We start from the raw sequence: 229,008 nt of genomic DNA, 5'->3' as shown, positions 1-229,008 counted from the left end.
CTCGAAATGACATCCAAGTTGCGCCCCCAGTGACTTCCGATTTGCGCCGCGACCATCATTCGATTTGAGCCTTGAGTTGCACCTTGATTATTCCCTAAATGAAACTGCAACTCACGGCTCAAATCGAATTTCGCTTGATTTTCGCTTGATGGTGGTGTGTGCTCGGATGGACGCGGACGGACATTAGGAGGTCCTAAGGTACTCCGCACCGTTACAGGTGAGGGAGTAAGCCGTTTGACTCTAGGGTACTAACTCACGGTCGTAGCCCAATGGGTAAGACGACTGATTGTTTACCTCTGTCTGGTCTACCAGACACAGGCTCGGATCCTGCCGGTGCCTGTGTGATTTTTCGCGATTGTAAATGCTATGCGCACGGACGCGGACGGACACTGTGCGGTCCTGAGGTACTCCGCACCTAAATTCACAATGAAAAAATGTACTAGGGCCTTCATATTGTGAATAGGACGACCTATAATTCCCCTGGACCAATATCTTTCTAGCAATGCACTTGTGTCTTGAGGTGAAGTCGACTTTGTAAAGATCGTTTTAAGCTTGGTCTTCGCGAGATGGCTTTTGCACATTAAGGGTTGCACAGCGAAGCACATCCATCTTTGGAGGGAGTATCATGACATAAAGCGGCTGTAACTTGCTTCATTGAAACTATCCAGGAACAAATCATATGACAATTAGAAGCCCAGATGACTAACATTACGCCGAATTTTATTTACTTTTCAAAATTACATAGTGCACAGTGAAGTTGTAAATATTGTGGAGTTCTCATCAGCATGGGCTTCTACGGGAGGAAAACTGTCAACCCTTATCTACTGAAATACAACTCCACTTCGTCAGCTTCATTCAGGTTTCAAAGTTCCATTTCAAAATTTCATCAACCAGGAGCATGATCAATAGGAAATAACAAACAAACGTGTTTTGCTTCATGCACCCCTCGGACTATACGACCCTTCAAAAGCATATTGTCGCTGACGTTGTCGCTCAGGGCAGCATATTGTCCCTCACGGCAGCATATTGTCGATATTGTCGCTCACGGCTGAGCTGGCCGCCGTAGCCCACGCGCTGCCTCTCTCGGACACGATAGCCCAAGCGGCTGCGGATGATCATCCAGCGACACTTGCTGACTAGGCATCCAGACTCGCGGCTGAGTGCTGGAGAGGACCCGACCCCCGTGCGGCCCTCACGCCTGTCGCGTCAACTGCGCTCGGCAGCCCTGCGCCCCCGCGTGTGGGAGGGACGGAGGTTCCCGTTTGAACCCATTCCCACTTCACCCTTCCCGCTTGTTCCCTCCCGTTTCAACCCGACGCAAAACGCCCTTTCCCGTTTCGCCCTTTCCCAGGAATAACGTACCAAGTTTATGAAACGCTATAAAAAACATTTTCGTATTGTTTTTCTTTATTTTCATTTGTTCACACCCGCTGCGATAGCATGCTCAGTACAGCCAGAGTCCTTGACTGCTTTTCAAACCTGGGCTTCACTTTGTTGAATCTACAGACGACGAAATTTGGTTACAATTCAAGTCATACCAATTAACAAATCTGCACAATTTACTCGAAAACAGCGAAATACCTAAACTAAACACATTTAGGTCGTGAGGGTCCCCCGGCGTCTGCCTCCTTTGCTCTTGTTCGGTCGACTGACCCTCGCCTCTAGCTTCTTTAGATCCACCCCAAAAATCCGTGACACTTAAGTTTTATTACATTAAAACGACGCCCTCATGGCCATGTCCGAAAGAGTGTGAGGAGGGACTACTAACACACACAACCACGGCAACCATAGGTTTAGACATAAACAATTATTTTATCCACACTCTAGAGCTAACTTTAACTCAAGCTTCAAGGTAATCAGCAAAGGACGATAAAAACCAACCGACCCATACCAACTCCGAGCGCTGGCCATCGACCCTCGGGCGGTCTTTATAAGTATTGTTCCTGCGACGTGCGCCGAAAATATGATCAGCGCCGAAGACATTCCCGGCTTTGCCAACCAGGCGTGTCCATTACAAAAGGAGCTGTCAGTCCCTCGCCACATATATCCGTTGTAGCAGTGACACTGTAGACCTGTTACGAATCGAACCTCACTGCGTACCTTGCCCGGTGCAACATTTAGAAGCGCCGCGGCGGGCCTTTCTCTATTCATCTCTAGCCCCACGAATGACGGCGCATCGAGGATGACCCCACCGACCAGGACGCACCCGTTCTTTGCATGCTGTAATGCGGTAATTACCCCGGCAACTAGAGAGACCTTCCGCCAGCGTCACAAGCTACCCTCGGCGCCGTATAGACGTGAAACAATTGGCTCCCTCCAAAATGACATTAACCACACTTCCCTGGCTGGGATTATTTTATCGGCTAGACGTGCTGCCCGACTTCCCCCCAAAAAACGATGAAAAGCGGAAGCGCTTCCGCGGTTGCTCCTTGCACCCCTCCAACACTTCAGCGGTGCATGCACAAAGAAGCCGCGCAGGCTTTTATGCAACAAAAACGCGGGACAGAAAGCCCCCTGCGTTCTCGCAAAATGTGTAATTGGCTGAATAAACACATTCAATCGTTATTTTTGCTTTTTTATCCTATGGCCATATTTGATCTATAGATCTCTCGAACCCGAAGACAAAGCTACGCTCCAAAAATGAGCATAAGAACAGCTGTTAAATAAATTTCAGCCACGCGTACGGACACCAACTGCATAAAAATCCAATGCGTGCATTGCCCAAGATATTGGGTATCTTTCTAGCACACTTTCGCAGGTACAAATATTGTCAAGAGGGCAGTATCGGCCTGAGGCATTCGGAAACTTTTATCGGCCGGAAATATCGGTCGATTCCGGATAAATTGCTGCATACAAATTTTTAGTGCATGACCCGTTGCTTGTAAGCACGTTTTGGAGAACAATTTCGAAGACGGTAACGCAGATTTTCAGATATTCAAGTGGGTTGGAACGATGCGGGCTCAAATGAGAAGGGCGCTTTAGGAGTGGGTTGAAACGGGAAGGGCGTTTTGGGAACGGGCTGAAACAGGAAGCGCCCAAACGGCAAGGTCGGTACGGGAGCGGGCGCACACGGGACGGGTCAAGCGGGAAGGGTGTTTCGGGAATGGGTTCAAACGGGACGGGGTCAAACGGGAACGGGTTCTTTCGGGCTACACCCTGTGGAACGCGTGGACGGCCGAGCGGAAACACCGACTAAGGCGTGTGGCCAGCCCCGCCTGCACTCGCTGCCGTGCTCCCGTCCAGTCCCTGCCGCACGTACTGTACGAGTGCCCCAAGTAAAGTTCGGGCAGGGCGGGAAGAGCTGCTGGCCGTGCTTCGAGGAGAGCGGCCACCTGAGGAACTGCTTTGGCCCCCGGGCAGTGCTAGGGAGCGGGACCAAGTGCTCGAGGCCCCGGGTACATACTTGGGGGCCTCGGGGCTGCACAGTGCACTCCACTACAACACCAGCTAACCGCCCAGAATGTAGTGGGATGCTGCTGTTGGTGCGGCTTATATGTTGGTGTGTGTGCCATTTGCACGTCTGTTACACCATTGTGTTCTGCACCTCCACGTTTAGTGTATGTTTAGTGTTTATATGCGTTCCTACTTTGCACAATTGTTTACCTCCTCTTTTTTCCCCTCCCTATGCCTTTTATATACGTTCCATGCCAACCTTGTCTCCTAGCCCCCCCACCCCTTCACCATGTACTATTTCCTCCTATATCCCACCTCCCGCACACCAGCAGGCGTGCCGGCGAGACAATTTCCCTAGAGTGCCTCGATGCGCGCGCCCCCGCTTAGAGTGGTGTCACCTTTTGAAAGGGCAGGTGCCTCGGCGGCCTTGGCGGCAGCGTGGCCGCCATTTTGACTCCTCCGGCCGGGCCCCGGCGCTTGGTGCGCATGTTGTTGCTCGCTCGATGCTCGTTCCCCGCCAATTTTATGCGATCTATTCCATCACCATGCCCCTGTGCTGCAGGCCGGAGGGCAAAAATTATTCTATGAATGGCTGAAAACTCTAGCACTTGCCCAGAGGATCGAAAAGAAGGCTTCTTTGGACAGCGATAATCAAGCGCGACAAGCGGCATTTCACCAAAGCCTCATCCATTTGTATCGTAAGTTAACATTTATTTTTTTGAGCGCAAAGCTATTTCATCTGCCAGAAATATTTAGCGCACCATTATTTTTTATTTTATTGAATACAAAAAGCACCCGTGTGGGCAATATTTGGCGCAGCTTAAAGGGCCCCGAGTATTCTGATACATTCAAAAGTACTACCGAGGCTTTCAGAGTAGTGTCGTTGCGTGGGAAAGTTTCACCCTGGGTTCAGAACTTATAGTTATTTGTGCACGCTTTCCACAACTTCGTCGAAACTTGAATGCCTCTTCCGAAATGAGAACGTTTTGACACAAAAGTTATGCTGTTACTGCGAAAAATGTTCTGCGTTACGATGCCGGGCCGGTTACCGCCGTCTTTGTTCTTGTGAAGCAGTGCTTTTTAAATGACAAGTAAAAACAAGCCCAGGCCTATTCCGCAGTGTTGTGTCATTCTTACACGATACTTAAATTCTGCCCTAGTAGGAAATCACGACTTCGCTGCGAACTTTTAATAGAAATAAATTTGTAATGCCTGCTAAAGTATCACCCCAACGACTTTATCTTTCGTCAGCTGATTGTTTTTTTTTATTCGCAAACATTTTCAGTGCAAAGGTTTAACGTATAACCCTAACAGCAGGCAAGGAACGCCTTTTATATAACCTCGCCCCACAAACCTGATTCTTCGTAAGCTGATTGTTTTTATTCGCATAAATGTTCAGTTCAAAGGTTTAAAGCACTACCCTAACATCAGGCAAGGTCCATTGTCGCGCTCATTGAAACGGCTCACGGGAAAACGCACGTGAAATCAGATTATTAAAATTTTCCCGTGGAGCTAAGCTCTCCAATGAATAAATACTTCTCTCTGTCACACACACACAGCTCGTTTTTGCTGGGGATCATACAGCGCGCATAAATGAGGTTTGGTTGCATGACAAGGACGTACATTCATCGTTACTTTGCCAGTCTGCTGAAATGCAATTGTAATTTCCTTTGCAGGCTTACTTTGAACCAAACTAGTATGAATGAAACTGCGGAATGGTTGGGAAAGGCTGAAACCGAATGCAGTCATGAAGATAACAGCGAGTCAGCGACAGTCCTCAGCAAGTTCTCCATGTAGGGTTTTATTAGTGAAATTGCTTCTGTAGGCGCAGCATTTGTGTACACGAATAAATCACATGTTCACTGAAATTTTCGGGTTTTTTTCGTAAAAGTAGAGCGACAGTACGGATGTGATATGTTCAGGTATGCCCGTAAAGTATCTCCTGTAAATGGTGAGGCGGGGGATGGGTATCAATGTCAGATAACAACAAGGGAAAGACAGGTGCTCATATACCACAAGAAATTTAGATATTTGAACCATTTCCGCAAGAATACTAATAAAGTAGTTCACATTTCATCTTACCAGCATATTTACACAGTACTGCCGCTCGATCGGCACCTTATTCCTTGGGGTGCGGCGGGAGGGGGCGCTTTTTCTGCGTGCAATGCAATTAGGCCAGTTCTATAAAATTATAAATTGTTTGTAAACACTAGCTAGCTCCACAATCCTGAAATTTTTACGCTGAGGTACATGTACGGCTGCTGGCAGCATGTATATAAGTGCTTTAAACGATGGGTAGCGTGTTTGGAACTACGTTTTTACAAAGAAAATAGGTTAAATGTTTAGACTTATCGAACGTCTTTTGTTTCCCGCCTAAGGAAGAAGATTCGTTTTTAATACATTGAAGTCTACGTCAACCACTGACGCCTAACACAGGCACAGGCCATTAGCTTACAAGACATACTTCGTTCATTTGATAAGCATGTAGGCAACAAAAGCACTAAGTGCGGGCTAAGCTTCGCAAAATAGAAAAGCTTGCGAACGGGCGCTTGTTCCTGAACGTATCGTGCACCGCAAATGGTCGCGCGCTTCGCATGCTACCCAGCTGCGGCGGGAGGCGTAATGGCGGATCCCGTAGCAGACGACGCGGCTGTCCTCACTCTCAGCGGAGCATCAAGGCACCCTAATTTACGCCTGCCGGTGGACCTTCCTGTCTTCCTAATGGTCAATAAATACATATACATACTCATGTTGAAGCTCGGCATCACAGCTGTGCTGGTCATGCTTCACCGGGTGGGAGGGCACCGAATTTCTTTTGTTCAATAATCGGTTTGTCTACTTAATTCCCCAGACGGAAAGTGATGAAACAGAATCGTTGTGTGGATCGCGAATACCGAGGTAATATTTTGTGGGAACGCAAATCTTCAATAAATAAAGACTGGTTGTAGCTTATCTAAACGCCGCCCCCACCCCCCCCCCCCTCCCCCTGCAGTCATCAGCGGAAAACGTGCAGCGGAAATGTACCCTAAACCCCTTCGGGTTAAATTGGAGACACATAATGAAGCACGACGCTGTCGATGAAGTATCGCGAATACGGTGCGTCGCAGGAAGTGTAGAAAGAGAACGTTAAAGGTGCAAGGTGTAGCACTTACGAGCACCATAATGAAGTCAGAAAGTAACCGCGCAATGAGGCTGTCCAAGGTCAAGAAGCTTCAGTGTGTTACTACACCTGTCGCACCAAATAAACCCGCGGCGTAAACTGAAAAAGATGCTTACGATAGCCAGACCACGGAGATAAATAAAAGTTTATTGCCGACAGAGCAGCAAATACGTACGCGTGTACAAAATCGCGGCAAGCGACATGCTTATAACAATGCAGGAGCAACGGAAATGGGCAAGACGATGTCACAGAAACAAAGTCACCGATGCCACGATAAAAATTGCCGGCAAACAGCCTGTAAAGGGGGACAGTGAAGGCCGACTATTCGCCACGTCATTGCATGCTTGAAGCTTGATCAGAACAGTATGGAGAATGGCCACTGGAAGCAGTCCTGTATCGGTGCGCAGACGGGGCAGCCAGGGGCGGGGTCGTAGCAGTCCGTCGGGCACGGGACGCACGGGGGGCAGAGGCACACCTCGCAACCGGCGGTGTCGTAGCCGGGCACGCAGCTGGGATCGCAGTAGTCGACGGGGATGCAGATGCCTGCATGCAGAAGCCACACGCGAGGCGAAATAGCACCGCTGAAAGCACAGGCGGGCTACCGAAGGTCGTAACTGAAATCGCAATACCGCCACAGGCTATTGAAGAGCAAGAGTCAAGGTAGCTGCTTGTGGGAGCGGGATCCTGCAGGTTCGCCGTAAACTGGGCAGGTTATGCATGGATTTGCCCCCCGGCGGTTGGTTCCCTTTCCTCAGCATTGTCGGTAGTTACAACTCAAACTCGGCTGCACGGAAAAGTATACCTCCTGTGCGTTCACACAGTAACGGTGTCAACACAGACCACTATCAAGGGCGGTTGGGTAGCAGAGGTGCCAGAAGTAAGATTGCTCTAATGGTCCTATGACGCACTTATATTGCGTTGCAGTGGTTAGAGCGCGCTTTCAACGTCCCAGAAGGGGCACGACTGTACCTTTTACGCATCCTTTCCATCCCGAGACAGAAGACTCACGACTTCAGTAGACAGCCCAATGACTATTCACAGCTTGAGATCCTTTGGGAAACCACCAATGCGGAAGCGAATTCTCCAAGGGATCGCTCGCGGCTTGGGAAATCACGGGAGAAGCTGGTGGTCAGGATACCGCGAGACTAGCCCAGCTTATTCGAGTCACCATTACTTCGGCAGACTGGCCCACGCTCAAAGTAAGCGAAAAGCCTGCACGCAAGACGAACAGGTGTCGCGAACGGCGCGGCCGTGTCACTTGGATGGAACATGGGGCTTTCTGAGCAAGTGAACATGGTGCTTCCGGTGAACTGATAGATCTTCCTCACAGAACACGAGCAAGGGTGACAAGCATATTTTCCCCTTTAGCGGGCTTACACAAAAGGCCGACAGCTCACAGCGAGACACATTGCGCCCGATAGGGTCAAAGCAAGCACATCCCGCTTTCCCAGTGGCCAGGGCAGCACAGAGTCTTAATACAAGGCGCGTTGTGCTAAGCACGGAGGTCAGCATGCAAAAATTTAGAATTGATAAGCGGTGTTGGGATATATATTCGCTATGTTAAGCGTGGCATAAATTTCCAGCGGTGCGGAAAGAACCCGCCCATTGAACACAGTTGAGCGAACTGCCACAGAATCACTGGCGACTAACCTGGGAATGGTCCTGCTTTCACAGCAGCAAGCAACATGACAACGGCAGGGAACACCAGGTGGATGGACTTCATGGCTGCTGTGCTGGCTTCACTTCTTGAACGACGCATGCGAATGGGCACCGTGGGGTCGTCAGCGTACTATATATATGTGCAGAGAGGCATGCGCAATGCGAAACATGTTCCCTCCCTCTCTCTGTCCGCATTAGTTCGCTATAAGATAACACAGTGGTCCCAGCTTACGTAGCTTCATCGAGCCTTGCGCTACGCGGGCTGCAGAAATAAAGAGCGTAAAACTGCATTCCCTGCCTTTGATAAGCCTCCGATTTTGATTGAAAACACTGCTATGACAGTGCTTACAAGCTTTTGGTTTGCAGGGCAGGCAGCTGAACGGTTTTTCAAATGAAATTTTACATGATGAAACTTTGAGTTTATTTCTTTTATCTGAAAATCTTATGACAAGAGCGTGACAAGAATTAGTAGGCCGAAGGAAACAGTAGGCGCCCTGCAACCCGTATAAACTCTGTTGCTGCCATACAGCAGTATCCGACTGCCATTCATTTATCTTGACAAGCGCGATGAAAGCAACCTCAACCCGCTTGCCTATAGGACAACGGTTTGTGCAAAAGATATGCGGTGAAGAATCGCGTTGAAAGACTGTGGCTTTAGTGGCCACATCTTGACAGAGTGTACAGAACTCAAGACCCCCCCTCCTTCCCTTCCCCACAACACCCCCAATCCCCAAACCCTTGAGCGATGGGAGACCTTGTTGACCAGCCCCGCCCTGCCGACTCAGCTCGCACTGACAGACAGGGGCCAGGAGCTGCTGGGAACATATGGGTCCCGTAACTAGGGAACCACCCCGTCTGGTGCCAGCGCGCACCACCGATTTCTTGGGCTCAGTAAAAGTTGATTCCTCCTTAGTGGCCACGGAGGGATAGATGAAGTTTTAGCTTATCAGTTTTACGTCGACGACGCACAAAGTACGATATACTTCTTGAAAAGAGTAACCCGCAGCGTCCAACGGCAGACTTCGACGGCCTAGGGCCCGACGTATTGAAGAATGTCGCGCAGCCGTTTCTGATGTGGGTGCTATAAAATCGTTCTCCTCTTTTTTAGTTTTTACTGCGAAGCAGTATATGTTTAACCCCACCAGTTTTAATTCCGGTGAAGCTGTGTTACTCGGCGCCGCTCCGAGGCTCCTCCGCGCCACCACCGACCCTTCTATCCCAAATGTTATTCCCCTCGCCTCCACGAATAGCTGTTTCACAAGTTGCGCCATCGGCTGACAATGGCGGTAGTGGCTTTATCAGATGATTGCGCAGAATACACAGAAGCGAGACTGGGTGTAAAAACGACGGAAAGCCGCCGCCGACTTTGCCTCTTCAAATTCCACCTTGCTGAGTAGGTACCAATTCCTCCCGCTTGAAGAGCCACTTGCCCGGTTGGAACGCCGGCGTGAGCCCACTATTATTCAGCTTGAAAGGCTTTCCGGGCGACATTTTTGCCGGTGTATTTCACGCCTAAGTATGCGCCCATCACCGGTTGCCAGTTTATGCGTGCACTGGTTCGGCGAGGAAGGAAGGGGGCATACACGCATAGCTGGGATTCATCTCGCTACCGATGACACACCCGTTGTGCTAGGTTGGAGATTTATACGTGGAAGTCTCATGGCTCAATGCGCCTTGTCAACTGTTTGTAATCGAGCGGTTTGGGTCTGGGTTGGTGTGTTACATAGACAATTATAAGATGTCTACAACGGGGTAGAGAAACGGACAGTCACATGCTTGTCCGCTAGAATAAAGCTCGAGGCCTTCCAGGTTTAATTCGCTTTGAGGAAGAGCGGGAATTACAAAAGCGTCGGCCCAAACAGGCGCGAATAGGTGCGAAAACAACGGAAAGCCGCTGCCGTTGCTGTAGAGTAGCTGCGAATCCCTCCGGGACGAACGGCTAGTTGTCCGCTTTGAACGCCGGCTTAGGTCAATATTACTTGTTCAGCTTCAAGGACGTCCACAGCGACATTTCCGACGGTTTCTTTTACTTCTAAACACGCGCACATAACCGGTTGCCAGCGTACACGGGCTGGGAGGAGGATGGGCAGGCACGCGAAGCTATAGGTTTTGCGCCCTTATACTAATGACGTCTGTTGTGTAGGCGAGAGGTTTAAACGTGGACATCAAACGGCCCAATGCGACCTGTCCGGTGTCCTCTCAGTGATCGAGTGGATTGGGTTGATGTGTCATACAAACAGTAAGATGCCTACGACACGAGAGGGAAACAGAGAGCTCCGTATTTGTCCGTGAGACTAACGGTCGGGTCCTTCCAAATTTCATTTTGCTATAAGTATGCCCAATAGCAAATTACAAATGTGTTTTGTTTCGTGCACTCCGTGGACTGCGTCCAGCTTCGCAGTTCATTATTATTCACAAAGTGGAAGGGCACTAAATTTTTGTACTGGGATTACCTTCTATAGTTTCGTTTTGTGCGCGAAGGGTATTTTGCGGACCTACTACCCTTCTATACCCGCTATCCACCATACGAGTTTACATGATGCAAGCTTGAGTGCACTGTGATAAAACGACGGCCGAAACTTGTTCGCGATTCTTTATACTTTAGAAACAATCACGCCGTTGCGAGAACCACTCAAGAGATGGCGCTAAGTCAGAGCAGCTAATAAATCTGCTCGTAGCATCCTCCTTCGATCCCTTTTTCTTGCGTTATTCCAGTGTAACCGTTTGTAATACCGATACCGGTGGGCAACTCTCGAGCGGCAGTCAGCGAATAACGCTGTTAAAACGAGCGGACGTGACCACTGCGACGGTTAGAACGCAAAACCCGGTTGGCACGGTGCGCGACAGACGTGCGAGAAGTGCTGTATATTGCGGACTTCTGAAGACGAAGCCAGCATGCGGATTGGGCTGAGGGAGAGAAACGAGATTCTCCCTCATTCTTGAAGATCCACCAATAGATCTTACTTCCATACACAGTGTGCTTGCGAGCTGTTGTATTCATAGTGGTTTACCATTTTTCAAAGCTGTCTTGCCACACTTTTTGACGCAAGACATAGGCACAGCTTGCCAACATTTGAACGTATCCTGCCCGAGTGCGATGATCGTCTTATATGTGCCCTTCTGTGGACGCCATTCAACGCATAAATTTGGGCTAGTTGGTTATAGAGCTTCGACATCATAAGAAGTTTTGTGGACACCTCCCGTCGATGCTGAGAAGGCAACCCTATCGTCCTACTGAACCGTGCAAACCGATACATTTCGTTATCACAGATTCTCTGCCATTTTCCATTTGTAGTTCTCGATGCGTACAAAAAAAAAAAAGGAGCCATACTGCCGTGCAAAAGTGGGTGGCCAGGAAAACTGTTGTGAATAACCCCAGAGTCAGGAATCTGATAACGCCATTCAGTCACTCTTCACTATACGTGCAGATTAAGGGCGTTAAACAGCTCGCAAGAATCTTTGCAACTACCTTTGAAGGTATATTGTATGACGGGCGTCACGACCAGACTACATGTGAGGTGCCTAATTGTTCATTCTGCCCTCACGCCCTCCGTCTCCGTTCCTTTTTCGTGCTACGCTTGCTGCTGCGTTGCCGGCCCGCGGTGCCCACGTGATCGGTGGCTGGCTGCGCTCATGTCCGTTGCGTGGTCTCGAAGCCTTCGCGTTTGAAAGTTCACGTTGTCTTCTCCCAGCAGGACAATGGGGAGGCGTCTTCTCTGACCTTGAGCGGCGCGTGAGCGTTACGTAGCGTTAAGGTACCTTGAATCGACAAACTGCGAACGAAAGCTTTTTTTCTTTTTCTGTCTACTATTTGTCAAGCGATTCCGGCCGCCATTTCCGTGGTCCTCTGGCACGATAGAAGAAGTATTCTTCCATCGTGTCCTCTGGTGATTTCGAGAAAGAAGAAAAACACCCGCCTTACTCTTCCCTCCCAACTATCATGCGATTCGCTCGCCTGAACTAGCCTGCATTTTTTTCACGGCTCGTATGGACCGTGCCCTCCCTAATCCATTGTTACCATCATCACCATCACCGATCGTTCAAGTCAATTTCTAGCACCTGCATTAGCCGCAGCCAATCACCCGTCATGCTATCATCATCATCAATCATAATCGTCATCATAAAGAGCCAAAAAAAACAACAGAAGCGAACGCCACGTTAATCGAACCCGGTGTTCCAGCGGCCCGCACAGACCGAAATGGCGAAGTCGTTGGACTTGTGGCTCCTCGTGGCCGGCGCACTGTGCGTCTGCTTGCTCGAAGTGCGGGGAAGCCACCTGCGCTACGTGACCTGCGGCTCGCTGACCAAGCTGCTGAACCGGCGCTGGGACGTGCGGCTGCACTCGCACGAGGTCCGCTACTCGGGCGGCAGCGGCCAGCAGTCGGTGACGGGCACCGAGAAAGCGGACGATATCAACAGCCACTGGATGGTCAAGGGCCGCTCGGAGACCAGCTGCTCGCGGGGCCAGCCCATCAAGTGCGGCGACATCGTGCGCCTCGAGCACCTGGCCACGAAGAAGAACCTGCACAGCCACCACTTCTCGTCGCCGCTGACCAGCAAGCAGGAGGTCAGCGCGTACGGCGAGAACGGCCAGGGCAACTCGGGCGACTTCTGGAGGGTCGTCTGCAAGACGGGCTACTGGGAGCGCGACGGAGACGTGCGGCTCAAGCACACCGACACCGAGGCCTGGCTGTCGGTCTCCGGCAAGTCCTACGGCCAGCAGCTGGGCGGCCAGCTCGAGGTGTGCGGCGAGCTGGCGCCGTACGATGAGTCGTGCGTCTGGAGGGCGGCCGAGGGGGTCTTCGTGAAACCGAGCGAAGGACGCTTGCATATCGTCAAGAACACCGAGCTGTGACACTCTGACGGTTTGTGGCTGTGGCCTGGTGTGTTTGTTGAGTCAGAGCGTGTCAATATAGCTATTGAGTTTACGTGTTGAATTGCTTATTGCGAGAATTTGCGCACATACTGTTACAGCAAAACACCCACGCGTAGCTCAAACTGCTGCCGCTACAGATTTTTTTACATTAGCTTTCCATGCTTTGCAGGAAAACGAATAACAGTGCGAATATGCAGTGCTGTTAAACTCCCCAGATTTGGCATGAGCGCCGTTTTAAGTGTTGAAGGCAGATTGCAGTGATGGGACATATCGCAGCGGCAGATAAGAGTGATTTTTATGCCTCTAATAGCAGTTATTCGTGAAATTTACATAAATCGCAGCAAGTGCCACGCAACGGAAATTTAGGTGCACTTGACAGTGCCATGTCACCTCCTCCCTTCAGCAAGCTCGTGCACCAGGTTTTGGAATGCAGAAACAGTTTCCGATGGGATACATTTCGCAGCAACAGCTGCACATGCTAATTGGATTCCCTCCCCAAGCCTCTGACAACTCATGTTCAGCGGATCGAAGATTTTCTTAGTGTTGCATAGCATCGCTATCCTCTGGTTCGGAAACCAGAGGATTGGCCTAATGCAACGTTGCTTTGCACCAGCTTCAGAAGCTGGATTTGCCGGAGCTCAGAAGACTCAACTTGGTGTTTGTAGCAAGCCATTTATGACCCGCATTTGTGCCAGCCATGCTTTAAGTTCTTCCTCTGTCCCACTTATGGAAAAAATTAAAATCTCAGTGGCAACGGGCAGTGATCGCATGGTAGCAACAGGCAGCATTGGTTGCCTGTTGCTATTTTCGTTGTTCAGCAGTCTCTGCATTTTGTCGCCATTGTTGCTGCCAGCTTGGTCCTGCACTTGCTTCACACTTCATTTTACACTATGCAGCAATGCGTACAGGCGGCCTAGCATAGCAAGTGGGGATACAATGTTGGCATCGCACATGGCCACTGGGCAGTCGCTTGTACTGCGTCATTCACCTCTTCGTCAATCGTGCCCTGCCTCTCCCTCTTGTATCCACAGAATCATGCCAGTCACTTGTAAAAAAAGTAGTATTTCTCATGCTGCCTAAACATGAGAATTTTTGTTCTGTCACCCAAATCAACCAGTAATGTTAATGGCGAGCCTGGACACTAGTGGGCCTCAGACTCACTGGGATTTGTGCATCCGTGATTGGTAATTACATACCAGTCTGTGGCCCATCCATGCATCGTGGTGGTTCACCAACCAATAATCCGTAACCAACCAACCAACCAGTAACCAACGAGTGATCGAAATGGATCATCGGCGGGCGACATTACCCAATTTAAATTGATTGATTGATTGTAGGGTTTAACGCGCCGACGCAACGCAGGCGATGAGGCGCGCCGTAGTGGAGGGCTCCGGATTAATTTTGACCACCCGGGGATCTTTAACATGCGCCGAAATCTTGTACACACGGGCATTTTTGCTTTTCGCCTCCATCAGAAAAGCGACCGCCGCGGCCGGGAATCGAACTCGCGACCTTACCCAATTTAAAGTTAACAGCATTTAAAGGCATTTAATCGCAGACGACATATTGGGTAGGCACCTGGGTTCTCACAATGCACATTGGCTCAATGAGCCATGCTGAGGAAGACACTAGTGGGAAGCTTACAGTAAAAAAATCCCGGGCCATCTCCCCTAACGTGAAACCTGCGGAGGAGCGAAGCATGCAGTGTATAAGAGTGTTCTTGGCGCCTTGATGTTTTTCCCCACAGAGATGAAACCTTTCTGGGGTAGAGGTATACAGCTTTGCTGTAAAAGTCTGCTGTCTTCGAAGCACAAAGCGTTCTAGCGCGAGGCATTGGAAAACGAGTCTCTCGGTGGTGTGTTCTTTTAGTACGCATTACGTTCTAACACGTGGCGTTAGAAAACTTGTGTCCAGGTGACTACATGAAACGACAACAATGACAGGAGACGCCGACAGCCCCAGCCCCTAAGGGGCTTCGCCCTTAAAATAGAGCAGTGTGAATAGGGGAACGAACTGGCATGGAATACATTCTAGTTCTAATTAAGTGAAAGAAGAGGGGATGGGCAAGTCGTAACGGGGATGAAGCAACAGGTGGACCATCCTTTAAACGAAGGGTTGAAAAGGCATGCTAAGCAAAATAGGGGAAGATTAAGGATTCATTGGAGGGATAAACTAAGAAAATTCAGAGGCAAATATCAGAATTGACAAAATCGTTATAGAAGTGGCTTGAAATCTTTGGCAGAGGCCTTCACTCTGCAGTGGACACAAACAGGGTGATGATGTTGACGAATCACAGAACTGCAATTCAATTGGGAGACCAGTCATCTCACTCCCCACTAATGTCCTTCCTCCAGTCCTCTCGGAATGAGGAACTGCAACCCCCCCTCCCTTCTATGCAGTGTCACCCACTCCTCACGATGCGACAGGGAGTGACTGAGGACACGTGCACTTGAAAGTCAAATCGTAAAACGCCAGTGTCATTCTTTCAAACATCTTGACGATAGGAACTACAGCTGCCCTTCTGCCTCAGGCTGCACAATGTCATCATGAGCCTTTTTGCACTCACTGATGTGTCCATTGACAAATGGAAAAGGAGGGCAACCAAGACTTTTTTTGTGTTGGCAATGACGGTCATGAACACTAACGCCGCAGGTGACATTAGCAGCTTCACAATGGAGGACTGCTGAAATGTAGTGGGGCGGGCAAGTTCAGGATGCTCTGCGTAAAGGTAACTATTTTCTGATACCACTACTTGATGTGGCGACAGAAGGTGACCGGTAAAAAACGCAAAGGCTCATAGGTATGTCTCCCGTTGCTTCCGGTTCGAGATCTTGCCTTGCCTCCCGTACGCCGCTGGCCTTCATGCGAGCGTGCGCATTGCTTGTTTGACAAAGATTGCTTACCTTTCTGAGGAGCCCCTAGTAGGATTCATCGTGGTTATTCATTGAATGCGCGATGCACTTTTTTTTTTTGTGCAAACAGATACACAACAAGCACGCGCGTGTGAAAGCCGCCGGCCTTAGGGAAACCAGGAGAGCTCTCGAACTGGAAGTGGCGAGACTCCGCGGGAGTAGACAATGTACCCATGAGCCTTTGCGCTTTTTATCGGTCACCTATACTGCCAGTGCAACACGCTGCGAGATGCTTGGAATTCCAGGTGCGGAAACTCAGAGGTGGGCAATATCACACATGCCACATTCTGTGCATGATCCATGGTTGGGGGATATTGTAAGGCATGACGAAGCAATACCAATTTGCCCGCTGGCGCAGCAACACTAGTGTAGTGCGACCACCTGCATGGCATGCTATGCCTGCGCACTGAATACATAAGATAGCAGATGAACCTTTAGATGTTGCGGCTTGTGCTTCTGTAGGGCTGAATGCATGGTTTACTGCACTTAGGCTGCTGTAGGGAAAATACAATCCCTCACTGTGTGCACTTGCCATCCAAAATGCTGATGTATGGCAGCTACATGAAGCATTGATTTCCCACAGACAAACATCATATTAGGGCGAGATACGATGCCAGACCAGTGGTACTACTAGCAGGTCCCAAATTTACCATGTGCCTCCTACACTATTGCATAGGGATACCATGAATTTTGCAATATTGTGCCTTACCACATTGCTTTTTGAAACCATGCTATGTTGCCATTCAAAAAGTACCTCCCAGTCTTTAGTAACCATTACAACCGCACCCCAGGCATTTCTTGCAGAATGTGTGAGTGTAGTCCGCAGCTCCAGCTGTTGACTGCATCTCAAACCAAGTGTGAAAGTATGTTTTTTGTTGTGCACATGCGATAGATTTCCACTGCAGCCTGAAAAACGTAGCACTGTCGTAAATGAGCACTGCCAATAACCGAATAGACCCTTTGTTCATGAACGACTACTGCCATAAACTAACTGAGCATGCACAGTAATGCCCAACTCCTACAGAATGTTTTCATCATGCCATTAGTTCACTCTAAGCAAAAAGGCTAATAAGCAGTTTCTGAAAATTCTTTGTCACTGTTGCAACTTCTTCTACACCCTAACCAAGACTGTTGCAGTGATTTATGAAGCGCAAGGCTGACCCGCAAGCAAGCGAGGGGTCAAATGTCCGCATAACGGCAAGGCAATCGCAGCAATAAAATATCTACTGCTGCAGTGAAATTAGCTGTCTCTTTATTCTACCACACGTGCTCCAACAAGACGCACCCAGTCGCTACACGGCAGCTATACCACAGCCGCTAGCCTTCTCATGCACAGCACTGTGTGTCGGCGTGTAGTCACAGGCTTTTTGCCGACCCCAACTGGTCGGCTGTTCTGCCAAGAGACACTAAAAAGCCAAATCTTGTCCCCCCCACCGCTCACCATGAGAAAACATTTCCCCCGTTCACAAAAATAAAAGCACATTTCGACATGTATAAGTGAAAAAAAAAAAAAAGACAAAAAGAAAGTCCAATGTTGTGATAATCCTTAAACAGCTGCCCACTCTTAATGCATGTCCCCCCAGTGTCCCTGCAGTCACAAAAAATAAACGAGCCAAATCTGGCACCTTTCTATTGTACAACGTTAAAAATAACGCACCTTCAACATGTAAGCACGGCTGCTAAGAACGACGTGCAGCCCTAAAAATAACCACAACAGCTCTTTTAAATCACACTTTTTTTTTCTTTAGAAACATATTACAAAATTCACTACTAAATAAACACTCTTTCTTTCTGTACATATACCTGGGACTAGCATTTGGTCCCGAACAATAGAGCTTATCATTCTCTGTGTCTAATTTATCATTCATGCCTATGTACATCAGTCGCTCAGTCGCTGCACCTTCAATTCCAATACATACACATCATCACACCAGTTCGTTTGGATTGCCAGCTACCACATAACCGCGCCACTCCGGTAGTTTGCCATTCCAAGCATCACAAATGGCATCACTTTGCTGAGAGGCCCTCAGATAGAATCTTTGTATAACTTAACCACGCGATCACTGGTACTTGAGATGAGGATTTCCTCTACAACGCGGCACAATCTGAGACACTATTGACCCCGAGGCATGCCTGTACTGCACAATCCCAATGTGTTGCACATTTCGCTGAACGGCCTGTTCAAAAACCTACTTTTCATGACGACACCCAACACGCCGCCAAACTCAAACCTAGAGCACTGCCCACCTACTCTTTTCATGCAAATAAAACATCAGAGTCAAACCTAGCAGGTCAGTAAATGGAGTGGCCACGTTTTTCTGTGCAAGTGGCCACACGCTGTAAAGTTATCCCTGGCCGTCAATGATTGGTGAACAGTGTGAATGACAATGTGTTCCTTTGTACAGCACATAACAAAGAATAAACGATATCTACACATCACTTGTTCCACAAGAGTCAGCGCATGGCAACAAGCAAACGCCCAACTCTGGCCAAAAATGGCCCGACAGGTGACAAATCACAGCAAATGCGAGCCCGGCAGGAAAGAAAAAAAACAAAAACACAAAAAGGGCCCTAGACAGACAAACAACAACCTAAAATAACAAAATCATTCAGCTGTACAACTTCAACACATACACACACATCAAGGGGGGGGGGGGAATAAAAAAAGAGGGGGGGAGAGAGAGACTTCAAGAGACTCATACCTCCTCACACTGCTCACTATGACTTCACTCTCAAATTTCACCAAGTACTCTGCCAGCCCTGATAGTAGCTTCAGGGCAGGTGCTGCTTTGTAGCAACTTTGCTTGTGAAGTGCTAGGCAGCCAATCATCACAGGAAGCTGGCGCTTCATTTCGAGCAGCTGGAATGCATCAGAGAAGGCTTAAGGCCACCACACCTGTCTCTGTGGACAGGCCACCAGCAAAGGGGGGGCAACTTGCAAGGCAATGCACACCGTACGTCTCCTCACCTCTGTGAAAAAAACTTTTCCACGACAGACACACGATGCTTTTTCACGACACACATCTCACACTCACATTGCACACACGGTCCATGCACGGTGCCCTGGGCCTCGCCTTCATTCACACACTTAGAATTTGAAAAGGTGAGAGGGGGACTGGGCTTTGGCACGCACAGTTCTTGAAAGCCACGCTTACAGCACTAAGTGCCATCCGGCCGTTCCTTGCACGGTCCTCGGACATAAGGTGCACTTGCCCAGCCACTTGTCCACACATTGGAAACCGTCCCCGAGACGTTCCGGCACGGAGCGGTGAAGGAGAGTTTTGCTTTCTCGAGCAGGCTTTCGCAGCATCGTGGGAGCCTTTGTTACAGGCCCAAGGAGGAGGGGGGCAAAGAAAAAGAAAGAAGCTAGGCATGCTTGGGTGGTGCATCCGATGGTCGGTCGAAGTGGCTGCCCGTGCCAGGGGCCCGCGAATAGCCGCTGCTACCCCCACTGTTTGAGCGTTCTTTCCTGCGCCACGAGTCACTGTGGCCTTGGTAGGGGCTGTAGGGCCCCAGGGGGCTGGTGTGGTGCTCGCCTATGGCGCCCCCCGGAGGAGGCGGCTGCAAGGTGCTGGTCGGCAAGGGCACCACGCCATAGCCCCCGGTGTACGGCACAGACCCGGCCACAGCTGGGGGCATGCCGTACGGCACAAAACTGCTCCCACCACTGCTGCCCGCACCGCCACTGTGGTACCTGCAGGGGAAGAAGGGGGCACCAATTGGAACAACTCGCAGGTGCAAACACCTTGCAAGTGCTCCCCCCTGCACACGTCACCTAAAGGCCCAACAAGCCATAAGATCACTGCTGAGACACAGTCTAGGCAACGCACGAACATTTCTTTGCTTTGGCTTTTTCCTTTTGAAGCGACGCTTTCTGTGCTTCACTGATGGCATGGGTCGTCTGCATAAAAATGCATTGCAGAAAAGCCAACTTTACACAATGGGTTTCACAATACAATGATGCTGATACGCAAAGGCACATCAAGCTTTCAGTGGTTGCAAGTGAACCTGGCTCCCTCATATTACGAAGCCGATGTCTATCCGACTGCGCCATTCCGACACAGTCTAGATTTTCAGACTTCGAATTTGACTGAGGTTGCATGGGAGAAGGATTCAAGTTTTAACCATCTTTCTCTAAAAAAAAGGGGGTTTGATTTTTTGCACTGTGTCCCTTATTGTGAAAGAAGAGAATTAGTTCCTAGGTGAGGACAAATTTAGGACAAAGTTAATATTGTTACGTAAGAGTAAAATTAAGAGTGAAATGCTAAAAACGACTGCCCCTCTGGCACAATAACAGCAAATGACATGAATGAATCAAACAAGAAATCAAATGAACAAATACAATGTGCATAATAACCACACCATGTGGCTTTCGAATGAACAAATACAATGTACATAATGACCTCAACAAGCGGCTTTAAATAAAAACTTTTTCCTTTTCTTGAAGACAGCGGATAGAATACACTGCTGCCACCTTGCTGTGAAAGATTTGCATTGAACATAGACAGCAAGATCATTTAATTTTGCCCTCAAAAATATTTTTCGACATTACTCTTTAAAATAGTTCTTTTAACAGTGGCACCCTATCTATCCTTTATTTTGAAAATGCGCATTCCGGTAATTGTGCGCTCCCCTGCACTTTTCTTACACATTCATATTTGTAGTGACTAAAGTACGGTCGAGGATTTCTTGATGATGGTGTGATCGCAGGCGTGCTATATTGGTCTCAGAGGTACACTGAAGGTGAAATACAAGTTGTTTTTAGATCAATAGATTTGGCCACCGAGAACACGTATATACCACTGTTACGTGTAACTTTTCTAAAATAAGGTAGAAAATAGCGAAGACATAAAGACAGGTGTTACCACCACTGGCTATACCACGCAACTTACACCAGAAGTGGATGAAATCGCGTGACAAATATTTTACCAACACGACTTCACGGGCTTATAAAAGCTTAACTGGAAGATTCTGTAACGATATGTTTGAGCGTTGAAGAACAAAAACAAAGCAGCTAGAAACAATATAATAGGAGCCCAGCCGATAGATCACGCAGAGATCCCAAACGCCAAAAAGGCGGCCACTCTACACCAGCAGGCGTCCGTCCGGTGTACCCGCCCCTAGGCGAGACCATTTACGCCTGCTGGTGGACCTTCCTTTCTTCCTAAAGATCAGTAAATACATACATACATGCAATACCTCATGCAAAACTCGTCAAGAATATTGTGCGACCCTCGTATGGTACTGTATGCATAACCACTCTCACTATTATCCTCTGCGTGCTTTCTCTGCGTTAAAAAAGAGAGACAGAACGCTTTTTTAGGCATAAGTCAGTACACTCAAGTGTGCACAATGTCTGGCGTATGCAACCTCTTTCCTGGCTACCGCTGGATGTCCATGCTGTGGATGCCGGCATGTGGGGGCCATGCACAAGTGGTTGCTTCGACCCCAACATTAATGCGGCCTAAAAAGGACAACACGCTTTTCTTCAACAAAGCATCAGTACTGATTATAAGTGCCATGAAGAAACATTTTGTTCAGTGGTACGGAGCAGAGAAGGATGCGGGAGTCCCGGAAAGCACAACTGATTTAAACGGAACTGACCAAACCGCTTGGTACGTTGTAGCTTTGTATTCCATTGCTTTTTATACCACTGTACATCACCGTTGCTTCGCTTGCTTCTGGTTTATCGTGACGCAAACAGCGGCTGTAGTCACTGTTTGCATCACGCTTAATCAGCATCTGATTTGCGATTTCTCAGCATCTAAGGCATTTTTTTTGGACCGAATCAACGCTAAAATGGCAATGAGAAGGTCAGGCTTTCATTTGAAACCAACTTTGCCTCCAGTGTCCCTTTAGCCCTCTGCAGTCCAAAACCTTTACCCACTTTCCGGCCATTCCAGTCCGAAACCATTTTGGCAGTTTCTGGCGCCGCGAAAAAAAAACACACACACTGTGAAACTCAAAGGATATGTATTTTTTTTCTTGCATTCTGCTTGCAACTCCTTCACCAATATTTGAGCTGCGTGTGAAATCCCTCCTGAATGCGGGTCAGGGTTATTACTGCAGGTATTGCAGAAAATTAGCTTCCCTCCCGTTTTCTTTTTTTTCTATCGCTACAAACAGCACAGTCCTTGCTGCTTTGGTGTTGGAGCTTGTAGATAAAAAGGCTCGTCCCAAATAGCCTTTCCTCGCACCCCATACGTGCAGACGGGCCCTGCTTTTTGGCTTGAGTCCCCAGACCATCCACCAGCTGTTGGATGAGGTTGCGACGGTACTGCAGGTTTCAGTGCTCTTTGTTCGCATAAATCTGCAGCTGTGTGCGCCTCCAAATAAAATCATTGACGATAGAACCCTATAGATGCCAGGAAAAAATCTTTCACCGCCTATTCATTGTCTTTCGACAAAATGCAGAGCTCACAGAGTAATAATCCACCCAGTGCTGTCTCCACCACGGCCGTGGTCTTCGTCACTTGCTGCAGTAAAATCACGGTCTGCTGTAGGCACGTAATTCTTTTCCTCACTGAAGTCATCCTCGCTTCCGCTAAGTGCGCCCCCGTAGAACACCCGCGATGAGAAACAGGGCACGCTTCTCAGCGAACAACACACACGTGAAAACACTCTGGAATACAGAAGGCCCGGGCTGAACATTGTGCAGTACCCTACCACAAAATTAAGAAAACTACACCATACAAAGTTCACTCATCCCTCAAGAGATGGAGCATCATGTTGACAAAGAATGCACGCACGGAACAGTGAAAAAAAAAAAAACCGCGAAATTTAACCTTGAACACCCATGTCGGGCATAACCGAACAACGGACCACTACGGCCGTTTTACGCTGTAGGACAACAGACAACTGACTGGACAACAGACCGCAAAGGGTGAAGTGCAAAGAGCCTGCCTTACTACTGACAACGACAAAGGTTGGGGAAGGCTCCCCGAGCGCTGTATAACCAAGCAGTGCCGCCAAGTCACAGTAGGCATTGGGGCTGCCAGACAGCCTGATCCCTGATCAAATAAAGTCACAAGCAGTGCAAAGATATTTTGCTGTTGTTGCAGAGGGTGTGCCTCACCTTCTGTCAGGGTGCTGTGTCCTGGGATCTTTGTCACGTTTGTAGGCTTGGTCGTCCACACGATTACCTTGATAGTGTCGGTAAGGGTCGTGCTGCTTGTAGTCGCTGTTATACCTGCGGGGTTGCAAGTCGAGATAGAAAGAGCTGCGTTAGAGCCACCTGGTCTCCACCCGAAGGACTCTCCTCTTACAGCGTGAAGTGGCAGAGAAGAAAGGGGAGAGAGGGAGTCTCTTCCTCCCCGCTTCCTTACTGCTGCTCATAAGTTTGTTTAGAAATGTGCAAAAATTTTCCACTGCTCTTTGCCATTTGCAGAGAGACAGGTAACGGAGGTCACTAAAGATGCCCAAGGGCTGACTGACTATACACCAGTTAATTACCATGGGACTAGGGTTCACAAAACACTGCAGAAAAAGCATCAAAGTGGCCTACTACCATAAAACTACTGCTCATCAGGCCACATACACCAAGGATTAGCATGCCCACATGTTAGCGATTCTATTACACCCAATGTGGCCGCTAAGTTTTTGATCTGAGCACCTGAACCAGGAACATATCAACAAAGCAGTACATAAGTATATCACAGGTAAGTTGTCCAATATATATAGTCGAACCCAACTATATCGAACCCGTTTGCATCATATTATGCTGTAATTGAACTCCTTCTGGTCCCAGCATATTTGCAGTGAGAATCTATGGTGAAAACTGTGTCTATATTGAACAAGAATACCAGCAACTCCCCATATATTGGACGCCGAACGCACACAGAAGTGACCCCAAAAGTTGGCTTTCCCTTGTGGCGGAGGAGAAATTCCGCCGGCACACCCCTAAACTTGGTGTAGCCTGGCCGCTCATGGGCAGTGGGTGCCTCTTTCCCTTCCTTCTCCCCGCTTTCCTTCCTTATTATGACGACTTGTACTGTGTAGGTAGATCGAACTGATAGGTGTTTTTTTGCAAGTTCGCTATAACCAAGTTTGACGGCACCACAAGTTAGGCGCAAGCTTTATAAATACTACGCATTAATGCCACGAACTGAAGGTGAGAAACTAACGTGGTTAGTTTACAAATATACTAACCCCCTATTGCAGGAACAGTGAACTAGAGAAATGACAAAAAGTATCACGGCTTCAAAGCAATTTTCATATGACCTCTCCATTTGTGACCCAGAAATTGCACCAACTGCGACCGCAATTAAAGCTGCAAAGATCTACCAGAGTGACAGGTGCTCACAAATATGCTCCTAGTGCAACCTTTTATAGACAGTTCCAGAGCTTTTCAGCTAGAATGCAATGGCTAGCTTGAAGTTCAATCTAGTCGGTGAAAAATCGTATAAAAGTAAGGAAACAAAAACTCCAGTTTATTTTTAAAATTGTGAAGAAAAGCACCTCTTGTCCCATGACAAAGAAGGAGAACAGTATACAGGGTATAATCTTTCCGCTAAAGCGATGATTTATTTGCTTCAAACGGTCATTAAAGATTGAGCCCACTCTGAACTGTCTCCCTCTGCTTGTCCGACCACCACTCACAGCCCCAGTCTTTTCGCCATTCGCTGTTGCATCTAGCCTTTACCACCCTAGGACTTGAGCCACCACTGAACGAGTGCCGCGCAGAGGACCAGTGTTGTAGCAGCAGCGCATCAAGAGAAACGCATGTGCTCCTCACCAAGCGCCGGTGTCAGCACCGTGAGGGAGCACAGACCTGTCCTTGTAGTCCCAGCCGGAGCTGTCGTGGTTCCACCGGTCGCTGCCCCCTGCCTGGAAGGACGATGTGGGCCGGTGGGGTGGGTGGCCGTAACTGTTGGAGCCCTTCTGGTAGCCACTGCTGCTTCCCCGGTCCCGGTACGACGAGCCGCTCCCACCTTTGCTGCCGTGGCTGTTGCTGCAATGGGGCCGAGCACATGCCGACTTTACCAAGTGCACATCGATGCGGGCGCAACAGTCATCGCATTCTAAGTGAGAATAACAAGGCTGCGTCCTCACCGGCACCTTCAAACTGTGCCAGCTGGCACCTCAAGGCACAATCCACGATACAATTTCTGGCAAAACATTTCCTGCAGCCTCTTTTGTGTGCCGTCACCACCATTATCACCGCCATAATCAGCCTGCCTATGTCTACTGAAGGAGCAAGGGCTCTCCCATGCTCCTTAAACTGTTCCTGCCTCGCGACGCCACAGTCCAGTCTTCCTCTACTTCTAGTCCCGTCTCCATGACGTCACGACGTTTTAAGGGGGGACGAGGGTCTTAAAACTAACTTTTTTATTTATAAGTAGAAACTTATGAAAATTTGCACACGGATGTGCTTTTCTCTGTAGATTTCAAATATGCAATTATATTTGAGCTGGTGCTGTTAGTTCAAAAGTTATCATACAAAGTCTAAACTGCAATTAGGTAATTTCTTACGCAGCTTTAATGAACTTTCGCATTGCATTTTGTCGCTTTTAATTACATGAATGGATAGCCAGAAAGTTCCCATACCCGATGACATTCTTCGTTTTTCTCTAAAGTCACGGCATCCTAAAAAAATATGTCAAGTACAGAAAATGGCAGTATTGGATATTTTGGCTCATCAAAATAACTGCAAGTCATTATTTATGCGTAGCCTAAACAGAAAAACTAAGAATGTCATCGGCTGCCTCAGGCTGTACTGAAAAAAATGGCACCAAGATTGACCTTATGAAGCAAAAAGAAGTTTCCAAAAAGCTGCGTAAGGCTGAGGGAAGTGACCAAAAATATGAAACTGAGAAAACTGCATTTGAAGTTTGGCCATGTGTTACGAGATGAACCGTCAGTAGTGTAGCTTCAAAATTTCCCAGTAACAAAGACATGTTCTTCCCATTTTCAAATCTGTCTTTGGATTCCAAAAATGTCAACTAGAACTGAAGATACAAAAGGCCAAGTAACGGACCCCATCAGGAATTTAGCAAAATTTATCGACTTCGAATCAGTTGGCATTTTGTTAGCGTTGTGAAATCTGGTGGTGTCTTGCTGGCGTCGTGAAAACTGCAACAGTCCTTCGTGAAGTGCCACCATCTATTACAGTGCACTGTGGTACCCAGAATATTGTGTACGGCAAAAGTGTGAGGGTGAAACTTGCTTTAGGTGCCCCCCTTTTTTTGTTCTTTGGTGAGGCTATTTCATTCGCGGTTTTTATGCTGGAAGTTTGAGAGGATACAGGGGTGGGACACTGCGCAGTGCGTTTTCCGCAAATGCATCATGTTGTTGGCCCTCAAAAGAGTCTTTTGGGGAAAATAAATGTAGCCGAAAGGCAAACTTTCTTGGCCTATGGGGATAAACCCATAGGATAAACCCATAGACGCCTTTTTCCTTCAAGCCGTGCATGGTGCAGCTATCTCCATCGGACATCACGACTGTGTACCACAGCCCATTCTTGGAGAGCGAGCGCTTGAACATTATCAGGGCTGCCTCTACCTCCATGCGTCCTGCACCACAGTCAATGTTTCGCTGACTCTCATGGTCTGCCAGCCAATCTTCGTAGCCCTCATCTGAAGCTTTGGGTCCGATGGCGCAACCTAAGCAAAAGTTAGAGAGGACTACATGATCAATCACCAAGCCGGTGTACACTTCAATGATGCAGCCCACTCCAATGTGTGACAACCGTCCCCTTGTCATCCACGTGCCATCAAACATCACATCTATGTTGTTTGGCGGCTGACCAAGGTCCGAGTACAAGTCCTTGATGGCACGCACACTATCAGCTTCAGAGGCTGCTGCAGTGTCCTCGCAAACCTGAACCACTTTCCTCAAGTGCACTTGGAATGTCTTGTGCTGCAGGCCTCTGTGGGACAAGTTCATACCAGCACAAAAATCTGACAGAGCAGTCACCCCCTTCCCGATGCTTTGAATACTTTTCAAAGCCCTCATATTCACTTCAAAAAGAGTGATATTGCCAGATCCTTTGGTCCTTGGCGAGAAAAAACGTTCCACACGGTGTTCACAAACTGAGCACGTCACCTCGAGCTTCACGGCGAGGCCGTACTGCCGGTCAGGCTTCCTCAAATCCGGCGCCGCCAGACCGCACTTGCCGCACCTGACGTGCGCAAAAAGGTCCTTCAGCATTGCAAAATCCACTAAGACAAAATCTGTGCCGGATTCTTCCTCTGAGTGAGCCAAATCCACTTCAAGGAGGTCGAATTTCCGCTGCGTTGCTGACTTGGTCTCCATTCAGCGCTTGACCTCGTCCGCGTGTTCTGTACGCGCGGCGATCTCCTCCGCCGTGTAATACCTCGTGTCAAGCCGGCAGGACGTGCTTGGACCAGGTATGGATTCCGGAGGTGATTGGTCAGGCGATGGGGCAGGCGAGGCAATACGAGGCGGCGAACGATTCTCATCCGGTGGAGTCGAGCGGCCCGAAGTCGCACCACGCGACCTTGGGATAGGCGGACGACGCTTTCGCTTCCCATGTGCATGACGGGTCGTCTACTTCAAACGTACGTCTCCTGGCATCATTCACGAAAGTGCGCGATGGAAGAATTAGAAGAAACTGTAAAAAAAAAACTGCTCTAAGCGAGCGCTGCGCCAGAAGAGCGGACTCCGTCAGACGCGCGTAGCAGACGCCATGATGGCGACCGCCATGACAGCAGTCGCGCCGACCAATGGGAGGGGTCGTATGGCGAACTCAAACCGCGCGCGCCCGCTCTAGCCAATCGGCGGCCGAGAAGGTGCCTTCGGAAAACTGGCAAAGGCGGTCGGTCTACTCAAGCGACGCCATTTTGAGATATCGCAAAATGCGCATAAAGAAACAAGCTTCAAAACAAGACCAAGATGGCGGCGATCGGTCGGCTGCTTTGCCCGCGGGGCGCGCGGGAATTTGAAGCAACTTTTGCCACATTAGGGGCATTTCGTGGCCCTCGAGGCGTTTCAAAACATGATTTTAGAGTATTTCCCGATGGAATTTCGCATTGATATTTTGAAGGCAGGTGCTTCAAGGTACAATAATTCCAAAAATTGGATTTTCTCAAAATCGATATTTTGGCCATTTTTGACCATTCTAAGACCCGCGTCCCCCCTTAAATCAGTTAGCTACCTGCTGCACCTAACTAGCCCAAAAAGACTGGTGCTCCACAGCTGCAATGCTGGAGCAAGCTCGAAACAACAGTTCGTTGCCCGGTAGTGATCCTCGCCTTGTGCAAAGTCCATTACAAACTTGGACCCTACCTGTTGCCATCACTGCGCTTGTCCCTTGACTTGTCGTCGTGTGGCCTCTTGTTCGGCCTCTTGTGATCATCGTCAGCATGCCTCTTGACCCCGTGCTGGTTGCTGCTGCTGCTGCTACCGCCAGCATGCTGGTTGCTGTTGCTGTGCTGCCCGCTGTGTTGGTGGTGGCCACTGCTGTGCCCATGTTGGCTGCTATGCGTCACACCAGGTTGGGTTCCCTGCACATCCACAAAGCAGTTTAAAATGGTGCTGCCATGCACACGACTGTGTGTGTGCGTGTGTGAGTGGGAGAGAGAGATAAATCCCACCGGGGTGACGCAGTGGCTAAGGCAGTGAGCAGCTGAGCCCAAGGACAAGGGTTTGAACCCGGCCACGGTGGCCGTTTTTCAGATGGAGGCAGCAAGCAACAACGCCAGGGTCTCGAGATTCTAATGCGCTGAAGGCCTCCAAGTGGTCAAAATTAATCCGGAGCCCTCGGCTATGGTGTGCCTCACAGCCCAGGTGTAGCTTCAACGTGCTAATCGGCCAAATTTTGGAACTTTTGTGCGCGTGTGAGAGATGTTGCCTTATGTTAAGCAAGGGAAAAGCAGTGAGGAAAACGTACATCATCGTGGAGCCTGGACTTCTTGTCGTGATCCTTCCTGTCCGCCTCCTTGGTGCGCTCAGACTTGTCGCCGGCTCCCTCGGTCTTCTTCTGCGCGTGCCGATACAGCCGGAAGAGAGCCTTGGCATCCAGCTCCGTGAACTTGGCCACAAACGCCCACAGGTGCCTGCCACAGAAGGGAGAGGAGGAGACGGGAGGGGGCCAGCTGTAGTGTTGAAGCACACCACGGCCTTGTGGAAGCTACTGCACCAGCACACTGCCTGGCACTACAGCACAGTATTCAGTTGAGTGGCACAAGTGAAACAAAGTCTGTGCCACATGCCAAGGTGAGGAGACCGCCCTGCCCCCAACACAACTGGTTGGCAGATGGGCAACGTGTATGCAAGCATCTACTGGACGCTTTATGCACTTGAAAAAACCTCAATTGTGGCACACAGCTACTTTTACACTTTACCACCCGGTCTTATATTTGTTAGGGGACCAAGTCATTCGTAGCAAAACTAATAAAAAGGCTTGGTCACATCGCTTCATAATTGGCATCAATTCTCACTAATGTATCCCCTTTCATCCCACCTGTGCTGCACATATTCTTCAGGACAGCCCAGTTACAGTGAATTGCATCGACCAACAGACAAAGAAAGAGGGGAGCCCACTTACGAGCGCCACTGCTTGGCCTTCTCTGGATCGGAGTACTCGGCGCAGCATTCGTTAATGTGCTCGCCTATCTTGAGCAGACAGTGCCTGGTATGGTTCACTTGTTCGTCGTCATTCATGGACGAGTCGGGCGTGTCCAGCTGCTTGAGGGCACGCTTCACTGGTCGCATCTTCTCCTTGCACTGAAACGTTCCCATTGCAATATATTACCACAGAGGAGGAGGAGATGGACGACAGAGTCTGGCCAATCCGTCTCGTGTCACAGAAATTCTGCTTTGCCCAAGAATTTTGTTACGACCACGTACACCAGATCATAATCCCCACCGCACCACTCACAGCTAAGCAAGATGTCACGAAAAGCAGACCCATATGACAGCAATCAGGGCCTTTGCAATTTAATGTAGACCATGGGAAGCACAGAAAGTGAGTCCCTCCACAACAACCCCTTGCATGCTCCAGCAGAAACCCCATGTGCCCCAGGTAGAAGAACCCTTGCCACTTTTTTTTCCCCGCTTTAATTTTAAGAAACCCCGAGAGTGCGGCACAACAGGGACGCACCTCGTTGAACAGCTCCAGGTCCAGGTCGCCCGTGGCCTCGATCACTTGGGGCGCTGCATTGGCCGTGTAGTGCATGGCGGGCATCTCCTTCTTCACCTTTGCCTTGCCGCCACCACCACCACCTTCTCCGGCCCCTTCGTGCTGCAAATGTTGCACACAGGCAGGGCCGTGCTCACTACGGGCAGTGCTCAAGTTGCATCCTTTTTGCACACAGAGACAGACCTGCTCTTCACAAACAAACAGCCAACGGGCAAGCCCTCACCTTTTTCTTCTTCTTCTTCTTGTCTTCCTTGTCCTTCCCGTCTTTGGGCTTGTCCTTATCCTTGTCCTTCTCCTTTTTTTTCCGCTTAGCCTTGGGAGCGCCATCCTCAGTGCTACCTGGCTTGATGTCGGGCGTGTGTGTACCGGAGCCACTTAGGCTGAGCCCCTTGGCGACGCCGTCGATTATGGCCGCTGCGTTGTTCTGGTGAGACTCGTCCTCTACCTTCACTTTGGGCTTACGAGCTTTCGTAGACTGCAAGAAAGAGTGAGGGGCGGGCAAAATGAAAAGCAACCGACAGCATTTGTCAGGACTACCTAAATTTCACAGCTATGCTGCTTTGTAACTACCGTAGAGACCCAGTCATATTTCTAGAGCTGTTGCTTCCCCAGTGGTGGCTTCATGCAAGGTCGGTCTGGTACAGCTTCCATAGATAAATAACGTATTCAGAATATTTTTTCTCAGCAACTACTACCTTTTCACATCTGTTCATTCTCAGACACTTTTAAAAGCAATACAGTGTAGACCGCTTATAACGTATGTCGCGGGAGCCGCAAAAATCCGCACTATATGCGGTACCGCACTATAACCAAAACACGCGCGAATTCAACCACATCGCCACCTATCTCTCAAGTCAACCTATATTTATCATCACTCAAACGCACAGCACTTAAAAAACGAAGGCACGGTCTATATTTCATATTATTTTTCACATCAGCCGCTGCTGCAGGGCAAAAGCGCAGTCTCACAAACAGCGAGCGCGGCTTTAACTTCCGTTGTGTTTGTTTTGAAAGACCATGGCTGCGTTTTTAGCGTCTATGAACAGATGCCGCAAAACGTGATAAGAACGCCAGCATTTTTTTTTAACCCCACCTTGTGTTCACGATGCCGAAGGCGGCTGCTTATCAGCGCAACGTACTGGTGGTGGAAATCTTCGGCTTCGCGCGGCTCGAATGTTCGGAAAGGGAAAGAGCGGTGGCTTATCTGCACAACGTTCTAAAGCGTGAACCGCGTGGTAGATTTGGTATCGCGAAAACGTGCAGTGCACGCCAGCGCGGATACAACTGGCGTGGTGTGGGCGGCGCGGTAAGAGGCGGCAACATGGCGTTGGCACTGGCCGTGAAGCGGTGCAGGCAGTTCCAGTAAGTTCCGGCGACCGCTTCTAACCGCTCGCTGAAATGCCGCACGGGGCGCAAGCGAAGATGCTCATGCAAGAAAAGAGCTAATAATGTGGGCGAAAAGTGGAATATAAACTGCCATCCACGCTGCTTGTGAAAGCGCCCATCAAAAAATACCGCGGTGGTAAGCCTAAACATCTCTGCCGCGGCTAGCCGGCTCGGAGCGCTTCAAATCTCCCGCCATTAGGTACGCGTCTCCCAATTGGTGCAAGTCATCAGGCTCCTCCCACTGCCACGCGAAGAAGCCACAGCGAGCGTGGAATCGTCGATACGAGCAGGAAAAAAAAAAACATCGCGCAACGCCGATGTGCACGATTCGTGCGCGAAAACAGGCCATGCGGTTCACGATTAATAAAATCAACTTGCCGCGTGCGGATGGGGAGTCTGTCGCTATCTTCCGAGGTGCATCAAGCAAGGTCAGTTGGGGTTACCAGGTACACACGAACTAAAGGGTGCCTATTTTTTTTTCTTTGGGTGTCTACGTTAGAGGAGGGCAAGGGGTGCACGCTGCGTCAGATGGCCGATTTCATCCTTTCTTTTTTCTTTTGCTACCCTAAAACGATGCCTCAGCTGCGCCGGTCGATCAGCAGACCCGCCGAAAAACCGCACTATAAACGGTATTGTGCTTCAGCCAACCGCATCTTAAGCGGTATGCTTATGCATTGAGTTCTATGGGAGGCAAACCGGTGGTCGCAAAAACCCGCGTTATATCCGGTCCCGCACTATAAGCGGTTACGTTATAAATAGTCTACACTGTATTGCGAAGCAACTGCAGTACCAGCAATGAAGAGGTTGACCCAAGTGAAGTGTCACTGCATGAAAACACACCCTACTGTTAGTGAACACAGTGGCAATGAGGACTACCAAGTTCTCCACTTTCATGTCCCCCAAGAGCAAGCCTATCATAAGGGTCTGGTCACCCCCCCGATCCCATTACGCTGGCCAGTTTCACACCACACAGTGTCAGACATAAAAAAGCCTGACAGAGATGGCGTTCTGGCCTCAACACACATGAAAACTTGTGACTAGCATGCAGAAGAGAGAGTACTGTCACGCAAGCCTACTACAGCCATGCTGCCAAGCTGAAGCAAAATGATACGAGACACAGAGTGGGAAAGTTTCACGAGTACTGGTGTTGCCCTGCAGGCCTCCAGAGAAGCAATGCAAAGCACTACAAGCAAAACACCCTTCTAAAAAACAGTTCCTTGCTAATAAGACGTGGTACTTGACCAAACCAAAACAAATAAGACTGCGCCCATGCCTACAATATACTGTGAGGACAAGTACTTTTCAAAAAAAAAAAAAAAAGCACATTAGCTATGTTACGTTGTCCACAGCTCGAGGAAATGACTACTGACATCCCAACCACTAAGTCGACCTTAACAAGATTCATACTTCAGAGAAGCTGCTAGGCCCAATTTATATGAAAATGAATACCACACTGATTCTTTGTAATCTAGGCTGATGTCACATTAGAAAATTCAAGGAATCCTCAAAATACCTGCACGACTGGAGAGTTCTTGTGTAAGAGGACTATAGGAACCAGGAACAAAGCATACAAGGAACATAGCAGAAATGGCTGCAGGTTAGCCGAGCTGCCTTCTGCTCGTTATGCAAAGACACCGCACGGCATGCTGCATCGTAGCTTGCTTCGAATGAATTGGCCAGCCTCATCAGAGTGCTTTCGAGCAACTCGGCGAGTGTGAAACTTGCGAGCAGCATGCAAATGAACGCAGCGCCCTGCCATGCACGGGAGCCAGTGCACGAGAGCAAGCAGCCTGCAGCAGGAAAGGGAAGGGACAACAAGGGGAGGAAGGTGTTGCAGCGACATCTGCTCCCTGTCAGCCACCCGTGGACTCACTCACCATAGCAGTGTCACTGTCATTGCTGTCATCATTGTCAACAATGGCTCTGCTGAGGTGGACTTTTTCGGGGCGAGCCTTTCGGTTCCGCTTGGGCTTCTCCTTTTAGTTTTGTTTCAGGAAAAGAAGAAGGCAACATTCAACATTCACTCCACAGCCACACAAGGTAGTATTGTGCGTATGCCAAGTGAGCAACCCAACGTCCTTATTGATTGTTCTGGGAAGACTGAAAAGCTGATAGCAGTTCATCGTGGAAAGAGCCTGGCAAGGATTCGGACAGCGAAGGAAAAAGACAAGTCGGGCTAAACAATGCAGTGCGATGCTGTTTCCACTGGCCAACCAACCAAGTGCCTTTCAGAGCCATGGTGGCCAGAAGGCCAAGCTAAAGGGAGGAGAGAGAGAGAGGGAGAGAGCACACACACCTTCCCCTCCTTGAGGGCCATCTGGCGAGCGTGCACCCTTCGCAGCAGCTTGAGCAGGTAGTCGGCCCGGCTCTGCAGGTGCTTACTCTGGGGCTTCAGCTCCTCCCCGTCGGGCAGGATCTTGGCAGTCAGGCCCAGGTTGGGGTCCATCTTCATCGCTTCCCAGCTGCCCATGCCGTGCTCGTATATGCCCCTGCACAAGGAAAGCATGGCATGTCGACTAGAACCAGCAGGCCGTAATTTTGAACAGTGGTTGGACACAGGCCTACAAACAGTCACCTACTTCTATTTTCCTATTTGAAATTCCTGCTTTCCTATTTGAAATTCACAAATTTTAGCTGTCACTGAGCAACAAGCCAGTAGTTCCTGCACCAGTACAAGTCTGATATGGCTGCTGGGGTACAGGAATACCGTATTTATTCGAATATAGGTCAACTTGTTTTTTCAGAAATGTAACACAAAACTAGTTATCGACCAGGGTTCTCCACATGGTGGGTGGAGGTGGAAAGCCCACTTCCATGCTTCCCCGCCCACTGCCTTTGGTAAGCCGCCCATCACTCCCCCTGACCCACCCGTCTGAAATGTGGGCCTGAGGATCTAGGAACGGCCACTGTGCGAAAGCAATGCCAGTGGCAGCGGGCCACACCTACTCCACCTGGTTACGTGAAAAGGAGCATGAGCAAGTGACTTTGAACTCTCCCACTGCCAGCTGCATGCAAATCTTCATGAGCTGATGCTTGCTCTTGCCGGTTTCTTACTCATTCACCGCACTGCGGCACCACAATATTATTTTAATGACGCTGCGGCACTACAATAGTCGGTATTTGATTTTTTGTGATAAAAATTTAAATTCCTAAATTTAACTCAGAAACGCACACTACACAGTTCAGGCGGCCGCCATCTTGAGTTGCTGCAGCAACGCCCAATCAGGAGGGCAGTTTCATTGCGCGTCGACCGGAAGGCCACCACACTTCAGCGTCTATTTCTGGCTTTGTTTGTGCGACTTTCTTTTTTCTATAGTTCGTGCAATTGTAAATGAACACAGATAAAAGAGGCGGCCAGGCTTGGAAAGAGGACCGCTCAGCCGATCCAATGATACAAAAATGGCCGCGCCTGGTGGCCCCGCTGTGGAGATACAGTGCTCTGAAAATTGCCGGTTTTTTTTTTTTCGCCCTTTCGCGCTGATATTTTGTCACTGCACCTGGAAAAAGCATCCTTGTATGCCCCTTTGCGACGGTGTTCGGCGGAAAAATTTTGCAAGGCACAGAATAGAAAACATGGAAGCCAAATACGTGGCTTTCAAAAAAATGTTTTCGTCATTTTTTCGAAGTTGAAAGCCGCGTTCCCCTTTTTAAGTACCTTCAAATGCCTGAAATTGTTTTTATATAGTGGGACTTTCTTCCTCAAGGTATCAGAATACACAGAGCAATGCTCGCTAGCGCACCCACCCCCTAGAGGTATGCCTGCCCAAAAAGGCTTAACAAGCCATCACCAGACTTGCTCCTCCAAGCTGTGCAACCCCCCAAGCACGCGTGATAAGGCCCACCAACCGCATCCCCCCAGCGAGCGTTGGGAGGCCCACCTGAGCAGAGCAGAGTCCTCGGCGGCTGCCCAGGGTGTGTCGAAGTGGGCGTCCTTGGTGGGCAGGTCGAGCGTCCAGTGGCGCCGCTCCTCTGCGCTCACGGGCAGCACAGAGTCCAGCACGCTCAGCTCCTGGTAGCTGGCCAGCACCGACTTGGCGTTCACCGACACGCCCGACAGCTTGAACGTGGTGCGCTGGTGCCGCCGCCGGCCCGGCGCCCCGCCCCCACCGTCGTTGTCGGGGGGCTCCGCGTTGTTGGCCGCCGACGCCTGGTTCTCCTTCATGGCCTGCTCGCAGCCAGAGTGCAGCATGCTCGCCAGCCGCTTCAGGTCTGCCAGCGGCTTCTCCTGAAGCTCCGCATCCAGAGCAACCGCGTCCAGCCTGCACCGGGAAGAGAAAGATGAAGACCCGTGATCCAGGACCACTCCCCCACTTCTACACTACACACCTTTGCGGGCTTTCACTCCACTACCGACAAACACAAGTTTCTCTTTTTGTGTTTTATGTCTTTTGCACCATATACAACCCCCTTTCATGATAAGAAACAGCTGCTAGTTTGTGTTTTACCTTGTCTGTTGTGATTGTTCTGTCCACTGTACATCTTTCTTTTTGTCCCACAGCTTGCCTCTACATTTTAAGATGTCCAATGACAATGACAATATTGCTGATTATTCAGTTCAATTTAAAACTATCCCAACAAAATCTTTATTCACTTCAACCCACACAGGCACGAGTTCCTGAGAGCTAGGCATTTATATCGCAGCCCATGCTAAAATACAACGAAAATTTCCATTGCCTCCTGGTCGCCCCAAATGACAGCTGAACAAAATGTGAAGCAGAGCACTCACCTCTTGGAGGGAGCTGGAAACTTGCGATAGCTCTTGATGAAGCGACGGATCTCGGCATCTGTGAAGCCCTTGACCGTGTCGCGTGGAATGAGCCGCGGGCGTCCACGCTTTCGTGGCCGAGAATCGTCGTCTGAACCATTCGAGCCCGCACCAGAGCCCCTGTCCCCTCTCCTCCGTGACCGGCCATCCTCGCTGTCAGAGTTGGCAGTCTGAAAAATGGCCGAACCAAATTTGGCTACTGATGCCAAACAGCTCTGCAGCACACAGTTGGAACACCACATGGTGTGAGCACTGCCATAGCTGACTGAGTAACTGACTTGCCTGAAGCCAAAACTTGGCCACAGCAAGAGAACAAGAAATACGACCGCTTGTGGCGCTTTAGTCACTCACAGCAGTTCAAGTGGTTTTTATTTTATTTCCAATACTGTTGGGCCTTGCGGGCTGTTACTGGGGAAAGTGGGCCTGCCTTTAGGCTCGCATTATAAGCAGTTACACAAGACAGTTCCCCCGGCTACACTGGTTACACAGTTTGCGTAACCCAGTGACACCACCGTGCACTGCTGCAGTTTCAATCGAGGTGTATAGCTTGTGTTCCCTGGCGAGGCACGCATGCAGGCAACCATGTGAGTGCGCCGTCACTGGTTACGTCGAGCTCCGTGAGATGGCGGTACTTGTCCGTGCTAAGCCCATGATTTGTGTTGGGCGTTCCAAACTCTACCCCACCGAATTCAAAGAATGCCTCGAGTCCAATGCGAGTGTGATTAATATCATCTCTGTTGACACCCCCATTGATATCTGGGTTGGAACGGAGCAGACTATGCACACTGGTGTTCTTTTTTTCTTTGGCATGCGGGCATAGTGGCACAAGCCGCACCATGTCCGTGGCGCAGCAGCCGTGTCTGTGGCCGTTTGTAGCGCTGCCATGTGAAGAAATCAATAGCTAAACTTTTCAATACATGCCCTTCAAAATTAGCACAGCTAAAGAACTAAGCTAGCCAGTGTTGATTAGCAAAACAACGCATCAGATTCCAGTGGTGAGTGTGTACACTCCACCCAGGAAATGCTTGGCGGAAAAAAGCTAGCAAGGGCAGCTCACCTGATGGAGTGACTTGCGGCTTCGCGGGGGCAGATACAACTCCAGCTCCTCCCGCTGTCGTTCTTCGTCCTCGACGCGCTTTCGCTCGGCCTCGGGAATGATCTCGTCCCAGTCCTTGCTCTGTGAGGACTCATCCTCGACCTTGGCAGCCACTGCGCCCACTTCTTCCTCCTCTGTGAAGTTGAAGCTGGCAACCTGGATGCAAAGGCACACATGGTGTCATTAAACGTGTGCATCAAAATTTGCCACTTTCAAGACCTCGTAACAACCGCAACAAAATCTAGAGTTCATTCCAAGATGAGAACAACAATTGTGCCAATTTCAACTTGAAGTCATGGTGAAGTAACTCCAGTTCTCCTACAATGTTACATTGTGCAATATCAGTGGCGCTTTTGGTTCCATTTAACTGCACTGTTTTAAAATGCTGGGGTACACCTTTTTTGGTACCCCACCAATAACGTCGCTACTGAAGTCTCGCAGCAAGAAGTTTGAAAGCTTGTAAATATATGTGGTTTTGGGTGAAAAGCGACATTTGGTGATATAATGAAATTTCACTTGAGGTATCATGGTCAGCAAAAGCACAGCAGCTATGCAGTTTTCAGCAAGGAGATTGATGTAGGTCCCAAGGACTTTTCAAGAATAGAGAGGAAAGCTGGAACATCAGCTGGCAAAATAACCTGCAATGGAACTTGGCAAAGCCTCCCCACCACATCTATGAATGGAAAAAGCAATTCAATGCATCACTTTTTTCTGCAACAAACAACAACCAAGAGCTTCCCACTGAGTATGTCCAATCACCTCTTTCTGGAAAGTCATACACTTACTTTGCACCAGAACGACAACATTAACTGCAACACCGACCACATGAACCTGACGATAGTGTGAATGGACACACCCATAGCAGAAGGGCGACCACATGAACCTGACGATAGTGTGAATGGACACACCCATAGCAGAAGGGCGATCACATCAAACATCAAAATCCCAAACACCAGACAAGCGCAAATAAACAACTGCTCAGCTGCGTTCCCCAAACACCTGTGAAATGAACCAGAACCTTTTCCCGACTTGGGCACCAATACGGATCATCGACTCAGCATTTTTTTTTCATAAACTACAGACAGCAGAAGGGTTGGCCATGGCTCTAGTTACGGCACAAAAGCCTCAGTGTGTGTGCCCATCATTCAACTGTTCTGGTTACAAACTAAGCTTACAGTTTACGTCATCAGTGGTGCCCCCAGTCTTTGCCTCCAGTCAATGCGCTCACCTTGAAGGAGCCCAGGAGCTCATCTCCCACGGTGGACGGCTGCTCTTCTCGTGTCTCTGCCCTCTGGAGGATTTCATCAATGTCCACCTGTCGACAAAACAACAACCTCTGTTGCAGTACAGACCCTAACTCAAAAAGAAAACTAAGAGGACACCTTAGCACTTTTTATGGGTTGTGAATGCCAAAGCCCGGATATCCAGCTGCACGCCTGTGAGGCCTTGTTTCATCGTTGGAGGGTCAACAATCTTGCTGCTTTAGATGCTTTGCATTGCAATCCACCTTAACCCCGTTGCACAGCTGCTCATTCATGCCACCGTGTAAAGGTAGAGTTGACGATGACGGTGAATTTCACTGCTTGCTTTTCTTTCCCTCCGTCTGCGGTATGCAGGCGGGTGCACCTGTACACCTTCAGGGTACAGGACCTGTATACCTTCAGGGACCTAGGAGGCAGCGAGTTCTTGTAAGAGCAGCTGCTCAGATGAGTAACAAAAGAGATGAATAAAGAAGACACAGCGTGCTTACCTCGAACCACTTCTTAGCATTCAACATTCCAACAGTCCTTTTATCAAATCACAGGGTGTCCCCTCAAACCCCTTTTTACCATTCGACATCGCAATAATTCTCTTAACAAATCACTTTAGCCTACTGAAGTTATTTGAAAATTAAAATTCCTGCCATTAAGTTACCGTTACAAAACGCCTTTCCTTCTTTTATGCCCAATGACTTCTGCTTGCTTATGATCCCTTTTGTTTCCCCCTCACCACCCCGCAGCATCAGAAGCGGGTCAGTTACAAATAATGACCAGACCTGAGGCTCTTCGTCCCCTTCTTCAGTTTCTTTGAAGAGCTCCTCCGCACCAAACTTCAAGATGGCCGCCAGCTCTTCCTTGTTGAAGGGGGTGGTGTTACTGGAAGGGGTGGAAAAAAAAGGAAGACCCACAAGGTTTGATTCGGCCAGGGACGGAGCATGCAGTGTGTCACAGCAGAGCTGGACCCCATGATCCAGCTGCTGCCGGCCAATGCCCTCACCTGGACGGTGCATTGCTCTTGGAGAGCACGGTGCGGCCAGTGGTGTCCATCCGCTGGATGACCAAGTGGTCCAACACCATCTTCCGCTTGGCACGCTCAATGATGTCCTCCTCGACGCTGTTCTTGGTCACCAGTCGGTAGATGTTCACCTGATGGGCCCCCACAAAGAGAAGAGGTCACACACAGCGGGGATGAACCTTTAGCACTAGTCTGGATGCTTAAATTTATGTCGCACTGGTGGTTTCCAAACAGCTGAAGGACATTGCTCAGGGGATATTCCCAAGGCCAAGCTGTCCTTCTAATCTTACCCACCCACATCATTACCGCAAACAAGCAGAACCATTCTGTAAAATCTGACACTTAGGTCGCCATGGAGCAAAAGGATGCAGAGTGATTGCATGTGCATAGCAGCTGCAGGCACCACAGCAAAAAAGGATCAAGGAGGGGACGAAACAGAGAAGCAGAGAAAGATGAAGACTGAGAAGAGTGCAGTGTACTTTTCGATGGTGCAGTAAACTTGTGCTTACTGTAAACAACTTACACTGGCCCATTTCACTTCAACAAAATGTTTGTGAAAAAAAAAAAGGTAATAAAATTCTAAAATGTGGTAATAATGCTCTCAAAACCTTACATTTGCAACACCGCAGATGCACACACAAGTCATTGTTATATTATTGTCCCTTTTATCCCCATAAGGCAGCTCCTGTTGCCTCACTTCTTTTCTTGTAAACCAACTTTATGAAGATGACAAGGCTTCTTCAAATGCTGCAGTTCTAGGAAAATGCCCCGTAATAGCACAATGTGGTGTGTCACCCATTCCTCCACTTTTCTAAGCAGCAGACGTTCAAAGCAAACACAAAGATCCATATATAGTGACAGACAGCTAAATTTACAAATAGAAAACCAATGGTGCACCTGATTTTTCTGGCCAATCCTGTGGGCCCTGGCCTGAGCTTGAAGATCGTTTTGAGGGTTCCAGTCGCTATCAAAGATGACAACCGTATCGGCAGTGGCCAAGTTGATGCCCAGTCCACCCGCCCTTGTCGACAGCAGGAAACAGAAGTCCTAGAAGAGAGAGAAAAAGCAGTTGGCCCAGGACTCTTTTTTTGATTACAAAGGAAAAATAGCAAAGTAGCAATAGCAATTCTAAAAGACCTGCCACTCGCCGACGAGCCCTCAGTGTGGGATCATTGTGAGCATGTGTCTGTCTAGACAATCAGTGAGAAGCCAGAAGGCCTTAAAAAGCCCACATTTTTCTCATGTTTACCTCTTTTCAAAAACCCTTCCTTTTATTACACGGTGCTCCTGTTACAACTTTTAATATGCAGTTGGCATCACCCAATACTTTCTGCAGTTTACAGCTTACTGTAGACGCCATTGCAGCTCTGCAACCTGCTAGAGAACACACAATGCTCACTCTGTGGTGCAATGCACTCGTGCTCCAAGTCGCTGGACACCAGCCCACTGCCAGACGAACAGGCACTGGGGCCACACTGCCAACTTTAAACTCAAAAATGGTGACTACGATAAAAACTCCGGATCAAACTCCCATCGTGCATCACCACAGTAGGCAAGCAGCTGCTGAGCAGCACAGGCAGCCCACCCATGGCAAATTATGCATGCCCAAAATTCTAATAAGCAGAGTTACGCTGCACTGACACACGCACACTATGAGGGCCAAAGCTGCTGCTCGCACTTTTGAGCATGAGTTTGTGGGTACAATTTTCAGTTGCATTGGCTGCCCTTCAAACAGAGGCTGACACACAAAAGTGCCTTCATGTACAGGATTGCAGCTCGGGCTCCTGGGTTGTCTAAGTCAGCTTCTAGCTTACTACTACCACAGCCGGCCTTTCAACCCATGTGTAACTAGTGGTGATGACTGGACCGCATTAGTTTGCAAGTGCAGCCATCGTAACTAGGCCCCAACTGCATTACAATGGCAGCTCTTGAGACATCTGCAGGTGCGGGCATTCACTCTTTTTTTGGACTTCTCACTGATGCGAAGATTCCCCCCACTAGTCAGCCATGCACTCAAAAAATGAAAAGAAAAGAAAAAGCTCAAATAACTCCCGCAAATTAAGCGTGCTCACACTGTGGTGCGCTAAAGCAGAGGGGAAACAGCGGCAGCTCAAGCAATACTGGGCAGTTTCCACACTTGTTCTGCACACGAGCATGTAAAAGGCTGGCTTCACAGGCCTCCTCGATTTACCAGCCCTGGATAGTTCGCGGGCAGTCGCTCGAGGACTGTCCCTTTAGACCGAACGTCCCACAGGAACACGGATGGTGTTCAGGCAACCCCGGAGGCCCACCTGCGAGGCGTCGGCGTTGAAGTGGTCCAGGGCCTGCCTGCGCAGCTCGCCCTTGATGGAGCCGTCGAGGCGCTGGAAGGGGAAGCGGCGCAGCTGCAGGTAGTCGGCGATGATGTCCAGCATGCGCACCATCTGGGAGAAGATGAGCACCCGGTGGCCTGTCTCGCGCAGCCGGCACAGCAGCTTGTCCAGCAGCAGCAGCTTGCCGCTGCCCCGGATCAGCTGCTGCAGCGCATCCAGGCTGGCCGCGTTCTCGGGCGGCCGGATCAGCAGCGCATGGTTGCAGCACTTCTTCAGCTCCATCATGATGTTGATGAAGCCCGACTGGGAGCCCTTCAGCCCCTTCGTCAGCGCCTTGTAGTTCTTCGTCAGGATCCACCTGCGAGCGCACCGCACACGGCAGCAACGTAGGTGGGATTTCTTCAACGCGGGGATATAACAATCTTCCTTTTCTTTTTCCTCACTTAGCTCAATCATGCTAATTTAACATCTCTCTAGATCTACAGTTGTATCTGTTCAAGCCCACAAAAAAGACACGCACACACACAAATTAGAATTACTGTACATATTATAATCACTGCGTACGCTCCTGTGAGGCAACAAGTGCCAACTCGATTCAGGAGAACGCGTCGTGCCTGCTTTTAAGCAGCGGCACGTTTGTATGAAAACCGATCATGCCATCGGAAACAATTCTAATTCCTCCCAAAACAGCAAATGAATGATGCCCCCGTTACTCCATTACCCTCGTAAGGAGACACTGGAAAGGTACTTACTTGTAGTACTGCTTCTGCAGAGTGGTCATTTCGACCCGCAGGATGCGTTCCACTTTGGCCGGTAGCGACTTTTCGACGTCCTTCTTGACACGCCGCAGCAGGAAGGGCTCCAGCTGCTTGTGCAGCTTGGTGTAGCCCTTGTCGGCAGACTCCTTGTGCTCCGCCTCAAAGTCGTCCCACGAGTCAAACCTGCACCCCCACAAGAGGCAATCACGACTGGAACCCACACCAAGAGCCGTGAAAGTAGATGTGCAAGCAATGCTGCACGAGGCCCGTTACACCCGACATAAGAAATGCGTATTGAAAGGCTGAGCAATTGATTCAGTTGACTATCAGCACGTTTTAACTAATAAACTTTGGTACCGTTGGAAAGCAAAAATGAAAAATGAAAAACATGTCGGGCACTAAATACCAACTGAGGCAGTCATCCTGCAACGCTTCATAATGTAACAAGCGAAAGAAATCTTTCAGACGTTACAAGCGTCCCTTCCCTGGCTTCAAAATGTACATCCCAGCATAGATAGCTGTGCCTTCCTTATTAAGCTGTCAATGCCAGTGTCCAATGCGTAAAAACATGGAGAGAAAGCTCACTTGTGAGGCATGATGAAATGAAGGAGCGCCCAAAGCTCCTTTAATGAGTTCTGCAGTGGTGTGCCCGTGATCAGCAGCCGGTGGTTTGTGTCAAACTCGAACAGCGACTTGTAGAGGAGCGAGTCGTCGTTCTTGAGCCTGTGTGCCTCGTCCACTCCCAGGACAGCCCAGCTGACATTGCCCAGGACGCTCTGGGGGAAGGGAGGAAGAGGAGAGAGCGCATCAGCAAGAGCCCTCGACAACAGCCAGCTCATACGGCATTCACCCACCAACAGTTTTCATAGACTCGGACAACTATCAGTACACTGTTCCGTCATTTGAAGCCATGAAGCTCTGTTGTATTGCTGGTTGCCTTAGATTCTCTTCAAGTAACCTATGCTGAGCAGGATCACTGAAGAGAAGGAAAAAAAATTCCTAAAGGAGAGGTCCGGTGAGGAAAAGAACCACCTGTGACAAACATCCACCAACATGAAGAACTGGGATGAGTGCGGAGGTGGCACACAAGAAAAAAAAAATCCTCCTCCTTTTGCACACTTAGAACCACAACTGCATAATGCTGCATGAAAATCAGACTGGACAGCAGTAGTGTAATTCACATTGGAGAAAGAGATCACCTCAGAGTGCTCTGCACAGTCACAAGCTAGGAAGCTCAGCCAGGGCAGAGTAAAACATACTGAATATGCAACCCTTGTTCTGCACCCTTGTAGAAGAGTCCCAGTGGCTGGCCCTCACCTTGTCCTTGAGCAGGATCTCGTACGTGGTGAGGATGGCATTGAACTTGAGCCGCTTGTTGCCCGGGTGACACCACTCGTGCTCCCGGATCTGAAAAGGAGAGATTTTTCAGCCTCCTCCTCCTCCCTCCTCCTCTTCCTCGTCCCATCCCCGTGCAAGAGAGCACTTGCCATGCCGCGCGACTGCAGGTCCCCGAGGTAGACGACCACATTGAGGTCGGGCGACCACTGGGCAAACTCCTTCTGCCAGGAGGCCAGCGTGGACAGGGGCACCACCAGCAGGAAGGGCCCGTACAGGGCGTGCTGGTGGAACAGGTACGTCAGGAAGCTGATTGTCTGGATCGTCTTGCCCAGACCCATCTCGTCCGCCAGGATCACCCCGTTCTCCCTGCAGTGAGGAAGGAGTCAGTCCAGCGGCTGTAGGCAACAACCCTGGGAGCTGAGACCGGTAGAGTTTGGGAAACCCTGGCCTAGATATTGCGCTCATTTAGCAAACACCTCTGACATCCCAAAGCGCTAAAAGGCTAACCAGTCAAGTACACTCAAGCTTCGTTATAATGAAATCGAATATAACAAAATAATGGATATAAAGAAGTAAATGAAATTCCCCTTGAAATCTCCTTAGAGAACCATGCATTTGAAACCTCATTGTAACGAAATAAAATTGACCTAACCATGCATTTGAAACCTCATTGTAACAAAATAAAATTTACCTGTCAATGGACATAACGAACTAATATTAGTCCCCCCCCACCCCCCCCCAAAAAAACCCCGACCATGCTGCGTAAAGTATTCCGTAGAGTTCGATAGAAAGTGTGCGCATTGAGGAAAATAGGAAGTGTGCACAATGAGGAAGCAAGATGTTTGTCTTGTATTCGATTTCCGTCACATGCGTGGTCGCGTAGCGGTACAGTGGACCGCGAGGCGGTTTCCTTCTTTGCATGCTTATCGTTGTGCACCCGACTGAGCATACATTGCGGTAAACTGTTATAATTGATATCACGAAATAATTATGCATTCCCTTCAACTTCGTTGAAACGAGGTTTGAGTGTAATAGGGAATGGGACCACTCACTTGCACCAAGAGTTTGCCAGCCAGTTGAGACCCTCGAGCTGGTAGTCCCTGAGCTCCAGCTGCTGAGGGCCCCCAATGTACGACGGCTGCGTCTTGAGGGGCGCAAATTTCGGCCGCACCTTCAGCACCTGCCAGGGTTCAGAGCAGAGAAATGCGCGCTCCTCTCAACACCCACAGACACACCCTCCTGACATTTTCGGCCAATCAAGGTTCACTTTGCTTATGGGCTGGAAAGAGTGCTTATCAAAAGCAACATGCTGCGTTTGGCAGCTGGCCAAGCGCCGACCACGCCACCCTCACCTTGCACACTTTGCTGGGGATCTTCTGGGACTTCTGGCGGGCGTGGTACTCGTCGATGACATGCTGAAACTTGCGCTTGATCAGGTTGCCGTCCTCCCAGGTGCAGTCCGAGTAGGGCAGGCCGTCCCACTTGCAGAGGTAGTCCATCTGCTCCGCTTCCCCACTCTTGGCTGGTGCGTGCGCTGTGACACCACAGGGGGGGGGCAGAGAAAGAGAGGGAGAGAGAGCGGGAAGCCCACCCATTCCAGACGGCCATCTGGCAAGCATTTCAGGTACCTACCTGATGTCCTCATCATGGCTTAGATGCACGATAGAATCATGAGAAAAGGCAACAAGCACACAAACAAACAAACAAACAAAAAAAGTTTGTCTCCAAGGCAGTATAGGGAACTTCAGGCAACGTTTCAGCTCATATTACACCAAATATTGTTTGCTGAGGTCTCGTTAAGCTCCTTATGCAGTTGCTGTTCAGAAAGAACAGATTAACGTTCGCATAAACTCCCACACACACAAAAAAACAATGAAGCTGAGCCTGGAAAATCTCACAGTATCAGTACCGTCATCAAACCTGAGAAAGCCCTGTCAAAATGCACTTCCGAAAAATGCCACAGCACAACTCGGCCAACATCACACGTCAAGGTTGCACGGACAAGTGAACACGTCAGAGATTTCTCCTATCCTACAAGCACAAATTAACCACAGCACAATAAAAGAGAGAATAAAAAGGGGAGGGAGGGTGACTGCAGAGGGGGTTGACTGGAGGAGGATGATGGGGGGACGAGGGAAGGGTCAGGATGATGGTTGCATGTTTACACGGCTATCAAGAGCAAGCCCAGACACACCAAGCCCAGCTTACACCACTCAGAGTCAGATGCATACCTCATACCCGTTCCAATTAGTGACACCACTGCACACCCTACAATGCCATGCCCCCTGTCACTCCCACAACTCTGCCAACACAAATGGCAATAGGAAACGAGAGCGGTAGTTTTCCTTTTCTGTATCACGAAAGATGAAAAATGCTTCTGACATTTATCTCCACACGAATGAAGGAGCATGTCAGCATTACGTAATTAAGTAGTCAAAAGATGGTGCTACCGCAAAACCACCTTCGTCAGCCAAGTCCCTGCCACCTGCCAACTGCGCTTCAGTAGTCCTCCCAGATAGTGGAAAGTGCTGCACGATACTGATCTGCAAGCACCACATCGCAACTGGCTTTGTCCCCCACCTTGAATGAAGGCAGCCTTCCTCAATGCAATGTGGCGGGCCCACCACTGCGCCCTTTGCCAAAGGGTAGCAATGAACACGGAAGCAGAAACCTAGATGCGATCTTTCCAAATTCAAGCCAGCAACATGGAGCCGAATCATTGGAAAATAACCAACCACTCCATCAAGTTTTAGACACAGCTACAAGCTGTTGCTCAAATCAGGCTGCCAGATGAGAACCACACAATGGTTCTCACTGAGACATAAAAATTACAAATTGAATAGATGACAGCTTGCATAAATGGAGAATTCAGAGGGAGCCACCCAAACGAACAGCGAGGGGGAAGAACACAAATCGAAGAAAGGAGCAAGTCTGCCCTACCAAGTGCACTATAATCCGAGAATGAATATGAGCTACTATTTCTACGCTGCTTCTGACAAATCAATGAACTCAACTGTGAGACAACAACCACTACACAGCCTGCTGCGATGACACCATTCACTGCGGGCAATAAAGTTCTCCATTTACAAATATACCAGTTTCAAAGTTTCCTCGACGCCTGTTTGTGTCGATCAATTAGACATTGAAATTAAAGTACACAAAGTGCTATGTATGCTTGCCAGCCAGGGTGCATTGGCATGGAAGAGCAACCCCGCGACACACCATGCACTGCAAGAAACTCGGCATCGTGCCCCACAGCTCAGCTTGCTAATTTTAAACTGTTAAGCAGTTAATGAATTTCTTCAAAGCTTCAGTGGCTCATAACTATGAGAGGCGTGAATTAAGGTCTTCCCTATAGCCATGATGCATGCAATTAAGGGCTTGGCAAAATGAAACTGTCTTGTAGCCTTGGCCACTACTATACTCCGTGACAACTTAAGAACGGCACCAGAAGTTGCCGCTGTGCCTCGTCACCGTAGCCGGATGTTTCTCCGCGCGGCGCAAGTAGGGCGTTGCTGGGAATATTTTGAGCATGGCGTGAGCCGTTCCCGTGACTTTTTGGACTTAATATGCTTATAAAGAACTCCAGTGACGGCAAACAAACTGCGTGAGACAAGGCAGACGATATCACGCATTCATAGCAAACCCCTTTCAAAACGCGCGCGCACTGACATCACGGGTCCGGCGCTTTGGCGGAGTGATACACTACATGAGGTGGTACCGTTCTTGAGTTGTAATCGAGTATAGAATCCTTCAGATGAAGCAAGCTCTTTTAACAAAAACTGCACAAGCCCAGTTCACCATGCCTCAAGGTGCTACAGTATCCCCAAGAGCCGGACCCATAAATTTCGTGCACCCTTGTCACTGCCCCAGCGCTTCCTTCCACACTGGTTCAAATGTGCGCCTAGCAAACTGCCATCCTCCCCTGAATCCATCGGAGCCGGCCTCCCGAGCGTGCTCCCCATGCTGGCCCCGCCCCCTGCCTCTGCGAGAGTGCAGGGGGCGGGGGGCATGCCCGTGCCATGCGAGTGTAAACGTGCAAGCATATCCCGGTAGTGGGTTTAATGAGAGGGGGGAAATGGGGGCACCTTCGTGGGGGGGTGGTCGGCACTCACAAATAATCCTCTCCACCTCCATGTGCTTGCCCTGCAGCTCCTCCGAGAGCTCCTGCTGGCACTCAAAGTACTCAATGTCCTCAGGGCAGGCATTCTCGCGCCTGCAAGCCACATGGAGAAAAAGCACACGTCCCCACCGCACATCAATACGACAGCAGGGGAAGAAAGCAATTCCAGCTCAAAATCAAAGACCACCAAAGCAGCCCTGCTAGTTTGTACTACAGTTGAACCTCGTTATAAGAGACATGGATGCAAGAGACAAATGGGTATAAGAGACACTATTCACCCACATGGTTGGCTGCCCTATCTTTCCCATTAAATTGACCTCTTTTATAACAGACATCGGATGTAAAAGACGGTTATAAGGGACAAGTCATCCTTGAACTTTAATCAATAATCTCGCTTGTAACAGACATTTGAACTTCAGATGCAGTGCCACCAGTCACTAATTGCAGTTGCTTCCATTGTGGAAACACAGGTGGACGACAGATGCCTGCAGTCGCTATTTATTATAACTTCAGCAAACACACAGTGGTTCAGTCAGCTATGAAATGACGATGAGAAGCCCTGCCAATGAAAATGCAACTTACAGAAGTGGTCGAAGCTTAATGCCATCCATTGGATGCAGCGCGATCGCACATGCAGGCTCTCCCACTCGCGTAGCTCCCAATGAAGAAGCATCGCAGATGTTGAATCCTGCAAGCGTAATGAATAGCCTGAGCACACAGCGGAAGAAGCTGTGCGCTCTGGCTATTTATCAGGCTTGTGAACTCAACATCTACGATTCCTCTTCCGCAAACAGTGGAAGGAAAAAAAGCTTGTAGAATCTGTTGTAAAAAACAGTTTAAATACATTCATGAAGCAAACAAAGATTCAGAACCGTTCCATAAATTCTGGGGGCCCAACATAAATTACAATGAATCTTTTGAAACATGCTGTAGCGTTCTTTCGAGCTTATTTTAGTCATATGGTGCCTACATTGAACTAGGGTCTGATTAGTAAGTGAAAACATGGTTCCCTGCTTATAAGAGACATCTCATATACGAGACAGAAACTGCTCCCCGGTACGTGTCTCTTATAAAGGGGTTCAACTGTAGTGACAACGCACTGGTACCACCGCCTTCCCTCTATCTTCAATTGCCGATAAGCTCCGAGTAAAAGTTTACCCACACACACGAAAGTCACACTCCACCATCATCATGACAATCTCCGTCAGTTCTGACGACAATTATTGGCCGGGATGAGCAAAAGTTTACAGCGCATAAAATTGCCAGTTTCAGAAAATTGTTGGTTATGCCTGCAGCCAAGAAACTTGAAAGCCTGTGAGTGGTTGTTTGATTTGATTTTATTTGATTTTGTTTTATTATTGCGCGAAAAAACAACAAACAAATCACTTTTGCGCAAAGGGAGCTGGGAAAAAGCCGTAAAAACAGCTCGACTAGCCCCAGCTCTTCGGTGCTGACAGGCGGCAAGCGGCATTGGCCAATATTAACAAAATGTTAATTCCAGTTACTAAACTGCCAGAAAATCACGCACATCAGATGCCTGGCTGCCCTGATGGAGAAAAGTCCCCGACAACTGTTTCTCCCGCAGTCGGCACAATTTTGGTCACAACTGTACGTACATCATAATGCGCTGCGATCGTCATCACCATCCTTTGCTCCAAATGCAATCACAATACCCGCGAGGGACAGGGGTAAGCTACTAGCGAGAGACACTTTCACGCATGCAGACACGCAGGCACTGAATCCCTCCAGCATCAAAACATCCCCACTTCAGACGTGTTTCACCCCATCCTTAAAGAGAGGGAATGCAATCGTATTTTTTAATGGAATGAGTAGGAAGCTTCCATAGGCCAGCATTTAATAAACATCGTATAATTTTCCACAATAAACTAAGCTTTGTCATCAGTCATCTCCACTCCACCAGCCATTTGTCACACCACAACAAGCCTGTTGGCTTCTCTGAAATCAACATCTTACTCGCATTGAATTTTTTTTTTTTACTATCATCTCATTCAAAATGCCAATGAAATATGCCTCTGGCAAAATATTACACTGGAAAAAATTCCAATGAAATATGCCCCTGGCAAAATATTACACTGGAAAGAAAAATATCAAGTGCATTGCACTGAAAACGGTGCAGACACTCTCTCTCTCTCTCTCTCTCTCTCTCTCTCTCTCTCTCTCTCTCTCTCTCTCTCTCTCTCTCTCTCTCTCTCTCTCTCTCTCTCTCTCTCTCTCTCTCTCTCTCTCTCTCTCTCTCTCTCTCTCTCTCTCTCTCTCTCTCTCTCTCTCTCTCTCTCTCTCTCTCCCCTCCTCCTCCTCCTTCCCTGGAGCCTGTGGCAATGCCTCTGGCTCCCCCACCGGGTGGGAGAAGCACTACTCACCAGTAACGAAGCTCGTCCTCCCGCTTGATGAAGTTCTCGACCTTCTTGATCCCTTTCACCTTCTGCTCCTGCAGGGTGGCCAGGCTCTCCCAGGTGTTGTGCAGGTACGACCAGCCCTTCCACTTGATCAGGTATTGCGTCTCCTTCTCCTCCTCCGGCAGGTCGGCCGCCCCGGCATTCGGGTCGCCAAACTCCTCCACCGCATACACCGTCGTCGAGGCTCCCGTAGCTTCACAGCCAGAGAACACTGCCGTCACCTGCCGTCCCCCCTGCCTTTTTCCTCAGCCAATCACCCTCTCATCTCTTCTTTTTTTTTTTCCACACCTCGCACAAAGGATTGCGGCTGGCAATTTTTTTTACGCAATAGCCACTACAAGTTTACACCAACACTTGAAGAGCCTCTAAGAAAACTCCACGGAGTGATTCAGTCTGCTTACGTGCTTTGAAGGCGAAAGCATGGTGATACTTTACTAGCAACTCCTCTACTGCTGCATCGCATCCGCATCTCTCTGCTCGTATTTGTCTTTTTGCGCAAATTACTTCAATCGGACTGTTTTGTAGCAACACCGTGTTTGTGCCTCTGTTTTTGCTTTCATTTCTTCATCTCACAGCGCAAATTACTTCAGCAAGCACACTGGTACACACCGGTCTCTGCAGCTGGCGTGCACCTGCCCGTTCAGGTGTCACACGTCACACCCTATTCTACAACTTTTATTTATAGTTACGTGAATTATGTAAAGCAGGCACATCAGCCTCTCAAAGCTCCTAGTTCCTGGCAAACCCCAAAGTGGGTGTGCGCCCCGAAGAAAGGAACAGCGGCAACAACAAGCTTTGTACTGCGATTCACCCAACAAAGGCCAACTAGTTTTAATAAAATAGCTGTAGCAAGGTAACATTACAGCAGCACAACTCGCAATTAGTGTTGTACACACTGTTGTGTCAACTTCTCATGGCCTGCCCCCCCCCCCAAAAAGCCAGAAGTTCTTGCAGCATGCAGCATCTAAGCTCATGCAGCACAATCACGCACAGCTCTTGCACGAGCAGCCTCACCTCCTTTCTTGCCCACCCGGCTGTCGATCACTTTTTCAACGGTCTCTGAATTGGACGCCTCTGCCGCCGCTGCCTGCTCATCGTACTCCACTTCCACCAGGTCGTCTGAGCCCGTCTCCTCCGCACTCTGTTCTTTGTAGCTGCAACAGACAGGCCCATCAGTCACACTGGACCACTGTACAACAAATCGGGAGCGCCCGACTTGCATGCCTTTCCTTCCCTGGTCACCAAGGAAAAGCTCTTATAAAGTTTTGGAGGAGCCACAGTGAAACCTCCCCAAAGTGCCTCGGTACTTCTGGTCGGGAACATGCAACCCCTTCCAGCTTTTTCAATGCAATCCTTTCTATGCCTCAGTGACGGTGTCGAAAAGTAGATGGCCACACACTGCAGGAAAGCCAGCTTTACACAATGGGTTTCACAAAACGGTGATAATGATAAGCGAAGGCACATCAAGTGCCTCAAGTTAAGAGCGCTTCCCGTGGTCAGAATCGAACCTCAGTCCCTCGGGTTATGCAGACACATCTATCCGATTGCGCCATTCTGACATGGTCAGAGCAGTTTGGATTTTGAACTTTTCTTTCAATAAGGATACTGCATTCTTGTCACACGATCTGAGCAGCCCAGGCTTTCAAAGGGGCACACACCTGACTGCCTTGGCGGCTCGGCGGGTCCCCTGGCGCTTGGCGTCATCGTCGTCACTGTCATCGTCGGAGGACGGCTCGTCTTCCTCCTCCTCCGAGCTGTCCGAGCTGTGGTAGTTGACCCGGTTGGTCGACCGCCTTGGCTGCGTCGCAGCCTGCTGCCTCTTGGGAGGCGGCCGCTTGGGCGGGGGAGCCCTGCGCTGAGGACGCACCACCTCCACTTCACTGTCGTCACTGTCGCTGTTGCCGCTCGAGCGCCAGTCAGCTGGGCTGTTGGGGATGGTGAGGAACAACGAGTGGTAAGAGCGACGCGCCATCACTACTATGTAGCAATATGACTAGGCAGCATGCACAAGAAAAGTTCTTCGCTAGTTGCAACATCTACTGAGAAAAAAGCTTGATTATAATGAACACTACAGGCGCAATCGCAAAGTAAACAAACTTGTGCAAGTTGTTGATTGATTGTAGAATTTGAAGTGCCACCGCAACGCAGGCGATGAGGCGCGCCGTAGTGGAGGGCTCCAGATTAATTTTCACCACCTGGGGATCTTTAACGTGCGCCGAAATCTCGTACACACCGGCATTTTTGCTTTTTCGTCTCCTTCAAAAAAGCGGCCGCCACGGCAAGGAATCGAACCTGCACCCTCGTGCTCAGCAGCACAACGCCTTAGCCACTGAGCCACCGTGGCGGGTAAATTCGTGCAAGTTGCCACTATATATACCTGGTATGAAGTGAGAAAAGCCATAAGTTAACTGGCAGAAATAAATGTCCAACCTTATTACAAGTGCTACATTTATCCCAAAGAACATATGCTAAACAAATGATAAAACAGTAACACTGAATGAACATCCCACTTCACTACAAAGCAAAAATATCCCAGCATCTGCAGCACGCACAGGCTGTGGACAGCCCAGGCCGCAAACAACCCAGTAGTGTCTCCAACCCCAACCTTGATATGCAATCACAAATGGTTAAAAAAAAAAAAAAGTAAGAGAGAACGAAATACTAACGCTTTCCGAGACTTCGTCCCACTCGAACGGGGTGCCTTTTTTGAGTCGCTGCCTTCAGACTCCTGGGAAAGATAACAAAAAGGACACATAATGCAGTAAACATGGAAAAAATGTGCTCCAAGCAACTGACGAGAAGGCAGACTAAGATGAAACCTGCTAGATGCTTATTGCCCAAAACTACCCATCACCTAAATTGTACTCGTGGGGAAAAAGTAAGTAAGAAACCCCAGCCCATGGTATAATTGCACATCCCACGATGCATTGGCACTCACGTCAATTGTGTACCGCTCTGGTTCCTTGCGGCAGCGGCCCGACCTTCGGACGCCGTACATGTCTGGGTTCTCGTCCCACACCTGCTTGACAGGTCGAACACCGGCAGGCCGTTTCCGTCGCTCATCCCGAGAGCTCTCATCGTGAGCCGAACTCTCAGACACCCGGCGCTGCTGCATGGGGGCCCTGGGGCCATCACTGTCAGAGTTTGCACTCTCGCTGTCCGAACTGGACGCCCGGTTGCTGCCAGACTCGCTCCCGTTCCTCTCCTCTTCCTCGTCCTCTCCTATGACAAAAGATGAGAAGATGCCCCAAAGGTGAATGACCTATGGACGCCCCACTCTGTTTAATGGCAAGGCATACATCGAATTCAAACATTTTGGTGCTTGATGGCATGAGGGAAGCCACGATTTTAAAATCAAGAATGAAGAAAGGAAGCCAACAGTCACAACTTATGAAACTGTCTTGGGTGGCACGGCTAAAGGCAAAATAAAATACGCCTAACAGGGCCTTGCCTTAAAGATGGTAGAGAGGGAAGCCAATGAGACTTAGGAAGACACACCTACATTAAATTTGCACGCGTGTAAGCAAATAGGTGAGACCGGGGAAGAACTTCATAATACAACAGAAGAAAAAAATTAAGTCACTGTTAGCATGACAAGCTTGGCCACACCATGGGGTGAAGCCTCACACGAGGCAACTCATACTCTATTGTGTGCGCCACATTTGATGACAGATAAATTCTTTAGGCCCAATTTACAATTGCCCACTGACCCGCACTTGCAGGAAACACCCATGCGCTTCCCCAGAAAAGCAATTTAGCAACCCAGTCAAGGTTTTTCAAATTCGAACTGCTTAGTTATGTAGACATCTGGGGAGCAGGCACAATGGCCCTTTCTACCGCAGCCGCTTTTCCCCCTCCCTGATATCCTGAGGGTAAAAAAAAAAAAAATGCCCTGCAAGGCACCTGCACTTACTCCCGTTAAAAAGCTCCGTTTCTGCTGCAAGCTAGCTCCCTCAAGCTTAAAAGGCCAGCCTTGCCCGTATGTCTCAGGTCAGCGTGTGCAATAAAACCTACCTGTCCTCGCAGTCTGGTTGCTAGAGTCCAGCTTAGGCGAGGTGGAGATGGACTTGCGACTCTGCATGGCAGAGCTGGACCCGGAGCACGAGGCCGCTGAGTCCGATTCACTCTCGGAGGCATTGGAGCTGCTCGGAGCATCAGACCCGTCCATGACGACCAACCGCTCCCCGGCAGCTCACTGCGATGAAGGAGAGAGACTCTCAAGTCAGGTGTTGCTCATCACTTTTTTTTTTTTCAGGTTTTTCCTTTTACTTCAGACAACAAACATTCAATGATTACATGGCAAAACAAGCCCCTTGAACAAACAGCGGGCCGCCAGATTGTGCTGTTTGATAACAAATTCTACGAAATCCGATCCCTGTTGGCATATATATATATATATATATATATATATATATATATATATATATATATATATATATATATATACGCTGAGAGATGTTTCTTTCCACATTTTCTGCTTACAGAGAAGTGGATAGTAGTACTTCAGCCAGGACCTGTCATGTCCAACCCCCTCTTTATTTAATGACCCGCCCTCAATCCACAGGGAAAATACTCCCCTTCGTCAATCCCGTCCTCAGATTAGTAGGAAACAGGTGAAACAGCATTGCCACTCTTGTTGCAGCACCCTTAAAGGAGAAAATATGGTGTCGTGAATTCGCTGACAATGAAACTACAAGGATTGGGGGGGAGGGGCCGCTGGCCTTCAGTGAGGCTCTTCCAAGTGCACTACTGTTTAATCATAGAGCAGATACATGTCTGGCTCGTCATGAATGCATCATCACAAAAGCTCTCCAGTAATCAAGGCATACTAGCAGCAGCATGACCACTGCCTCCTATATGGCAATCATGACTCTGCTCCATATGCCAATCAAAAAGGGGTTGACCTTACGATTAGTCCACACGTAGCGTGACCAGATTCCGTCTGACGACAGGCGGTGGCATGAAATGAAGTGCCTCCAGGACATCGTGGCCTCTCTCGTCAAGAGGAACAATGGTAGGTTGCGTGCTTCTCACATGTATATCAATCACCTGCCACAACATTCTGCACTCTTGCTGGTTTCTCGAAAAACGGACTGATCCTGAATTTTTCTTTTTTTTTTTTTAAGAAATAATTTGCAGTACTGTTTTCTAAATATGCGTTGAGTTCTACTACCACTTCGCACAGTGTGCACTCTTTTTAGTATGCTTCCCATTGCACACACAATGGTGATGTCATCAAGTTAGAAAAGCCATTAAGTAGAAATCATTTCTCGAGCCTCATCTCAAACAATGTGCAAGGGCACCCAAGCACTTTTTATGGGTAGTGAATGTGAATGCATGAATGTCCAGTTTGAAAGGCTGAGACGCCCTGCTTTCACCTCGTGTTGTCGAAGGGCTTTGTCCCCTCTGGACAGCTGGGATGCTTTCCTTTGCAATTCACTTCAGCCTAAATGCTTTCAAATGGCCCCGGTGTGTCCCCTACACACTGCACCGCTGCTTCTTCCTGCCACCATGCAATGGGAGACATGAAGAAGACGGTGAATTTTGCTGCTTGTCAGTTCACTCATTTGGCTGTGTTCTCCCTTCCCCTTCATCTGCAGTGTAATGGCATGAATGGCCACCTCTCACTACTGCCACGTTTGAGCTCACAATATAGAATGGCTTGTGATCTGGAAGGCCTCCGGCTACAGACTGCTCCCCAAGGAGCCCCCTGTCGCGACTGCAGAGTTGAAATTCGCGCTGTGAAGCCCCTTGTGGTATTAAACACCTCACGGCTTCAAACGCTTCCAAAGGAGCCATTTTTTGTTACAGGTGCCGACACCAGACACAAGCTTTTTCAAATTCAAAGGGTCGTTTGAGGCGTTCCATATAGGAGCAGCAGCTGCTGGCAGTCAGCTGCCAACTTTTTCTTCTCCGAGTTTTCAATTCCTGATTGGCGGATACACAATGAGCTCCGTTCTTAATTTAGTGCACATTAGATGGCAGTAGTACAGTGTGTGCATGCCACACCGCGCACTTTTTTACTAGCCACCAAGGGCACGCAAAATAACCATCCATTTACTTACTAAGTACAAGCTATCCAACTGCACCAAGCACACCTGTTTTAGGAACAGTTTTTTAATTGCAATATCATTTTGTCAGCTCAATATTTCAGTTTCCTTTTCCCCATCTGCAGACGTGGAAATAAATACCCCATCAGTCTAATGTACATGCTAAGGCAAGTTAAGTAAGGTAACAAATATAACTTCGCATGACCTAACTATGTAACCACCCGCAACCTGTGTATTATGAAACCTGTGTCAGCATGTTGTGAGCAGCCTCTAGAATTTGCGCAATTTAGGAAACTTTTTTTTTTTGACCCGTCGGAGCCAAAAGATATTCAAAATGCTTTTTAATGGCTGCTGCACAAGAGAATGTAGATGCCTTCACCTCCTTTAACACCTTCTGCTACCCTGACTAGACCTTGAGTCACCTCTTCTAAATAAATAAATAATAATAATAATAATAATAATGGGTGTTCAATCTGCTGGAGCAACACAAACTACACTAGTTAAGATTTTCAGTGAAAAGATTGAAAGTTCTGAGGATTGAACTACATGTGGCATGTTGTTTGGTTAATTTATTTTGGGTAAATCTGGACCAACATCTTATTTCATGTATTATTGCTTACATCGTGGCGGATCTCCACAATGACCACAGGGTATTAGCAGAGGCCAAGGCACGCAACAGGTATGCTTCTGCACTTGACACTATACCTCTCTAGAAACTCTGGCAGCTAAAATAGTTGCTACCCAGTAGGCCAAACGGTGTGGCAGTTGATCAGCTCTTGCTGTGTAGCTGTCTAGCCTGCGGCATCCCACTAAGCTTGAAAAGTGTTTGTACGTTCTTCACCAACAAAGAACCCTGGTGTAGCATTCTTCCATTACAAGAATACAGATTGCTTGTCTGACATTTCTGATTGCCAATCGCTGTATTCGGCATGAATTTCAGTTTTAGAGAGTACTCCTCTCTATGTCACCTTCAGAAGCATCTAGGTACTTTCATCTTTGTAGGTTGGAATGCAGCAACTAGGTAACTAATTCACACACTTTTGTGCAATGTCAGACAATGTATCTGTTGGTCTCTGAACCGGAGGGCAATCTTTCGGCCACTATTTGTTCAGGGAGGGGGGCTTTGTTTATTCCATCAAACACAAGGCACTAAATTTTTATTTTAAAACGCACATCTACACTCGCATGGCAATGTAACAGGGGGAAAAAAATGCGATTGTGAAACTTTCTCTCGTCACTTGCTGTTTATTTGATGAGAGGGACATTTTTCTTTTAAAAGACCAACAAGAAAAAAATGCAAGTTTGGCTTACTCAGACTGCTTTGGCCTGATAACAATGTTGCGAATTTTAACGTAAACATAACAGAGGTCATAAGAAAAACAGAACAAGCAGTGGCCACTTGCTATTCTCGTTCTCCCCAACCTGTGGTGGCACTGGGTTTTGTTACGATGGTTAACACGAGAAATACTAATTCCCCTTATTATGTCGCTCCTGATGTACAGCGCAAAATTTAGTTGTCTAAATACCTGACCTTTCTTTGCCAAAGTCCTGTTTTGGTGCTGGGCTAGAGTTAGGCTATTTCTTGTCTTGTTCGTTCCTTAAAGAGACTACAAATGCAATGTACAACTCTGCTCTATTAGCGAGAGTACCTCCAAGAGTAACATTGTGACCACTTGGCCTAAACATATGCTACATAACAGAAATAAAAAAACAGTCTCGAGTATAGCCGCTTTCCTGCCCTTGTGACGCCATAAATCTAATTCGTAAATTTGCCCGATGCCAACAAAAGCAATAGCACCGAGTGCTGCGGGCTTGCATCTCAAACTTCCGTGATTAAAATTCGAAATCTTCTCATTCTCGCCAGCAGTGGTGCCCATACACTACCTTGGCCAAGTGCTAATGGGGTTTGGGATGAAGGGGAAGGAGGATTGACTTTGGGCAAACAGTTTAGCTAGGAAACGTGGCTACCCGCAGCTAAATAGGGAGTATTGGGTCAAAGGCTTCTCGGCCAGAACAGAAAAATTGAAAGCGCCCAAAGAGCAGGGCAGAAAGAGAAGACACGAGCAAGCGCTCACCTTTCCTTTCCTTTCTGTCCCCTTCTTAGTGCACTCTCCGCCGACTAGCACACCTTGTGGTATTGCTTGTTCTTTTCTGCCAAACCTTCTGCTACTCCCGTTAATACCTTGCAAAATATTTTTGTAGGGCATTTTTTGCCCATTTCATAAACTCAATTGAAAATGTCTGGTAGAAATGGATCTCGTGGCACATGATTTACGAAAATCTCGTAAATAGATACTCTGAAAAGCGTCTACTACAATTAAATGCTTCAGTAAAATGCATTGTTGGGCTAGTCAGTGCACACTTACTCTAAAAATTAGAGTGCATACAGTATGAACCTGGTGGGACGACAATCAATAGTACGGACAACCCTTTTAAAATGTGCAAGAGCTGTATGGGAACCAAACTTTGATTAACAGGGTGGGGTTTTCTGCGGCAAGAATCGACACTCTGAGAGGGCAATAAAAGGAAGTGGTGTTTTCAGTCACCCTGAAACTGTCTCAAATGTGCCAAAAAGTAAACTCTGGTTCAACGACTCTTAACAAGTGTACAAATGAAGTACCACGAGTTTGCTGCCTGCGCCGAAAAAGTTTATTCTGGGCCACTATCGTGCGGCAATCATTACGTTGACCAAACTGGCCCATATCTGAATGAAAGACTGAGGGAGCACCACTACGTTTCAAAAACGTTCAGTGGGCATCTCGGCCAGCATTGTCGCAATTGCGATGGCAAATACCAGCTGCTCCTGGACCAGAGTGTTGTGACAGGGAAGCACAACCAAATAGTGGGAGAAATCTTAGAGGCCACGGAAATAAAAAATTTAGGTAATCAATGTGTAAGCACCCCTTCTATTGCCCTCTCAGACAACGAGCATCGATTCTTGGCGCAGACAACCCCACCCTGTCAAAGTTTGGTTTCCATACAGCTTCTGCGTACTTTAAAAGGGATTGTCCGTACTATTGATTGTACTTCTTGGCCCAAAAGTATAGTTCATTCCACAAGTCAAGTGCAGCACAGTGGAAGCTACATTGTTGTCAAGTCCGCCCAACTCACCGTGAAGGGGGCTTTGAAAGGACGTTTCTGTCTCCTCTCTCGGCAGGTGCAACCGCAAGGCCCCGGCCTATTCACTCTTCCCTTCACGGCGAGTTAGATGCCCACAACAATGTAGCCTCCACAGTGCTGCACGAGACTTGTTGAATGAACTAGAAATTAACGCGTAAAGAAAACTCCAAGTCATTATCACACGGCGCCCACACCCCCTCAAGAGTCCACATGCCAATGCTTCCTTATTTTTCCTTGTTTTAGCACGTGTGCATAAAAACCCATGGCTTAAGCAACTTTTTTTTCTCCTTTTGTTTGCACTGTTACTAGGCAAAATTAAATGCTTGGAAACCCAAAAATAAAAATACTGGGTGTTGAAACAGGTCCCATTGAGTGAAAGACACTGCTCTACTGTAATAGTTTCTGGAATATTCGGACATGCATTGTACACCACTTTGCTGGTAGGTCCATTCTCATGCAAGTTATGAAATGAGGATCTTCAGCTCCATTTATTTTTCCTACAGCCAATAATAGTGTGGCCCTTATTTAGGAGGGGTTGGTTAACATTTACGAGGGGATTCATCCACTTTGACCCCAAAATGCGTAGCATGTACACGCTTGCAAGCATTTCCAAGGGCATTTCAAACTCCATCCAACATACTGGCAAGTAAAATGGCCATATCCTGCAATAAAGCATCTGTGCAATGCAGTGGAAGGCAGAAGATATGAAAGAAGTGGAATGAGGGTGACAAATACTTCCTTGTAGTTGAACAGGTTCTTGGTGGTGAAAATTTTATTGGAACAAAAAAAAGGGGGTAGGCAGGCCTCCTTAGTCCAGGAGGCCTACAAGTTCTTCCTGCAAATTTATACACTATCTGCAGAGGGCAGCCTCTGGCCGAGAAGGCTGCAGTAGTACGGTTCTCGATGCATGCTCACCAGGCAGGAATACTTTCCCTGCACCCCAGTAGTCTGCCGAATCGAAGGAGTGGACAAGCATTGTGGACCCTGCCTATTAGTTTCTACGGATGCCGAAGGCCTCTTCCAATTAACTCCCCTACCCTGCGTTGGGCTCTACCTCCTTGGCCCCTACAAGTGTTTTGTTCACACGTTCCTCTACCTCGTACAGTCTGCCTGCTGCTTGCCTCTTACACAAGATTTGCTGCATTTCCCCAAGTAACCCAGTTGTGCCATTTGCACTCATGTGCAACACATCTTTAAAAGTCAGCATTTTCATTTCATGCTCGCATGCCATTTTGTCTTGATAGCCTCCCCAAGGCACTGCCTGAAAACCTGGCATCACGCGTCTGCCATTACTAGAATACCTGACGTGGTGGCGCAAGCAAGTCACTCGAGTATGAACTCTGAAGTACTGAACAGCAGCAAGTGCAGTTTAACAACTAAGAACTGAAGTAAACTTCCTTCCATGAAACATGAGGCTGTAGATTAACTTTGCCGTTATATTTCAGCGTACGAGTGTGTACATAAAACTTGGGAAGTCTCGCCATAAGCATGTCAGCCCTTGCTGAGCACACACACTAGTAAATGCCAGTTCAGAGCCCTCACGGCCTGGAATAAAAGGCAGCCGCTGCTCGGATATGCAATATGCACCAATTAAAAATGGCGGCTCTTTACATGCCCATACGTAATGCCTTCAGGCCGTTTATTATCCGCCTGCACGTTTCAGGCAGCCCCTCAGGGATGTGCTTGTCTAGCATGGCCTCACTCAGCCCTAATGTTCCTATTGGACCAATCACTACTCCGAACTTTGAAATATAATGGTGGGCAGGTCAGTATTGTATTTTCGGTATGCAGGGGCAGAGTGAAGGGCACCAGCTATTGATGCACAAAGCATGTGTCATCTAGAGCAGTGCCCTTTATAAAATGCCCTGAAATTCATGCCACAGAGAGCAATTTGTATTCCCAAATGTCAAAGAAGCGATCAGTACTCTTGAAAAGACTGCTACACCAGGACCACAAGAGCCTGTTCTGGTGAAGAACCACTAAACTTGTTTCAGCCAGCTAGAGTGCATTTGAAGGTTTGGATACAACTGAACAGTACTTTTATTCATGTAGTGCGAGAACTGAACAACCCCCCTTGAACACCCACATTGCTCTTGTAGCCATGTCAGCTGTATGCTTTTAGCACGTCTGGAATTGCAGTCACAGCAAACATGGCGGTTCCACTTGCAGCAGGAGTGATCCTTTCTCATCTCCCAGAACACTAACTAAAAGTGGGCACTAACGTGACTATGCAATTCCCAAAGTCGCAGAAATCAGGCGCTGAAATGTGCCATTGTAAAGATACACGAGAATTGCAAATCACGAGATGTGTATGTTGGTATGAAAATTTATGAAGTACGCTTGAAATCTCATTTGGAGTGAGCTTTTGCAACGTCATGGCTGAGTAGTTGTTCACCTACCTTTGGCATTTCAATCCTCCTCCTCAGCGACCTACCTTGAGTGAGGAAGTGCTGAATGAAGTTTGAAGTCCTTGCAGCTGGAGCAGCATTGTTGGGTACTTACCTGCTTCACTATTCTAACCCCCACAAGTTCAATCGAAAATTGCTCAGCTACTTGGGCAAAATGCCAAACTTTTCTTTGAATACCAAGAAAGGTACAGCTAGACTAAATTTCTGCTCCATGATCCCAGTTGAATAACTTTAGCATGAGCTGCAAACCCCTCAAATTTCGCTGTGGCTGAAGCGGAGTATGAAGTGGCAATGTTCCACGGTAATCCATGTAATGTAATTTGCCAGCCGAAAATGTTTGATTAAATTAACGCAGCCCCCAGGACTAGATGACCAGGTAATGTTCAGCTTTACCCTGTGGACTAGACTGTTTGTGGAGCATGACGTCCTCTTAATAAGCCCACCATGTAAAACTATTGGCCTAGTTAGGTTGACATAGGATGCCATGGTAACACTTCAGCAAGAAGTCAAGAGGCATATATATGTAGTTCAAAAAATCGTCCTCACTCAAAAAAGAAAAATTGTAGTGTAAATGAGCTATAGTGGTTCATGTTACTATGGGCCTCCTGGATTTGTCAGTCCTGGACGATTCGCAGGCAGACCGTGGACTGCATTTGAACTGACAGTCCCATAGGAATACATTGGAAAATCGAGCGCCGGATCAAGTCTTAGGTGGTCCGTGGACGACTGGGGACAGATAATTGAGGAGGCCCTGTATTGCCAAGCCAGGGCTAATTGTACACAAAAACTTGTCACGACGAAAAAACAAAGGTGGAAATAAAGTTGAAGGGAAACTTAACTGCGACGTCAACGAGCAGATACCCACTACATTACAGACCAGTGAAAGGGTAATTGAATCAGTAACATCGATGGGTCAGGCCAAAATTTTTTTGCAAATACTTCCATTGTGACCCGGTATGGTCAAGGTAAAACCAGCTGAGATTGTCCAAGCTAACCCAATTCAATCTTCAATTCCAGCTTGGTCTAAGTAAACACTGGTATGGGTCAACAGAACGGGCACCGTACTTCCCAGCCCCATCTAAAAATTGTACCTGCCATGGCACTTGTGTTGCAAACAGGCTGGCCACAAATGCTGCTCTAATTGCAGAAGTGACAGCACTCCACGTACGCCCAAAACTCTCCTTAACGGCAACGCTTCCATGCATTAATATGACGCAGCAGTACCAAAAATTAAAGTGGAAACGCCTGGCTGTACGAGCGGCACTACTACTCATAAGCTCGAAATGTTCGAGAACGGCAGCGTTTCCATTCATCATAGCTATCAACACGACGCAGTAATGAAGAAAGCGTAAACGCCGAGAGCATCCAAAACGTAACGCGAAAAACCGTAGCCAAAGCACTAGGCCTGGTACTCGACCAAGGGTTGGTCCCGCAGTTGCTGCACAGCGAAGCCGAAAAGTACTGGAAGAGCACTGCTGCCGGAAAAGCTTGGACGCGAGACAAATGCGCAACAACCTGACGTAACACGAGTTAGAACACGAGTGAGACGGACACATCAAACGAAAAGGTAGGTAAAGACTTCACGAAGCTTGCATGCCTACGGTGCTGGGCCAGGATCATGGCCAGCGGGCAAGCGGCCGCAAAACAAGCGTAATTTGCTAAAATGGGTCCAAGCCGGATCAAGAATTCACCAAGGTCAATTGAAAGTCATACAATCAACGAAAAGAACTAGGGCACCAATGGTGTGAAACACATTCAATTACGCTTATTTAAAGCCACTCAGAAACGCCGTTCGCGCCCTTCGGCGAAGCACACGGGTGGGTTCGCTCGGCGAAAGTTGGGAGAAAAAAAAATCCTACCACGCTACACCGCTAAGCCACGTCGAACGCGCACATAATAGGGGATGGTCCAACCAATAATGACGACGCAGACAAAGGAACTACGCTAACAAAGCGAAAAACAGCAGTGCCAGGGCGTTAACTAATCCTAAACCCGGCGAGAAAATTGGTCGTGCACGCATGCGGGGGCCAACGCAATATCGGGGAAACGGCCGCTCGACAAAGGTGAAGGCACAGAATGGGAGGACAACAAACACCGGAACACAGCTATCCACGACCGACGAAATCGCACAAGGAAGTAGCGCAGCGCCAAATTCGAATGCAGAAGCAAACATTCCTACCTCCCAAGGGCTGCGGGTGCTCCGACGACGACGTGGATGGTTAGGCCTAACACGCCGATGGGGCCCGATGCAGCGTCACCAGCACGAATTCACAAGTTGAGCACAGTTCCGGGATGAAAAAAGTCCACCCAGAAGTCGAAACAGTAGTCCGGGGAAGCACCACGCGCAAAACTTGGGGTCTGTGACACCGAGGGGGGTGAACTCTTCCGGTTTAGAAGACCTTCGGGGCCGCAGTCGCCAAGATGGCTCCGTAGGCCACGGATGCCATCATGGTCGGGTCGGCAAACTTCCTCGAAGGAGACTAGCCAAGGTCTTGCAAAGTCGGCACGAGCAGTCAATATTTATACTAAAAAGTCTAAATTTTTCACTAAACGGGACGACTAATCGACGGAACCGCTAGAATCGCGGTAGAGGCACCGATTTCACGAGAGCAAACACGCTGCGCAACGTAGCGCGAACAATCGTCGCCGCCATGTTTAAAACCGCTTCTCCCCCGTCAATGCGCCGTGACGTTGTGCGTACCGCGTGATCACCGGGATACCGCGACTTTTTGAACATAAGCCGCGCGTAGGGCGCTAGAGGCTCGCAGCCTAGCCGACGCTGCACTCGCGCACGGTTTCAAGAATGCTAGGAGGGCGATGCAACAAGCTCAGCAGACCATAACCACCAGCTTGAAAAAAGCCTGGGTGGCGCCTGGTCTCTGCTGTGCTTTACTGATACAGCAGAAATGAAACTACTTTACACTTTATTTACAGAAGTGGTACAACACAGGTGGCATGTGTTACAGCCTCTTTGCTTTACGAGGTCTCGGACACTTTTCTGGAGCTGGCGTTCGGTCGGTGATTGAAACTACGTTGAGCCCACCCATTTGGAGGCCTTTGATGGACGCCTGAAAAAGAAAAGGAGTGCCCCACCCTGCTTTGCAAAACTGATTCAGCAAATTCACACATGCCACAATGCTAAATGCCCTTGTATCTGATCGCGACCCACACATGCAACATTTCTTCGAGAACGATCACGATGCAATCCCACAGAATCTTTCTTTGCTCAAATAATTTACGAAACGTTTTGACTGCGTGATTGGATTAGAATACCCGAGAGCAGAACTGATGAGACAAACAGGAGCGCGACACCTGAGCCATGCACTCAGTATACAGTAGTGACATCAACATGTGATGTCACAGATGTGGGCACAAGCTGTGACTGCCACGATGCAGGCAAAAGACTGACTGCACTGTAGCAGGCGCACCGAAAGGTTTTTAAATGCTTGGCATTGCTTTTGCAGTTATTGACAAATAATAAGCAGACAAGTACACAGATCAAACTGCAACAAGTGAAAAAAAAAAAAAAAAACTAGGCTGTTGCTGTATGCACCTGTGGCCGAAGGGCCACTTACACGGAGAGCACTGCCAAGCTGTGATGATTGGGTGGCGCAGTCACTATATGTGAGCAGAGCTCGTGCACTAGCGTTGCGCTCAACTTTGCCTGTCCTTGCTTTCAGATGACCCCGCACCTTCAATAATTGCGGCTGGCCATGTGCATTGAGCATAATACCCACTTTTTTTTTTCCCCCACCCACATGAGATTTTCAGGTCCAGCACACCACGACTTTTGCATTTTTTGCCTACACCAGGCTACAGCTGCTAGGGGGCTTGTAAATGTTTGGTAGCCAGTACAATGCACTATTCTAGTGCAGACATGATGAATACAGCAAAGAGAGAGAGTGATCTTAATATTATGAACTCAATTTAACTCGCATTGGGATGCTGGTCCCTCGTGTACAGGAAGAATGACTTCTTGTAATGCTTCCATATTCTGGACATATCGACCATGGAGCAAGAATATGTAGGAGGCGAAACAGCCCATCATAAAACGCGCGGGCGAACGACCAGATAATGTTACAATGAAAACCAAGGCGGACTGCAAAGCTTCGTCGCTGCGACGGCGAAGGAGAGGGTAGCGGCAACTGATGAACAAAATGATAGCCAGTGAAATGCCGAAAGCGGTGGCCGTGCAGCTTCTTCACCCGCGGCAGATGCCACTAGCTTAACCTATGACGAGCGCTTGTGACATCTGGCCACGCAAGGAAGCCATGTTTCCCTTCCTGTATTGTTCATGCTCTGTGCTACCGACTAATACATTGTGCTGTAACCTACAATGAAAGGATGTAATTTTACTGCCCTAATACATTGTACTGTAACCTAAAATGAAAGGACATAATTCTACTGCCCTCACTAAATTGCAGCTTGGCAGGACAAGCAAGAAGCCCTTCGATAACACTGGTCTCGGCATAAATAGCACGCCTTTCAAAACTGGCGAGAGGAAACTCAATTAAGCAAGAGCCGAAGCTACATCAGCTGCATCTATTAATGGCAAGCAACCCCCTAAAAATTAATTTGTAAACACTGACTAGTGTTCACGCTAGCTACACACCAACCACCTGATCATGGCAAGCCATGCTGATACCTCCCGTCCATTATGTCCTTTTCACACTGGAAGGTTCTTCCACTATGCACCAATGTACTACAAGGCAGCTTTCCATGTGCCCCATCACCATACCATGGCTGCCCTAAGGCCCCACTGGATTACCCAAAGCTCTAGCTTACGGTGATTTAGTCCATACACCACCAACACAAATTTTTTCTCAGCTGGCTCAGAGGTCGCGACACAGAAACACACACTGCTCAATGCCGCTCAACGAGAGATGCTCAATGGCTGCCAACCTGCATCCACTCACCAGTCTGCCAGGTCCCAGGCCTTTGACGATGACCCTGATGGTCTTGATTTCTCTCAGCTGGGCCGCCTATTCAAGGGGGCATCATGCGTTCACACAACCTCACCTCTCTACCTATTCTTGCCCTCAAGAAAACGAGCAAAAGAATACCATAAATAGCACATCCCGCAGCAATTACCACCTAGTTAGTTGTAATTAGTACTTAATTAGTTTGGTAAAAATGGGATAAATTGTACATGAGATAATTGGATTGTTGCTAATACATCAGTAGAATGCATGCAACACAGCAACAAATTTATGCTTTGACGATACTTCGAATTACTACCTATTCAGATACAATTAGGATACATTTAGGATTTTCATTTATAATTACACGGGATAAGCTGACGATTAGCTGTACACTAGTAGACTCCGTAACAAAAAGCAATAGACCGGTTTCTGCTTTGACTGTCTTTTCACACATAACGATGTTAAAAATACAGCTTTTCACACATAACAATGTTAAAAATACAGCTTCCCTCAAAATAATATTTAACAACAAAAAGAAAAGGCTCTTTTTGTTTACCGCGGCAGGGCAAGTGCAGCACAGCAAAACAAGCTGAATATTTCAATACTATCGTTCAAATTTTAACCAATTAGTAAGTAGTGCCCACACATGGCAGCTTTCAAATTTTAGCTGATTGATAAGCTGGCACGTGGCATCTCAAATTTCAACCGATTATTAATGCCGATACAGGGGCAGGGCTAGTCAGAAAAGATGTGAAAATTGTTATCAAAATTGGCAGCGCATAAATCTGCCCACCACAGTTAGATATTAAAAAAAAAACTTCCAAAATATAACGCACGAGATCGAATAAAAGGTGTTGGATACCAGTAACATGCAGAAGAGCACCCACAACTTCTCTCGAGAATCCACTAATGAGTACCATCTGGCCCTTGAGGCAAATGTTGCTTTATGGGAGCCACTCCCATCGCACCAATGTTGGCAGCACTGGAATTGTGTTCGCAAGCTGCAGTGCCCGTGAGAAAGCCACATGCCTGCTGCAATATCCTAAACGCTTGTGGAAACAGTGCCCCTGCAATGTTTGCCTTGCTAGCCTTGGCCTCCACAGATGCCCAGTTTGCAGCAGTTGTAAGGGTTGGAAAATAAAGCCTCCCCCATGTTGGCACCGTCGTATTTACTAAATAATTACTATGGCGCGTAGAGTCCTTGGTACGTTATGTACAAATGTGAAGTGCTTTCGTTTAGAAACAAGAAATTTACTGTACACTAACATAACGCCAATACTGGAATATGCTTGGGCCAATGGCCTGGGACCCCTGAACTGTGACAGACATAATGAAGCTAGAAAGAGTACTACAAAGCTTAGCAGCCAGTTTCAGCATTAAAAATTAATACTCTGCATTTTAGCAAATCCCAAACAAAGGAAAGCTTGGGCTAGAATACACTTCAATATCATAGAAGGGCATTCAGATTAGAAGGGCATTCAGATTAAAGTTTTTGCACAATATCATTCCAGAACCGGCCCCAATCGTGATAGCTACATAAAAAGGCACCAGAGATTAAAGAGTATACATGCATAACTGAACTTTTTAAGATGTCTTTTTTTCCCTACGACGATCAATAAATGGAATAGGTTGCCTCGTGACGTATTGCTACCGTCAAGTGAGGCCTTTGTTTCAGCAGTGTGATATTTGCATTTCCTTTCTTTACATTGCTACTTGCAACAGCAGAGCCACTTTGTTTCACTGCACGCATGCACGATTTTTTTGTTGTTGTCGTGAATACAATAATGGGTCTAGGTTTGCGTCAGCAACTTGCCCTGAACTGTAATTGTTCTCTTCATGTGTTCCGTATTAACTGCTTTCATTTGTCAATGGTATGAGTAATTCTCCACTAACGCCGAATTGGTGCTGTGGGTACTGTGGTAAATAAATAAACAAACAAACAAGTGGTAAATGAACCTAGGGCTAGGTTACCAAAATATTCCTGCATCACGCTCAAAACAACCACTGACTTATAAAAAATGTACACTCACTATCACTTCACTACAATGAGTGGGTATTAGAACAGGAAGAAATCCGTCTTGAACTTTGGCACATGGCACATTAGGGCCCACGTGTTTCCTGTTTATTTTTTCACCACTTTACATTAAATAGCTTGGCGTTAGTGGGGTTAGTCTTATTTTTTTGTAACCTTAACTCCCAAACCCCATTGCTAGCTGCACAGAAAATACACTTTCCATCCTGTGCTTTCCACCCCCATGTGCCTGGCATTCGTGTCAGCCCCAGACACTGAGCATCGATTGGACAGCTAACTGTGGGCTGACATAGCGGGCAAGGCGGCTTACTGTCCACAGCTGAGTTTGTCTAGCAGCGGCACAACTGAAGTCCGCAGAGACAGCAATAGCTGTGGGTGCATCAAACATGTCCCCCCCGTAACCAATGACCCTGGTCCAAAACTCTCACCCAACCGCTGGAGTAATGACAAAGCAACTCTTAGAGGGAGACGCATTAACCTTATTTATATGATACTGCAGCACGGTCAACCACCGTATTTATACACACATGTGCATTCCTTGAACCTATCATTAAATAGGACATTGGCACACCATCCATCCATGGCCCTTCTCGATGGGGACAGCACGCGGAGTGTGGCAATAGCCAGGCTGCTACAAAGTGAACGTGCAGGACACTCACATGGCAGAAGCTGAGAGCTGCGGCTTGTGCGGCCACCGTGGTGCCCTTCCTGGCATTTCTGTACCCTTCAGTTCCCTGGAAAAGGAATAGGGAAAACACTTCCTTAAGCACACACACCAATGACGGCACACACAAGGAGTAAGAAAATAACAAGACAGCATACTTACACCTGATTTCCGTCCAAGGCATTTTCCTGCAATGCAGACGATGAAATATTCGCGCAAGGGGAAAATAAAGAAGTCAGTCAGTCTCCACAAAAATAAACCAAGAGAAGTTGGAAATTCTCTTCCAATTCTTTTGATCACACCGCTTCCACTTTTTATTAAGACTGAAGTCCAGCTCGGTATAAAGTAATGCATTTCAAATTAATTAAGCTGATAAATTTAGTGCATTTCTGCTGCCTCAGCACTGCTGAATTATTGAGATGGCCATAATTTTTTTTGCACAGCCACTTAGAAGTACCGTGAAATTACGTAAACAAGTTTTTTTGTACATTTGCATTTTAGTCAACCAAATTATACTGTTCCTGCAATGACCAAATTAATGAGTGAAATAAATTTTTCAGAGCCATTTGTGAGTATTCCGAGCTCATTTAAACTCGCATAATGCGGTGAAATTTATAAAAAGCAAATTTTAAATAGAAGGACCTATTTGCATAATATAACAAAACAAATAATGTTAAAATTACTTGAACCACAAAACAACTTTATGCAGATTTTATATTAAAAAAAGACTATTTAATGGTATATTAACCCAAACCAAAGATAGTCAACAGGAAATGCTAAAATATTTGCTGTAATTACTGAGGGCTACATAAATAATCTTAAGCCGATTTTAAATGAAATGACCTGATGCATTCCAACAACCATTACTAACAAAATACCATGCATGTTCCAACGACTTGAAATTTCAAATCGCAATGACGTTGCAAAAACCCATGTTAAAGGGGCCACACAACTAAAGCTCCCATTTACAAAGTCAGCACACCCTACCCCATGTGCCTGGCATTCGTGTCAGCCCCAGACACAGGGCATCAATTGCGCTGCAAACTGTGGGCTGACATAGCGGGCAAGGCTGCTTGCTGTCCACAGCTGAGTTTGTCTAGCAGCGGCACAACTGAAGTCCGCAGAGACAGCAATAGCTGTGGGTGCATCCAACATGCCCCCCAAAAACCAGTGGCCCTGGTCCAAAACCAGCAACCACTCAACGAAGCAGCAAGGTAACTCAAAAAATGAGACCCATTAACATTCTGCGTAAAACTCAAACAAGGTAGTAAACCTCTGAGGAGGAAAAAAACTTCAAATGCAAAAATAATTGACTTCCACCATAAATCGTTACAATGTTTAAAATAATGCACACTTTTATATGAAAACTGAGAAACCTTGTTAAAAACGTATGCATTAAAGAAGCCAACAAATTTGACAGACTGATTCTAGCTATCTGTTTGATACAGTGAGACAAGTCATGGAGTGTTACCTTGATTTCACGGACCTGATGAATCCGTTAGGGTCATCAACGTATTGTTCAGGCTGCACTTGATGTGACAGATGGGAAGGTCTTGAAAACGAACACCATCAAAAAGCAGGTTGGGCGTGTCTTCATCTGGAAACATGGACCACCTAGCAAAGCGAAAAACGAACGAGAACACTTATAAAACCAGAGTTCTCAATGCCCTAACAGCACATGAAACAATTGATAACCATTCGTGAGGAAAGCTAAAGGAAACACCAGCATGTGCCTGCAGACAAATTCAGAAAATTGCAAAGAACTTGCACGACTGCCTTTTCGTAGTTCAAACCTCAACGCCAGCATCTTAGAGAAAAATTGAGGTTATTTCTAAAATTACGCATGCCTGCGCAACAAAAACTACTGCATAAGGCTTAGTAGGGCAATCGTACACGCGAAGATTACTACTATACAGAAACAGCCTGCCGCAAACAATGCTTTAAAACAGACCTGGGACCAGAAAAAAAACTAAACTACGAGACTGCAAGCTGTTAATTAGAAGCACGCGTTGAGCTCTTGTTAATTAGAAGACACCGACGTGTCACGACGGCTTGCACTTCCAAGATAAAGAAGGCCCGCGAATGGACGCCACGGGGTAGACAGATTGCCTGCCTGCGTTGTTCGAGCAGAATTACGAATAATAAAGTACCTGCACCCTCCCAGATCCCCAGGATACTGTGCTATAAGTACTCTCGAAAATAGCTGAACGTGGCATTGGTACCTAAACTCGCGCAAACCCTCCGAGCAGAAAAACGAAACCTGCACTCGGAAACTTCCACAGCACACGTAGCACGGCCGACACCCAAGCCTACGATCTCCAGGGAGCAACTTCGCCCAAGCAAGAAACGGAATATGGACGTCACAGCACGAAGCGGGCAAAAAAATGGCCCCGAGGTTCCTTCGCCCGAATAAACGCCGCATCGCTGCTTTATGAAGTCCTTTTGTAAGTGGCAGCAGATGTCCGCTTCGTCAGCAAGCAGCTCAGGCCACAGGCTCCGATTGCGCCCGTTAACGAAGACGGAGAACCGTTCCGGCAACACGGGTTTGAAAATTTGAAATCTGCTCTCCAAAAGGCAAGGAGCCAGCGAAACGAGCGCTTGGAGAAACCTAAAACAGGGCAGTACACAGCGTCCGTTGCCAGAGGCGCTTGATCGCGGGTTCGCCCAGGCTCGTATGGACGGAACAAAGGCCCCAAACGCCATTTTCTGCAGCTCGGGCGGGGAGGCCGCCCTGGCTGCCCTGCCACGTAGTCGGATATTATTACATCAGGGCGCTTGGCTCAATCAAAGCGAAGGGCGACAGAGAGCCCGCAGATCGCGCAGGTAGCAGGGGTTGTACTCACGTCGTGTGGGACGGATCGACGTCCACCAATCTCTCGCCCAACGTGCCTTCGTCTTTCTTGGGAAGAGACGCCATCATTGCCTTCCTGTCCTCTGCTTTGCGTAGCAGACATGTTGTGCACAAACTGCGCGCCGGACTGGGGGCTCCTAACGCGACCGCTGCACGTGCACGAAGTGCCAAATAGGATACAGACGAATTTGGACTAAAAACGATGTCTCGGGTAGACCTTAAAAGGTACTTTAAACTCGACATTTCGGGAAAATACGATCAGGAATCGACGACGACACGCTGGACACGTCCAATCGCTCCCACTCCTAGGGCAAAACAGAGGTCACGAATATCCGCTAGGAGGCGGTGGTCCGCTCCCCTTGCAACTTAGCCCTGGCTTTACACGCCATACCTTCATACCAAAAAAGAGCGCTAAAGTAGAGTTACAAATAAAGTCTAAAATTTTTTGTTTGTAGGTTTGTAAAACACTGTGTGGTTTTAAAACTGTCAGAATAAAATATCTATAAGTAATTCATAATTTATAACACGCTTGAATGTATTGATTTATTTTGGATGCAACAGCGGCAACAGCCACGAATTTTCGCGTACATTCACTTTGCGCTGGCTGTTTTCGTTGGTAATTTCAATGGATGGTAATTTCACCTGTGTTGCGAAGGGTCTTTCGAAAACGGCATTGTGCATTTGGTATTCATGGGGAATGAGTATCCTTTCTTGAAAAAGTCGCGTTTCCTTCCGAGCATTGGTGTCTTTGTTTCTACGTGTCGGGTTCTATGCAGAAACAGCGAAACCATGCACGAGTCAGTAGTAGTTACTGCATGAATGCTTGCCCTACGTAGCTTAAAAGCCTGATTTGACTTGCTTTCAGCATCGACACCTTTTTGGTGCTGTCTTGGTATGGCGGCGGCCAGGCAAAGTGGTAATGGTGGTGGTGGTCACTGGTACCCCAGAAAATTGCCGCATACTTACTCAGGGGGATTGGCCACGAAGAGTTTTTTGCTTTCATGAAAATTAATCAGATAAGGCAAAAGAGGAGACCAGAAGAAAGGGAATTAGTGTGTAGATTCAAGAGATAGAGAAAAGAGAGAGAAAGAGGAGCGAGAAACAAAACCAAAAGTCAGCCTGATCGGAATAGTTTTAGCACAGCAGACGAGTTGTCTCCGAAATGAATGAATGGATGGCGTGACAAACATCCCCATGGCTGTGGACCAGCTTCGTGACCATGAAAGATAAAAGAGTGTCAATGGCAGACCAAGGCGTCGCAGGGGTGCCTCCAGCAAACTTCTTTGATGATTAGAAAATTGGCAGCAAAAAAGAAAGAAATGTTCATCCGATTCAATTTCTTGGTAAGAGTGGCACAAGCAAGAGGTTTCCAGATCCGCCCGATATAGGTATCGTTCAAATGGGGGGACACCACAGCAAAAAAAGTTGTCAGCGAAAATTTGCACGAGTGCGTTTGACAGAGGCTTTTTTTTCCAGCAGAAGCTGAGGTGTTTGAGTTCAGAAGTGTGCATCCTGTGATCAGAGATGTCTTGGGCCAACAGGTATTGGCGATAACAGAACAACACACAAATGAACAGGGGAAGTACCTCTACAATGGATAAAGCCAATGCCATTTTTGCTAACATACTAGTCCACAGTGGCCAGGCAGCCAAACAGGCCTAATTGTCTGCACGAGTGGGGATTTGAAATAAAACAGTTTCCGAGGAAACAGCCATGCACACGGAAAGGGAATTAGTAACATCACTGAAGATTGCGCCGAATCAAGTTTCAGGAAGGCATGAAGAATAGCAAGAAATTCTGCATGAAAGAATTTCAATGCAGGAGAAAAGATACCCACCCCAACTTTCTCATTTTTCCGAGAGGCGTCAGTTGCAATAACCATGTGCGATGGGTACTCAGATTGGTAAGCCAGGGGAATGAGTTATGTTAGTTGGAAGAAATTTGGCATTTTTTGGAAGAATGTAATCTAAAGAAACCTCTTTTACTATGGATTCAAACTGCAAGACAGGAACTGAAAGCAGCGTGGAGTTTTATGGGTTAAGCCAAGAATTGGCAAAAATGACCTGTGTATGCCGGAAACGAGACCAATAAAAAGCCTGTTGTGCGAGCAACATGGACTTGTAGTCTTGTGGATCCCTCCCCGACCTGCCCCTACTGCCCTGCCCCTGTTGCTGAGGTGACATTGGAACACTTGCTAGGGACCTGTCCAGGGCTTCAACCAGCCCGAGCTCGACACATGGGGCCCACACGATATTCATTGGTTGACGCACGGCCCACTTTACAAGAAACTGTCGGAATTCATTTCCAAAACTGGACTCCATAGTTTTCTGTAGTGCGCCCGCGTCACATTGTGTGTTTTTTTTTTTTTTTTTTTTTGCTGTTTTTCTGTGTCGTACCCCTGTCCTGTTTTGTCCATCGTTTTCCTGTTAGCTATGCCCTGTGGCAAAATGGCGCAATAAAAAAAAGAACCGAAAAACAACATTGCGGGTTGGATTAAAACAGCCTGTGGTCCGGCCAGCGGGGACTCGAGGAACTTTGCAAATGCATTGATTGTTAGATATTTAAACCTGTAATTCAGCGCTGGGACTGCGGCCTCTCAGTACAATACTCGAATCGGGATGTAATCGGACAGGCCTAAGCAGCAACGCAATGCTTGTCATTCTAGCTTTGCCAAGGGCAAGAGGGAGCTTATAGGTTGCAGAGCCAGAGAACAAAACACCAATTCGAACATACATGCTGTAAATCATCAAGAGTGTATCTGTCCTCGGACCTGTTTGCTTGTGGCTAAGACCCCTCAGCAGAGCTACAGCACTGCATGGAGCACAAGAACTTCAGTTTTTTTGGGGTGCAGTGCACAGGCGCTTATTTTTGCTTTGCAGGTCTGTACCATAGACTTTGATAATGCACTATTTTATTTTTTTGCGTTTTATTGGGGCCGAATTTTGGGTTCGGTTGTGACTCCGCCGAACCCAAAATTCGGAGCAACCCTGCCCAATTCCTCCACCTCAATATCGTCTATACAATTCTTGAATCAAGAAATGGTACCATCAGATTACTTGGCCTCCAGATTAGCAGCTGCAATAGCCCCACTACACGGATCCGTCATCTTCAGACAACTTGGCGCTCCACCCTGCACCTCATTACCCGTCTATCCAATAAATACAGCGGCTCACACCAAGATGCTTGTCTCGAGCTTGTGCGCACCGTTGCGCACGGCCGACTGTCTTATGGATTTCCCGTTCTTGAACTAACCATATAAAACAGACACCTCATTCGTACCGTAACAGGCCTACCACGCCACACTAGGATGGACGTGCTGGAACAGGCAGTGTCACTTCCTTCGATCACCATTCTAGACGAAGAAATCGCGCTGCGTTTCCAGAAGCACCTCAAATACATGCCGCAGGGATGAGCTATTTTTAAATGGGGCACCTTGAACAGCAATTTCGACCCTGCAATCTCTCGTAAATCTATTCCACCTTGGGAGGGACCTGCAATCGGCCCTATCCGACGACTACCCATTCCCCGACATCAACAAGCAGCAAGGGAACAGTACGTACGCACCCTGGCCAATGTTAAAGCAGACGATGACGTTCATGTATTCACCGATGTGGCTATCCACGACATAACAGCCACTGTTGCTTGGACTTGCCCCAAGGTTCCACAACTTGGTGGTTCTCGCAACATTATGAACACCTACGGCCTCTCAGACAAAGTGGAACTCTTTGGAATTCTGGGTGCAGTTCAAAGCATCCAGACCCATTGTTCAACCATCCACACAAAAAAGTTCCGCATCATCACTGACTCCCACGTTGCCTTCCGAGAACTGAATGGGACCTCCACGCCCAACTCCACGGCCACCAACATTCTCTATGTAGTTTGGGACCTGTCTCATGAAGGAATCACGATACGCACGGTCTGGACACCTGCGCACACATCTGGAGCGGACGGCAACCGAACGGTGCACAACGCTGCCCCGGAGTGCCTACTAAATCCTCCCACAGTTCTCGACACTGCACACCTGAACCACATTGGCAACAAAAAATTTGTCAAGGTAGAGCCCTCAGCCGACACCGGCTAGCCGAGGCCTTACCCCCTGGTTTCCTTGCCCCACTAAAGACCCTTCCCAGAACAGGAGAGGTCTTCGCTGACAAAGGTTACGCCAACTTGGCCTGTGCCCCCAATGTGATTTCGAAATGGATGAATCCAAGGCATTCCTCCTTACTCAAGTGTCTCCACTGTGGCAGCAATGACACACCCGACCTTTCCCACCTTATTTGGTCGTGTGCAGCCTTCTCAGACGGCCGTGTGCAGTTGCTCGCAAGCGCCACAGTTCCAACGTCAGCATTAGAGCATGTCGAGTATGTTAGGGACAACCCCGAAATGTTAGAAAAAATCACAGACTTTGCCCTAAAAAATGGTCTCTATAAGATGGTTTAATGGCTGACAAACTACCAGCCACAAATTAACACCAGTGTGCTCCTATCTTTCCACACCAGCCGTAATGTGCCTTCAAGAACTATGCCGGACACCCCCTCCCCTCAGGAAAGGTCAGTGTGTGTGTGTTGCTCCGACGGGACCTCAAGAGACAGCTATATTGATAATGGAACTTGAACATTACGTAGTCCGATGTACTACAACTAATTAGTGACGTCTTTCCCATCCTCTACCCACAGGACTTTTTAGCCTCCTCTCTGCATTAAAGTCATTCATTCATTCGTTCTTTTTATTGTGAGGGCGGTCGGCCCTTGAAGCCCTCTCAGGCAGTTCTGGAGAACTGTAAATATCATAATACCTGTTTCCATAGCAGACTGTAGCCAACTGCTTTTGTGCTGGCTAGCCCTGGCCACTGTCATTCATACATGCATGGTTTCATAGGTTTCATATCGCCAAACACACTGTTTCGTCGACAGTGACTTTATTATAGCAACAGATAAGGGCGGCATGCCAGTGAAAATTTGCACCATTGATTCGCAGACACTGAGCGACAGAACAATGGAGCACGTGCTCAGTGGGTGATGTCAGCTGAGCCGGCTGTGTTTGCATCACTGCCGCCCTTGTTCCACGGGGGAGTCAAGTCGAAGCGGTGGCGGAAGCACCTGTCGCACATAGCCTCGATGCGCCTTGTCATCACTTGTGCATGTAATGTAAAATGGAGGGCTCAGTAGAGAAGGACCGAGCATATGCGCCAAAACAGAATGAAATGGGATCAGCGGCAAAATTCTCGACAATAAAAAGAGCGACAGGCAGCCAATGCCGCTGCTAAAGTGAGCTAACGTGACCGCTGAGACACTAAAAACACAGTTAAAACACGTCCGGCTTCTATGCCCTAGCAAGGCGTTTGCATCGGGCTGAGCCTTGTGTTCACAAGGGAGGAGTACAAGATGCTCAAGCAATCTTAAAGGTCCATCTATGCATATCTTCAATCATTTTTTTTCTTTCACAGACCAGCTCATGCACCTGCGTATTTTATACATTTTATTCTACTAATAATTAGCTCAAATTACAAACTTGCTAACAATTTCGCTTACCACCACTCTCTAGATCAAGCCTTGGCGAAACCTCCAGTCTGGGTGCCAGCGTTGCTTTTTTATTTATTGTTCTTTGTATTTTTAGCCTCCTCAATTTTTTTTAAATAATTGGAAATTTTTTGTGTGTTTTTGAAGCCTTCTGAGCACTAGTCCTCCTGGATAATCCATGCGGATAGTTATGGTTCACGGATGAATTCCCCTAAGACCGTTAGTTTTATAGGACTATATGTCCTAGGACTGTAAGTCGAGGAGAAGAAGGAGGATGAGGCCGCCTAATATTTTGGGCTACTTGTAATTAGGCACAGGCCATTCGATGTGGAGCATCACCATGATCACTACCTTTTAAAAGGAAATATTACCCTGTTGTTGCCCCACCTGAGCCTTGCATTCAGCGACACTGGGAGCGCCATTCTGAGTGCAGTTACCTAGCTTCAATTCCTCTTCAAATGTGGCTGCAGCCACTGCCCTCGTTGTGTCCACTCACACACCCACCACTCACCGAACTATTATCTCCCATTCCTAACAAGCCTACCGACACTGTCCCTTGATAAGGGTACCCCCGGTGGCACTAAAAGTCCTCCAAGCCATTCTTGACCTGCCCACAATGAAGCAGCACATGCTGCGGCATAGAGCCCACAAGCTTCACTTCTGGGCAGCTCGGCCTGTATGACGGCCACTCTCCGTCCTCTCCCCTCTACTTCACCGACATCCTATCCTGCTACCGTCACACTCGCCTAACGTACCCCCACTACATGTAACCCCCCTTGTCAAAGACTTGAATCTTGCCGACTACAAACTGGCACATACTAGAACACCACCATCCTATTTCACATCTCCCTCTCACGCTCCACGTATCACTGTCCAGACTGTAAAGCCTACCCCAGAATTTGCACCCCTTCTTCCTCTGCTATTGACCTACATTCCTCTCCCTTCTCCCATCATCGAGCAATGCAGTCTGATACAGCAGCCATCAGAGCAGCGGTGGTGTGCAGCCTTTTGAACTGAAAAGGCTGTCCACCTTTTATTAGTTTATTTTTCGTTCTGTTTTTAATTTTTGGCTCAATGAACGTTTTTGTACCCATTTACCTACCTACCTACTGAGGGGAAATGGTGCTGGTTTGTATTATGCAAGGGCTGCAGCCTGTGTTTATCACACTTGTGCTCAGTACACTCAGGTTCTGCGGTATTGCACCTAGTAATGCTGGTGAAGCCTAATTTATTTTTGGTGGTCAGTTCGCGAATGCGGTCTAAAGGTAATGCCATCAGGTTTCTATGTTTACGGCCACATGTTGAAAGTGCAATGCATCTCTATTTTTTGTTTGTTTTTCTCTGTGCTGAAACCTAATTGGTAAAATTACTGGGAGTAACTGAGTGAATTTACATTATGTCTTTATATTGGAAGGTTCAGTACCTTGTAAAATATATAATATAACAATAATTGTCCTCAGGACGCATTAAGAGAGAATGCCATGTGTTGTGTCATTCAAGAGTTTTGAAACATGCTGTAGCCACCGCATTTTGCAGCTGTATGGGGAGGCCTTAAAAATACAGTCACTGCAGTGATCCAGCATTGCAGGTACATTATTGGCACAGTGGCATATGAACTTTAAAATTCTTTTTTCTGGGGACAGGCTGGAATACAAACAGAAGGACCGAGTCCATTAAATGAGTTGGCAAGGTCAGCTGGGCTAGCTGCGGTTGCTCGACTTGCTACACAAAATGGGGATGAGGATGTACGTGCACAAATATGCAAACCCTGGTGGAGCAGTCATATGACAGAGTACCTATAGTGTCTTGCTGAGTCTCGTGTCCTGAGGAAACCTTATCAGTGCTTTAGTTGCATGACATACCATTCCTGCCAAGTTCACGTAAAGAGGTGTCCATGAAAACATAGATGCATTATGGTAGTTTATGGTGAAGCCGGCATTGGGATTGAAAAGTGAAGTGCTTCAGAACGGGCAGACATAACTGTGCTCTTGATGCACGAAACTGAAAAATGCCAAGGTGGTGTTGTAAGCATTGGTGGGCTCTGGTACTCTGGTGGCAAAATGCCGTTGCCTCGACAATTCAGATAGAAGCTTTTGGGTGTTCAAATGTGTTAGTAGTTTCAAACTGCCAGGACTTGCGAAGTAGTTCAAGGAAAGGTATGTTTATAATGAGGTGATCCGTTGCAGAATGCACTGTAGAGCCACACAAGAGGCAAGATTGAACATCTTCCAATGCTGCTAGAAATAATGTAAAAGGTTGACACAAGTGTACCTAGCTTTTTCCTCAAATGCCACACATGTTGCGACTGTAAGATGTTTTTGTAAAGTTCACTTCCAGAAGTTCGTGGCTTTCATCATTCAGTATGAGAACCCGTGCTACTGCAAGGAAATTCTGGGAGAATGCACTCCTGGTGATGGCAACTGCAGTTAAGGCCACATGCTACCAAGATTGTTGCGATGAATTAGTGGCCCTTTGAAGTACTTGCAGCAGTTAATGGGAATGTTTGACCGGTACCAGCTATTCTGGATTTGTGACAAGTAATTGTTCATACAACAGGTCAAGAAATTTTTTCGCTGAGCTTTTTGGAGGGTGATTCATGTATTCTGGACATCATGTTTTCCCATGGCAGCCTGTAACAGTGTTCTCAACAGCATAATGTTTTTTCGCACAGTACGAAAAATCCCCACTACACGGTGCAGTGCTGGTTTCAGTCATCAAGATTACAACGCAGGCTTCCTGACTCATGTAAGCACTGCTTTAAAGACTTGTTTAGGGCTAATTCGGTTGTCTCCTAAACTGCTTAAGCTTCAATGTAACTGGACCAGTGAGGCACCGACTTGATTGATTATGAGGTTTAACGCACTGACGCTACACAGACGATGAGGCATGCCGTAGTGCAGGGCTCCGGATTAATTTTGACCACCTGGGGATCTTTAATTTGCGCTGAAATCTCGAAAACACGGGCGTTTTCGCTTTTCGCCTCCATCAGAAAAGCGGCTGCGGCGGCTGGGAATCAAACCCGCGTCCTTGGGCCCAGCAGCGCATCGCCGTATCCACCGAGCCACCGTGGCGGGTGAGACACCAACTTACACTAGTGTGTTTAATAGTTTATTATAAACCCCGAATACTTTCCTTTTTTGTGATGTTCACGCAATGCGAGTTATGACCAATTCACTGAGAGATACTCTATCCCAATCGTTTTCAAACTGCTATTTAGCGTGGTTTTAAATTGATACCCCAGCATTGATGGCATGTCACAGAGCACGTGCCCTGGTTTTTTGGCGTGCCCTTTTGTGCAGTGCGGCTAATACAAGCGTGTCACCACTATTGCCTGTACCCTGTAGCCAACGAGTAGCTACGCAACAGAGCTTTGAGAAACAGCCATTTCGACGGTTTCTCCATAACCCCTTCTCCACGCTCCCGGGAGCTGTGCTGTGCTATGCTGAGGGCAAACCGAATGCAGTACACACTTGCTGCCTGCACTGTCTTCCTCCTCTCCTTGTTCGTTCATCGTAATCTGCAACGCTTATCTTGCATGCAAACGGTGCTGCTGCTAGCCCATGGGTGCTTCTTCCTAATAAAGAGCTTGGAAGCAAGTGGAAACATCCCAGTCATGTAAAACGTGGGTGTTGTGATTTACAGGCCTTTGCTTCTAAGCCAGCCATCTAGTGGTGGCATATTAGAAATGATTATTGAATGAGCGGCTGATCTCGGTTAGGCACAGCTAGCAACTGGCAAGGCTGTTTTCCCTGCAAGACCCTCGTACAGTGCATACTGTGGTTGGGTATGGATCAGTTTGTACCGCTTAGGGTACTATGAAACCCCTCACGACCAATGAATTGAAAAGTTCTGTAAAATGGAGTAATGTAATCTAGCAGAATAGCTTGCTGGAAGAAGTGGGTTGCTTCTATGGCTGGAATCGAATGGTCACAATCACACTACAATCATGCACTGGCTTAGCTGATCTTGTTATTTCCAGTTAAGAAGCTTACTGTCGGTATAACACACCAGCAACCTATTTCTGCCTTTGATTTAAATTTGTCTAGTATGCAGCATAATTGCTTCAAAGAGCACGTTGCTACGAGTGCTGTTCACATTTATAACTTATTTTCGCAAAGATAGGGATGTTAGAATTATCTATAGGGGCAATTAATTGCGCAGGCCGCTACTGGTATATTTATGCTGCTATTTCACTATACAGAAGTTTCCTCTATATAATCATTTTGGCTTCTCGGGAGAATTTGTTGTTGCCTCTCAAAGCAGTCCTCTTTTGTTTTGTTCTCTTTGGGAATTGTTTATTTGTATAATTGGAAACGTCTTTATTAGCCATAAAATTAAGCTCTTGCTTCTCCGTAGCGGCTAAAGCATCTCCATAAGGATTGTGCAGCAGTGCATTGGGCAAGCCTGTAAGAAGGCCAGTGCTGTGTGGGCTTGTTTCTCCAGGCAGGCCTTGTGCTGTGGAGGGGATGGGCTTGCATTCGCTGTAGCTGGGTTGACCAAGGTCACAAGTGGAGTGAGAAGGATAAATAATGCTGACAACTCTGGTTTCTGCTGGGGCCCTGCTCAGTAGACGATGCCACACACACCGTTGGTTTGGTTGATTAGCCAACTATGTACAGCTTGACCACGTCCGAGTCACTTCATGAATAGAGCATCATGCTAAGCGACTTTGTGCCTCTCCATAACCTGCACCTTCTCGTGCATTTTTCTGCCAGTTTATGTCGTATTTATGCTACGCTACTCTTGGGACTGGCTTCTTGTTTCACTAAACTGTCTCTGTGAATGCGGTATGTTCTCCATGAGGCATGAAACCCAGCTCTGTGAGCAGCGGACGGCCCAAAAATTCCACGGGCACTTGCCAGAACAAAGCTTTCGAAAGACAGAGAGCCAGGAGGTTAAATAAACCACAAAGAACACGATACGAGCACATATGCCTCCTCATTCCATAGCGTGGTGCCTGTCATTTGTCGGAGCAGTCAGATGAGTTGCGCCATGTTCAGGATGAAAGGTGTTCTGATGTTGGGTGCACCGCCAGTTGATGCGTCGGCCAAGCGCGGTCCAAGAAGCAATAATGCCAACAAGGCTGGTCCACCACGCGATCTTGCCACACATTTTTAGCACTGTCTTCATCCCTAAATGAGTGTAATCCTCCTCCTACTTTTGTAACTACATTGTATCCAGTAGTAAATCATTGATAGTGGCCTATTGCCATTAGCCACAGTCATCTAGTACATTGTCGCTAATACACATCGATGGTAGGTAACAGCAAAACGATGAATATAGTGGCAGTACTGTTAATGGCCAAGTGTCATAGAACTTTAGATAAAGCACTACCAACATTCAGCGACAGTGCAGCCATGGGTATCAATTCTTACAAGCGATGAAAGAGGCTTTCTTATGAAGCGTGCACAACTTTATAATTACTGCTGCAAACAGTCTGTGATAGTAGAGAGACGGCAATATTCGCACCACGTGCGAAGTGTCATTATAAATGTATAATGTTACTTCAGTTCACCTTGTCATCTTTCCCCGCATGCAGTCCCACACAACTGCGCACTTGGCACACCCAAAATTCCTTTTTCAATTTGCAACAAAGTTAATGGGGTCATCTGACAGGCCACTCGTTGGCCAGTCTGTCTACTGGCTGTCAATCAGGCGGTCATTTGGGTAGTCGGCTCTGTGAATTGATGCAGATGGGTTAGATGGCAAGTGTTTTTGAAATCGGGCCAGGTCACCCCTGTGCATTCCTCTTACCTGGACGGCATTTGTTGTTCCTACTTACAATGCTCTTTCCTGAACGCTGTCTTGGGCGGTGCTGAGGTGGGTGCGTGCCACACTTGCGCAGCTGAAAGCCCTTTTCAGAGCCTCCTTCAGCCATCCACGTTGTTATAGTATCACTGCCAACACTGCCATGTGCAAAGGAGTTGTTGGATGGATGAAGCCACTGACTCAGTCTCTTATCAGATAACAACTAATGCAGCAGCACAGCCAGAAATATATTTTTGGGGGGGGGTGTTATACGCCAACGGGAAAATAACAACAAAAAGAAAGAGAGACTGTGCCGGATGCATAAATAATATCTGAGTCATTTTTCTGCATATATAGATTTCGGGGGCTGTTCCGACACCAAAACACCCTCCCGGTGGCTACGCCCCTGAACTGACGCACTAACTTTGCATGGCTTCGGTACATGGTCTCACCTTGACGGTGGGCCGTTTTGCAATTACCCTGAACAAAAACGGAAAGATATAACCATGTTTTGGGTTTGTTTATTTATGTCTTGTTTTTGCCAAGCGGCTGCGCCAAGCTGTGTTATCCGTGGTACAAGTGAAGCGCATGTCCCATTCTTTATGCCTCACGTGTTATCTCCTTTCATAGGGAGAGTGCTTCGAACTAGCATCACCAGCCTAGAATATTCTTCGTTGATCTACAGTGTTCTGGACACAGTTCGGGAAACCCTTGCACCGAGTGATAAATTCCCGCAGAGCAGATGCCGCGGCATTCGACTCGCCGAAGCTCGCATCCGCACGTCACTCTGTTGACTGCTGCTTCACCGCCTGTGTATTCTTTGAGTTATTAGGGGAGCAAAAGTTCGCTCCAATAAACTTGTTTTCTTTGAAGACAACTGCGTCATCTGTGGCTTCGTGACAATATGAGCCAATCAAGTTATGTAAAGTACATCCACTGCAGATGCAAGTCTTTTTTTTTTGTCTAGTTTCAAATTTCATTGTTGTACTTTCCATGCTTTATTATGTTCTCCTCTGCAATTTTCTTTTGGAGGATCCGGCCTGTCCTTGAAATAAATGGCTTCGTATGCTACTGCCTTTCAGTGTCAGTCTACCTGATGACACCTTCCTTCTTATGACAGTGTGCAGCTGTGTCTTCTTAGAGATGCAGGCTAATGCGAAGTACCTACTGTTGGAATTGTGGTCACTGCTAAACTGTGTTTCGTGAACACTGAGCTAAAATAGAACCTGTTGGGCCATGTGCTGCTCTACAGAGTTGGGCAGGTTGAGTTGAGCATTTTTCTGTTCTTACCGGGTGCCCCACTGCCAATACCGCCTTGTGGTGCAAACAGTGTTTCGAATTTCACGCGATTTCGGTAGCATTCTGCTGCATCTAGAGTTGGCTCTAATGAGGGTATCAGACTGCACTAATGTGAGCATTAACTTCGTAATATGTTTGATAACAAAATATAATCCGTCAATAGCGGCTGCCATTGTACTATAAAGAATTGAAATCTGACTGCAGGCAACAGTATTGTCGTCCTTTCTGACCTAATCGGAGCACACCAACAGCAGGTCGTACAAATATTTCCCAGCATAGGTGACAGGTGTAACAGCTTATAAACGTTTAACGAAAGCTGCACCTTGTTATACTGGGCGATATGGGGATTCCTTAAAAGTTGGATATATCATTCAATTCTGTGAAGGCATCTGGCGTCAACTCGTCCCAAGGCATCTATCATCACCCTCAAAATGGCTAGTTGTACTTGTGGCACATTCCTTGCATTGGAAAGAGTAGTTTCAGTTTTGAGGGTGTGGTGACAGCATCAACCACTTCAGTGTGTTAAGCTGCTAACAAACCAGTCATGGACAGGCACTGGCATATGCAGGAGAGGGCCCAGGGGGCTGTGCCAACACCCCTGGCCAATTTCTAATCCAGATAGGGGGAAAGGTGTAACGAACGAGACCACAAACTCTGCCTATCACCAGATAGTAACTGCTAATACTTATTTTGGTGCCACAAGTTATGCATCAACTGTGTGGCTTCAGTTTGTGTTCTCACCGTGATGAACAGCCATTGCAGTTTCACTGAAATAAAAAAATGAACAAGATAATCATGAAATTATGTTGAGATTGAAATCATTCAGTTTTCTTTATTTAATTTGATTAAATTTTGTAGTTTTGTTCTTTTTTGTTTACTTTTTTTCTCAGTTCCCGTTCTCCCTTTATTTTTATTGAGCAAATGGAACTATAGGTGAAAGATTTTTCCATGAAGAATAAGGACCTCCACAGCCCGGAGCCTGACACATGGCCTCGCAGCAACTTATGAGTAGAGCAGAGCCCTTTGTATATACATATAAAACATGAAGGATACTGGAGGATATACAATGGGTCCACAGCTACCATCATCCTCTATAAGGAGAGCCGTAAAATACCTACAAGGGCATCATACAAAGAGACACAATCTCTCCGATGTTATTCACAGCCTGTTTACAAGTATTCAGAACATTGGATTGGGAACATGCGGGAGTAAGGGTTAATGGAGAATACCTCAGTAACCTCAGATTTGCTGGACATTGCCTTGCTAAGTAACTCGGGGGACGAATTGCAAAGCATGCTTACCGCACTGGACAAACAGAGTAAAAATGTGGGCCTGAAAATTAATATGCAGAGAACTAAAGTAATGATCAATAACCTCGTGCCAGCACAGTGGTTTGAGACAGGTGGCGAGGCAATGGAAGTGGTAAGCGAACATATTTACTTAGGCCAAGTTGTGACCCCGGATCCCAACCATGAGGCAGAGATAATTTTTAGAAGGATAATAATGGGGTGGAGCGCATTCGGCAGGCATTCTCACATGAATGGCAGCCTACCATTGTCCCTGAAGAAGAAAGTGTATGACAGCTGCGTCTTACCAGTACTCACATACGAGGCAGAAACTTGGAGGCTCACTAAGAGGGTTCAACTGAAATTGAGGACGACTTGGCGAGTAATGGAACGGAAATGATAGGTGTAACGTTAAGGGACAAGAAGAGAGCGGAGTGGGTCAGGGAACACACGCGTGTTAAGGACATACTAGTAGAAATTAAGAAGAAATGGACGTGGGCAGGGCATGTAATGTGAAGGCAAGATAACTGTTGGTCATTAAGGGTAACAGAGTGGATCCCTAGACAAGGCAAGTGTGGCAGGGGGCGGCAGAACGTTAGATGGGCAGATGAGATCAAGAAGTTTGTGAGGATAAATTGGTTGCAGTTAGCACAGGACCAGGTTAACTGGAGATTAATGGGAGAGGCCTTTGCCCGGCAGTGGGCGTAGATAGGCTGGTCATAGCCTCCTGATGGGCTGGTGGTGATGACGATGATAAAACAATAAAATTAGGAGGCAATCTGATGCACATTCAGAGAAAGGACGGGCAGTGCTTCAAACAATATCAATGCTCAGAATTGCACTCGTCGAGCGTTAACGAAGCCAAGCTCAACGTGTGTACGCTGACCCCAAAATGGTGGCTAAACTAATTTAACCAAAAAATGCAGATTCCTTCTCGGCATGCAAGCAAGCTTCATTTGGTTCATGTGCCTCATTAGGCGAGTCCAAATGGATCCTGGTAGTCCCCTTTAACATGTGTGCACCAGACTCTGCACAAATTCCTGCCCATAAAATGTTGTCCACTATCTCTCTGCTGGTATAGGTGCTACTCTACGGGTTTCAACATTGCCTTAGGCTTCAGAGTACGCGCACACATTTCTTGTGGTCAGCCCATATAGCACAAAAGTGTGCAGCGAGAAGTTCCATGGCAAGGACGGCACGTGTCACCGCTGCGTTTGAGCCTCAGACGCCCATCACAACAGCAGTTGAAGGAGGAAGACAAGCTCACAATGTGCACTTTGTCTAACAATTTTTATTCTCGTGTGTATAAATAATGTGTCCTCAGGTGGGGCACAGGTTTAAGTCTTACATTTCGTGTGCCCCAAAGGCTATGCAATCAATCTATATACAAATACAACTGCCGTAAGTACTGGATTGCCAATTACATCGAAGGGTCTACACTTGATCCCGTTTGCACTCTTGATTGCAGGGGAACCGAGCCAATGCCAAGAGGAGCCAAAAAGCGAGAGCAGACACAACGGCAGGCGCAAATGGCTTTGTGGAGAATGCACAGAGCGCACTTGGGCATGTACAAACGAGACGTGTATAATACAATATGTACAGCACTTGGAACACTATGCAACAAACAATGACAAGTCTGCTAATAAAACTAGTGTGCTATAACAGCTGTTAAAAGCTGCAGATGGTACGTAAGATACAATAAACCTTGCTTGACTGTGGCTCTCAGAAAGCAAAAAAAAAAAAAAAAAGTAAAACATTAGAATAAAAAAGTAATCTGAAAGCAAAAATAAGCAAACAAACAAACAAACACAGAGCCATCACTGCTGACTTGTTAACGGATCAACAAAACGTAACTGCATGGCCACTATGCAAGAAAGAGTATTACACCAACAAAACAGTGGCATGGACATCTGAAAGCAATCTTGCTTGGTTTTGTGGCAAGTGAGGTTTGTACGGTGGTGTTTCGATAGCAGTAAAAATAGATGGACAAGACATTTCCGTTACTCCATATGAAAACCTACGATAAACTATAGCTACTGTGCTTAAATATGGTTGAATAAGTTAATAGGTGCTCCTATAGCAGAGAGCATTCACTCACTGGGATGGAAGCCAACTGTGAGCTGGACGCGATTGCCTGGTGGCTAAAAAGGTTTGGTCGAGAAGAGAGAACAGGTCGGCTAAAATACAAGTGGATGGCCCAAGCACATGTTGGACCTGATAGGGAGAAGAAGAAAACATTACACAACCAGACCGGTGTGAAACACTTCGTGGCGTTGGTTACCGTGGCAAAAAAAAGCTGCACAGTAAGCGAGCGCCAAACTGTCATTGACGAGAGCCTGGGAACGTACCAAGCCAGGCCAGACACCTCTATCCAGCTAAAGAATACCCTAGTTTACTGAGTACTAGCTACCAACAGCCAAGCACCCGCGACAACACCCCACACACGCGGCACAACCAACCCGCTTCCCCATGTGCTGGTGCAGCAGCAGCAGGAAGACCACAGCACAGGCATTTGCACAACACTCGCGTCAACGGACAGACACAACAGAGGGCAAAGGGGTGTGCAACCAACAGGAGCCCCGTCAACAACTCGAGCGGCTTGGGAACACTGGTAGAACTACATTGCACGGCAGGATTGAGGCCACCTAGAGGGGGAAAACACAGCAGCCTAGGGTGGCACAGAAGGTGACTGCTAACCCTCTTCAGGTCAGACTGAGTATACACACATTGCGGAGTGACATGTTGTGCACAGGTGAAAGGGTGACAAAAAAGAAAGAAAAGGGTGGCCACACGAGTGTGCAGTCACTATATTGGAGCATAAATGATGCTCTACTTTCAGGCAATGGCATTACAAGCATAACACCCTTTTCACTAAAAAAAAAGTAGCGAAAAAATGTTGTGGGGGAAAAAAAAAGTGAGATACAAAAGCAGGGTAAACGAAAAGACAGAATGAATGGCAATGCGGTGGCGTTATGGTGATACCCACAGGATCTAGTGTGTTAGATTACATGCTCATCCCCCAAAACAACAAGCGAACACAATTTTTGTGGAACATACTGATGCAGGTGGACAGGTAGGGGGGGAAAGGGGGCTACTGTACAGCTGAAATGGATGACATCACTGGTATGAAAAGTGATAAAACTATTGAAGGTTTGATTATAAAGTTTCACATGCAGTTACACCCGACCAGAGGTTAGAGTGCCCCACAGGTAAACTGGTTATTGGGCATTTGCAATTTACTCCTCCTGCACAGTCCACCGGGAACATTTTCAGTTTAAAAGTGCCATAGGATGCAGAAAACAAATACAGCCAGACTGCATCTCGTGCAACCCAGGTCAATCTGAGAACAGAAGGATCCCAAAAAACCAAAAGCTAAAATGTGCAAAAAAAAAAAAAACATTTTAGTGCTAGGAATTTGCAAGCAAATTAATTTCTTAAACACAAAGGTAACAAAAAGATGCGTGAAACAGTTACCCTCAATATGGCCAGCCATATTATAGAGTTGCTCACACAGACAAAATATGGTGAAGTATGCTCTAAGCTGAACAAATGTGCATTATAAATCACAGCCATGTGCCTCTGCAGCAAGATAAAGGGTCCACACAAACAAATAAAACTGACAATGATAAAAAAAAAATGCTTCGGTGTGTGCATGCAAGCCCAGGACACATTCAAATGCTTAAGGCGCATCTGCGCGCCTTCGCTCCACAGTACACGCGAGATCAATAACTTTTGCCGCTGGGTTGCGCTGGCATAAAAATCTGAAGGAATGGTCAGAGCAGACTCTTATGAACACCGAAGCAGACGCGAATGACCACATAAAAGTAACAATCGTAAAATGAAAGCATGCATCTAGGAAATACACATGGCCCTCAAGATCCATTCGTTTGAATTGCGCTAAATCTAAGCAATAGAGCAACATTTTGTGCGCTTCTGACTGCCATTGAGGCAAACTAAGGTAATAACATCAACTGCTCAAATTTAACAACACAGGTAAGGCAATACTGCAAGCGACTTAATTTCCGCGAGGCCGATATGTTGCAAGGCGTACAAGTGTGGTCACATCAACTAGGCCATTAACGCAAGGTTCTCTGCTGCTTTTAAAGTTATCAGCCACTGCAGTGAGGTCAGCATTTAGAGGCTAGGTTAATGATGTTGCTGTAAATGCACGCTTTGACTGATGGAACTCTACGCTGTTGTCGAGAATGGGGGGACTGGATGCCACATTTAGGAAGGCATGTGCTAAATCAAGTTAAAGACATCATTTATAGATTGATTACAGACTAAATTTCTTAACTTAGTAAGTGGAGAATCCATAAATTAGTATCCCTGCATTCTAACTGAACTCAAAAACAGTGAAGCAAAGCAAACAGCTCGCAGAAACTAAATCGCTTAGAGCATTTTTTGCTAAGTTCAGTGTCAATTACACATACTAGGAACATGCCGTAAGCATTGTTCTAAAGTGTAGACAGCAGACGCAAACAGGAAGCACAGACAGGGCAAAAGCACGAGAACGATAATAAAAGCGAACTCTTTCCCCAAACCTGCACACAAGTCATAGTGTGAGCAACAGGCTGGCACTGGTTACCCCAGAAGATTGTACAAGCATGCAGAGGAAGGGCACATCTGTAGGGAGGAAGGCCCAAAGGGGTCTTCAAAGGATGCCCTCGGCCAAATCTCCAGGATGCCCCAAGTGTGGCGGACACACTTCAAACGCGCCGTGTTCCACCGATGAGCGTTTTATGTACACGAGACGTGACCAGTGGCGCACAGTGGTGCAGAAAATCCTGCCCTGTGCCGCGCACTGTCGAGTGCTCGGAGCTGTGCAAGTCCATCAGCCCCCCAAGGTACAATGAAGCCGCTAGGTTGACAAAGGGTCGCCTCGCCACTTATGTTTCCAGGAGCGCCCCAAGGCGATATTCTCAGGGAAGAGTGCTGGGGTGCACGCGAGAAACAAAGGGACAGAAAAGAGAGACGATGAAGAGGCGGCGATGCACTGTGGCGAGAGAAGCCACAACACTGCATCAGCGACCCCCGGTCAGCCTTCACGGAGGTGGCCTACGGTGACGAAGGCAGCGAGTGGTCGGAGCTGTCGCCCAGCGAGTCGGCGGCAGCGACCGGCTTGTGGCTGCCGCTGCCACGGCGGCCGGAGCCCAGCATGGCGGGTCGGAAGCCTGGGTGGCGGCGTGCGTGCTTCGTCAGGTGGTCGGAGCGCATGAAACGCTTGCCGCACAGGGGACAGGCAAACTTCTTCTCGCCCGTGTGCGTCCGGTAGTGGCGGGCCAGCTCGTCAGATCGCGCGAACCGCTTGCCGCAGCCGTTCCACGTGCACGGGAAGGGACGCTCGCCTGCAAGACACAGCAAGTGCATGCACCCTTAGAGCCCGCTCTTCCCATTCAATGGTACAGTGATGAGAGGTGGTGCAGTTCCCATGAGAATTTTTTTTTCTGCTGATGCAGCCGTCTGGTGAGAAATAAAATAAGCCTAGCCACGCGGTTGGGGAGCCTGGCGCAAGGGCACAAAGAAAGCGGCGGAAATGGAGGGTCCACTCAGCGGGCATACATGCATGCATGCAAGCGAAAAAGCGCGCGCCCGCTTTGTCGTCTGCCAAATACCGGAAGCGCCGACATTTTCAAGAAACGCGCGGCAAAAGGCGGGACCGCGCTAGCACCGCTGCCCTGCGCCAGAGGGCGCCGCGTTCCCACAGCACGCGAATTACGAGGCAGCAGCGGCCATCTGCCACCGGCGTCGATCCGATCTTTCTCGAAGCGCGAACGCGGAGCGTGCTGCGTCGATGTCTCTCAAGCGGCCACCAAGAAAGCGGCCCAGAAGGTTCATTCTTTTTTACTGCCCCGCTGGCGCACAGCAACGACCTTCCGCTGCAAATGCAACAAGGGCAGGGCTAATACGGCCGGGACAAAGACTGCGCGGTGCGGGGGAGAAGGGGCGTGGTACGGGTGCGCGCGTTTATTTTTGAAGCTGTTTAGCGAAGCGACGCAAAACACGTTTCGAAACAGCAGCTCCTCGGCCCGCTTTCGACGCGGGATGGAGGAGCGGGTCGCGTTCCGCGAACCCCACCGCGTCCTTCCCGAACAGCGAAGGTGCTGTGCAAGAGTGACAAGACGAAAGCCAGCCGCCAGGAGTTTCTCGCCAAACACGCAGAGGGTTCACGGAGCGCGTAAAAAGCGATTTCATGACTTCTCGAAAGTGGCATGGAGCGGTGCCTGCGTTTGAAATCTTATTTCTTCGGCTATCGCCAAGGGCGCGAGTGTAGAGAGGAGGGGGCGATGAACTGATCTCCGAAGTATGTTCATAGGATTACAGTTAGTATGTTCATTAAAAACTACCGTATAGTTCCGAGCGAACGCCTACCCCCCTTAGGGGTGAAATATTCAATTTACTAAAAGACCCCAAAGATCGCGCACCACCAAAATCGACGGCTTTAGCGCCGATGAGTGAACAAAATAAACGCGAAACATCTCTTCATGTGTTCATGCGGTCACTTTTTGGTTTGTCCGATCTGGTATTTTTTCTTAATGTCTCCGCAGTTTTGGTTGGCGGTGCGGTCACTTTGTTCTAGTTTTTCGCGCTTGACCCGCAAGATCGCCCATCCCGTATTTTTCACTTGATGTACGTGTACTTTGGGTGGGCATTTTTTCGGAAGTTTACCGTAAATGATGGGAGAGGCCCGATCTATATTTCCCTAGGCTACACCCATGGTTTGTGACCATTCTGCAGCAAGCGCGATAACCTGCGGCATACTTGGGAAGTTAAAGCCTGTAAAAAAAAAAAAAAAAAAAAAAACTCCCAATACGGAAGCTTTCAGAATAAAAGGCAACTCAGGCTTGTGTTGTTAATTCTTGCAGGCAAAGTTGCTAGTTAAAAATGTGATGGCTATGAAAGCGAATAATGATTAGAGAAGGAAACGCCGAGGAAAAGAACCACTAGTGCCGCGCGGAATCCGTGCAGGATTATCACGCACGAGGAGGATGATCGCCTACTCGGAACAGGGCGAGAGACGCAGGCAAGGGTAAATGTACTATCAATACACAACACCGCTGCGCTGTCGCGAGCAAACCGCTCGATCAGACCGCAAAGTCTGCAAGAAGCCCGCGGCACTCGAGTCCCTACACAGCCTACCGAAAGAAGAGATGCCCGGGAACAGCTCGAGCAGACGGACGCCGTCGCAATCTCTGCATGCACGCCCAAGACTTTTCTCGAGAGTTCACCTATCGGGTTGCCCAAATGCATCAGCCACGAGTGCACACCGGCGCGCGCTGATGGGCGCAAAACGTTGCTCCCGTTCAGCGGCAAAAAACAGCGGCCGGCCAAGTCGTCCAACCATGAGCTGACATTTTTCCGTTACTGCTGATCAGCCAAGAGCGGGCAATGCTAATCGGAGGGGAAGGAAAAAAGGCAGATTCTATTGCGCACATCAACTCGTGCGGAAAGGCCCGAGAAAGATGTCGCCGCTGGTGGAACCTGCGTTGCGTCAGCAACAGGTCTGGCGGAGGTGGGCGGTGGTCAGGGTGGCGGCCCCGCGGGCATTCCTGGCAGCTGAGACGCGTGCGTCGACCCGCGGGGTGCCAGGTGGCGCGGCGGGATGTGGGACAGGTGGGACACCGACGGGCAGATGGTCCCGACAGCTGGCAGCGGCCCGCGGGCGCTCGTGCGAGGCCCGCCATTCCGGTCCCGGCAGCGCGACCCCGCCGGCATGATTCACTGACGGGGGCCTGGCCGACGGAAACTGGGCGCCAGCGACCACGATCTGGTACAGTGGCGACAGCTAAGGGCGTCACAGCTCCCCGATCGGTTACACGCTCGCGCGGTGCGACGTCGCTGGGCGCGCGGCCTGTCACGACTGCGGAGGACCATCTCTCTCTCTGCGATGCGCAAGCAGCTGGGTGAAGCTACGAAAGCGTGACGGCCAGCCGAACCCGTTCCCCTCGACACGTTGTAGGTCGTCGACTTGACCAGAAGAACCGCCGCGCAGCAGAGTGACCCCCAGCCGGCTCTCCTTGGAGAAACGCCCACCGGCGCGACGACGCCCACTCGCACAACGGGCCGCGCGCTATCTCCGCCCGGAGGAAGCAGCGAGCCGTTCTGAACGCGCGACATCGGCGCCAGCCGCGGGTTGAGCGCCCCTTGGACCTGGGTCGCCCAGGGCGGACAATGCGCCGGCAACACAGACGTAGGACCACCCTTCTCTACTGGCGGCTGTCGCGGCGGCAGCGACGACGCAAAACGACTCCCCCCACGTTTCAACCTCCCGCTGCCCGGAATGTTGCGCAGAGCTACAACAGTGAAAGCGTCCAAAATTAAAGAGCAAGGGTGTGCAGTCTACTCCGCGTATCAATCGCACTGTCACGCGGAATGGTTCAGAAGCGGTACGCGACCATGCAGACCAAGGCTGGAGGGGCAAAGGGATAAGCCGGTGATGTAGAAGGGCTGCACAACCACTACGATTGAAATCAGCTCACTCCCGGTAATAACCACATTTAACGTTTAAAAAGCGGCATGCACAACGGAGTCGACAGATGGGAGGGAGCCACACCCCAGGTTGGCTCCCGAAACGCCAGCTGCTCCGGCCACGAATCTCGGGAGCCGCCGCCGAGCAAGCCGGCCGACTTCCGCCGCCGGAAGACGAGGGGGGAACCACCGGCCTGCAGCTCCGCAGGAAAAGAAAAGTCCACACGCGCACCGCCGGTCCAGGTGCCCGCCGCCAGTGCCTCCTCGGCTCTCCCAACCTCCGCTCAGACGGTGAAAGCAAGAAAAAAAGGAATGCTAAAAAAAAAAAAACTTTGCCCCGCCGTCGTCCGTCCATTCACCGAGACACGGGCGAAGCGACACAAACAAGCCCGCACGGGTGGCAAGCAGGACAGTGGCTGCTGCGAGATTCCCAGGGCGCCTCCTCCCCTTTCCCCAGGCGCGGGCGGAAGCAGCCGAGTAACGCGCCTCGTTTGCCTCTTTTCTCCTCCCGAGGGGGCCGAGAAGAAGCCGTTCCATTCTGGGCGCGCAACCATTCAGGAGTCGCCGTAAGGGGGCAAAAGAAAGCTCTCGGGGGCACGGCGGGGGGGGACAACACGCGGGCCATGAATGGAGCTGGGCGCGCCCACCGGCTCCCGTCCCCGATTCAAGCTCCTCGAGACCACCGAGCAATCAGGTAAACGTGGAACCTGCGTCCCCACGTCGAGGCGAGACACCGTCTATTCTCAGGCCGACGGGAAGGACTACACGTAACGTGACAGCCTGGTTTTGGAAGCCGTGCGAATGAACGTCGTCCCGGTATTTTGTCGAGGGCCGCGGCAAAGATTACGAGACGGGAACGCCTCGCAAGGTGGATCAGAACGTCACTAGAGTGGGACAGGAGCGCTGCGCAGGCCCGGATCAACTAGTAAGAGGCTTGCGGGAACTCGCGCAACTACACGCTGTAGCGTCTTGTAGCGAGTTGTAGCGACCGCAGTCTGCTGGTAGCGGGGCCGGTCGCCGTCGCTTCGTCGAGCCAGGACTAGGGGAGAGCTTAGAGCAAACTCAACGGGTTTATTTACATTTTTACAGTGAGTTGTCGAGATGAAGACAGAAGACAGCTCTTGGCGGGCCGCAGCACGCCCTTTTTGTTGACCCCCGATCCCTAGTTCCTTAGGTTAGGGATCCCCATACAAAACAATGCGGACCAATGGTGATGTGTACGTTCCTCGCTGTGAAGCACCGCCCTCGGGTAGGGACACGCCTTTCAGGTATGTCGGCAGATGCACAGCACACGCACACACACACACCCTTGCCACTCGTCAGGACCCGCGCGGCGCCGCGTATTCTTTTGGTGTCTGCCGCGCGCTGCGTTCCCAGGGAGCCTAACAGCACAGATTAACAAGGTTCGTGGAATCACTCCGGGACGGGTTAATGGCTTGACCATTGCCACTGCCTTCTTCGCTGTGCTGCCGCCGCCACTGGGTCCCATTGTCCGGTCGTCGCCGTCTGGGCTTTCACGCGCACACGCGTTCAGTTGCTTAGGCCGGGGGACGAGCGGCGGCTCCTTAATCCCTTTTGGGCAACAACACTCAACGCCGCTCAAAAGCCGCTGTCAATCAGTGGCCGCCGCGGCGGCTTGTCGGCCTCCTTTTCGTTTCCGTCGACAAGCGGTGGGGTGGTCGACCGGCGGGCGACTGACCCGCGCAAACATGGCGCCAGTGAGTCATAACAGCTCCTCCGCCGACGGGAAGATCTCGGACGTCGTGTAGTATCAGCTGCTCGACGGGAGAGATCACAGTAGCAGCATTCTTCCAGCACCATTGAAACCACAAAGACCAACCTCCCCGAACCAGCAAGCGCCGGCAATGGGTTTTCGGCAACCAGGCTGCTCTTTCAAAGGTGCTACAATGCACCTACGCTTTTTTTTTTACATATGGCAACCACACTAATACTCTTGCTCACAGCTAAATACTTAGACTGAATTACTTAAAACACTACTCAAAATCACTACAGAAAAACGTTCCTCAACGGAAAACAAAAGAAAGCAAAAGCGAAAAAGCTAAAAGGCTCTGCTTAATGTGTCAACATTGGCGTTGGCGGAACCCTTCTTATACTTCACAGTGAAGTTAAGCTCCTGAAGCGCAAGGCTCCAGCGTAGTAGTCGCGGATTCTTTCCCGACATTTGCGACAGCCACGTCAGTGGGCAGTGGTCAGTGACGAAGACAAAAGAAGTTCCGTAAAGGTAGCAGGCCAATTTTTGGGTGGCCCACACAATGCAGGCACATTCTTTTTCTGACGCACTGTAGGCCTCCTCGCGAACTGAGAGTTTCCTGCTGGCGTATAGCACTGGGTGCTCGTTCCCGTTCTCATCCTCCTGGCAGAGTATTACTCCAAAGCCTCTGTTGCTGGCATCGCACTGCACAATAAAGGGACGATCATAGTTCGGTGCATGCAGTACGGGTGAGCTAACAAGAGCCGCTTTGAGGCCTTGGAATGCACACTCCATTTCCGGGCTCCAAACTACCTTTTCTGGGGCCTTCTTGCGCAGTGCATCCGTTAACGGAGCGGCTACTTCCGAGTACTGAGGAATGTAGCGCTGATAATACCCCGTCAGTCCCAAAAAGGAGCGGATAGCAGTCTTGGTTTCTGGCTGCGGGAATTCGCTAACCGCCTCTACTTTCAACTCGTCAGGTCGCCTCCTGCCCTGCCCTACCACGTGCCCTAGGTACCGTACTTTGGCGCGAGCTAGCTGGCACTTAGCCGGCTTCGCTGTCAGTCCAGCGTGCGTCAAACGTCTGAGGACATCGTTAAGATGGCACAGGTGGTCTTCCCATGTATTAGAGTAAATAGCAATGTCGTCTAAGTAGGGCACAGCGTACCCTTCAGCCCCCTGCAGAACTCGGTTCATTAGCCTTGAAAAGCAAAATGGGGCGTTCTTAAGGCCAAAACTCAAAACTAGGGGACGGAATGTGCCCGTCGGTGCCACAAAGGCTGCATACTCACTAGCTCGTTCAGACATTGGAACTTGCCAATAGCCTCTGACTAAGTCCAAAGTCGAAACGTATTTTGCGGCACTCACTTTTTCGACCAGCTCCTCCACGTTGGGTATAGGATAGGTCTGGTCCTTCGTTATCGCGTTAAGTTTGCGGTAATCCACGCAAGGTCGTGGATCCTTGCCAGGGACCTCTACTAGTATCATGGGGGACGTGCAGGTGCTCTCGCATGGTTCAATAAGCTTAAGCTCCAGCATTCGATCTACTTCTTTTTTTAAGATCTCCTGCTGCCGCGGGGCTAACCTGTACGGCCTCGACTTCACGGTGGTGTCAGAAGTTAGTTCAATGTCATGAGTGATAACCGTAGTTCGCCCTGGCCTTTCCGAGAAAACTGTGATGTGTTCTGACAACAAGTTACGTAAGTCGACTTGCTGCGTCTCAGTCAAGCCCTCAGTAGGTGCCACGGCTTTCATGACGTCGGTAACCTCCATTGATCTTCCAACCTCAACCAAGCCTGGAATTTCAGGCGTTAGCTCCTCCGGGCTATTAAGAGCCAAGTTCACCTTCTGCACTTCTCCCACATAGCGCTTCATTAGATTGTGGTGATAAATTACAACCTCTCGGCGCCTTCCTTTCCGTTCCAGTGCATAATTTGTGTCCGAGAGCTTTTTCACAACCCGAAAGGGCCCTTCCCATTGAACTTCCAGCCTATTTGCTCGCGAGGGGCGCAAGACCATCACCTGATCCCCTCCCTGATAAGCTCTCAGTTTCGCGTTTCGATCGTAGTAGCTCTTGGATCTACTTTGCGCCTCTCTCATGTTCGCCTCAGCAATGTCGCGAGCGCAACTCAACCTTTCCAACAATTCGAGAATGTACTCGACCACCGTAGGGTCGGTACCTTTGGACTCCCAGGTTTCGCGCAAAAGTCGCAGTGGAGACCTGAGCGTCCTTCCGTAAACCAGCTCCGCGGGGCTGAAACCCGTCGCTTCATGAGTGACCGATCTCAGCGCAAACAGCATTGCTGGGAGACAGGCATCCCACTGACACTTCTTTTCAAAGATAAGGGCTCGCAGGATTCGCTTCATCACGGAATGACACCGCTCTACGCTGTTGGACTGTGGGTGGTAAACTGAGCTGTGGATTATTTTCATCCCACACTTCTCGAGGAAGCCCGTAGTCAGAACGCTGGTGAATACTGAACCCTGGTCGCACTGTATCTCCTGAGGAAAGCCCACTCTCGAAAAAATAGACAGTAGTGCGTTGACTACTTCTACTGAGCTTTGCTCCTTCATTGGGATCGCCTCTGGAAATTTGGTTGCTGGACAAACGGCGGTAAGCAAATACCGGTAGCCTGACTTTGTCGCTGGGAGTGGTCCCACAACGTCTATTACCAGCCGGCGAAAGGGCTCCGAAATGAGCGGAACAAGCTTAAGTGGTGCCTTTCCCTTCTCGTTCGGTTTTCCCACTCTCTGACAGGTGTCACACGCTCTTACGTGGTCCTCAACTTCTTTGAAGCATCCTGGCCAATAAAACTCCGTTAGGAGCCTATCTTTGGTCTTCCGAGCTCCTAAATGCCCCGACCAACCAACTCCGTGACAGAGATCAACAATGTCATGCCGATACTTCGCCGGCACTACAATCTGGTCAAACGTGCGACCTTTTGCATTCCGGTAGTGGCGGTACAAGATGCCATTTTTGACGGGAAAACTGACATTCTTCCTCGCCACCCCTTCCCTGACGGTGTTCCAAATCTCCTTAAGGCTGGGATCGCTGTTTTGCTGCTCGATGAGCTCGTCTCTTGTCACTTTCCCCAGTACATTGCCTAGTGATTTTGATACAGGCAACACGAGCAGCCCCTCTTCCGTTTCCCCTTCAGCTATATCAGCGCTAGTCTCCTCCTCTGATCCCTCTCTCTCTTTTTCAGCAGGTGACGGGATAGTAGGCTCCGCTGTGCTGACTCCAGCTGGTGTTGCTGTACGCCCGGCGAAACTCGGTTCTTGCCGCTCTAGTTCGGCTGCTAAAGCGCGTGCTTTAGCTCTAGTCAAGGCTTGGACTGTTCCCTCGTGAAAACTTTTCCCTTGCTCTCTAAGCAGACGGTCGGTCCTATTCGAGAACAAGTAGGGGTATTGCGAGGGCAGCTTGTCTGACACCGCCGCTTCCGTCTCTACTTCTCCGAACGGCCCCGTGATGACTACTCGAGCTACCGGGAGACAAATGCTCCCATCTTCCAAAACCGGCTTAATCCATGCGCACTTGCCGTTGTAGTCTGCTTGTGCCACATAGTCCGGGTGCACCAGATCAATGGTTGCCCCACTGTCTCGTAAGACGCGGCATGGCTTTCCGTTCACTGTTAGGTTAAAAAGGTACGGACTGAGAAGCTCCTCGCTAGTGGCAGAGTCACAAGTATACGAAAGGGCTGGCCTGGGCCTACGACAGCCTATGGCAATGTGACCGACCTCCTTGCATTTGTAGCAGGTAGTTGGTTGCCTAGCGTCAAAAGGACTCTTTTTGGGAGAGCTCTCCGAAGCCTTTCCCTCCTGTTTGTTTTGTGATCCTTGACTACTTGCAGCGAAGTCCGCCTTTTTCTGTGCCGTCATACCTGCGCCAGCCCCCTGCCTCGCCGTCCAAGGTTTTCCTTTATCTCCCGCTTTTGCGGGAGAAACCTCGTCCCTTTCTCCCCGGCGTGACGCGTACTCATCAGCCAAGTCGGCAGCTGCCTGCACTGTTACTACTCCGGCCCTGTCTTGGATCCAGAGCTTCATTGGCTCGGAAAGCTTAGAAAAGAACTGTTCGAGAGCCACTACTTCAAGAGCCTTTTCGAAGTTCCCAAAAGCGCTGGCTCCCTTCATCCATTCTACCAAGTTTACCTTCAACTCATAGGCAAACTCAGAATACGTGCTGCCCTGCTTCTTTGTCAGATTGCGAAACCGCTGCCGGAACGCATCTGACGAAAGTCGGAACCTCTTTAGAAGGCTATCCTTCACTTTGTCGTAATTGTCCGCATCCTCCACCGGAAGCCGCGCGATCACATCCGCTGCTTCACATGGCAGCAAACTTAACAAATTTCGAGCCCATGTGCTACGGCCAAGCTTCGCTTTTTCACAGGTTCTCTCGAAGTTCACAAGAAAGAGGCCCACATCTTGCCCTACTTTGAAGGGTTGCATTAGCTTAGATAAATCACAAAGATTTTGTCTGCCTGCTACCTCCACTCCTTGAACCTCAGCCATCTTCCTCACTTCCACCTCCAGGCGCAGCCGTTCTACTTCCAGTTCCTTTTGCTTTAGCTGGCACTCCTGTTGCTCCCGCTTTTGCTCGCGCTCCTGTTCCTGCTGCTTTTGAATCTCATTCCACGTTTCTGTTATATCTTCACTGGTGAGATTCAAGCCCTCGATAGCGCGAACAATTTCGTCCTTCCTCATCCCCGGATCTACTTCTGCTCCCAGCTCCTCCCCCAGAATCAGCAGCTGATTCTTCAACAAACGCTTCCAATCCATGACAGAGAACTAGTGTGGTGCGGCTCACTATCTACCCAGAAGTTCCGGAAACAACTGCTTCTGTGGTAGCCTCTACCAGCGAAAAGATTGCACTTCTATCTTATCAGCCTGGCAACCAAAAAACCAAAGCCAGCACTCACCAGTTCACAGCTGTCAGTCTCCGTGATCTCGGCGTGTTGATCATTCTCCGTCCTCCAGGCTCAGATCCAACCGCTTGCCATCCAGTTGTCGCGTCTTGTAGCGAGTTGTAGCGACCGCAGTCTGCTGGTAGCGGGGCCGGTCGCCGTCGCTTCGTCGAGCCAGGACTAGGGGAGAGCTTAGAGCAAACTCAACGGGTTTATTTACATTTTTACAGTGAGTTGTCGAGATGAAGACAGAAGACAGCTCTTGGCGGGCCGCAGCACGCCCTTTTTGTTGACCCCCGATCCCTAGTTCCTTAGGTTAGGGATCCCCATACAAAACAATGCGGACCAATGGTGATGTGTACGTTCCTCGCTGTGAAGCACCGCCCTCGGGTAGGGACACGCCTTTCAGGTATGTCGGCAGATGCACAGCACACGCACACACACACACCCTTGCCACTCGTCAGGACCCGCGCGGCGCCGCGTATTCTTTTGGTGTCTGCCGCGCGCTGCGTTCCCAGGGAGCCTAACAGCACAGATTAACAAGGTTCGTGGAATCACTCCGGGACGGGTTAATGGCTTGACCATTGCCACTGCCTTCTTCGCTGTGCTGCCGCCGCCACTGGGTCCCATTGTCCGGTCGTCGCCGTCTGGGCTTTCACGCGCACACGCGTTCAGTTGCTTAGGCCGGGGGACGAGCGGCGGCTCCTTAATCCCTTTTGGGCAACAACACTCAACGCCGCTCAAAAGCCGCTGTCAATCAGTGGCCGCCGCGGCGGCTTGTCGGCCTCCTTTTCGTTTCCGTCGACAAGCGGTGGGGTGGTCGACCGGCGGGCGACTGACCCGCGCAAACATGGCGCCAGTGAGTCATAACAACGCCAGCCCCCCAAGCAGGCCACCACGCGGTAGCTAATGGCCGCAGAGGTGGAGGGGGACAACAGGGCCGCCGGCGATGGCGGTAATTAAATCGGACGCCGCCGATCGGCAGGGCGGCGCGGGCCACGCCCGGCGACCTCAACCTTGAGGGCACGTCCTGCACGCGGCAGTGCGATCCCCCCACGTCGGCAGGCGCTGCACAACTGCGCTGGGCGCTGCGATAAGGACGCCGGCAACAAAGGCCAGCCACCGAGCGGTCGTCGCCGTCTCTCCTCCGCCGAAAAGGAAAACACACAGCCACGCAGTTCACCGTGTTTTTCTCGTCGTCCCTTTTACCTACGCCGAGCGTCGGTGGCCGAAAGCGGGCGGATGGGTTGAACGGTCGATTAGGGAGTGATGTCCGTAATGGGGGTGGAAGCATACGGCGCACCTTTCGCGAACTCTGTAACTACCGACGTGTGCTCGTCTGGGCACGCTGCTCCCCGACAGCTCCACCAGGGACTCTGTGGTGAAACCCGGCACAAACAAAAATGACTCAACCGGGTTAACGAACTACGGACGCGAAGGGAGAGCGATAAATAAACGTTTATCGCCGAGCAAGCGCTGCCACGCATATAAATGTGTACGGACATGCTTTGCGCACAGCACCGGCACATCTCCAGCAAATTCTAAAATGACTAGAATTTTGGTAGCTGGGAAGAAATTCGGAGTTCCTGGTTTGCTCGGGAGCTGTGTGCAACTGCTGAGTGTCGGTAGATATGAAAAGTGGGGAAAAAAAAGTAACCTCTCCCTGAGTTTCTCTCATAAAGGCTTTTTTTTTATTTTTTAAGAAATACCTTGAAATAATATCCAGGCATGGGCGTCGGCAGGGGGATGCAAAAGGGGCGCATTTGCCCCCGTAAGCCCCCAGAACAATTGCATCGCCCTCTTTCCCCTTAATACAATGGGTTTGCACCCCTCAAGACAAAATACTGCCGACGCCCATGTCCCCACGGTATATATAAATCACACATTCAACGTAGAAGCATTACGCCATTTATGACGGACATCAGGGCCAATAGGCGACCGGTAAAAAACGCAAAGGCTCATGTGTACACGGCCTCCTCCCGCGGAGTGTCGCCACTTCCGGTTCGAGAGCTCTCCTGGCCTCGCGTACGCCGGCGGCTTTCACACGCGCCTGCTTGTTGTTTATCTGTTTCCACCGAAAAAAAAAAAAAACGCCAATGCAACGCGCATTCAATGTATAACAGCGATGAATCCTACTAGGGGCGTCTCTGAAAAAAGGTAAGCACTCTCGACTAATTAGCCGTAACAAATAACAAACCGAATCAACTTAATTTCATGTAAGTTCATTTTCGCTTACGCACAGATAATTACCAAAATCACAATTTTGTTAGTCAACTAATTTTCTCGCATTTCGTGCGTGTGGCAGCACTTGGTTAGCTTATGAACGGCAGGCTGCATCTAAATTTTATCCGTTGCAGTTCTCATTGTGGGCCCAGGAACCTGCTCTACTTATCCGAAAGGGATGCTATAAAACCAAGCCATGTGTAAACTTCCCGTGAACCATGTGCTGGCCTTGCTGTCAAGCCTCTACCGGCGGCTGGACAAACAGTGCAGCTGAAGAAATTCTCCGCCTCTAATATTAGTTTTCCTACACAAAAAAGAAATGTGGGGCGGCTTCCTAGTCCGGAGGTCCATTGGCAATCCTGGCTCTGCCCGCTCGGTCAACCAAGATCATCTGGTCGTCAAGGCTCGAGCTGGACAACATGCTCTCCCACTGCTCAAGGGAATGGGGGGGAGGGGGGGGGGGGGGGGAGTCGGGGTTTCGGTCGCACTCCCAGACCATGCGATAGTGTGCGCTTGAATTACCGCAAAACGCACACACTCCGGGGAGTATTGTGTGGGGAATAGATGATCTAGCAGTACTGGATTTACGAACGTGTTTGTTTGTGTTTTCCTGCATTTGAGACCAACTTCGTTGGGTGAGGGGAAAGGTCCTCCTACCTTATCTATAATATTGGGTTATTTCCTGGAAGGTCTCAATCGACGTTGGACTGTGCTCCTCCTCTGAGGCCCGGTTGGTGAGAGCGCGGGCCAATGCATGGTCTGTCTAAACTTCCCCGATTTTCTTTCCTATCGAACGGAATTGTATTTTGCAGCAACAAGCGGGGTATGCCGAACACGTGCAGGTGCGTGACCACGTGAAGCCGTTTCAACCAAAAATACGTCGGGCACGGGACGATTAGTGCGTTAGGCGAGCCACGAAAGACCCGGAACCGAGCAGGCAACGAGGCGCGCGAGAGGTGCCACGCCCACCCAGCCGGCCGTCGGGTAAGTCTCGCAAAGGGGGGCGCATAAAGTGGACCAGCGGCCTCTCGCCGACGGCCGGAGATGGGCAGCAAGAACCGTCGAAACCGTGCCGGGCCGATCAAGGGGTGCACTCCGAGGCCGGCCCTCGCGCATCTCGCAACGCGAGCCTCCCCACAACAATGACGCTGTCGCTCTCTCGGAGAGTCACTACCCGTCTCTTGAGAGGCGGGCACGCCGGCACCACGGGCCCCGTTCCCAATACGTCATCGTACCGAAGCGGGAAGAGTGGACAGAGGTGGTCGGCAAGGCCGGCACGCAGAGCGACGCGCGAGAAGTAACGGCGGCAAATGACGGGCCAGCCTGGAAACACGGTTCCCCCGAACGGCGGCGACACCCGAGCTTGTCGCACGCGCGGCGGCCCAGGGCGCCGGAAAAGCGGGCAGGGACGCAGTCAAGGCGAGAAGAAAAGCAGGTCGCCTCCGAGAACAACCGGGAGAGAGGGTGCAGGAGAAACACGGCTAGCGAGCGCGCCCAAGGAAACGAGAAAAGTGGACCGCTTCGCGCGATGCACGCGCTAGCGCGCCCGGCAACGCCGCTGCGCTCAGCTGCTGGCCGCGCCCACCTCTCTCCCCCACGGACGGTTCCGCGCAGCGCAAGAAAAAGGCGCGATCGGTGGTCGTCTTCCGCGTACGGGACCGAGAAGCCGTTCGCCTAGGTCGAACGCGGTGTCCGGCGCGAGAGCGGCCAGTTTGCGCAGCGCGTGCCATTTGTCTTGTTCAATCTCTACGGGTCCCTCCCTACTCTCGCCCGCGTAATGCTTTCCCGGGGGAAACTGCCTCCAGCACGGAGGAACGCGTAACCACAATCCCAGTGTGCAGTAGTGGCATTACTAGCTTATTTAGTGGCTGTGGGCGCTGTTACCACGCAGAAAAACTGCGCCCCTCCGAATGTTCATTATAGGACTGCGCTAATAGAACGCCAAACCGAGGTACAAATCCATCCGTCTCCGCTAAAGTAGAGACCGCTAGGTGAAAAGAGCGAGCAGGAACGAAGTCGTGGGGGAAAACAATGTAAATGACTATGAGAGCAACGTCTCGAGATCAAGAAAAGAGGCGACACTGTGCCGGTTTGCATGTGCTGAAACAGCGGCCAATTTGAGTCCCCGGTGCAGAAATAACCCGAGGCTGATCGCCGAGACGAGCACACATGAAACACCACCACGTGCGGCGCTCAAAACGCTAGCAAAACATTTAGAAACGGTATGCCCCGCTAATGCAAACGGCTGTAGGCCACCGTCCTCTTTCGCCTCTGCCTACTGGGAGGGGTCAAATGAGGCATCAGACAGGACCGAACTTGCGCTGCAGAGGGGTGCCCCGAAAAGCTCGGCGGGCCCCTATAAAACGGAAAAGCGTGCAGACGGGGATCCCCGAATAAAGGCGTGTACAGTGGGAGACGGCGAAACATGGCGGAAAGAGAAAACGGGGCACACGAACGTAAACAGAGCGAGTGGAGAGAGAGCTTCCGAAACGGTCGGCGGTGGCTGATGGCCGCGCACAGAAGAGGGGGAGCTGCTGCAAACCGGGAAGTGGACCAGCCCAGCTAGCTACGCGCCGGTACGTTGCAGGAGCTGTTGCACACCGCGCACACTTCTGCGGACCCAGACCGACTAAAAATTGCGAAATATACACGGTAAATGCGGTGTGCGGAGGAAACAATGGACCGATAAGCAATCTCGCAGGTGCGATCGTGCTAGAGGAAATTAAACACGTCGCTGGAGTGGGGACATCTCTGCAGCTATCGACGAGCTTCTCCGAAGAAGGGAATTTCGGTTACCGCTTAGCCTTATAAATTAAATAAACCACGCAAGTCGGCCCCCTGTGACATATCAAAAGCGCGTATTGCCAAGCACGACGACATAAAAACTAGGGGCGACAAAGCGGTCGACAAACATCGGTTTAGGTTCGTGGAATGCTAGCGTAATGTGCCCCTGGTTAACACCGTGCCGCTCGCCCTTCCCCTGCGGACGTGTAGTAAGTAGTACATGGGTGCAACGCCTCCGCCCCGAGTGCTCGAACCCCGCTGTGAAACCCTGCGTGCGCAGAGCGCGCAGACAGACGAAGATCGCGCTTGCCATCACTTCCACGCTTCAAATATCGCGAAAAGGCCGAGGTCGGCCCGTCCTCACGTGCGCAACAGCTGCGCCGGAAGGTCAACGGCGGAGCCTTGTTACTGCGCGCCGTTTGCCAGAACTATCCGCGCCGAAACATCTGTCACATATTCGCATGAGCCGAAAGGAGCCTGCTGCGCGGTAGGCAATTAGCGTCACGACTTGTCGACACGGTTAACTACCGATGAACTACGCCCCAAGGGACGTTGCCGTGAGCGCATTTATGCGAGGAACTCGGCGGATCCATCCGTCGCCCAGGTATGCGCATCTGCTGTGAGGCTATGACGATCCGTTGAGACAGCACAAGGCCGCCGCCACTGGCAGCGAATGCCTCACAGTATACGGGCAGACTGTCAGTTGCTCCGTGGTCAGGCCGCTTTGCCTCAACGTCACGGTGTAAACTTTACGGTATACAAAACGTTCGCGAGCTCCAGGAACTACACACCGTTGGGACCTCTAGACACGGGTCTGATGTCAACGAGGCGGCAAATGCCGCTTCCCGCGTTCGTACACGGCGGGAAGTTCTTCGAAAGGACCGAGACACGCAGACACCCAGCCGTCTCCTCTTCGAAGACACACGGACACCTTACGGCGACAGCTTTATGGCCCCATCAGCCGTAAAGTTTACGCCGGCCAATCAAAAAGCTGAAAGGTACGCACAATGTTCCGTGTTACTGAGCCATTTTAGCGCGGCCAGTTTGTCTCGACTAGAGTGCGCACACGCAGTCGCTTCCGGTTCCGCCTGGGCAGTCAAGCCGACGCTGCTACGATCGCGGCAAAACGGCCCCGTCCGGTCAAAAGTGGTGCCACGTCCCCGGATTAGAGCGACTTTATCGACACATACCGGAAAGTGGCGACCTATTACTCTCGTACTTTCGCGGGCACGGGGAAGCGGCTGCTGGTTGCAAGCGGTTCGCAGCACGGCACGACTCGCATACCGAGTAAATTTTGATTACTTTCCTGTCACGCCATAACGCGGTGCGGACAACTGCTATGTGCGACCACGCTTTGTGGCGCCCTACCAGCTGCTCAACCGCCTCACCATCGTCTCCAACAGTCGACAGACTGCTACCGAACTTAACAGAGCGCTCTGTGTGTCGTCTTCTGGGTTCCTGTCCTCGTCTTTGCTGCGCTTCGATACGTCGCTATGTACCTACTCGCCCAAACCAATACAGTGCATATACCCCGTGTCGCGTTCTCCCTCATCTACCACAGTTTGCCTCGTCCCGCTGCCGCCTAACAAAATCTAACCAGTTAATTTTGCGTCGATCGCGCCAAATGGAGACTAAGTGCAAAAGTTCCAAGAGCTTATCTCCGTACTGTAACCACTCTTCCGAAAGCAGAGTTCATGCCAAATGCCTACATTTTTAATTCCTTCAGGGAAACCAGTCGGTATTACCAGCAACGTTGCCAGCGGGTCGGGGCACGATAACGCCATTAATACGGCGGTAGGTATATCATAGAGATGTCGACCCGCCGGGTAACCAGTACGTCTCAAGGCGGAAGTATGCGTGCTCTCAAAGTCCTGGGCAGGTGACAACGGACAGAGGTGGCGTTGCAGCGTCCTCGGCCGGAAGCGCAGTGTCCTTGCGCCGGAGGACACGGGAGAGGAGAGTCCGCGCGCACGCACAGACCTTCGGGGACAAAGCGGCCGCAGAGGGGGCACAACAGGAGGGGCTCGCACCGGCAGCAACTGGAGCAGACCACGCCGCGACTCGGAACACGGTAGGTGCGACAACCTTCCCGTCGCCTTTCCCAGCCATCAGGCTATCACCGCCGGTGCCCGGCCAACGCCTTCCAAGCACCAGAAGCCCTCACTGCCTCGCGAACCAATTCTTCGTTTTTTTTTTTTTTTTTTTTTTTTCCGGATTACTGGAAGCCGCGTTCACGCGGCTGCCTCGTCGGAGTTGGCGATAAGCGGGAGGGAACGGATCGCCGTCCGTCGCACTGCGATCACGCCGGGAGCAAGCCTTCCCGCCTAGAGGGCGTTCGCTCAACTCCTGGCCCGATGGCGCAAGAGTTTTCCCGCGCGGAGCGAGCCGCCTCCTGGTACGTGCGCTGCCACGCCGTCCGAAATGAAGTGCGGTGCGGCCAAGCGACGAGACGTCCCTTCCCCAGGGTAGGGCTAGCACCATTCACATGCGCACGCACGCGAGACCAGCCCGCACCAGCGTCACACGCAGGGCCGTCCGAAGGGCCTCCCGCAGGGGCCGAGCTGACTTGGAAAGAAAGACCTAGTTTAAGAAGCGAATTTTTCTCGCTCAAAGAATATGCATAATAGGCCTCCTTTATCAGCCATTTTGGACGGCTCAGAACTGCTTCAAAGCAGCGCCGCATTTTTTTTTTTTTTTTGCCCATGAATTTGTACCGCGGGAGCGGTTCTCACTGCCCAGGAAAACTGCTCGAAGCTGACCTGGACAAGCGAATGAGACCGACTACCGGCATCAGCAGCATTCAGAATTAACTTGCGGAGCAACATATTAGCAGTTTGCTGTTTTTTGACGGAAGCCACTGCGGAAGAGTGCATAATTGGCAGGACGTTGGGGTGGAGAGAGCAGCGATACGACGCGAGTCGATTCCGGGTGCACGGGGAAGCGCCGGTGAAGTGAGAAAGAAACAAGAACCAAGTTCACTGAGGGGCCCTCAAACGACTCGCGGCCCCGTACGACCTTCAGGAAGCCGGGCAGCGTAGGCGCGGCGGACGAGAAAAGGGCAGCGGTGGCCAGCAAGCAGCGTTCGCGGCGATATGGAAGGGCCGAGATGCGGCGAGGAGTAACCAGGAGGCACTGGGGCCCAGCGACGACGGCGAGGCTGACGAAACAATGGCTACCTGCTGCCACGGGCAAACTGGGTCACGCCTGGGGGGCAGAGCGGCGGAACGGCACGGGCGGCAGCAGAGAACGAACGCGCCCGCGCAACGACGCCAAAAGAGAAAGTGGCCAGCAGCTTCCGAAACAAACGGCGCACGATGTTTCGCAAGCGTTTCTTTTCCTCCATTCTCCCGCCGTCCGCTCGCGGCGCGAAACCGCGGATAAATCAGGATGATGGAGGGAGCAAGATGCGCGATGAACCGACCCCTCTCGGCGGCGCAGTTCGCCAGCGAGCCGAACCGCCGGACGCGCAAACAATGGGCGTTGACTGCGGCAGGTGTTAAAATGACGGCTCCATTATCGACAAGGCAAACTCAGGACAGGGCGATAAATATAAACAGCGCGCTTGTTAAATTACAGACGGGACCGCGTACCGTCAGGAGATAGAGAGGGTGCGCGTACCTTCCGGTTCAAGATAACCGCAGTCTTTCTACAACGAAGACGCTTGTTCAGTTAGCCGTGCGTAATTCAAGCACGGAGGAAAGAAACTGAATACAACTAACCAACTCCGCGCGCAAAGTCTCAGTAGCGATCCCATGCAGACGGTTCAAAATCCTCAACGTTTATTCGTGTCCACAATCAATCACCCCTCCCCAATAAAGTGTTTATCTCACGTAGTCTTAAGTGCGCACCGCTCAGCTTGGGGGTTCAATTCGGTAAAGACAGCTGCGAGCACCGGCGCCGAAGTCGTAAACCAAGCCGCCGAGCTCTGAATGCGTCGTAAAGCGGAAACACTGCTGAAAAAGTAACGCTCACATACTGCGATTGATGACTATACAGCGCTCTAAAAAAAACTGCTAAAATGGCTCAACGCGAGCATTGCAATGCACGCCAGCAGGGGGGCGTGGTGGAGACGAAGTTTTCCTTCACTTTCGAGCGTTCAAAATGACTACGTGTGACGTGCAGTCACGCGGAAACGGTGATTCCGCGCAACAGCATTTGGAGAAACAGTTGCGATCATTAAATAGCGCCTCTCGGACTCGAGAATGCGATCATTTTTGGGCATCTAGAGACGAGTTGTTTCCTGCTGTTTCGGAGCTCTATGCGGCCACCGAAAACCGGTCGGGGCAAATGTCAGTAACTCTGTGCGAAAGGCATCCGCAAGGCGTTTAGGGGGAAGGGACCGGGTGGGGTTGAGTTTGGCCACAACAGGAGGTTATGGTTTGGCGTTCTGCATCACAGCGGACGGTAAATGGAGACTCCCTTATTATAGACGCACTAAAATGGAGCAGCTTCCACATTATTCCTTTATTAGGCAATTCGCCTAACAAATGCTTTGTTGCCACTGCGAACCCTGGCTGCCTGAAATAAAGTTTTACCTTCTAAGTAAATGCCTGCGGTCGCCGGATCTATCACAAGTTTATCTCCAACCACGAGGGGGTTCGAGTCCACTGAGGTCTACGGATAATTTCTTTTTTGTATTTTCAAGCACGCTGCTTTGGCGTCTGCTCGCGTCACGACAATCAACTACACTGCAATGCGCGTGCCGAAAAAAGAGAAATGAATAAAATTTAGGGGACGCCCACCTCGCCCCGACCTTTCATTTGTGATTGACTACTTCAATAGTGCTTTAACGATCACGTTCTCTACAAAGTGGGCGGCAGTACGGGATACCAGTGAACGCGGTTATTCTGTTTTCTTTCTTTTTTTATCTAACGAAGTTCTGCAGGATTGGTAAACAGTTCTGTAGATCTGTACGAATCTCCAGATGCAATAACATTGCTCAGAGTAAACCCACTACTGCAGACGTGTCCAAATTCGTTTACCAGCACAAAAGGAGGAGAGCGCCGGCGCAACATGCCTTGCTTTTTCAGAGAACAGCGCGAAGCGACAATGGCGGGGCGGTAACCACGCCGACAACCGGACATGTGCCGACAACTCTGAAGGCAGCGCTCATTCTGCCTCCCATTGTGCGGCTCCTGTACACGTAGTCCTCTCCTCCGCTGCGAGCGCAGACCTCCGGCTAGCCCAAGTGTCTCCCCAACAGCTGGCGCCGGAGAAAGGAAACTTTATATCGCTCTAGGAAGAGCGAGCCCTTCCGCGTGGCTCGCCTGCCCCGCCCGGGAGTCTCCTATCAGCGAAGGTGGTTTCACTGATACGCCAGGGCTCCCTTATCCATCGAGTGGGGCCATGTCGCAAGCACAGCTTATCGTGCGGTCCGCCCTGGGCAAGAGCCAACGGCGGCAGCCTGACTTGTGAACACGAAAAGGCGGCCAGGCCCGCGTCACCAGTCGGAGATATCATCGAACCACGTCTCCCTCCCGGTTCCCGCACGAAGAACGGGTGATTACGAAGAAGGCTTCACAGAATGTCTAACGCACTGTCACGCAGACTGTCCATGTGGTCCTAAAGACGTGAAAAGTCTATCTTCCTCAACTGGGAACTCTTCGCGAACACATTCCTGCGCACGTTAGGAGTCCTGATCACCACATCAATGCTCTAGCGTGCGACAGCGTGGGGTGCTTGCCAAAGCAACGAAGGAGTCTCCTTTCGCGCCTCTGCGTAACTGCGACACAATCGTGCACGACAATCCCTGACATTTCGCATGACCGAGGTAACGCAACCAGTTCGCGAGCCCACTGGAGTTGTGTACGGCCTCGCCCCTCTCACAAAACCGAGCTTTGGGAGCAGACAAAAAAAAGGCGCTGCGCAACATTTCGCGCACTACGACCAATGCAGCTGCCGCGGAGGTGGGCCGTTTTTCGTGCGCGCCTGTCACTGGGAACTTTCCGAAGGGGAAGCTGCCTGCAGTTCTTTACCGTGCTTACTCGCACGGCAATTACGGCGCATGTCTAATGAGGTCCTGACTACGCTTGCTACGCCTCCAGCAGCCGCAGAAGCCACGCTAATCAGTACACGCCGCGCTCTCAGTAGATCGGTCAAACGAACTAAGCTCAGCTAAGACGCACTTTCGTTTCGGGGGACTAGAATGCAGACACGGTACGTAAGGTGCGCTTGCGTTAATGCACACGTGCAACGAATGATCCGTGACATTACGTCTAAACGTCTGGACAGCAACTTGGAGTGACAGCGGAGTGTCAATTCTGTGACGTCCGCACGTTTTCTTTTTAGCTTTAAACTTTGGCACAACCAGTGCAAGGTGCTCATGACAGCAAAGCCGCCAGCGTACACGACAGGCACAAGCCAGATTTGGGAACTCGTGGGCCGATCGACAACGGGGGGATGTTGAGAAAAAAAGCGGAACAAAAAAAAACGGTCAGCGGCCCCCCAGCCAACAATACGGCGGCGGCCGCGTGGAAAAGCCCCGAAAGGGCTCTTCGTTCAATGTGGCTGCTGCCGACGGCGGCGGCGGGGGGGCTGCCGCCCAAGGTCAGGGAACACGTGTTCCGGAGGCAGGCGCCGGGGAGTCTGCGGTCGCAGGATGGCCCCACGTGAATCGCGGCACACGTTGCACGCGGCGCGGGGGATGCACGCGTTGGGCAACCGCGCAAGTGCGCCGCTGGCATTTACGTCGGTAGCACGTCAGCAGGGGATCCCGTCTTGTGACCTCTTCGGCGGCCCGTGCTCGACTTGCATATGGCGTTTTCCGGGTCCGCCAGACTGAGAGACGTATTGGCGCAAGGCCTTCGGCATTATTAAACGGACAGCAGTTGTCGCCTCCTGCGAGCGGCCGCCTCGAAATGCGCACTACGAGCCAAACAATGGCTGGGACGGATCGGCGTGGCTGTGATTGAAGAGATGGCGATGTAGAACAAAGACAACGGAGTGTGGCACATTTACGAGAGCAGGGAAAGTAGGTGAAAATGATTTCGAATGAAATCGGCGCGCCGAAGAGCCCGTTTCGACAATTGCGCGCGGCACCCGAGACGTTGCACCGCAATAAAGGTGTTTGTTGCCAAGAGTGCAGAGATGTGCTCGATTTAAACTGCGACGCACAAAGGAAGGGAGGCGACACGCAATCGCCAGCAGACGTTGCACGATGACAAATGCCGGCAACGCAGTAGGTAGAAATGCACGATAGCGTGTACACAATGACTGCCGACCGCCAAGGGCGCAATTAACGACGCTCCGATCGCGCAAACGCTGTTGCCTTTGTGCGTGCGCCGTGAACCACACACGCCTCCTCCGGGAAAAGGCGCGCACGCCTAACCAGGTAACTTATGAGCAAAACAAGGATCGCTGGCCGCCTCCTCCGCGGCCGAAAAGTTCGGGTGAAGTGTTGTCCAGCGGTGAGCGCGGCGGCAGCCCGAAGGCCACTGGGCGGGGGAAGTTCAAGAGAACCCGCGCGCAGTTCGGCTGGCCTCGCTCGAGCAACCACCTTTTTTCCAAGTACGTGTACTACGACGCACCAGCGAGGCGCACGCTGCTCCCGCCGGGCTCGCCTGGGAGGAGGCTGGTTCACGCCGACCGGGCGGGGGAGTGTGACCCCGCTTTTCGCCTCGCGATCGGGCTCACTGGCCGAACACGCCCCAACATGCTTCGGCACGCTTCGCGACAGCCCGATTCCTGACGTAGGCAACGCCACTGGCCGCCTTGACGACAGCGGCGCTTCTCAGCAGCGCTGCTGCCAGATTGCTGGGCCTCTTATCGCGGCAAGCCATCCGATCGCGGGCAGCTTTGCGACTTTCTCTCGCGTCCACTGAAAGGAGTAACCGCAGCGGTTGTGTCGAGTGATAAGCGCCCTACCGCGCGGTAGTTCCGGAGAAGAAAAGCAGCGGGAAGCCGCCGCTGCGTCGTCTGCTAAGGAGGAACGCCCCTCTCGACCGCCGCGGCGTCCAAGGGTTAGAAACAGGGCCTGGAACACAGGGCCCCACCCCGGCACGAAACGAAGAAGAAAGTGCACTTCGCTCGCGCGGAAAGCCCACGGCACGAGCGGATCGCCAGCGCGCGAACTAGCACGGCCGCCTCACAGCTGATCGAGACAAAGCGGAAAGCAAAAAGAAGAGAGCAGGGGCCGGTTCTCCGCAGCGGCCGCTCGCTAGCAGACGACGATGCGCGCCCAGTCGCCGTTTCCTTACCTGTGTGCGTCCGTAGATGTGCCTTGAGGTGGGAGCTCTTGCCGTACACCTTGTCGCAGCCTTCGAAGCTGCAGATGTGTACCTTCTTGAGGGCAGAAGGGGACCCGCGGACGCCGGGTGTGGCCGACGCCGCCGCCACGATCGCTTTGTTCGAGGCGGCGCGCACCTTAGGCCTAGCGGCGCCGACGGGCCTCGCGGCAGCCGAACCCACCGGCTCCTGAGGCACCCGGGTCAAGTCCGCCAGTATCCGGGCGATCATGTACACGGACGAGTCCGGGAGATGAGATTTCTGCTCGTCTTGGACGCAGTCGCTGCCATCCGTTGTGCTAAGAGATACGGGACTGCGCCGATCGGAGTCCGAGTCGCGAGGTCGAGCGTTGGACATCGCCACGAGGCATTCGGCCGCGAGGCTCACGTCTCTGTCCGTCAGCAGATGGACCGCCATGGCGACGCGGGAAGCACGGATAGTGCGCACGACGTGGACGATCCAAGGAGCACTCAACTCCCACGTTGCCACATGAACGCGGGAAAAAAAAAACGCACGCTGATCACGGCGCGCACGCTAGCGACGAGCGCCCGTTCACATCTGCTACTTTCCCTCGTGGTTTTCGGAGGAGTGGCCAGCGCTCACCTAGCGGACGTGACGTATGCTAGTTTCTTGCACCTTATTGGTCACCTTCTTTTTAATGCTTCCGGTTTTGTTTGTTGTATTTTTGCTTCCGCGTTTCCTGCTGCTGCGAAGGCGGTTACCTGCGCGCGTCATTGCTCGTTCCTTGAGGCCGCGTGCGCACGGAGCGATTTACAGAAGTAAAATTTGCACCCTTGCTTGAAGCTGTTCAGTTAAATGAATGCACCGCCGTGGCGAAAACGGACTTGTGTGTCGTACAGCCACCGCACGGTCGCAGAGAAAGAGGGACCGTTCGCATGTGCGCTGTCAATGTTTACATTGAAAGGGGCGTCGTCGCAATCAATACTCAACCGAATCGGTGAAACGTGTTCATACGCTAAAAAATGACAAAACAAGATTGGAGAGTTATAAATCGTAAGCTGTTTACAGATGAAACTACGTATAAACTGACACAAGAACGATTTTGAGGAATTACAGTGGAACCTCGTTAAACCGTACCCTCATTTTATACGTAGTTAAGCCGAATCCCCTACTCACTGTACCCTTAACCAAATGCATTCTGATAAACCGTAGTGCCGGTTAGCACGTACTTTCTTCGCGTCTATGTACGGTTTAATGAGATTTTACATTGTTGAAAATGTGAATGGAACGAGTCAGCTGGGTAATTTTGAGAAATTGTGCATGCAATTAGCGCTTTTGATCGTTAGTCGCATCTCATCGAGCAGTTAGCATGTGTTTGTTTGCCTTGTTCTATCGGGGATATCGCTACACGTACACGCTAACACGTCGTACTGTTCGCGTATGCCCGCATGAGGGCCCGGCACATAGATAAAGCGAACAAGTTTTTTCAGCCTCGAGAAACGACGCATAAAAACGTATCGCGCACCGTAGCGCTAGAGAAAGTGTCCCGCCAATGCTCAAGATCAACCGTGCCTTGCGGAGAGGCCAGAGGAAAAACGATTGGCAGCGAGGTTAGCGCGCGAAGGACCGCCTCTCTCAAGGATCAGACGCCTCAGGCAGAGCACTCGAAGCCGTCCCCAGAAATAAAATGAAGTGGCTTGCGCAAAAAAAAAAAAAAAAAAAAACTGAATCGAAACGGGAACAACTTACAGCTAGGCTTCTGGCTTGCACCTTTAAATCCGGCAATACAGCGATAAAAAAGTGAAAATGTTTAAGACTAATACGCATGCACATTTCACTATTACACATTTCGCACAGGGCTTGTACGCGTATTTCTTCAGATATTAATGCACAATTAATGCAGATATATTAATGCACAGTACCAAAGCTCTGAAGTGTGCATGCGTGGGAACCAACATACTAATTTGTTAATGAATAAGCACACATTACCTGCAAAATGTCGTTTTAAACATCCGCAGCCGCTGGTTTGCAACGCACATATTCGGGGCCTTTGACATTTAGAAGCAGCCCTGCTTGCTCGAATCTACACAGGCTCGGCTGCACAGGGCAGATCAAGGTTCATACCTGCCGTGCCTGCCACGATAACAGAGGCGCAAGACTCCCGTATTTTTGTACTTGCCCGTCCTATTTGTCTGCAAGGGGCGACTCTTCTGCAGCAATGCTACGCGGAGGTTTTTCATGCAAATACGCGAAGACACAACCTTGCAGGCATCTTTGCAACAAAAGTGCTTAGATGGAAAGTTTCCACAACTGAAGGCCGGCCTATATAGGTCTTCCATTTCTTTTCTAGTAAATTAGCTGGCTTAAAGAAAGAAAAATGGAATGCTGAGACAGTTGCTTTGGTGACTGTCAAGACTTGATGGTGTGAGGAAAAAAGAAAAACCAACTCCAAAGATGCCTGAGTGCTTCTTAAGAGTTGTGAATGCGAATGCATTAATGTCCCATTGCCAAACGAGTATGCTGGTAGTGTGGGCACCGCCATACTGCCCAGATCTCTGGAGAGTGCTGTGGCACTGGGTGAGGCAACAGCAGAGGTGCTAAGCTTGTCACGGTGCAAACCCACGCTACTGGATGTCATACGCACGATGCGTTGGCAAATACCACCTTGCTGGTACCACTGCGCTACCGCATCGCAGAAAATGGGAGGCTTAGGAACCAATTTTGCTGGTACAGATGCCTAATGCCAGTTTTTTTTTTTTTTTTCAATAAGCTATTTAATCATTCTGCATTAAAAAAAAACACCAAGCTATTTAGTGCACCTCGTAACTAAAGGCAACCAAACAAAATAGCAACTATGACAAAATGGGAGCACAAACTAGCGGGCAGAAGAGAGTCTTAGATGAAAGCAGGAGAAAAGAAAAGTAAATATAAAGTGGGAGGAAGGGAGGGGCACAGGATGCACTACAAATGAAGAACGTAAAGAAGCGAACAAGAAAAACGTCGTTGTTAAGTGCAGTTCTTGTCATAAGCAGCTCTGCCCGAACGTGTGTGTGTGCAAGTAAGCTTACCTAGCTTAATAAATTCAAATACAAGACATATTCACACGTCACCAAGCATTGTTCTTAATACGAGCGTGTTCCACTTTTCCATGATACCACCATCCTTTCGGTGCACGGCAATCAGACCACTAGGGAAGTCATTGAGGCATGTCATATTAGAAAAAGGGTGGTACGTGTGTATTATCGAACCGTCGATGACACTGCATGAAAAAAAATTTTGGTTTTTGGATCCGTCCATGTGTTAATGATCAGTTTGTTATAATCTAGTTGTACGTTATGTTTGTGTTGCATTTTCAAAAAAATCTGCGAGTACAGTGTCGTCCTGTCGTATTGTCTTTGTCTATTACGCTGCCGTTCCAAGATGCGCACCCAATTAAGAGTGCGCACAGACAGAAGTCGTGTAAAAATGTGGTCTTTGCTTGCACAGCACTGTGGCCTCAATTGCGCTTGTACACCCTAATGGGATCATTTTGCCACCATGCAGGCCAAACAAGAAATGATTGCACGTTTCTTGCAGATGTGTACCTTGCGGCATCTTTATTTATGTGAGCAGGACCTCGTTACACGGCACACATGCACTGTCCACTAAACCAGATGGGCAGCTGCAAAAGATCCCGCAGCAGTCACCACTCCTGCCTTCCTGGTTGTATACAAGAATGCGGGCTGAAAGACTAGGTAATGCTAGCTGTGCAATCTACAACTCCACATGCTCCTAGGATGCGCTATATATGTACACAGGGGCAGGGGTTGCGCACCTCATGTTTGAAGCCTTTCAGAATTCCGCAGGCGCTACCAATAGCAATAAAAATGGTTGTCAGGGAAAAAAAAAAAGATGTAGGAGGACTTTTGTTCCTTTAACACTTGCTCTCACACTGAATGAAGAAGCATTACCGGGCATGGAAGGATGAGGAAATTCAGCTGTTTGGAAGGGGGCCTCCGACATCATTACGGCCTTTCTCTAATAAATCATGCAGGTGCTTTGCTGTGTCATTGCTTACATGCACACACCCAATTTGCAGTCAAGTTCACTGCAAGAAGCAGTAGTTTTCACAGAATGCAGCATTAAGGAGAAACAGGCCATAGACTGCCATTAGAGTATAATGCAAGCAATAGAGGCAACAAACAACATTCTAAAACATGAATCTCTTGGGGGCAACAGTTCTTTATGTGTAGGTACCAAAACAATAAAGTACTAAGAAACATACTTTTGGATCCACTAATTATGCAGTATCTAGTTTATTTAAGAGCACATTTCATATGCGACGAATCAGGCCAACTTTTCTGCATTGCATCTCTAGAAGACCTCCAGTACAAAGCTTGCTCTCATTCCGAAAATTCTGGAGACGAGAAAATTTCACACAAGTCTTTGAAAGCTTCTTTGCACCCTCTGCCTTCACTTTGTCACAAACTGTTGGATGGAAGATGCATTCTTACACTAGTTATTTAATCACTCAATTGCACCCACATTCCCCCTTTCATGCAGTCCCCTGTCCATAAAGGCAGAAGAATTTGACAGCCAGCCACAGGAAGCACAATGTTTTCTAGTTCAATCTGCTTCGACAATGCCGCGAAATAAACACAAAAAGGTTTGCATGGAAAAAAGAAAGAACAACGGTTGGTTGTAGACAGCACAAATGAGAATTATAGAGGAGCAGCACAGCACTTAAAGCGAGACAATGTTGAAAGCGCAAGGCTGAGCACTGAAAACATCTTTGAAGTAATGCTGTCTGCGCAAAAGCGTGAAGGCAGTCAGGTGGGTAGTTCAATAAATAAGAGCAGAAAAGAGAAAACACGTTTCTATTTTTTATGATGCTTAGCACCGATGATGCGTCAAAGGTGTCCCGCAGAGTAACGAAAAAGCAATATGCAGGCCAACCAACTTGCCCAAATTTCGTTGATAGCTTAGCGTTAAAAAAAAAAAAAAAAAGGCCATTCTTACAAACGTGAAACCTGGGATGGAGCGAAGCATGCAGTGTATAAGTGTATTTTTCGCGCTTTGGCGTTTTTCTCCACGGAGATGAAACCTTCGGGGGGTAGAAGTATACAGCCTTGTTGTAAAGGTCTCGTGTCTTTGAAGCCCGAAGCGTTCTAGCGCAAGGCGTTGGAAAACGAGTGTCTTGGTGTGTCCTTTTAGTACATGTTTTTGCCCACGGAGACGAAACATTCTATTGGAAAACGAGTGTCCCGGTGTTTTAGTGCCGTGACTACATGAAACGACGGCGACAACAGGACAAGCCGACAGCCCGAGCCCCTAAGGGGTTCGCCTATATAAAAACAATGCCGGAATCTATTGGTTTCTGTACTGCTTTGACAAAACAAAAGTCTGGTGTTAGAATGGGCCCAATAACGTCTACCTTCGCTGATACGGGCCAGCAGATGCGATATCAGCAAGAACAAAAGTTCATGACAATCCAACCAATGCAGCTACTAGACTAGAAATCCTTTACGATGTCTAACGTCCCCCTTCATATGGCGAAAACAATCACAAACATCAAAGCAACAGACAAGCCCACACAGTCCTTTTACGAACTGATGGAAGAAGGAACAGAAAATACAGGTTGACAGTATGTGATATTTTTTTCAGAGAAAACGTGCAACAATGCCCCAGATAACAAAAACTTGCAAAAATCTGAAGGTATAAATGTTTTGTTGTATTCGATCAAGGAACACACACACACAAAAAAAAAACGGAAATCTCATCCACAATAACACACTAACGTATGAAAGGAGACAACACCAGACTAACATATGAGGGGAGACAACATTTCCATATTTAACTTTGATGTTCATGCACCATCTGCTTGACATCCATTTTGCACTGCACTCAACACAGCTCGTTTCACAAACAAACAAAAGCATCTCTGTCACCGGCTTATTATGGCCAACATTGTTATCCCGCCTCTTTCTCGGTTGAAAAATACATTTTGTGTGGCTGCTGCTATAGTAAGTACAGAGTACGAGGCTTTGATTGTTGGATTTGAAAATAAAAAAAAAAAAAACTTTCAACTTTGTCGGGCAGTGCCTAAACAAGTTATTCTCCAACCACCTCTTTTTTTCCCCTCAAGGCCACTTGCTTTTGGCTGTGCCAGAAGTGTGCTCTAATTCTCGGCCTTTTAGCTTCGCACAGCTGGCACAAAATATCGGTACCAGCCTGGGAACACCGCCCCGCATTACGAAGGCAGCAAAGAAGCTTTAGCAACCAAGCCATAACAACCATGAATTCACGAAAAGCAAAAACAACCCTAAAGCAGTACAGGGGAAAACAAGAGTGCAGAATTTTTCTTCCGTTTCCAACTTGGAGCATAGGGGGTCATTCTTCGCGTGAAAGACTCTTACTGCCCTTGGCAGCCGTGTTCTAGATGTCGCCGTGATGGTTACTTCTGGGCAGCTACTACTTTGGAGCAGATCTCCGACGTGAAGTCAGAACATGTCGAGTTGCCTCCCAGATCAGCTGTCAGGTACTGCAGACAGAGAAAAATATCAAAAGTGCTGTAGTTTTTGCTGAAACGGAAACGTCTACTCTAGGTATGTAGGTACACATATACTATAGGGCCCTTTGTTTTTGAGCAAAACAAAATAAAGCAATATTTGTACCCACGAACAATAATGTCACACCTGATTTCTCCCTTAAAATTTTTCATCGAGGCAAGCCTTTGTGGTTGCAGAATAGCGCTGTAGCCGGAAACAAAGTTCTTTTGACCAAGGAAAAAAATATAAGAAAAATGTTGCACAACAATTGTTTGAAAATCAAACTCTTAGGTCATTCACGGCGTAAGAAAAATTGTGTAAAAATAATTTCAATCTGTGGGCTCGCAATAATATTGAAACTCCAGAAAAGCTAGAAGCAAATATGGTAGGTGTGTTCAGATCAGGCTACACCTACTGATGTTATTGGTGATGGAAAATTATAGCTGCTTCCGTGTTCTGGCATGATGTGTCTTCATAACTGCTAACAAAAATGATCTGAGTTGAAAAATGCCATTGCATGCAGCCATTAAATTTTTTTTTTCCATGAACAAGAACATTTCTAGTATTCTTTGCCTCTGAAATATTAATCATCATCATCAGCAGCAGCAGCAGCAGCGGCCTACTCAGGTCCGCTGCAGGACGAAGGCCTCCCCCATTGACCTCCAACCGCTCCTGTGTGGCGCTGTTTGAGTTCACAGTTTACCCCCCAAATTTCTTTTTAATCCCTCCATCGTATTATTGGCTTTCTCCTTCTTTTAGATCCATCTCTTGGTATCCACTCTGTTATCCTAATTGTCCACCAGTTGTTGGTTCGTCTCACTACAAGGCCAGCCCGAGACTATTTCAACTATGATGCCTTCTACTCGAGTTTGTTCTCTGATCCAGGTAGCTCGTTTATTGTGCCTGAGTGTTACTCCTAACATTATTCGTTCCATGGCCCGTTGAGCCAACCCAAGTTTACTTTCTAGTTGTTTAGTAAGGTGCCAAGTTTCAGCTGCGTATGTCATCACCGGCGGTATGCACTGTTTATAGATTTTTCTTTTGAGGGACAAAGGTAGCTCACTTTTCATTATTTGGGAGTGCTTGCCGAGTGCTCCCTACCCCATACCTATTCTGTGCCAGATTTCTCTCGCATGGTTGGGATCAACACTACCCGTCTGTCCGAGGTAGTTATATTCTTGCACTTCTTCTAGCATTTCGTTTCATAAGCTGAAGAGGACGTTTTTGACATGCTTATTCCTCATTATTTTGATTTATTCATATTTATTTTTAGCCCCATGTCCATGCTTTCTGATTGCAGTCTCTCAAGCATTGTTTGCATGTGTTCTGCAGTCTCACTCAGCAAGACTATGTCATTCGCAAACCTCAAACGGCTCAGGTATTCCTCGTTTATCCTCAATCCTACGTTTTTCGAGTCAAGCTTTCTAAATACACCCTCCAGACATGCTGTGAATAGGTTTGGCGAGTTGGTATCTCTCTGTCTTACTCCTTTTCGGATCAGAAATTTATCACTTTGCTTGTGAAGGGTTATCCTGCCTATGCGTTCGTTATATATGTCTTCTAGAAGACTTATGTAGGTCTCCTCCATTCCCTGATCTTCCAGTGCTTCTGGCACGGCTGGGGTGAGTACTGAATCAAATGCTTCCTCATAATCTATAAATGCCATGTAAAGGGGTTTAGTCTGTGGATTGTTCTAGCACTTGACTGACGACATGGATGTGATGCATGGTTGAGTACACTTATGCGGCTAACTATAACTTTGGTAAAGAGCTCGTAAACATTGAGAGAAGGCTGATGGGTCTCTAATTCTTGATGTCCTTAGGATCTCCCTTCCTATGGATCAGAATAATGTTGCCGTTTTTCCAGGCTATGGGCAGTTTTGGAGTTTTCATAACTTTGGTAAAGAGCTCGTAAACATTGAGAGAAGGCTGATGGGTCTCTAATTCTTGATGTCCTTAGGATCTCCCTTCCTATGGATCAGAATAATGTTGCCGTTTTTCCAGGCTATGGGCAGTTTTGGAGTCTTCAAGCATTCCGAAAATAGGCAAGCTTTTCCAGTAGAATATCTCCTGCCTCTTTCAAAAGATTCACGGTTATGCCGCTGTCACCTGCAGCTTTTCCTATTTTCAGGCCGTTGAGAGCCTTTCCTACTTCCTCTTTGGTTACTGGTGGGACATCACAAGTTCAGCTTGTACTCTCAGTAGTTTCCCCTTGTCTAACGTCTCCCATGACTCACTGAAATGTTTGTACTGCTGAGTATTGTTTTTTCTATTAACTGAAAAAAAAACAACAACAAGACTTCTGAAAAGGAGTAATTAAAGCCTCTGCGAATTTTAAATAGGGCAGGTTTTCACTTCTTGCATTGACAAAACTAGAACACCCAGACACAACAGGCATATGAGGTCAGGCCTGAACTATGCCCCCCAGTGACGACACTGTGTGGAGTGCCATCTGTGTGGTCCGATTTAATTATGCTGAAACAAGTCCACCGCAGCACTCAAAAAGCCACAGGGGATCAGCTATGTGCACTCACGCCTTCTTCCAACTTGTATGCACTTGCACGGTAGTTTCAAACGTGCCCATAGGTATGGCAGAGCGGTTGGTGCAGCTTTTGTAAAAGAGAGCTGGAGGAGCAAGTGGCTCTCAACACGGAGACACACACATTATAACTGAATGTTGGTTAAATATCTGCTAACCTGATTGAGCGGCAGGCTTTTATAAATTCATCAATAAGTTGTCTTGGTTTATGAATATAACGTTGAGCTAAACTGTATATTCCTTGTTTGACAGTCATGTAAGCATTCATAGAGAAGTAGTTCAAGTGCAGATACTGCAAATTTCTTTGCATTCACTACGAGAAACTTGCTTCTGTTCTCGCTTACAATCATTATAGCTGTATCAAAAAAGCTCTTGCAGGGACCTGAGGTGGCCAGGATGCATATACACAACCACTTTTCCAAATGGCCCTATTTTCTGCATGGAGGGGAAACTGAGGTAGTCACTGGTTTCCACAGGCTCTATGCAAGGAAGAGATCAGGAAGTTTCAGTGCTTCAGCCTGCGTGCTAATGTTGTGATGCACAGAGTGACGCGCAGGGAAAAAAAAAAAAAGTGCTACTCACATGGTGCATCCAACGTGCCTAAAACATGTAGCTCTGCTGCTATACCTTAGCAGCAACTATGTTTACTTGCGCTAGACGAAAGGGCTTTCGCTCTAATTTTATTTTCTTCTAAGGTCTACAGTGGCTGAGCTAAATTCTTCTTTGGAAGGGACACAAAAGGAAGCAGATAGCACCGCCCATAAAGACGGGAGAGGCGGGGAGGGGGGGAGAAGAGAAAAAAGACAGCGAGACATCTGGCCATGCATTGGAGGACAGCTCACCTTTCCCTCCCGAATGGTATCAAAACAGGCGGCCTCGATGACGTCGGCAAAGTTCGTAAGCTTCATGTGGCGCAGCATCATCACAGCGCTGAGCAAAAGCGCCGTCGGGTTGGCCTTGTTCTGGCCAGCAATGTCAGGCGCTGTCCCGTGGACCTGCGTGGGGCATGTTGCTTGGCTCAGTTTACTTCAACCACCGTGCCACGAGGGGAACAATTGCCAATTCCTACACTCTGTCAGAGTTCAGTAACTTTTACGACAGGATACGTGTAAGAAGTGGTGTCCGCACATACATACGACAAATCGCCCTTATTCACATGATGAGCGAGAGCACTTTCTACGACGTGGAACAATGCTACGTTTCTAGTCTTCCTGTATGTGAATACTGCCTCGTTGCTTGGAACAAACGCCTCGCAGTTGGTTGGTTTTATGTTAATCATCATCATCGTCATCATCAGCCTACTCAGGTCCACTGCAGGACAAAGGCCTCTCCCGTTGACCTCCAACTGCTCCTGTCTTGCACTGCTCGAGTCTACAATGTACCCCCAAATTTCTTTATTTAATCCCTCCGTCGGATTCATGACCTTCCCCTTCTTCTAGACCCCTCATCTCTTAGTACCCACTCGGTTACCCTGATTGCCCACCGGTTGTCGGTTCGTCTCACTACATGGCCAGCCCAAGTACATTTCTCTTTATTTGAACTATGATATCTTCTACTCTAGTTTGTTCTCTGATCCAGGTAGCTCGTTTCCTGTCCCTAAGTGTTATTCCTAACGTTGTTTGTTCTATGGCCCGTTGAGCCGACCAGTGTTACTCCTAACGTTGTTCGTTCCATGGCCGTTGAGCCGACCTAAGTTTGCTTTTTAGTCGTTTAGTAAAGTGCCAAGTTTCAGCTCCATACTTCATAACTGGCAGTATGCACTGGTTGCAGATTTTTATTTTCAGCAACAGAGGTTGCATTACGTTTCATTATTTGGGAGTGCTTGCCGAGTGCTCCCCAACCCATGCCTATTCTGCGACGGATTTCTCTCTGGTGGTTGAACAAGCACCAGCCATCTGTCCGAGGTAGTTACATGCTTCTCCTTCCTTCTTATGTTTCGTTTCCTTGAAGAAGACGTTTTTGTGTAATGCAATGTAAAAAAACCCTCATTAACACAGGAACTGAAATCTTGCAACCACTACTTAAATAGACTCGAAACTAGACTAGTTTGGCAAATGCACAGCCTTCGCAGTACTAGTCACTCCTTAATTTCCGTCTCCGGCAGTTTCCACTCTGCACACTGTACCTGCATCGCTTGCATGGAGTTGTGCTCAGGTGCTCTTAGGCCTTTGAGCTTTTGTTTGGCATTTTCAGGGCAATAATACTCGGCAAAGCACAGTATGCAGCCGATGCCTAGGAGGAAGAGCTCGAAAACAAGCCCCCAAACAATAATCTTGGTGACACCTATAAAGGCGAAATCGGTAGCGAAAACGCTGAGGAGTTGCTTCCACTGGGAAGAAGGTTACAAACTGTTTTTGTGCGGGCTGTTGAGTACGGGTGGCGTCACGAAAAATTAGCCACTACAAGAACTAGAAAAGCAAATATAAAGGCACTTCTTTCAAACAGTAATGAATCCAACTCTTAATCTATTTGACAAACAGAATGAGTAGCACACCTTATACATTTTGGTCAAAATTTGAGTAGTTTATTAAAAAAAAAAAAAAAAGCAGCATCTTTACTCTGTGGATGATGGCGAGGGTGTGGAGTATGGGGACAAGAAATGACATCCAAGTTGTGCCCGGAGTGACATCCGATTTGTGCCCTGACCGTCAATCAATTTTAGTCGCTTAGCCTCCGCTTGCCACGCTTTCGTATTCAGGGAAGCTCGTTGTCTTCGTAGACGTTGAGCAGCAGCGTGACGCTTCTTACGTTTGTTTCCGTCCATGGCGGGAAGAGGGTGTGTTATTTCCGGAACCCGCTTATATACGCGGTGCACCGCGGCGCCATCTTGTGTTTACGCGTAGCGCCATCTAGCGTAGTTCGATGCAGTCACTGTGTATTACAACTTGATCCCAACCTGACTACACCGGTATTTTGTGCGTTTTCTCGTTGCTAGGTTATGATTGTGCCTGTTTTCGAGTGTTTTGGAGTGTTCTTGTACCCTTTTAGGTATTTTCCGCACAGATTTTCGCTCGATGCTGGTGTGCACACGGATGGATGCGAAGGGACATTGGGATGTCCTAACTCCGCACCGTTACAGGCGAGGGAGTAAGCCGTTTGACTCTCGGGTACTAACTTACGGTCGTAGCCCGGTGGGTAAGACGACTGACACTAACTCTGTTTGGTCTACCAGACACAGGCTTGAATCCTGCCGGTGCGTGTTATTTTTTGCGATTTTAAATGCTATGCGCACGGACGCGGATGGACATTGTGAGGTCCTAAGGTGCTCCGCACCTAAAAAAAAGAAGCCATCCACTGGTTAAATTTGTGCAATTGAGATTACGGCCATTGCCTAGAATTACCTAGAATTCACATCACACAATGCTAAACTTATTCTCTCTGAAAACGAAACTCCTAACAACCGGAACACATTCTCCCAGTCCCTTGAGGTTCCTTTAACCGGAAGTCCACTGTACAAGGAAATGCACTGATGGGCATGAGTGGAATCAAGCTAGCCCTTTTGCAGTTGCATCTCCTGTAGAGGACCCAGCATGCTGGCCTCTCTTACCGATTCAAAGATGGCTCCATCGTAGCCAATGTTCCCACTTGGTGTCACACCAAGCCCTCCAACCAGGCCAGCACACAAATCACTGCAGCAACAGGTGGGGAAGGGGGAGGGAGAGCAGTGCACAAGGTAAAGGCAATCCGTAAATACTAAAGCCAAAGCACAGGACACCATAATTGCACGGTTATAACGCTAATTTTTTTTTTTTCACTAAAAGTAGCCTTAAAACTTGTGTGCGCATTACAACTGGAGTCAAAACCAAAATCGGGTTTCAATGTTCCCCACTCCAGTTTTCATGCCAGCAGGAGTTGGATAAGCAAGTTTGTAAAGCACAGGAGATTTTCTTGCCATGGTTGAGTGCGTCAGATAACATGTCTCCTGCCAGGTACAAGGTGTCATGTCTTTTACATCTGCATGCTGTAGAATCGGCTTGAAACTATTTTTCCAGTTTTCCATAAGTAAACTTGCCTGCGCATTACAACCGGGGACGCGTTCGAACCGGGCAAATACAATACATATGGAATAATTCAGACAGGCCACTCCGTCAGCTTAATTTCGCACATTTCCTTCGGGACATGAAATAGACAATCTTAAGATCTAAAATCTTAAAAGATTGGGACATTAACCATTACATGAACTGCAACGGTTGGGATCTCTTACGTAAACCCATTTCCTCACACTAAAAACCTGATCACTTTTATGATTTTACAGCTGTAAAAAGGAACTCGCCACATTAGCTGGTGGCACTTTCTAGTTTTTTTTTTCTTCTTTCAACTGCAACCTACCGTCAAAAACATCCCCACGCACAAAATGTTGGTCACACAATGCAGAAGATGAACAATGCCACACACAAGCATGCCAAGAAGCACGTAGCGGCCATGAGAATTATACGCCTTTTTTTCCCTCTCTTTTCTTCTGCATGAATTTGAAACTGGGGGGTGCATGTTACATGCGAGGGCATGACATGTGCCTGAAAATGCAGAAGGTGGGCCAAGTTCTACATAGAAACTGGTACAAGAGCCACCTTACCTGAGAATGTCGCCGTACAAGTTGGGCATCACAAGCACATCAAATTTAGACGGATCCTGGACCATCTGCAGGGACAAACAAAAGGAAGACCAGCACGTCAGTGAGGTTTCATTTTCTACTTTACAAATGCAGCTAAACATAAGAACAGGGTGACAAAAGCCCAAGTAACATCAAAAACGAAATTTCAGCGGCTCATTCACTGCAGTGCAGAAACACTGAGTTAGTGATAAAGTTATAAAATTTTCAATTTATCTCAAAGGACTTAACAAAGAGCAATGCCTTTCTATTAAGACAAAAGTGTGCTCATGAACAGTAGCAAAAATACACAGTTGAGAAATACTGGTATGAGCGATGTACTGGCAGAAACAGTTTAGTTTGCAAGAGTTTCCAATGATGAACGAGTTCTGCTGTGTGCACCTATCACCAGATCTAGCATGCTACAAATCTGATAACAGTATTACCTCGATGCAACGGTTCCACAGCATTTGCAGTGCAAACTTATAGACACATTTATGAACTAAAATTGTTTCATTAAATTGATTACACACAGAAGAAAAAAAAAAAAGGAATGGCTAATGAGCACAGATATAAGAATTAAGCTCAACTTCCAAAAAGAAGAAATGAAAGAAAGTAATGCTACACTGAAAACTGATTTTGAAAGTCCTTTGCAGATATTTATCTGCCTGACAATAATAACCATACAAATTGAGTCAGAATAGATAGCTGGACAAGTTGGTACAAGTTCATTGTGTGTGGGTAAGCGGGGCAGTGAAAAAAATGACAACACGCTAACAACAAACCGGAGAACAGCCTCCTGTATTTCTATTGTTCTTTTCCCATGCTTGAAATAAAAAAAAGAAACGGTTCAACTTGGGTGTTCTCCACTAGGACTGCACTCCCCTTCCTAAAGCACAAAAAAATCAGCCAAGCATTCTATTACAGTGTGTGAGCGAGACTCACGTTGAGGCACAGCGTGTCCAGGTACATTTCGTTGTACTTGACGGACGGGTTCCTTTCGGCAGCTTCTCGACAGCAGTGCAGGAAGAGGCCGTCGGACATTCTCCTGCATGGTTGCAATGCACACAGCAGTGGAGGGCGTAGTCTTTTATGTCTGTCTACATGCAAGTCAAAAACTTGGAGGCTCGTCAAAAACAACTGCAGCAAGAAAAAATGACACCACTGAAGTACAAAAGGAAGGAGTCGGGAAAAGCTGCTTCAAACTCCTCCCTGCGGTACGTAGTAGCTATTTTAGAATTATTTGCAAAGATAAAAGAAAAATATTAGGCTGCACAAGTGGCTTGTTTGCCCTACAGCTTTTCACACAGGCCAATAGCAGTGCAATCTTCGTTTATCACCCAAGGAGATAAACACCATTGAAATTCCAGGAAGGCCACATTATTAATTTTTACACACCCATTTGGGAAGCAATTCTGACTACATTTATAAATCATCTCCTTGATTCACCTTATTTTACAACAGTTCAGTTTCAAATACACATATTGCAACTTTCAAACTTTTGACAAAGGTGGCATGGCTAAACCCTAATGAAAGCACGGCTATATTTTATGCAATAGATTGCGATTTAACGAATTTTGAGGTGTAACTATTTTGTTTTTTCCACTTTTTCCATCTCAGTTTCGTCGAAATGCAGAAGCCCTAATATGACAAAACTGTCAATGTAATGACAGTTTCACCTGCAAGTACAGTTTCATTATATCAAAGTTCTGGTGTGCCTGCCTGGCTTCAGTTCTTTCGCTATTCCATTCGGTTTTGAAGAATCAGTACTCGCACACCCCTGACTGCACACGATGTGTGTGTGAGCACTTGAAATGTGAAGAGAAATGCAAACAGAAAAGTCAATAACTAAGGTATGCAATATTTTTTCAAGCAGATTTGCACAGTTTTGCTCATGTAACATGCTGGTCTCAAATACTTCCCTGGCACACTGTCCTCTGAATTTTTCTTAGCAAAAGTACCTAATTACAGATCAGAGGATACCCGTACTCTGTAAGTTTTCAGTCATTACTGGATGGATGCCATGACTGGCTTGTAGAGGTGCACCTCACTGCAACGGCACGCTGCATATGGCTACCAAGTAGCAGTCAACAAACCTTCTTTCCCTTCTTCCGCACACTCGAATGCCTAGTTAAATGTGTCCTACATCCATGCAAGAACCAGGGGCACTATAAGTAACCACAGGCATCTTGGAGCCCCCTTGGTTGCAAGGTTACCCCGATTAATCTGGAGCCCTGTGTAGTCATCCCTCTCTCTAGCCCAGCCCGTTTCTGCACTTTGTAAGGTGCACCACCTTGGTGCACCACAGTTCTACCCCCATCCATTTGGTTGGGGGTAGGTGTGCACCTGGCTACACTGCCCCGCACTTAGTGAGAGACAAACGGGTGCTCACATTATGTTGGCCTTGTGCACGGCAGTGACCATGGTGCGGTTGTTGGCCTTGGCGTACTCAAATGCATAGTTGGCAATGTTCCTGGATGCAGGCTCTGTGATGAGTTTGATACTCTGCACAACTCCTGGGACAATCTGAAGGAGGAGGAAATGAGGCAGCTGTCAGTCTGAGGATTCACTGCCTCTGATTACCTCTCTTTGTGTTCAGGCAACACCTTTTTATTTATTTTTTTACCTTTCGGGAGGGAACTGGTTACAAAGAATCCCCACACAAAGCACTGTAAAGCTCATGCACAACTTCAATTCCTCGTGCAGACGAATGCTTCATGAATGGTTTAGTTGTACTGACTAGTACAATCACTCTGAGTGCTTCTATTCGAGATAGTGTTAACACCATGAATATAAAACCAGATGACGACTGAAACAGCCTGCACTGCATAAACTGTGTTACTGAATGATGAGTGTTACAACAATATGCTAGACTAGAAGGCAACCAATTATTTTAAAGCAGCTATGCTGAAGGTCTCGGAATGAGGACTTACTGCTGCAGCACTCTGATGTAGCAGAAGCATGCTTTCTTAAGTAACACTAACGTTAGATATTTTAGCCGCACTTGTTAACAGGCCCACAACTACACAAGGTACATATACGCAACACTTGCAAGATGTGTGCTTCAGGAAGGTTTTAACAACATGAAAATGGAGGCTTTGTCACGGTGCCTGTGTTGAGCAAATGGTTATTGGTCAAATGTTTCTAAGGTAATTCAAACAGCAAAACAAACACTAGGCTAAACAGACAAGGAAAGTGCTAGGCTGACATCTAAAAAAATGTGACCTTTCCAAGTACAGTCAATGGCTGATTAATGATAATTTTACCTGCTGTTAACTACACCAAGCTTGGTTGAAGTCCTGCGATAAAAAGTTCACAGTGGCAAGAATTTTTCAAAAAATGTTTACAGTAAGGAGAAGGCAATGCCCAAAATAAACGTGAATACAGACGTATCAATCAGAATTAAGAAAAAAATCATCTTGAGGTGCAAAAAGGCCCTGGCCAATAAAGGGGAGGCCTCAAAAGGCTGCTTGCCTCATGCTCGATGCCGCTGTACTCTCCCTCTGTGTTCTCACGGATTGTCACCACATCCACGTCCTTGTAGGGGGTCTCAAAGCCCTCGAGGGAACGGCACGGTCTCACATTGGCGTACAGGCTGAAAGCTCTGCGATTGAACCCAGGTGAGCCCCATAAGAACTGCAGCAATGGCCCTGTATTGACTTAAAAAAGAGCAGGCAGGAATGTGTCTTGAGAAATCAATTCTGTCAGAACAAGTTAGCCTCTACCGGTGGATTACACTGCCTCCTACAATTTGCTTCTTGTTGGCCCCCATACTGAACATTTCTGCACTGAGAATGGCTCGAATGTAAACTTAGAAAAAAAGCCTGTCCAGAATGGAACAAAAAGCGCATGGCTTCACACTACTTACTGCCTCAGTGCAAGGTTAAGTGATCTATGGCCCTTGCCGATAGGTGTCATCAGCGGGCCCTTGAGGCCAATCTTGTTCTTGTTGACCGAGTCAATAGCCTTCTGCGGGATGCCGAACTTCCCGTCAGGACCTTTGACTGGCGTGACGTCCACTGTTTCCCACTGGATTGGAACCTGTTGTGGAAATCAAATTGGAGAAGAGGACACGAGCCTTTTGTCTTTACCCGTAACCCTCACAAAATAAACAGCGAATAAAACTTCCCAATCTCCCCTGATAGAGGGGAGTCCTCTGGGAGGAAAATGTTGCGAGGACAAGGGCCTCAGTGAAAAGTGTTATGAAAAAGTAACACAGAGATAACAGTGTCCCTTCACCAATTACAGGTGACACCATCACATAGAAAAGAGGGAGCCTGGCACGAGGACAGCAATACCTCCGGAGCAATCAGAAGTTCCTGTCTGCCCTCTCGTAGGCTCACATAAATGACTGCCCTATCATTGGCTGACTGACAGGTCTATTCAGAATAAAACAATTTCTATATGTACTATGAATAAAGCCAGGTGGCATGTTTTCTTACAACACAGATTTCTTAATGTTTTGTGAATCTGCTGCTTGCCAATATTGTGTGCAGCCATTTCTGATGCACACCAGTACACATCTTTTTTCATGCTTCCAAATAAAATTTTCCACTATTGTACACAACACTACAGTTTTCTACATTTTACAAGAAAAACCATAACAAAATTTTAAATAAATGGTTTCATCAAGAAAAGGAAAGTTACAGGCCCTCAAGAGTCTAGCGAAAGTAAATGTCAGAAGTTCAAAATTTTTAACCACAACAGGCTCCACTTGCTAGATGGCTTGCTTCACAGTTATTATGCACACTACTCTCACTTTCTAGAGCTTGCAAGAACAGCTACCTGGCTAGCTGTCCGGATAGGTCAAAAGACAGTGAAAAGCACGTATCTGCCCTAACTTTCACGCTGTAGTGAAGTATGCTAAACTTCTATCTCGATATTGCAAACTTCTATCTCGTTAACTTCATCTATGCCAAACTTCGACTCGCTATTTCAAAAAACCTTTGTATTGAAGCATTACTGGAGTAGTCGTTTTAAAACACCATACATTCCGACGCGCTGCCTCCGCCCTAAAGAACCGTATCTGATACCTAGATGCTCCATGAGGTACGGGAGAAGAATTCGAATTTATTATGTGCCACATGCTTTCAATCAACTTTCTCCAAACTACCTCTCTTTTCAAACTAATTATAAACTAACGGAAGCAATAAGGCATTGTATTGTATAAGTGCTTTCAGTATTCTGGGCATGTTTACTTCATTGGCTGTCCAGTCAACAGTCTTCTGGTTGTTTGTTAGTTACAAATTTCTGTTACATTAGTTTTCTTTATTTAGCATGTCTGTCCGCTCTGCAAGGCACAGCCGTTCAAGCCCTATGAAGCTTTGGTAGGCCTGACTTTGTACAGTTTCTCTTTTAGTTGAAAATAAAGTATTATTGTTATTATTATTATTACTGTATACGATACACTGCATTCAGGTGGTAATGACTGTTCAACCACACTTACTGCTCACTACATCCGAGGCACAACTTCCTGCGCCTCCAAGGCATGGCAGTTCACTGTCTAGTCCTCCACACAAGTGGTTTATGAAAATCAACCTGCACAAAAGCTTTGTGGGCTATAACTAAACTGGAAGCGTTTCCTGGAACATAATTATTTTAGCAAAGTAAGATTACATTGAATAGCTAACGCTTGCAGTAGTAACGCTTGCAAAAATGCCACTGTGATGATTCACCTGGCCACTGAAACTTTTTTCTGCTTATATAGTTGACTGAAAAAAAAAACTTCCTTAGTAACTTCCAGCTGTGCACGTTTGGGAACGATTGCCAGAGCAAAACTGCAGACCTCGAAAGGATTTATTTACTTGACAGCTTTGCACTAGCCTGACATTATTTTTAAGTGCAGTTTGAAATGGCGCGCTGTTGTAATATGACGAAGGTGACCACTGTTCCAAGACTCGCGCAAAGATCATGCAAGCTCGAAAACCTTGTTTTTGTGTTTTCAATGTGCATATTGCTCACATTAAAGCTTTCTGCATATGAAAAAAAATTAATGGTGCTAAATATTACTTTCTACTAACTAATAAAGTCTAAATTTTTGAACACATTAAAATACCTGATTTTTTCTGTGTTAACAACTTCGAGTATAGCACTAGAATTTTTTATTTAATAAAACCCAAAAGCAAAGGACCTTATTAACAAGGAATGAGCCGTACATGACAGCCTTGGGAAACATTTAAAGGCCAACTGCACTCAAATTTCACCTCGGCCAAATTTACTTTGAGCGTACAGTACGTACCACCAAAACTACTGGGACATGACCGGTAGCCCCCTGAAATGCGTTGGTAATTAGTTATAAGCCTTTGAAATAGCTTCGGCGGATCGCGCAAACAGCCATGAAGCGGAAGTGACATTGCGGCCGGCCCTGCGTTTTTTTCTTATGGCCAACCAGCAGAATCGATCGAGTTCCGCTGGGCGCACTTCTCCCAGGACTGCAGCGAGGGCGAAGCTTGGCACGCAGGTTTGCCCGGGCCGGCCCCGTGTCGCCGCTTGCTTGCTGGCTGGGCCGTCACCTCAGCCTGGCCGTAATAGCTGCGCTCTCCTCAATTTCGCTTTCCAAATCTGAGTTTTTTATGGTCAATTCTGTCGTAGATACGCGCATTTCAGCCATCATTTTTGCATCTTGCAGTCTTTTTAGGCAAAGTATACAGAAATAACGTTTTCAGGAGGTTAAAATTTTGAGTGCAGTTGGCCTTTAAGGAAATTCCATGAGTGAAACTTAAGCACAAAAATTTTTCACAGGGACGAGAAAGGGAACGACACAAGCGCCTGTGTCGTTCCCTTTCTCGTCCCTGTGAAAAATTTTTGCGCTTAAGTTTCACTCATGGAAATTGCGAACCAACTAGCTCGTCTCTCCATTTTGCTTCACTTTAAGGAACGGCTCCTTATTGTTGGACAAAAAAAAAAAAAAAGATGACCATACTGCATAATTTTGTTTGTATCATTCATCAAACAAAACACGGTTTCATCCAAACTTTTGTCTATGTATTCTAATGTGGAACACTTACGCCAGCAGTTTTGAATATATCCTGCACTGCGCTAGAAATTTCGGGGCCGATGCCATCTCCAGGGATGAGTGTCACCGTGCGGATTTCTCCGGACAAAAGCCTCTTTGAGGTTGCCGCTCCCAAGGTGCGTTGAAGCAAGGTTTTCTGAAAGTGGCAAAAACAAAAACCACAAATGTTGAAGCATTCTGCCCTACAACAAAACACACCCACGGTGAAAAACAGGTTAGAACAGCCACAGGCTAGTTTTTATGCATACATATCAGGAGCTGTGCAGCAATAGTTGTACAAGGCAACAAACAAGAGCATATGCCCGGACTGGTGCACTAGTGAGAAAATTAGGGCAGTGTAAAAATAGAAACAGAGCCTGTGGCCACTGTTGTTATTTGTCCACCTTTAAGCAGCGCTACGGTGTTGGTTTTTCTGCTCAACAAAAACTGGCCAAGCTGTGAGCTCAAGTGTGCAGCCATGTTGAGGGCGATTGCAGACAGAGCCGTTGCGGTGTCAACATGCATCGAAGTTTCTTCCTTGCAATACTGGTGTAGTCTACCAGCTCCCATTGTCGTGCGGCAAGAGTTACGTGCGACAAAGTGGGCATTGATTAAATACCTGCCTCAGTGAGCACAGGAGGACACTGAACGGAACATCTTACTCTTGGCATGCAGACAGCCGTTCTTTCTAGGCATGCAAAGCAGACCTGCGGAGAAACAATCTAAGTGTTCCACATTCAAAAGATGGGGGATGACGCTTGCACTATCCGAACGTCGATAGCGCTCAGTGATAAAGAGTTTAAGTTTTTATCCAGCACGTGCTGCGAAGCACAACTGTTAGGCTGAACACGTTGCCCTTCTGTTGTGTTTATGGCTCGGCAGTGGTACTTTGCTGGAGCTTTATGGCTGTATTTCATTTATAGTGCTGAGGAGGCGGACAAGAGTGTGTAGGCTGGGGTTGTGTTGTGTTCTTGTTCTTCTTTTGCGGCCAGCATTTAAATGCTTTGAGCTTTCAATGATTAAAACTAGTCGCAAGTACAGCGCTCATCTTGTATGCTTCATTTGTTGTCCTTTCCGCGCTGTTGCAAAGACGTTACTGTACCATTTTACAGTTTAACACACATAGAAAATAAAACAGGGAAGCAGGTTTCATAACATTTGCACGAGTAGATGTTGGCCTTCCAAGAATGCGTTTCCAGCACGCATCACTTGTGCAGCAAAATCCAATGTGCAAAGGAAAGGTGTGGCGTGTCATTAGCCCCTGTATGGAAGACTGCTTTATAAAAGTATACTCACGCAATTTGTATTTTTGAAGGCGATTTGTGCTTTGAACACTTGCCGTGAAAGTAATAACAGTGTAAGTAATACTGCCATGCTCGGAATTCGCACTTCTTGATGCAGTTCTTGGAAATTACGTACTGTAGTAGAAGAACGCTACACAATGCTGGTGGTATTATTGCACCTGTATGTGAAGAAGGCTAGCTGGAAAACTGGGTCATTGCAGAGCAGTGAATGAACTGCCAAAACATTTCGGACACATCTTAGAGACGGCTGTCAAAATAGCTGGCATGCCGTAAGGCACATCGAAAACTGCTTTATGAATTTAGCCTACCAAGTGTTGCTCACAAAAACAATAAGTCAGAAGGGTCTCTAATGACAAGAATCGGTGTGTACAAACACGACAAAAAATATTACGTAAGAAGAGTGCACAGCAGAGGCATTGCAATCACTGCCGAGATGAAAATTTAACATGGTGCAAGGTTAACGACAGGTATTTAAACAAAAGGAGGGCAAAATATGTGCCCACAATTATGCGGAAAAATTTGAGGAGATTCAGGGAAGGTGCAGTGGTGATGAACAGACGAAAAATGACTATGGAGAGGAATGAAGGGGCGGTTACGGCGAAATTTTGTGCATGCTGATGTAATGTAAGAGAAGAGGGGTAAGGCGCAAATTTTCGCGCTATTAGAGACTGACGACAGAGAGATCTCTGCGGAGAGCTACGGATAATTCCATAACGAGCAGGATTTCCGCGCTATTAGAGACTGACGACAGAGAGATCTCTGCGGAGAGCTACGGATAATTCCATAACGAGCAGGATTTCCGCGCTATTAGAGACTGACGACAGAGAGATCTCTGCGGAGAGCTACGGATAATTCCATAACGAGCAGGATAAAAAAAAACTCCTGGAATAAAAACTGGGAGTTGAATAGCGTGCAGAAGCGTGCGGAGAAGGTTCCCTTCTGGTTAACATGTAAACTCGAGCTGGATGAAAAAAAATGAAGAAAGGTCAGGGGCGAGGGGACTAATTCAAACGCAGTCAGCAACCGAAAACTCGCTATTGTTTAGGAACATGTTATTGTGGCGTTTAGGAACATGTTCTTGTGAGATCACAGTTCCTAAATGAAGTTATCGGGCCTCGGGCGTGGTTACGTGAAGAAGCTTTCAAGCGAAGAGCGGTGTATGTAGCATAGTCACAAGCACTCCGCGGAGAAGTTATCTGCACAGGATTAACGTGCCCGCATAAAATAGCACGGTGTGATCAAGCAATTAGGCGAAGTTGTGAGTGCTACTCAGCCAATATTCCAATTAACGAAACCAAATTCAACACTTCATTGCCTTGACTAAAGCGACAAAGTCACCATAAGGTCAGCCGGCACAAAGCAACGTTAATGGACAACAATTCCGTCAGCAAACTCGGGTTCAACTCTTTGCGGAAGAGCACGAAGAACCCATTAGTGAATGTGCGTCAAAATACCGCTTAAAACTACTCACTGAAACATTTCTTAACACTCCAGGCATCTTTGGCGGTGAAGGCTCGCAGTCTACAGCAGCACGAGTACAAAAAGAAACCAAGGTGAGGTCCCTGCGGTTTTTTGTTGCACTTTGCTTGGCTTCGAAAATGCCTAAAACCGTTTCATATGGACTCAGAACAAAATAAAAAAGTAGCTTTTTAACATAATTACTTTAAGTGTTGTTATGACTTAGCTATTTTACTTCTTTTGTATTTTAAATGGGTTAAAGATCGTTAGATTATGTAGAAAATAACTTGCTGTTAGCGGCAATAACGTCATTGTTCGGCAACGCTGGGTCGCGCTCGTCCGCTGCTCGCATCGTCAGCCTTTGCTTCTCTAAAATCCTCCCTGTTCTGTGGCATCGTTAGCATCGTCCGCATGTCTGTGTGTTGCGTCGCGTGAGCTTTCTGCTGTATGAGTTTATTTGCGGCGGATAACGTCCGCTGCCTTGGAGTGAGTAATATTTTTAGGTACCTAGTGAATTTAAAAGGATAAAACATGCGGCTTACATCGCTCCTTTTGAAGGGGCCCAAGCTGCCCAAGGACTATGCTAACTTTCCAGAATCGTACGTGAAGAGAGTTCTGTCTCAAGTTGAGTGGCGAACTCCGAAGGGCCCCCAGTACCGCCCGGCTGTGATCCAACGCAAGAAGTACTATTACGGCTTGGCACGGCCATGGCAGACCGAGTTCTGGAAGCACAACAGGCCGGGAATGCCGAGTCCCCATGTCTACGTCGAGCCGATCGTGTGGAACGTCTTCAGGGGCGATCGGGTACATTCATCATCCGCATAGCTACTACAATTGGAATCTTGTGTTTTTTTCTGTGCCGTGTGCTGAGAGATGTATTCACATATAACGCGCTTGGTTTGTTAGCATTGACTTGTTGACCCCTTGGCGTGCTTAGTTGTTATTGAATTCGTGGCTGTTTCTCATGAGGTCTTTTTAATCGTGAGTAGGGACCATTGCCGCTTGATTTGCACGTGAAGGGATGTTTTTTGAGGAACTGCCTTTTTTTGCTTATGCTTATCGAGCTGTAGAACTCGCCAGCGCAGTAAGTGGTGCATGTAACTCGCAGTTACAGCTTGAGAACTCTTGTGGAATTATTCTGAACGTGATGGTACTGTTATTATAGACCTCTTTTGTAAAAAAAGGTAGAAACAAAAGTGTAGCTTGTGCCGTCTAAGCTTAGCAGAATTAACGCGTCTTCGTTTCCCCCCGTTTTTTTTGCAGGTTGAAATTCTTGTTGGAAAGGACAAGGGAAAGCAAGGAATCGTCAATTATATTGTCAAGGAACGCAATTGGGTTTGCGTTGAAGGCTTGAATTGTGTAAGAACTTCTCATGGTTGTGTGTGTATTGGGAAGCAATACGAAGCGAAACTGTATTAGCTCCAGTTTTTTACGCTTTTGTGGAGCTAAAATAGTCCTTGAGTGCAGAGATGTTGGCGGGTAACCATTTGTGATGTTAGCAAAAGTTCAAATGAAAGTATTAGGCTGCGTCTAATCTCACGGCAGCCGTGAGATTTACCTCCTGGAAATTCTCACGGCAGTTTCCATAAAAGCTGGCTGGCCTAAAATTTTCTGAATATTATAACGTCCCAACGTAACGTAATATAACATAACCTCACCGAACCTAGCGCAACCTAACCGAACGCGTCTTAACCGACCCAAATCCAGACCAACTGCAAGAAACCTAATCTAACCCAGCCCAGCGACGCAGAACACAACCTATATTAAACGTAATTCAACCCATTGTGGAACTCCTGTGCATCGATCTCTTGATATATTGAAAACCTGAGTAAAAAAGTATTAAGAAAATTACGATGACCGAAAAATTCTGAAAGCTAAATAAAACATGGCAAGGGGGGACTCGAACCTGAGCCTCCTCGTTTAAAACCATTTTAGAGAATATTTGCTTGCTAAAGTGCTTAGCCAATGAGAGGCGTCTGCCGTGAGAAATTTCTGACGGTAATTTTCCCGGTTGCCGGGATAATAGACACTACCAAAGTATTAAGAGCCACTCCACTCCACTCTGTGAAGGTGGATGGCCAGTGAAACTGCATACATAGTGAGAGAATGTACTCGTATTTCTTTTCTTGGCGTTGTGTAATGGTAGTGGCTTCAAAACTTGGACGGACTAGGGTTTTATCCTGGCAGACAAACATGGGCTGCCCATTTCCTTCCCGTACAAAGCCCATGTATGACAGCAGGCAGGAATTCTGTAATGTTTAGAGCATCAGTGTGGACTAACTGTGACAAGCAAACAAAACTCGGCGCAATAACAGAGTTGTCTTAGCTGCCAATTGCCATCACATTTTTGTTAAGAAAGTTTCGATAAAACGAGATTTACAGCCATTTTCTCTAACCATACTCCTCCTGCAGATACCCGTGTATTGACAGCAGATGGGAATTTTGTAACGTTTGCAACCTCGCTGTAATCTAATTACGACAAGTAAACAAAACTTGGAGTAATAATAGTCGTCTTAGCGGCTAATTGGCGTATAATTATTTTTGGGACAGTTTGGATAATACGAGAGTTACGGCCATTTTCTCCTGTGCATTCGCAATAAAGTTGGCTTTGCTGCAAGGCGTTTTTGCCACCTTAGGTTTGTTGACGGGCACGAAAAGTCCACGGAACCCTGGCCACAAGCAGCTTCACTATAAAAAAAAAAGGAATTCCACCGCAATGCGTGGCAAGGTTAAGCATTGTGAAGAAGCTTAGCAAAACATTTGCGGAACCTTTGTTCAGTGCAGTTGACAACTTTGCATTTATGCCATAACTCCCTTGACACTTAATGTTAAGCTGACTGACGGAGGGAAAACTAAGATCTGTTTGCTCACAAGCCAGTAGCAGTTCTTTAAGGTGACAGTGAAAAGGGGAACTTTAAAAGTGTGTAGACGTGACCGTTCCAGCATAGCGAAAATGATATTAAATTTGGTTCCTTTCAGGAATACCGCACCGTCAAGGCCGGTGACACTTCACAAGTCATGAAGACTGAAATGCCGCTCCTCGTCACATGCCAGGTTTCCCTGGTGGACCCAACAGACAAGTGAGTGCCCGCTGCAACCAGGTGTTGTAATGGGTTGAACAGTAGGCTAGGGCCAAGAAAAAAGCTACAAGATACACTTATAACTGCCTCATGTGTAATGATTGCTTGCTTGTTGACTACAGGTCTTTTTGGCGCTGGTCGTACATAGTGTACACGCACGGCTGCTGGAACAAAGCGCACAGATCCAGCGGCCGTGGTACATGTCATTACGCTATCCACACAAGCGCAGCACAGAAGGAAAATGTATTCTTTACAGTTGTCAGGTGGCACAATTTTTTCGGAGGAGGCTTAAAGTGCAAGGGTGTTTGACAGAAATCTGCAATTTCAAACATTACTCGCATCATTTTATACCAGTGTCTACATCCGTAGCTTTGCAAATGTTGGTGACTGCTTCGCAATCAATAAGTTAAACTGAACATTTTGGAGTTTTCCTTAGCACTGTTTTTCAATTCTTTAGGAACCTTGTAAGTCCTTTTCTTTTATTTTTTTTGGCTCGCTTAGGTTCATGGACTGTGGCACGTAGCTTCGCATATTTTGTTCGTATAAAGGGCTTCTGGAGTTCCTGAGCACAGTTATAGAAACCGTATGAAAAAGCAGGCATCCGTGTCTCGTGAGGGATTCTCATAAGTAACAGCTTGCTTTCCTAACTGTTGCACAGTTTCTCTTCATGAGACCAAATGAAAGTTGGCGGGGCGTGGTGCAGCTTGTCTGGAGACAATGTTAGTGCCTCACCTTTGAAACAAGCATGGTAATTGCAGAAGGTCGCAAATGTGAATAGTACATGGTTTCACAGTGTCATCTGAGCAGGGATAATGCAGCTGCAGCTAATCTTTTCCATGGTACTGAAGTTGCCTGTGCCACGCTTTCAGCAAGCCGACAGAAGTGGAATGGCGTTACACGGAAGATGGCGAGAAGGTCAGAGTGTCGGTGCGAACCGGCAGGATTGTTCCCATCCCGTTGATGGCTGAAGAGACGTATGACTACAAGTCCAAGTCAACATATATTGGTAAGGGGGCCGTTCACAACGCTCTGTGTTGAACAGAATGCTACACTCTGCAAGGCCCTTTGTGAAGGCCAGTGCTCACATATTGTGAACATAAGCTAACAGTGTGAGAAAAGTGTTGTGTACAACTGCTAGGCTTTGTGTGGATGATACTTTTGATATATTGACTGTGCCATGCACAGAGGAATTAATACAAAGTGCCGCTATTAAAAGCGGCAGGGCACAGTAAAGTTACAATTTGTCTACTTTGAAATTGTGAAAAGTTGCGCTAAATTTTTTCTTACTTGTGAGGTGACCTTGTCTGCCATTCCTCATGGCAGCATCGGCATTTTTAGCCTGCTTTCTTAACTGTTGACGACTTCAGTTCTGCTTCTTCCCCTGCATAAAGTTTCATCCTCTTTCATATGTAGTGCCACATCGTCCTCCCAGATAGCCACTCCACCTTGAGATCCAGCATCTTTCCTCCACTTATACTTGGCTAACAGCTTCAATATTTTCTTCATAAAGGCATCGTCATCCCTCCTCATTACATCAGCAGCCATCTCACTTTCTCCGCTTGGACTTTTCTCTCAGTGTAGGCGACCTTCGGAGTCACTTGGATAAAGTCATTGCATACATGATCCTCCTTTGACTCTTTTAGGATGGCTCCTTGTACACTTTACATTTACAACCTATTAAAATTATCCTGTTGCATAGCGCTGTTGAAACCTCTCTCCTGTCTTTCTTCCCTGTCTGGGCCTTGCCGATTTCTTTCAGTGTTGCCAGTATCGTTAAGTGGCTTATCCTCTCAGCTGCATAGCCACGCAGATTGAGGTAGTGTCTGCATTTTAAATTATGCATTGCAGGCTATGTTCTTTTCCGAAGCTGCCCTGCAGTCTCCAGGTTCTGATTTTGCACTTTATTCTGATGCTGCGAGTATCACAATGTTGTCCACGTGTGGTATTCATCAGTGGACTTCACCCACAGCTTTTTCTGAGGCTTAGAGCTGGACCTCACTGGTGCTACACTGTCAATTTAAAACTTGGTTTTGCTAAGATTTGCGGTGGCAATTGCAAAATGTAATCGCATTTTTTGTACATCTCAAATCAGTCGTGGCACAAAATATTTGCATGCGCATTATTTTGCGAGGTGCTGAATAAAATTTAGCTGTTTATAAGGACAGGAAAGCTTGTATGACATTGCCCTGATAAGTGGAAATTGTAATTGCTTTAGGCCCTGTGCTGTTGCCTCTAGTTTTCTTGCGATCATCTGCATTGTATATCTAGAATAGAATTCGTATTGTAGTTGCTGACAATTTTGAATAATTGCTTTCATGCAGAGCAACCAAAGGACACGAAGGCCAAGGAGATTGAGAAAATCACCTTTGTGCCGAAGCTGATGACGTTCGAGCAGGAGATCATGGAGGAGCTTGGCATCAAAGAGGACAGAGTTCCAGCTAAAACCTACTGGTACTAGGTTGCAAATCAGAGTGCAGTTGTTAATAGTAATAAAAATGGATAATCCTTGCGCATGCTTCTGTTTGTTTTCTACGTTTGTTGATAGTAGGAATAAGTTTTCTTCTGGTTAAGGCAGAGCTGGGGTGGTTTGTGCAGCCAGCTTATTCAGAGCATTGTTCTGATCCTAGGTGGTGTCATAGGCTACAATAAATGCACTGAGAATCTCATCCTTTGCATGTTTACATGAAGAATTATTATGCTTGTGGGCACAACTGGTGGACAATGGGCAGATGTACCGTCCTGGCAATGCATTCGCAGTTTGAGACCTTGGTCCAGGCCAACTAGTGCATTCTTTCTAAAATGTCACGATACAATGGGAGACAATGTAAAAACACAGGCAAGTGCCGAATACCAGCACAAAAATGCTAACTCGGTAAGTTTATTGTCAGTGTCGGTCTATGTCGTTACCTTATGGATCTTCCCTTGTTCTCATTTAGTTTGAGTTGTCACCCAGATTTTACTGTTCATGATGAAATCGTCCCTGTGGTAACATGCAGGGCTCGAATAGCAACAGTTGTACTTGTCGCAACGCACATAGGGCAATGTCTTTTGGCATGCTGACGTTATAGAGGCTATGGCTTCCTGTGGCAGTTTGTGATGCCCTCTGCTGGTGTGTTGCAAGTACCAAAACTTTTGACAGCCATTTCAGATGATGTGGATCTGTATGCAGCACAGACCAAGTGCTTTTTTTTTTACGGTTCTTAAGTGTACACTTTCATACTAAACAGGGTTTCTATGAGCAGATTTTTACAATTGGTGCGAATTAAGGGCCAACTATCTCCAATGCGCATATCTTGTATCGGGAAACACGAATATGGATGCAATAAAAGTGTTATATAAGTAATGGCTAGTGCATTACTTTGATAACCTCCCAATGCATTACACTGCAGAGGAGGGTAGACACGTCACCATGGGTGCAAAACGTTTTATTACCTGTACAACAAAGTGGTTTGTACACCAAATACACACTTCAACACTTATGAGGGTTTTGCCAGAAATTGTAAAAGTGTACAACACAAGTGTGCAAAGAAAAGAACACTTGTGCCTTTGATAAAATGTAAGAGGCTTTCATGAGCTGAGTGCCCCACTTACAAAATATATTTGGGGAAAAAAAAACGACTACTTGAACACTGACACCCAGAGGACTTCACACTGCGACACAACGTGAGGGCTCTTGCATTGCAACTGTGCAGTGGTGATATGAGGGGTGTCACATCTAAAGCTACACTGCGAAATGCACATCCTACGTTTGTATCACAAACATGGAAATTTCCGTATCAAACGACACGCTGGCTTTTTTCAGCAACCAGGAGGATGCAGCACGTCGGGACGTTGAAAGGGTACCGCAGCCTCACTTCCCCGCATCCCCGCTTTGTCAACAACATGCCAGCCCGAAGCAAGCATCAAAAATTGTCTCAAAAGGCCCAGCAACAATTACTACAACCCGCTAGCATGACTTTGTTGAGGACTGCAGCCTTTTTTAACCAGCAAACGATTGCAGCAACACGGTTCATTGCAGGAACCAACCAATTCGTGCTTATATTAGCATAAAGCCCATTTCGGTTTCCCAGCTATGAGTTACGGTAGGCATGCAAACAATTTCTCCAGTTCTCGCACTAAGAGAGAAAAAAAAGAGGAAGAACCCTGCACAGAGGTTTTGACAGCAGTGTTGAGTGTTGTCCCAACGTTTGAAAGTGTTGCTTGCATGGGTGAACCCCAGGCTGTTTGAGCAGCAAGGTTTTGGATGGGTGCCAGCTATTTGTCTGCGATAGCCCCATTATGTCAAACCCCCCCCCCAAAAAAAAAAAAAAAAAAAAAAAAAAAAAAAACTGAAGGTAAAGGCAGTTCTGAGAAAAGTGAAATACTCCTCAAACTTATTATGCACCAACCATACTATCTACCAATTTCACAGTACCAAGTCGGTGCTGTTCAAGATGTGTTAATTTTGCAGCCCTAGTGCATGAAACACTCCCGAGAACGGACAACAGAGTGTAATACATTTGGTAGCTTGTTACATCGAGGTAATACAGGCAAACCGGGATGATCAGCAAGTGGCACCACATAAATGAGACATTGGGACCACAGATATGAACACGCAAGGACCTAAATGAAAAAAAAAATTAATAATAATAAAAAAAGAAGAATTGAGTGCAATGTAGCAGATCCAAAGAATGCCTGGGCCACCCACTTGCTTGTAAAGCTTCCCGAGATTACTTTGCCAGTGGTCGACATTCCTCTTACTCCCTCATTTACTTTGCTCTCAAAATTTCAACTCAGAAGACATTGCTAGATATCCAAGTTTAGGCTTTGTGAATTGGGGAAAAAGGAAAAGATCTTCAAATTTCCTGGCACTTATGTATTAACCCTGCTGGTACGTGCAACAACAAATTCTGCATAGTATGCCATATCTACAACCGTGCCTTTAGGGTTCAGCACTGCATGTGCATGACCACATGCTTTCAAAAGACTGGGTCACTTGGGCCTTCGGTAGTCTGGGGTTTGCAGGGCACCACAGCCCAAGCCCAGATCATTTTGTGCACTGCATGGCCTAAGAGCCCTACACAACAACATAGTTTGTAACCACAGGCGATTCGATCATGAGTATCCTACACCTTGTCACTTGGCCTCGAACGCGTGGTGTTTGTGATGACTATAACAGTGCAAGCTAAGAAGAAATGCAAACATTTGGCTTTGATGGGGTGGTATGTGGCAGGTTTCCTTCGCCTCGAAGCCATCCTTGCAAAACCTTAGAAAAGGCCTCACATGATGCTGCCAGCTCGAAGCAGATAGCTTCTGTCACAGTCGGATCTAGACTTTAAACAAAAAAACCCCGCATTCTGATGAATTGCTTGCTACGCTGTCAGCTAATGTAGCACATATGGTATTGCACATACCACAACACTGCAGTGGGAGCCAGCTGAAAAGATCACACAGCTTTTTACAATAATCGAAAAGTTGGTACTAATAGCCATTTCTGAATCCTTTAGCCCCTGAAAGAACGAAATCATGCCTTGTTGCACAACTACCAATCTTTCACTACTGCCCAAGATTTAAGGATGACAAACGATTTTGGTGCTAGCTGTACTGCATTTTTTTAAACAGTGATGCAGTAATATCAGTTTGGGTGCAGACTACCTACCGGCCTTATGGTTATGCAACATGTTTGCAGTCTGCATTTGGCTAATCCGTATGCAATTACAGGAACACGTCCGTCATGGCTTCCATACAAGGTACAGGCCATGGTCCACTACTTCTTTGTTTTTAGAGGTAAGCCTTCAGCAAATTATGTTGGTACCATTCTTTCCAGCAGAATCAGTACCTGGGAAAATAATGACCCAAGAAATTACATTTGCACCAAAGCAAGCACAGGTATGAAATGCTAGTAACACTAACTTAACTATGACTAGACCAGAAGAACCTAAGATATGAAGCTAGCCTGTCATCTCAAGGACAGAAGACGTGAATCTTGAGTACTCGTACCACTAGGCTGCACTTTCAACTGCAAGTCACACAGTTATGAATACTGTAGCACGAAGTGACTCTTATCTTGCAAAGGTGATGCGATGGACCTAAGCTCATCAAGTGGTTTCCGAAACATGCTGTATTGTTCCCGATAAGTTTAGTTCTTTTTGTTATATGGGTATAACGCCCCCTTCGCTTGCACCTCACAGTTTTCTTGAGGGTCAGAACAGTGCAACAGGTGTGGGCACAAGACAGTTGTGGCTAGAAGCTCTGCAAACTTTGAAAAGCAGTGTGGGGGAGGGGGGGAGGTGCGCATTACGAGAGCGACGAGCCGTACTCCTGATGCCAGGTTTCAAATTTCGCTGCCAGCAGCCTGCCCGTGGGCTTTGTCTGCTCAATGGCATCCAGGATGTCTTGCGTCGACACCGGTTCAGGGATGATACGGTCCGTCCCGTCTGCCTCTGCAATTTACACAGCACACGTTCAACCTACACCTACACTACATCAAAAAGGAGGCAGAGGATGATGTTCGGGTCAGAACTGAGTGACAAAGCTTTAATTTCAACTGGAAAGTAACCAGAACTAGAGAAAGCACAATGTCCACATAGAGCAGGAAAACAATTCGAAAATTGAATTTTTTTTATGTTGCTTGAATCCTTGCTGCAGTGCCTTAGAAGTATCAAACTGTTACAGGGCTGCATTATCATCACTCTCGTAACAGCTCGGCTTCACAGAGCTCCACAGATCTGAGCTGGATAAATGCAGCCTGGCTGGAATAATGTGCGATCAAGCGCATGATGAGAGCAAAGGCTTCAACAATGGCCCAGATGATTTGAATTTTGCCCTTTGTGCATACAAAAGTGACATTTTATGATTTAGCTGTATCCACAGTTGATTTGTGCTATGACATTAGCGTTAGTGAGTCTTTGGATGATGTCAGACTTTCAAATTGTAGCTTGAGAGTGACTATTAATTTCTTTTATTTGACAGTCTAGAATAAAAATTGTATAGGCGAAAAAAAAAAAATACACATCTGCTCTGGAGCATATCTGGGCAGTCAACAATGACAAATTGGAAAGAAATAGAACTAGACAATACGAAGGTAAACTCTTAGCACATTGGGGGAGGGGAAATAAACAAAACTGCCGGAACCCCCACGGCACATTGTCTCCAGGACTCACCATTATCACAGCACTCGGCAGCCTCAAGCGCTTGGCGCAGGGACCTCATGACTGCTTCCTTGCAGGCCACCTTGATGTCCGATCCTGAATAGCCTTCCGACGCCTGTTGGTGGAAGGGGGCAGGTGTAAGGGAGCGGCCCTCAACACGGTGACCGTGACATATGAGCCCACTGAAGCGTGCAGAACACTAGAAGGCAGTGGCTTGAAAAGGGTGTTCGGGTCAATCGTGCAGATGTAACCAGCCAACACGTGGCACAGGAGATATAAGAGCATGCTTTTTCACTAGGACGACACAAGGCTGCGGGGTGATTTGGGGAGAGAAAGGGACCAGTTGTACCGCACCTCGCTGACCATGCCGTAGTCGATGTCGGCGGCCACGAAGCAGCTCTCCCGGCGTCCCCCGCTCTTGGTGCTCTGCCCCCCTTCGAGGAACTTGTGGAACAGGGAGGCCCGAGCCTCCTTGTTAGGCAGCGGAACCAGGATGCGCTTCTCCAGGCGCCGAAGAACCGCATGGTCCAAGTCCCTGACAAAGAGGGGAGACAGGGGACACTTCCTTTATCGTCCTCTTTCCTTGAAGCATGGAACAGCTGAAGGTGCATGGGTGGAACAGCTTTCATGAGCGCAACTGCTTACAAATTAAATTTTTGCAGAGCTGTTCTTTTATTACTAAGCTAGAATCACATTTTACAATGCATTGAAGTATAAATACGAAGTAGTTCAAACATTTTATATGCAAATGAGTAGCCAGAGCCTGCCAAGCTGGGTTTGCTTTGTTTTAAACAAAAACTGGTGAAACCTGTACAGAAAACAATGAGAAAGATAGAACACTATGTCACGTACAAAAATCAAAGCAACTGTTATGTTGCCCCGTGGGTTTGAGTTATGGTAGGCCAATTGTGTTGACACCACCAAGCAAGGCAACAACAAAAGATGCGAGAAAGAAGTCCTCACTGAGCTTCCTACAAATCACCTGCGGCTCTTACAGTAGTTACAAGAAACAATGCTGTAGACAGGCGCGGTGCTTCCTAAAAAGCCTTCAAAAGTATCCATGCCCAGCTCAATTTTTCCCATGATGTACTACAGCCTGCCTGCAATTAAGCACTGAGCAAAATGTAGCACTAGGAGGAAAGGCTAGTAGCTCACCATGGAGAATTAGAAGTGGCCAAGACGAACACGTGGTCCTTGGAGTTGCTCAGTCCATCCATCTGGATCAGCAGCTCACTTTTCATGCGACGGCTGGCCTCATTCTCACTGCCAATCAGGAGAGAAGCGGTCACTTGCAAAGTGTGTGCGGTGAAAGAGTAATGGCGCTTCTCGGCCATTTTTTTATTGAAGCGGTTAAGTGGGGACACTGGTCTTGAGGAGATTTTTGTTATTTTTTAACCGATTGGCTTGAGATTTCCACATTAAGTGTATTTTAACATGTGTAGCACAAATATGCAGTCAGTTTTCATCTATGTGGTGTAACTTCAGGGTAGTGGCAATTCTTTCATTATCTATTTGAGATACTCGAATACTTTTTATCCCTTTGTGCTCTAGAAAGACCAGGGAGTGCAACTATACCAAAGAAGCAATTTTAGAATTGTTTCTACAATCACTGTAAACTTATTAAATGTCAGGTCATCAATTGCAAATATTTTCGTAAAATAAACTGCATAAAAAATTGTGCTAGCAAAAATAAATTGTGCATTTTTGTCATTTTATTGCACTGTTCAGTTTATAAGCCTTCAAATGCAGCAAAAATGATACAAATCTAACCAGTACATCCCAAGATATTGTACCTTACAGTTGACCTCATGGGGGAAAAATTGGTTCAGAGAAAACAGGGCTTGAAATTTGGCAACATAGACAAAAATAGTCATTTAGGCGACTTCAAAGGGTGACAGTGTGTAAATACTTATGGTACAGCTATAATATTTCGCAGGTAAATTCTTTGGGACGTGTGGACTGCAAATAAAATTAATACAGAAAATTAATTTTTTGGCAGATTTTCAGAACTTAAGAGAGCAAAGAAAGGGAACAATCAATGCAATTGCCCTGAGGACAAAAAAGGCATACCTGTTTGCGAGACCCCCTTTGGCACCCACCAGTGCGTCGAGCTCATCTAAGAATATGGTCGCAGGTGAGTTGTGCCGGGCCATTTCAAAGAGCACCTGCGCAGCAGAAGGGCCAAACTGAACCAGTGCACAGGGTGGAGCGAGAACGGATGTGCCTTCCGCTACCACCCTGCCAGAGAGCAAGCCCAGCAGGCAAGGGCCCACGCACCCTGACTAGCTTCTCCGACTCGCCTCGCCACTTGCTGACCAGCGTGGATGCCGTGATGTTGAAGAAGGTCGTCTTGCACTCCGTGGCCACAGCTTTGGCAAGTAGGGTCTTCCCAGTCCCTGAGAGAGGGAGAGAATCGTCACTGGAGCTGCCTAAACACTTTGCTCTCGTCACTGCTCGATTTACGCAGCGAGCATGTCATGTGATCACTTGCCCGGCAAGGAAAAGCTCAATTTTTAGTGTGCAAAATTAAAAGTGTGCCATTTGCCCTTTAAAGCATTTGTTTAATCGAAATCACCAGGAGTACTTCAGCTGAAAGCAGCACTTTTAAACCGCTGCGCTAAGCACACCATAACATATAAAAAAAATTCTTGCCAGCGCTCCTTTAACCCTTCAGAGGAGTGCTAAAATCAAGAGGGCCACAGCAGTCCAGAGAAAAATATTATTGGTAGCCAACTGTACGAGCAAAAAAACAAACAAACAAATAAACAAAAAAGGGTGGAAGCAGCTATCAGATATGTGCCTTGTTATGTATCACTTCTGTTGCGAGATATGTGCCACGGATAGTACGCTTACAAAAGCACCGCTACAATATCCAATGCAGGCAGCCACGAGCAATTTTTATCACTGTGTACCCCACCATTGCCCACACTTATCAACAACCTGCAGGGGAGTCAATCGCGCAGCAGGCACACAGCACACACAGGGAGAGATGTAGTGTAGAAAAGCCACCTGGTGGTCCAAACAGCAGCAGTCCTTTCCATGGACCCATTATTCCAGAAAAGATGTCTGGATACTAAGCAGCGTGTAACGACAACAAAGGCAGCAGCAGGTTAACGGTGGCGGTGCCCCCTGGTGACATCCGATCACACTAGCAGCACCATCACAGCCCTCCTTTACCAGCTGCTAGCTGCAACTGCAAAGTCTATACATTTGGTGACTGACTGTCCAGCCCAGAGCAGTGGCACGAGACAGGCAAACTCTGAGGTCACAGCCTAGCACTAGCCTGAATGGAACCATAGAAGCAGCCACTAGCCTCCGGCTATGGGTCCAAGCAGTCTTTTGAACTATCATGTTGGAATTGAAAATAAAGTGAAATGAAAATGAAATGAAATGAAAGATCGAGTGCACGTCTAGTGTGCAACAATGTAGTTCACGACAGGACAGTTTTTTTTAATATGAAGCACATCTCTTTCATGAGTGATGAAAAGTGAGAGCTAATATTTAACTTTCCTTTCTGTGCGTCTGTGCATGTAAACAACATGAATGACTATTACTGCAAACCAAAGTGATAAACTTCAATTTCACTAGGTTCTTTGCAAACAATTAAATTGTGAGTAATATATAGAGCACAAAGCTGACCTTCATTGGGTAAATTAGAGCTTCCTTGATGAGCCGCTTCGCTGACTCCAGGCCAACTATGTCATTCCAGTGAACATTTGGACTGTCGACATAAACATCCTGAAAGGAATGAAAAGCGAAACAAGTGTGTTAGCACATTCTATTGCGCGTCTTCGTTAAAGGGCCCATCCAGACAAAATAAAAGTTTGTTTTATTCGAAAGATTTGGTGTTTTACAGTGCCTCCTGTGCTTGTCCGGCACCAAATGATGCTTTATTCACTGAGAAATTAAGCAATTTAAGCCATAACTTTGATTCTCCCGTTGAATCATGTGTTTCGTGACATCTGCGATGACGTACTCAGGACAAGTACTCAAGCGAATGTAAGCATGTGCATTAGGGCTGCAGTGAACAGTGGAATGCCTTGTTTGCTGTCAGTCCTCCTAAAGGGCACCACCATAGGAGCCGCTGTACACCCTCACTTTGTTTCTGAACGGATTTGTGCCTGGATAATGTTTGCTACGGTTTATAGCACTTGTGTCTTGAAACACTGGGTATGCTTGACAAACAAAGTCACAGAAGAAAATGTCGCTTATGCCAGCTGGCCAGTGTAAGCTCAAGGCGCCGTACGGCTACACAGCTATAACCAGCATAGTGCGCGCAGTGCGCAGTGGTGCTTCTGTGTTTACGTGCGAGTTCGTAACTTCCATTGTTTACCTCACCATTCTTACTGCTATAAAAAGAATATGCATCAATTTAAGCACAAACAGCTCACTCTACAAGCTTATAACCCTGCTTAATTTGTGTTAGATTTTGCCGGCCGCAGCTTATTGCACAACTTCCCATAATACGTCATAGGTTCTAGGGCGGGATCTGAGCCAGTGGGTTGCATGGCCATTCTCTTTTTTCCTAATTATACAGCTCATTTGAGTGAAGTTTGTGTTAAAATTCATGTCAGTGTTGTTCTAACGAGGCGATCTTTCGAATGAACCAAACTTGCATTTTGTCTGCTCTGCATGGCCCCTTTAAGCCCACAGCAGTGACACATTTCTTAGTTACCCAGATTGTGCCACAAAAAAATCAAGCATTAAGCCACGACATACCGTATTTTCCGGTCTATAAGTCGCACCTTTGGATAAGTCGCACCCCCCTCAAAATGACAGTTTTTCCGAAAAAAACATATATGAGTCGCACCGGTACATAAGACGCACTTGTTCATTAGGTAAACTCATAGTGAATCAGATCGTTAGAAAGTGCGGCGAAAGTACATGGTTGCGGTGGCCGCTGCCCATAGACACGGGCATATAACATCCAAAGTCTAGACGGAACTAACTTCTCAAAAATGGTTTATTGATACACATAGATGGCATATAGAGACGGCGTTTAGGCAAAACCATCGAAGTCTTTTTCCTCAGACTCGCTAACAAATAATTCAATATCTTCAGTGGGAGTTCCACCGGGGCATCACTGTCGTCCTCCGACTCTCTGATGTCTTCTTCGCCAACATCGTTACCACACGCGGACCGTTTTACTCCGGCCTTTATCAACCCGGCTACAACTGTTTTTGTAGAAATGGAGTCCCAAGAGTCGGAGACCCATTTGGCCACCTCTCGAAACGTCGCGCGTCTCTTGCGTGCTGTCGTAAATCAGCGCAATAAAGGTGTCATGGCGGACGGAAGTTTTTATTTTGTTTTTGCAACCCAGTTTGATCTTACTTTGAATTTATTCTTAACTGTAGTTACTGCGCATGGCCTTAAGTGGCGCGTGGTTGTCGCAGGCCATTATCATTGTTTTTGACTAGGAAAAGCTGCAAATTCTTTGGTGCAACGTCCCGAAGCGACATATGGGCTATGAGAAATGCCGTACCGGTAGGCTTGAGATTGATTTACACCATAGAGCTGTCTCTCAATGTGCGCTGGCCACGCGCGGCCGCCACGAACCAGATTTATTCCATACATAAGTCGCCCCGGTGGATAAGACGCACCAACGAAAATTTGAGAAAAATACCGCGACTTATACACCGGAAAATACGGTACTCAAGAAAGACGATAAACTGCCAGGGATAAGATGGTCACAGCTGGGTGTTCACATTGCACTATTTGCATGCTGCGTTATAACTAGGGCTTTTGGAGTTTATATTTGGCAGAATTCGGAGGGTGTTTTTCGGAGGTTATTTTTCAGCGAAATTTTGGTGTTTTTTTTTTACAATTGTGAATATCCAATTCTCTGAATTCAGATTTTATTCCGTTCTATTTTAAATACTCCAAATCATACGTGAAATGATATCTGAGCATGAATACCTCAGAATGCTCAGAGCAAATTTTTATTGTCTCAAAGGTTTGAATGGCAGACACATATATGTACACAAGCACGAATAGCCATGTACTTTTCTCCTGTTACAACCTTAAAGCTTGTTGTAATACACGCTAGCATACTTTACGAGATTTTTGCGGCTGATGGAAGCATGCTCCTTCACATTTATGATTCTCAGCATAGAAAATACCCTTTCATCAACTGCTCTAGAAATAGGTAGAGTGAAAAGCCTCAGCGAGCAGCGAGAAAGCACTGGCCGCTGTTCAGTGTGAACTATCCGAAACGAGAGGGGTCCAACAGTGTTACTTATTTCATAGCTCTGGAAGTTTGCAAAACCTTTCATGAGCTGGCTTGTGTCGTCAATTTGAAGACACGCAGACTTGAAAATCGGCTTATAGGTTTCAAATGTGCGGGGCAGCTGAAACTTAGCATTTGGGTTTCGACTGCTTTCGCGAACATGCTGGTGAGATAAGAAGGGGGACATTGTCACATTTCTCGTTTTATATAAATGACTGTAACTGTGCACCCAACCTGAGAAATGCAAAAATAGTGAAAAGGCAGGAATGTCGTGGCACGTGATGTCGCAGAAACTTTTTGTGTCCAACCCAATCGGTTTAGACAAGTGCACTGGTCTTCAAAGAGGACAAAGGAGCCGTTTTGTGGGACTGGTGGCCATTCATAGTTATTACCGAAAAGTGGAAACGGCCAGTGATGTTGAAAACTTGATGGATATCTTGAAGTCGGAAATTCGATTGTCCTTTTTTTTGGCCGTGTGCTCTAAAATCAGTGTTTATCCGATAAATCCAAATTGTACGAAATTTCAGCGGCAAGTGTTTTACCCGGAGCCCTAGTTCTGACATTTGTAAAGCTGCAAGGTCAACTCACATGAACAAAATTTCATCCCTTTAGAATGATCAAGTGCAGCAAAGCCATGAACAGCCATGGGAAAGGGGGCTGTTACTTCAGCACAAAACATGATTGATTGATTGATTCTAGGGTTTAACGCGCCGACGCAACGCAGGCGATGAGGCGCGCCGTAGTGGAGGGCTCCGGATTAATTTTGACCACCTGGGGATCTTTATCGTGCGCCAAAATCTCGTACACACGGGCGTTTTTGCTTTTCGCCTCCATCAGAAAAGCGGCCGCCGCGGCCGGGAATCGAACCCGCGACCTCGTGCTCTTCAGCACAAAACAGTAGCAAGGCCCGGAAACAATGTCACAAATGTAGCCACAGATTCAGATGCATGCACCTACATATTAAGCTTAACTACAGCTTAACGAGGTCCTGGAACATGCTTTGAATTTTGTTGTTTCTTCACATTACTAGAAACAAATACCACCTCCCTGCTCACTTATCAAGTTTTTGGTGACACATTTGGGTGCTCCTGCTTGACTGCCCCAAAATAGGGCAAATGCATGTACGATGCCAGTCTACATATTGCCATGAGACGGTTCACAGACTTCCGGCTACGGCTATGTATTGCGGGGCTGCCTTTCGAGAAAATGACGACGAACATTTCAACTTGTGGGCATTATAGTATTCTGCTACCCCCAGCGCTGATTGTAAGTAGTGTAAATAAGTCATATTTTCCTTGAGCCCACCTCGCGAAATCTTGGAGAGGTGCGGAGTATTTGACGGCCAACGCAGAGTTCCGTGATCGATGGTGGAAGCCCGCAACCTTCTGCCTCATGACAATATGCCAAGATAACCTACAGGTACAAAATTATCAGCAGCAGCCTTTCCTTTTTTCCTTCTAGTGTGGAACCGCGGCAGCGCGCTTGCCGTACCTTTGATATGATGTCGACGAGGTTGAACCACTCACTGCCCAGGGTGGCCCCCATGGCTTGAGGGAGCTTGAGCTGGGGCGCTCCTGGTGTGCAGATCTGTGTGCACACAACACAAGACACCTAAGGTTATACAGGCCAACAAAATGGGGAGAGCAATGCTTGAGATACTCCAAGGAATGAAGGGGTTTATGCATGTGTGGGTTATTCATGCGCAAATGTGTCTGCATTTTTTTTATTTTCCTTTCTCTTTCTTTCGCTAAGTCTTTCTCTCTATTTCGACAAGATTTTTATGGGCATCGGAGCCCCTGTTTGTTTATTTTCAATTAGAATGTCTGCAATAGCTTGGTGGTGCAAGTTTTCCCCCAACTTTTATTTACGTTTTTTAATTCATTTAGGGACCACAACAATACAAAAAAAAATCAGGTTACAGAAGCCCCGTGAGCCATCTGGAGTGGTGAGCAAGCAGCGTTTGCACACTTTACAGCCCAACAATGCCTTTTCTCCCACTACTAGCTGTCGTGTCACATTCCCATGTTTAGATGTCGCACAAATGTCGGCCAGGGATTTATACACACCCCCCTAACACCCCCCCAACACCCCCCCCAGAAGGACTTCGACACCCCCCCCCCCCCAAAATCGAAATTCTGCATAAACCCCTGATGTCGGCCCAAGCCCAGCTCAGTAACCCAACCAGGCCACAAAACCTCATGAAGAAAAGATTGAAGAAAATCAAGTGACATAGCTGACATTTTTCACTGCAAGCAAATTGCATGAAGGATGGAATTAAGCAGAACGAAATGAAGAAACAATGTCTTGTTTTACATAGGTACATTAAATTGGGACCCTCAAATGATGATCTGGGAATTCCCATTGCATTCATCAACTATACAGGACAAGTCACTAAAATGTGCTTTGGGAAGACAACTCCACACTGCTGTCCGCAAAGTCGCACTTCACTGCTCAAAGCGTACAGAGTTAATTGAATCCGGGGCCTCTTGTTCCCAAAAAACACGCGGGCTTTAATACTTGCCAAAGTGGAGCTTTCGTAAGTCTAAGTACCATGCAGCAAGGTTTTGAGCCTACTGGTACGTCTAAGCAAGGTTTTAAGTGCAGCTTCCTTAAGTCTAATATAGCTTCAGCAGGTGGAAACTGAACTTTTATAACTGTGATCAGCAGTGAAATGCTCCTACCACCAAGCTGCTGTACCTGGGAGAATGGTGGGGACACCGCTGAACTGCATCGCGATGGAATGGGCAGCCGGACTTAAACAATGTTTCAGCTGTCATGAGGGCAGTTTTGCACTGCCACAAAAGCCAGGGTGGCACGAGCAGCAATATGTGTGCAAGCATATAATGGGAGCTGCCACTCATTTTACCATGGCTTCTTAGGTGCCATAGGCGAACTGTTGGTGCACTCTCATGCATATGGAATAGGGCACCGACCTGTATGCCAAGGCGTCGGTCGATGGTGATGTTTTCTGGCCGAAAGGTGCTCTCGGAGACAAACTGTTGCATGGGCAGAGAAACAGAAAACAATGGTTACTGCTATCATTTCATGGAGTACAGTTTGTTCTATTTGTTCCTTAGAATGCATCTTAGAAACGTCTATTTGTTCCTTAGAATGCAATAAAAGATACTAGGGAATCTCGCAAAGATAAATTATGGACCAATCGACCTTGATCATTTACAATGACAAAATTGCGCGAGCTTTTTTATGCACATAAAAATTTTAATTCCTTTGAATATTTTGTGGCTATTGATACATGCAAGACGTAGATATACAAAGCAGGAAGAACAGGTATGGACAGGGCAAGCGATTGTGTTTTTTATGTCACAGTTATTTGCGCATTTCACCTTTAAGTGTTGTTAAACCAACTAGCCTAATCATCCGTGCTTCCGATAAGTGTGATGATATTGTACCATGCCACACCAGCAATTTTCAATGCCCACTGGGCCAAACATCACTGAAATTTTCAGGGGAGAATGAATACTTAAAAGACCAATTGATATACTGAGTTCCCCGTCTGACACATGCACAAAGACACGAACATCTCGCATAATGGGTGCAAGAGAGCAGGAATGAATGAGTGAAATCCTAGGCGGAAGCAAGCAGTCAAATCGCAGCTCACCTTTCCTTTAGAAAGCTGGGAGTCAGACTTGTGCTTCTCATCGCTGCTTGTTCGGTGGAGCGAGCGTATCCGAAAGGTGCTGCAAAATGAGCCGCCTCCGTTGCTCGACGTTTGTGTTGCATGCCCATGGGTCGAGCTGGAAAGCCATGATCCCAGTAGTCGGGTCATTTGACTGGCTTCTACATCTCTAACGAGCTTTTCCAGTCCGAAGTAGAGTCATCTATCTAGTGTACATCCCGTCAGCTCTCCTCATGCCACATTTTCCTTCTGGCACTGGTACCCCGTTGAAGCTAAGCAAACACCAATTAGCCCAACTTTCTTCCTTTAAGGGGTCATGCAGACAAAACACAAGTATGGTTCATTCGAAAGATTGCCTCATCTGAGAATCACACTGACCCCACTTTTAACGTAACCTTCGCTCAAATAAGCTACATAATTTAGGAAAAAAGAGAATGGTCATGCGACCCACTAGCTCATTTCCCGCAACAGAACCTATGATATCACACGTGACAGCTCTGCGATTAGCAGGGCTTATAAGCTTGCCGAATGAACTATTTGCGCTTGCATTTAAGGCACATTCTTTTTATAGCAGTAACAATGGTGGGGTAAACAGTGAAAGTAGCGTGGAAATTTGGGCTTGTTGGTTCATAACTTACAAATATGTAATTGATTGATTGTGGCGTTTAACGCGCCGACGCAACGCAGGCGATGAGGCGCGCCGTAGTGGAGGGCTCCGGATTAATTTTGACCACCTGGGGATCTTTATCGTGCGCCGAAATATCGTACACACGGGCGTTTTTGCTTTTCGCCTCCATCAGAAAAGCGGCCGCCGCGGCCGGGAATCGAACCCGCGACCTCGTGCTCAGCAGCGCAACGCCTTAGCCACTGAGCTACCGCGGCGGGTCCTTACAAATATGTAGCGCAGAAGACGAGCGACACAAACAAGTAAACACACACGGCGCTGTTTAGCGCCGTGTGTGTCTACTTGTCTGTGTTTCTCGTCTTCTACCCTACATATTTGTAAACAGTGAAAGTTACAAAAGTACACGTAAACATAGAAGTACCTATGCGTACTGCTGTTGGTACTACGCGAACTATGCTGTTTTAGCTGTACAGCACTGCAGCGCTTTGGGTAGTCCCAGACAACACTGGCCGATTGGCATAAGCAAATGTGTCTTACGTGACTGCATTCATCGAGCGAACACCATGTTTCACGAAACGATTATTTTCTACCTTAACAAAAACAAGCCAGGTACAAATACGGTCAAAAACATAGGAAGAAAACGGACCAGTGGTATGGTGGCGCCAACTAGATTGACTAACGGTAAACAAGGCTCCCTAGCACATTTGATATCGTTGCAGACACCACGAAAATACAGGATATGGAGGGAGAATCAAAATTTTAACTTAACTTGATTAATTTGCCAGCGAATTAAAGCATCGTTTACTTCCGGACAAGCGCTGAGGCACTACAAAACATGAAATCTTTCTAATAAAGCAAACTTGTATTTTGTCTGCATAGCCTCTTTAAACGCCTATACGAATTTTGTGGAAGTAGCTACTCTTAAAACATTCACAGCTACAATTAGCATTCCTGTTCAAGTACATTATTGACAGTATAACAACTCAAGTACATGGGAGTAGATGTGGATGACAGCAAACATGCAATGATAGCTGTAGTTTGTACTGCACAATTTGTGAGTGTTTTTAATACCGTATTTCCGCGCATATAACCCGCAAAAAAAATATGAAGATTTCAGTAGCAAAGTAGTGGTTGCGGATAATATGGGGGGGTTTTCTCTTAGGGCCGCTTCACGGCAACGCGCGTTGTGCTGTGAAGCTCCTACGCAGTAACACTGACTAAGCCTTCCATGGCAGCGATTGCACAAAACATACAAGGACAAGGAAGAAAAAACAAGGACGAGCGCAATCTAACAACTGAATTTTATTAGTTCATTGTGGCCTTCGCTTTGCAGTTAGTGTATTCTACTTGATAAGTATACGCTTTTTCTGCCTACATGGTATGTGATGTGTTGCTTTAGCAGTAGCTTTGGTGCTGCCTTTCCTGCGAGCAATACGCCAGGATTTCTTTTTTTTTTTGGGGGGGGGCGGACTCAAAATGTGGGTGCGGATATTACGGTATATGGTATACTCAGTATTCTAAAGCCTTGCACATAAAATGAAATAAAGACGTCTACTAAATGATGCACACAGCAAAGAGCAGCTGCACTCACTCTGATTTTGCACACAAAAAAATAGCACTGCAGTTTTTGTGCAAGATTAAATAGTTTCAAAGTGATGAGTGTACGACATTAGTCACCATCAATTCATAACGCGTTTTTTTTTTTTTTTAGTTCTGTAAGTGCTGACTGAAGCTCTAGCAGCTGCTAGAAGAGCTTAAACAGGGAGGAAATGATGTGTTGAAACAATGCCTGATTGTCTACAACATCCCTCAAGGATAACAGCAGTCCGTCATCAAGTTTATAACCTGCAATGGGGTTTTATGCACTGAAACTACACCTCAGATATGAGTACATATACCAGTTAATTTATGCTACCTGAGGTTCTTCAACACGCACCAGAATCTCACGACATGGGGCTTCTTTGTTTTTTCCCTCAGCCAGAAAAACAGCCACCACACCATCGAAATTGACCTCACATTCTTGTGCTCAGCAGCATACTAAAGTCTCAAGCCGGTGACTAAATGTAGTATTACGAAACTTGCATCTGGGGCGGTATTCTCGTAACTGTCCCTTTTGAAAACGTCCCTTTTGAGTCCCTTTCATGGTGACGTACTTCCGGTTAAGCAGTGGGCGTTGGCAGTAGGTTTGTTGCGCTTGCGTTACGTCACTTCCGGTTGTTTGCTTTTAGCCAATCAGGGCTCGCCAAAAGGGACACTTTTGAAAGGGACGCAAAAGGGACAAAACTCGAGAATACCGCCCCTGGTTTGAATACTCACTGGCCCCGTGTAGACTTGGACAGGTTCTGTGATCCACTGTCTACATGCAACGAAAGAGGAAAAAAATTACGGTCAGCATGGTGTCGGCAAGATGGAAGCAGAAAGGGTGAGCGGAAAGTGGCCCCTACAACTAACCTTCCACTTTGCGAGTGATATGCGGTTGCTTCCTGAATTTGACAAACTGGAATGTTTCATACTCTTGTAGGATAAGCTCGAGGTCAACGTTGTCACACAAAACATACTGCTCCAGCTTCAATGTTGACTCAGTCTTGAGGCTTTCTGCAGTTGTCATCAGCCTTTTTTGTAAGAAGAGAAAAAACGAAGTTGAAGTATTTAAGCAGCTGTCGCTTGATTTCCACTACAAGCCACACATTCTCATGCTCCTTACCCTTGATGCTGGAGGTAATGCAGAATCAAGACCAGGAGGTTTCGTTTCCGTATGGCTGACTTCTGCTCTTCCTGTTGGCATACAAGATATGGTAAATTTTCCCCGCTGGTGTTGGGCACCAGAGCACTTACGGTGTCGTTCAGATGACCGGCCACGAAAGACTTCGCGGTTTTAGATTCTGCCATTTTCCTGCAGGGAAAACGAAAAGGAAGCAAAATATGTGGTATACACAGCAATTGCAGAATGCGCACCTCATAGTATAAGAAAGTTTCGCGGTCCTAGGCTCCATGAAAGAGCCGAACGGCATGCCTTCATGCCCGAGCAGACAACCTTTGGTCGCAGCGAAGAAACACTGAGCGAAGGTACTGGCGCAACGACCGACGCTGCTGTTTTCCCATTTTATGGCCTCCAGAAGTGGAACAGCGCAAGTGTCATTACGCTGCGTGGATGTTATTGGCGGGATGGTCAGCAGCGCCTGTCCACGGAATTATAAATAGAACAATTGATCGCAAGAGCGTGAAGCCAATAATACCGCCCGCACGAACGCTTTTGACAGCGTTGATTGAAGGCGCTAAGCTACCCGAAAAACCCTCGCAGCTTCCCTTTTTCTGCAGAAAAGCATGAGCCACTTTAATACCGAGGAGCATACCTGCTTATGGCTTGAGAAGGTCTGATTGAAGGCGATCAACAACGCATCGCCGGCTGGACACAAATTTCGCAGCCCAGCTGATCGCCCGGTTGCAGCGCCATGATCATACAGAGCTTGCTTTCACGAGCCGAATCCGCACAGCACCATCCTGGATCCCGAGCCCGAGCCACACAAAAAAGAAGAGAAAAAAAACTCTAGGCACTATAATTAGCGTGCGCATCGTTTACGAATCTGGCAAAGGATCCGAGACCAAATTAAATAAAACGATACTTTAAAGCGTCGTTAGGCTAATTGATTGTGCTTTGGTTCACAGCTCATGGCGGGAATTTCAAAGTATGCACGAAGTTATCGATTATCCCTCACCCAGATTTCTAGTACGGGAATGCAAGAAACGAAATTTCCGCCGGCTTTGTTCCGGAGAATGATGAATTTAAACAGAGAGAGCGAGAGAGAGATAGAGAGAGATCTTCTCTTGAGCAGGAGAGCTCGCCGGCACGAAAAAAAAAAAAAATTAAAGCACGGTCGACGCGCCGAGTCTACACGACTCACAAAGCACCTCGCAATGATTTAAATAATTGCAAAAAGTGCCTCGTACCACTACTTCGTGGTGGGTCTAATTATAGACCCACCACGAAGTATATAGTACAGACCAGGAGAGATGGCACCATGAGCTTCTTTCCAGTCTGGAATTTACCCGTAAATGCTTGTGTTCGTTGGGAGAGCGAAATATAGGGGGGGGGGGGCGGCGGGGGTGAAGCGTTGCGTGACAATGCGTTGTTTGCATCCTCTTTCACAAAGCAAAATTTCGCGTGCGGAGGCTGACCGTGAGATCAGTTGCAAAAGCGCCCCTAGCCTATTTTGGTGCGTAGCGAATTAACGCCTACAGCACTGTACTATTCTCTGCCGCTACAGCCGAACGCGGTCATCGCCTACCCTCCCATGGGGCTCAGCCATAGGCGCCGACTAGGCGGGGGGGAGGGTGAGCCCCCTCCGGCGTTTCAGGCCCCCCCCCCCCCCCCCGCCACCGGTGCTGACCCCTCCTCCCCCCCCCCCCCCCCCCCCCGCCACCGGTGCTGACCCCTCCTCCCCCCCCCCCCCTATTCCCTGTTCCTTTGGACAGGTAAGTAATGGACAGGTGTAAATCGTTTAGGTCGATTAACACCTATTCATTACTTCGAGTTGTTGATCACTTCGCTCTCGCGCTACAAACGACTAGCCTCCTGGTTAGCTCAGTTGGTAGTGACTGCTCCGGTTAAGCGGTGGTCGCGGGTTCGGATCCTGGACCAGGACGAATTTTTCTTCAACTGCGAAGTTTCTGAGGGAGCTGTATAGCTTTCCTTTGTAGCCGCATGGCTGCATTCAGGTCAGGCGCGTAGCCAGGATTTTTGTTCGGGGGGGGCTAAAGTTGTTCTCCCCCCCCCCTTCCCCCCAGAAGAAAAAAAAGTGCGGTAGTTTGCAAGCGCCCTTAAAGGCTATGAAGATAAAATACATGTCTGGTTCATTAAAACGTCTGCCTTGCCCCGATAACAATGATACCAGTTTATCGCAAACTTCTAAGGAATATTCGATATATTAAAGGGGCCCTGAAAGGCATTTTGAGCACACTAAATGAACTAGCGCAACCGTTAGATTGGGTCGTCAACGGCCTCTGTGCCAGGTATTACTCTTTTACGCGCAGCGGAAAGCTCACACTTTTGTTGCAAAGTTTGTCGTTTTTTTCTCACCCTTTCCTTCGTGTTTTTGGACGCCGCCATCTTCACATGTCTACATCATCGATTCCCAGATGTTCGTCATGAGCTAGACACCCTGCTATTGGGCGGCTTTTTCACGCACTTCCGGCAAAGAGATGAGTCGTCTGCTCAGCGTCGGCTCACCGGCTTATCTGCCAGCGGAGTGCCGGAGTGCATTTTACGACAAACGAAACAAGTGTAAAACAAACGCTTAACCGTTTGTATTGAATGCAACACGGCCATAACACGACATTGATATTCTGTTACCTGAGTACGTTCCATAAAGAAAGCGTTGAAGCCCCGTGGCACTTCTTTCGTGCAATCGCAGAGAACGCCCCGAGCCGAATGCCCGGGTTTGACGCATACATTTTATTCAACTTCAAAACAATCCAGAGATGCGTTTCTAACGAACACAACGTCACAACATGCGTTGAAAGTCTGAACCACGATTGACAGAGGATGGGTTGCCTCCTGCCCATCGTAAATTCGGTACTCACCTCGCGCGCGCTTTGCGGGGACGAACAGCAAGTCACTTAACTCTGGCGCACAAGCCGATGGCTTCTAGCCACGCACACTGCACATACCCCATGCGAGGTTGAGTCGTACGTCGCTCGAGAAAGATAATCCAGACCATGGGAAGCACTATCCACCCGCAGAAGCACAGCGGCGCATTTCATCGCGAAACAAAGGCGTCCACAACACACACACCATCACCTCCTGTAATGCAAAACGCATCTCGCACTTCCCAATGGGAATGAATGATACGCCTGCAGTGCCCACATGTCGCGAGGTGGGGCCCCGAGCTGAACCGGGATCACGGAACCGTAACTGACTTCTAAGCGGTTTGTGCCTTGTTGCCAAGGCAACCGATGTTTGAGATTGTCAAAGAAAGGCGCTCGCTCCAGCGCTAGAAAGCTCAGAGCCGCGGCGGAGAATGTTTTGCCAACGTTGCCGCTCTCCACCACGCGTCGCCCCAAGCTGAACTGGTCACATGATTGAAGCGTTTTGTGCACGGGTTCTGTATCAGTTTAATACGACTTTTTCACATGCCGCCGGCAGGAATTACCACCGCCGCAAAATAAGACCCGGCACCAGCGGGGCCACATCTGATACGGCGCTTTTTGGATAAACAGTGCGCGGTGCATCAAGGGAACGAGCGCACTAAAGTCCCTCGATAAACGCCGATCGAGGGACTTTAGAGCGAACGACCCTCCCCGTGCGGCTGCGAGTTCGCCGCCGATAAAAAGTCATGTGCCGCCAGCAACGTACACCGCGAAACGGCAAGGCCAGGCCGCCGCATACATGCGGCCAGATTTTTCGTTCGCTTTTCCAGCCTTGAGCGGAGTGCATGATTCATGGTGTCAACAAAGCTTGCCCGTAGCAGACGACAATAGCGGAAGTACGTCACCTCTGCGGAGCGCAGCATCATGGGAGGCAAGTCTCGCGCGCCGTCAACAGCGGAGAGTAAGTCGAAAGGAGGAGGAAACGCGGAGCGACGATAATGCGCGGTTTTTGATTTACGATTTCTCAGCTAATACTCATCGCTCTAACATAATTCTTGCGGGAGGAGATTGCAAATACATTGCTTTATTTGGGTACATGTACATCCATGCATCGGCGGAAGGTATTTCAGGACCCCTTTAAATTAAACGTTTGAAGCAATGGCGAATCCCCGCCCACTTTCCAGCGGCGATTTCACTATGACAGTTCAGGATCCTGTTGGTACGATTGGCGCCCAACGACTTAGGTCACCGCCAAGGAACATGATTGGGCGATTGTAGAGGGGCCTCCATTGATCTTATCATTTGAATTATAACGTGCAGTTAACACACTCATAACTATGTTTTAGTGCTAGCCTATATATATACCACTCCTGCCGATATCACTTCATTGCAGCGCTAAATTAGAAATTTTTTTACATATGTTGCGTTGCTTCGGTTGAAAAAACGCCTGTGATTGGAATGGAGCTGTGCGAGTTACCAAAGGCTAGTTGCTATTCAATTGAACAAGGTTGTATTTTGTCTTTAAAAGGCACTTTAAGGTTCCCTCATGATATTGGTGTTGATTATGGTTGTATTTGTGCCAGCTGAAGTTGTAAACTGGGCGCAAATCCGCAGACCACGTGGTACAAATCTCTGCCCGTGATATGGGACGTACATTGCACGCACGGGAACCATGTGCAGGCATTGCATTAAACGGCCATAGTTTCATGCAATTACTGGCTTTATTTCAACATGTGGAGGATGATGAGTGTGACATCCGCAATAAAATGACGTAGGCCGTAAGAGTTAGATTTTTTTATTTAGTCGTCCGTGTCCAAAACGAAAAATAAAATGTTTTGCATTCAACGCCCGCACAGTAGCGGCCAGTGTCAGGCCAATGGAGCTCATTCTGTGCAGTATACATTGCATCTATGCACTTGCATTAGGTGTAGCGCAGGTCTTATCTTTAAAAAAATGAGAGGCTATGAAATATACCTACAATAAGCATTATATCTCTAGCAATATTTTTTAACAAATATCAACCCTAAACACACAGACATCATGCGCAATAACAGTGCTGTTAAGGGCGAAAATTACATGAACATGACAGGATTAGTCCACACCAAAGCGGAACAAGCGGAACTTAATAAATGCTGACGATTGCTCAAAATGCCCTTCATGCCACATTTTAGAATGTATACGTAGCAGTTGTGGATTCAGAAAGATAGACAACAGCGCGCACCCGTATGTGTGTATGCGGGGGGGGCGTGAGGGGAGGAGGAGGGCGGAGGTGTGCTGGTGCTCTTGAGAGGGCGTGCTGTCTGTAGCCCGTTTATTTAATTAGGAAATTTTGTTGTCTTGCACGACCGATTGAGCCTTCAAAGAACGATACTCCTGCGTCCACAGAACTTCAAAGAAGGCCAGGAAGAGTTAAAGGAAAATTCTACCAGAAAGGCACGTTTGTTTCTTCGCCACCAGTACGAAGGTTCTTCATTTGCGCTGTGCACGCTGCTATGGGTTTAAAACTGGGTGTAGCAGTCCATGCACGCGTAGATATGAAACGCGGTAACGAAATTCCCGATAACGCGCACACAATGCGACAGCGGCTACCTCACATGGAGTTTCGTCCCAGTAAAAGCAAACTATTAAAACTGAAGCCAGAACAAATATATTTTTCACTCTTCATGTACTGATACTAACGCTGTCCCGATACACTCTGAGTAACCCTCTCCAACTTCGTGCATAATAAAATATTTAGGCGTTTACAGGAGTTGAATTTACGTTTTCCCTCATTAAAATCACCTATCCGCTCCACCGTGGGCGCTTTTAACCACCAATTCAAACGCAAATACTGCATTCGAAATAAAACGAAATACACAGTTTTAGCTCGCAGACACAAGGTACTGGGGCATCGTGTAAATATAAAGAAATGATTATTTAAATATCAAAGAATGCATAACTGATCTACACTGCACAACTTAACGTACAATGCAACCTCCATCGCCAAAAGACATCAGTGATCATGGAAGGATTACTCACTGGAAGAAAATGACTTACAATTCGGGGCCTCTTTTGGGTGTTGGCACTTGGAACATGAGCTTCTCAAAACCAGTGGCGCTTCTATCCTCGCGGCATATTGCCGTTGTGTTTCAGGCCCTTAATATACACTGCTCTGGGCAGCCGCCGTCCAGGGAAAAAGCGGCCGTGGACGCAATGGGGGGGCTTTAGTTGTGATCGAAGTAGAATATGGCCATCTGATCGTTGTTACTCTCGCGACGTCGTTTGCCTGTGGCAGGGCTGGTGACCGCTGTGTCTTCACATTTAGGATAAAGTCTGGGACTGGCTCGGGGAGCTGCAGCGCGCCTTTTTTGTAGACCCGCCGCTCTCCAGTTTCCTAGGTTAGGGGAGAATACCGCCGAACAAAGCTGCCTAATCGCAGGGGTGAAATTGATTGTCGCAACATCGCCGTCGGAAGGGGACACTCAGTGCGCGCAATCTGAGCCCACTCCAACAAAACCCTCCCGGGCTCGACAGAAACGTGAAAAAGGAATAATGAAGGGCTGACGCGAGGAAGAGGGGTATACCTTGCTGTGTGTCTCATTCGCAAAGGCCCTCTGTCCGCGCGCGACATTAATCCAGCTAAACTGCATGTTTCATCCATTACATAGCCTCATCGCATTCTTCAGTTACCTTGCACGAGTCTTGAATGTGTGCCCACGGCCGCTTGATCTCCCCTTTTCTAGGAGATGGAGCGGCCGTGGTCAGCCACCGCCGCTTGCACGTTGTTCTGCTTAACATACAAAGATCCTCTGTTCCCTTTCGGGCCTGCATCGTATACGTCTTCAACCATCAATGACCGGAGGTCCCTCTTGTTTTTTTCGCCGCGAGTTAGTGCGGACCACTCCTTGCTTCCTTGGCCGAGTCAATCTCCTCTGCTGAGAACGACTCAGCCGGCCTATTATTCTCTGTGTTGCCACATGTCTCGCACAAAGGGACACAACGCATGCCTTTGTCGTCCCGTGCGCTGAGCTCACCTGAAGGCGCCGTGGCTTTCGGCGCTGCCCCCTCCGCAATCATCCCTCAGCGGTTCGCACCCTTCAGGCGCTTCATTTTGTCACGGCCGGACTCGACTCCCTTTCTGCAGCGCGGAAAAATAGTCGAGTCTGGCCGTGGTTTTGTGTAAATACCCTTGCATAGGGCAGACATTGAGTCGTGAATGCTTCTATTAGAGGCACTTTCAAAGGATATGCAGCTTTGTTCACAGACGAGGTACCAGGCATACAGGCAGCCCGGCGACGGCCGGAAAAATTTCGGGGGGGGGCTGAAGCCCGGTCAGCCCCCCCCTGGCTACGCCACTGATTCAGGTGGATGTTCAACTTTCCTTCGCACGAAAAACGGTGTAACAAGAAAGGGTGCAAGAAAGAGGCTGTAAGAAAAGAGCGCCAACTTTGGAGGTATTTCATACCCGTTTACACGGGTAGACATAACTTTTTGTACAAGCGGAGTTTACTGAGTTTTTTGTACCCTACTGAAAGCCTAGCGTGTTGCAGTCTTTCAACACCCTTTTCGATACACAACTGTAGTTCTTTTTTATTTTTAAGGTTTAAATTGATATTTCACGTGCCAAAGCCAAACTTGGGGCATGGGGCACACTGTATATGGAAACGAGCGATCATTCCAGACGAGAGAGAGAGAGAGAGAGAGAGAGAGAGAGAGAGAGAGAGAGAGAGAGAGAGAGAGAGAGAGAGAGAGAGAGAGAGAGAGAGAGAGAGAACGTTATTGCGTGACAGCCAGTTATCCTAGACGTCGGCCAGGAGCCCTTGGGCTCTGGCAGCGTCTTTGTCTAGCTGAATGGCCCAGACTTGATCCGCTGGGTCCAAGCTGAGCAATACGGTCTCCCATTGTTTCACACAAGCGATTTTGCGACCTAACGTTGACGCCTGTGGACAGGCCCACAGCATGTGTGCTAGGCGAAATTTTTTTTTTCTTTTTGAACATCTCTTACGAGTGAGGAGGGTATGAGGCGATGTCTTGTTCTTTACAGTGCAATTACACATGCATGCATGGCCTGATTCAGTGAACAGCTGAGCACCCTTTCCACACCTTTTCAATACCCTAAGAGAAACCAAGGGTGTTGAAGTTGATCAACACGCCTTTTTCCACTTTTTTATAAAAAGGGAAGGGTGTAGATCTAGGAACAGGGTGTTGAGATTCAAGAAAAAGGGTGAAACGGGCTCCCAACACCCTTTAAGAACTAAGACCCTTGTGGTGAACTATACACAAAAAGATCGGGTATGCGTGGTCTGCGGAAAAGAAACCAACTATGCGTCACACAGCGTCGCAATGTGAGTGTATACATCCAAATCTACATGAGGGAAATATTCGGCTTCCAGAATCCCTCGGATTTAAGAGTAACACAGCGGGGTTTAACTTTAAGGCTGTTGAGACGACTACAAGGAGATTAGAATGCTGGTAGACCAAATGCAGAGAGGGGAATATGGCCTAGTACAGGTACCACCTCTGACAGAGTAAAAATTATCTTGAGTCTGGAGTAACAGCATGGCTAGAATTAAACGAAGAGTATAAAACATAGATATATTAGTTTCTTCGGTATGATGACACGTCATTAGCTTGTGACACATGTGATATCATTAGCAATCATAGAAAGAAAACAGGCAAATATCATCATCATCATCATCACCATTATCTTCTTCATCATCATCATCATGGAGGCCCGTGTTTCGAAGGTGTTGGGTTGTCGTTGTTTCGAGAGAGGGGCAAGTCGATAACAGATTATTCGTGTCAGCTGGCAGGAGCTGTGAAGAAGGGGCAGGTGTCGGTGAACTTAGCATGGTAGCGTGGGGACCACGCCCGAGTCACCGCAGGAGAGCGGGGACACCCCAACACGAAGTTAGTTTAAGCATCAAGACCTCCTTCCAGCGAGCAAGTCTACTGGGGAGGTCTGTTCCATGCGGTGGAAGGGGGCCACGCAAGCGTGACACAAAATTGCCTCCCGTTGGAACGAAATTCTTCTAGTGCTGTTCCACGCAACGGCAGTGGCCGTAAAATAAAGTGGGGCAGTCCGACTAACATCGCTAGCCGGTCTTCTTCTTTTTTTTCTTTTTTTGTCCGTGGAAAGAGGGTCAAAGGTGAAACTTGGTGGTGCACGAGGTCTTCCGTGCCGTCTTGCAGCGTTGATGATCGGAAATTTCCACAATGGCGGTCACGTGGTGCCACCGCGTAGGAAAGCGGGCAAGAAGCGAAGCAGACGAAGAGGAAGCAGCACGACCGAGTGCACGAAGCGCGAGCAGCCGGTCTGGTCCCACAGGATTCCACATCGCAAACAGCGGTGCCCACCTGGCGCGACATGGAGAGGCTGATTCAGGAAGAACGAGCGGTGCTCGTCCAAGAGAGAGGCCTCCACCCTTCCCCCGAGATCCCCGGGAGCGGCATCTTCACAAACAAGAAGGTGAGCGGCTCATTTCGCCTCTTTTCCCTCGGAACGTGCACGAAGGCCTTCCCAGAAGCCCATGAGATGGCGTTGACAGAAAAACGAGAGTAGTCGACAATGAGCCTTCTTGATTTACCGGTCCTGGACGATCAGCGGGCAGTCCGAGGACTGCGTTCAGACCGGAAGTCCCGCCTGTCAGGGAAAATTTTAATTGAAAGCGTACCGTATATACGGGAAGTATTTCGTGCTGAAGATGATCCCCCTGAGTGGTTGTCTGTGCATGACGATTTAGTGTGTCTTAGAAAGTTTTAAACCCACGTAGTCAGCCAAGTAGGGTTGACGGATCATTACATCACATGATGTGCTGTAGAAATGTCAAAGCAGGCAACAAAAAAAAAAGCCCAGATAGCCGAATTGGTAAGGCATTCGAGATCAAATCGAAAGGCGTGGGTTCGGTCCCCACTCTGGGCGCGTGTTTTTCTTTTTATTTCTTACGCACATTTAAAAAATGTTAACTTCACTAACCGCAGTAAAAAAAAGAGCCTAGCAACACCCTTATGCCACCTCTGGCATTGTAGACTGTCGACCTATCCTTCTGTATATATATATATATATATTTATATATATATATATAAGAGAAGAAAAACGTCGAACAAGGTAAAAGCACGATTGTGGCCTACGTTTCAGCAAAGAGAACTTGCTTTCCTCAAAGCAAGTTCTCTTTACTGAAACGTAGGCCACAATCGTGCTTTTACCTTGTTCGAAGTTGTTCTTCTCTTGTGTTCTCTACAATCTTCAAAGTTCTACTACTCCCTATATATATATACTTAGATCATTGAAACAGATAAAGAATTTGGAAAGAAAGAAAAGAAAGAGTGGAGAAAAAATGCCCGCCAGGTGGGATCCGAACCCACGACCTCCAGAATACCGGTCTGGTGTGATAACTACTACGCTACCGGCGGGGCGATTTTCCCCTCCACTTTCTGGGGTATTTATGTTTAGGTATTTTTGTTTCCTGTGCTTGGGTTGGTATCCAGCGCCACTCGGACTACTCGGGGTGAAGGGGACCTTCTTTTTAACCCCCGGGCCGTGACTCGAGTGTCTACGACATGTCGAGAGTGGTCGACCAGCGTTTTAAGCTTCCTATGGCACCAAGACTGCTAGAACAGAGGCCCTCGCTATGCATGTAGCGAATCAGAATAGGAAATGAGGGGCTCGTTGAAAATAACACAGAAATAAGGGTTGGCAGTCAAGAAACCTCGGAAAGCAAAGGGGAGGATGTGGTAGATCATTGAAACAGATAAAGAATTTGGAAAGAAAGAAAGTCGAGTCACGGCCCGGGGGTTAAAAAGAAGGTCCCCTTCACCCCGAGTAGTCTGAGTGGCGCTGGCTACAACCCCCAAGCACAGGAAACAAAAATACCTAAAGATAAATACCCCAGGAAGTGGAGGGGAAAATCGCCCCGCCGGTAGCGTAGTGGTTATCGCACCAGACCGGTATTCTGGAGGTCGTGGGTTCGGATCCAACCTGGCGGGCATTTTTTCTCCACTTCCTTTCATTCTTTCCAAATTCTTTATCTGTTTCAATGATCTCCCACATGCTCCCCTTTGCTTTCCGAGGTTTTCTTGACTGCCAACCCTTATTTCTCTCTCTCTCTCTCTCTCTCTCTCTCTATATATATATATATATATATATATATATATATATATATATATATATATATATATATATATAATATATATATATATATATATATATATATATATATATATATATATATATATATATATATATATATATATATATATATATATATATATATATATATATATATATAAAGTAAGAAACCTCGGTAACAGCAACAGCGGAGGGTTTATTTCGACGTTTCGACTTCGAGACAAGTCTTCTACAGGAATGATTCCTGTAGAATACTTGTCTCGAAGTCGAAACGTCGAAATAAACCCTCCGCTGTTGCTGTTACCGAGGTTTCTTACTTTGTGTTCACCACGCCTTCGGCCCCATCGCCAGCATGCCAGTTATATATATATATATATATATATATATAGTATAAGTAAAGAGTCGGATCCACAGCAAGAACAATAACAAAGAATGTTTACTTACGTAGCGGCAACGGGACTTGCCTTCATCAGAGTACAATTATACATGATGATTGTAACTGTACTCTGATGAAGGCAAGTCCCGTTGCCGCTACGTAAGTAAACATTCTTTGTTATTGTTCTTGCTGTGGATCCGACTCTTTATACTATTTCTGCGCGCTTTGGGTTTTATCTTCCTCTCTCAATATATATATATATATATATATATATATATATATATATATATATATATATATATATATATATATATATATATATATATATATATATATATATATTGCGAGAGAGAGAGAGAGAGTTTTGTCTAATAAAATGCAGTCGAGAGGTCAGCGCGTTCATCCGTTCATCCTTCTTATGACCATTTATGCGAACGCAGGTGATCGGGCTGCTCACTCTGGCCGCAGTGGTGCTTTCCTGTACCCTAGCGGCGAACCTGCTGAACATGAAGATACCGATGTTCGTGGCCGACCCGACGACCTCCGCAGAGACGGCGGAAGGGGCGTACGAGTTCCTCCCAGCCCCAGCCCCAACGGCACCCACGCTGCACGCCCCAGAAGCGCAGAGTGCAGGGTTGGCTGCGCCGAAGGCTCCAGAGCAGGAGGGCGCAGAAGCGGAGGCAAGGCAGACTCCGAAGCCAGACGCGGGTGAGGCGGCCATGTTGTTGACGTCCACCCAGGCGGATGAGGAGGCGTACATCAACGGGAACGTCACGGTGAGTGCCCTTCGAGGGTAACTCCAATCGGCAATTGCTGCTCTGTCTCCTCTTCGCTGTCCCCATTTAAAAATAAGTAGTGGCCCCAGCTCGGTTATGCCAGGATATACGTAGCGTGAGCTAATAAGGTTCAGCTGGTTATTCTTAGCTTTCCCGGTTTTGCTCCGGTGTCTCCGCAGCACGTTTAGCCTTCTTCTGTTCGTTCTTCGTATACGCTCAACCGCTAATCGCCAGCCAACTACTTCGGGATCGGATGAGTTAAGCTTCTCCACTCTTCTGCGCCGCTGAGCAGCAATTTCGCTCTCCTTCTCCCATGGCTATACCATACTGGCAAACGCCCGCTATATGAATACCCCCACTGGTACCTCTGCTCATGCGCACCAAATGAGGCGCTATCAGTCGGCTCCGGCGCAGCGTCAGTCTTGGCTACTGAGCAACGGAGGCGCACAGCTGGGCACGCGCCAGTGCGTCTGCCGCGGCTATGATGTCACTCCTCTGGAATGCGCAGACCGGCGAGGCGTGCGCGGCGGCGAAGGCTCGGCTGCGCCAGCTGTGCGCCGTGTGACGTCACTGCTCCTAGCACATGCGCAGCACGGCTCTCCAGGAGCCACGCGAAACTGATCAATCTCGGCCAGTGTAGCTCACGCTATAAAATGGACGCAGAAGAGAGATGGCGAAGGAACGTGATGACATGCTCTTTTGGGGCATTCGCACGTGCATTCTCTAGGGTGCATTCTCACGTGGTCTCTCGTGGTAGGCTCTGCGCGCGGTTATCTGTGACATTTCTAGCGAGCGCAGCCAATGCGCCTTGGGGGAGGGGGAGGAACAACTTTATTTAGTCAACAATAACTGAACTGTTAGAATAATGATGGGCTCTTCTTTACTCTGTGAGGGGGCCTCAAGACCTTATTACTTCAAAACGGTTTCCAAACCGCAGTTTAGGGTTCGTATTTGGGCCTCAGGCTCAGATTTACGGACTCATGAGCTCGCCAGAATGCGAGCGGCAACTGCAGGCAGTCCAGCGGCTCGAGGCTGCTCTGGCGCAGCAGAGGCGAAAGGGGGACCCGCACCTTCTTCTTTCTGCCGCCCCTTGGGGTGGCGGAGGGAAGAGAGACGGGGACCCTTCTAGTAGCCCAGGCTGTGGTCCAGGCCCCAGTGCTTCGAGGTCTGCCTAACCGTATAGACAGGGGGGACGGCGAAGCCCTGCGTGGCCTGACCCGTCTCCTCCCGCCGGACAAATGTTCAATAAAGTCATTTCTCTCTCTCTCTCTCTCAGGTTCGGAGGTAATCAATGCAGCACCGGTTCCACTCTATTCGATTGGAGATATGCCATATGGCGCCAGGTTGAAGCCGAGGACATCCGCGTACGATGTGTGCTTTCTCGTCGTTTCAGCCCCCCAGTCTGAGCTTGGGTGGTTCCATACCCAGGTAGATCAGAGCCAATTTATAAGGGTTAAGGAAGTTATGTGCTTAACGTTGTCTCCCGGTTGCCTGCTGAATTTTTCTTAGGGATTTATGGGGAGCTGAGTAAACCAGCCTTGCATTTCTGTAGCGAGGTGTGATATCGTGATATAAGCTTGTAGGCGCCGTACACCCTCGTAGGCACGATTGGTCCAGCGCCCTGTTGGCGAGTTTTGGGGCAAAATTTTTGGCCAACAGGCACAATCATAATGATCCCCAAATACACTGTTTGCAGACTGGCAAATCTACTGAGTTAAGCTCTGTGAAAGCGCATCTTGTTTTAAAATCGTCGACAATTATGAGACCGCGCCTCTCGATTGTCGTTCCCTATAGGTCGACAGGTAATGCGCGGTATTGCCGATGGATGTCCCGGTGACATGAGTTCCGTTCCATTCAGATACCGTCTATGGCACCGGCGCACATAACCTCCCGTGGTTCCGGTGCAATGCACGTCCGTGAGTCCGTGGTACCGTGGAACACGTGGGGAGCATTTGCAGCGTCCCGAATGTGTGTACAATCGAGCTAGGTGCAGGCATATTGTCGCCTGCTTATCAACCTCGCCTGACGTCTTGTGGAATTCGAAGCTGACGACCATCTCGATTACGCCAGGTCCATCGACGTGACGGGCAGTTCAGTAAATGTATTTTCACGTGGTCAGCGCAACTGCCGATAGGTCTTCAAACTTACTACGCTCCAACGCGTGCACGGCACCGACGTGCTGCACCAGTGCTGGAGCAGGTGCACACGTTCTCTGCACCGCGGTGGCACCGGGTGCAGAGAACTGCTCTGCACCGTGAGCAGTCGACGGACGCCGTGCAGCGCACCTGATCAGCAGCGCACCGGGCGCAGGCGTTGCCGCGAACGGCGTCGAAATCGAATGGGTTTACGATATGCGTGCGCACTGGCCATCTGCAGGAGCGCGACCCTCGGTGCCTGGAGAAGCCTCAGATGACGCTCTGCTCGCCATCGGCGTCCCGGGGGCCCGACTTCTTCTTCGACGGCCGCCAGTGCCTCACTCCCGAGAGCGTGCCCCCACCCGGATGCCTCGAGGGCGCCAACCGGTTCCGCTCCTTCAGCCACTGCCGGACCGCCTGTCAGGTGCAGTGGCCAGGCTCTGGGTGGTTTCTGTGTCGTGCTCGTGTGCAACGCACTCGCGACTCACGAGGAGCGTGCACATGAGCTGGCAGTGCCCTTTTACCTTGGGCTGCGCCCGAAGTGAAGTCCGAAATCATGGCAGTGCCAACTGTGCGCCAAGTCGATGTCATGCGACAAGTGAGGGCGGAACGATCAGAGTCCCTCTCCGGCAGGCCTTGCTGCAGGCTGCTTCCTGGAGGCTTGTATAGCAGTTGCAAGTAGGCCTATATAACTAGCTCATTTCGCGTAGGCAGAAATGTTCTGTTAAAATGCGTTTGCTGTAGAGACTTGCCGTGCCCGTTCGAGGTTATACCACGTTGCTGAGGTAGCGTCAGACATGCAGGTCTTTATACATATTCAATGACGATTGATTGACCCAGACTTATTTCTGGTACACTAAAACAACTAGGGAAAGTAGAACAAGAAAAGGTTGTGGTGTGGGTCATACTCCGACGATCCTCCGCACGAGGCTGCCGTGTAGACGGCGCCGGCGTGAGAGGCAGGCAAGAGACAAAGGCAACCGACGCCAACCTCCAAGGGGGGTTTATTCCCAAAACCTCCCTTAGCTGGCTCCGTCTTCTCGGATCCCGCGTTGCTCGAGCGGCCGGAGTCGTTCGACTCCGCCGCTACCGGTGGACGATGGTCAGTCCAGGCTCGAAGGGGAAGGCGCCAGATCGCTCCGCCGCCGCCGCCGAGCTGGCCGAGCGCCGCAGTCCAAGACTCGGCGCTCGGCCAGCTCGGCGGCGAGGACTTGGAGCGAGGACTTCGCTCTCCGCAGCCGCCTCTCCGCCAAAGCACAGTGCGAGCTTGCCGCTCCCAAGCGCGCCGGCGGCGCCATCTCGTGACGCGCAAGCGAACCCCTCTATTCTTGCCGTATGGTTGCGCAATCCCTCCGAGCGCTGCCGCGTAACGAGTTTTGGAAGCGGTCTCGAAATGTTATTAGAAAGTACGCCTTGCTGCAAAGGTTGAGGCTCTGAACAGGGTGGACAAAGGGGGTGATCGTCATTTCCACAGGGACGGTCGTCATTTCAGTGCACAGGCGCAACAATACCTGCACACGCCACGCAGGAAAAATATGGAATACAATGCGATCGTTCCACGAACAAATCTGTCGTCAAAACTTGTTTTATCTCCCTTTTTTTTCCCCTGAACACACTGAGTTCATGGAATGACGCACGTGGAGCGTGCACCTTCTGCAAAAGAAAAACAACCGGACCCAAAAGTTCACGTAAAAGGAATGTTTAAAGTAAACAAGAAGGCCAAAATAAAAATAACCGAGCACTAATAACAGAGCACATGGATGCCTCACCTTTTTACTGCGGGCAGTGGCATCTACAGTGTGCTGAAACTCAACACACCACACCATGATGAATAACCAGATTCTTCTTGCGTGAAAGCGACGATTGCATCGGTCGAATTTTAAGGTATATGCATGTCTTTAACACATTTTCCCTTCAGTAGCTAACTTCTGCAATCTCAACACAAAGAAGCCCGCTTGAAAAGCAAGAGCTTTCCGCCATTTTGGCCAAGCGCGGGGACTAGGCAGACTAGGGAGGCATTCTAGCGCTTTACCAAAGACTAGGGAAAAATTTCTGGGGAGAAACAACAACTAAACAAACAAATCTAGCGCCAAAAAAATAATGACGTCATGCATATTTTAATGACGTCACACACATTGACCAATCAGCGTTTCCAGCCATTTCTCTCCCTATACGGATGTGTAACGAGTCGGGATCGCGAGCCTCTTTCACAACCCCACTGCGCATGCGCAATCCCCTAGCGGCCAAGTCCCTAAGCAGTCCAGTAGGGGCAGCAGACGACATTCCCCACAGCTCCCGCACAAGCGGGAAGGGGTCGTGGTTGTATTTACATCGTTTGATTTTTTGTGTGTGCTCGTTGTGCGCGGAACACTGCCCACAACTTGTGCTGCGTTCCGCTGTAACTCGGAGTGCCGAAAAGGGAACGGTGTCGGCTTCTATCGCTTCCCATCGGCCGCACGCGATCGGCTACGGCGGTTTGCGTCGCTCGCGTCGGCTCGGGTGATGGGAACTTTAAGCTTAGCATCCTGGCGGATATTTGATCGCTGCTGTCTGTGCAACTGCGAATGACAATCCGCAACACAACTTTTCACTACACTATCATCCCCTTTCTCGCATGTGGAACTCTATTTAAGTTATAACTGCCGTTTGAGCGATCGGTGACCAAGACATCTGCGTAGCCTGTTTCGATGCTCCCGCGCAGGTATCGCCATCTCTCGGCCGCTCGGCGCAACGCGCGGCGCGGCGACCGGTCAGCGTATACGCTTGCATCGCGGAAGATATATCTGATCGCCGCTTTTAAAATAAGCCCTGACAACAATCCCTAGCACAATTTTTCACCACACTAACACCTACTTTCTCGCATGTGGAACTTTTTAGCGATCAGATTGATTCAGAAGAGCAGCGACAAGCGCGGTTGCTACCGTGGTCTGCGCCGGTTCGAGCCGCTGAGTGTGCCGAGCTGGCAGGCGCGGCCGGCGTGTGCGCGGACTGTTTCCGAAGGCAGAAAACGCTTCACGGTTGCTTGCTTTATCCATTTCTTGCGAACAAAAGCGCAGAATCTACAAATTCAGCTCAGCGATCATCGTAGTTGACCGTGGAGCAAAAACAGTGGGCGGAGCGACGCCGACGACGCATCTCATGCGCGCATCGGGCCGTCTCAAATTCACGCGTACGACTAGTCGTGGCGACAGTCGTAACGATCAGTCGCATGCGAATCGCGTGTACCAATCGTACATGTGTCCAGCGCTTAAAGGCATTTTGCGAACTGCCAGCCTTTGTTGAGCTGGCGATCGCACTTCATGACAGACGACTCCAAGTACTGCTCGCTCTGCTACTCGGAAGGCACACGGATCTGTCCGAGATTTCTCTGCCAGCCCTCATTCAGTGATAAGAAGCCGCCTGGTATTATGTGATGACCAGGGGTGTCATCTTAAGGCGTTATAACACCAACACAGAAGAAAAACTTCGGCTGCTCCTCGCCGTAATGTGGGATTGCCGTGCATACAACGAGAACGCAGCCGGAGGAAACGCCGGCAAACCCTACAGCTTCAACTTCCGCTAGGCACGCTAGGTGGCAGCACACCGCAATGAAAGAGGCGGAATAAGGTATAATAATGCTCTGCTGTGTGGACCGCAATGGGACTGCCATTTATGGTTGTAAAAGCTGATCCGTTCTCGGGCGTTGGTGTGCGCTGCGTTGCCTTAATCGAACAATTCGCCAAATGGTGTAGTATATCATAGACGGAGTACCTAATAATTTGATAAGGTGGGTTTCTATATACGTTTCTACACATGTTTTACCATCGCTGCTGCTCTCATACATGGCACTCCTGTGCGCAAAGTGTTTTATAAAACTCCGTACTATAAACTACTTTTGTAGAACTTTTAGTCGCTAATTTCCTGGGTGAGCATGTTCATGAGCAAAGCAGAGGAATTTCTTTGTTCAAATTCCTTCTGGGAACTAAGTGGCTAGTGGTTTTTGTTTCACACTCAATGGCACTAGGTACCCTGTTTAAAGTCGGCTTTTCTGTAATACGAGCGTGCACGCTGTGAAGCATCTTTTACAGGTTTATCAACGCTCATTATGGCGTAGAACTGGGTTTTGTTGAGACATTTCTGTGGGTGACGCTCAAAACAGATAAAAAAAAACAAATATACACAATACGCTCAGTGTCTTCCGCCGGGAAGAGGCCGTCGTAAGAATTAAGTTCTCCAGAAGTTAATGGGTGAAGGTCGTTTTGAACGTCAGGAACATGCCAAACGTAGCCGCCCATTCTTCGCGCTTGAAACTACACAAGAAAAGTGTGCATTTGTGGTCATCACTTGCTGATTTATCTTCCAGCGATGGATTGGTAATTGCCGTCGCCCCGTTATTTCCCATATGAATTTATGTGACTAAGGGTATACGTTATAGTAGAATCGCTGGGGGAAGTTCCAGCAAAGTCGTAGCGAGCATTAACACCTGCAAAGTAACTCCGCCGATTTGGAATGTTTTCGAGACCAACACGTCATCATCGCATTGCACGTGGGTGAAGGGGCCGTCCTTGTTGCAGGTCCCAGGAGCGCGAGCCGAGTGCCGCGAGCCGGTGCGGTTGGTGGCGTGCTCTGTGGCCCACGTGACTCGGCGCTGGTTCTACCCGGCCAACGGCAGCTGCGTCGAGTGGGCCTTCCCGCAGGGCAGCTGCGTCAGCGTGGCCCTGCACCTGTTCCGCAGCATGGGCCAGTGCCTGCGCGACTGCGTGCAGCACGACGCGCCCGCCTGCCACGAGGTCCCCGTGGCGCAGCCCTGCGTAGAGTCCCAGGCACGGCGAAGTCGTACACAAGCTCCTCTCGGTTGGACGGCACAAAATAAGTTGCAGAGTCTAAAAAAAACTAGTGACATTATAGACGACCAAAGAATTTTATGGTGAAGCTCGTAGTGAGCACCATAAAATTCAGTAACGGCCGTCCCTATCTTCACTAACGTCACTCTGCTCCTCTCCTCTTGCCGACAACCATCACAAGCCCCCTTCGCGGGAAAGACGACGTGATGTGACCACGTCTTCACTAATTGGAAGAGTGATCAGGAAGCAGTATTACCCGATTCCAGAAGAGTTTACCTCTCTGAGACGACGACGGACGGAAGTGATACTAACAGCTCGGCTGTAAGAAAAAATTCCCCCGCATTTCCCCGAGGGGGAGAATGTGAAAGTGCGAATGCACGGTTGTCGGCCCGCTTGCGGCGCTTGCGCTCGGCCCCCGCAGCCCACCGCCTCGCCGCCTTCTCTTCCATCTCTTCCATCGGGTTTGTAGTATCACGTGTACACCACGCAGTTATCAAGCCGCTATAACGCCGCTGAGTTGCCAACGCACGCTGCTGACGACGTTGTTTGAATGCGTTAAAGATATAAGGCGCGTCAACACTGATATCACCGTCGCGTCCGTGGTTTGATCGGTAGAGCGTCGCGCTGCGGCCGCAAAGTCCGCGGATCGAAACCTGGCGCCGGATGCTGTTTCTTTGTTAAAGAGTCGCCAACGCACGCCGCTGACGACGTAGTTTGAATGCGTTAAAGATATAAGGCGCGTCACTAACGCTGATATCACGTCGCGTCCGTGGCTTGGTCGGTAGAGCGTCGCGCTGCGGCCGCAAAGTCCGCGGTACGAAACCTGGCTACGGATGCTGTTTCTTTATAGAGGAGCACTGCGGACGCCGCCGGCGGTGGATGGTTTCGGGTCGCTTATAAAGTGCATTCGCACTTAAAAAGTTGAAAGTAATGAAACCCTTGTAATTTGTTATGTACAGTGCTCACGGATTGAAACGCGACACTGCGAGCGCGTGGCCTGCGGTACATGCAGCGCCGCCCGCGGATGCCCGTGGGAGCTAGGTGTTGCATTGTGGGATACCACAAGACAGTAGTATTAACTCTATGCCACAAGGACGAGAGCGTTTTCACCGTAGGCTTGCTGCATCCGGTTGCCAATAAGCGGGGCTGTGGTTCCCCGCAGCGACAGCGGTGCACTGAGAGCCTGGAGCGCAGGAGCGCGTTTGTGCGCAGCCGCCCGGCGGTCCGCGCAGCTAACTTCGCGACATCGTCTGCTCGCGCGCTCTTCTTACGCGTGCCCTTCCGAAGCGACACAGATAATGTGCATGTATGGCATGGTCACGCTTATCTGAATAAAAGGAGCGTCTGCACGACGGAACAGCCAACTTTATTTCATGATATAAACTAAAAAAAGAGGATAGCCGACGAAGGAGAGCCGACCGCACCACACGCGAACGTGCCTGCAAAGGCGACTTTCCTTTTTTTAAATGCAGAGCATTTCAGTAACTCACGATGTCACCCGCGTTGACGTCCGTAGTCCGCATCGCTCCCCCTACACTATATAAAAAATAGGCAGTTTTGGCATATCGTTACCGTGTTTACGTTACCGTTTACCGTGTTTGCGGGAGTAGACTGCGCAGCGCGAGAGTTACCGCGAACGGTAACTTACCGGCACAGGCTTCACCGTCGCCAGCGCTTCCGGTAACACGGGAAGCGGTAACGCTAACACCGTAACGATATGCTAAAACTGCCTAATAATACTTACCGGCGCCAGGTTTCGATCTCACGCCGTAATCTGCGGGCGGAACGCAAGGTACATGGCGCTCTACCCACTGGGCCACAAAGCCGACTTTTTTTTTTGATAAACAAAAAACTGTATTTACAGAGATATATACAGGATCACATCAGATGATTGCAGGGTATTCGTCGTACACAATAGCAGCTCTACGCATGCAGAAAAATAGGCGCTTACTGCCTTTACGCTAGCATGGCGTAAGCATGTTCTGCCGGCAAGTGTAAGCTAGTGGCATCGCAATGCTGGCACAGCCGCAGAGTTTGGGCGGTAATTACACTAGCACGAACGTTGTCCAATGGATGACAGTGCCTTTTGTGCACCGCTTGAAGGGAATGGGATGGGAGCGGAGGGAGGGCAAGGGGGCTCTGGGCAAGCAGAGGTGAGCAGGAGTGTTACCCGATTCTAGCCATCAAATTGAGTCCCATCTCCTCCGCTCCTTTACCTTAAATTCTGAAAGGACACGCGAACCCTGCGCCAGTGCATCACGCAGCTCGGTGTCCGAGTCAGGCCCGTCAAGGGCGGCCACTGCCCACTGCGCCTTCTGAACAAAATGCCTCCACGCCGGCCGAGGGTGTTCAGCGCATTCAACAGCATCCACCCTTGCCCTCCAAAGCGAGTGGAGTCCCATGACGTGGATGCAATCTCGAAGGTGTGGGAGTTCCGTGTCTGCATCCAAGAACCTTAGGTTGGTCCACGTGAGCTGCCATTGTGTGCCAAAGGAGCACTGCAGCTCGTCCCAGAAATACGATGCCGTATTGCACTCTAAGAATACATGCTCGCCCGTCTCCCGCCTTCCGCACAGCGGACAGTTGGCCCCTCCAGGGAGGAAGAAACCCCGCTCTTCCTGCCTTGCCTTAGTTGTGAGTATCCCTGCGTGCAGACGGAAAAAGAAGTCCTTCGAGCTTGTTGGAACGGGGAGTTTCCGCACACGCCGTAAGACGTCACTTTTTAGGCGGCCTAAAGGTGGGGAGCGGTACAAGGGGGTGGGAGGGTCTATTCTACCAAATCCCAGTAGAGCTTCCTCGGCTTCACTGCGCACAAATACTCCCAGGAGAAGAGTTCCTGCAAGAGGGTCAGTGCCCCCGCCACTTAAAAGCCTGTTGCACGGGTGCCATGTGCAAGGTCTGCTGTTGTTACGAGCCAAGGGGCCAGGTGTAGGGCGCCTATATATACACTTTGGAGAACCGCCTGGAGGAAGCCATCACTGCGATCTCGGAAGTACACAAATCTCTTTACAATCGGTTTGAGTTCCATGTTAACGAGCCCAAAACCCCCGGCTTCGGCACTCCAGAAAATGTTAGTGCGGCGCATGGGTTCATACGTGGATCTCCAGACGAAAACCGCAAACAACCAGTGTAGCTTGGGCACTGAGCCTTCATCAATAGTCGAGACGCAGGTCGCGTACAAGATGGCCGGATATGCCACGGCGTTGCAAACGTGCCCTAGAAAAGAGGGCAATATGTCGCGCTCTCCAGGGCTCCAAGTTCCTTCCGGTCGCTGCCAGTTTTGTCTGCCACCGGGGGGCGATGGCTGCGCCGGTATCTAGGTTTACCACAAGGTAGCGGGTGATGGTCCCCCTCCATCGAACTCCGTAGAGTTGTTGGGGTTTGGTGAGCCATTCGCCTAGCCATGCTCCCTCCGACTTCAAAAGGTTCAGCTGAGCCCCAGAGAATCGACAGAATTCTTCGGCCAGTGCAACAACCTCCCCCGCCTGCTCTCTCGATGTGCACACAAAGGCAACATCGTCCGCATAGGCCAGGACCTTTAGTTCTTCGTCTCCAAGGACGAAGCCTCGGATCGACTTGGACGCTATTGCCATCCTGCAGAGAGGTTATATATAGGGGACATGGGGCAGCCCTGCCTGACCGACCGTCCGATGTTGATTGGCGGCCCCACTTCCCCATTCATGATGATGCTTGTAGTTATTTCTGTGTAGGAGGTCTTTATCCAATCTATCATTGCATCTCCGATCCCACATTGACTAAGGAGCATGAACAGAAAGGTGTGGTCTACCTGGTCGAAGGCCTTTTTAAGGTCGAGTTGAAGGACAGCTAAGGGGTAAGTGCCTGACTCTGCCACCTCGCAGACCGTCCGCATGCGATGCAAATTGGTGTTAATGGAGCGGCCCCTAAATCCGCATGTCTGATGTGGGCCCACCACACCACTGAGGGCCATCTCGAGTCGTCGGGCCAGGATACGTGCTAGGATTTTATAGTCTGTCGACAGTAAACTGATGGGCCTGAAATCTTCCACATTCGGTACCGTATCTTGGACGGATTTTTCGGGTATGAGGACCAAATTACTGTTCCGCATTGAAGGTGGCAGCACTTTTGTGTTTTGGATGTTTTCGAAGACAGATACCAGAACAGGGCTTATCTCTTCACGGAATACCTGGTAGAATTCAGAAACAATCTCGTCAGGCCCGGCCGACACAGAACGGAAGGTTACGAACGCGCCTAATATCCTTGACTCATTCAACCATCGGCCACAGGTGCGCCCTCTCCCCCGCGTCCTCCTCGCCTTCTCCCCGCTCGCAACACCCTCTCTCGCTGCGTTCGGTTCGGGCGCACAACAGGTGGGGACGTGTGCAACACCCTCTCTCGCCGCGTTGGGTTCGCGCTGAGCAACAGTCGGTTCGCGCGCAAGAACAGGTGGGGCGCTTGCATCGCGCTCTCTCGCCGCGGTCGGTTCGCGCTTAAACCACATATGTCGTTCGCGCGCGCTCCGGTCGCTAACATCTGTGGCGTGATCGTGACGTCAACATCACGCGTTCGTGTGGTGGCGCGATTTCGGCGCTATAACACTCTCTCGCGAGGGGCATTCGATTGGATTTGATTGGATTGGATTGGATTGGCTTGGCTTGGATTGGTTTGGGATTGGATTAAAGTGGATTGTGTTGGATTGTATTGCGTCATAGCCGCGCCACGTGGCGTCATAGCCGCTCCACGTGGCGTCATAGCCGCGGCAGGGGGTTCACGGCACGTTTCACGTTTCACCATCGACTTCATCGACAATGTCTACGCTGGAAGACAACAATTACAACAACAACAACCAATACGTAATCCATAAGACTTGCAGGCGCCCCCCCCCCCCCCCCGCGGAAATGCTCTGCATTTGATCGTGCCCCTCGCGAGGGGGATGTTTCTTTTTTATTCCAGAAAAGGTGGAAGGACACTACAGTCAAAAACCTCGGGCATACCCCTCTCTTGAAGAAAATGGGGAGGTAAGGGGGAGATAATGGATAACTGGGAGATGAACATTTCTTTCAGAAAAGGTGGGAGGACACTAGGGTAAAAAACCTCAGGAATAGCCGTCTCTTGAAGCAAACGGGGAAGTAAGGGATAAGGGCGCCCCATTTGCTACAAGAGAGGGCTATACCCGAGGCTTTTGACTGTAGTGTCCCTCCACCACCCTTTTTACGGTAACAACAAAAGGGTCCTGACACGCGTTATACTGCAACGGCGTTATGATCTTGATGAACGCGGAACTCTGCGCGATGTGGTATCTTGCTTGCGGGTACTACAGCATATGTGGTGTTAACGACTGAAGCACACCGAATAGCCTCGTACCTCTGTTGGGATGCGTGCGGAGCAGTGTGCGCCAAGCTTAAGAAGCTTAGGACTTAAGTGCGGCGTAGCCTTGGCGTTTGGGTTGAGTACACAGTCCTATTAGCTAGGGGCCATGCGTGCCAGCTTGCACTAGCGTCGATGTCGCGGCGCACCATTAATTTTTTTCTGTGATATAATTTGGAACAACGAGTTTACTTTTGAGATTTTTGGTTTTTGTGTATGTGTCGAAAACGAGCGGCCAGGGCCTGAATATTTTCATTCGGGCGCCCGACAGACGGCTTCCTCGGCAGGGGGCGGCCATTCTTGGTCACGCTCACGGCACCTAAGTCACCCCGTCTGTGTTGTGTGTCTGTTTTTTTCCTTTCGACCACACTGCTCCGAAGAGGGCACGTGTCGGGGCCGCAGTAGTTCGGCTCGCTCGCTTGCAGCTGTCTCGATTTCTCAGGAGGGGACGTCAGTGCTCCAAAAGGAACCGGTAGGGTCCTGCGTGGGCTACCTGCGCGGCTCCAGGAAGGCGACGTCCCAATCAAGGGAACAGCCCCGTAGTCGCAGGTGCGGCGTCATGGCGAGGGCCCAGGAAAAAAAAGAAAAAATGGGGACTGTGGGGGAGCAAATGTGCGGGACAGTACGGCGATCGGGAAACGTTAACTTTAGGAATGTGCAAGCGGAAGCTTGGGGAAGTCGATCGAAGATTTATGAACGTGCAAATCGCTGGGTAGGGTGCGGTGGTGATGCGGCTTTAGCGGAAGTCCGTCGGTAGGCGTGTGGCGGGACGACCAGCGCCTCGTCTACTGTATCGAGTTCGCCTCGTCGCCGCGAGTCCCAAGGCCGACCACGCTCTGCACCCGGAATCCCGAAAAACGTATAAGGCTGCCTGGGGAAGCCGGCTCGACTTCTTCGTGACTTTCCGTGATTGAACTCGGGGTTACCGGTAGCCACACCTATGGTTAAGATGTATGCCTGTTCCTAAAGTGTTCCTTGTGTCACTTGCAGTTTGCGTACTTGCTATGTTTTTTTCTTGATCCCTAGGGTTAAGATGCATGCCTCCCCAGTGAGTCGGTCTCTGTATTTCCCCACTATGTATTGTTTTTTTTTGTTGTTGTTGTTGTCGTCTGTACAGTTAACTTCGTGCGTTAGCCGCCCTGCGCACACGTGTGCACGCTGTACCACGTCCCAGGCTTAGTGTTTTTAGTTTACTCCTGGGATAAAGGTTGCTGTTCTTTCGTACGCAAGTTTCCTTTCTTCAGATGAGCGTGACTGTGCATTGCATGAATATTACTGTGCCGCATTGGAAGGGCACGCGTAACAAGAGCGCGCGAGCAGACGATGTCGCGAAATCGGCTGCGCGGACAGCCGGGCTACTACCGTCGGCGCACAAACGCGTTCCAGCGCTTTAGGCTCCCAGCGCACCGCTGTCGCTGCGGCGAACCCATGGGCGAACCACAGTCCCCGCTCACTGATCTCCATTAGTGGAGATCAGTGGTCCCGCTCATTGGTAACCGGAAGCAGTAAGTCTACGGTCAAACCTAGCTTTCACTGGCGTCCATGGGCGGCGCTGCATGTACCGGCGGCCACGCGCTGGCAGTGTCGCGTTTCAATCCGTGAGCACTGTACGTAATTGGCCGCATTAATTGCTGTAGTTAATTTCACAAGCTGCGTATAACAGAGTGGATACTTCATTGTTGTCAACAATGCACCCGAAAAAGCTCGTCTAACTGACCGTGACATTTTACGATGACCCGCAAAATAAAAGAGAATATATATGTGTTGCGGGGCTTTCGGTTCCACCTGCCCCAATGGGTAACAGAAAAGTACTCGCAAGGCCCCAGTGCGCGCATGCATGAATACAGGCGAATCGAGCGTATACTGTACTGCGAAGGGAGTTGCCGAAAGAGTAACCCAATTTTGGCTGAATTTCGAACGACAGGCGCAAGCGTTGCACTCGAGGAAACCGCTATATGAGGACTCGCGTTACTATACCGTTACTATACCCGCGTTACTATAACGAATACCGTCTATAAGACGGTATTCGTTGAAAAGTTTAGCCGGTTTAGCGGTCAATTTCTTCGCTTGGCAACACTGGAAACGGCCACAGACATGGCCGATGCGCCACGGACACGGCGCAGCCTGGGCCACTGCGGCAGCATGCCGAAGGAAAAAAAGACACCGGCGTGCGTCAGCTGCTCCGTTCCAATCCGATTCTAAACTGTGGCGCCAACAGAGATGTTATTAATCGAACTCACAGTGAACTCGACGCAATACTTTGTGTTCGGCGAAGAGTTCGTAACGTGAAACACAGTCACGTGTTTCACAGTCGCGCTTAACACGGACAAGTGTCGCTATCCCGCGGAGCCCGACGTAACGAACGAGTGACGGAGCACTCACGCGCAACGTTTTTAGAACAATTGTTCTAACAATTGTTCTAAAAACGTTGCTCACGCGGTTGCATGGAGGAGAAGAGGGGTGCCTGATCTGCGGGCCGTGCGCACAACGTCGCCTAGCAACAGACGCTTGGCCACAGATATGGCCGCATACGCTTGGTTGCCTGCATGCATTCCACGCCACGGCCGGACTGGAGGAGCGGCGAGCGCGCAATATATGAAAGTGCGCGCCCGCCGCTCCTTCAGCCCGGCCGTGTCCACGCCATTGGATACTGAGGATAGTTCACCTGATGGCGCCACGTGTCCACCGCGTGGCGTCGTTCACCGCGGTGACCCTTCTTCCTCCTTCCACGCAGGTCCATTTCCCGGTGTACTCGTACGTGAGCGCCGGACGGCTGTCGGAGTGCCTGAAGGTGGACCCGTCGGAGCGCCGATGCCTGCTGGGCCGCAACGCCTTCTCCAGCCACGGGGCGTGCGCCCGCGCGTGCCTCTTACGCGACGAGCTTGCTTGACATATGGCGAATAATACGATACCATATACGCGCTATCCCGGAGTTGCATCATCTGCGCTGGAGTGCACGAAGTGGCAGCGTATGCGCAGCCAAGTCGTGAGCGCGGAATATAAGACGCCTCTAAACATGTGTTCAAGGCGGGGGAATTTTGGGTGTCGGCATGCAAAGACAGTTTCGGGTTCCTTTCTCCTCTCCTCCCCCCACCCCTCAAAACCTCGAAAGAAAGAAAGGGGAATTTTGCTTCCGTTATGATAGCGAATTCTGGCAATGGTTGGGCGTGGGTGAACTGGTAATCTTGCCACTGTCACGCTGGCGCAGTGGTTTCATGAAGCAGGGTTTAAGTTCAAGTATAAGTTTAGGCTTAAGTTTAGGCGACCTCACTCTTCCCAGATGCACGCGGTCAAATGAGGGTGCCGGAAACCATGCATTCAAGAATGCCAGCACTCTTCAATTCACGGTTTCCGGGAATGCAAAAAAGATATCAGTACGTATGCATTATTAGGCCACTCCGTTCAGAAATCTGTCCAATTTATACGTCTGTCCGTAAGGTGTGACACGATGGGCTGCACAAGCATACATGGGCTATATTTGGTATTTGATAAAAGCTGCTTCTTATAGCAGTAAGTTTCTTCAAAACAGGGCCTTAGGGCATCCAGGGCACACATAAGTGGTGTGTGCGTACCCGCCGCGGTGGAAGGCGTCACGCTGCTGAGCACGAAGTTGCGGGTTCGATTCCCGGCCGCGGCGGCCGCTTTTCTGATGGAGGCGAAAAGCAAAAACGCCCGTTGGTACGAGATTTCGGCGCATGGTAAAGATCCCCAGGTGGTCAAAATTAATCCGGAGCCCTCCACTACAGCGCGCCTCATCGCCTGCGTTGCGTCGGCGTGTTAAACCCCTCCTTGGTTAAACCCCTCAATCAATCAATCAATCAATCAATCAATCAATCAATCAATCAATCAATCAATCAATCAATCAATCAATCAATCAATCAATCAATCAATTAATCAATTAATCAATTAATCAATCAATTAATCAATCAATCAATCAATCAATCAATCAATCAATCAATCAAGCAAGCAAGCAATCAATCAGGTGTGCACGTGTGGGGATGAGCCCTTAAAAGGAATGGCTATGAACTATAAGGTAACTCCCATTCGGGGTCCTCTGCATTCTACACGGACGGGGCTAGCAAGCCTGTCAGGGCACGATACGTGATTGCTGTTAGAGACTGCGCTCCATGTACCCGATCGGGAATGTGTACAGTAGTGAGGCACGCAAGTGCAGATAAATGCGATACGCGAGAACCTCTGGCTGATATCGCGAGTTGTCTACCCACTCTATAGTTTTGACGCGGCTATAACCAAGAGCACAAGGACCGCTTTTGTGATGCCAGTGACCAAGACATCCCGGTATCGAAGTTTTACAAAGCAGTCTACGCGGGCTACGGACAACTCAAGAGGGCTGTGGAGAAAGGGACGAGCTTCCGTGACCCATTCCGATGAGTGCTTTAGTGGAACATACCGCTGATGATGATTATGGTGGGCACGAGGGATGCGAGGCGTCACCTCTTCCAACATCCTCCCCCGCGCGGAGATGGCTATAATTTTAAGTCCATGTCCGGGCAGCATTCCAGGTGGCGTGCACACGTTATTCATGTCCGTAGAAGCAAGCAGTGTCGGGCATCGCCGCTTCTACTTCCACCGATGATAACTATGCTTCTTACGACGACGAAGTGTAGAACTGTTGCTTGGGTGAGCAGCCGCTGAACCTTTCGCGTAGATGAGTCTTCCAACCGATGAATACACCAGCGCCGGTCGATGCAAAACGCTTTGGTCGCCAGCAGTTCTTTTTGATCTTCACAGGAGTTTGCTTTCGTCGTTCGCTGTTCAGTCCTGAGGACTTTTTTGAATTCAAAGGCACTGTCTCCCTTTGTCTTCTGCTTCGCTTTAATCTCTCCGCTGTCCTTGCACTGTTGACCACTCGGTGTTTTGTATTCGTCCTGACAACCCGAATCCTCTGGTGTTTCTGGGGTCTTGAATAGTCGTGTGGCACGATGAACGAGTTTCCCTTTTATTTTCATCGGGTATGGCAACTCCTCCTGTGCTTTTCTAGCGACATTTGAGAGGTTTAATGTGATTCACTGCACCAGGGAACCGAAATATAAATGCACGAAACGGAAACACGGTGGTTCTTTCCCCTCGCTCTTCAAAATTACAAAGCAAAGGGAAGTTAGAATTAAATCCCCACTGGTAAACTTTCATAAAAAAAGAATGTGCTAGTCGGCCATCTGACTTCAAAATAAACACGCACATGAACCCAATGTCCCTGTGCGAGGACACAATTTAATTAGCTGCGAAGGTCCCAATAAAGTCAATGTTTTTCTCGAAACTGTGTCAATGTGTTCTCCAGGCATTAAATCTTTACACTCCGTTGCAATTTGTTTAAATTAAAAGCGTTATGACCAACGATAAAGCGACTTACCTCGCCGTCTCGCATAAAACGTGCTGGCGCTGATTGCCGCCATGTTTTCTCCGAGCGGGAAAGAGAAATTTCGCCGAGCTCAAGGTAGATGGCGCCACAGACCTTGTCCTCCTAGAGGGACATTGGTTCTCTCCGCTGCAACAGCCGTTGTAGTTTTCGTCGCCTGTGAACCGATGTCCCTGTGGGGGGACAAAAGGTCTGAGGAGGGTATGGTTCTAACGAGGCAATCTTTCGAATGAACCAAACTTGTGTTTTCTCTTCATGGCTCCTTTAATGTACTTAAGTGTGGGGAGTGTAGATCTGTTGTGTGTGATAGTTAGCCCCAAGATTCTTAGCTCGTGATTGTGGGGGATGGGGTTGTCATTCGCAAGTAGTCGTATTGACGGTTGGGGGGAAGGGTGGGTTTTGGGAGGTGTAATGATAAGTAGGGCAGATTTGGTGGGCGAGCATGTTAGGCCAAGATTGGTGATGTGTGTGAGGACGGGGTCAAGCCCAGTTTGTAAGGTGTCTTCTATCTGGTTATCACTGCCACGTGGCACCCATAGGGTGATATCTGCGTAAATGGTGCTGCGAAGTGCGAGGATGTTGAGGAGCTGGTGAGCTAGTGGAATGAGAGTAATATTAAAAAGTAGTGGCGAAAGAACTGCCCCTTGGGGAGACCCGCGATTAGCTATTTGGAAAGGCGTGGATTGTATGGGGCCGAGTTTGATAGTGGCTGTGCGTTGGTAAAGGAAGTTGTGGATATAGATATAAAATCGGGTTCCCATACCGAGGTTGCTAATGGCTGCGAGGATCGCCTCATGTGATAAGTGGTCAAAAGCCTTGTGCAAGTCAAGTGAGAGTACCGCAGAGCTATCTTTGGCAGGAAGTGCTTGTGGTTTCGATGAACATGTTAGATTGGGCGCGTCGGTAGTCATAATTCAAAGAAAACAGCGTCTATCCGTCTTTTTCTTTGTCAGAGCATCCTTTTTGTCTCTTTTGCGCTACTGCCTTTGTTTAGATGTACTTGTATTTAGTTGCATCCAAGGATTATCGGCACAAATGCCTGAATCATGAGCAGGGGGCAAAGACGTTTTAAAGACCACATGGTAGCTAGCGCATTTTGCCAACTTCGTGCATGTGTTGAGGCTGTTTCTTAATTTTTTGTCATTTCTAGCTAATGTCGAGTATGATATCTGTAACACATTATTTCGTTTGAAAAAGTGCTAGCCAAGCCGACAGAAAGTGCTAGTCTAACGCTAAGCTGCGTTGGTATAGAAGTATTACGGCAGGCAGTGTTTGAGCTGAGCGCTGCCTCTCAAAACTGCCACCAGCCCAGGCGCATGCGAAGCGCGCCACTAGAAAACGAAGCAGAAGTTGGTTGGTTGGTTGGTACCGAAAATCAATGGCGCGTACCAACTCTGGGGGATTGGCCAAGTCAGACTGGGTAAAGTGGTTAAGAATTCAAACTAAGGGTAAAATAGAGCTGTGGAGAATGTGAGGGAAGTGATGTTAACAATTTTGAGAACCCAAGAAAAAACTTTAACATACTGAAGTAAAAACGGATACTACACATACCAGAAAAAGAAAGTACGAGATTTGTTTTAACAGGGTAGGCGACCTGATTGTGAAATAAAAGCGTGAAGGGCGTGACAAACATCTCCGTGGCAGAAACCTAAACCCGATGCCCCAAATGACAGTAAATTCGACACAGACAAGGAAAGACCCAGGCGCCGGAAGGGAACCTCCAGGAATCGATTTCGGAGAGAGGAGAACCGCCGGCAAGACAGCAGGAAATGTTCAATTGTCTCCTCCTCTTGACAAAACTCGCAATGGGCCGTAGGCGCTATATGCGTGCGCGGTGAAGGTAGAAATTCAGATTGGACACTCGGCAGGGAAAGCTGGTCAATGTGACTTCGCACAATCGCGACTGCATAACGTCACTCTTCCACGAATACCGGAGGAGCTCAATTAAAAAACACGGATTCTTTTTCTTCTTCTTCTTCTTCTTTATTTATTTATTTATTTATTTATTTATTTATTTATTTATTTATTTCCTTTTTTGTTTTATCTTATTATGGACTGATTTTCAAACTCAATTCCTCAAAGTTTCCAAATTTTTCTAATTTCCTCGACTAATGCACCTGCAGTAAGCTCTTTCGGTTGAACGACTGACCTTTGGCCGATCCCCTGACTGGGTATGCGCCATTAATTATCAGGAACTACACCAACAACAACACGGCAGCGAACGGTGTCCGCCTGCCTCAGGAAGATGTCAGAGACGGGAGGGAGCCTCGCACCTCTTGCGTCGCCGTCGCGAAGCTTGGATGAGACCACGTCTGGGCGTGGACCGCGTCTTGACTGGGACCGCGCCTCGATCGTCGAGGGAGCCTCCAGCATCTCGGCAGAGGTCGTGGTCGACACCGCGGCGCCACCGCCTCGGGACCCGCCGAAAGATGCCGGGCGCCTACCGCAAGTGTGGCTCCGGCTCACGTTCGCCAGCGCGCTGGGCCTCTTCGTGGTGGCGACCACTACGACCGCCGTCTTCCACCAGCTGCCGGCAACTGCAGACGCCGGCACCTGGCCCGTCGGGGTCATCACCGCCGACGGCGATGCCGGCGTGAACCGCGACAGCAGAGACGAGCTGGAGAACGTGGTTGCGCTGTCGCCGCACACGTACGACTTCGAAGACGAGGACGTGCGAGCAGGGGAAAACCCGCTTCTCAGAGCTGCTCCATCCGAGACGGTACGAATAACGCGTGCCTGTAGTGAAGATATGGCAGCTCGAACGTTCACTAAAATTAATTGATTGATTGATTGGTTCAGCCGATTGATCGATCGATTGATTGATTGATTGATTTTTTTTATTGATTCAATAACTTATTAAATCATGGCGACAGCTGAGCAGCGGAACTCTGCATGGAATAGGACGTACTCCGGAAAGCCCTCCTTATATGTCGGTGATCAGTGTTTGGGAAAGGCTCCCGTATCATGTTCTACTGGAACCTGCGTGGCGATTGTAGTTAAAGATCAAATTGTGTCTCCGCATCGCCCGTGGTAAAAACGTAATATCCCTTCATATAGAAAGCTGAGAGAAGCGCAAAGCTTTTCCACATCAAAACTGCGTCAAAAGTGCGTCAGAATCTTCGCTAAAGCTGCGTACAATCGATCGTCAAACCTTCAAAGACCAGAATCGGAAATGAAGAACTAGACCATGTGACGATTTTTCGTGAACTGAACTAAGTAGGCGCATCCACGGACGTTCTAAATGTATGCCGATGCGTGGTTTGTGAGGTACTAAAGGTATGCTGTTGTACACGTTCTAATATATACCTAACGCTTCCGCGTGCGCAGGTGGTCAGCGCAAAGTGCGGCCACCCGCGATTCTCCTTCTGCAACCCACCGAAGGGCGGCGTGTACTTCGAGTCGGACCAGGGTTCCTGCCTGCCGGCCCCGCCCGATACCGTCTACGTGTGCAACCAGAGCCCGAACCGATTCGCCTCGCTAGTCGAGTGCCGCCGCACGTGCGTCGAGAGCGCCAGGCCAGACAGGCAATGCCTCTCCGCCCCTCTCTTCACGCGCTGCGACGAGTGAGTGCTCCGAGAAAATCGTCGTGTGCATGAAACGGGAACCTTCGTGTCTTGCATGTGCAGTCACCATAACCTAAGGCATCTTCCGAAAAGGTTATCCAGGATAAGCCCCCAACACAGCACAGCGGAGCGCCGGCGGGGGGATCTGCGGTGTTACTAGAGATGGTATTCATTGAAAAGTTAGGTGTCAATTTCTTCGCTTGTGCCAGTGCGCTCGCACGCCACAGAACACAAAACACCGGCGTGCGTCGTCTGCTCCGTGTCAACCCAATTCTCAACGGTGGTGTCAACAGAGGTGTTATTAACTGCACTCACATTGGAGTCGGGGCATTACTTTGCGTTCGGCGGGGTAGAGTTTGGAACGTCCAACACACAGCATGTGCTTAGCACGGGCAAGTATCGCCTTCCCGCGGAGCCCGACGTAATCATGCTGTGATGGCGAATGACGGCGAATGAAACCTATAGGCGTGACGTGTGGTGACGTCATAGCGTCTAAATGAAACGAGAGCCAGCATAATTGCTTCTATTCGTAACTGCTATACGGAAACAAATGTCAGCTTCTTGGCCGATCCCCCGTGGGTGGAATGTGACGCGGACTCGCTGCAGCGGCAGCTTCCGTCAATCATCCCCGGATGACGGCAGAACAGAGGAGGCCTCTCATGAACTGAACAGTGGTCTATGCAAACAACACTGGTTGCTCTCTGCCAGACTCGCGAAGTGTTTTCGTTGACGCAACACGTCATTGCGCTCGGCGGTTTACAGCAGGGAAGTGGCGTTGAACGGCACCCGGTGGTTCTCGAACGGCACGGACTGCGAGGAGTGGGGCTTCCCGCTAGGCCAGTGCCCCGCCCCGGGAAGTTCGCTGTTCGACAGCGCGGACGAGTGCCGCAGCAGCTGCCTGCAGCCCACGGACAAGCTCAGCTGTTGTCACGAGCCGGAGCCGAGGGTGTGCGCCCTCGAGCAGCTTCGCTACCCGTACTTCGCCATCGTCGGCTCCGACGGAGGCTTCAGGTGATGCATAATGCGTGGCCTTCGCGAGGGCTTCCATACGTCGCGCTCGGTGCTGTATCGTCGTCAACCAGTTCCCGTTCGAAAAAGGGCTCATTGTGCTCATCATACGTCAAGATCGAAGTACTGGTTGATGCCGTGAGACCTGACAGCGTTGGGCTTAAGTTCCGTTGCTCGAGCACGTGCCCCACAACTGCTGCTGTTAAACAGCAAAGTGATGCACAGTTACCAGGTGGCACATACCAGTACTGGAGCATCGGACAACTCTTTGTATGCATGAATGTATGCTTTACTAGCATGATTCTGTAACACTGTACCCTGTGCATGGTTGGCGCAGCCAAACCGGCTAACTAAAGCATTTACAAAGCGCGAGACCCGTTATTACGAGGTGAAACGTTACTATGAGTTCTTTATTCGCTATGACACAGGTGCCTGGAAGCGAACGCGAAAACGCTGCAAGGGAACCAGTGCGTAACCGGAATTAACCATTTCGACACAATAGACGACTGCCACAGGACCTGTGTCGAAGGCGACACCTCGTGAAGACGTCGTGGCCTACTGCTCTGTGACCGTTCACTGTTCGCAAGAGAATGGCTGCCCTATAATGCCGCTAGTCTCGCTGTGTGTGAAATGATGGTCGATGGTAATAAATGGTACTTACGAAATTACGCTGTGGCCCGACCATTAACTTACGCATTACGGCAATGGAGCGGGACAGGTGGTTGCGTACACACTGTATGTCCTTTGTTTACGTAAGGCACTAGCAGTGAGCGGCTGTTTTAGGCACTGATGATACTCCTCATGCTGCAGCTTCACCCTACAGCGATGGTGTACAGGCATATTTCCGTAGCTGAACTGGGGCGTTGTGCTTCTCCTCGCCGAAGATTACGCTTCGCTACTGCGTGGGTGAAGTAGCCCTGGGAAAAGGTAAGACCATTGCCACCACTGGGACGGCCACGGGGCTCTTAATACCATGTTTGGAAAAGGAACACTGGACTTCGCTTTGCAGCTGCTTAGAGAATTTGTTAACCTGCAATAGACACTCGGCCCAATTTTGAATGTTTACTTTAAGCTTCACTGAGCACAACGCATGTAATGGGTTTACCTGCCGGCCATGGAATCGGCATTCTTTTAATGAACTGGCAAATGCGAAAACGCCTTAGTGTACGAGCCTTCGGCACGGGCTGAAGAAACCCAGACTTTTGAAATTATTCGGCAGCCCACAGAAGTCTTACTGGGAATTTTTTTATTTAGGAGGCGAGAACATGCTTGTCGTTCGTTTTTGCTTATTTGTTCGAGGCGCCATCTGTCGCTACAGAAGTTGAATGCAGAGAGAGAGAGAGAGAGAGGGGGGGGGGTGAGAAAGAGAAAATTGGGCCCATCTCTCTGCGAGGGGGACTCGAGTAAATGCGTCGCATAGGGGGTGGGTGTATTGCGTTAACGTTTAGTGTTTGGGGAGTTGGTGGTAGTGAATGCGTTGTATCAGCAGCTTCTTGACGTAGTTTGAATGAGTCAAGGATATAAGGCGCGTTCGTAGCCTCCCATTCTGTGTCGGCTTTGTGGCGCAGTGGGTAGAGCACCATGTACATTGCGTTCCGCCCGCAGGGTCGAGGGATCGAAACCAGGCGCCGGATAGAATTTTTTTTATATAGTGTAGGGGGAGGGGTGCGGACTATGACTACGGACGTCGACGCGGGTGACATCGTGAGTTACTGATATGCTCTGCATTTAAAAGAGGGGGATGGGAGAGAGTAGGAGAGAGAGGGAAGAGAGGGGGAAAGAGCGGGAGAGAAAGCTAGCTATTTATTAGAGGAAAGCCGAGAGGTCTGCCGGCATGTTGTCGTCTACATGCTACCCAGTGGGGACGGGAAGGATGGAATAAAGTCGCAATAGGAAGTAATTCGGAAAAGAGAGTAGAAAGAAGGAAATAAGAAAAAGTGAAAAAAGGAAACATCTTGTGTGAGTGTGAGACCTGGATTGTGTCACGGGAAAAGTGTAGATGGTTGCATAGTGTGAGGATATTTAGTCCTACATCGTCTCAGAGACGCCGATATCGTGGAGGGAATCAAGTAATGCGACCAGCACTTTCCGCTGAGACGAGGGAGATGACCAAGGTCCCAGATGTGCATTTAACGTTAGGAAACTTTTTTTGAGGCAATAGATCTACTGTGAGAGGTCGTTTGTTGCTTTATGGTATGCAGGGCGCATATATGCTCTACTGTTTCCGGTGAACCGTAGTTGTCACAATAAGGGTTCGAGGTTAGGACAAGGTGATACGAAAAGACCGCCAACTGACAAAAAAGGGTTTAAGAGACCTCCAACTTTCGAGGTACTTCCTACTGTTTACACGGGTGGACAAAACATTTTCTAAAATGTTTTGTACTAAAATGTTCTAAAATATGTTTTGTACCTCATGATGTTTCAAACAATATAAATTGGCATAATTTATTAAAAGTGAAGTTGTTTAAGCGAAAACTGGCTTCGATGGGGCTAGAAAAAAGGCAGAGAAAAATAACTGTGGCCTTTATGGAGGGTGCCGCAGACGATCAATTTTTTTTTGCTTTTGAACATCTCTTACGAGTGAGGAGGGTATGAGGCCATGTCTTGTTCTTTACAGTGCAATTATACATGCATGCATGGCCTGATTCAATGAACAGCTAAGCACCCTTTCCACACCTTTTCAATACCCCTAGAGAAACCAAGGGTGTTGAAGTTGATCAACACGCCTTTTTCCACTTAAAAAGGGTGTAGATCTAGGAAAAGGGTGTTGAGATTCAAGAAAAAAGGTGAAGTGGGCTCCCAACACCCTTTAAGAACTAAGAGCCTTGTGGGGAAGTATACACAAAAAGATCGGGTATGCGTGGTTTGCGGGAAAGAAACCAACTATGCGTCACACAGTGTGGCAATGTGAGTGTATCCATCCAAATCTACATGAGGGAAATATTGGGCTTCCAGAAGCCCTAAGATGCAAGAGTAGCACAGTGGGAGTTAACTTCAAGGCGGCCGAGACGACTAAAAGGAGATTAGAATGCTGGTAGACCAAATGGAGAGAGGGGAATAGGCCTAGTACAGCTACCACCTCTGACAGAGTAAAAATATGTTGAGCCTGGCGTAACAGCATGGATAGAATTAAACGAAGAGTATAAAACATAGATACATTCATTTCTTCGGTATGATGACTCGTCATTAGCTTGTGACACAGGGGATATCATTAGCAATCAAAGGAATAAAACAGGCAAGTATCATCATCATCATTATAATTTTCTTCATCGTCATCATCATGGAGGCCCGTGTTTCGAAGGTGTTGGGTTGTCGCTGTTTCGAGAGAGGGGCAAGTCTATAAGTCTATAACAGATTATTCGTGTCAGCTACTTTGGCAGGAGCTGTGAAGAAGGGGCAGGTGTCGGTGAACTTATCATTGTAGCGTGGGGACCACGCCCGAGTCACCGCAGGAGAGAGGGGACACTCCAACTCGAAGTTTAAGCATCAAGACCTCCTTCCAGCGCGCATCTATACCTGTGACGCAGTATTTTATGCTAACGGGCATACTATCGCAATAATAAAAAAAAAAGTCTACTGGGGAGGTCTGTTCCATGCATGCGGTGGAAGGGGGGCACGCGTGGCGTGACACAAAACTGCCTCCCTTTGGAACGAAATTATTCTAGTGCTGTTTCACGCAATGGCAGTGGCCGTAAAATAAAGTTGGGGCAGTCCGACTAACATCGCTAGCCGGTCTACTTCCTTTTTTTTTCTTTTTTGTCCGTGGACAGAGAATCAAAGGTGAAACTTGGCGGTGCACGAGGGCTTCCGTGCCGTCTTGCAGCGTTGATGATCGGAAATTTCCACAATGGCGGTCATGTGCCACCGCGCAAGAAAGCGGGTGAGAAGCGAAGCAGACGAAGAGGAAGGCGCACTGGCGAGTGCACGAAGCGCGAGCAGCCGGTCTAGTCTGCACAGGATTCCACATCGCAAACAGAGGTGCCCACCTGGCGCGAAATGGAGAGGCTGATTCAGGAGGAAGAACGAGTGGTGCTCGTCCAAGAGAGAGGCCTCCCCCCTTCCCCCGGGATCCCCGTGAGTGGCATCTTCACAAACAAGAAGGTGAGCGGCTCATTCCGCCTCTCTCCCCTCAGGGCGTGCACGAAGGCCTTGCCAGTAGCCCATGAGATGGCGTTGACAGAAAAGCGAGAGTAGTCGACAATGTGTCGCTGCACTAAAATTCGAGGAGGGGGTACGCTGCTTTTTCGTTTCCATTGGCTCTGTTCACTAAAATACAAGCGCACCACTCCTACTACGCGGTGGCCCAGTGACTGAGCCGCTCTGCTGCTGAGCCGAAGGACGTACGTGTGTTCGATACCGGCCGTGCAGGCCAATTTTAAAGACGATAGTCTTTCTTGGGCTACTTAAACCCAGAAATTTTGGTCTGTCTGTATGTCTGTCCGTCTGTCTGTCTGTGACTCGATTCAACCACCCCGCCAAAGCAAAACAATATGCCTGCGCAATAGTCTTATATAGTCACAGCTAAATCTACCCGTCTATGTCCGGTGTAAGGTTCATACTTGTCAACATTGGTGGAGAACAACAAGTCATTACGCAAATATGAGACAACAAATCAATACAGAAGTGATATTTGCAGTGTTCCTTTATAAAAAAATCAAACATGCTTGAATTTTGCGAAATTAAATACTTCATCAAGAAATTTTGCGAAATTAAATACTTCATCAACTGCAGAAAAAGAATTCACTCCGCCGTCGCCTGCTGTCACCCGCGCCACCATAGCTTCTGGCGCCATTTTAAGAAATCAACCGGCAACAGTTCCGCAAGGTTCCACTAGATAGGTTCCACGTTCTGCTTGCAACGCACGTGGAGTAGGGAAACGTGGTTCTATAAACGTCGAAATAGGGCGCCTCGATTCACGCGCGTCTTTGCCGTACGGCAGCGTTGGCATCGAGACACCCGGTTTGTAGCAGTGGAACGCGGGAAATTTAAAATGATTTAAGCAAACCTTTGGCGTCTTTACCTTGGGAGGAGCGCGACGCAAGAGGAACAACATGAGAGGTGAGCGGGAAAGCGAAGGGAGGCATTTACTTCGCAAAAGCCGATAAAGACTATCGTCTTTTGACGACATTTGCAACGAAAGGAGCAGATACGCGGCCAATTTTTTCTATAGAAGCGATAAACGAGAACGTCCGTATGTCGAAACTTCGGGGCACGTTTGAGGTGCCCAGGTGGTATAGATGAATCCGCAGTCCTCAAATGCGGTGCACCTCATGCTATAGCTTCGCCGCGTAAAACCCCCGATAACTTTTAATGTGCCGGAGGTTTGCACCCGCAAGCGAATGCACTGTGCTTGCCTATCTACGCCACAAACTTCCGTTTTTTTAATCTGCCGATCGGTGCCGCCCCTCGTCATCTTTTTCTCAAACGCTGGATTGTGCCTCTGCGTTGCCCTTTGGCTGCCGCCTCAACGTGGCAGCCCTGGCATCGTTATAAATTACGGAATGCGCTGGTGCTAACCGCTCCATATGGAGCGATTACATTGCGGGAGGCGCCCATTCGTACAGCTATGGTAGGCCTAACACTTTAACAGATTACGGCTCAGCTATAGTTCGTTCGAATGCGTAGTCAAAAATATTCCCCCGCACCTCCCCGAAGGGAATCGTGCAGAAATGCGAATGCATTGGGTGCACCGATGAGTGTGTTGCGAGTAATGGCGTAATTAATGACGAGAGTGTGAACGTAATCATTTATTCATCAGCACCTGTTTGTGTTATCGTTGTACCTGACGGCCACAATCACTGCCTTGTGATCGCTAAAGTGCACGGTCAAAGGGTCTTTGAGAAGCATACGCGCGTCACAGTTTCGCGTAAAGACCAGATCAATGCAACTCCCGTGAATGGCAGTGGGGCACGTGTCGAAGCCGGCAGAGAGACAATGCATAGAGTGCCTGGTCTGCATGTACTCGACCAGCCACTCGCCACTCTTCTTGCGCACGTCAACGTTGAAGTCGCCAACCAAGACTATGGGGTCAGAGGGTTTGGAGCGCACGCGCACACTTTCTATAGCCGCGTCCAGCTGCGCGGCAACGGCGTCTCGAGCGAGGTTGGGCGCGAGGTACACGGTCACCACAAAGACTCCGTCTCCGGTGTAGGCAAGGGTGTACAAGTCCTTGTACGGAGACGTGTCTCGAACGGGAGCGGGAGACGTGGCAACGGCGTGCGATATCAAGTTCCCTCGGGCGTGTCCTCTCCCCTTGCCCTCCGCTACTCCCGCCCGAGCTACCACCTGCTCCGGTTGCTAGGCGCGCCACAGCTGTTGCTAGGGGCGAGGAGGAGCGCGGAGATATAACACCTGCGGGCGCACGCCGACGGAGCACGACAACCCCCGACTAAGAAATGCATTCGCATTTACGACGACGACGACGACGAAGGCAGAACTACGCGGCGCGCGCTCACGTGCACTCGCGCTGGATGCGCACGCCGGCCAACGAAGCAAGACAACCCCCGGCTAATAAATGCATTCGCATTTAAAAATGATGCGCTCCTCCGTCTAACGATGGTGATGGTTGAACGCGAAGCTTCTTCGTAATGGATTTGTAGCAGCATTGACGAAGACGAAGACGACGAAGCACCATTCTGAGGCTCACTGCGCGAGCCTCGTGGTACGAGCGGTGAGTGCTCCTAAGAACTCCGAGCTTTCTGCCGCTGTTCTGTCAGCTGCTCAGCGGCAGGCTGCACTGGACAGGCAAAGGCGAATGGGGAACCCGCACTCCCCTCGGCCTCCTCCTGCGGGAGCGATGGCTAGGGGGCGACAGAGGCGGCACTCCAAGTAGCCCGCGCCGACCAGACGCAGACCTCGGGGTCGGCCCGACGCCGCGGTGAGCGGTGAAGACTACGGGACGGTGAAGCCCTGCGTGGCCTGATCCGTCCCCGACTGCCGGTACCTCAATAAAGTCCTTTCTCTCTCTCTCTCTGTCAGCTGCTGACGTGTTCTAGATGTATGTGTTGTTCTGTGGCTCTGCGTTTTTATTGCCTCGTGTTGCCACAGATTCTTTGATTGGCCAATCCCACATTGCGAATATGTGCTACTCTGGAGGCATGCACCACTTTTCTAGAAAACCCACAGCAGCTGTCGTGTGTGCACTAATCTGGGTGGGGGGTGTACGGCGCGAATCGGTGCCTACTTCCTGGCGTGCGCTTCGACCATGTCAAGATGGAGCAATCGGATAGTGATAGGGACACATAGGGACACGTGTTCGATTCCGGCCACGGGAAGCGTTTTTCTTTCCCTTCCACAATGATCAGTCATCATCATCGTCAGTGAAAGTTGGCTTTCCTGCAGGTCATATTGGCGCACAACGGCATCAGTGAAGACACTAAAGCTATACTTTAAAAGTTCAACGCAATCGAACGTATTTTTCAAACAAATCCCTTAAACTCCGTCTCAAGGGTTTGCAATTGCGGTAGTTAGTTGAACTCCGAAGTTTTTTGATTACTTTATTAACTCCAACGCAAATGGCCTTTGATATCGGAATGTCTGCTTTGGAAAAAGGGAGGTTTTTTTTCCGGTCTAGTGAAATTGCATTAGAAAGTATTTAGGTTAAAATTACCGCAATTAACGCGAGATTTGTATACGCGAGGGGCAGTTCCGTGGCGTGACCGCCATATTTTGAAATGCTTAACAAGGCACAAAGAAAATACGGTCGCATTTTATTCCGAGAATACAATCACCCGGTCTCTTTTAAATGAGTGTTTCCACATAATGCGTAATGAAAGTGTACGGATCTATTACACGTGCATGAAGATCATTACGTCCTCGGATAAGGACGCAAATTGGCCGGGTATTATCAAGCAGATCGGTATGCGCGCATGCTGTTTTTTGTGACGATGACGTTAAGAAAAAACACAAACATTATGCAGTCATTACAAACGTTCTCTGAGCGTTCTGTGCGCGACATGCTGTGTGTGGACGAGATCGAGTCGAGGTCGATTGCACGACTAAAATTAGGTGCGCTGGAACAGCTGACTGATTAACCCGCCGTGGTGGCTCAGTGGCTTAGGTGTTGGTCTGCCGAGCCCAAAGACGCGAGTGCAATCCCGGCCGTAGTGGCTGGTTTTCAGATGAAGGCGAAAGCGAAAACGCCCGCGTGTTGAGATTGCGGCGCACGTCAAGGAAAGGCCCAAAATTATTCCGGAGCCCTCCACTGCGATGTGCGTCACAGCCCAGGTGTTGCTTTGGCGCGCTAAATCCTCAAATTAAAAAAAAATAAAATAAAAATCTGATTTACGAAAAACCGAAGGTCCTGCTATCATTTTTTACACCTGTGCCTCTTTCAATCGCCCAGTACAGACGCTTCCAAAGGGATCAGTATTTTACAAGCCCGTGCCTTGCAGCAGCGGCTGGGGAAAAACGCCTGGCCGTTACATCATTAAAACGAGCGTGTACCACTCTGCTAAGGGCTGCGAGGAATCCCATGAACGGCTTGGAGCTGGCAAATGCGCTATCAGCGCCGGTATGATTTAAGAACGTGCGCGAACGTCCTTTCCTCTATCTTTCAGTTTGCAGTGGTTGTACTTGCAAGAAAGAAGAGCAGGGACCTATTCCTCCATAAGAGACCCCCGGCATGCGCAGTTCGCACATGCGAGCGCGGTGCAGAGACTGACTCCCGTGGGGGTATGAAGCGCGCTACCCGGTGGCGCGTTTCCAAAAGCTTCGCTGCAAAGATCACCCACGTGACATGTGTGACGTCACTGCGCGCGCTATTCTTTTGAGCGCCTGCTAAGACGAACCCACCGTACTGGCTGTGTAGCCTCATTCCACTTCCGGTCACCGCAGCGTGCGGACGCGGAATCATGAGCTCCGTCGGAGCGGCGTTTGCGGCCCAGTCTCGCCGCGGAAACAGGAATGCTGAAGATGCCCAGGATTACTCTGTTGTTCTGCCTCCCCTGCCAACCGGGTCTGTTGTTTTTAACACCATTTTTCTGCATGGAGACGTAAGGGCTCGACCGTACCGAGTTGAAGACTTTCGAGACGCGTTAGCGCAAGACGCTGTGCTCGCAGACATTGCTGCCCTCGGCACCTACCAGATGAATCATATCTGGGCAGTCACCTTTACGAGCGAAGAAGGGAAGAAGAAAGTGCTCGCGAAGAAAGAAATCACCGTCAAGGGCCACAGGTGCCTGGTAATTGACCCGTGCCAGCAAGACGTCCGCGTCAAGCTTCACTGGGTCCTGCACAATGTTCCCGACGATCAGATAAAGGAAGCGTTCGCGCCGTACGGAACTGTGGTTGAAGTGACGAAAGAAAAGTGGCGTGCGACAGGGTGTGCGAATTTCAGCACCATGACACGCATTGTTGTTCTCCGGCTGAAAGGGGGAGTTGCAAGGGACGATTTGCCGCACCAGCTGCGTATCGGAACCGAGCTCGCTCTCGTCGCCGTGCCGGGAAGACCACCGCTGTGCCTACGGTGTCAACAGACTGGGCACATTCGGAGGGAGTGTCGCGTTCCCAAGTGCAATGTCTGCCGGCGTTTCGGACATGATGGCGCCAATTGCGTGAAAACGTATGCGGCGGCCACCGGACCCGGAGCAACAGAAGAGCGTTGGAAGCACATAATGGACGAAGCGGAGGCGGAGGAGGTTGTCAAGGGCCCGGATGAGGAACATACACCGATTCCGGCGGACACGGACACACCAGCAGAAGAAGGGGACATTGACGAAGGTAGTGCTATTGAGGGGACGACGGGCACGGAAGAAACAGCGGCAGCTCAGGCGCCGGAGGTGCAGCCGCAAGATACCCCGCTGCCAAGTATTGACGACGGCTACCCAAGCGACGCCTCCATGGACGCCGAGGACGCCGCCACTCGTGGGAAGGATGGTGCATTCAATGAGCTCGCGGCCAAGCGGCCACGTGAGGACAGTGCTGCGGACGCTGACGCGAAGAACCTGGTGGGTAGTGCCTCGACTGGGCCCACAGCGAGGAAAAAGCGTCCTGAACCGAAGACGAACATTCAAGTCGGAGAGAGGAGGCCGCCAAAGCCCCCCTCGTGACGAGATTTGTGTGTGCCCAAGAACGCGGGGCGAACGCCTCATGCCGCACTGACCTACGCTAGCGGACGCACACTCGCGCGTTTGTCATATGTCTGAGGTGAGCGGCATGCGGTCTAGTTTTTCCAAATGGCTGTACGCTTAGAAGCTGCAATTAACGTTGCCACGGTTAATGCGCGAGGCCTGGCAGCGAGACGGAAGCAATGCCAGCTTGGTAGGCTGTTCGCGGACCGAGAACTGGATATAATTGCGGTGCAAGAAACTAAAGTGGAAAGCCAGGAAATGACAGACCGCATGTTGCAACCTTTTAGAGCAAATTTTAATGTGTGTGTCTCGCACGCCGTGGGAAAATCGGCTGGGTGTGCCCTTTTTATCAGGCGATCAATAGGGATTGTTGAACAGACCGTTGTAGCTGATTCGAGTGGCCGCTATGTGTATTGCGACTTTTCATTTTGCGATATTGAATGGAGAGTTATATGTATTTATGCACCGAACAGACAGGGTGAGCGGGAGACTTTTTTCCAAACTATTAGTAAGCACCTTGAGTGCGAAAGGGCTGTTATCTTGCTTGGGGATTTCAACTGTGTGTGCATGGCAGAGGACAGAGCAGCCCACGAGCGGGTTAGAGATAAAAGCGCCGAATGCTTAATGGACATAACTTCAAAATATTGTTTGGATGACGTAGCTCTCTGTACGACTAGAGATCCAATCTGGTTTACGCATTTTCAAGGTGCCAGTCACGCGAGGCTGGATAGAGTGTACATATCAAGTGAACTTGTGCCACTGTGTGACAGTTATAAGGTCGAGGCCTTGTCCTACAGCGATCATTGCCTTGTGGCTTTCTGTCTGGGAAACAAACAGAAAGCCACGAAATGGAATTGGAAGTTGTGGAAATTAAATAGCCGGGTACTTAAAGATGAACCTTTTACAGCTAGGGTAAGTGAACTGTTTACTAATATGCACAGTGATACACAGACGAGCTGGGGAGTCAAGTGGGACCTTTTTAAAGAACAAGTTAAAATAGGTGCTGTCGAAAGAAGCACAATTATCAATAAACAGAAAAGAGAGAAGGAACAAGAACTTCGCCACCAGTTAAGGACTCTATTGTTAGAAGAAAGCGCAAACGCCGGCGAGTTTAAGCAAGAAATAAGGGACACAAAAAATAAACTAGAAGTCATCGATACTGAGCGTTATAGGGGAGCTATCGTGCGAGCACGAGCAGATAAGATGTGGTTCGGTGAAATGCCTACAAAGCGTGCGTTGTCTGATGAAAAACGTTACGCGTAGAAAAACGAAATCAGGGAAATACGGTACAAAAATGGTGTTACGGCCCAAAGAAAAACGATTGAGCGTGCGTTCGTCGAGTATTACACTGAGCTGTTTGACAGGCACATTCCAATGAACGATGGCTTTGCTGATGAATTTTTATCGCTTATGCCCAAATTAGAACCAGAGCTTTGTGAAATAATGGAAGCACCAATTAGTGTGTGGGAATTAGAAAATGCAATAGATGATCTGAACACCTCTAAGTCACCCGGGCCAGACGGGTTAAGCGCGGAATTTTACAAGGCTTTCAAAAGGGAAGTAGCTGTATCTTTATATGAAGTATTGTTAGAGGCTTACAAACTACATGTTCTCCCGCAGTCTTTTAAGGAGACACACATCATCTTGATACCGAAGTGTGAAGATGCAGTAAAACTGCTGTCCGTAAAGGCGTATAGGCCAATTAGTCTAGCCAACGTTGACTACAAAATTTACATGAAAGTCTTAGCTAGACGGTTGCAAAACGTAATTCAGTTTTTGGTAGGACCGCATCAAACTTGCGGTATTAAGCGTCGCACGATAAGTACCAATGTGCACGTCGCCAGAAGTGTGTTAGAGTGCTGTGATGCCTTCTCAGGTCGTGTGGCGATGGTGCAACTCGACCTTGAGAAGGCTTTTGACCGGGTGTCCCATGACATACTCTTCAGAATCTTAGAATACACGAATGTTGGGTCTGTTATATTGAATGGTATAAAGATGGCGTATGCCGGATGCAAGGCGAGCATAATCGTTAACAAAAATTTAAGTGAAAGTATAAATGTTGGTTGTTCGGTCAGGCAAGGTTGTCCGTTATCGCCTCTTCTTTTTGCGCTGTATCTCGAGCCTTTCTGTTTAAAAATAATCAAGCATGAACGAATACGGGGGTTTGCATTACAGAACACTGAAGTAAAACTGCTCGCATACGCAGATGATATAGCGGTTTTCTGTCGTGATCAAAAGAGCATAAGCGAAGCAGTTAAGGTGGTTAAGTCCTTTTGTGAAAAATCTGGGGCTGCAATTAACTGGGATAAATGTTCGGGATTGTGGCACGGGAACTGGTGCTCAACCCCCGCCGTTTTTGAATGTATACAATGGACCACGGCACCAACAAAATATCTAGGTGTGCCTCTGGATCATTATAGGGATAGCCGAGACTACTGGACTAACGAAACCGAAAAGTTGAGAGACAAAACCAGAAACTGGCAAGGGCGCAATTTTTCTATGTTTGCCCGTGCCACTATCTGCAACCTTTTTTTGTTAGCCAAAGTTTGGTACGTGCTGCAAGTGTTGTGTATGTCACGTGCTAATGTCCAAAAAATCCACAGAGTATTTGCGGTCTTTATTTGGTCTTCCAGCTGGGAAAGAACCAGTCGCTCTAACATATTTCGCCCAGTCAAAAAGGGGGGTCTTGGTCTTTGTCATTTATTTTTACGACAAGTTGTCGCAAGGTTTTGTTTTGTGCGGGATCAAAAAGACGCCTTCTTGCGCACTGTAATTCAAGTGAGGTTGAAAAATGTGCTGCCTGACTTTGTTGTGTCTTCAAGTGATATTGTGTGCAGGGGGGTGAAAGGATATTTGCGTGAAGTGGCTCTGTCTGTTCAATTTTTGAAGGTACGATTTTCTTTCGACTACCTGTGTAGTGTTTCCAGGAAGCGCCTGTACAAAGATTTAGTTGATGTTTGTTTACCTGTGCCACTGTATAGGTCGTTATACGGTGAGGGCACAGGGCTTGATGTTTTAAGGAGGGTTAAAAGTATGCCTGTGAAGCCTGCAATGAAGTCGTTTTTCTTTAAACTACACAGTGAAACCCTTCCCGTAGATACTTGGTTAGCAGAAAGAGGTATTTTTGTGCCGTGGACAACCGACTGCAGACTGTGCAAAAAGCCGGAAACTATTAATCATGTCTTCATCGACTGTTGGGACCCAGTGTTCCACTGGGACGTCCTCCAACGTACGTTAAAGAAAGACTTGCCCATAACGCCGCGTGGAATTCGGTTCTTACCTGTAAAAAATGAGGGCGGTGTGCCGTACGATTTGATCATGCTCCTCAGCCTTCATAGTATATGGAAGACGAGAATGGCGGTGAGGAATGCGGATATAAATGTCCGGCCTGTCAGGGAAAATTTCATTGAAAGCGTACAGTATATACGGGAAGTGTTTCGTGCTGAGGATGATCCCCCTGAGTGGTTGCCTGTGCTTGACGATTTAGTGTGTCTTAGAAAGTTTTAAAGCCAAGTAGTCAGCCAAGTAGGGTTGACAGATCATTACATGACATGATGTGTGATGTGCTGTACAAATGTCAAAGCAGGCAATAAAAACAAAAAAAAAAAAAAAAAGGCTGTGTAGCCTCGGCGTAGAGCACCGAGTACTAGTGCTGACGGCTTGGGTTCGAGCACCAGCAGGTCTATCTCTTTTTTTTCCAATGCCATTTTTCTTTCGGAATCAATTTTTTTCTAAACTCAAATCTACGCTTTGTTTTTGTTAATAATGGTGATTTGATATGTCTTAGTTCACTTTAGGTTGGGGCGCAGCCAATGACCACGTTGGATTGCCGTTCTCCATCGCGCGAACGGACATTTCACGTGGGTGCTCTGTGCAGCAAAGCGTTTGGAAATACGCGACCCGGTGGCCATTTATAGCTGGTAGTGAATTAGTGTTGCCGAGTGGTCCCGGTGCGCATTGTGAGGTAATTGGCACGTGCAGTCTGACAATGCTTTACTTGTGATGCAACCGCCGATGACAAGATATAAAGACACGTGGCTCTTGAGAGTGGAGTGCATATATATATATATATATATATATATATATATATATATATATATATATATATATATATAAAGTAAGAAACCTCGGTAACAGCAACTGCGGAGGGTTTATTTCGACGTTTCGACTTCGAGACAAGTCTTCTACAGGAATGATGGCTTCGGTCGCTTCGGAAGAGAGCATATATGTCGAAAGTGGAAAGCGGGTATACGAATGGCCAACGATACCACACACAAACATACGTGAATAACACAAACACGAAGCGGGAATCTTCCTTATTGGAAGAATGAACAACGTGCAGTCTGACAATGCTTTATTTGTGATGCAACTGGTTACATTTCGTCTTCTAAGCCCGGCTACCGAACCATCGGGGTTTATTTTCTCCGTCCCCCCCCCCCCCCCCCCCCCAATCATGTTGAGCAGCTTGCGTTCTGGTTTGGCTTTTTCCCCCCCATCCCTCACTCAGCGGAGGGGAGACACCGACGACGCACGGGTTGTCGCTGAACTGCAAAGTGGCAGCTCTTAAAGGAGTACTGACACGAAATTTCAAAGCTGAGATAACTACGTAAAACGCTTCCTTTTTATCAGGAGATATCTCCCAGCAAGTTTCAGCGGCAACCGTTCAGCGAAACATATTTAAAATCCATTTTAATTTCCGCCCGCACGAGAAAGCCCAGAGCGGGCCGACGTGACATCATCTGCTACGTGCCCCAAACTGCCGACGTCGGGGCTCCCGTGACGAAGCCGACGCGCTGGCTGTGGTTGGCGCGCGCTGCTCGGGCGTGTGTACACGTCATGGTTTTGGGACTGACGTCATGCTGCCCGGGCCTGTGGGGACGGCGAAAACCTCGGCCGGTCTGGGCGCGCGCGTGCGCTCGCTCGAGCGCGCTTCCAGAGAGGCAGCGATACGGCAAGAATGGTGACGTCATGTTATACATGCTGTCATGGCGGCCGCTCGGCGTTTTTCAGTCGAAACCGAAACTGGCACGAATAAACGACGCCGTAAATGAATGTTTACGCTGCGCTCGACCGTCTAATCTGTCATTCTATGATTAGTGGGCTGGTAGGCACGCATAGCAGCGAAAAAAACGTAACATAAAAATTTCGTGTCAGTACTCCTTTAACAAAGACCTGAAAACTCGGCCTAGCGCCCCGTTCTCGGAAGGCGTCCGTCCGGCGAGGGAACGGTGGAATGGTGGCGGACCGTTTCCTTCTGCACGACCACAAAACGTCCTTTAATTGTCTCAGCTCCGGGAACGGGCCCATAAACGGGCTGTAAAATGCCTTGTTCGCACTTTCCGAACATATGGCGGGACACTCGCTTTCAATCAACGGAAACGCGATCCCTCCGAGCGTCTGGGCGTTAGCATAGTGACGGCTAGCGGCGGAAGATATATTGCCTTCTCTCCTTTGTTCTACAACCCCACTTTCGGACGCTGTTGAGCTTTTCGCGTTTCCGCCACCACTCGAATTCCTGTTCAGTGCTCTTTCATCTCCCTTTCTTCCTTTTTTTTTCTCTCCAACTATCTTGGCGTCTCTCTCTTCGTTCATTTTTTGTTCATTTTTTTGTTCATTCTTCCAATAAGGAAGATTCCCGCTTTGTGTTTGTGTTATTCACGTATGTTTGTGTGTGGTATCGTTGGCCATTCGTAAACCCGCTTTCCACTTTCGACATATATGCTCTCTTCCGAAGCGACCGAAGCCATCATTCCTGTAGAAGACTTGTCTCGAAGTCGAAACGTCGAAATAAACCCTCCGCAGTTGCTGTTACCGAGGGTTCTTACTTTGTGTTCACCATGCCTTCGGCCCCATCGCCAGCATGCCAGTTGTTTCATATATATATATATATATATATATATATATATATATGTGTGTGTGTGTGTGTGTGTGTGTGTGTGTGTGTGTTTTGTTGAGAGATCAGCGCGTTCATCCTTCTTATGACCATTTATGCGCCCGCAGGTGATCGGGCTGCTCATCCTGGCCACAGTGGTGCTTTCCTGCACCCTAGCGGCAAACGTGCTGAACATGCGGACGCCGATGTTCGTGGCCGACCCGACGACCTCCGCAGAGACGGCGGAAGGGGAGTATGAGTTCCACCCAGCCCCAGCCCCAACGGCATCCACGCTGCACGCCCCAGAACCGCACAGCGCAGGATTGGCGGCGCCAGAGGCTCCAGAGGAGAAGGGCGCAGAAGCGGAGGCAACGCAGACTCCAAAGCCGGTCGCGGGCAAGGCGGCCATGTTGCTAACGTCCACCCAGGCGGATGAGGAGGCGTACCTCCTCAACGGGAGCGTCACGGTGAGTGTCCCTTGAGTGTAACTCCATTCGGCAATTGCTGCTCTGTCACCTCTTTGCAGACACCATTTAAATATGGACGGAGAAGAGAGCTCGCGAAGGAACGTGATAACATGCTCTTTGGGGTATTCGCACGTGCATTCTCTAGTGTGCATTCTCAAGTGGGCTGTGTGACATTTCTAGCGAGCGCACTCAATGCGCCTTGGACCAGGAGAAGGAACAACTTTGTTTCGTCCACAATAACAGAACTGATAGAATAATGATGGGCTCCTTCTTGAGTCTGGGAAGGGGCCACCATACCTTATTACTTCAAGGCGATTTGCAAAGCGCAGTTCACGGGCCGTATTTGGGCCTCAGGCTCAGGGTCGGAGGTGGTCAATGCAGCACCGGTCCCACTCTATTTGATTGGAGATCTGCCATCTTGCTCCATGTTTAAACCGACAAAATTCGCGTAGGATGTGTGCTTTGTCGCCGTTTCAGTCCCCACAGTCTGAGTTTTCGTGGTTGCGTACGCAGGTAGATCAGAGCCAGTTTATAAGGATTAAGGAAGTTATGTGATTAACGTTGTCTCGCTGACGCTGGCTGACTTTTTATTAGGGATTTATGGGGAGCTGGGTAAACCAGCCTTGCATTTCTGTAGCGAAGTGTGATTTCGTGATATGTATAAGCTCTTAGGCGCCGTACACCGTCGTAGGCACCCTGTTGGCGAGTTTTGGGGCAAAATTGTAGGCCAACAGGCACAATCATAATGATCCCCAAATGCACTGTTTGCAGACTGGCAAATCTACTGAGTTAAGCTCTGTGAAAGCGCATCTTGTTTTAAAATCGTCGACAATTATGAGACCGCGCCTCTCGATTGTCGTTCCCTATAGGTCGACAGGTAATGCGCGGTATTGCCGATGGATGTCCCGGTGACATGAGTTCCGTTCCATTCAGATACCGTCTATGGCACCGGCGCACATAACCTCCCGTGGTTCCGGTGCAATGCACGTCCGTGAGTCCGTGGTACCGTGGAACACGTGGGGAGCATTTGCAGCGTCCCGAATGTGTGTACAATCGAGCTAGGTGCAGGCATATTGTCGCCTGCTTATCAACCTCGCCTGACGTCTTGTGGAATTCGAAGCTGACGACCATCTCGATTACGCCAGGTCCATCGACGTGACGGGCAGTTCAGTAAATGTATTTTCACGTGGTCAGCGCAACTGCCGATAGGTCTTCAAACTTACTACGCTCCAACGCGTGCACGGCACCGACGTGCTGCACCAGTGCTGGAGCAGGTGCACACGTTCTCTGCACCGCGGTGGCACCGGGTGCAGAGAACTGCTCTGCACCGTGAGCAGTCGACGGACGCCGTGCAGCGCACCTGATCAGCAGCGCACCGGGCGCAGGCGTTGCCGCGAACGGCGTCGAAATCGAATGGGTTTACGATATGCGTGCGCACTGGCCATCTGCAGGAGCGCGACCCTCGGTGCCTGGAGAAGCCTCAGATGACGCTCTGCTCGCCATCGGCGTCCCGGGGGCCCGACTTCTTCTTCGACGGCCGCCAGTGCCTCACTCCCGAGAGCGTGCCCCCACCCGGATGCCTCGAGGGCGCCAACCGGTTCCGCTCCTTCAGCCACTGCCGGACCGCCTGTCAGGTGCAGTGGCCAGGCTCTGGGTGGTTTCTGTGTCGTGCTCGTGTGCAACGCACTCGCGACTCACGAGGAGCGTGCACATGAGCTGGCAGTGCCCTTTTACCTTGGGCTGCGCCCGAAGTGAAGTCCGAAATCATGGCAGTGCCAACTGTGCGCCAAGTCGATGTCATGCGACAAGTGAGGGCGGAACGATCAGAGTCCCTCTCCGGCAGGCCTTGCTGCAGGCTGCTTCCTGGAGGCTTGTATAGCAGTTGCAAGTAGGCCTATATAACTAGCTCATTTCGCGTAGGCAGAAATGTTCTGTTAAAATGCGTTTGCTGTAGAGACTTGCCGTGCCCGTTCGAGGTTATACCACAATGCTGAGGTCGCACCAGACATGCAGGTCTCTATACAAAGTCAATTACGAAGCACGATAGTAAAGGGGTACTGAGACCAATTTTCGAGGCTGATATTATTGCACAGTTCGTTTCCTTTACCTACCAGGATACCCTGCGCGAAGTATGAACCGCATGCGTCGCGTGGAACATATCCTAAATTGATTGCAAATGTAGCGCCGACGAGCCTGCTGTGCTGGAGGCTTTCACCGAAATCGACATCGTGTGACATCATGGTGTGGTAGAGCAAACGAGGTGACGTAGCCGCGTGCTCCCCTACTCCGTGACGTCCACCCGGCACCTGGCTAATGGCAAGGCGCAACCACCTGGCGCATGGATGGAGTGTCACAGGTTTTCGCATACCCACGTGATACGCCGGCCCTGTTCAGCTTAAACCGTGACGTCCTATATAGCGTACTTTTGACTGCCCGCGAACTCCGGGCTTTTTGAAAGGGCAGCCATTGACGGCGGTTTTCGCTGCGTTATAGTTCCTCATTTATCGTCCGCCGATGTATTTGAACTACTGTTTCATCATAGTTAGCCCCGTAGGCATCGATCTAAGCAATAAAAACATGACGTAAAAATTTGGTGTCAGTACCGCTTAAGAGCACATTAACTCGGACTTGTTTTTGGTCCACTAAACGAACTAGAGGAAGGAGAACAAGAAAAAGTAACAGAATGCCGGCTGCTGTGTGGACGGCAATGGGACTGCCAGTTATGGGTGTTAAAGCTGGTCTATTCTCCGTCTCGTTAGTGTGCCCTGCGTTGCCTTAATCGAACACCTCGCGAAAGGGTGTAGTATATCATAGAGGGAGTAACTAATAATTTGATAAAGTGGATTTCTATACACGTTTCTACACATGTTTTACCATCGCTGCTCCTCTCATCCATGGCACTCCTGTGCGCAAAGTGTTTTATAAAACTCCGTATTATAAACTACTTTTTTAGAACTTTTAGTCGCTAATTTCCTGGGTGGGCATGTTCATTAGAAAAGCAGAGGACTTTATTTGTTCAAATTCCTTCAGGGAACTAAGTGGCTTTTGTTTTACACTCAACAGCGCCAGGAACTCTTCTTAAAGTCGGCTATTTTGTAATAAGAGTATGCATGCCGTGAAGCATTCTTTACGGGTTTATCAACGCTCATTATGACGTAGAACTGGGTTTTGTTGAGTGATTGTTGGTTTCTGATTCTTACAACAGAAAACAGAACAAATATACACAATACGCTCAGTGTCTTTCGCCGGGACGAGTCCGGCATAAGGATTAAAGGGGCCCTGAAAGGCGTTTTGAGCACACTAAATGAACTAGCGCAATCGTTAGATTGGGTCGTCAACGTCAGCTGTGCCAAGTATTACTATTTTACGTGCAGCGGAAAGCTCACACTTTTGTTGCAAAGTTTGTCGATTTTTTCTCGCCCTTCCCTTCGTGTTTTTGGACGCCGCCATCTTCACATGTCTACATCATCGATTCCCAGATGTTCGTCATGAGCTAGACATCCTGCTATTGGGCGGCTTTTTCACGCACTTCCGGCAAAGAGATGTGTCGTCTGCTCAGCGTCGGCTCGCCAGCTGATCTGCCAGCGGAGTGCCGGAGTGCTTGGACATTTTACGACAAACGAACTAAGTGGAAACAAGCGCTTAACCGTTTGTATTGAATGCAACACGGCCATAACACGACATGGATATTATCTTACGTGAGTACGTACCATAAAGAAAGCGTCGAAGCCCCGTGGCCCGTTTTTCGTGCAATCGCACAGAACGCCCTGAGCCGAATGCCCGGGTTCGACGCATACATTTTATTCAACTTCAAAACAATCCAGAGATGCGTTTCGAACGAACACAGCGTCACAACATGCGTTGCAAGCCTGAACCGCGATTGACAGACGATCGGTTGCCTCCTCCTGCCCGTCGTAAATTCGGCACCCACCTCGCGCCCGGTTTGCGGGACGAACAGCAAGTCACTTAACTCTGGCGCACAAGCCGAGAAGGCTTTTAGCCAGGCACACTGCACATACCCCATGCGAGGTTGAGTCGTACGTCGCTCCAGAAAGATACTCCAGACCATGGGAAGCACTACCCACCCACAGAAGTACAACGTCGCATTTCATCGCGAAACGAACGCGTCTACAACACACAGGAGGCGATGCACACACACACACACCCACACACACACGCACACACACACACACGCACACACACACACACACACACACACACACACGCACACGCACACGCACACGCACACGCACACACACACACACACACACACACAGATTCGGTCGCTGCCTTGGCTTAGCTGCAAGCTTCGTTCGGACAGTCAGCGATGTTACGACGATACAGAGATGCGTGATGGCGACGTGCTAACCACTTGACGTATTTAAAACACAGGGGCAAAGAACTTGGTTCATCGGAAGCAAAACATCTTTTCTCCACCTCGCGTTACTTGCCACCATGTTGGAAACGCAAGCGGCCGCACGTACGCACGCTATTTTGCTGTAGTGAGTTTTAGTACAGCGTTTGTTCCCTTAGCATACGCTAAACGCTAAATTTTTGCGTCCCGCTACGTAAACACCGCGAGGGGAGTTTTAGTAGAGCGTCTCATCAGTTTTGCGTAGCGACACGCTAATGCATACGGCGCCACCTGTCGAATGTTTTGTGAAATGACTCGCCGGCTGATCTGCTAGCCGCTAGCGGAACGCCGGAGTACTTGGACATTTACGACTATTCAAACAAGTGCAAACAAATGCTTTCCCGTCAGTGTTGAATGCAACACATGGGTGCAGCTTGTCAGAACACGGGTGTTCGCTGCTCGAGTGCGGCGCTGGTTTGCTCTGCGCCTTCCCGTTCATCGCCCCTCATAAAGCGATCCGATCCGGCGCGTTTTGTGGACGCGTGTTCTGTGTCGGTTTAAAATGTCTTTTTGACATGCCGCCGGTAGGAATTACCACCACCGCAAAATAAGACCCGGCACCAGCGGGGCCACATCTGAGACAAACAGCTCGCGGTGCATCAAAGGGAACGAGCGCACGATTCTCCCCGTGCGGCTGCAAGTTCGCCGCCGATAAAAAGTCACGTGCTGCCGATAGCAACTACAGCAACGTACACCGCGAAAGGGCAAAGCCAGGCCTCACACATGCGGCCAGGTCTTTCGTTCGCTTTTCCAGCCCTGAGCGGAGTGCGGGATCCATGTCCGTGGTGTCAACAAATATGAAAAAGCTGAAAGAGCTTGCCCGTAGCAGATGGCAGTCTGAGGAGCGCAATAGCGGAAGTACGTCACTGCTGAGGAGCGCAGCATCACGGGAGGGAAGGCTCTCGCGCCGTCAACAGCGAAAAAAAAGTTTAAAAGAGGAGGAAATACGGTGCGACGACAATGTGCGTTTTTTGATTTACGATTTCTCAGCTAATACTAATCGCTTTAACAAAATTCTTTCAGCAGAAGATTGCTAATGCATTGCTTTATTTGGTTACATGTACATTCATGCATCGGCGGTAGGTATTTTAGGACTCCTTTAAGTTTTCCAGAAGTTCATGGGTGAAGGTCGTTTTGAACGTCAGGAACATGCCAAACGTAGCCACACATTTTTCGCGCTTGAAGACATACAGGAAAAGTGTGCATTTTGGTGCTTCACTTGCTGGCTTAGCTTCCAGTGATGGGTTCCTAATTGCCCTCGCCTGTTTATTTCTATATAAATGTATCGGACTAAAGGTAGAAGCGCTAGGGGAAGTTCCAGCAAAGTCGTAGCGAGCATTAACACTTGCAAAGTAACTCCGCCGATTTGTAATGTTTTCGAGACCAACACATCGCCATCGCATTGCACGTGGGTGAAGGGGCCGTCCTTGTTGCAGGTCCCAGGAGCGCGAGCCGAGTGCCGCGAGCCGGTGCGGTTGGTGGCGTGCTCTGTGGCCCACGTGACTCGGCGCTGGTTCTACCCGGCCAACGGCAGCTGCGTCGAGTGGGCCTTCCCGCAGGGCAGCTGCGTCAGCGTGGCCCTGCACCTCTTCCGCAGCATGGGACAGTGCCTGCGCGACTGCGTGCAGCACGACGCGCCCGCCTGCCACGAGGTCCCCGTGGCGCAGCCCTGCGTAGAGTCCCAGGCACGGCGAAGTCGTACACTAACCTCCTCAGGGTTGCACGGCGCAAAATAAGTTGTAAAGTCTAAAAAAAAAAAAACTAGTGACATTATAGATGACCAACGGAGTTTATGGTGAAGCTGGTAGTGAGCACCATAAAATTCAGTAACGGTCGTCCATATCTTCACTAGCGTCACTTTTCTCCTCTCCTCTTGCCTACAACCATCACAAACCCCCTTCGTGGGAAAGACGACGCAATGTCACCACCTCTTCACTAATGGGAAGAGTGATCAGGAAGCAGTACTACCCGATTCCAGAGGAGGTTACCTCTTTGAGACGACGACGGACGGAAGTGATACTAACAGCTCCGCTGTAAGAAAAAAAAAAGTTGAAAGTAATGAAACCCTCGTAATTTGTTATGCACGTAATTGGCCGCATTAATTGCTGCAGTTCATTTCACAAGCTGCGTGTAAAGAGTAGATACTAGATTGTTGTAAACATTGCACCCGAACCAGCTCGTCTAACTCACCCTGACATTTTACGATGATACGAAAAGAAAAGAGAATATATATGTGTTACGGAGCTTTCGGTTCCACCTGCCCCAATGGGTAACAGAACAGTACTCCCAAGGCCCCAGTGCGCGCATGCATGCATACGGGCGAATCGAGCGTATACTGTACTGCAAAGGGAGTTGCCGAAAGAGTGACCCAGTTTTGTCTGAATTTTGAACGACAGGCGGAAGCGTTGCACTCGAAGAAACCACTATACAAGGGCCCGAGTTACTGTCTAGATCATGATAGAATCTAACAGCGCAATAAACGACGAGGAACACAGAAGAAATTCACAGGACGGGCGCTGACTCGCAACTAGTATTTTATTGGAAAAGGAACACAAATTTATAGCCGACACGTACAATCTGATGTGGTGAAAACCAACAAAATTTTAAACCTCTGATAAAAGCGCGTAAAGACCTGATAACCGCTCACAGAGTTAGGTGGCATTCAAAAATGCTTTTTCCTCCTCGTACAGCGTCAGAGAAGGCTGGCTTACACATCCGGTTCGCCCCTTTTTGATATGAGAAGCTTGAACAACTTCTCGTGTCAGCTGGTCCTTATGTGTGAACAAAATGTCGCATTCATCAAAACACGGCTTGCAGCCGCATGCTTGGCAGTGCGCTGATAAGTGGGAAGAGGTGTCCGTTGTTAGATTATTCAAATGTTCCCGCAGGCGCGTCTTAAGACATCTACCCGATTGCCCAATATACACTTTATCGCAATCGAGGGGCAACCAGTACACAACACCCGTAAGACAGGGCCCAAACTTATCATCGCAGTTGATCACCTGATGGCACCACGTGTCCACCGCGTGGCGTCGTTCACCGCGGTGACCCTTCTTCCTCCTGCCCCGCAGGTCCATTTCCCGGTGTACTCGTCCGTAAGCGCCGGACGGCTGTCGGAGTGCCTAATGGTGGACCCGTCGGAGCGCCGATGCCTGCTGGGCCGCAACGCCTTCTCCAGCCATGGAGCGTGCGCCCGCGCATGCCTCTTACGCGATGAGCTTGCTTGACATATGAAGAATAATACGATACCACATACGTGCTATCCCGGAGTTGTGTCGTCTGCTCTGAAATGCACAAAGTGGTGGCGTATGCGCAGCCAAGATGCGGAATATGGGACGCGTCTAAACATGTGTTCAAGGCGGTGGAATTTTGCTGAAGTTATGATAGCGAATTCTGGCAATGGTTGGCTGTGAGTGAACTGGTCATCTTGCTACTGTCACACTGGCGCAGTGGTCTCATAAAGCAGGGTTTAAGTTCAAGTATAAGTTTAGGTTTAAGTTTAGGCAAACTCACTCTTCCCGGATGCGCGCGGTCAAATGAAGGTCCAGGAAACCGTGCATTCAAGAATGCCAGCACTTTCAATTCACGGTTTCCGGGAATGCAAAAAGATAACGTATGCATTTTTAGGCCACTCCTTACAGAAATCTGTCCATTCATTCGTCTGCTCGTAAGGCGTGACACGATGGGCTGCATAGGCATACATGGGCCATATTTGGTATTTGATAAAAGTTCCTTTCGTGTAGGAGTGAACTTCTCCAAAAAAAGGGCCTTAAGGCCTCCAGGGCACCCATACGTGGTGTGCACGTGTGGAAATGAGCCATTGGAAGGAATGGTTATTCACTATCAGGTAATTCAGGTCCGTGATCCTCTGCATTCCACACGGACGGGGCTAGCAAGTCTGTCAGGGCACGATACGTGATTGTTAGAGATTGCGCTCCTCGCACTCGATTCTAGAACGTGTACTGTAAGGAGGCACGCAAGTGCAGACAAAAGCGATACGCGAGAACGTCTAGCTGATATCGCGAGTTCTCTACCCGCTCTAGTTTTGACGCGGCTTTAACTATGAGCAGCAATGATCGCTTTTGTGACGCAGTGACCAAGACAGCCCGAACTCGAAAATTTGTATAAAGTAACGCGGGCTACAGAGGACACAGTATGAGGGCTCCGGGTTTCCGGAGCTAATTTTTGGTAAAAGTCGGAGTGTGCCTTTCGAAGTTTATCTTTTAGCGAAATTTCGGTGTTTCTTTGACTTTATATCTTGTAAATTCAATTGTCGGATTTTGTTCAGCCCCACTTTAAATACTCCAAATCATAGGTTAAATGATATCTGAACACGAACACCTCAGAACGCTCGGTGCAAATTTTTGTCTCAAAGGTTTGAATGGCAGACACTCATATATGAACGCAGGCACGGATAGTTAAAAGACAAAACATGTACGTTTGTCCTATTACAACCTTAAATCTTGTTGTAGACGCTAGCATACTTAGATTTTTGTCGTTTATGGAAGCGCGCTGCTTGCAAGTTATGCTGCGTCTAATCTCACGGCAGCCGTGAGAATTACCTCCGGGAAATTCTCACAGCAGCTTCCATAAAAGCTGGCTGGCCTAAAATTTGCTGAATAATATTACATCCCAACGGAACGGAACGTAACATAACCTCACCGAACCAAACGTGACCTAACCGAACGCTTCATAACCTACCCAAATCTAGCCAAACTGCACAAACCCTAATCTAACCCAGCCCAACGACACAGAACACAACCTATATTAAACGTAATTTAACCAAATTCTGAAGGCCCCTGCGTCTATCTCTTGATATAGTAACACGATGACTGAAAAATTCCGAAAGCTAATAAAAAGAACATCGCAATGTCGGGCTCAAACCTGAGCCTTCTCGTTTAAAACTAAGTACTATACCAGAGCGCTACAGGGGAAGCTGCAAACACCTCTTTTTAGTGAATATAAGGCGACTGCCATAAGAAATTTCTCACGGTAATTCTCACGGTTGCCATGATAATAGACACTAGCGTAGAAAATTATTCGCTTTCAACATTTGCACTAGAAATTGCGTGAGCATCAATCTGTACGATGCCTAGTGCCCACTTCGAGGGGTCATGGACAAGTGCCCTTGTACTGTTGTGGCCAATGGACCGTGTACTTGTCTGCTTCTCACGACAATTATCATCATCATGCCGTACATGATTTCTTCCTCACACCGATCCTCCTCATCATTCCTGGTGCTGGAGTTCTGGGTTGCCGCTCAGAATAAACGGGCAGCTTCAACTCCATCTGCGAAGTCTCTTCTGGGTGACGGCTTCCCTTGACATCTCCCTCAAGTGGTAAAGGTGCACCTGGGTCCCGTCCTCTGTCTTTCCCAGTAGGACACCTGGAGCTCCGTTCCGGTAGGCGCTTGCCTCTGAGGATGCAGCACGAGAGCGGGAACAACCCCCGGAGTGTCAGCTTCCGTGCCTGCTGCGTTTACTATATCACCAGCCACCAACGCGATCCGCCAGGTTTTTCTGGCCTTCGAGGTGAGGATGTCGACGACTGGCTGGATAGTTGAAATCGGGTCAGCAGACTTAGTCGGTGGGATGACACATTCAAGCTTCGAATCGTCTCCTTCTCCCTGCACGAGGCAGCCAAGACGTTGATTGATTGATTGTAGGGTTTAACGCACCGACGCAACGCAGGCGATGAGGCGCGCCGTAGTGGAGGGCTCCGGATTAATTTTGACCACCTGGGGATCTTTATCGTGCGCCGAAATCTCGTACACACGGGCGTTTTTCCTTTTCGCCTCCATCAGAAAAGCGGCCGCCGCGGCCGGGAATCGAACCCGCGACCTCGTGCTCAGCAGCGCAACGCCTTAGCCACGCAGCCAAGACGTGGTTCCGTAACAACGAACACACTATCAGAGACTGCACCAGCTTTACTCGGGAGCTACAGAAAGTTTTCTACACGCCGTCCATTCGCGCCGACCTAGCCATTCAAAAGCTTGCCCCTCGCATTCAACGCCCTGATGAGACATTCGCCTCCTACATTGAGGGCGTTGTCGCTGTTTGTCGCCGTGTAGATGAAACCATGCCAGAGGCTGACAACGTGCGTCATATATTGAAAGGTATCGCTCCGTTTGCCTTTAACGCTCTGGCTGTGGAAAATCCTACAAGCGTTACCGAGGTCCGCAACACTTGTCAACGGCTGGACCAACTACAGTCTATTCGCCTACGCCAGGAGGATTGGGCCACTCATCAATACGGGGACTCGGACCTGCGCAGTCTCATTCGCGCGATCATTCGCGAAGAACTGCAGCAACATGACTCGTCTTGTTCGTCGCGTGACCATTCTCACACTAACGCGCCGGAGCTTCGAGATATTGTCAGATAGAAGCTAACATCTATGACGGGATATTCACCCGCAGGTCCTCCCCTTGCCACCGTCTGCACGCAGCCCTGCTCGACCACGACCAGTTCCCTGGCCGCCGTCTACGCGCCGTCCTACTATGCGATTGCGGCCCAACCACCCTTGCAGGTTGAGCCACCGTCGCCGCAGGCCCATGTGACAGAGATTGCCGCAGCACCAGCTTCCCCACATTACTACACCTCCATGCGACCGGGCCGTCAACGGTTTCCTGGAGATGGCCCAGTGGCCACATTTCTCGTTTCAGTCGTCGGCGTCAGCGAGACGAGCGAAGAGGCTACGGCCTGTTTGAACGTGACTACTCCCGGTTTCTCTACGGCTATCGGCGTACCGAGCACGTTTCCCCTCCGCGCCGCCCTTCGTCGCCTCCAGCGCCACTCGAGCCTCCCAGTCATCGTCCTGCACGCCACCGCTCGCCTTCGCCTTTGTCATGTTGCTGCAGTTCTTCGCGAATGATCGCGCGAATGAGGTCTGAGTCCCCATATTTATGAGTGGCCCACGCTACTATCACACAGCAGGAAAACTAGCTCCTGCAGTTTCTGGAGGGAAAACTGCACTAGTGGGAAAATCGACAACTTCTCCAGACAGACCCTCGAACACTAAGAGCCGGTGTAGGAGGTGCTATTGTTGATGCGTTAGTAGACGCAGGAGCCAGTATTTCAGTGGTTGTTGAAAAGTTGTGTTTGGAACTGCGCAAAGTGAAAACCCCGTATAGTGGCCCATCTTTATGTAATGCGAACCAAGGTGCCATCGAACCTAGCGGATATTGTACAATGCGATGGGATGGGATTCGGCACCACATTCAATGCGCGGTACTCCCGCATTGCGCCCATCAGCTCATTTTAGGGTGGGTCTTCCTCTCGTCGGCATCCGCTATTATCTCCTGTCACCGCCCAGACATGGAACTGACGGAAACGGATGATTAAACTATTGATGGCGCGCCTCAGCAGGGCTTAGTAGCTAGCGCGGATTACGTCCTTGATCCTGGCTGTGAGGAAGTCATCTCGGTTAGTTCCAATCAGCTTTACGATGGTGACGTTCTAATCATTCCCTCTCCTCGCTTTCTTCCCGAAGGGCTGGGGATCGCCCCGAGTCTCGTGCGCTTTTCACAGGGAACTGCTGCTCTTATCGTAGTTAACACCAGTCGTGAGCCATAATCTTACCTCGGCGCACCACAATTGCTATGGTTGCTGGCTCCGCTTCCGCCTGTATGTTCACTCTCTGTGTGGTCTCATCCCCTACTCATCTCAATTCCGACTCTCTTCACTCTGCTCTAACCGCCACAATGAGCTCTGGCCTTTCCCGAGCTGAAACTGAGTCTTTACTGCAGCTACTGAACAAAAATAAATCTTTATTCGACTCTAATTGTACCGTACTGGGTAAGACGTCGCTGCCAGCGCATCGTATCGAAACCGACGGGTCTCGCATTATTCACCGCCGTCCTTTCCGCGTGTCTTCATTCGAAAGGAAAGTTATCAGAGACGTCGTCACCGAAATGCTTGAGCGGAACATTATTCGGCCATAAACTAGTCCGTGGTCTTCTCCGGTTGTGCTAGTGCAGGAGGAGGACGGATCGGTGCGATTTTGCGTCGATTATCGCGCATTGAACAAAATTACCCGAAAGGACGTGTACCCGATGCCACGAACTGATGACGCCCTAGATTGCTTACAAGGCGCCGAATATTTCTCAAGTCTTGATCTGCACTCGGGGTGCTGGCAGATCCCCATGCATGAGGACGATAATGAGAAGACCGCGTTCGCCACCCCCGACGGGCTCTATGAATTTAACGTCCTGCCATTTGGGCTTTGCAACGCCCCTGCAACATTTGAACGAATGATCGACACTGTCCTCCGCGGTCTCAAGTGGAAAACATGCTTCTGTTATCTCTAAGACATCGTTATCTTTTCTTCAAGTTTCTCTGAGCCCCTAAAGCGACTGAATGAAGTTCTCATCTGTCTTTCCAATGCGGGGCTTAAGCTGAACACTAGAAGTGCCGCTTCGCTAGTCGAAGCATTAAAGTTTTGGGACACGTAGTGAGCAAGGACGGTATTCGGCCTGATCCTGATAAAATTGCTGCTGTAATCAACTTTCCGCGCCCGTTACAACAAAAGAATCTGCGCAGCTTCTTAGGTCTGGCCTCGTACTTCCGTCGCTTCGTCCAGAACTTTGCTACCATTGCTTCCCCCCTCAACAAGCTCGTGCACTCTTGAACACCCGTTGTGTGGTCTGATAAGTGTCAACTGGCCTTTCAAGAGTTGAAACAAGCACTAACTTCCGGTTCAGTACTCCGTCATTTTGACGAGTCCCGACCGGTTATTCGCACACTGGCGCCAGTGGACATTGCATTGGTGCTGTGCTTTTGCAGGCTGATGACCAACACAGAGAAAGGGTTGTTTCCTACGCCAGCCGCTCTCTCAGTTCCACTGAGAAGAATTACACAATTACCGAGAAGGAGTGTCTCGCAATTGCTTGGGCGGTTCAGAAATTCCGCCCATACCTTACGGCCGTTCCTTTACAGTGGTGACAGACCACCATGCTCTCTGCTGGTTGCAGCCACAGAAAAACTATGACTACAAGAATATGACTTTACAGTGGTTTACAAGTCCGAAAGGAAGCACCTTGATGCAGATGCCCTCTCACGATGCCCACTGGAGTCATCTGAAGCTCCATCGGCGACCACGTTGCGTGGCACGGCACTTCCCATCGCCGCGGCCCCTGTCAGCCACATAGCGCCTGACAACTTGTATGACTTGGCAACACTTCAACAATCAGATCCCTACTGCCGTGGAATACTTGACTATCTCACCGCCTCCAAGAATCCAGTGAACAGCCGCTGCCACCGCCAATTTCAACAATTTCGGCTTTTGGACGGAGTCCTTCACAATTCCAGCCACTACCCCTCAGGCTACAGATGGGTTCCCGTTGCGCCGCGTTCCCTCCGCCCAAAGATACTACAAGCCCTGCATAATGATGCCACAGCTGGACATTTAGGTTTCCATAAGACGTATGATTGCGTCCGGAGCCGCTTTTTTGGCCGGGCCTGGCAACCTGTGTTGCCCGCTACATTGCGTCGTGCGTCTCATGCCAGCAGCGCAAATTCTCGACTTACTCCTACATCCCCTTCCTTGCCCGTCGGCACCATTCGGCACTGTGGGAATTTACCTCTACGTTCCACTACCTCCGACGACTGCCGGATATCGCTGGGTCGTAACAGCCGTAGACCACCTCACAAGGTACGCGGAGACAGCTCCGGTTCGTTCTGGTTGTGCTACTGAGGTCTCCGATTTCTTCTTACGCGCAATCCTCTTGCGTCATGGCGCCCCTCGAGTACTCTTGAGCGATTGCGGCAAACCTTTTTTTGTCCAACCTTCTTGAAGACGTTCTCCGCTCCTCTCACATACCACCCGCAGACATGTAGACTAACTGAGCGCTTCCACCGTACTCTGTGTGACATGATTTCCATGTACATTCCAACAGCTAGATCATTCAAATTGGGACGCAATTCTCCCATATGTTACATCTGCTTACAACAGCGCTTTTCAAAAGACCACTGGTTATTCGCCATTTTTCCTCGTTTTTGGCCGCCACCCGTCTTTTATTCTGGATACCACCTTCTTTTCCGCTCCCGTGTCTACATCAAGCCCTTTCTCCGAACAGTTTGTCTCACGTCTTGCCCACTGCCGTCGTCTTGCTCGCCTGCACACTGAAGCCTGCCAAAACGACCGAAAACTTCGATATGACGCCACGAATCCTACTGTCCTGTTCCGCCCTGGTGACAAGGTACTCCTTTGGACCCCAATTAGCAAGCCAGGACTATGTGAGAAATTCTTTCATCGATTTATTGGTCCCTACACAATCCTGGAAGAAACCTCCCCCGTCAATTATCGCGTCGCGCCTTGTTCTGCTCCTTCGGATCGCCGCTACAGGGGCACAGAGATCGTGCATGTGTCCCGGCTGAAACCGTTCACGCCCCGCACTCCATAACCTGCTCCCAGGCGGTCGCTTCCGCGAAGAGAGGAAGGTGTGAGCATCAATCGGTACGATTCGCTAGTGCCCGCTTCGAGGAGGCTTGGACAAGTGCCCTTGTACTGTTGTGGACAATGGACCGTGTACTTATCTGCTTCTCACGACAATTATGATCATCATGCCCAGGGATTTATACACCCCCCCAACACCCCCCCCCCCCCCCCAAAAAAAAAAGACTCCACATGAGCACCCCACCCCCATGCCCTTTGTCTAGACAGAGGAAAGGGGAGGGCAGAGTTCCCTTTTTTGAAAATGTGAAGGAGACCTAGTTTAACTATGTAATGGCTTTTCGCGTTTTATTTCGACACCCTATATTTCCCTAGTTTTGTACTAGCCATATGGTATGAATGAAGAAGGTTAAAGGCAAAACACGACAGTTTTATGCATTTCTCCTTGGGCTGCATGTGAGAGTGCTTGGCAGCTAAATGTCTACTTCCTTTAGTGGTGACTAGCCTTTTAAAGGCTGCAAATTAAGGTAAAAAAATGGCTGCGGATTTGCTCGGCTAGGCCCGGTTATGCTAACATAACCAGCTCGGCATAGATGGACCAGCGCCCTCACTCCTTCCTTCCATCGCACAACCGCTGAACTGAAGCACGGGCCCTGCCTCAGTGAGAAACTGGGAGGGGGTAGAAAGGGTGGCGCCCTCTCTTATAACGCACGTTCTGAGAACCGTGAAGGACAGCTCGACACAAGAGATTGCGTCTTCAGAATGACACTCGTGCCGGCGCGAACAAAAGTCAAATAATTGATATACAATTAATGATAAAGATGGCGATCGACAACCTACTTTCTCGCATTAGACTACTGATGCAAGCTTCATTTCCGTGATTAAGTAGTGCGGACAAAAAATTTTCCCAACACTTCTTCAGTTGGTCCTGTGTCCTGGGGCGGACGCCGGGTTGGGAGTTTAACTCTTAGGCCACCTGCCTCCACGTCACCTTCTTGCGATGCACCGACACGTTGTCTGTTTTTTGTTTTCAATGATGTCCCGATACTTCCTCGCGAGGTCCATAAGCAAGCCCTTTTCTTCGACCATATAATTAATTTTCCTTTTTTCCATTCTGAATAAAAAATTCTAGTATACTTGTGCTACTAGAAGATAAAGGATCGCGAAGAACAAATGAACAAAACGCACGCGGCTGCCCAGTACAAACAAAAAGAACACCGTCAATATAACGACAGGAGATGTTTTGACATCTCTAGCATGGTGGCCAGGCAAAAATAGAGTTGGCGCTGAAACCGTGGCATTGTAACCCAAACACTTGTTAACTCTTCTTATACCTCTCTCCTCTCTATACCGGTCCCAATTGACCACACGGGCAATTTTCACTTCGCTGTGGTGAAATCCAGCAGCGTTAATGAAGACGGGAAAGTGGTCGCTGCCCACTAGGTCGGGCGTTGTGCAACATTGGATCTGGATATCAGTAATATGGAGAGTGAGACAAATTGTGCATGCCGACGCAGGTGGTCGGAAAATGGGAGCCCCATCATTCGCAACACACAGATTCAAGTTGTTAATGTGAGGCGCATTATGTGTCGAGACCATTCTTCGCCCGATAAGTGGAAAGTCTTCCCGACCAACGCAATTGTGCTGACATTTGCCCCGAACTACGAACGTCTGGCGAACATGAACCTTGGCTTCACGAGACACGAAGTTGCCGATTACACGGAGTCACCTCCACGCTGTTTTAAGTGCCAACGTTTCAAGGTTCAAGGTTTCGAGGTTTATTCAACGTTACGGCCACATTGTGAAATTCTGCAGAGCTGAACACCACTGCAAGCGTTGTGGAGGTTCACA

The 229,008-nt window shown here is 48.7% G+C and overlaps 12 protein-coding genes and 1 long non-coding RNA gene across 15 annotated transcripts; 7 read left to right on the top strand and 6 right to left on the bottom strand.

Annotated features, from left to right (window-relative positions):
* Positions 1–3,759: 3,759 nt before the first annotated feature.
* LOC144170651 (uncharacterized) lies at positions 3,760–6,914 on the top strand. Its single transcript, XR_013322648.1, has 2 exons — positions 3,760–4,091; positions 5,070–6,914. It is a non-coding gene; the product is annotated as an uncharacterized LOC144170651 (long non-coding RNA).
* LOC144170650 (uncharacterized) lies at positions 6,681–8,362 on the bottom strand. The gene is made up of 2 exons (XM_077700581.1): positions 8,204–8,362; positions 6,681–7,096 (listed from the first exon to the last, which is right to left on the bottom strand). Exons 1-2 carry the CDS (start codon positions 8,310–8,312, stop codon positions 6,909–6,911), a joined length of 297 nt encoding a protein of 98 aa, XP_077556707.1. The 5' UTR covers positions 8,313–8,362; the 3' UTR covers positions 6,681–6,908.
* A 3,705-nt stretch (positions 8,363–12,067) lies between these two features.
* Positions 12,068–13,140, top strand: LOC144170648 (stromal cell-derived factor 2-like). Its single transcript, XM_077700579.1, has one exon. The coding sequence runs from the start codon at positions 12,411–12,413 to the stop codon at positions 13,065–13,067; it is 657 nt and encodes a 218-aa protein (XP_077556705.1). The 5' UTR covers positions 12,068–12,410; the 3' UTR covers positions 13,068–13,140.
* Positions 13,141–17,230: 4,090 nt separating this feature from the next.
* Chd1 (chromodomain-helicase-DNA-binding protein 1) lies at positions 17,231–64,929 on the bottom strand. Of its 3 annotated transcripts, none has more exons than XM_077700572.1 (32): positions 64,328–64,929; positions 54,585–54,765; positions 53,509–53,792; positions 53,237–53,298; positions 52,229–52,495; positions 51,585–51,724; positions 50,535–50,763; positions 48,146–48,246; positions 45,383–45,564; positions 45,083–45,210; positions 44,180–44,396; positions 44,010–44,099; positions 43,278–43,468; positions 42,687–42,875; positions 41,914–42,292; positions 40,520–40,669; positions 39,605–39,753; positions 39,384–39,483; positions 38,577–38,663; positions 37,310–37,504; positions 36,214–36,422; positions 35,366–35,746; positions 33,784–33,976; positions 33,365–33,463; positions 30,325–30,576; positions 30,063–30,203; positions 29,508–29,686; positions 28,851–29,016; positions 28,247–28,464; positions 24,735–24,950; positions 23,076–23,189; positions 17,231–19,694 (listed from the first exon to the last, which is right to left on the bottom strand). In XM_077700572.1, exons 2-32 carry the CDS (start codon positions 54,736–54,738, stop codon positions 19,367–19,369), a joined length of 5,790 nt encoding a protein of 1,929 aa, XP_077556698.1. In that variant the 5' UTR covers positions 54,739–54,765; positions 64,328–64,929; the 3' UTR covers positions 17,231–19,366. The 3 variants fall into 3 exon arrangements, with proteins under 3 accessions (XP_077556698.1, XP_077556699.1, XP_077556700.1); XM_077700573.1 differs by having other exon boundaries at positions 24,771–24,950; XM_077700574.1 differs by lacking the exon at positions 33,365–33,463.
* A 126-nt stretch (positions 64,930–65,055) lies between these two features.
* Positions 65,056–72,958, bottom strand: Mrps11 (mitochondrial ribosomal protein S11). Its single transcript, XM_077700580.1, has 6 exons — positions 72,610–72,958; positions 71,253–71,380; positions 69,929–69,954; positions 69,762–69,836; positions 67,065–67,130; positions 65,056–65,216 (listed from the first exon to the last, which is right to left on the bottom strand). Exons 1-6 carry the CDS (start codon positions 72,858–72,860, stop codon positions 65,109–65,111), a joined length of 654 nt encoding a protein of 217 aa, XP_077556706.1. The 5' UTR covers positions 72,861–72,958; the 3' UTR covers positions 65,056–65,108.
* Positions 72,959–87,740: 14,782 nt separating this feature from the next.
* Positions 87,741–115,349, bottom strand: LOC144170647 (Krueppel-like factor 13). Its single transcript, XM_077700578.1, has 2 exons — positions 114,753–115,349; positions 87,741–91,817 (listed from the first exon to the last, which is right to left on the bottom strand). Exons 1-2 carry the CDS (start codon positions 115,195–115,197, stop codon positions 91,528–91,530), a joined length of 735 nt encoding a protein of 244 aa, XP_077556704.1. The 5' UTR covers positions 115,198–115,349; the 3' UTR covers positions 87,741–91,527.
* A 2,958-nt stretch (positions 115,350–118,307) lies between these two features.
* Idh3a (isocitrate dehydrogenase [NAD] subunit alpha, mitochondrial) lies at positions 118,308–138,305 on the bottom strand. The gene is made up of 10 exons (XM_077700576.1): positions 138,164–138,305; positions 135,402–135,545; positions 132,263–132,435; positions 131,869–131,998; positions 130,787–130,920; positions 129,340–129,442; positions 128,380–128,444; positions 127,354–127,435; positions 124,649–124,801; positions 118,308–121,261 (listed from the first exon to the last, which is right to left on the bottom strand). Exons 1-10 carry the CDS (start codon positions 138,188–138,190, stop codon positions 121,175–121,177), a joined length of 1,098 nt encoding a protein of 365 aa, XP_077556702.1. The 5' UTR covers positions 138,191–138,305; the 3' UTR covers positions 118,308–121,174.
* A 223-nt stretch (positions 138,306–138,528) lies between these two features.
* Mrpl24 (mitochondrial ribosomal protein L24) lies at positions 138,529–143,739 on the top strand. The gene is made up of 5 exons (XM_077700577.1): positions 138,529–138,954; positions 139,414–139,509; positions 141,130–141,230; positions 142,100–142,236; positions 143,552–143,739. The coding sequence occupies exons 1-5, from the start codon at positions 138,682–138,684 to the stop codon at positions 143,686–143,688; spliced, it is 744 nt and encodes a 247-aa protein (XP_077556703.1). The 5' UTR covers positions 138,529–138,681; the 3' UTR covers positions 143,689–143,739.
* A 1,820-nt stretch (positions 143,740–145,559) lies between these two features.
* LOC144170643 (katanin p60 ATPase-containing subunit A-like 2) lies at positions 145,560–162,382 on the bottom strand. Its single transcript, XM_077700571.1, has 16 exons — positions 162,202–162,382; positions 161,684–161,741; positions 161,553–161,623; positions 161,300–161,460; positions 161,165–161,204; positions 158,206–158,341; positions 157,520–157,582; positions 156,078–156,173; positions 152,000–152,098; positions 151,370–151,433; positions 150,638–150,756; positions 150,431–150,525; positions 149,516–149,623; positions 148,715–148,895; positions 148,373–148,475; positions 145,560–147,652 (listed from the first exon to the last, which is right to left on the bottom strand). Exons 2-16 carry the CDS (start codon positions 161,735–161,737, stop codon positions 147,507–147,509), a joined length of 1,536 nt encoding a protein of 511 aa, XP_077556697.1. The 5' UTR covers positions 161,738–161,741; positions 162,202–162,382; the 3' UTR covers positions 145,560–147,506.
* An 8,398-nt stretch (positions 162,383–170,780) lies between these two features.
* Positions 170,781–188,887, top strand: LOC144168621 (uncharacterized). The gene is made up of 5 exons (XM_077697568.1): positions 170,781–170,882; positions 173,358–173,693; positions 176,070–176,252; positions 180,382–180,630; positions 188,732–188,887. The coding sequence occupies exons 1-5, from the start codon at positions 170,781–170,783 to the stop codon at positions 188,885–188,887; spliced, it is 1,026 nt and encodes a 341-aa protein (XP_077553694.1).
* A 4,732-nt stretch (positions 188,888–193,619) lies between these two features.
* Positions 193,620–196,504, top strand: LOC144168619 (uncharacterized). Its single transcript, XM_077697566.1, has 4 exons — positions 193,620–194,093; positions 194,702–194,937; positions 195,703–195,948; positions 196,374–196,504. The coding sequence occupies exons 1-4, from the start codon at positions 193,620–193,622 to the stop codon at positions 196,486–196,488; spliced, it is 1,071 nt and encodes a 356-aa protein (XP_077553692.1). The 3' UTR covers positions 196,489–196,504.
* An 8,260-nt stretch (positions 196,505–204,764) lies between these two features.
* Positions 204,765–205,994, top strand: LOC144170641 (uncharacterized). Its single transcript, XM_077700570.1, has one exon. The coding sequence runs from the start codon at positions 204,798–204,800 to the stop codon at positions 205,992–205,994; it is 1,197 nt and encodes a 398-aa protein (XP_077556696.1). The 5' UTR covers positions 204,765–204,797.
* A 6,009-nt stretch (positions 205,995–212,003) lies between these two features.
* Positions 212,004–219,995, top strand: LOC144168618 (uncharacterized). Its single transcript, XM_077697565.1, has 4 exons — positions 212,004–212,354; positions 213,806–213,988; positions 218,205–218,453; positions 219,840–219,995. Exons 1-4 carry the CDS (start codon positions 212,004–212,006, stop codon positions 219,993–219,995), a joined length of 939 nt encoding a protein of 312 aa, XP_077553691.1.
* The last annotated feature ends 9,013 nt before the right edge of the window (positions 219,996–229,008 follow it).

Source organism: Haemaphysalis longicornis, unplaced genomic scaffold, assembly GCF_048455015.1.
Source record: "Haemaphysalis longicornis isolate Haplotype H1 unplaced genomic scaffold, Haemaphysalis longicornis Haplotype H1 scaffold_2, whole genome shotgun sequence".
NCBI classification, from domain to species: domain Eukaryota; kingdom Metazoa; phylum Arthropoda; class Arachnida; order Ixodida; family Ixodidae; genus Haemaphysalis; species Haemaphysalis longicornis.
Note: the sequence above shows the minus strand (reverse complement) of the source record. Positions and strands in the feature narration are given on the sequence as shown.

Bases quoted from the DNA above. Each gene is read 5' to 3' on its own strand.
- LOC144170650 (XM_077700581.1), bottom strand. From the start codon at position 8,312: ATGCGTCGTTCAAGAAGTGAAGCCAGCACAGCAGCCATGAAGTCCATC. The intron at 7,097-8,203 runs GTTAGTCGCCAG...TTCTGCATGCAG, and splicing joins GAAAGCAGGACCATTCCCAG to GCATCTGCATCCCCGTCGAC.
- LOC144170648 (XM_077700579.1), top strand. From the start codon at position 12,411: ATGGCGAAGTCGTTGGACTTGTGGCTCCTCGTGGCCGGCGCACTGTGC.
- Chd1 (XM_077700572.1), bottom strand. From the start codon at position 54,738: ATGGACGGGTCTGATGCTCCGAGCAGCTCCAATGCCTCCGAGAGTGAA. The intron at 42,876-43,277 runs GTGAGCTTTCTC...GTGGGGGTGCAG, and splicing joins CATTTCATCATGCCTCACAA to GTTTGACTCGTGGGACGACT. The intron at 29,017-29,507 runs GTAAGTGGGCTC...CTTCTGTGGCAG, and splicing joins AAGGCCAAGCAGTGGCGCTC to GCACCTGTGGGCGTTTGTGG.
- Mrps11 (XM_077700580.1), bottom strand. From the start codon at position 72,860: ATGTCGAGTTTAAAGTACCTTTTAAGGTCTACCCGAGACATCGTTTTT. The intron at 69,955-71,252 runs GTCCGTGAAATC...TCTGCATTGCAG, and splicing joins GACCCTAACGGATTCATCAG to GAAAATGCCTTGGACGGAAA. The intron at 65,217-67,064 runs GTGAGTGGATGC...TTTCTTTTTCAG, and splicing joins GCCTGGGACCTGGCAGACTG to GCGTCCATCAAAGGCCTCCA.
- LOC144170647 (XM_077700578.1), bottom strand. From the start codon at position 115,197: ATGGCGGTCCATCTGCTGACGGACAGAGACGTGAGCCTCGCGGCCGAA. The intron at 91,818-114,752 runs GTAAGGAAACGG...TGTGTCTTGCAG, and splicing joins ACATCTACGGACGCACACAG to GCGAGCGTCCCTTCCCGTGC.
- Idh3a (XM_077700576.1), bottom strand. From the start codon at position 138,190: ATGCCTGGAGTGTTAAGAAATGTTTCA. The intron at 130,921-131,868 runs GCAAGCAGCCTT...CTCCTCCTTCAG, and splicing joins ACAGCGGCATCGAGCATGAG to ATTGTCCCAGGAGTTGTGCA. The intron at 129,443-130,786 runs GTGAGCACCCGT...GCAACCATGCAG, and splicing joins GTGCACAAGGCCAACATAAT to GAGAATGTCCGACGGCCTCT.
- Mrpl24 (XM_077700577.1), top strand. From the start codon at position 138,682: ATGCGGCTTACATCGCTCCTTTTGAAGGGGCCCAAGCTGCCCAAGGAC. The intron at 139,510-141,129 runs GTAAGAACTTCT...GGTTCCTTTCAG, and splicing joins GCGTTGAAGGCTTGAATTGT to GAATACCGCACCGTCAAGGC. The intron at 142,237-143,551 runs GTAAGGGGGCCG...GCTTTCATGCAG, and splicing joins GTCCAAGTCAACATATATTG to AGCAACCAAAGGACACGAAG.
- LOC144170643 (XM_077700571.1), bottom strand. From the start codon at position 161,737: ATGGCAGAATCTAAAACCGCGAAGTCTTTCGTGGCCGGTCATCTGAAC. The intron at 161,624-161,683 runs GTAAGTGCTCTG...GTATGCCAACAG, and splicing joins CCGGTCATCTGAACGACACC to GAAGAGCAGAAGTCAGCCAT. The intron at 148,896-149,515 runs GTGAGCTACTAG...CCTCTTTGTCAG, and splicing joins GCCACTTCTAATTCTCCATG to GGACTTGGACCATGCGGTTC.
- LOC144168621 (XM_077697568.1), top strand. From the start codon at position 170,781: ATGGAGAGGCTGATTCAGGAAGAACGAGCGGTGCTCGTCCAAGAGAGA. The intron at 170,883-173,357 runs GTGAGCGGCTCA...ATGCGAACGCAG, and splicing joins GCATCTTCACAAACAAGAAG to GTGATCGGGCTGCTCACTCT. The intron at 176,253-180,381 runs GTGCAGTGGCCA...TCCTTGTTGCAG, and splicing joins ACTGCCGGACCGCCTGTCAG to GTCCCAGGAGCGCGAGCCGA.
- LOC144168619 (XM_077697566.1), top strand. From the start codon at position 193,620: ATGTCAGAGACGGGAGGGAGCCTCGCACCTCTTGCGTCGCCGTCGCGA. The intron at 194,094-194,701 runs GTACGAATAACG...CCGCGTGCGCAG, and splicing joins GAGCTGCTCCATCCGAGACG to GTGGTCAGCGCAAAGTGCGG. The intron at 194,938-195,702 runs GTGAGTGCTCCG...GGTTTACAGCAG, and splicing joins CTCTTCACGCGCTGCGACGA to GGAAGTGGCGTTGAACGGCA.
- LOC144170641 (XM_077700570.1), top strand. From the start codon at position 204,798: ATGAGCTCCGTCGGAGCGGCGTTTGCGGCCCAGTCTCGCCGCGGAAAC.
- LOC144168618 (XM_077697565.1), top strand. From the start codon at position 212,004: ATGCGCCCGCAGGTGATCGGGCTGCTCATCCTGGCCACAGTGGTGCTT. The intron at 213,989-218,204 runs GTGCAGTGGCCA...TCCTTGTTGCAG, and splicing joins ACTGCCGGACCGCCTGTCAG to GTCCCAGGAGCGCGAGCCGA. The intron at 218,454-219,839 runs GCACGGCGAAGT...CCTGCCCCGCAG, and splicing joins AGCCCTGCGTAGAGTCCCAG to GTCCATTTCCCGGTGTACTC.